Below are 286,879 nucleotides of genomic sequence, written 5' to 3' on the forward strand. Positions count from 1 at the left end.
AGAAAAATGAGACAAGCATAATTAAAACTCATCAAAGTAAAAAGGACCCTTACTTGTTAGGACTTTACAGAAGTTAAAATATCAAGGGTGTTTTCAGTCGAAAGCTGTCATACAAACAGTGAAGAATCAAAACTTCTCAGATTATATTTGACCCAGTTTAGTTAAACATATGAATTGATGATGGAATATTTGGTTAAACTGAACCCTGTATGCTTCTGGTGTAAATGAATGTGAATGTGTTTTATTTTCGAGATATAAAAATACTTTTGCGTATTGCTTCTTTTTATTTCTAATGTGCCACAGACCTGTCATGTATAATTACATTGTAATATAGTATATTGTTGTTGGCTCAGTTGATTATTTTCCAAATTATATGGATATTGTTGACTGTTGATGTATTTTTTTTATATTCATCCCATCTCACGGAGTCCTTAAGAGTGCACAAGTCTGAATAAAAGATGAAAACAACAAATTATTGCGTCTGTTTTTGGTCTGTGTGTGCATTTCTTTAAATGTTCATAAAGACAGAAGCTATATTACTGTCTCAGTCGAATTCCAAAAATGATACTTATTTTGCAGCAACTGTAGTTTGATAAAATACATTTTGAGGTCAGGAAACCTTTGTAATAATACAGATAAAAACAGGACTTTTACCCTTTGTTGATTCATGTAATCCAGAATATAATCTTGTGGTGTCACATTCAGATGAACTTTAATTTATATTGTTGCTTCTTTTTCCTTAAGCTTTATTTATTATTTAAAAGAGAAGTGACTGCCACTTTCATCTTTTCCGTTAGTTGGCACAGGAGCGAAGGAGTGAAGAAGACGTGAGAGGACGCTGCCTGCCTGTCTATTTTAATGGAATTTTATTGGACTGTTAGTGGTTTTAACTAACCGGCTACTGGCTAGTTTTCTATAATTGTTTTAAATTTTGATTCCTGTTTCCCCTGACCAGGGTTTTGTTTTTTTGTTTTTTTATTATATAAAAAAATTGATTTTAGCAACTTCGTGGATATAGCACTTTTGTACGCATTCACCCAATCACTCAGTCCTTTATAATATCCATGTTAATAAGGCGCACATAAACGATACATCAGACACCTGTTTCCTGGTACTTTGCTCTGGTCAAAATGCTCGACCATGTTATGTCAGTATAAACAAGGAAGAGGACCGAAAATCTATTTGGCTCTGTTTAGTTTTTGTTATTTTCACCCTCATGCTGGCGTGTAGTAGAGATGAAGGGATCTTGTGTCTCTGGGAGTTTCATACCACCAAACTTTGTGGCTACCTTCAGTCGATAACTGTCACTATAACACAGATCAAACAAAGGTTTGATTTCTGAGGAAGACAGTAGGACATGAAAACCATCTGTCCAAATGAAAATAGACCATAATAGGTTTATGGCTCAGCTCAGTGGGTGGATGAATCATAGCTCACTTTATACTTTGAATTTCTTTGGACACAAACTGTAACCATGCCCACATTCTCAGGTTCTCAGTAAACATTTTATTACCGGATATAAAATCGGATCATAAAATCTGAAGTCTACCTGTTGATTAAGATACATGAGAAACCCACTGTGTGTTTTTATAATTCAGCTGAAGGCTGTGAGTCACACTTTATAACACTTCTATTGCACTCTTACATATGATAACATGACAGACTGAAACTGACCAAAGTCAGAGCAAAAAAACTGGAGCTCATGAAATGGTGCAAAACAAAAGTCTGTGAAAGACACTGAAGCTCAGGAGACAGTTCTTAAATCCTTCAGGGGGCTGACCCAGAGGGTGACAGCACAACAGTCCATAGTTCAAATGTTCAGGAGGGCGGCCAAGAGTCCAACAGTGGCGACGGAGCAGATCAGGGGGTCTAGTGAAATTTTGTAAAGGTTCAACACTAATAACACTAGCATAATTTGAAGTTCCTGTGTGTCAGCAGAGCATTTGTTCAAGCCTCTTAGTCTTCACCTGGAATAAACATTTTTGATGATCTGTTCAACGCTCAGGGCCTTCGTTCATTTCAGGACTTAAGGACACTTTTTCCCTTCCTGTGTCTTCTTACTTTGTGCACATGCAGCTCAGATCAGCTGTAAAAGCATATGTTTCCCCTGGGACTCTCCCCTCCATTCTCATCCCATGCTGGACTGGATCTTGCCCAAATCTGTCAGAGCCTCTGTTTCCATAATTTACAACAAATGAGCCAAACATGATGTAAATCCTCTGCCCACTGAATCTACTTGGATTAGGGAACTGGGAGAACTACAGAACTGAATATTTTTAATCTGTTTCTTTCCTAAAGATCTATGTTTAAAGAATAACTTTATTCATCTTTACAGGAGTTTGACCATCAGTGAGAACAATTTTGATCATAACCATGGCAGCAAAACGCCACCACATCCATTCAGTTTTTATTTTAGTTCTAGCTTTAAGATTTGCCATTTGAAGCAACTATAAACACTTTTGCCTTTAAAAAAATACATTATAAGAATTCCTCTGGAGCATTAACCCACCTGGACTCATACAAATAAAAAAGCTGCGATCACAATATTACGATATCAACTGATCCTTTAAGTCCTGTAAGCTGTGAGATTTGGCCTCCATGGATCAGACTTGTTTGTCCACCAAATCACACAGATGTTACATAGAAAAAGTAACATCCACATTGATGGCAGGACTTAAAGTTTCCCAGCAGGACATTGCCCAAAGCACCACACACTGCCTCCTCCAAGTCTCCTTTTTCCCATAGTGCATCCTGGTGCCAGGTGTTTCCCAGGCAAGCAATGAACCAAACCCCGTCGTCCACGTGATGTTAAAGAACACGTGATTGATCAGACCAGGCCACCTTCCTCCATTGCACACATGGCCATTGCTGGTGCTTTCAGTGGTGAGCTGGGGTCAGCATGGGCACCCTGACTGTCTACCCCATACACAACATACTGCGATGCACTGTCTATCAGAACCAGCATGAAACCTTATGGCAGTAGTTTATCTGTTGCATCAGAACACACAGGATGACGATCACTCAAATCATTAAACTGTTTCCTGCTTCTAACATCAACTTTGAGGACAAAGAAGAGATGATCAGTGCTGTTCGCGTCAGCTGTCAGTGGACAAACTGTTATACCTGATCAGTGTGAATCAGTCATTAAAGGTATATTCCCTGTACATTATTGTAACGCCTATCCATAAATAAGTGGACAGACAGGACGTAATTCCAGGCTCATCAGTATACCACCCACTCTTTCAGGAACGGTAGAAAGGGTTGGTTGGTGGCTGATGACCCACTGAAATACAGAGATGGCAAAAGTACAGATATTCTGTACTTAAGTAGAAGTACAGATACTAGTGTTAAAAAGTATTCCAGTAAAAGTTGAAGTACCAGCTCTGAAATGTACTCAAAGTAAGAAAGTAAAAAGTATCTCCTTGGAGGACATTACTGCCAGCTATTTCTGTGCAAAGCTAACTGAAACTTGTGCTACATTAATGTAACAATAAAATAATATCAGTAGATTGAAATAAAAATGTTATTTTAGTCTAATTCCAATTCTAATTGTACTCAGTTTGAATCAGTTAATTAGAACATCAGCAGAGAAAAAGAAGGAAAATTACAGAGGAAAAACAGGAAGTTTATCCTGCACTAACCTGCCCAGGGTTTTCATGCAGCTTTTAAAAATAACACAGTTAGTGTTTGTACACACTGACTTTTATCCAAATCAGTCCTCACAAAATCACGTTGGACCTGTTTCTATTATACTGACTAATTTTAATCTCACCACTGTGCTTTCTGTAGTTTTTCATTACATCATTTTTATTATCAATTCCTCTTAAAATGTATTAATTAGTATTGTGCAATAGGAGAGCAATTTTGTTGTATTCTCATTCATAAAATAACAATAATAATCTTCCAAAGAGCTTTTTTGTCTGGATGAATAAACTTGACATAACTTCAGGTTTGAGGCTCATAAACATGAAACAGACGTTTAAGAAGAACAAATCTGTCAAAAGCATCAAATCTTAGTGGTAAATGGACTTCATGGATACATCACTTTTTTGTGCACACTCACCCACTCATGCAGCCTTATATGATATCCGAGAAGCACTCTGATTATATGGCACATACAAACGATAAATCACACACTTGTTTCCTGGTACTTTGTTCTGGTCAAAGTACTCGACTCAGTTTAAACACAACTGCTGCCAACAGCTGAAGATCTGTTTGCCTTTGTTTTTGTCATTTTCACCCTGATGCTGGGATGTAGCAAAGATGAGGGGATCTTGTGTCTCAGTGAGTTTCATACCACCAACCTTCAGTCCACAACTGTTACTGGAAACTTCTACGCCTACAGATTCTTTATGAAGTCAAGATAACCTTTTGTACAAAGGCCGACGGCTGTTATTCCACAGGCTGTGACATCGGGGAAATCAGGGCTTCTGCTTGTTGTGAAATCTAATTTCCTCACAGGTGTGTCATTCAGAGGAAAAGCTGCAGTGCTGGGATTTTCTGAAATCTGTAAAAATAATAATAATAAAAAGATAAAAAGAGGGAAACGTGTTTTAAAAAGTACAAAATCTGTGTTATAAAACATGTAAAAACAAAAGTCTGAAATAATGAAAATTTATATTCATATTGATTTCTGAGGAAGACAGTAGGACATGAAAACCATCTGTCCAAATGAAGGTTTACATTCAGAGCTGACTTCCTGTAAACTGTCAGCAGGAAATCTCTGGGATCAGGTTTACAGATGTAAAAACCACAAGCATAAAAACATTTCAGCTTCCTGTGGAGACCATAATAGGTTTATAGCTCAGCTCCGTGGGTGGATGAATCATAGCTCACTTTATGCTTTGAATTTCTTTGGACACAAACTGTAAACACGCCCACATTCTCAGGTTCTCAGTAAACATTTTATTACCGTATATAAAAAAGCTCTAACTGTGATTTAAGTTGTTGTGAATGACGCGTTATGTCATAAAATCTGAAGTCTACCTGTTGATTAAGATTAATGAGACACTGTGTTTTTATAATTCAGCTGAAGGCTGTGAGTCACACTTTATAACACTTCTATTGCACTCTTACATATGATAACATGACAGACGGAAACTGACCAAAGTCAGAGCAAAAAAACTGGAGGTCATGAAAAAGTGCAACACAAAAGTCTGTGAAAGACACTGAAGCTCAGCAGACAGTTCTTCAACCTTTCAGGGGGGCGACCACGTGGTAAGCGGGCATGACTGACCACACTTGGACAGCTTGGCTGGCGGTGACATGGGCGTGTACGAAAACCCTCGGGTGGCTTTGCAGGTGGTCGACGATAGTGTGACACCTTGGGTGGTTTGGTGGGTTTCCGTGGACGGGCTGTCTTGACAGGCCCCAGACGTGGACGTTCTGGACGTGGATGTGGCTTGGCAGGCAAGATGAGACCAAGCATGGCGACACCTCTGGCTGGGTCAAGACGCGACCCGGTGGCAGCATGGTGGCGCTGCAGGCGATGGAGCAGGTGGTGGCGCTGCAGGCGATGGCGTGGACAATGTCACCTGGGTTTAAATGAGTCTAGATCTTTATTTTGCTTTTTAATTTAGGTTCGACAGGGGAGAGCAGTGTGAACAGTGCCACGGACAGAGAGTGAAGCAGATAATTAATTTAAACACACACAATAAACAAAGTACCTGTGGATAAATACAAGTGTGGTGGGGCGTGGTCTGCGGTGCAGTGCGGACGCACCTGCACGGCATCCGCAATCACGCCCGCCGTGTTAAAACACGGGGACTCAGGGGTTGGTGTGGGGTTGTGGGGTTGTGATGCAAATATTAAATAAAGATGGCTCAAAACACGGATCTGTGGTCCCGTCGTGCCTTAATTCCACCACAACAAGATATAAAAAACAATAAAACAGTTTACGTTAACCTAAAACTGGTATCAGTGAGAAACTTCCAGACAATGAGCAGAAAAAAATGGTGCAGTCAATAAAAGGATAAAACAACAGAGACGTCCAGCAGACTGTTCAGGACCACTCAGTCCAGAATTCACTGAAATCCTAAATCCTGCGACCGTTCAGGAGCTCAGCTTCCCTCGGTTCTGACCCACGAGTCCTCAGCAGAGCAGCAGTACGTCCATGACTGTAGCAGCTCCTCCCATTACCGCTTCCAAGGTTCTCCATCAGCGGCTGAGGCAGTGAGCCACATCAGAGTCAGAGACAGGAAGAATCCCATCAGCCCCAACTCAAGTTCCACTCTCGGGTTCTTCTCTCGTCCCAAGTTCTGCTGAACCAGAACCCAATACCCTCTCCCTCCAGTACTCAGCCCATCTCTACAAATCTCTCCAGGAATCAAGTCTCCTCTGTTCAGCCCTTCTTAACGATCACATCCGGTACAACGCATCCTGGCTGCTGATTGGCCCTTATGCCTCGTGTCAGGCTACTCAGTTAAGTAAATTAGCCAATCTTGGGTGAGGGAAACATAATCAGTCAGACTTTACACCACAAAATAAAACTTTCAAACAAATAAAACCAAACCTATGCTAAAGCCTTAAAACAGAATGACTTAAAACAATAAAGCACCATAAAAATAAAACATGAAAGTCTCAGCACATCATCATTCTGCATTATGAAACACTGATCTGCTGCTGGGAACAGACTGTCTGCGTCTCCCTCAGTGGGTTGGTGGGTTGGTGGGTTGGTATAAGTGCTGATAACGAGCTGAATGTTCTCTCTCTGCCTTCTTGGAGCTTTGACCTGCATTTGTGGACGTCATGATGATCCGTGACCACAGACGGGATTTCTGGAAGTCTTCCTGTGCACTGATTTCCATCACAGTCTGAAGTCTCAGCTTTACAATATTGATTTTCCGTCTCGTCCGTGAGCACAGAGAATTCTCCAGATCCTCTGAATCTCTTGGTGTATTTGTATAAATATTAAGAAAGATTCGCAGTTTTACTCACTCAGCCTTTTGTCACCTCTTGTTGTGCAGATCCCTGTGTTCTGTTTTTATTTACAGCTTTTTTAATTCTGGTTGCACTGTTAAATGTTAGAACAACATTACAGTCACGAGAGCCTCATGTTGGTTAACACTTCTTTCCACCAGCTTCTTGATTCTGGACCTGCAATCATCTGCAGATCTTTACTGTATCAATGCTCAGGTTTGTAGAGTCAGAGCTCTCGTTGTTTAAAAAAGGTGTGAATTTGAAAATAGATCCACGGTTATGTGGTCCAGTGTAATTTTGTAAAAGTTGTGTCAGCAGAGCATTTGTTCAACCCTCTTGGTCTTCACCTGGAATAAACATTTTTGATGATCTATTTGATGCTCAGGGCCTTCGTTCATTTCAGGACTTAAGGACACTTTTTCCCTTCCAGCGTCTTCTTACTTTGTGTACCTGCAGCTCAGATTTAAAAGCATATGTTTCCCCTGGACTCTCCCCTCCATTCTCACCCCATGCTGGACTGGATCTTGCCCCAAATCTGTCAGATCCTCTGTTTCCATAATTTACAACAAATGAGCCGAACATGTAAATCCTCTGCCCACTGAATCTACTTGGATTAGGGAACTGGGAGAAGTACAGGTTAATATAGACTGGGATACAGTGTGGACTAATCTAAGTTTGACTTCTAAGAACTTGGCACATCAACTAATTCATTTCAAAACTATCCACAGAACCTACATTACAATCTAGAAGAGATCACAGATGAAGCTACAGGCTCCGTATCACCGTCACATGTGCAACGATTCATCATCAAGCATGTTCTTACACATGTTCTTACACATGTTCTTACACATGTTCTTACACATGTTCTTACATGTTTCACATGTTTTGAGACTGTCCAGTTATATCTGACTTTTGGGTCGTTGTGTTATCTGAGGAAGTTTTTTATATCCTCAATCCTGATCTTTGTCTCCTTAATGATTCCTCTGACATCTCCTTAAAACAAATACAATGCAAAATCCTGTTTGCAGGATTCACATCCACAAAGAAGACAATCACAAAGCACTGGTTCAGTCCTAACATTTGAAATCATTCTTGATTGGATGTTTTCTTTGTATCGTTAACCTTGAACTTACCGCTGCAGGATTAAATAAAGCTCGACCCACAACTGTCGAAGCTTGGAAAACCTTCTCATCCAAAATGATCAGCTGGAAGAGGCAATAACTGGTTGTAATTTGTGTACGTTCTAATATTTGTATTTCCACCGTGTGTTTTTTTTCTTTCCTCTCTCGATGCCTTGTGACCAATGTTGTTTTAGGGAACAAACCCTGCTGTAAATCAATCAAATGTTGATCACATAAAAGGTGTGATTTATTGATTTAGTGATGAGTCGTGTTTGCTGTGGTGATAAGTTACTGAATTAAAACTGATTTAAAAATGTCCAAACACTACAACATGTATTAACTGTAGTTATGATGAAGAGACGCCACATCATGTAAATCTAAAGAGCTTCTTCTTCTCTGGATAAATAAACCTGACATTAAAATAAGTTTGTAAACACTATAAAGCACAGACTGCATCAAACCTCGTTCAAAGCGCCCTTTATTCCATCCATGCATCACATCGTTGATCACACAAATGAAACATCACATTTTTGGGGGCTGAGACTCTCCTACTCCTCCTCTCTTCCTCCTCCTCCTCTTCCTCCTCAAAAACCTTCACAGACCTGTTTCCAGTCTGACTCCATGAGCCTGCAGTTTTTCCAAGAAGGTTTAATAAAAATGTGCAGAGTTATATCTGAGTTAAAGCTGCTTTAACTTGTCTTATTAGCTGACTTTTTAAAAGGATGTGTGCTTCTCCTGCTCTGAGATTGAGCCTGGTGCTACGTAAAGCTTCTATATGCTGCTCTTTGTTGTGGTTAAAGTACTCGACCATTTTAAATTCATCACTGTGGATCAACCCACAATAAACAAGAAGGAAGAGAGCCGACTCTGTTTACCTCTGTTTAGGTTTGATTTTCACTCCCATGCTGGCCTGTAGTGGAGCTGAAATGATCTTCAGGAGCTACAAACCACAAAGCCTCGTGGCTGCTGCATCGGCCCAAACCTCTACTCAGAGTCACAGACACAGTTTCTTCCCCTGTAAAAGGGCCGTGATGGAGAGGACGAGGTCTAAAGAGGTCACAGTAACGCTCTCCTATTTAAAATACCTGAAATGCATCAGCGGCCAGTTTTCACTTCCACATGAACACGTGTCACAAATAATTAGTGGTTCAAAACAAAAAAACTGGTAAAGCTGCATTCTTCACTCACTTTCGTAGAAGTCTACAGCTTCCCGGGTCACTGAAAGGCTGCATCGTGAATGTCTGTAGTTTATGAACAACCACAGACGTGTGAGGCCGTTAATCCTGTCAGTGCTGGAAAGTCTGGTTTTCTGGATGACGGCCAGTTTGTTGTGAAATCTAATTTCCTGGCAGGAAGTCTGTCGTTCAACTGGAGTTAAAAATCTTTTTTTCTTTTTAATAACTTTATACTCTGGGTTGTAACATCGTTCCTCTATTTGACTTTTACATCAAACTGAATCAAATATATAAAGGCCTGCAGTTCGTTCAGTTTCCAGTAAAAAGTGAAATTTGAGAACTTGGGGATAAAATCACAACAGATATACTGAGAACAAAATAAATAATAAATCTGTTTTAAATGGGTGTGTGGGATTCTTCTGCTGATCTGTTGGATGTTCTCTGAGGGGGGAGTCTTTACTTACTTTACTTACTTTACCTTATTGATTTATATAACACTATTCACAGGATAAAAACCACAAAGTGCTTCACAATAATATAAAACAGATAAACATGAAAGTGTGCAATCAAACATACAGCACAAATCCAATTAAAAGCTAATCTAAATAAATGAGTCTTAAGATGATGTTTAAAAGAATAAATACAATCCAGGCAACGTAGAGATGGAGGGAGAGAATTCCACAACCTGGAGGCGCCGCTCTCAAAGATCACCTCTGGTTTTAAAACGTGTTCGTGGGACTACCAACAGCCTTTGATTAGATGATCTCAGGCTGCGAGAGGGAGTGTGAGGATCTAAAAGATCAGACATATAAAGCGTCATAAATGTAGTTTCATTCTGAATCATTGACAAGCACTGGCAGGAAAATCCATACTTTTAATCCATCCATCCATGTCGGGAGAACACCAAGGTGTTCCTACACCAACCAAGAGGTATAAACTCTCCAGTGCGTCCTGGGTCTGTCCCGGGTTTCCTCCCATGATTTAAATCTGTTTGTTAGTAAAGATTTTCTGTTTGGCTTTTAGTTTGTATTTTCATCTTTGTGATTTTTCTTTTTGCAGTTTTCACCTCTGCTTCTCAGCTGTTACTGTTTACGAGAGTGTTTCCTGAGCTTTCCCTTTGTATTGAATTGTTTTTAGCTAGTTAGTCGTTCCTGTGTCTGGTTTCTAGCTTTATCTCCTCACCTGTGGGTTGGCCTATGTTCACCTACACCTTGTTTTCCCTGAGCTGTGTTCATGTCCACTGATGGTCCTGTGTTTCCTTTGTCTTTGCTTCTGTCTGCGTTCAGCCTCAATAAAAGTTTTTTGTTCCCTAACTTGTGCTCATTTAGCACCAACCTGCCCACTCATGACAGTCTTTGTGTTGTCAGGGGATCATTTTGGCGGATTCTTCAGTAGTAGGTCTGATAAAGTCAGAAAAACAAAACTTAAAGGTGAACTCATTGCTTTGTTTCATTGACTCTGATTTATGGTCCCAAACGCTATTTCAGCTTTTTTTATAACTGTAAATGATGTCATGATGTCCACAGACTGAACCTTAAGGGTCCACACTCTCAGAATAATCAACATAAAGGATTTATCCTCTGGTTTCTAGCTAACAGCACTCACTATAAGCACACCCTGCTCTCTGCAGTCACATCAAAGCACAAATCAAACCAGTTCCTCCCACATGAATGCTGCTCCCACGTTTGATGGACAGCAGATAATTGTATCATTTAATCTTGTTTACACTCAGTACACTTTCTCTGGAATACGTTTGACTTACGGCTATGTGATTGTAACCAACCAATCCAAACACAGCTTTGAAGCTTAGAGAACCGGTTCCTCCACGCTCTCCTCACTAGCTTTGATTGGCTGTAGAGATGAACTTCAACACACTGAAAGCCAGATGTTAGTCTTCAATCACTGGTCTTAGTTTCAAGTTTTATTTGACACAACATGTTTATTTTGTAAATGATGGTCCTGTTAAAACCAGGGCAGGGTTCATGGCAGATCCACTTTGTGACTGACAGGTTGCTACATGTTAGCGTCTCTCACTGCTCATAACTACAGTAAACAGCCCTTCAGTTCACTTATTCTATCATGTCATATTTATTCAAATATGTATAAAAGAGCAAATACAGATCCACACTGTCAGAGGTTTACTTGCAACAAATAGAAATATATACGTTCAGTTTTGTGTCACAGCTGCTCGTCCAGATTTCAGTGCGCTGAGATGTGACTGTGGAGTGTTTTTCAGTCTTCGTTGTCTAATTTTGGTGAGCAGATGTAAATGTGGCCTCTGTTGTTAGCAGACAGCTGTGACCCTCAGTGTGGTCTTCTTCTGCTGTGGCCCATCAGCTTCAACGTCAGATGTGTTGTGCCTTCAGAGATGCTCTTCTGTGTGGTTTATTAAGAAGTGTGGTCGACTGAGTTACTGTTGTCTTTCTATCAGCTCAAAGTACTCTGGTTATTCTTCTCTGACATCAACAAAGTATTTCCACCCAGAGAACTGCTGCTCACTGGATAGCTTCTCATTTCAGACCATTCCTTGTAAATCCTGAAGATCTCAGCACATCAACAGTGTCTGAAATACTCACACCAGCCTGACATCAACAACCACACCACAATCAGTCATCTTTCTTCCTTATTCTGATGCTCGTTTGGACCCCAGCAGGCTGTGGTGATCATGTCTACATGTCTGAAGGTTTTGAGTTGCTGCTGAGGTGAAAGGTCACTTAGAGATTTGGATTACTGTGATGACCAATAAGATGGTTGCTGAATGCATGTAAGTGTGACTTTACTGGACTGTACAGTTGCTGATGTTCTCAGATCATTTTCTTTGTCTGTTTTCTGATGCATATGGTTACATGAGTATCATTTTGCTTTCCTCCATGTTTTAAAAAATCTTTCACATCTCATTTTTGTGTCTGAAAGGCTTTTACTCTACATGAGGCCGACATGTGTGCAGAACTCTTTTCAGATGCAGTGAAACACTTTGATGACTCAGTCTTTAAAGTCTGATTCAAGGTTTTTATTCTTTCATCACACAGTTGGAGTGATTGACTGGTTTTGATTGGTGGAGAGTCTTTTGCAAAGGTGAGACTGTGTTATGAAAAATGCCCTGATGTTTGTGAGAACTGCATGAAGACGGAGAATTTCCTGCTGTGAGAATTGAGCCAAAGTGACTGAGAAACATTTTAAATATTGATTAGGTGTAGTGCTACCTGTTTGGCTCTTGTTATTGACGGCTCGTGGTGTGACGTTATGTGTGGCTGGCAGCCTGACAGCGTGGGAAAGTGGAAGTGGCGTGAAACTTAGATTTAGCCAGCAGCTGGGAGCAGACAGATGTGAGACCATAGATCTTCCTTATTGAACTTACTCATAAGCTTCATAATTATTTTTTTTTCTTACAAAAACTTGAATTAAGACCTGACTAATCAAGTGTATCACTAAGTATTTGTAGGTAATCACGTTGTGGTGGACCACCAGGTGGCTCCACTCACACACAGTGTTAGGGGAAGTGAGAGGGTTAGGTTTTGGTCCCTTGAATGTTTACTGTGATGACCAATAGAACAGGTGTACCTAATGAAATAGTTGCTGATTGTGCTGAATGCGCCTTGAATGTGTGAAGCTGAATTAAAAGTTGGAGTAGAACATTGGGATCTCTCTTACATACCCCCACAACATCATACTTTCAAAATCCTTGGAAATTATATAAAATTATTTACATTTTTATTTTGAAGTAGTCAGAGGTAACTCCTACCTACCTTGCCATCGTTTTTTCTTTGTTTTATGCAGATTTCATACAGATGTAGGGGGGGGGAAAAACAACCAACAAAGGTAATATAGTAACGCTTAACTATTTATTTTATTTTATTTTAGTAATCTTCAAGAGACAAAAACTGCAGCTGGCTTTGACCATAAAGGCTGCAGTGGGAGATGGTCCTCTCCTCTCTTACATCAGCCTGTATCTGTTTCTATAAACAGACTCTGCTCATTAATCTTTCTCCTGTCACCGTTTCTGTATAACTGTCACTGATATTAAAAAGGTGAAATCTAAAAGTCCATGACATTGTGACGTAATACACCGGAAATTATGGCAGATATGGCGGACCGCTTTAAGACACTAGAAACTGAAACTGTTTTTTTACTGCGTCAGTGCTGAGATGAGAGGGGTGGCTCGGATCTTGGTTACACAGAATAGTTGCCGTATTTGATCCTCGGAGGGTTTCTGCAGACATGGAGCTTCTAGCACTTCTGTTTCCGAGCTTCTGTTTCCTGACTTTGTCCGGACTGACGTTTGCTGCTGAATCCGGTAAGAAGCTCATTGATTTAGACTGATCATGTGTGCAGGCGCAGTCATGTTTCACAGCAGCGGATGGAGCTTTAACGATGTTGCTGCTGCTGTAGTGGGTGGATGACTGCGGAGTCTACACCTGTGACATCAGCGTTTAACGCATCCGCATTTTGATGTTGAAATAATGATGTTGAAATAATGAGCAGATAAATGTGCGGCAATTCTACAACAGTATGAAAATGTTCTTTTTATTTTTTACGATCGGATTATCTCATTATTTCACCCTGACTTTTTTTTTTTTCAGGTGTGACGTATTAGCAGTTTGTGTTTCCTGCAAACACACGTGTTTTATTTTTTCTTTACAAACTGAAACAATTGAGATTCAGATACATCAACAATGATATAAAATTATTATTATTATTATCCTTAATTAGTAAAAGGAGGACAGAAGTCATCCATAAACAGATAAGTAGGCAAGTATATAAAGTTCATTTTTCCTTGTATGTGTTACTACAGCTCCACCTGCTGCCAGTTTTAAAGGGAGTGGCACAGCCAGGCCCCAAAAGGATGGAGAGTGGCTGTACCCTGTTTCCATTTCCTGAGGTTTTTACAGTCAGAGTTAAAACACTGTGTGGCCCATCAACATGAGGCTGTTACTGACTCTGATGTGCAGCTTCAAACTGGCAGATTTTTGAGAGCTCAGCTGGTGAAAAGGACACAGACTGGATGTGTTTCAAATCTTTATCAGTGAAAAATGTTTGGCCTCACAGTGTTGACACTGTTGCTGCCTGAATTAATGATATTCCATCAAGTGGAAATGAAGAAACCTGCTGTCACAGAAACTTTCTTTAACCTCTGATGAGCTACCTGGTCCTGGTGAGATGGTTGGGGGCAGGATTATGTTCACTTCTACCTCTTTATATGGATTTTTTATGCATTTGCCACACTTAAATAGAAATATCATACGAGAAGAACTGCAAGACCAAAATACACATGAGACACTTGAACTGAGAGGCAACATCTTCTACTTTCTGAAACTCTGCTTGTTTAGCATGTAGTTAAAAGCCAGTCTACACCTAACACCAGCACATGTGGTTCACTGGTGACCTGCTGGATATTAAGAGGTTGATAAATTCCTCCTTAATCATGTGAAGATCTTTGCCCCCAAACCAGAAATTAATTCACAATCTTTCCACTAGGGCTGCCACAATTAGTCGACTAGTCACGATTACGTCGACTATCAAAATCGTCGACGACTGATTTAATAGTCGACGCGTCGTTTGAAGCTTTGTAAGATCCCAAAAGACGCAGGAATAAGTAGTAGGATTTAAGAGTGTAATAACGGACTGAAACAGAAGATGGCAGCACTGCATGTACAAGGATGCCAGCTGCCGTTAAACCCCGAAGAAGAAGAAGAAGCTGTGTCCCAGAATTCATAGCGCAGCCCAGCTCAGTTTCCAACAATGGCGGCAGCTAGTTAGTTTTAATATTACTCTTATTATTCTTTCTGGGTCACAAAATAAACGTTTAACTTATTTTCAGGCGAGAATGTAGCTGTGTAAACCTCAAATATCTGCTCAGTTTATCAAGACACCACATATTTTCAAAAGCACTCCGACGTTTTCGGAGACGTCTGTTACCCACTAGCTCGATAGCTAGCCCGGGGCTAGGCTCACTAGAGCCGCTGAGAACACCGGACTCCCGGCAGATCGTTTTCAAACCCACCGCCGTCTTTCGCTACTCAGGTTAAACATGATACATAAGTCACTTAGATAACTTAAAAATGTTATTGTTTGACTTTTTTTTTTAGTATTTTATTTGTTCCTGAGTAAATTGGTTTGGCTGAGATTAAAGTTATAGTTTTTACACAGCTGAATAAACATCAAGCAGACAGCTGATTATCAGAAGTGTGAGATGCTCAAGAATTTACTCCGGTGTCTTGTTATATTTTAGATAGCAAGGAGTTTATTAAACTTAATCTAAACAATCTGCAAATTTCATTAAAATTTAATAAACTATCATCTTGTCTTTATTTTTAGTTAGCACATACCTTAAACACTTTAAGCTGTAAGCTAATGATAGTTATATAGGAGCAGATGCTGCTGGTGCAATAAGCTGTACGTTTTACGTCCAATGGATGCATGATCTGATTAGTCGACTAATCGCAAAAATAATCGGTGACTAGTCAACTATCAAAATAATCATTTGTGGCAGCCCTACTTTCCACACAGCTTTGTAGTGACTTGCAGTATTTGATGGGGCCTTAAACTTTAAAATGAAATCCTTCTGAGGTGGCTGAAAACAACACAAATGCTGCAGTCAAATGCTAACAGCTGGTACAACATGACAACAGTATGATAACAGAGTAAATGCCTGTAGGTCGGCTGAGGAGTGTGTGGCCAAAAACAGAAAGACAAAAATCAGAACAAAGAAAACCAAGCAGCAGCTCACAGACATGTCAGGGCTGCTGTCAGCTGTAATACTGTTATAGAAAACTGTTACAGTTATAAAGCTGAGGATTCAGAATATTTCTAAGATTAGAAAATTAATCATGAATAAGCCGATATTTCTATTTACAGAAAAAAATAAATACAGTGTCATCACATATATGTTACTCAGGTGGAGCTGTGTGTTGATAGGATGGAGGAGCATTTCATGTGGATGCAGTCATATCAGCAGAAATCAGTATTCTTATTTATTCTCTTTAATGGACCTCACCCTCTGACTTCTGTAAACAGTAATGTAATACATGCAGTAAAGATGAGCTATTATACTCATTTCCAGCTCCATGTTTTATTCTTGGACACTACTGGAACAGTTTATCCCAATCTCTGAGTTAGTCCTCCCTGTAACAAGCTCTTCAGCTCCTTCAGCTTCTATTTAAATCAGTCATACAAACTGTGGCTCTACAGGTGGGACTGTGATGACAACAGGAAAATATGACGGGAAACTAAACTAAATAAATATGAATTCTTGTTGTAGGAAAAAATAAAGAAGGGTTTTAATTGTGAATGCATTGTGATTTTTATATGTTTTTAATCTTTGTGAAAGTTGTTTTTACTTTATGAAAATAAAAACGTTGAGCTTTAAGCCAATTCTCTTCTGATTGGCTGCCCCTGCCTCATATCTTACTTTTCTTCTATCCTTATCCCTGTTTAAAACATGCTTTGTCTTTCAGAGACACCTGTGGCCAGAGTGACTGTGCGAGAAGATGATGATGTTATTTTACCCTGTTCCCTCGACACCAATGAGAACATTGAGTCAATGCTGTTTGACTGGGTTAAGGAAGTCCCTCGAAAGGAGGTGTTCATGTATCGTAATCGCAAACATTACAATAATGGTCTGCCAGGTCAAGATGTGGAGTTCAAAGGTCGAGTCTCACATTATCCAGAAGAGCTGAAGTACGGAAACGCCTCCATAAGACTAAAACAAACTAGGCTGGAGGACAAAGGAACCTATACCTGTATATTCCCAGACATAAAGCCCAGTGAAAAAATCTTCCGCATTGAGCTTGTTGTTGGTGAGTGCTGTAATAAACCAGCTGATTATTTACAGATGAAACAGTCAGCATGCACATCACTCCTACAGCACACCTGCAGTGATATTTGCAATATTTGGTGAAAAAGACTGAGACCTTCCCATGTGCATGCTTCTCCTGCACCTGCGCCATATCAAAAATCTGAAGTGCCCTAAAAAAATAAAATCTCTGTGAATGCAGCTATAAACACTGCATTTATTATACTGCCAACTTAATGAGAACCTACCACTACTAACCTGTTTCTTTTTCCTTTTCAGAGCCCGTATTAACTTGTTAGAGCCTCTCACAGTCATGTGCACTTATGCATGTCTGTAACTACCAGGCTAAACTTTGTAATAATTTCCAAACCATAAATATCTGATACCTGCCTGTTTCAACAATGTGAAGTAAAATCTGTGATCTTTAATGTAGTCTGTTAGTTTTACCTTTAGCTCTGACACAGATCATTTGTTAGAGGATTATACAGGAAATCACTGAAGCCTTGATGTTTTTAACCTTTTACTTTATATTTTAAAGACAGGTAATCGGTCATTATAAGGGCTAGAAGGCTGAAATTTACAGGATATAATCTTTTTTTAATCTACAATAAATGTGCCAAGTTTCATGCTGATATTCTGAATTAACTTAAAGATATTAAAGAGATTAATTCAAATTGCAAAGCAGAGAATCTATGACAAATTACTTCTAAACTCCACAAAAATCTCTTCAAAGTTAACAAATAATAAGGATTCATTCAGGTTTTTTTACACTTCATGTGTTCCTAGATGCTAAACTCAACTTCAAAACGATGTCCTAAATAATTAAAACAAAGATTCACACATTTATTATACATTAATCGGGTATTTTTTGACAGATTAAATACTTTTCTTTGATTTGTTTTCGTTCCATCGTAACAGCGAAGCCAACTACTTTACCTTCCATATATGGTCAGACAGGTGGTTTTCCCGGCTTCAAACTGAGAGTGGTTTCACTGCGGTGACTTTCTACTGGATGAGAGTAGCTGTCAATCAAACACCCACGTAGCTGTTGTAATGATGCTCTTTTCTGATTGGCTGACTGAATTAATGGTGTCGTGAGGTCGTTATTTTATGTCGGCAATCGATGATGATTGGTTAATTTTGCTCGTGGGTGTTTCCTGATATCAGAGACGTGACAATGATTGGTACAAATTAGTCGTCAACGCTTGGAAATTGCTTTTAATCTTCTTATTTTAAAAGTTTCTGTAACTCCGATAAAACTTCACAAGAGAATAAATTCTCTTTTTTTCTCGATGTCTTTACTCCCGGTTGAATTTAAACGAGCGGAAGTTAATCTGTGAGTTTTGTTCGTTAAAACGAGCTCATATTTGTCTTTAAATGTCTATTTTTGGTCCGATTAACGACTTTCTAATGGTGATGCAACATGCTAACCTTAACATTATTAACTTTTTACTGACGTAAATAAAGACGTAAGTGTTTTATGTCGTAAATTATTTTTTTGACATTCGTTAATCTACTGAAAAAAGAATATCTGAGCTTTCAAACGACGTGTTTTACGACTGTATCTTTGTTTCCGTTCAACAGAAGAATATCAAGTATCTTCATTTATTAATTTTACATGTAAAATTAGGTCGCATACAACCTCTGCGTTTCAAAAGGTTAAAGATCCGAAACTTTCCAGGTGAGTCCTGTTTGTGCCGATACTGATGTTAACATGCTCGTTTGTGTTTATGTGAACGTGTAAGTAGTAGGAAAAGACAAACAGGTACCTGTTTTGGTGAGAACTACATAAGGTCTAAAGATTATCTTTATAAACAGTCCACGGTTAAAGCAAAAATGTTTATAATATTATTTTTTTTATCTGCACATAAAAAAATCATGCTACAATGTTGGTGTGCTAGACAATCATAGTTAACGGGGATTATAATTTTTTAATATTTAAAAAGTATTTATTGTAATCTCTAATACCTTTCAGATGTTTCAGCCATTTTACATGTACAGTTTCGCCATCTGTGTACAGTGGCAAAGGGCTATTCTATTCTCATGTTAAATAAAATTTGTATTTCTACTTAAAAAAAACAAAAAGCAAAGAAATAATAATAATAATAATGGATTGGATTTATATAGCGCTTTTCAAGGCACCCAAAGCGCTTTACAATGCCACTATTCATTCACTCTCGCATTCACACACTGGTGGAGGCAGCTACGGTTGTAGCCACAGCTGCCCTGGGGCAGAAATGAAAAAAGACGATATGAAGTCTTTCCTCTGCTTTTGTTTGCACCCAAGTTACAGCTTCTATTTGATGATTTGGTTTATGTTTGGGCAGCATAATCAAACTTAATGCTGTAATATTACATTTAAATTATTTGATGCATATATTTTTGAAACTTTTTTTGCATTGCCTTGTTAGAGAACATGGGACAGATCACATCTCTTTTAAGACTCAGTTTTATTTTACTGTTGTTTTTTTCCCTTTGTTTATTAGAAGCCATGGTTAAAAAGAAAGTACTCCCTCAATTGTAAGGTTTGTGTAACAACAGAAACAGTTTAAAATTAGGCAAATTCAACCTGAGATGAATAACAACACAACATACAGTCCCAATCAAAAGTTTATGACCACTTGAAAAAGGGCAAAAAAATCATATTTTGATAGATTTTTTTATCTATTTATTTATTTATGAAAATCATATTTCTTAACAAGGTTCCAAGTAGACCATGCAACAAGACATGGGAATGAGCATGCAATTTATTGAAAACAACGCTTAAACTGAAACTGGCTGTTTTACAGCTGATCAAAAGTTGAGGACCACACCTCCAAACAAACCCTGTAAACCCCCCAAGTTCCAAACATAAGCATGACATGAGTAGCTCCACTGTTATTGTTTCTCTTATATGGTACAAATAGTTTTTAAAATAACTTTGAAAATTGTGGTCAACACAACTGAGCCTTTGTGGTGTATTATATTGAAAATTGTGATTATTCATTCAAAATAATTCTGATAATAGGTCATTTAACTGATTATATAATTTTCAAAGGTAAAATTTTGATGTTCATCAAAGATGAAAAAGACTGGATTTGCAAGTAGCATATTCTGTTAATATTAATTGCAAGGAATCCTAGAATCGCCCCTGATTGCAACCAAAGGATATATAGACTAGCTGCTCTAATGCATCATTCTCTCTTTCTCTGCAAATTTGCCCAAACTCATCTCTTTATAAGGTATGAGTGTTATGTACGGTAAAAACTTTACAGACTCACGTTAACAATGCTGGAGGATTAAGGTGGTACTCTGCATTGCTTTTTCTTTATCAAACTAACTAATTTATGCAGAAACAGTAGAAACAATTGATGATAACTTGTCATATTGTTACATTGTTAACACTGTTGTTTGTTGTCTATGATGTGCTCACAGGCGCAGCTCCAAAACCGTATGTCACAATACTTAAAGAAAAGGGGCTGCTGGAGTGTGAAGTTCCAGGTGCTTCTCCTAAACCTACAGTTGAGTGGAGGGACAGTGACAACAAAACACTTCCTTCTAAGACGGTGCAGGATGAAGAACAACAAGGTCGCTTCCACGTCATCGTCCAGACTACTGTGACTGAGCCTGGCTGTTATCGCTGTGTAGCCAAACAGATGGAAAAATGGCATCGGATTTCTTCAGAGATCTGTCTGCATGATGGTGAGTGGGATATAATTCTTCAAAGAAGTTTGAAGATTAAAGTATGAATATGTGCTTAGATTCAACACTAAGAATGTGGTCTGGGAGGAAAGGCTGAAAGCTAAATTATGAAAACATGAACATAAAAAAAAAGATTTGGCTTCAGTAGAGACGATGTGCATGCTGAAAAAAAGCTGTCAGCTCCTAACCTAATGTTAAAAAACTAAACTCACAAAAATATACTGTATATTATAAAATATGAACATTGCTGTTGTGACTGATTTGTTTATGAACTATCACATGACACCCAAAGCTCACACCAATATCTTGATGTCTTTTTAAACCTGAGCATGCTCACAGGCTCTTGAAATAACACTCTCATGGTAAATCTTACTCTGCTTTATTTTTAATTTTCAAACGTTAATGGCATCATATTCACATTCTGGGTGGTGCTCTCACTTGGTGTTGGCTCTCTCTAGAGTATCATTTTTTGTTGCTGTTACGACACAGTGGTGTTTCTGTGTAGCTTATCTGTGTAGCCAGTTTAATTAAAAACTTATATCTAACGTCTTATTTCATAGTATAATTTTCACATGCCCTAACTTGAAGCACTCTGTTGATTCACTCGCTAAATATAGTCACAGTATTCACTCACTATGTCTTTAGGGATTTGCTAGCTTGACTCGTAGCTGACTCACTAGCAGCATGGATTCTTCACCTGTACCTCCTGCACTTTCCTGCTCAGTGTGTGAGACGTCTAGTTACTCCTCAGCCTCCTTTAGTAAAATTGATACTTGTAATAAATGTAGCCTATTTGCAGCTCTGGAGGATTACTGAATTGGAGACTCGATGTCGCAGCTTTGAACAACCCGTAGCTAGCCAGGCCCCTGTAGCCGGTGCAGCTGAAGGTAGCATAGGCCCAGCATATTGTCCTGAGCAGCCAGGGAAACAGGATGGCTGGGTGACAGTGAGGAGGAAGCGTAGTCCTAAACAGAAGCTCCTGGTACATGTATCTAACCATTTTTCTCCACTCGGTGACACACCTGCCAGGGATCAAACTCTGGTAATTGGTGATTGTGTTCTGAGACATTTGAAGGTAAAGACAGACAATTGTCCTCCAGAGACCAGAGCAGGTGACATTGAGGGAAATTTAACCAATGTCAGACTCTGTATTTTTCTCTGGTCCCCTCCCCAGTTGGACCAGGAGTGACATGTTTAGCCGCATGTTCTCTATAAATTGCTGGCTGTCTGAGTGGTGTCCCAGAAATGATGTGGGCTTCATAGATAATCGGGAAATGTCGTGTAACTTTTAAATAACCTGCAACACATCCAGTGAGCGTTTCGAAATGGTTTAATAACATATTGCAATATGGAGAGAAACATCCCAGCCAAAACACTAGGATCATCTCTGAAATTTGGCCGCCACCCTAACATCTTTCAATGCATAGACAGACAAAGAACGCTTACATGTTGGCCCCTCTCACCGGGGGCCTATACCTTCAGCCCCATCCTTAAAATTATGACCTTGTTTTCTGCTTGGCTTTCACCTAAGGGTTTACATCCCTGATAAACAGGAGTCTCACTATCTGTTTAATGTCTCCCATGAACTAACAATGGCCTCACTGTGTCAAGTATGTGTGTAGAGCATAAGGCCCATTTGTAGTGCACATGAATACAACTAAGTGAGAAAGTGATATTACTCTTACTAATGTGATACGATTAAAATATGTGATTAATATATGAGAAAAGAAATCTGCCACCACAGGTTGCAGTTGAGAAGTTAACATGGGAGGTTGTCGTGTGTTGGGTTTGTTCTGAGGATGCACCTGGTTCCTTTTGCGCTATATGAAGAACCCCTGGGTGCTTTAGGTGACACATATTGCAATCCAAATGACTCCTACAATCTTTTTGATTGTATGGCCAGCTTTCAGACAACCAAAACAAATTCCCCTTTCCTTGATAAAAGTCAACTTATGCTGATGCATTTTAGCTTTAAACGGCATACATTTCTACAAGAAATGATTACTCTGTGAAGAAAACAAGCAACTATGGAGGACAGTGGAGGTGGTCTTGTTTTTAGTTGATTGAGTTTTGACTCCTGGAACTGTGCTGAAATTTGTGGAAAAACTGGAACTTGAAACTTTAGAGCTCCTAGATTGTGAGTCTTGGATATTCTCAAACACTGGAAATGATGGTACTTTCACTTGTTTTATTATAAAGGCAACCAGATAAGTGAACACTGCTCTGTAAACATTTCGTTCTGGCAGCGTATAAGCAACAGCTCTCCATTTTTCAGTCAGTTTGTATGGGAGTTTCAAAACAATCATTCTCATGTTCAAAGGCAAATCCAGCTCCTTCATATAAACAGTTTGTTGTGTTAGATTTGAACATCCTTGGAGAAAATGACTGAAGACCTTTCACATCTTCTTGTGTGCAATTTTACTTTCATTTCCAAAATGTTCTTCAGGAAGATTTTTAGTTCTGGAATAGCCCTGCTCAGGAAGTAAATACTGACAACTAGGGATGGGTATCGTTTAGGTTTTATCCGATACCGGTGCCAAACCGGTACTTTTGAAACGGTGCCGGTGCTTAAAGAATCAAGAACACAAACTTTGTCCAAAAACCTCTCATGTTCAGCTGGGTTTTTTTTTTTGTAAAAAGATAACAATGTTAGCCTTTTCTGCAGCTATAGGGCATATATGGTATCACTCTTGGCTGGAAGCAGTGCTTAAACAATGGAAAAAACACAAACTTTGTCCAAAGACTTCTCATGTTTAACTGTTTTCCACTTTTTCTTTGGTCATTTTAGCCTTTTTGGCCAGGGTGAAGGGAGTATCTGCCATCAAACAAGAAGACAGCCGCATGTAGCTATGATGGTGTTTGCTAGTTCACCTTACATGCATTAATGTAATAACGTGGTTAGCCTACTCAACGTAAATTACACACGAACAACATTAAGCTACTCACGCAGAGAAGAACGGCTGCTGCTGCATCATCATCCTCATCATTTCTGCTACACTGGCAGGGCTAGGGGCCAGGACTCTCCTCTTCGGGTTTTTGGGGGATGTTGCTAACTCCGGGTCCAATAACAGGCACCACACCCACAGTAGATGTGCTCGGTGTGAGGTCTCGCAGCAAGCTATCAAATACGGCGCATTTCTCAGCTTTTAAAAGAAACGCTATGCATCGCCAGGTGTTTCATCAGATTTGAGGTGTTACCTCCTTTGACAGTATCACAGTATCAGCTTAAAGCACTTGTTGCAGCTGCTGAGTTTGCATCTTTTGCTGTGGAGTACAGCCAGACTTTGACCGCTTCGCCTTGGGCATTTTTAATCTGTAGCTCTGCTCTAAAAGAACGTACGTACCTGGACTTGCCTACTATCCTCGGAAACGTAAAATGATGGGCTAGAATTCAAAGTGTATCACAGCTCTGGAAAAAATAAAGCACCGAAATGTGCGCTGCTTTTCGGTCTGGTTACTACCGTTTATGACAGTAGTCATAAACGGTAGTAGGGATGGATACCAGTACCCATCCCTACTGACAACTATGCACCAAGTCTTTAGGCTGCCCCCTAATGAACTACTCTCAAACAATCACGCCAGTTATCAGTTTTAGCTTCTGCTACCGTTTTCAAAGGCATTCATAAATAATCTATACTGTAAAGGGTCTCCATCAAGCACAAGGATATTTCTGGCTGGGAGGACAGAAGATACGTTTTGTTTTACAAGTAGAATAGTGATTTCATTTTGTCTTTGCATGTTGTTAACAATCTCATTCTGAGAGTTCTCAGTCAAAGTAGGAGATTGAAGCTGTGTTTGCTGCGTCGCTTGAGCTGAAGCATCAACCTTTACCATCATCTCACCATCTGAGGTTATTTTTGACTTTGCTTGGGGATGATGGCTTGTGATTTAGATGCAGTATTTATTACAGAGTGATCTCTTTCTATTGGAACAAATATACCAGCATAAGGATTTAACCTAGGCATTTCCTGTACGTGCCCTCTTTCAAAATAAGAGTTTGTTCCATCAGATCATTTAGAGCCACAAACTGAGTTTATTTTTAAGACATGAAGCTTTCCAAGTCTAATTTCTCATTTTCTTTTCCTCTTGAACTTCAATAAAAAATGTAATTTTTTTTGGTATTTTTGTTTTTTAATGCTGCAACTTGCTCCATGAGCACTGCCTTGTCAGCAGCAGCTTTAAGGTGTAAAGAAGATATTGATGAAATTCGAGTTTGAAAATCTGGATGAACATCAAGAGCGTTACTGTTGTGTTCAGTTTATGGATCGTCTGCTTCCTGCAACCAAACCTTTGTCCATAAAAACAAAGAATGCTGTCACCTTGGACTGAAAATGCACAGTTAACCTTTTAACTTCTTCTGGCAGTTGCAAACTTAAGGATTCTTGCAAATCATTTGCATCATGGTAGCATTTAATAAACTTAACAAATTCACAAGACACTTCATTGACATTTTTATGTGATGTCATTAATACAAAGATTTTCTCCATGTACTTTGAGTCTTGTTTATATTTTGAACTCGAACTTGAACTAAGACATTTGTCGATATATCTCACCAAATAGTGCATATTCTGTGAATCTCAGGCAACTCGACTTATGTGAAGTGTTTTCAGCTCGGCGTGTACCTGGAGTTGAGTGACCGATGCATGAAACTATACATTTTTAGACACAAGTTGTAAGAGCCGCCATTTTCTTTGTGAGTATTTATTTCACGGCGTGCTGCGGGGAAAAGCCTGTTCTAAGGTTTATTTTGAGCACCTGGCGGCTCTTTCTTTCCTTCTCATACGTAAACTCTCTCTCATATGATTCTTGTGTAGGTGGTAGAAAAGGGGGGAAAAATGACCATAAACAGTGTATTTTGCGACACCATTAAACAAACGATAGCGTATAATATGAAACGATTGATGTATTAATGTCATCATATTGCACAGCCCTAATCGACAAACATGTCTTCTTTTAACAGATGTTGATTCCAGGGAGCAAACATTTCCACAACACGTGTCAGCATATTTCAGTTAGCTATCCAATTATGTATCAATTTGGGACATCAAAACTCAGTTCATCAGTCTTTGTAGTGAAAATATTTTTTCAAACTCTTAATAGCTTCACCGTTTTCCTTTACAGCTTAAACAATAATATCACTCACCAGTTTTGATGAATGAGTGGCGTGTTAATCCAGGCCTCAAGCAGCAAGTCCGTTTAAATTCCCCAAAAGACGATCCAATAACTTTAGTCCGATGGTGATCCTTGAGATCCATAAATCAAAATGCCCAAAACATGAAAGTTGCGTTTTACGGTTTATTTAACCAGTTTGGCGAGCAGTAAACAAAGATTCATTATATGTTGTTTCCTGCTGCTTCTCCTGGTGTGATTTTAAAAAACAAACAAACAAACAGAAAAAACGTAGGCCCACCTTAGTGTATGCTGGTCCCATACCAGTCCCTTTGTTTATAGAAAATGGTCCTACAGTTCTTTCTGGCTGACTTACACAGATAAACCAAAATAAAAAATAAAAAAAATTAAGCATTTATTAACCTACAAATAAACCTTATAACCCCAGAAAATAACGTAAATCAAGAACAAATTTCAAAATGATAAAATATATGATAAACAAGTGTTTACTCAATAGGTTAAACTAGTTTTTGAGTTCTAACACACCCACAGTGATTAGTTTTTGTGTCTTCTGACTTGTTTTCAGATGATGCTGCTCCGATTTGTGCATTCACATTATTAACAGCATTTCAGTTAATTCAATTTATTTATTTATCTATTTATACAGCGACAAATCACAATAACAGTCACTTCAAGGCACTTTATATGGTAAGGTAGACCCTACAATAATACATACGGAGAAAACCCAACAATCATATGACCCCCTATGAGCAAGCACTTTGGTGACAGTGAGAAGGAAAAACTCCCTTTTAACAGGAAGAAACCTCCAGGAGAACCAGGCTTAGGGAGGGGCGGCCATGTGCTGCAACGGGACTGAAAACTGAAGGCTCTCCCTCCCATTCTACTTTTAAATACTCTAGGAACAACAAGTAGGCCTGCAGAGCGGGAGCGAAGTGCTCTAATAGGGTGATATGGTACTACAAGGTCATTAAGATAAGATGGGGCCTGATTATTTAAGACCTTGTATGTGAGGAGCAGGATTCTGAATTCAATTCTGGATTTAACAGGAAGCCAAAACAGGAGAAATCTGCTCTCTCTTTCTAGTCCCTGTCAGGACTCTTGCTGCAGCATTTTGGATTAGCTGAAGGCTTTTCATTGAGTTTTTTGGACTTCCTGATAATAATGAATTACAGTCGTCCAGCCTGGATGTAATAAATGCATGAACTAGTTTTTCAGCGTCACTCTGAGACAGGATATTTCTAACTTCAGAGATGTTGCACAAATGGAAGAAAGCAGTCTTACATATGTGTTTAATACGTGCATTGAATGACATGTCCTGGTCAAAAATGACTCCAAGGTTCCTCACAGTGTTACTGAGGCCAAGGTAATGCCATCCAGAGTAAGAATCTGGTTAGATACCATATTTCTAAGATTTTCAGGGCCGAGTACAATAACCTCAGTTTGATCTGAATTAAGAAGCAGAAAAGTTGTTGCTCTCATCCAGGTTTTATGTTGTTGTTAATACGTTACGTTAAAGGGATGGTTGGCTCAACAGTACTCTGACTTTTTGTCAGCTTGGCTACAGTGCTGAAGAGAAACCTGGGGTTGTTCTTATTTTCTTCAATCAGTGACGAATAGTAAGATGTTCAGGCTTTAAGGAGTTATACCAGGGAATCAAGTACGTCTGATTTGAGACTCTTTTTCACAGGAGATACAGTATCTGCTCTGTGTTGGTACAGGGCATTGAAGATGATAACAGTGGGTGGATTATATTCTTAAACTTAGTTACAGCGCTTTCAGAAAGACGTCTACTGTGACGGTGGAAAGTCTACTCTCCACTGCTGCGTAATCAATTATTGTAAATGTAAATGTTATTATGAAATGATCAGACAGGAGAGGGTTTTCAGGAAACGCTGTTAAATGTTCAGTTTCTATGCCATATGTTAAAACAAGATCTAGAGTGTGATTAAAGTGGTGGGTGGGTTCTTTTACATTTTGAGAGAAGCCAATTGAGTCTAACAACAGATTAAATGCCATGTTGAGGCTGTCATTTTTAGCATCTACATGGATGTTAAAATCACCCACAATAATTATTTTATCTGAACTCAGAACTAAATTAGATATAAAGTCTGAGAAATCAGACAGAAACTCTGTGTAAGGCCCAGGTGGACGATAGATGATAACAAGTAAGACTGGTTTCTGAGTTTCACAGCTGGGGTGGACGAGGCTAAGCTTTCAGGCTTTCAAATGAATTAAAAGTCTGTCTTGGTCTTTGGTTGATTAATAGGCTGGTGTGAAAAATTGCTGCCACACCGCCCCCTCGGCCTGTGGTTTGAGATTTCTGTTGTTCAGAATGACTTGTATGGAGGACCACAAGAGCCACGCGCATCGAAATAAAAAATCCTGTGCTTAATTAATGAATTGTAGAATAAAATCTGCATTTGTAAATTCATTTTTGAATTCCAATTTAATAAACTGATTTTTAAAATGCTTTTTAAGTCTTCATTTCAAAAAACATTTTCGAATTGCACTTTAATAAACTTCATTTCAAAAACCTTTTTCGAATTGCACTTTAATAAACTTCATTTCAAAAACCTTTTTCGAATTGCACTTTAATAAACTTCATTTCAAAAACCTTTTTTGAATTGCACTTTAATAAACTGCATTTCAAAAACCTTTTTCGAATTGCACTTTAATAAACTTCATTTCAAAAATCTTTTTCGAATTGCACTTTAATAAACTTCATTTCAAAAACCTTTTTTGAATTGCACTTTAATAAACTGCATTTCAAAAACCTTTTTCGAATTGCACTTTAATAAACTTCATTTCAAAAATCTTTTTCGAATTGCACTTTAATAAACTGCATTTCAAAAATCTTTTTCGAATTGCACTTTAATAAACTGCATTTCAAAAACCTTTTTCGAATTGCACTTTAATAAACTTCATTTCAAAAACCTTTTTTGAATTGCACTTTAATAAACTGCATTTCAAAATCCATTTCCCTTTCCTGTTCGCTCAGGGATTAACATGTGGATTAGTATTTGGATTAGCAGTTGTATTAACAACTTCATTTTAAAAATCCTGCTGCTATTCAAATGAGCCACACCGTGGGATGTAAGGAGCTCTCTGATTGGTTGGTCAGACACAGGCTGTCTGCCAGCCTGGATGTTTCTAGCTCATAGCTTCGCCCTGCTAAGAAGCCTGTGTGCTTGTACAAAGGCCGTTCCACCTCGGGATTTACACTCGGTTCGACAAGGATATGTGAAGAATGAAGGGACCCTGCAGCGAAACGGAGAGCCCAACCTCTGGCTGAGTGCCTGTTTACAAAGTCTGACCACCTGTGAAGGTAACGTGCTAACGTGGCTAACGCTAGCATCACCGCACGTAGCCCCGTTATTTTAAGGTCACCTTAGCTTATGAAAGTTTTACGTCGCAGCTGTACGAGCTAGCTACGTGTTTTGTAAGCTGCTGTGCTCTTCACAAATAAAGCTGGATGGCCTCAGTGATTTAGGTTCATAAGCAAGTTCAAACATTTCTGGCCTATTATCACTTAGATTTCTTAATCTTAAAAGTGAATGCATTTAAAGCAGGAACTGCACACCTAGCCATCAGAGGTGTGGCAGCATGAGTACTGTAAATTTTTGTAGGGTCCTTGTTAAAAATTCCACAAGCACCACACCACATTTGTCATATAAAGTTCCATTTTTTACAGTACAATGTTGAAATTATAAACTATATATTCTAGTTGTCCACTTGTCAGTAATTTTTGAGTAAATGGATGTCAGTGATAAATCAGTGTTGATTTACCTGCAAATGTTTTTAACAAACTTTGTTTTTTGTAGAATTCATCAGCAGCTGTGGAGAGATGCATTTGAATATCTTCTGGTTCCACTTCTCCTTACCTGGAAGCTGAGCATTGCTCATTTCTGACAAGGACATACACCTCAGCACTTATCATGGGTGTTACATCCTTCGTGCAGCAATTCCAGAGAAAACAAGAGAGCAACGACCACTCATTAAGACCAGCCAGAAATCTGTCCCTTTCTGGCAGCTGTGGAAACTTCCAATAAGAAAGTTTGCATTCTTAGAACAATGCTGGATCATGTGTGATGTGTCATCATATGAGGATATTACATTTTGACTTAATTCTGCTCAATGTGTTTTGATCGTTGATCCAGTATTTCAGCTTTGTGTTGTGCTGCAAGTTTAAAACCCATTGTCCTCATGAGCACAGCATCTAACAACTCTCCTTGAAAAAGTCGATTGACTTTAACTGGACACAATGGTTTCCAGTGGGAGATATTTTCAACACTTATCCGTGACACTGGAGAAGTCACCTGAGTGAGTGATAAAACAATTTTCCATGGAAAATCCAGAGGCACTAAACTTTGTTGTTTCTTTGGGCTCTATTTCAGCTCTAGCAGCATCTCTCAGAAGAAAACTGTTTTCCCAATAATCAGATGAAAAAATTGAACCAGGTGGTATTCTCTGGAGTTTAAGACCAAGACTGAACTCAAACAGTGAATTGACATTAGACTGGAATTCATAAGATGATTAGAAATACTGCTGAAGCTGAATGATTCATTCATATATGATTTTTTTTTTCTCCAATTCACCAGGTCTGTATAGTTCAGTATGATTGTGGTACATGATACAAAAGAATAAATACAGAAGAATAAAAACTTTGTGAATAACTTTACTTTTCTTAAAAATAACTAATAAAACAAGTAAAAGTACAAATGTGTACAAGTTAGAGACTTCCTCACTAAGATTTTAATTGTGTGTTAAAGAGAAAGAGATTAGGAGGTAAAATAGACGATGCAGAGTCCATCATCACTGAGGCTGTCTCTCCTGCATGAAGTCCAGGTGCTGGTTTTCCAGTGTGTGCGTCTGATGGCCCAAAGCTGACTCAGAGCCGTAACACCATCATTGGCTGCAGTATGGAACAGGTGTGGGTGTGTCCTCATCTCCCAGAGGAGTCCAAATTGTCATCAAACAGCCCTACAGACACAAAAATGTGAAAATATAAACAACCAGACTATCAGCAGTGATTTAAGTACTTTAAGACCTCTGTGAAAATCATTTACAGTATATATATATCACAGAATTTAAGGCCTTTATAATCACAGAGCATACAGAGAAAAGTACTAAACTGAATCAATTTCAGCTTTCGTTTCTCATGACGTATATTGTATTAATAATTAAATTTCATTATCTGTATCTTTACCACACATTTGCCACACAGGTGTAGATACTGTAGGTTCAGTGAATGCTTAGATTGCACTGATTAGAATATACTGGACATTCAAAGCTAAGATTCAGCGCACTGTGTTACAGGCTGGGGTTTGATGACTTCATCATATATACAACCTTTGATCATCGTTTATGTCCAGTTGAGAATGAATCTGTGCACTCACATATTAAATGAGCTGAAATCAGTAGTGTGATCTCCAGTCTTTATATGCTGAATGAGAGAACTGAAAGCTGTTATTTTAATCAGCCTGTCTCAGTTGTTTTAACTCACAAGTATCACAAAGTAATGTGGTAACATCTGGACTGACGAGTTTACTGTCAGCATTTTAATCGCTAGTTTAAAGGCTGTAGGCTGCAGCCGTTGCTCTAACACTGTAAAAATGTAACAGGCCTCAGTGCTGGTTCTAATAGTTTGAGCTGCTTCCAGCTTTATTTGTGAAGAGCACAGCAGCTTACAAAACACGTAGCTAGCTTGTACTGCTGCGACATAAAACTTTCATAAGCTAAGGTGACCTTAAAATAACGGGGCTACGTGCGGTGATGCTAGCGTTAGCCACGTTAGCACGTTACCTTCACAGGTGGTCAGACTTTGTAAACAGGCACTCAGCCAGAGGTTGGGCTCTCCGTTTCGCTGCAGGGTCCCTTCATTCTTCACATATCCGTGTCGAGCCGAGTGTAAATCCCGAGGTCGAACGGCCTTTGTACAAGCACACAGGCTTCTTAGCAGGGCGAAGCTATGAGCTAGAAACATCCAGGCTGGCAGACAGCCTGTGTCTGACCAACCAATCAGAGAGCTCCTTACATCCCACGGTGTGGCTCATTTGAATAGCAGCAGGATTTTTAAAATGAAGTTGTTAATACAACTGCTAATCCAAATGCTAATCCACATGTTAATCCCTGAGCGAACAGGAAAGGGAAATGGATTTTGAAATGCAGTTTATTAAAGTGCAATTCGAAAAAGATTTTTGAAATGAAGTTTATTAAAGTGCAATTCGAAAAAGGTTTTTGAAATGCAGTTTATTAAAGTGCAATTCGAAAAAGATTTTTGAAATGAAGTTTATTAAAGTGCAATTCAAAAAAGGTTTTTGAAATGAAGTTTATTAAAGTGCAATTCGAAAAAGATTTTTGAAATGAAGTTTATTAAAGTGCAATTCGAAAAAGGTTTTTGAAATGCAGTTTATTAAAGTGCAATTCGAAAAAGGTTTTTGAAATGAAGTTTATTAAAGTGCAATTCGAAAATGTTTTTTGAAATGAAGACTTAAAAAGCATTTTAAAAATCAGTTTATTAAATTGGAATTCAAAAATGAATTTACAAATGCAGATTTTATTCTACAATTCATTAATTAAGCACAGGATTTTTTATTTCGATGCGCGTGGCTCTTGTGGTCCTCCATAGACTCGGGGGTGTTGATTAATTTCAAATAACATAATCTAAATCTAAAAAAAACTAACTCCTGTCACATGTGTCATTTATGTGCTCCTTAGAGGGAACATTTTCTTTCCAGTGTTGCCCCATTGTTAGCAATGTTAAGTCAGCCACCTGCAACATTTCCAAGCACCTCACCACTATCCTAGCTCCCCTTGTGAGGAACATGCCTCATCAGTGGCGGTCCTAGCCTGTTTGGTGCCCTGGGCGAACACCCCCTCTGCCCCTCAGTGTTTTATTTGTTCGTGAGTAAATTGGTTTGGCTGAGATTAAAGTTATTAGATTAGATTAGATAAAATAAAACTTTATTAAACCCCCAGGTGGTTTTCACACAGCTGACTAAACGTCAAATAGAAAACTGATTAAAGAGAAGTGTGAGACGGTCGAGAATTTATGCCAGTGTCCTGTTATATTTTAGATAGCAAGGAGCAGACGGCTGAGTTTATTAAACTCCACCGAGACGGCAGTGACACAAATCTGAAGGCTAGACCGTCCAATTTCACAGCCGTTTACTTCCGGCCTACCCGACCTTCTGAGGACCCGGCCCACGTAGACCGCGAAGGCCGGGTCATAAATAAACTGATCCACGAGGCCAGTAATGTTGTGGTGATGAAGCTGGACTCCGTTAGGGTGGTGTCTGAGAGGCAGATGTTGTCCAAGATAAGGACAGTCATAGATAATAATTCAATTCAATTCAATTCAATTTTATTTATATAGCGCCAAATCACAACAAATGTCGCCTTAAGGCGCTTCATAGATACAGAGAAAAGCCCAACAATCATATGACCCCCTATGAGCAAGCACTTTGGCGACAGTGGGAAGGAAAAACTCCCTTTTAACAGGAAGAAACCTCCGGCAGAACCAGGCTCAGGGAGGGGCGGCCATCTGCTGCGACCGGTTGGGGTGAGAGAAGGAAGACAGGATAAAAGACATGCTGTGGAAGAGAGACAGAGATTAATAACAGGTATGATTCAATACAGAGAGGTCTATTAACACATAGTGAGTGAGAAAGGTGACTGGAAAGGAAAAACTCAATGCATCATGGGAATCCCCCGGCAGCCTACATCTATTGCAGCATAACTAAGGGAGGATTCAGGGTCACCTGGTCCAGCCCTAACTATATGCTTTAGCAAAAAGGAAAGTTTGAAGCCTAATCTTAAAAGTAGAGATAGTGTCTGTCTCCCGAATCCAAACTGGAAGCTGGTTCCACAGAAGAGGGGCCTGAAAACTGAAGGCTCTGCCTCCCATTCTACTTTTAAATACTCTAGGAACAACAAGTAGGCCTGCAGAGCGGGAGCGAAGTGCTCTAATAGGGTAATATGGTACTACAAGGTCATTAAGATAAGATGGGGCCTGATTATTTAAGACCTTGTATGTGAGGAGCAGGATTTTGAATTCAATTCTGGATTTAACAGGAAGCCAATGAAGGGAAGCCAAAACAGGAGAAATATGCTCTCTCTTTCTAGTCCCTGTCAGTACTCTTGCTGCAGCATTTTGGATTAACTGAAGGCTTTTCAGTGAGTTTTTTGGACATCCTGATAATAATGAATTGCAGTAGTCCAGCCTGGAAGTAATAAATGCATGAACTAGTTTTTCAGCGTCACTCTGAGACAGGATATTTCTAATTTTAGAGATGTTGCGCAAATGGAAGAACGCAGTCTTACATATTTGTTTAATATGTGCGTTAAAGGACATATCCTGGTCAAAAATGACTCCAAGGTTCTTCAGTGTTACTGGAGGCCAAGGTAATGCCATCCAGAGTAAGAATCTGGTTAGATACCATATTTCTAAGCTTTTCAGCGCCGAGTACAATGACCTCAGTTTTATCTGAGTTAAGAAGCAGAAAGTTAGTGGCCATCCAAGTCTTTATGTCTTTAAGACATTCCTGCAGTTTAACTAATTGGTGTGTGTTATCTGGCTTCATGGACAGATAGAGCTGGGTGTCATCTGCATAGCAGTGAAAATGTATGCTATGTCTTCTAATGATGCTGCCTAAGGGAAGCATGTATAATGTAAACAGAATTGGTCCTAGCACTGAACCCTGTGGAACTCCATAATTAACCTCAGTGTGTGAAGAGGACTCTCCATTTACATGCACAAATTGGAGTCTATTAGATAGATATGATACAAACCACTGCAGTGCAATACCTGTAATACCTACAGCATGTTCTAATCGCTCTAATAGGATATTATGGTCAACAGTATCGAATGCTGCACTAAGGTCAAGAAGGACAAGCACAGAGATGAGTCCACTGTCAGAGGCCATAAGAAGATCATTTGTAACCTTCACTAAAGCTGTTTCTGTGCTGTGATGAGCTCTGAAACCAGACTGAAACTCTTCAAATAAACCATTCCTCTGCAGATGATCTGTTAGCTGTTTGACAACTACTCTTTCAAGGATTTTTGATATGAAAGGAAGGTTGGAGATTGGCCTATAATTAGCTAAGACTGCTGGGTCTAGAGATGACACTCCATGACATACTGGCTAGTCGCAGGAGCACGTTCAGTGAGAGACTGAGATTACCAAAAACCACCACTGACACACACAGGAAATCATTCCTGCATGGGGTCCTCTCCCTGTAAAACTCCTCCATCTAACACACTGTGAACCCTGCAATAGTTACACCCTTTTTACACACGCTCTTTTCTACTCTGGAATATTCTTGTCAATTTTCTTGATATTTATGTATAATCACCTCTGATAATCCTTGATATTTATAACTGAGTGATCTGTATATATTAGTGGTATTTCTTAAATGTGTTAAATCTGTAATATAATGTATTGTTTGGGTTTAGTCTTTTACTGTTACTATTTTTAGAATTTCTTCTTAGAGCAACTGTCACCCACATAATTTCCTTAGGGATTAATAAAGTATTCTGATTCTGATTCTGATTCTGATTGTTTCAGGATGACCTGCCATTATCCAATGACACATCTGCTTACCTGCATCTTTTGCTCATTTCTCCTCCTCTTCTCTTCTCTTTTTTTCTAAACTGAGCACCTGATGGCTTTGAACTTTTCTTATCTTAACTCTTATCTTAACATTATGAATGAAACGTGCTGTATTTGGAAGCAGCCGGCCCCCCTCCCCTGTCGACAGGTTGTGTGTGAGACTTTAAAACATCAAACTGTAAATTATAAATTTTAAATTGTTATTGATTTTTCCCCTAATCCTAAAGTGTATATTTATTTTTTTACTCTTCTTATATTTATTGTTTGTTTACTTGCACTGCTGTAACTGGAGCCTCGTCATCTTGTCTCTCTATGTACTGTACTATATATAGCAGAGATGACAATAAAGTGTACTTTGACTTCAGCAGTGAGCAGGTGCATCAAGGGCTCTCGCGCTCACTTTTTGGAATTTCGAAAAAACATCGGTGCAAATTATAAGTCTGTAGCATAATGTCTGGTGTTTTCGTGTTTGTTGGTTTGTTTTTATTTTGTTTTATTTTGCGGGTTGGTTATTAGGATCTGCTCCAGCCAGCCAGTGAATCGCCTGCCGCCCCGCCCTCTCCTCCCTGTGCCGTAAGCAACAGTCACACCTTGCAAACAGAGGGCGCCCTTATTCCCAGAAAACCGATTGGTGTCTATGAAATTCCCAAAATGCACTGGCACGATGTCGGTGCAGCATGAGTACGAGCAACTTTTTTTAGGAGATGCCCATGATGCCGCCCCCACCGCGACGCCGCCTTGGGCAACCGCCCATTTTGCCTCTATCAAAAACCGCTACTGTGCCCCATCACATTAAAAACTCCACTGGCTTCACCAACAAGGTCCAGAAACCTACACTGGATCCAGATGAAACAAGTGTCCTTCGACGTGGTCTCTCTCGTCAAATGCATACCTAGAACTGAGGCAGTGGAAACTGTCCGAAAACGACGACAACAAGACAGCCTTTTAAAAAATAATCAGATTTGCACACTGTTAAACCTCTGCCTTACCACAACATATTTTAAATACAACAAGGTTTCTACAGACAAAAAGATGTGTGCCATGGGCTCCCATTGTAGCCAAATTTTACACATAAAATTGAAAGTGAAATAATTGCTACTAGCTGAAGTAAGTGTAGTGAATGAAAAGTGTTTTTATGGTAAATGGCCTGTATTTGTATAGCGCTTTACTCGTCCCTAAGGACCCCAAAGCGCTTTACACGTCCAGTCATCCACACATTCACACACTGGTGATGGCAGCTACATTGTGGCCACAGCCACCCTGGGGCGCACTGACAGAGGCGTGGCTGCCGGACACTGGCGCCACCGGGCCCTCTGACCACCACCAGTAGGCAACGGGTGAAGTGTGTTGCCCAAGGACACAACGACCGAGACTGTCCAAGCCGGGGCTCGAACCGGCAACCTTACGATTACAAGGCGAACTCCCAACTCTTGAACCACAATCGCTGATCACTGAGCTCTGTTTAAACCTGCTGTTTGTTCCTGACATGCAGTCACAGTCTGAGGGTTAGAATAATGTTTTCTCTCCTGTTTCAGGGTTCCCTGTATGGGCTGGCATACTCATTGGTGCTCTTATTGTTGTTGCTGTTGTGGTTCTGATTAAGGCTGGAAGATACTGTTTGAAGAAAGGTGAGTTTTACTTATGTACTATATCAACATTCATCATTTGTTGGCAGGAATATCCAAAAAATTGTATAGCTCACTCGTGTTAGGTCTTATACTCTGTTTATGTCAAAGAAGATAAAGACTTTGTTCATATCCACTGAGTGTATTGCCAGTGTAGTTGTGTGTTTCTTGAATATTTTTATGTCCTTCTTGCAGGTCAACAAGGAAAAGAAAATGGCCCATATGCAGAGGCGCACAACGGTCTCACCTCTATGCCAGATTAATAATTTCTTCCTGCTCAAGGACAGCGTAAACTCTTTTAAATGCACCAAAAACAGTAAAATGTTTTACTTCTGTTGCCTAACTTTGAGCTTACATTAATTAAAACTTGCTTGAGATATTCCATATTGGACTTTGACAGTAATTATACTGTCCTACTGAGATATTGTTAGAATAATACATTTTGACTTTTTTGTATGATCACAATATCTGTTCATTCAGAAAAGTGTGCAGCTTAAAAAATAACTAAACAGAATTTCTCTAATGCTCATGTTATTCATGATGATTTGTCTGTTTGTCATACAGATTAAGGTAATTGGAATTCCAAAAATATGTCCCCTCAACAGTTGTTGAAGACAGTTTATTTTCGTGATCAGTAGAAATGACCCAAATAAGCTGTGATAAAACTATGAAAATAAAAAAATTTAATGGATAATGAGACCCTTAAATTAAAATTTACAAAAGTAAAAGAGACCCCTAAATTTAGGACTTGTTAAAATGTCAGTTTTGCATTATGTTTCAGATTCAGTCGAAAAGCTGTTATGCAAATGATGAAGAAACTTGTTAGCTCATGTTTAACTCAGTTTAGGTAAACATGTGCACTAGTAATGGAGTATTTGATTAAACTGAACCCTGAACGCTTCTGCTGTAATAAGTGTAAATATTTTACAGATTTTAACATAAAAATCTTCCTTTTTGAAATATTGTTGTATATTGTTTCTTTTTAAGGTGCCAAGCAGACCTGTCAACATAAAGTTGTGACTCTGACAGTGTATGTGTGTGTGTTTCTTTAAACATTCTGTATCAGTCAATTTCCAAAATTATTCTTAGTTTAGAGCAACGGTGCTTTGATAAGATCTTTTGAGGTCAGAAAACATTTTGAATAAAGCTTATATAAAAACAGGAATCCTACCCTCTGTTGCCTGATGTCCACAAAATACTCTTGTGACAATATAATCAAATAAGCCTTAATTTATATTCTTGCTTCTTTTTTCTTACATATGTCAGATTAGGTGTCTGTGCATAGTAAGTGTTGTTCAGTATTTGTAGGTAACTTTGCATTAAAGTTTTTTTTTATCCTGAATTTCTTAAGAAAAATGCTGTAGCTGTCGTTCACCAGAAGTATTAGTTCCTGCACCAGCCTGACAGTCAGAGTGCGCTGAGTGTTTCTCTGTCAGGAGTTAGTAACTTTCCTTTAATGATATTTCCTCCTCAGATAACTTCCACAGTGTTAGAGCATCTTCTCCGGAATACTCTGTGAACATGTGGACTCTGGAAACTGCATTTTATCAGTGATGCGTAGATAAGAGCAGCAGCTGAAACTGAAATCAGCATTCAGTTCAGCCTGAACCAGGCCTTGCATGGACTTTAAACTGGCCCTTGCATTTTTGGTCCAGGCTGCTCACCATGATCAGCTTAACAAATACATGTTAAGTTGATCAAATGCAGGTCTTAGTTGCACTGTTGCTACACTTCAGCTATTAGCAGTGACTAAGTTCAAAGTTCATTTTACTTGAATCTCTCCCTACATATCCCTCCATCTTTTCGTCTCTCTGTTGTTGGGACTGGTGTCCCCAGGGGCAACTCCAGAATTTGGGTGGCCATGTGGGGCCCACTAAAAATATTAGGGTGACACACCAAAAAAATAATTTCCCGTTTTATTATGCTGTTGTCAAATGTAGGTTACTTGAAAAATATGGGGGGAAAGAGAGACAGAAAATAATTGTATGGCTAGTTAATTCTCTGCTATTAAAGTTGATATCACTGAAAATAGGGTGTATATGAAAACCAAATAAGATTTTGAAATCTATCATAATCTGTTTTAAGCAGGAATAAATAACACGTTAATGTTCAACTCATTGTAGTGTTTCTGTTGGAAACAGCAGTGCACTGTGACCTCAGTGCAGCGTTCGATACTGTCGACCATAATATCCTATTAGAGCGATTAGAGCACGCTGTAGGTATTACAGGTACTGTGCTGCAGTGGTTTGTATCATATCTATCTAATAGACTCCAATTTGTGCATGTAAATGGAGAGTCCTCTTCACACACTGAGGTTAATTATGGAGTTCCACAGGGTTCAGTGCTAGGACCAATTCTGTTTACATTATACATGCTTCCCTTAGGCAGCATCATTAGAAGACATAGCATACATTTACACTGCTATGCAGATGACACCCAGCTCTATCTGTCCATGAAGCCAGATAACACACACCAATTAGTTAAACTGCAGGAATGTCTTAAAGACATAAAGACTTGGATGGCCACTAACTTTCTGCTTTGTAATTCAGATAAAACTGAGGTCATTGTACTCGGCGCTGAAAAGCTTAGAAATATGGTATCTAACCAGATTCTTACTCTGGATGGCATTACCTTGGCTTCCAGTAACACTGTGAAGAACCTTGGAGTCATTTTTGACCAGGACATGTCCTTCAACGCACATATTAAACAAATATGTAAGACTGCGTTCTTCCATTTGTGCAACATCTCTAAAATTAGAAATATCCTGTCTCAGAGTGATGCTGAAAAACTAGTTCATGCATTTATTACTTCCAGGCTGGACTACTGCAATTCATTATTATCAGGATGTCCAAAAAACTCACTGAAAAGCCTTCAGCTAATCCAAAATGCTGCAGCAAGAGTACTGACAGGGACTAGAAAGAGAGAGCATATTTCTCCTGTTTTGGCTTCCCTTCATTGGCTTCCTGTTAAATCCAGAATTAAATTCAACCAACCCTGCTGTAAATTAATCAAATGTTGATCACAAAAAAAGGTGAGAATTTATTGATTTAGTGATGAGTCAGGAGTAATGTTTGCTGTGGTGATAAGTTACTGAATTAAAACTGATTTAAAAATGTTCAAACACTACAACATGTATTAACTGTTGTTATGATGAAGAGACGCCACATCATGTAAATCTAAAGAGCTTCTTCTTCTCTGGATAAATAAACCTGACATTAAAATAAGTTTGTGGTTCATAAACACTATAAAGCACAGACTGCATCAAACCTCGTTCAAAGCGCCCTTTATTCCATCCATGCATCACATCGTTGATCACACAAATGAAACATCACATTTTTGGGGGCTGAGACTCTCCTACTCCTCCTCTCTTCCTCCTCCTCCTCTTCCTCCTCAAAAACCTTCACAGACCTGTTTCCAGTCTGACTCCATGAGCCTGCAGTTTTTCAAGGAAGGTTTAATAAAAATGTGCAGAGTTATATCTGAGTTAAATCTGCTTTAACTTGTCTTATTAGCTGACTTTTTAAAGACTTTATCAAAGAAAGGATGTGTGCTTCTCCTGCTCTGAGATTGAGCCTGGTGCTACGTAAAGCTTCTATATGCTGCTCTTTGTTGTGGTTAAAGTACTCGACCATTTTAAATTCATCACTGTGGACCAACCCACAATAAACAAGAAGGAAGAGAGCCGACTCTGTTTACCTCTGTTTAGGTTTGATTTTCACTCCCATGCTGGTCTGTAGTGGAGCTGAAATGATCTTCAGGAACCACAAAGCCTCGTGGCTGCTGCATCGGCCCAAACCTCTACTCAGTCACAGACACAGTTTCTTCCCCTGTAAAAGGGCCGTGATGGAGAGGACGAGGTCTAAAGAGGTCACAGTAACACTAATTAAAATAAGCAACCTATTTAAAATACCTGAAATGCATCAGCGGTCAGTTTTTACTTCCACATGAACACATGTGACAAATAATTAGTGGTGCAAAAAGAAAAAACTGGTAAAGCTGCATTCTTAGCTCACTTTCGTAGAAGTCTACAGCTTCCCGGGTCACTGAAAGGCTGCGTCGTGAATGTCTGTAGTTCCTGTACAACCACAGACGTGTGAGGCCGTTAATCCTGTCAGTGCTGGAAAGTCTGGTTTTCTGGATGACGGCCAGTTTGTTGTGAAATCTGATTTCCTGACAGGAAGTCTGTCGTTCAACTGGAGTTAAAAATCTTTTTTCTTTTTAATAACTTTATACTCTGGGTTGTAACATCGTTCCTCTATTTGACTTTTACATGAAACTGAATCAAATATATAAAGGCCTGCAGTTCGTTCAGTTTCCAGTAAAAAGAGAAGTTTAAGGACTTGGGGGTAAAATCACAACAGATATACTGAGAACAAATAAATAATAAATATGTTTTAAATGGGTGTGTGGGAATTTTCTGCTGATCTGTTGGATGTTCTCTGAGGGGGGAGTCTCGTCATCTGGGTCAGTTTCAGGATGCAGCAGTGGTGACTTTATTTCATGTAGTTTCATTCAGACTCATTCACGAGCAGTGGCAGGAAATTCCATCCATCTTCTTCTGCTTATCCACGGTCAGGTTGTGGGCACAACAGCCTAAGCAGAGGAGCCCTCGACCACCTCCTCCTCCAGCTTTGTTCTTTATCTTGTGTATTTTTCACCTCTGCTTCTCAGCTGTTACTGTTTACATGAGAGTGTTTCCTGAGCTTTCCCTTTGTATTGAATTGTTTTTAGCTAGTTAGTCGTTCCTGTGTCTGGTTTCTAGCTTTATTTCCCCACCTGTGGGTTGGCCTATGTTCCTCTACATCTTGTTTTCCCTGAGTCGTGTTCATGTCCACTGATGGTCCTGTGTTTCCTTTGTCTTTGCTTCTGTCTGCGTTCAGCCTCAATAAAAGTTTTTTGTTCCCTAACCTGTGAGCATTTAGCTCCAACCTGCCCACTCATGACAGTCTTTGTGTTATCAGGGGATCATTTTGAGCTCCTGATGATTTGATTATTGGAGGCAGATTCTTCCATCGTAGATAATTGATTCTGTTTTATGGTCCCAAACACTATTCAAGCTTATTTTTTTAACTGTAAATGATGTCATGATGCCCACAGACTGAACCTTAAGGGTCCAAACTCTGAGAATAATCAACATAAAGGATTTATCCTCTGCTGACTCACAGATTACTCCTCACTATAAGCACACCCTGCTCTCTGCAGTCATATCAAAGCACAAATCAAACCAGTTCCTCCCACATGAATGCTGCTCCCACGTTTGATGGACAGCAGATAATTGTATCATTTAATCTTGTTTACACTCAGTACACTTTCTCTGGAATACGTTTGACCTACGGCTATGTGATTGTAACCAACCAATCCAAACACAGCTTTGAAGCTTAGAGAACCGGTTCCTCCACGCTCTCCTCACTAGCTTTGATTGGCTGTAGAGATGAACTTCAACACACTGAAAGCCAGATGTTATTCTTCAATCACTGGTCTTAGTTTCAAGTTTTATTTGACACAACATGTTTATTTTGTAAATGATGGTCCTGTTAAAACCAGGGCAGGGTTCATGGCAGATCCACTTTGTGACTGACAGGTTGCTACATGTTAGCGTCTCTCACTGCTCATAACTTCAAACAACTGAAGGGCTGCCGCATATTCTATGATTATGGGGCAGGGATAGCTCAGTAGGTAGAGAGGTTGCACCATGATCGTAAGGTTGCGGGTTTGAATCCACTGAACGACTACCCTGAGGTGCCCCTGAGTATGGTACCATCCCTGCACACTGCTCCCCGGGAACCTGTTCAGTGGCTGCCTGCTGCTTCACTGAGTGAATGGGTCAAATGCAGAGAAAGCAAGTTCCCCACGGGGATCAATAAAGTATACATTATGTCATATTTATTCAAATATGTATAAAAGAGCAAATACAGATCCACACTGTCAGAGGTTTACTTGCAACAAATAGAAATATATACGTTCAGTTTTGTGTCACAGCTGCTCATCCAAATTTCAGTGCACTGAGATGTGACTGTGGAGTGTTTTTCAGTCTTTGTTGTCTAATTTTGGTGTAAATGTGGCCTCTGTTAGATTACTGTGATGAATCCATGTAAGTGTGACTTTACTGGACTGTACAATTGTTGTTGATGTTCTTTGTTTTCTTTGTCTGTTTTCTGATGCACATAGTTTCATGAGCATCATTTTGCTTTCCTCCGTGTTATAAAATTATTTTTATTTAATTTCATTTTCATACAGATGTAAGAAACAAAAACAACAAACAGAGATAATTTCATTTCATTTCATTTCATTTAATCATCTTAGTGTCAAAAACTGCAGCTGTTTTTGTATTTCTTAACTACTGCAATGCATTGTGGGAGCAATAATCCCTAAAGGGGACAACTGGGACCCTTTAGGGGTTATTGCTATTTTATTCATTATTGTTTGGGATTATCGTCTTCAGTAATTATCTTTTAGAATTTTATTGACTGTCATCTTTTGCCCACGTCTGAGACTGCTGGTCAGAACTAGATTCTGGGTGTTACAACAACACAGGATTACTCAGGAAAACACACAAGAGTGAGAGTTGCTGAGCAGATTTTACTGCCGTAGACAGGCAGACGGTCTGGTGAAGAGTGGAGGTCCGTGTTGCTCTTAAAACTGCTGCACTTGATGATCAGATTGAGCTGCAGATGTGGAGAGTCAGGCTTGAGCCCTGAATTCGCCACCCAGAGGTAGGCTGCTGTTTCGGCAGGAAAGAATAGCCTAACCCCAATCGAAGACAAATGAGGGCATGACAGTTATTTTGGTTTAACATGTCTTAATCTTTCCATTTTACTTAGTACTCTAAAGAGCTTGGAAAGAAAAGCGCCTTCTTCCTTAAGTTTCTTTGAAGACATTTCACCTCTCATCCAAGAAGCTTCTTCATTTTGAGGTCAAATGATGGAGAGTCTCCAAGCTTGTGTTCCCGAGGGTGGTGGGAGTCGGTGTTGGACCAGTACCTCCTCCTCCCATCACCCTCTGGAACACAACTCGGAGTAATCAGGATCCTACAACACCATGCAGAAAATGTTCACTCTAAGCCTGAAGGTGGAAAGAGGGAACACACACAAGTAAATAAAGTTCTTAAAACATGCGGTATTCCTAATTGGGCTTTCATCAAATCAGCAAAGATGCACAGAAAAGAAGATTAGATGCCAACTAGGGAGGATCAGAAGGACAAACGGGACAGTCCACCGGCCCCAGGGAGCAAGAAAAGGAGAGGAGCGCAGAGAATCGCCCGTCCTGGAAGATTAGTTGTTTAACTGTAAAGAAGGTCAAAAGTGCCTCAGACAGAGGTTCTAGTCTAAGCACAAAGGCAGAAGCAGGAAACCACCAGAATGAGCACGACATCCCATTTTACCTCAGACCCAGCAATACACTCAGACACAAACTGGTTCATTACAAACACAAACTTAGCCACATATTGTTACTGGACAGTGTAGCGAGGGATGTCCAGACCTCTACATTGGAAAAACCAAACAGGAATGCCAACCGAGCAGCATCACTGACTTTCAGCTTGTTGTGTTTGTGAATATATTACTGACTTTAATTATCCACAGGGGCGATTGTGGCTCAAGAGTTGGCAGTTTGTCTTGTAATCGGAAGGTTGCCGGTTCGAGCCCTGGCTTGGACAGTCTCGGTCGTTGTGTCCTTGGGCAAGACACTTCACCCGTTGCCTACTGGTGTTGGCCCGGTGGCGCCAGTGTCCGGCAGCCTCGCCTCTGTCAGTGCGCCCCAGGGTGGCTGTGGCTACAATGTAGCTGCCATTACCAGTGTGTGAATGTGTGGATGACTGAATGTGTAAAGCGCTTTGAGGTCCTTAGGGACTAGTATAGCGCTATACAAATACAGGCCATTTACTATTTACACCCACCGCCGCGCTACAAATTGTGGGATATATGGGACCACGAAGTCTACACTGGTCCACACTTCAAATTTGAGGAATTTTGGAGTATCCGATTGGGACAGCTGTCATTACGTCACTGTGACGTAATAGGTTGCTGGATTGGGACAGACCCAAAGAAAGACAGAGGGAATGAGACACAGGAGGAGAGCATAGCTGGGAGTAATCATACACAACGAGACCGGGAGGAAGCAACACTGAGCAACAGATGGGAGACTGTCAAAGTAAAACAGGAAGAATAAGACACACGCTGAGAGGTGGACATGACACTGGAACCGGGGAAGAACAGACATAAAAACATAACTTCACTAGATGTGACACAAGGAACCCAGGGGAGGCAAAGAGACAGAAACCAAGAAAACCAAGAAAGAAAAGGCCTGATTGCTGCCTTCTATAAAATAAAAAAGTGAGTTTAATTTTAGTTTTTCATAGTATGCATGCATGTTATTTTGAATATAATCTGCTTGTATTTCAGCTGAATGCTAATATGTGAATTCAACTCTACATGTATCATAGGAAAGTTAATAATGATAATCCACAGCAGATCTGACCAAAACTCTTCTATCTTGCTGGCTGTGACAGGTGAAGTATACAAGACTATTAAATTCTTAATATTAAACTTTGTAGTTTAATTCATTTTATTTTTAGCTTAAGGAAAACAACAGCAACACACCCCCACCCCCACCCCCCCTCAAAAAAAAAAAACAAACAAAGAAAAATAACAAGAAGATTCATGGACTCACTGCTCAGGGAGGAACTTTTTGTTCCTCGTTTTACTCAGAATAAATTCTGACCAGGCTTAATGGCTGACATGGCCAAAACTACAACGTGTTCACCAAGACTGCTGAAATTCCTTTATGAACTGACCAACTCTGAAAATGCAAGAAAAGCTAAATGTATTTTCTTTAAAGCCCAGATGGAACTTGATGGACTTACATGCAGATTTAAGGCTGCATTCAGGACTTTATCACACTGGTACATGAAGAGAGGTACCAAGAACACGTGTGTGCACACATCTACACACTTGCTTGGGAAGTAATCATGACCTCATTTTCAGAGGCGTCTTTAACATTTAATGGTTGTGAAATATGTCAAACCTCTTTCCTCTAACTAAAGTTAAACAGCTGAGAGCATCTTGAGCAGATCGGAGAAAAAGATGCGCACTGAGGATTTTAAACAATGGTGTTTAAGCCATTGCTGGAGGAGTGTGGACTTAGATCCTTATTCACTTAGCTGCTGTTTACAGTTTAAAAGTCTTCATCAGAACAAGCACTTCTAATTGTACTTTGCTCATCACTGTCTTTGAAAAGCAAGAGCTGACAAAAAAAAGAATCCAGTAAATGCATTTTTATCTTTAAGTTTGGTATAGTAATCAGTCTTAATCTATTTTAATATTTTATTCAGTGTTTTATTTATTTATTATATGGGAAAATGTCCTGTCAGCCTTGTGCTGAGAGGACTGTGGTCATCAATCTGTTTTGTTCTAATAAACTCAACTTTCAGGAACACCTTGAGGGGGGCTCATTAAATCTGTTTATTCATATAGCGTCACTTAAAAGTCAACGAATCTTGTCTCAATGCACGTTGTATTGTAAAGACTGGATATTGTTAAATGTTATTTTTGTCAATATTTGTCAGGTTTCCTGTTTGAAGAAAACAGTTTGGAGCCGGTGAGGACAAACTGATTTCAAGGAAAATAAAAACGCTCTGAATTTAAAGGTTGTGAGTTATTTTGTTCATGTGTTAGCAGTTTAGTCATTTTACGACAAGATGGAATTTTCCGGAAAAGTCAGTGTACTTTCATCGTAATAATAATAATAATTTTTTTTTTTTAAACTGTCCTGGCCGAAATTTACCAGGACCTTTTCTGTTTTTTATGGATTTATTTGTTTATTTATTTATTTTTTCAATTTTAAGTTGACTCTAAAAGTCAGATTACTCCGGAAGTGCAGTTATGGCTGACTACTTTAAGACATTAGAAACTGAAACTGTCTTTTGTTTTTTGCTTTACTGCGTCAGTGCTGAGAGGAGAGGAGTGGCTCTGATCTTGGTTACGCTGAATAGTTGCCGTATTTGATCCTGAGAGGGTTTCTGCAGACATGGAGCTTCTACCACTTCTGTTATGCTGTTTCCTGACTTTGTCCGGACTAACGTTTGGTGTTGAATCCGGTAAGAAACTCATTGATTTAGACCGATCATGTGTGCAGGCGCAGTCACGTTTCACAGCAGCGGATGCAGCTTTCAAGCTATTCAGGCTGCTGCTTTAGTGGGTGGATGACTGCGGAGTCTACACCTGTCACATCAGCTGTTAAAGCAGCCGCATTTTAGTGTTGAAATAAAGACAGAGCAGATAAATGTGCAGCATCTGAATGCATGAAAGTATTCTAGTTATTATTTACGATTATTTATTACAGATCCTCATTATTTCGTGTTTTTATTCTCAGGTGTGGCTTCTTTGCCAGCGGTTACTACGCTGCTTCCTGCAAACACAAATCTATTTTCTTTCCTTTTAAAGACTTTTTATAGTCCCTGTCAGCTTTTTAAGAAACAGTTTTTACTGTTTCTTAAAAAGCATTATGACTTTTGCTTAACTGACCAGTCCAAATAACTGTTTTGCCACATTTTGAAATAATTATTCAACGCAAATCTATTTTCTACTTTTTTTTTAGGTTCTTGTGCAGTGTCTGTTCATGTAATACCATGTATGCAGGTATTTTACACCTGTATTTCTGATCATATATTCTAATTTTCATGTTTAATTCATGTTTTCTCTTTTAGGCTCACGTGTGATTGTGAAGGAAGATGGCAATGCACTTTTAAGCTGCTCCCTCAACAACATGAACATTAGGCCAATGCTCTTTGACTGGAGAAAAGACAAGGATAGGCTGCAGGTGTTTATGTATGATGATGGTACTCTTCATAATAAGGGCCCTCCAAATCAAGCAGAGCAGTTCAAAGGTCGAGTTTCACATTTTCCTGAAGAACTGGAGCACGGCAACGCCTCCATAAGAATTGAAAACACTAAGGTGGCTGACAGCGGAAACTATACCTGTGAATTTCCACGTATCCAGCCAGAAAAAATATTCCACATTGAGCTTATTGTTGGTGAGTGATGCAACATTATTTAAACATTATTTAACATTATTCACAAATGAAGCACTCAGAATGCACTTCTACCAACATTTCATCATTTGAAATCTTTTGTTAACAAAACAATGAATTTTCTATATGTTGGTCATATAGACCTGTCTGTCTATAGAAATTTCACAAACCAAAAACAAAATTAATGCCAATAATTTCAACTATAATTAATCTTTTTTTTTTCATATGTCAGCATAAACATGGTGTTTATTATATTTTCTGACTGGGTAATTATAATCCATCCAAGACCATGAAGCAGTTTCTTCTCTACATGTATAGTCCTTTTAGTTTCATTATAAAAAAAATTATGTGTAATATAACAGACTAACAATCCTGATTATCTTTTATTCAGCTTTACTTGACTGAGTTAAAACCTGCAATAATCTCTAACATGTCTGTTTTTATTTTTCCTTTTAGAGCCCATATTAACCTGTTGGGGCCTCTCACAGTCATATGTATTTCTGAAACTCTGTAACTAGTTTAACCTTGTTAATAATTTCCAGATCATAAATGGCAGATAGATGCTGGTTGCATCACTGTGACGTAAATTATGTAATGTTTAATGTAGTGTAGTTTGTTTTACCTTTAGCTCTAACACAGGTAATTTGTTTGAGGATTTTTGAGAAAATGACTGATGTCTTGTTTTTTTAAACCTCTTACTTCATATATTAAAGATAGTTAATCATTCATTATTAGGACTAGGAGGCTGAAATTCACAGGATTTCACCATCATTTTGTCCACAATTAATGTACCAAGTTTCATGTTAGTAGACAGAAGTGGCTCTACGATAATTTAGAGTGCACTGAAAATGCAAATCAGATAACCTCTAGCAAATCCATACAAAACTTCGCAAAAAATCTTTTAAATTTTAGAATTAACAATGTTGAATCCTGTTTTTTACGCACCTAAAATATTCCAAAAGCTAGAGTCAACTATAAAATTTTGTCCCCAAACATTAAAATAAATATATACTCATTTATTATATTTTTGTCGTGTGTTTTTTGGACGGATAAAAGTTTCCTCTGCTTTGTTTTCGTTCCGGTGCGACAGACAGGCAAACGAAATTAACTTCCATATATGGTCAGACAGGTAATTTTCCCGGCTTTAAATTCGGACCGTTATAACAGCACTGAGTGCCTGTTGGATGGAAGTGGATGTCAATCAAACTGCTATGTGGCTTGCGCAAGGATACTTTTCTCTGATTGGCTTATTGGAATAAAAGTCTCACAATGCGTCATTTTATTTCGTAGAAAGATGCTGATTGGTTTATTTTTTGCGTGGATGTTGACTGATTTCAGAGATACTGAACTTCATTGTACAGATTATTTTTAAGTACTTTAAAGTTTAATTTAATGTCACTGTTTAAAGGGTTTGTGTACTTTCCATGAAAATTAACGAGGACATTAATTCAACTTTTTCAATTCAATTTTACTCCTGGTTGAATTTAAACGAACCAAAGGTAATCGTTGGAGTTTTGTTTTTTCAACAAGCCAGTGTTTGTCTTTCAAAGTCTCTTTTCCATCCAATAGACGGTTTATCAACGGTGAAGCGGCAGGTTAGCATGAAAGTTGTTTTACCATTTACTGCCGTAAGTTAAAATGTATCTATTTTTCTGTCGTAACGCTTTCATCGAGATTCATTAATCTGCGGATAAACGAATATCCGAGCTTTGAAATAACGTATGTTATGTACGTATCGCTATTTCCGGTCACCATAAAAATATGCAATATACTTATTTAATACGTTTTATATGTAAACTTGGGTCGCATACAACCTCCGCATTGCAAAAGGTTAAAGGACAGAACAGATGATAAAATCCCGGGTGAGTCCTGATTCTGATGGCATGATAGATCTCAAAGTCCTTGTATGTATGGGTGTATGATAATGTATTTATTGTCACCTATAAATAGAGACTGTACAGTTCTAAAAGGTTAAATCTTGCAAGTTACAGCTCATTTCGATGGCATCATGAGCTTAATCTTAACTTACATTATTTAATGACTTTAATGAATTTTTTGGTTTATACTGCATAGATCGTCTCATCTCTTTAGTTTTTATTTTGTTGTTTAAATATTGACCAGTTTTAGCCTTTAATGTCTGTTTTTTATATATAGGGAGGAAGGGAGAGAGAGAGAGAGTTAGCCCTTCTCACCAGTAGGGTCTCAGTAATGTCTTACAGACTCTCAGACCAACTTTGGCTCTTTTAATATAGAGCATGTCAAATGTTTACATTCTTCTTATCCGATGTTTTCACAGGGGTAGCTCCAAAGCCAATAGTCAGACAGCTTGATGAAAATGGCCTTCTCCAGTGTGATGTTGATGGTGCTTTCCCGAAACCCACAGTAGAGTGGTGGGACAGTGCTAACCAAACACTTCCTTCTGAGGAGCCAGTGGCTGCACCAAAAGGAGATCGCTTCCACATCACCCTCAAAACTACTGTGACCAAATCTGGACTGTATCGCTGTGTCTCCACACAGAAGGGAATCTGGCATCAGATTTCTACTGAGACCTTTGTGAATGGTGAGTGGCATTTTTTTTTTTCTGCACCAATTGAACTTATTTAGGTGGATTTTGTTTTAATGTTTATGTATGCTAAGACTGCATGCAAAGACTGTGGTCTGGAAGAAACCCAAAAAATAAATGCATAAATCATAAACATACACACATTAATTGTGTTTATGTTAACTTATAAATGATCAAGTCGTAAGGTACGCCTCTATCTACAAGTATACAGGTAAAGTATGCAAGTATGAAAATACGTGCAACTACAGTATTAAAGTTATATTGGAGTTTCCCAGGGTTGAGTAACTGTGCAGCATGCATCTTTAGTGACTTTTAAAAAATAAGATGTCGGTGCACAAACTTAGAAATTATTTTTGAGTTTCTGTAATTATATGGGGCTAGACATCATATGTGGATTAGATAAGGAAGAGAGACTTCCTCCAGATTTTTTTTTCCTCCAGACTCTTTAACTTCACCTCACAACAAGAACTATATAATTGAAACTTGGACACATTGGGTGTTCTAACACAATGATCTCAAACTCACATAAAAACTGGTTTTGGAGTGGATAAATCAGGCTAACGTTAAGCTTCAAAAATAGCGTTATTAAAGCCCTGACCTGAAGTGTATTGAAAAATTGTGGACTACCAATACAAGTTCAGTCCATGTCAGGAAACCAGCCAATTTAAATGAATTATTTTAATCCTGCCTAGAAGAGTAATCAATACTTTTGACTTCTGTAACCATAACATTTTCTGAATTTTGGCTTCTTCTTGACATGAAATTATCACCAGATGTTGGTAACAACTGATCCAGTCCACACATGCAGAGAAATCAAACCATAGATGTCCATAAAATAAGTTACGTGTAATAATGAGAAACGACAGATAGAAAATGTTCTGAACATGCTTACTGAAATTTATTTAACACTTTGAACAAAAGCCTTGTTGGTGATGACAGCTTCAAGATGAATCCTTAATGGAGAAACTAGTCACATGCATTGCTCAGATGTGATTTTGGCTGATTCTTTTACACAAACAGTTTTCCAATACTGAAGGTTCTGTGGGACCCTTTTATAAACTCTGATCTTTGGTCCTTTCCATAGATTTTCAGTTGGATTAAGCTAAGGTGATTGGCCGGGCCATTCTAGCGGCTTTATTTTCTTTCTCTGAAGCCAGCGTTTCCTTGACTCTGTGTTTGGGAACATTGTCTCTCATTTCATCTTCATCATCATGATACATGGCAGAAGATTTTTTTTTTTAACCAGGAATGTCTTGGTACATTTTTCTATTCATCCTTCCTTCAGTAATATGCAGTGTGCCAGTGCCGTATGCTGAAAAACAGCCCCACATCATGATATTTTCACCACCAAACTTCACTGTTGTTATAGTGTTTTTGGGGCGATATGCAGTGCCTTTGACCTCTAAACATTGTGTGTATTGTGGCATCCAAAGAGTTCAATATTACTCTCATCTGACCAGACTGTATTGTCCCAGTATTTCACAGGCTTGTCTAAAAGTTGTTCAGCAAAATAAAATGCTTTTCAACATGCTTTCTTCAGCAGTGGAAACTTGTGGGGTGAGCATGCATACAGGCAATGGCAGTTGAGTATATTGCTGCACTAATTACTGTACCTCCTGGACAACTCTTCTGATAATTCTTTTCACTGCTATGTCTGAAATCTTGAGGACAGCATCTGATCGTGGCCACTTTATGAGAAAATGTTGTGATGTTCTTTCTAATTCCGAATTATGGCCCCAACACTGCTTAACGTCTAAGATGGCGCCGGTGTTTGTGGCTCACCATCTACCTGTCTTACCTGTCCTGTTTTTCGTGTTATTGATCATTTTAACTTTGCTCCAGTTTGCGTCTTCTTTGATGTCTTCTTCATGTCTTCTCCTCCACGTCCGATCCTCTGTGGATACACTATCCTAGCAGCTCCAAGAAGACGTCTTCCAAACTGTTCTGGGGGCCATTCCCGAGGATCTTCGCCAGCCAACATGGGTTCCTCCCCGTAGGAAGCGCTGCAGGAGACATATCGGTGAGGTTTAAAAACTATGTAGCGGTTTCCTCAACAGCTGATCCTCGTTGCTTCCTGGATGGTCTATCATCGGATCATGCTTGGTTTGCTTTCTGGCGCTCCCTGGAACCTCTCCACCAATGGATTAAGCCAGTATTACTCGACCTCTGTGACCAAATTCCACGGCGTTGCGTGCCTCACCTCCATAGAGGTGTTGTTGTCCCCAGGAATCTCCGACCGCTGGGTCATGCATCCCAGCCGGTCTCCGTTTCGATCTCGATTAGCCTGGCTCTGGTGAACACCAGATCACTAGCTAACAAGACCTTCATCCTACGTGATTTCTTGACCTACCACAGAGCTTCCCAAAGTGGGGCGCCTAGGTGGGGTGCAGAGCCATTGCAGGGGGGGCGAGGTACTAGAAGGGGGAAAAAAAAGAAAAAGGCTTGGACACTGCTAGCACAGGGCGCCCACACAAACACAAAGCAGTAGATGAAGCATCGCTGAATATGTTTCCAAACCAACTTCATTCTAAGCTAAAGACTAGAAAATATGGTGAAGCAAATTTTCGCTTTGGCTTCACCTGCACAAGTGCCGAGGTAGGTCTCCCTGCAGGATTGGTTTTCCCTTCGTGGGGAGCGATGCTGAGCTCTTCAAATCACGGACAAACAGTATCCCACATTCTTGATTTTTAGTTCACAAACACTTGTTGTAATGACTAACTACTCCTGACATTTTGGAGATGTTAGTTCTTTATACAGTGAAGTTACAGCGGGATACAAATAACATCAGGCTGATCCTGCCATGATTTGTCCCCCCAACAGTATCCTACAGTTGTTTATGTTTTTGAGCCCATTTTGCACAGAGAGGCATTTTTACATTTTTCTTGTAAAACAAAGGGGGGCCCAGCAAAAAAAGTTTGGGAACCACTGATTTCTTATTGCTGACTGAAACTTGGCTTAATCCTGGTGAGTTAAGCCATTTCTCTGAACTCATCCCCTCTAACTGCCAGTTTTTCAACTCCCTGTGGCAAACTGGTCGCAGCGGAGGTCTTGCAACTGTTTTTTAAAACTATTTTAAATGCCGACAGCTCACCGCTCATATTTATGGTAGTTTTGAACAACAATTATTTCTGTTAGATCTGTATTTGCCTGTGCTGTGCACTTGTTTATCGTCCTCTGAAGTTTAACAAGGATTTTATTCAAGGCTTCTCTGTCTTTTTATCAGGGATCTTACCAAGATTTGACAGTGTTTTAATTCTTGGGGAGTTTGCTGCCACCAAAAACCTCTTGTGAAAAACTTCCTGAATCTTATTGACTCTTTTAATCTTGTCCAATCAGTCAGGGGTCCCACCTACGAGTGTGGATACTTTGGATTTAGTTTTATCTTGTGGTCTGCAGCTATGTGACATTGAAATTTGCAACTTTTCGAATCACATGCCTGTTATAATCCAATTTTCAGCCCATGTCCTCCTGTTAAATATCTTTTACCTGCGCGTGAATTCCGCATCATCACTCATGCTACTGCTGGACATTTCTCTCCTGTTTATCAGAATATTGGTGCCCCATCTTTGGACAATTGCTCCCTTAAGCCGCAAGGTGATCATTTGCTCACTTTGTTCAATGCCACTTGATCAAATGTTCTTGATATTGTTGCTCCTTCTAAAAAAAACTAAGTGCACTAGACCTAAAACTATTCCCTGGTTAAACGATGTCACGCGGGCCCTCAGAAGGACCTGCAGAAAATCAGAAGAAAATGGAAAAAGATAAACTCCAGATTTCCTTTGATATGTTAAGGGAAGCCATATTTCTTTATCAGGATTCTGTTCCAAAAGCAAAAACTAAGTACAGTGGAACCCCGACTTACGAATACCCCATTTAACAAAAAATTCAAGTTATGAAGGCACTTAACGGCAATATTTCTGCCCGTGTTGGCTTTCACACTTGCGCTTTGCTGTTCCACTTGAACGACTTATTGTTGTTGCAGTTAGCAATTAGCCTATAGCCTATCGTTCACTCAAAAAGCGCGATGGGTGCTTCGACCTACGAAAATGTTCGACTTACGAAAGACCCTCGGGAACGAATTAATTTCGTAAGTCGGGGTTCCACTGTAATTATCATCTTTAATCACAGCTACAGGGCCCCTGTCTTATTCAACACCACAAATTCTGTTATCAACCCTCCACCCACCACACACTTACCAGGGTTTCCAGCCACTTGTGAAAACTTTTTACATTATTTTTTTTTTTTTTGTTGATAAGGTTGCTACTATCAGGTCTCATATCACTCCTCCAGCTTATGATCCCTCTGTTCCCTCTGTTGAGAAAAAAACATTTAAAACTGATTGGAGAATCTGCCTTCATTGAGCAAATGAAAAGGATACTTTATCTTAGTCTCACATAGATGTTTTCTAGATTTTAATAATCCGTTATTGTGAACTAATTTACCTAGAATAAAGTCATCATTGCTGCATTCTCCTGGTGACCTAGAGGAAGAGAATCCCCTTCATCACCTTTTAAAAAGCTTTAAAAGAAAAAAAAATTTTTCTGGGCCTCCTCAAGGTGGGACATGCCCGGAACACCTCACCCAGGTGGCACCCAGCATGGGACATCTCTGGCTTTTGTGTGCTAAAGGAGGAACAGAAAATGGGTATTGCATGTCATATCAAAAACTCTCAGCCGCATGCACAAGCAGTCTCTATGGCTCTTGATCATATATTTTTTAATGCATTTTTGTTTTCCTTTTTGGACAATTGTAAAAAAACAGAAAAAGAAAACAACTGTAGTGATCATTAGGGGAGACACTAAAAAGCTCTCTTAATATACTGTATTTATAAAAATATGATATTTCCATGACTCCACACAGTTTGAAATCTCCTCATATTTAAACCAACATCTCTGACATCACTCCACTGTTTTATGCAATTTTGTGGAGTTGCTAATCGTGGTGTATAGTATTGATATGTTTTCCCTACTCTGGGATCAGAAGACTGTGCAGTCATATCAGATGATTAAAGGTAGCTGGGCTAATTTAAATCTCGTGTGGCTTTGAAGAACCAAATTAACTTTCATCATCCATTCCACTTATCCGGTGCAGCAGCCTAAGCAGTGAAGCTTAGGCTCTTCACAGCCACCTCCTCCAGCTTATATGAGCGAATACAGAGGCTTTCCTAAGCCAGATAAGAGACATAATCTAGCAGCAAGACCTGGGCCTCTTGATCATTTTCACGATTTACCTTCATAAATCATTGGGGGGTTTTTTTTAAATCAGAAATTTCATTTAAATATATCATTTGGCAGACAAACACAATGATATTTGAGAAGTGAAATGAAGTTTATAGGATTTACAGAAGCGTGCAATAGTTACTTAAACTGAAATAGGCAGGTGCATAAATTTGGGCACTCCAACAGAAAAATTATATCAATATTTATATATATATCCAGTGACAAAGAGGAGTTAAAAAGGGTGCAGAGAGAGCTGAGGGGACTGATAAGGAATGGGAAGGACCGCTACAGGCAGAAGATGGAGAACCAGCTTCAACAAAACAACGTTGGTGAAGTCTGGTGAGGCCTCAGAACCATCTCGGGCCACAAAAATCAGAACTCTCTGCCTGGGAGGGATGTGAGGTGGGAGGTTAACTGAATCATTTCTTTAATAGGTTTGATTCAGCCATTTGGCAGTCTCCAACATCGTCTGCAGACTCACCCACCCCCTCTAATGCTGCTCTGACACCTCAGACACTTCACACCTCCTCTACTCACCCTGCTCACTCCTTCCCACCCCCAACAACAGCATCCAATACACACTCAACACAAGGCTCCAGCCTGTCTCTCTCAACCACCCAGGTTAGGAGGGAACTGAGGAGGATTAAAGCCAAGAAGGTAGCGGATCCAGATGGCATCAGCTCACGGGTGGTCAGGTCCTGTGCAGACCAACTGTATGGGGTGATGGAGCACATCTTCAACCTGAGCCTGAGGCTGGGAAGAGTCCCACAGCTCTGGAAAACCTCCTGTGTTGTACCAGTGCCAAATACTTCACGTCCCAAGGACCTCAACTGCTACAGGCCGGTGGCTCTGACATCCCACCTGATGAAGACCCTGGAGCGGCTGGTCCCTGCTCAGCTTCGGCACCTGGTGAGCTCATCACTGGACCCACTTCAGTTTGCCTACCAACCTGGCATTGGAGCGGATGATGCCGTCATCCACCTCCTACATCGTTCCCTCACTCACCTGGAGACCGCTGGGAGCACTGTGAGAATCATGTTCTTTGATTTCTCCAGTGCCTTCAACACTATTCTTCCCTTGGTCCTGAAGGACAAGCTGGAGAACTCAGGAGTGGAGCATCACCTCACTACCTGGATTTTGGACTACCTCACCAACCAACCACAGTATGTGAGAACTCAGGGCTGTGTGTCAGACAGGGTCGTCTGCAGTACGGGGGCCCCACAGGGAATTGTTCTGGCTGCGTTCCTCTTCACCATCTACACTGCAGACTTCTCCCACAACTCCACCCAGTGCTTCCTGCAGAAGTGCTCTGATGACTCTGCAATAGTCGGCCTCATCACTGATGGGAACGACAAGGATTACAGAGAACTGATCCAAGACTTTGTGGACTGGTGCCAGCTGAACTACCTCCAGATCAACACTAATAAAACCAAGGAGCTGGTGGTAGACTTCCGCAGGCACAAACATCCTCCACTGCAACCACTGAACATCCAAGGCATGGACATTGAGGCTGTGGACAGCTACAGGTACCTTGGTGTTCATCTGAACAACAAACTGGACTGGACTCATAATTCAGACGCCCTCTACAGGAAAGGGCAGAGCAGACTGTAGCTGCTGCGGAGACTCAGGTCTTTTGGAGTGAAGGGCCCACTCCTGAAGACCTTCTATGACTCTGTGGTGGCCTCAGCCATCTTTTATGGTGTGGTCTGCTGGGGGGGCAGCATCTCTGCTGGGGACAGGAAGAGACTGAACAGGCTGATCCACAGGATGCCCTCTGGACCCAGTGGAGGTGGTGAGTGACAGGAGGATGGTGGCTAAGCTTTCATCCCTGTTGGACAACATCTCCCACCCCATGCAGGAGACTCTGACAGCACTGAGTAGCTCCTTCAGTGGCTGCGACACCCACGGAGAGATTTCGCAGGTCTTTCCTCCCCACTGCTGTCAGACTCCACAACAAAGACTTTTGCAGCTGATCAAACCCACACAAACCCAAACGTGTGCAAAGGCTGCTATATGTGCAATTCAATTCAAAAGTTGTACTTTTGTATTTTCTTACTCAGTTGTATATAGCATTTGTACTCTATTTTATTCTATTGTATATATTATTTTATTTTTATTCCATTCCAGTGTTTTCTAATTTCTGCTACATAACTTTGGACTTTTGCTGTAACGAAACAAATTTCCCACCTGTGGTCATCTTATCTTATATCTTTCTAATGAGAGTCTGGGTTCTGATTGAAGTTAGGTTCAGTCAGGTTTGATGGTTTCCGAGCATGCACAGCCCGCTTTAAGTCACACCACAGATTTTCAATAATATTCAGGTCTGGACTGAGATGAACGTTCCAGAACGTTGTACTTGTTCCTCTGCATGAAAGCTTTAATGGATTTTGAGCAGTGTTTCGGGTCGTTGTCTTGTTGAAAGATCCAGCCCCGGCGCAGCTTCAGCTTTGTCAGTGATTCTTGAACATTGTTCTCAAAAATCTGCTGATACTGAGTGGAATCCATGTGACCCTCAACTTTAACAAGATTCCCAGTACCTGCACTGGCCACACAGCCCCACAGCATGGTGGAACCACAGTTTGCTGTGGGTAGCAAGTGTTTCTCTTGCTATGTCAGTGCTATGTTTTAGTTTCATCAGTCCACAGCACCTTATTGTAAAATGAAGCTGGCTTGTCCAAAACCTCAAGCGACTCTGTTTGTGGCATGTGTGCTTCTTCTGCATCACTCTCACATACAGCATCTCCTTGTGTAAAGTGCGCTAAATAGTTGAACGATGCACAGTGACTTCATCTGCAGCAAGATGATGTTGTAGGTCTTTGGAGCTGGTCTGTGGGTTGGTTGACTATGACTGTTCTCACAATCCTTCACCTCTGCTTATCCAAGATTTTTCTTGGCTTGCCACTTCCAGCCTTCACTAGAACTGTGCCTGTGGTCTTCCATTTCCACACTATGTTCCTCACAGTGGAAACTGACAGCTGAAATCTCTGAGACAGCTTTCTGTGTCCTTCCCCTAAACCATGATGTTGAACAATCTTTGTTTTCAGGTCATTTGAGAGTTGTTTTGAGGCCCCAATGTTGCCACTCTTCAAAGAAGATGCAAAGAGGAGACAAACTCGCAATTGGCCACCTTAAATACCTTTCTCATGACTGGATTCACACGTGTATGTAGCTCAAGGGTCAATGAGCTTACCAAACAAATTTTATGTTATGCTAAAGGTATTCTAATTAATAAAACGACAAGGGTGCCCAAATTCATGCACCTGCCTAATTTCGTTTAAGTAACTATTGCACACTTTCTGTAAATCCTATAAACTTCATGTCACTTCTGAAATATCAAAGTGTTTGTCTGCTCTATGATATAATTAAATGAAATTGCTGATCCAAACAACCAGAGATTTATGAAGGAAAATCATGAGCTGGGGTCAGCATTTACTCAGCTTTAACATCACTCTGTATTCAAGGATTCAAAGAGCTTTTTTGTCATTCTCCAAAAGTTGATTCTGTTAATCTGGATGTAGTGTTTTTGTGGGAGAAACGTTTCGTCACTCATCCAAGTGACTTCTTCAGTCTCAGCTGACTGCAGGTTTCAATCTTATAAACAGTACATTTGCATAATGACTGAAACCAGCCCACTGAAGGAACAATGGGCTGTGAGGTCAGTTCCAAACTGACCTCCCAGCCCAGGGTTGGGGATTGTCTAGAGGCACGAATCAAGCGCACCCAAATGAGCAGAGGGGGAGTGAGAGACGAAAGACGCAGTGGCAGAGCATGGCAATTGTAACGCAGTTTTGTGTGATTCCGTGTGTTAATGAACCTGTAAGTGTTATTACCTTTGACAGGTTAACTGATATGATAAAAGTTATAGTTGTTTGTGCATGTTGAAGTTAAAGTTATGCCTCGGTACACTGATATCATGTTAGTAGGCTTATGTAATTATTTAATTAATTTGCACTAAGTTAATACCAGTGGCCAGAAGCTCCTCCAATAATTACATCCCACGTTTATAGGATTTTTCTGTTGGTTATTGTTTAGTTTAACTGTTGTTAGCATGCCACGTTCTTACCTTACTACTAGCAACTTGAAATATATGTGCTATTTAGCCAACTTATGGTCTTACAGCGACCCCTTGTGGACATTGTAAAAATTGCTTTGTCTGAGATGATGTGTTATGATTGTTTCTTAGTTATCTTTGACCCTACTAATTATAGAATTACCTGATTCTGCTTCCAGACAACCATGCTTATAGTCACATATACTGCATCTGCTACATCTATAAGTTCTGGCTGCATCACATTCGGATTAAACATGGTGAGCTCCGATGTAACCAATTCTTCTGTGAAGCTTAATTAAAGACAGTCAACTAAACTCCTGGACTGCTGCAGTCTTTCTGACCATAGACAGCCCACAGGTGAGCTCCGCCCAGGCAGAGGTAGGAGGGAAAGAGGGGAAGGGAGAGAGCAGGAACAAAAGAAGAAAATAAAAACATATGTAGCCATACTGAGCCGACCGGGTAGGCACAGGGACCCTGACATCATAAGGTTAATTAGTAGAGTTGCCAACCGTCCCGTAAAAAGACAGAATCGTCCCGTAAAAAGACAGAATCGTCCCGTAAAAAGACAGAATCGTCCCGTATTCAGAGAAAATATTACGCGTTTCGTGTTGAGCTGAGAGGGGACGCAGTTTGTCCCGGCTAGAATGGAAAAAGACACAAAGCTGGATTTATTCTGTCGTTACGCTGTCAGCTGCCTCTTTTTCTCTTATTCTCTCCCCCTCCCTCTCCTGTTTCTCCTTCAATCATGAAACTGATCAATGATCAGCTGATCGGCTTTTCTCTCTTGTTTGTTTATCGCCCACTTTGCGCCAGAAAGAGGAAACCAGCGGGTGTCGTGCTAAACAACAGCAGCACGTTTAAGCTTGATCAGCTGTTGTTAGAATTTATTTAATATTAATTTCTAGTATCAGCTGATGTTTGCTGGAGCCACAGCTGTAAAAGATGAAAAGATGAAACCAAGAGATGTCCTTACTGAATCATCAGAGCTGAACAGGTGATGGAGAAACAGGTTCACCTTTTAGGTGACATGAATGTGTTGAAAGGAAGTTATGAACTGTTTCTGAGAGACAAATAACACCAGGATGCTTTTCTGGTAGCTGTGCAGGGGCGGATCTAGCAAAGTGTTGCCAGGGGGGCAGATAGGGCATTAACAGGGAGAGGAGGGCACAAATAAATACTTTCTTATTCTCATTTAAAATGTCTCGCTTTTATTAAATCATTATCTGAAGCTTACAACCAAAGTTTTTATCTGATGTAAAATGTATAGAAATCATACATATACCAACAAGACTGTACATCACTGTCACAACAGCGTTTGTTTTCAATCAAAGGCTTTAATACCTGGTGGGCTGGTCTTTTTAGTCAAAATGCCCGGGCTGTTTTTTTTTTTGTCCAGTCCAGTCCAGCCCTGGGCACGACACGCAGTGAATTAATCTAAGAAGGTGCATCAAAAAATAAATGGCCGTGCCAGCGGTGCACATCGCAAATCAGCTCGCATAGACACATTAGTTGTGCCGCTTAATGGCGGTATCTTAGCTAACAACCTTAACTACCAGATTCAACTTGTAATTGGCTAAAAATAACTTAGCCTACTGGTGAGAGAGATGTTGTTAGCTTTCCACATTCCGACACTTCAAATGCTTCAGGAGCTTTCCGCTCAGCACAGCATCAGCACCACGGAGATTAGGGCTGGGCGATATGGCCTAAAATTCATATCGCAATCTAATTTCAAGCATGTGCGGTAATGATATATATCACGATATATTCTTTTCTTCTGTATAACGTATTTTCCACACTATAAGGCACACTTAAAATCCTTTAATTTTCTCAAAAATCGAGAGTGTGCCTTATGTATGAATTCTGGTTGTGCTTACTGACCTCGAACCGATTTTGGCAGAAATCTGTTAAAAAATGTTTTAGTACGACTTTGGTAAGCCGCACTGCTTGATGGATTGACAGAGCATTACGGCTGCCGTAGTGAGGAGCTTCGCGGAGTAATCTGGGTCCAAAACTCCGTCCACTTCAGGTCCCAAAGTCAAACGAACACTAAGAGTTAAAAAGGGTCTAAATTCTTTCATCTTTAATAAAATGATCAGCGTTGCTGCTTTACCAGGTGTAACAATTAAGTTTAACATCCATGCGTCCATGAAAACAGAATTTATTAAATTTAACGGGGTTAGAAGTTAACAGGAAGTTAGCTTGCTAGTTTCCACCTAAACATTTCATACCATGTTCTGACTGAGAGATTTTTGAAACGAATTAAAATGTACAGCTCTGCTACCACTTCCAACATAAATGAAGACAGAAAACTAAACAGCAGTGGCGTTTGAGAGGTTACTGAAGTTGGACTACCTGGTATATAATGTTGTGCTACGTGATTGCTAGCGACACAGCTATGTTAGCATAGCATTAGCACAGTGAAGCTGGAGGATGAACGCCAACTTTTTCTCCACTCGATAAAAGTTAACGTGAGGGATTCTGGTGGTCAGGGACAAATGCAATCCCATAGCAGGATGCTGTACACGGGCCAAACTTCAGTCAGGAGAACAACTGAGATTATTCATCCACAATACGAGGTTAGTTATTAATATACTGCAACAACATGGGAATAGAACAGCTGTGAGAGAATTCAACATGAATGAATCAATGTTACGGAAGTGGAGGAAGCGCAGTTTTTGGCTTTCCCCATATTTCAAAAGTGCTTCATCTCTTTGCTATAACTGTCGCCCGCCATAATTTGCAAATGATAATGGTTTTAGCCACCGCGATGCTTTCGACCAAAACAGGCGCAGCTTGATGACATCATCAACATGCGCTATCGCGATAGAGCGATATAGTCAAAATCTCTATCGTTGGCCAAATTTATATCGTTTATATTGCCCACCCCTAATGGAGATACACGGATACATCCGTAGACTCGAGACACAATGCATTTTTGGGACTTTCAGGGGTATGGACCAATGTTTTATTTTTTGATCAAACCAGAAATCTTTAATGAGCAGCTAGATTTGTCTCGCATTAATGCCAGTTAATGCAACATCGAAGCAGCTGGAATCCACAGCTGTGCGTGTTCATGGAGCTTGCCTTTTCACCTGCTGGACATCACTACCTGACAAGTTTAACTGTTTTCAGAACATTGCAGAGGTCTTATTGACAGTATTTGGCTCTACATATCTGTGTGAGTAGATTTTCTCTCACATGAGTGTCCTCAGGTAGCCGTCTGAATGCTAGACACTCGGAGACCTGTGTCTCTCAGTGTCTGAGACCAGAGATCATATTAACATGTGTGTCTCTGTATTAACAAACAGCCCCACAGCCCCGTCCTCAGGGCATGAAGTAGGTATGGAGATCAAAACTCCAGACATCCAGAGGCCCTCAGAGCAAAGGAGACCAAGGAAGACCAACAGAGGGGCAGCCGCGCCACTATCCCAGAAAGAGCTGAGGAGAGCCCCAGATGAGGGGTCACTCAGCAGCTGCGGAGCAGAAGCCGGGGGGGGTTGCAGTGACGTGCCCGTGAGCTCCGCCGGCAGCCAGCTGTGCCTGAGTGACCAAGCCCGTGGCCGAGAGGCCGAGGGTGCCCCACCCCCGAAGGGGCCCGAGCGAGCCCCAGGCTCCAGGCCCCGATAAGCAGCCGCCAAGGAGTGAGCCGGTGTGTACCTGGGCGCCCACCCCCGGACACAAAGAACCACCAACGCACCGATGTCTGAGGGGGGGTCTTCCACTGGCAGGAGAAGTGGTGGGGGGAGATAGGCCTCCATACCTTGGAGGGCCTGAGATGTCCCCAGAGAGGTGGCGTCTGATACCCGACCTTACATATGGACACAGACAAACAGGCACACACAGATACAAACATCCGTTCCCACCCTCATGCTATTATATGCAATTACTCAACACTCAACCAACGTGGAGACAGACATAGAGAGACACTGTACACACAATCACACTCCCCAAGCGTACTCTAAGCCCCAGGTCTAGGTACCCTTGCCCCTGAAGGGGAAAACTGCACCCAGAGCCAGGTAGTGTTACCCTTTTCCCTGGGGTGGAGAGAAGCAGACCGGCCCGACTCGGCAGCAGCAGGGAGGCCCCACATCCCAGACCCCAGTCGGACGGCCAACTCCTCCTCCTAGTCCCCCCGCTCCAACAGGCTGCAAAGAACGGGGGTGTGTGAAGACTCCAATGGATCGATAATTAATACCTTTTCCCCCTTGCAATGGCTTTGGGCACACACCCCTCTTTGGGAACCACTGATCTATAGTTAAATGGACCTGTCTTATCCTTTCACTTAGAACATAGGTGTCAAACTCTGGCCCGCGGGGCAAATTTGTCCCGCAGCCTAATTACATTTGGCCCGCGAAGCCATACCAAATTACTATTAGAGCTGGCCTACTGGTATTATACAGCTAATATATATATTGTTTAGTATTAAGCTTTGCTTGTTCCATATTCAGTTTTTCAGCAAAACATGTTTGAGTCCATAAGAAAAGATTCATTCTTATATCTGGAGGAAGATTTTTTTTTCAATAAATATTAATGTTAGCCAGCGACTCCAGTTTTGAATTTTGGCCCACTGTGTATTTGAGTTTGACACCTCTGACTTAGAAGTTGATTTTGTGCTCGCCATAGAATCAACTCTGCTCTGTGTTCCCTGACCATGGATTCAAGGCACAAACTCTTGGGAACAAGTCTACTTTGTCTGCATCTTAGGTTGAAATGGAGATGATTTACTTGATTCCTTTTCATACTCTCACACCAATTGGAGGGTGTTCCTCCCAAAGTGCAAAGCAATGGGACCATTTGCGTTTAGAACTGAAGAATCCGCTCAGATGATAGGTGAAACGTCTCCAAGAAATGTAAAGAAGTCCAGATGCTTTTCTTTCCAAGACCATTTTTACTTACCTTTTCTGCTCTAAGGCAGATGCTTTCCAACTGATCTTGTTAGTATTCAAAGGTTGCTTATTCACACAAGTTTGAGCTCTAACACACCCATAGTGATTATTGTTCTGCAGCTTCATTTATGTTTAGAGATGTGATGTACTCATTGGGCATGAATTGTTGACAGATGGTGAATGAACACATTAATACAGTAATAAGATAGTAATAAGGAATTTATTAGTATTAGTAGTTTTTTTACATTAGCTCATTTTACATTAACTAGTGTAATCTTGAGTTGAAATGTTAGGTGGGAGATTTAGAGATTGAAACTGAAATTCTTATGGCATAAGTAAAGAGATATTGTGAATTGGACTGAAGAAAATAATACACCACAAATCAAACTAAAAAGACTGATACTCGCTTGGGACTTTAATTTTATATCATGAAGCCTTCAAATTCTATTTTGTATTGGAAAATGAGTAAATAAAATTACTGTTATCTTCAATTCTAATGGTTGCATTGAGAATCTTAGAAAATGAACATATACCAGGAATTTCACTATCAAAATAGATTTTGTAAAATTCAAACAAGAAATTAAGAAGATATAAATTGACCTAAATATGCCCATACAGCTATAAAACTTAACAAAAATGCATTTGGTAAACAACCAAATTGATTAACAAACTGTTCATAAACTCCTGTTTCTGACTAATTGAAAGATAGGAAAAATTCTAAATTATGTTACTGACTTTGCTTCTATCACTCTGCGTGTGAACACACTGTTTAATGCATGTTTTTGTTTTCCAGGGCCATCTGTGACTGTGAAAGAAGGTGAGGATGCCATTTTACTCTGTTCCTTCTATAACAAACATCACAAACTCGAGGTTCCACCTTGCTGCTGTGCTTTAAAATGATTCAACTGTACATTTCACTACAACGGAAGTATTTTGCCATATTGGATTCAGATTTTTGTGCTTTAAAGCTGTTTAAAGCAGCAACAAGGGTCTGAGTAGTGATGGTAAATTTGATTCTTGTTACTGAATCAAATTTGAATGAGTCACTCACCAAAGTGAATCGTTTTTTTTTTTTTAGTCATTTGAGTCACTGAGTCAGTTGACCAGAGAGTGCAAAAATGTACATTTTCACTCAAACTTAATTTAAATCCTACTGCTAAGATGAGTGATTCTAAACGAAAACAACTATTTTATAGAGCAAAAAGGAGCAAAAAAAATTTCTAGAGGGAACATTTATTTTTTCTTATTTTTATTTTATTAGTATTTTCCTTAAATGTGTCAAATATAGATTTTCTCATCTAAATGTCCACTGAGCTGTGAGCCAGGGGGCAGTAATGCGCCTTAACATTGGTTGCCAACCAAGAAGAAGTAGAAGCTGTGAGCCAGGAGGGAGGGGGTTAGTGAGTGATTTGTTTATGCTACGATTCAGTGCAGGAAGGGAGGGGCAGTGTTGCCAACTTAGCAACTTTGTCGCTATATTTAGCGAGTTTTCAGACCCCCTTAGCGACTTTTTTTCTAAAAAGCGACTAGCGACAAATCTGGCGACTTTTTCTGGTGTTATTGGAGACTTATTTATGACGACTTTTTGACGTGAAAGCGCGTATCGCTTTTACTCTCAACAAGCAGCGGGTGCTGCCGTGGGCACCTCGCCCGTACCAAAGCGCTCACGGGCGGAGGATAGTCCTCCCCCAGCTGCTATAAGGGCAGCAGATGTTCACACCTATGCGTCCAAACTGCAAATGAATCGCGCATGAGCGAAGCCGCTCCTCCTGCACTGACTGTAACGCAGTCAGTTCTTCTTTTACTGTTATGCTGTTTTGTGGATCAACTCCACCAGAGTGCCAATTTCGGGTCACTTTTGCCGGTCCAAGCCCGGATAAAGGAGCAGGGTTGACATTAAAAAAACAATAATTGCTAAAATAAATTTAATTTGTAGTTATAAATAAATTCTAAATGCATTTAGGACGTTCTTTACTCACTTTATGTCTCTTCCACGATGTTATTTCTCTCTCCAACAACGTAGGTTACAATTATATTAGCATGACCAATTATGCAAATTAGGCGATGACATCATTTAGCGACTTCTAGCGACTTTTAGGACAGCCAATAGCGATTTTCCTTACTGAGGAGTTGGCAACACTGGGGAGGGGGTGAATAGCTGAAATGTACTGTTAGCATGTTAGCAGAGCGACGCTACTATGAACTGAGGAGCTATTGTCTTGATGTGAGCTTCTACTCAGGGTTTTTTCTTCCAGTTCAGAGCAGAAATGTTTTTGTTAAGATACTGGATGTTGTGTTTTTCTCCACAATTTTAATTATAAGCTAGATATATTGCTGCTAACAGCAACAGGGATGAGTCAGTGAGTCAGTTGGACTTGTGAATCATGATTCATGAGTCAGTAAAGTGATTCTTGAGTATTGAACGATTCGTTCATGATTCACGCATCACTAGGTCTGATGGCTTGGGTAGTAGCTAGAAGCAGAACTAAAACCCAGCAAAAATTTCAGAAAATATGCTTGTATGAGCTCAGCTGTGCATACATTTGAGTTAAAATGCCAGGATTAGTAACTGTTGTAGTTAAATTTTGTAGGGCTGCTGGTACCTTATGCAGAGGGCTGGAGTAACCTGTAAGACTAGAGATGCAACGATACCAATTTTTTCAAACCGATACGATACCAATACTTGGATCTGAGTACTTGCCAATACCGAGTACAAAAAACGATACTTCTACCACACACACACACACACACACACACAAAATGCAATGAATTGGAAGACAGGTTTTATTTTATTCTCTGCAGATAAAAAATAAAATATTAATAAAAATGACCACAAAAATAAAATTTCACATGAAAAATTAGCACTTTTGTTAAATTATTGCAGAGTGTCCACATTGTAATTCAACAAAATATCACTGAACTATTTGGCACTGTCTCCAGCTTTCAGAATAATAAATAAACACTTCTTTTTGGAATAAAATAAATAAAAATTAGGTTTCAGAATAAAATAAACACTTCACTTAAAATTGTTGCAGAGTGTCCATATTGTAAATATACAAACAAAATAACTGAAGTATTTGGCATTGACGAACAAACTCCTCATCAATCCACTGTGCCGTTAAACTGAGGAGTGACATCGGGCACACACTACTTGTCTAAATGTCCGTAGTGAAACTTAAGGCTTCCCGTGGATTTTCTACTGACATTTTTCATCACTTTAAATTGCTTGTATTGAATGATGTACTCTCCTTCCCTCCCCTGAACACCTTACCAGTACACAGTTTGCACTCGGCCTTGCATCTGTCATCTTCTCATATTATGAAGTAAGTCCACACTGCTGACATTTTGTTTAGCTTAGCTGCAGCCGCCACTCTCACTCACCTAATCCTGTTCCTGTTTAGCGTGACATGTCCCCCTAGCAGCCAATCTAAAAAAATACAACAGAAATGACAAGCCACCCTCTGATTCGTGAAATAAGTTGGTATCGGTTCACGGTATCGGTTAACTTTTACGAGTATGAGTATTCTACGGTATCGTGCATCCCTATGTAAGACCTATTCAAACCCCCTCCTCCGTGTTTTACAGATTATGTGATATGCTTTGGCTCATGAGCTGTTCCACGTCTTCTTCATACTTTTTCCTTGCCATCTTTCTGGTAGAGGTTGATCTTGACAGATCACTGGTTTACAGAGGACAAACAGAAACGGGTTTGAGATGTGAAACATGAAAAGTGGGTTGAACCTTCATCGATGAGCCAGCTTTAATTGCACAGTTACCATGTATATAATATATTGAATGACAAAAGGGCCCAGGATCTGTGGAACCAATTCCTTAGAAACACACTTCAGGGGGTTATGTTCAACAAAAAGAGCCAAATCTACTGCGCCACGTTGTAGTGTAGGCCAGTAGGTTACAGCAGGACAATTACATTAGTTGAAATGAATCAACACGCCTGAGTTATACTAATAATCAGAATCCTCAAAGCACAGGCTGAGGAGGGGGTGTGGCAGCAATCTTTCACACCAGCTTATTAATCAACCAAAGACCCAGACAGAGTTTTAATTCAATTCAATTCAATTTTATTTATATAACGCCAAATCACAACAAAAGTCACCTCAAGGCGCTTCATAGGTACAGAGAAAAGCCCAACAATCATATGACCCCCTATGAGCAAGCACTTTGGCGACAGTGGGAAGGAAAAACTCCCTTTTAACAGGAAGAAACCTCCGGCAGAACCAGGCTCAGGGAGGGGCGGGGCCATCTGCTGTGACCAATTGGGGTGAGAGAAGGAAGACAGGATGAAAGACATGCTGTGGAAGAGAGACAGAGATTAATAACAGATATGATTCAATGCAGAGAAGTCTGTTAATACATAGTGAGTGAGAAAGGTGACTGGAAAGGAAAAACTCAATGCATCATGGGAATCCCCGGCAGCCTACGTCTATTGCAGCATAACTAAGGGAGGATTCAGGGTCACCTGGTCCAGCCCTAACTATATGCTTTAGCAAAAAGGAAAGTTTGAAGCTTAATCTTGAAAGTAGAGATAGTGTCTGTCTCCTGAATCCAAACTGGAAGCTGGTTCCACAGAAGAGGGGCCTGAAAACTGAAGGCTCTGCCTCCCATTCTACTTTTAAATACTCTTGGAACAACAAGTAGGCCTGCAGAGCGAGAGCAAAGTGCTCTAATAGGGTGATATGTTACTACAAGGTCATTAAGATAAGATGGGGCCTGATTATTTAAGACCTTGTATGTGAGGAGCAGGATTTTGAATTCAATTCTGGATTTAACAGGAAGCCAATGAAGGGAAGCCAAAACAGGAGAAATCTGCTCTCTCTTTCTAGTCCCTGTCAGGACACTTGCTGCAGCATTTTGGATTAGCTGAAGGCTTTTCAGTGAGTTTTTTGGACATCCTGATAATAATGAATTACAGTCGTCCAGCCTGGAAGTAATAAATGCATGAACTAGTTTTTCAGCGTTACTACGCTCACACTGCAGGCAAAAGCGCATCAAATCCGATTTTTTTTTTTTTTTTGACCCTTTGTGACCCATATCCGATCATGGTATGACAGTGTGAACGGCACAAATCCGATATTTTCAAATCCGATCTGGGTCACTTTCGTATGTGGTACTGATTCCGATACATATCCGATGTTTTAGAAAGCGACTGCTGTTTGAACAGTCAGGTCGCATTAAATCCGTCTTTTACGTCACTGACACAATACATTATTATGTAAATAACAAAATAACTTAAAGCAAAAATTGGGAAACGTAGAGTCCGAAGTCTTTATATTAAGGGCCATCAGTCAAACAATATTGTTTGCTCTGGGTCTAAACAGAGCGCGTTGTGTGTGACATCTTCTTTTGCGCATGCGGCCGCTGTGAGCGTTCACACTAGAGTGCCTTTGCTGTCGCATTTTATTTGTAGTGTGAACAAGCAGACAAAAAAATCGGATTTGATCAAAAAATTGGAATTGAGCATTAAGACCTGCAGTGTGAACGTAGCCTAAGAGACAGGATATTTCTAACTTTAGAGATGTTGCGCAAATGGAAGAAAGCAGTCTTACATATTTGTTTAATATGTGCGTTGAAGGACATGTCCTGGTCAAAAATGACTCCAAGGTTCCTCACAACGTTACTGGAGGCCAAGGTAATGCCATCCAGAGTAAGAATCTGGTTAGATACCATATTTCTAAGCTTTTCAGGGCCAAGTACAATAACCTCAGTTTGATCTGAATTAAGAAGCAGAAAGTTAGCGGCCATCCAGGTCTTTATGTCTTTAAGACATTCCTGCAGTTTAACTAATTGGTGTGTATTATCTGGCTTCATGGACAGATAGAGCTGGGTGTCATCAGCATAGCAGTGAAAATGTATGCTATGTCTTCTAATGATGCTGCCTAAGGGAAGCATGTATAATGTAAACAGAATTGGTCCTAGCACTGAACCCTGTGGAACTCCATAATTAACCTCAGTGTGTGAAGAGGACTCTCCATTTACATGCACAAATTGGAGTCTATTAGATAGATATGATACAAACCACTGCAGCACAGTACCTGTAATACCTACAGCGTGCTCTAATCGCTCTAATAGGATATTATGGTCAACAGTATCGAATGCTGCACTTAGGTCAAGAAGGACAAGCACAGAGATGAGTCCACTGTCAGAGGCCATAAGAAGATCATTTGTAACCTTCACTAAAGCTGTTTCTGTGCTGTGATGAACTCTGAAACCTGACTGAAACTCTTCAAATAAACCATTCCTCTGCAGATGATCTGTTAGCTGTTTGACAACTACTCTTTCAAGGATTTTTGATATGAAAGGAAGGTTGGAGATTGGCCTATAATTAGCCAAGACTGCTGGGTCTAGAGATGCTTTTTGAGTAAAGGTTTAACTACAGCCAGCTTGAAGGCCTGTGGTACATAGCTGATTATTAGAGATAGGTTGATCATATTTAAGATCAAAGAATTAATTAATGGCAGGACTTCTTTGAGCAGTTTTGTAGGAATGGGGTCTAAAAGACACGTTGATGGTTTGGAGGAAGTAATTATTGAAGTTAACTCAGAAAGATCAATTGTAGAAAAAGAGTCTAACTTAACATCAATGGTACTAAGAGTAGCTGTAGATAATATTAAATCTGTGGGATGATTATTGGTAATTTTTTTCTCTAATGATAAAAATTTTATTTGTGAAGAAGTTCATGAAGTCATCACTAGTTAACGTTAAAGGGATGGTTGGCTCAACAGAGCTCTGACTGTTTGTTAGCCTGGCTACAGTGCTGAAGAGAAACCTGGGGTTGTTCTTATTTTCTTCAGTCAGTGACGAATAGTAAGATGTTCTGGCTTTGCGGAGGGCTTTCTTATAAAGCAGCAAACTATTTCTCCAGGCTAAATGATGATCCTCTAAATTTGTGACACGCCATTTCCTCTCCAGATTACGAGTCATCTGCTTTAGGCTACGTGTTTGAGAATTATACCACGGAGTCAGGTACTTCTGATTTAAGGCCTTAGTTTTCACAGGAGCTACAGTATCCAGAGTCATACGTAGTGAGGAGGTAAAATTATTAACAAGATAATCAACCTCTGTTGGGGTAGCGTTCAGGTAGCTGCTCTGCTCTGTGTTGGTACAGGGCATTGAAGATGATAACAGTGGGTGGATTATATTCTTAAACTTACAGCGCTTTCAGAAAGACATCTACTGTGATAAAGTCTACTCTCCACTGCTGTGTAATCAATTATTGTAAATGTAAATGTAATCAGGAAATGATCAGACAGGAGAGGGTTTTCAGGAAACACTGTTAAATGTTCAGTTTCTATGCCATATGTTAAAACAAGATCTAGAGTGTGATTAAAGTGGTGGGTGGGTTCTTTTACATTTTGAGAGAAGCCAATTGAGTCTAATAACAGATTAAATGCCATGTTGAGGCTGTCATTTTTAGCATCTACATGGATGTTAAAATCACCCACAATAATTATTTTATCTGAGCTGAGAACTAAATCAGATAAAAAGTCTGAGAAATCAGAGAGAAACTCTGTAAGGCCCAGGTGGACGATAGATGATAACAAGTAAGACTGGTTTCTGAGTTTTACAGCTGGGGTGGACAAGGCTAAGCATCAGGCTTTCAAATGAATTAAAAGTCTGTCTTGGAGTCAAGGAGGCCATTTACGTGAAAAGGGAAAGACCATCTCTGAATCGAGGAGGGGGCCTAAGGGTACATCTTTCGCCATATTACAATGCTGTAATTGCAGCAATTCCCCAACTCTCTGTGAATGTTACTCATGGCCATTGATCAGTGGGTTTTGGTCAGTGGTTGTTGATCAATGGTCATGAGAATTTGCATAATTAAGATTAAGGAACTGACCTCCCAGCCCATTGTTCCTTCAGTGGGCTGGTTTCAGTCATTATGCAAATGTACTGTTTATAAGATTGGGGAAACCTGCAGTCAGCTGAGACTGAAGAAGTCACTTGGATGAGTGACGAAACGTTTCTCCCACAAAACGCTACGTCCAGATGAACAGAATCAACTTTTTGGAGTGTCTTGGTATTTCGTTAATTAATAGGCTGGTGTGAAAAATTGCTGCCACACCTCCCCCTCAGCCTGTGCTTCGAGATTTCTGGTAGTTAGAATGACTCGGGGGTGTTGATTCATTTAAACTAACATAATCATCCTGCTGCAACCAGGTTTCTGTAAGGCAGAGTAAATCAATTTGTTGATCAATTATTAAGTCATGTACTAACAGAGACTTGGAGGAGAGAGACCTCATGTTTAATAATCCACATTTCACTGTTTTACTCTTTGGTTCAGATGTGGATACTGTATTGTTCTTTCTTTGTGATTGTTTATGTTTACGTTGTTTGTTGCTGGTTTTTAGTTTGTTTTGTGTCTTTTTGGAAGCTGACACATTCTCTATGGAGATGGGTTTTTGGGGGGGTAGCAGGAGGAGAGAAGCTGCAGAGAGGCGTGTAAGACTGCAACTCTGCTTCCTGGTCCCAACTCTGGGTAGTCATATTTTGGGGGGTTTAATAAATTTGTCCATATTTCTAGAAATGAGAGCTGCTCCATCCAAAGTGGGATGGATGCCATCTCTTCTAACAAGACCAGGTTTCCTGCAGAATTATCTATGAAGCCCACATCGTTTCTGGGACACCACTCAGACAGCCAGCAATTTAAGGAGAACATGCGGCTAAACATGTCACTCCTGGTCTGATTGGGGAGGGGACCAGAGAAAACTACAGAGTCCGACATTGTTTTGGCAAAGTTGCACACCGATTCAATATTGATTATAGTGACCTCCGATTGGTGTAACCGGCAGGGGTGCAACGATACCTAATATATATATATATATAGAGAGAGAGAGAGAGATCTCACTGACTTTCAGCTTGTGTTTGTGGATATATGACTGACTTTAATTATCCATAAAATCATCAGATTCTCTGTAAGATTAAGGTCGACTATATATATATTTAGGAGTAGAGGCTTTAAAACCAAGTTAATGCTGAAAGTACAAACATCACTAATGTCACATAACTTTGCCACATGTGGCCAACAGCAATGTTTTAATGTTCTTTGTTATTAAACATTCGCACATGAATAAGTGACGTCATATTCAGTACTTACTTTTGACAGTTCGCTCTTCGGCCGCTCCCTTCTGCCGTATTTTGCGGCAAAATTATCCACACCCACCGCCGCGCTATGAATTGTGGGATATATGGGACCACGAAGCGTGCACCGGACCACGCTTGATATTTGGGGAAATCGACGGCGCATTTGGAGTATGCATTTGAAGTACACTTCGAATTGGGACAGCCGTTGTCGCGTGGCGGTGACGTAATCGCACTTGAAATGCGTACTTCAAGCGTGCATACCCTGAAATGGGACACAGCGTCAGAAACACCACTGTCTGTGTTTGAGCAGGAACAGGAAGTGATACTCTACCGCAGAGCGAGCGAACACCAAGTGACAGCGCCACCACAAGATTGATTTGAAAGCCTGATGCTAGCTGGAAAACTCAAAAACCAGTCTTATTTGTTATCATCTATGGGCCTACACAAAGTTTCTGTCTGATTTTTCAGAGTTTTTATCTGATTTAGTGCTCAGCTCAGATAAAATAATTATTGTGGGTAATTTTAATATTGCTTAGGCTGCTGCCCCCGCGACCCGGCCTCGGATAAAGCGGAGGAAGATGGATGGATGGAATTTTAATATCCATGTAGGTCCCTGCTCAACTGGACCATCACCTGGGAAGTCTGTCTGGCTGATTGTGGATTCTGCTCTGCACAAACTCAGATATCTCATCTCCAAGAAGCCATGTCACAAACCTGTAGGAGACAGTTCAAGAAAGGAATTATTAATCTACATGATGACTGTCAACCATAGAGCTTTTTAAAGAAACAGTAACAATTAGTTAAAAATTTCCCAGAGGATCTTTACCCACTGTTGGTCATGTACATAATCACATGAAAACAGGTGTGGGACAATATCAGCAGAGGTTTCGGGTGAAACCATCGTGAAGACCTTGCCTCACCCTATCATGTGACCCATTGAATTGAAATGAAATGACAAAAGATGTGAGTTGGCGTAAAGGTGTCTGGAAAGGGATCTCAAAGCTGGATTGTAGCCATACCACTTCCAATGTAGAGGTCTCTAAGAGGTCATGCTTGGAGAATTCGCTCCTGAGTTTCTCTAATAAATCTGCTATATAGGGGCTGACAATGTTGTTCCCTTTGTCCTTCTGTTTCTCCCTAGTTGGTTATCCCAGTTGGGCTTTCATTAAATCAGCAAAGATGCACAGTAAAGAAGGTCAGACCACCATGTTATAAGAGCTTTCTTTATGTGCGCGCTCCTTAGAGGAAACTTCTTCTGGCCGGTGTTGCCCCATTTTAGCAATATAAACATACAGTAATACAGAACCCCAACACATCGAAAACTCCACTGAATTCACCAACAAGGTCCAAAAACTTATACTGGATCCAGATGAAACCAGTCTCCTTCGATGTGGTCCCTTTCTTCAGCTGCATACCTAAAACTGAGCTAGTGGAGACTGTCAGAAAACGACAAACGACAACAAAACAGCTTTTTAGAAAACAGAACCAGCTTCACCCCCAATCAGATTTGCAGACTGTTAGAAGTGTTTTTATGAGCCTACTCATATATTTAATGATGAACATTTATGTTGGAAAAGTCACCATTTTACACAATTTGTTTTATCCTCAGTTTGATCAAATTCATGTTGTTTTCTGATGTGTATGCGTCTTTGTCTGTTACACTCATCTAATGAGAAACTTTTTGTTCTGTTTCCACAGAAAAGACAGCTCAACCACCCTCAGGTAAAGTCCAAAATACCAGCCAATCAGCAAGGTAAACAAAAAGAAGTACTGAGTCCAGGAACCAGCACAATAGGTTACATGAAGTGATCTGTTAGGAACATGAAGTCATGGTAGAGTTCAAAGAAGATTGAATAATTAATGAGTTGACAGTGGAGACTGTGGATATGTTCAAAAAGTCCCCTTATAAATGACCTCTTATGCCCATTTAGTAACCACTTTTTATCTACCTTGATGTCATGAGGTCAAGAAAAGGCTGTAGGAGAGCTGATAAGGACATGGGAAAAGAAAAGAGTTCTGCACTGAGAATTCAGATGACCTCACACTAGTCTCTTTAACGATGTGATGCAGGATATTTGGCATGTTGAAATTACAATGTGCAAATGAACTGCAAAATGCTCATCTACCTTCATCAAACTATGTTCCTACCCTGTCATTTTTATGCAGGTCATGTAAATGAGATCAGCATGAGAAAACATTTAACTTTTTGTTTAGGGACAACGACCCTAAACATAAAGCCAGGGCAACAATGGGATGGTTTAAAACAAAACATATCCATGTGTTAGAACGGCCCAGTCAAAGTCCAGATCTAAATCCAATCGAGAATCTGTGGCAAGATCTGAAAACTGCTGTTCACAAACGCTGCCCATCTAATCTGACTGAGCTGGAGCTGCTTTGCAAAGAAGAATGGGCAAAGATTTCAGTCTGTAGATGTGCAAAGCTGGTAGAGACAGACCCTAAAAGACTGGCAGCTGTAACTGCAGCAAAAGGTGGTTCTACAAAGTATTGACTCAGGGGGCTGAATAATTACGCACACCCTGTGGCTGTAATGTGACAAAATGTGGGAACGTTCAAGGGTGCCGAATACAAGCCACTGTATTCTTTTCTTCAGTATACCGTATTTTCTGCACTATAAGGTGCACTTAAAATCCTTTAATTTTCTCAAAAATTGACAGTGTGCCTTATGTATGAATTCTGGTTGTGCTTCCTGACCTCAGACTGATTTTATGCGGTACACGGCGCTCAAGACTGTCAAAAAATGCTTTAGTACAACTTTGGTAAGCTACGAAGCCGCACCGCTTGATGGATTGTTGGAGCATTACGGCTACTGTAGTCAGGAGCCTCGCGGAGTAATCTGGGTCCTAAACTCCGTCTCCTTCAGGTTCCAAAGTCAAACAAACACTGCAGAATCACTGAGAGTTACAAACTGTCTAAATTCTTTCATCTTTAATAAAATGATCAGCGTTGCTGCTTTACCAGGTGTAACAATTAAATTTAACATCCAGGCATCCATGAAAACAGAATTTATTAAATTTAACAGAGTTAGAAGTTAGCAGGAAGAAAAAAAAAAAAAAAAAAAAAAGTTAGCAGGAAGTTAGCTTGCTAGTTTCCACCTAAACATGATATAGCATGTTCTGACTGAGAGATTTCTGAAAAAATTAGTTACTTTTGTAGGGTTACTGAAGTTGGACTAGCTGGTATATAATAATGTGCTACGTGATCGCTAGCGACACAGCTATGTTAGCATAACATAAACACAGGGAAGCTGGAGGATGAATGTTAGCTTTTTTCCCCTCGATAAAAGTTAACGTGAGGGTTCCCGATGATTAGGGACCAATGCAATGGCATCATATGGCAGGATGCTGTAAACGGACCAAACTTCAGTCAGGAGAACAACTGAGATCATTCATCCACAATACGAGGTTAGTTATTAATATACTGCAACAACATGGGAATAGAACAGCTGCGAGACGATTCAACATTAATGAATCAATGTTACGGAAGTGGAGGAAGCGCAGTTTTTGGCTTTCCTCATATTCCAAAACGTGCTTCGTCTCTTCGCTATTGCTGTCGCCCGGCATAATTTGCAGATGATATTTTTCTGTTTAATCTCCTAGGACCTGGCTTCCACATATGTGGACATCACATTTTGTCTTGTCTAGACCACAATAAACTTTGCTCTACAAGCACCTGATATCCACTTACAAGGACATTATACTGCCACTGTTCTATCGAAATTTAAAACGAATGTCCTCATATGTGGATATCAGGCCCTTGTAGAGCAAAATAAGGTAAAAAGATAATTCTTTATTTTTACATTAATCAGGTCCCAATCAGCCCAAATAGCAAAGAGAAATTAAAAATGCATGCCATGAAAGAGTTCGGGTCTCAGGAGATTAACATCCGACTGCTTAAACCCAAACCAGGTGCATATTACCAACGTCACACCGGTTTTCTTTATGAACACCTCCTCCTCCTCCCCATGCTTGCAGCCACTGCGATGCTTTCGAGCAAACAGGCACAGCTTGATGACACATTGATCAACATGGGCTATCGCGGTAGGGTGGTATAGTCAAAATCTCTACCATTGGCCAAATTCATATCGTTTCTACCGCATACCGTTTATATTGCCCACCCCTACACACACCCACACTGTAGGAGGTGCTAACCTTAAAGCTTAACTATGGTCATTTCCTGGTCCATTACCAGGTTCACAGAAGAATCTAGTAAGTCCATCACAGGCTCACTCAGACTACAACCTTGATTACAGACTTGCACATGTTTTCAGATTTGAGGCTCAGCAGGAGGAAAGCAGGAGTCTCTGAGCAGCAGCCCAGAGATTCAAAAACATCATCCTCGCTGCTTTGAGCAAAATCAGAACCAACCTGTTAGCTGGGGAGACGGGCAAGAGGAAACAGGAAGTGAAATCCATGCTGGCATCACTGAGCTTGCTATTTAAACCTGCTGTCAGTTCCTGATATGCAGTCACAGTCTGAGGTACACAAATGTTTTCTCTTCTGTTTCAGGGCTCCCTAACTGGGCTGCCGCACTCATCTGTGGTTTTATTGTTGTCGTTATTGGTGTTGCTGTTGGTGTTGTGCTTAAGGTTAAAGGCTACAGTTTGAAGAAAGGTGAGTTTTACTAATGTACTATTTTAACATTCATCATTTATTGCCAGGGATATCACAACTTTTTTATAACTCCCTCATGTTAGGTCTTATCCTTTGATTTCTATTGAAGAAGATAATTTATTTAGAACTTTATTCCTATTCACTCAGTGCGTGACCAGTGTAGTTGTGTTTCTTGAATATTGTCATTTCCTTCCTGCAGATTCACAAAGAATGGAAAATGGCCCCTCCTCAGAGCTGGAGAGAAATCTCACCTCTGAACAACCTTAGAAACTGTGAAGTAGTGGTCTTTTTAACCTGTTTTTTTTTTTTTTCTTTAATCAGACAGGAAAACAAGTTGGTGCTTTTTTTTGTATCTATAATCTTAATAGGTTGTATTTTGTTTTTTTCTTTGTACTGAATTACTGATTTATCTCACAGGCCTCAATATCTGGTTATAATATGGACATTGCATGTTTTATGTTATTTTCAGTCTTAAAATCACTGTGGAGTGATGAGGACATTGTAACCGTCCATCCATCCATCCGCTTATCCTTTTTCAGGGTCGCGGGGGGATGCTGGAGCCTATCCCAGTTATCATAGGATGAGAGGCAAGGTACACCCTGGACAGGTCGCCAGTCTGTCGCAGGGCTAACACACAGAGACAAACAACCATTTACACTCACATTCCCCACTATCCCCACTAACTGCATGTCTTTGGACTGTGGGTGGAAGCCGGAGTACCCGGAAAGAACATGCAAACTCCACACAGAAAGACCCCGGCCTGATGGCAGAATTGAACTCAGAGCCTTCTTGCTGTAATCGTCCCCATGTTAATATATGCAGTGCACATGTTTCCGTCATTGAAACCTTAGTTTGATCATTTACTGATCATCTCAGTGTTTCCTCCTTTGCTGCAGTTTCATGGCTCCTCCTCCTGACTCCTTTCTCATTTTCAGTACAAATCTGCATTTGAAAGATTTTCTAATGACATGAAGATGTTTCAAGAAATCCTCTTTTAAATGCACCCAAGACAGTATAAGGTTTTACTTTAGTTGCCTAACTTTAAGCTTACAGTAATCAAAACTTGCTCCCAAACATGACTTTTAACAGTAATTATACTGTCTTGCTGAGATATTGTTAGAATAATATATTTTGACTTTTTCATGTCATCATGATATCTGTTCTTACATAAAAGTGTGCAGCTTTATAAGTAATTTGGTGTCCAAACTTGACAGTGATGGTTTTTTTCATCATAATAGATTAAGATAATTGTAACTCGTACAGAATTTGATGAATAATGAGAAATGCAAAATTAAAATTACCCAAGATAAAAAAAGGACCCTTAATGTTATGACTGGAGAGAACTTAAAATATCAGGTCTGTCAGTCAAAAGCTGTCGTACAGATGGTGAAAAATCTAAACTTCTCGACTCATATTTAACTCAGGTTAGTTAAACGTGTACTCATGGAATACTTGATTAAACTGAACCCTCAGCGCCTCTCATGTAAATCAATGTGAATATTTTGCAGATATAAAAATATTTTTGTTTGCCAAGCAGGCCTGTCAGGTACACTTGTGCTCTAGTATGTAGTTGTTGGCTCATTTGATTTTTTTTTTTTATTCTTTTACAAGTTATATTTATGCTGTTAATTGTTGGTGTATTTTTTTTTTTTATATTCATGCCATTTCAGAGAGCGCTTAAGGGTGCACAAGTCTGAATAAGAGATGAAACAAACTATTGTGTTTACTATTGTGTTTTTGGCATATATGTTTCTTTAAATATTCATAAAGAGAGGAAATATATTAATGTCTCAGTCAAATTCGAAAATTATTCTTATTTTGAAGCAGTTGTGCTTTGATATAAGACATTTCGAGGCCAGGAAACCTTTTTTATAAAACATATAAATCCTGGACTCTTATCCTCTATTCACTGATTTCATTCACAAAATAATATCTGGTATATGTAGTGCCTCTAGTCAGGACCAGTAAAAAATCGATTTCAATAGAGATCATAGACATCTTGGTAGGTTTGGAGGGTGGTTTGGATTTAGAGATTTACAAAAGGGTTGTCTCGAAAGTGAACAACTGGGATCTTTATTGCCTCTGTACAACTTGTCAACAAAAACAGTCACAGTCAAGTTTCCATACAAATAGTGTTTTTTCTCCTGGGAGGGGGGGTCAATAGCAAAATAAGAAAAGAAACTGAAATGAGAACAGTTGTATTGAATTGTATTGGAACTCCATTAAATAAATAAAACAAATTAACGTCATCCCATGTTCACTGAGACCCAAACAGCACTACTGTAAGGAGGTGTCGGTATGCAGACCCTATTGTCTACTACCTACTACCTGGGTAGGACTAATAGAGGATAGTGTTTATGTGAAGTCCAAGGCACAGCTTGCCTCAGTTCTTCTCCATAATCCGCTCACATTGCTGGCCACACCATTTCACAATCATATACAATCTAATTTGGGCTGGGTTCTCCAGAATCCTTTCAAGCTGTTTCTTTTTTATATTTTGTTTTTAAAAATGAGCTCATTAACCTCTTTTCCACCAAAAAGATCAAATATTAACCATCATGCATATCCAAATATTTCAGGTTATACCTGTTGTAGTGGTGATTACTTGACCAACCAAACATCCAACAATTAAGTCTGATTTTGCCTTTCAAAGTAATGGCCGTTGAATTTGCCCATATATGATCTACTCTTTCAAAGACTTCAGAATGCTCTGAGAAGAAAAATTCTTGTTTCCAAAAGATAGTTTCACTCCAGATCAACTGTATCCCCTTTTTTGTGCCTGTTACAGTTTGGTTCTGTAACCATCAGAATTATTGTCTGAAGGACAAGAAAGATGCCCATCTGATATAGTGGATCATCACGGCCTTGCCGTATTGGTTTATTAATTGACCTTTTTTATTATTATTTATTTTATTTTATTTTCAGTTGTTAAATATGGGACAGACTTGACTGGGGGATAGGAAAGGGAGAAAGAAAGAGAGGAAGGGGAAGAAAAACAGAGGGGAAGAGGTGACAGTGAGAAAGGGAACTTTCTCAAAGAAAGACAAAGAGAAAACAAGCAAAAAAGAGAGCAACATAATAAACACAACACGATCACAATAATCGGATTAAGTGTAAATACTACAGTTGCTTGCAAAAGTATTCGGCCCCCTTGAAGTTTTCCACATTTTGTCACATTACAGCCACAAACATGAATCAATTTTATTGGAATTCCACGTGAAAGACCAACACAAAGTGGTGAACACGTGAGAAGTGGAACAAAAATCAGACATGATTCCAAACATTTTTTACAAATAAATAACTGCAAAGTGGGGTGTGCGTAATTATTCAGCCCCCTGAGTCAATACTTTGTAGAAACACCTTTTGCTGCAATTACAGCTGCCAGTCTTTTAGTGTCTGTCTCTACCAGCTTTGCACATCTAGAGACTGAACACACACAGTGTGCTTTGAGGTAGCAGCCAAGAAATGTGTAGTTTGTGTCTGTGACCACCCGTGTAAACACCAATGTGGATCAGCACGCTTGGATTCAAAAGGTTTCTCCATGTAACGGTCTGCTAGGGAGTGTGGGGAACCATAGCCCCGTCCCCCAGGGCATGAAGCATGCATGCAGGAGATCAGGTCCCAGACATCCAGAGGCCCCCAGAGAGCGAGAGCCCAAGAAGCACCAAAAAAAAAAAAAAAGATCAACAGTATCCAACCCCACAGTAATACCATGTCAATTTCAATTCAGTCTGATTTTGCCTTTAAAAGTAATGGCCCGTTGAAATTACCCATATATCAGTGTGTTTCTCAGTGACTTCAAAATGCTCTTAAAAGGAAAATTAATGTTTCCACAGGATAATGAGAGCTTATATTGACAGTATACATCCTCACAGTGATGCCCTATTAATTTCAAGTCAGTCTGCCCTCCAAAATAAAAGCCCTTTCAAATTGCCCATATATGACCTACTCTTTTAATGATTTCAGAATTCTCTAAAAATGATGATCATGCTAGATAAAGGTGCCAAAGAGCCAAATTCTCATTTATCTGAGACTGAAATTGAAAACATCTATTGACCTACAGCTGTTTGCATATACACAACATCTGGGAGTGGATAATACAGCCATCCGGTGGAAACAGATTTATCTTTTAACATCATTTCAAAGTAACTGAAAGATTATGCCATATGTGGGGAATTTCAAAAGGCTTTTTTTTTTTTTTTTGAAAGGCAAAATTAGTCTGACTTGATATTGACATGGTATCATTGTGATGTTGGATACTGTTGATCTAGAGTGAAATTATCCTGTGAAAACAGGAATCTTCTTTTCAAGCGCATTCTGAAATCACTGAAAACAGAATGATATATGGGCAATATCAAAGAGCCATTACTTTGAAAGGTAAAATCAAACTGAGTTGATAATGACATGGTGTCCCTGTGAGGTGGTATACTAGTTACAGCTGGTCTGTGGAAACATGTTTTTATTTCCTTTTTAAGCCCTAAATTCTGAATTAGTTGAAAGAGTAGTTCAAAAATAAAAATTCAGAAGGCTTTTATATTGAAATACAAAAGAAGATGGCTCTAATATTGACATGCTAGTAGAATACAAGGGTGTATCATTTGGTTCCAACATTAGAGTGTGTAAACAAGACTAAATGATATTTGTTATTGTGTACTTAATTCACTCGAAGTTAGCTTTTATTTTGAAATTAGGTTTCGAATGCTTTTATTTTGAAATCTGGTTTCCACACAGGGAATGTAAAATAAAGTGGAGGCTGGCTTGACTGCAGTTCTCGAATTGGAGGTTGGCTCGACACAAGTTGCCTTACTGGAAGAATACATTCAAACCTCGGAGTGGTTCCTAAACATTAGATCCTACTGAGACAAAATGGGTAAAAACGATCAGAAGCTGAGCTGTGAATGGAGAACACGTGAAGACCGCATGGACGTGAGTAATTTCAAGATAAAGTGCTTCACAGAAGCAGGAACGGACATGCAACCTGAAACAAACTAAATCAACCAAAAGCAGGTTTAAAAAGATGGGTTTTCACTGCTTTTTAAAAGAAATAACTGAGTCCACAGATCTCAAACTTGAAGGGAGCGAGTCTGGGAGCCACTGATACGAATGCTCTGTCACCTTGTGTTTTTAACCTTGTATGCTGGACAACAAGCAAGCCCTGGTCACAAGACCTCAGGGCATAAGTCTACATTCTTATTGATCCTTTTTATTCATTGTTTCAAATCGTTTTTGACGAAAACATCCCGAGTGCTGAGTTAGAAGTTAGACGTGGATATGAAGTAGATGAAGTGCTTTAAAAGTAATAAAATACATTGCTCGATAAAAGTAAATGTGGCTTGTAAAGTGGACGCTATGCCAAATAATTTATATCTTTGTTGAAATGCTGTTCATGTTTTATTTGGTAAAACATGCTGGTTTTAGAGCACTATTGAAAATACCATAAAGAATGTTCAGTTTTTGATGGTATTTTGTGTTAAAGTGGTTAAAATAATACACAATCGTGATGGCTTAAGGCTTTTTTAACCTATCTCACTGGGCCATTTCTAGACAGACATATATGAGGGACAGACAGAAATGTAAAGGGGAGGCGGGAAAGTGGTGGGGTGCTCTGAATAACTGTCTTGATGCACGCTCAATCATCCAGGTAAGTAAATCTCCAAAAGTTGATTCTGTTTATCTGGACGTAGCGTTTTCACTGGAACTGACCTCCCAGCCCATTGTTCCTTCAATGGGCTGGTTTCAGTCATTATGCAAATGTACTGTTTATAGGATTGAGGAAATCCCCTGACCACGTTAAGGTGGTAATTCCTCGGGTTAAAACTGAAAGATGAAATAACATAAAATAAAATAGTCCTCATCCGATTAATAAAAACTAAAAACATGACATTTACCTTAATTTGATGGCCTATATTAAATATATTCGAACCCAGCAATAACACTATTGCCAATATTGACAAAACTAAAAAGGGTAGGCCAAGTTTTTAAAAATAAAAGTCAATTCACTAGGTCTTGAAAAAAAAAATCTGAAAAATAGAATTTTAAGGATAAAAATATCCATCCTGATCTTTACAGCCAACAACATAAAATTTATCTTAATTGGATGGCATAATTCAAATAAATTTTCAAAATAAAGTAGGAATAAAACAAGACCTCAATTAAGCCAGTATTTACAAAACTAAAAAGGGTTGGTATAGTATTTTTTTTTTAATTCACCATGTCTCCTCCTACAGTGCTCAAACCACTGTGTGCACTTTGGTCTCGTTTCAAGCTTGTTTGTTTCGCAAGGAACTGAACTCTGTTTGCAACTGAACAGCTCCACTGTCCTTACTCTTCAATCCACTCTACAACAACAGTCTCCTGTTTCTCTTTCCAAAAATTCATACAAATTCCTCCAATTAAAGTTATTTGTTATGGACTTGTCATGGGCCAAGGTCACCAAATTCCTCTTTCTTTTATGTAACATGGTGCGACCATAGAGGGTTAGGACCTATGACACAGCATTAACTTTCCCTTTGTGAGCTGCTGGAAGCTGGGGTGAAAAGTGAATAAGCTTTACTAAAGTTACTGATATTACATCAGTATATGAAACGATGAAACTGTTGGGTGCAGAATTGAAAGCTGGGCGGGGCTTTGTGTCGTGTTGCGTACTCTGACAGACACAGGTCCTTCAGTCGGCTCTAAGCATCAGCCAGGCTCAAAGAAAGAAACACTTCTCTACCAGACTGAAATTGTGAGACGCACAATGGACTAGTCCCCCACTGACTGTACAAATATAGTAGTATTTTTTAGCTGTTAATTATCTTACGAGTCGCTATGACTTTGACGACAGAATCACTTTACTGATTCATTCACCGACTTATCCCTGTTACTGTTAGCAAACTAATTTCATTAGTAGAAATATATCTAGCTTGTAATTAAAAATCTGGGGGGAAACAACAGCCAGTTTATTAACAAAAACATTTCTGCTCTGGATTGGAAGAAAAAACCCTGAGTGGTTGTTGTTGTTTTTTTGGTTTTTTTTTTTTAATTTGGTATGAGGGTGTTCGGTCCACACTCCAAGCCAGTTGGTGGCGGTAATGCAGCACATCGTTGTTCACCAGTTGTTTTTTTCTAACTTCCGGGAGGCACCAGAAGCTGTAGTGCTAATTCGTTTTTGGGGGGGTTTTATGTTTAGTTTATATTTAATAACGTCGCCTCAAAGTTGGACCTTTACATAAGTCTGTGTGAGCTCCTTATGTTGTGCTTTTTAAAATCAGCTGGGTTTTTTTGTTTTTTTACTGTAGTTAACGTGAAACCTAACCCGGTAGATATTAGCAATAATAATATTGAGGCAGGAGGTGGAGGCCTCGCTTACTTACTTACAAAAACGTGTATAACCGAGGTTTTATTAGCATTTAGTACCATCGACTGCTGAAAGCCTTTACAAGATTGTCTTGCAGAGCCGTGTTGGGCTACTTTACAGGGCTTTCATATTGCAATTCGTTGGCTGTAGGGTTAGCTGTCTCCATCGTTAGCTTGCAGCATATTTGGCGTACGTCTATTTCACCATGTTTTGTTTCTGTGGATCGAAAGCGCTACACTTTCTGTCTTTGCTTGCCGTGGTTTTTGGAACATCAGGACATGAGAACGGTAAGAAAGATCATTGCTTATTATGTAGATTGCATTTATAACATTAAAGCATGCCAAATGAGCAGAAGTTTCAAAAGTACAGAGTAGAAGTACAAATACTACTTTTAAAAACTTCTCCAGTACAAGTTGAAGTACTGATTCAACTTCTTTATTCGAGTAAAAGTAAAAAGAAACATTAAAACAATAAGCAAAGGCACTGAAATGTACTCAAAGTAAGAAAGTAAAGGTAGCTATTTTTATGCAAAACTGGATGAGCCTTGTTCTATATTAATGGAATAATGGAATCATATTGGAAGTTCAGAATAAGAACTTAGTTACATTTTAATTCTAATTGTACACAGTTTAAATCATGGGTTCAGTCCTTACATTGGTTGTAATGGCTCAGTGTGGGGGAAAGGATCATAACTAACAATAATTTTTATGGAGAGCTCCAGTAGATTTTCTTAGTGTACAGGCTGTGATCAGCTGACCTGCTGCTCTTTGTTAATGTACACCGCTTAATTCAGCCAGATGTTAGCAGATGTTTCATGAGTTGTCCTGATTTGTATCCTCACTGACAGTACACTGTTGATGCTGTCTTTATATTAGACACTATGAAGTTAGTATGAAGGTGGAATTCAGTAAATGAATCTCAGCACCATCAGTTAAAATTCATGTGAATCTCTGCTACACTTTATGTAAGACAAATGTGACTATGAACCTCAGCCACTGTGCACCAATCCCACACTGTTCTTTACTTTAGATCCATCACAGTGCAGCAAACTAAGCTGTTTATCCTGCACTAACCTGCAGAGGATTCTCGTGCAGCCTTTAAATAACACAGTCTGCCTCAGTTTGATTTACAGCAGGTTTTACAATACGAAAAAAACATAATGTCAAATGTACAGACCTAATGTGTGATTTTAAGAACATGGGGACTTACATGTGAGTTTTAAATGAGCAGTTCTCACCTTCAAATCTAAGCTCTCTCCTGTCCTGTCTTTCTTATCTTTCTACATCTCTGAGTGAAGTTGGCTCTCTTTCTTTTCTCTCCCTGTGAAATAAACAGCTGGACCTGTAGCTGCAACACATGTGAGACACACACAAATAGTTTGTGTTTGCTGATGTTTGTTGAGCTGATAGAATCTCTGCATTTCAAATTATCCAATACTTAAAGTCATTCCCTTGCTTGCTCCTCTTCTGTAGCACTAGCAAGATTCGGAAGAACTACAACTTACAGACCCTGCAGTCATTCTGGTGATGTGGAGGGAAAGGGAAAATTTTTAACCCTTGACATTGGCACACGTGTTACTGTGCAGGCTCACAGTTTGCTGTTTGAAAGCTCGAAGTGATGTAAAATAATAATTTCCTGCAAATGCAGTAACAAGCCTGTTTTAAATATGAAAGCAGTAGAAAGTAGGTATTTGTTTAAAAATGTAGGGAGTAAAAGTAAAAAGTAGTCAGGAAAGAAAACTATTCAAAGTACACTACTACTACTACTACTACTGCTACTACTACTGCCTTTCACCTTTGGGTGAAAGGGGGAGGGTATGGGCCGCCAAAGGTAGATTTGTACTTTGTTACTTCCCACCTCTGCTAATGAGACAGTATGTCTAACATGAAGTATTATTGCTGGAAGACTTTTGTCCATATGACATGATTGCATCACACAGTTTCTGCAGATTTATCAGCTGCATCTGTGATGGGAATTTTCAATCCACCACATCCCGTCCATGCTTCTGATTATTAACCCTTTCACGCATAGTGGTCACTACAGTGGACAGCCATTCAAAGGCTGTTTTCTTGTATATGTGTCAGTGTTGATGGTATACTTGCACATAGGGCTGTGCGATATGACCGGAGTTTCATATTCCGATATAAGACATTTATCGTCCCGACAACGGGTATATATCACAAAAATTTTACATTTTCTGTAAATTACGTGAATGTCGGGCAACTCGATTTGCGTGAAGTGTTTTTTTTGTTTTTGTTTTTGTTTGTTTGTTTTGTTGTTTTTTAGCTGGTCCTGCACCTGGAGTCAAGTGTTGTGTTTTGTGTTATTGATGTTTTCATCATCGATATATTTTGTTATATCGAACAGCCCTGCGTGCACATAAACCACTACACTGGAAACTGATGTGTCACTCCATATGAAATTCATAAGTCAAAACGTATGTTGTCCATGTAAGTGGATGTGTAAAAAAAGAAAAAACAAACATATATGGAAGGGTTAAGATAATACCAATAGCACTGCTTACTTGTGAATGCGCACATAGCTGGAGTCCACACAAGGAGCATGGGACACCTAAATATTATCAGTAGAGAATGTGGCAAGCACTAGAAGCTAGGTGTCTCTGTCTTGGTTCTTGTGTTGTTGTTTGTGCTGTGCTTTATTCTCTGCAGTTAATTGGAGAGCAGTTAGCTGCATTGGCTTCATGAAGGCCCACTGAGCTTGGATGTAAAAGCTGCTTTCTGCTCTTCTCCTTCCACTGCTCTGTGTCCTGATTTTTGACTCCCGCCTCCTGAATTAGAGTTGATTAGCTGCAGCATGATTTCTTGAGTTATTTTTGCTTTCTAAACAGTCTGCCACACATCCATCTACACTTTGAACGACTGAGTTGTTGACAAACCAACACTATAAATCAACTATCTTTTTCTAAGTTACCACCTTATAAGTCTGTGAGCTGGGCTGTGATAGTTAGACATTGCTTACCATGCACCCTATACCATGGTTTTACCGCAGTGGTTCTGAGAGATCAGTTTATTTATTCCTGCCTGACTCACACTCATAGCAGGCCAAAGTCACTCTCAGGCCACCATGGAATGTACTGGTGCTGCCAGCAGGCAGGTCACCACTTATTTTCCTCTTCCTTTTCTCGTTTACAAACTTCTTTCTGTCTTGTTTCATAACTGTGTGTTAGTGTCATGGGGGAGAAATGATCGGTACACTATTTAGTGACACAGGGGCAACTCTGTACAGTTACACACACTAAGCATTTAGTCTTAAATATCTAAAGATCTAAATCTTCTAACGATAGTTGATTTATGTACCTCATAAAGTGCCTTTTAGTGTAAATACGCTTATTTAGGAATTTAAAATCGAAATACATTTGAGCAGTAAAGTGGGGGGTAAACTGGGGATTCTGGGTAATTTAGGAAGCATAGCATGCATGTAATCTGTTGCATTTCCTGTTTAAACACTGATATAAATCTGCTTCTTCCTCAGGGCCAGAAGTCGTCACAGTGGTTGTATCAGAAGGAAGTGACGCATTCTTGCCCTGCTCCATCACCACCAGCCTTGTACAGCAGCTCTTTGACTGGAGAAAGGATCAGGATAAACAGGATGTGTTCATGTATAAAAACTTCAGTCATTACAACAACGGCCTTAAAGGTCAACACGACCAGTTCAAAGGACGGGTCTCACATTTTCCACAACAGCTGCAGTTCGGTAACGCCTCGATTGTAATCAGAAACACCACGATCAGCGACGGTGGAAACTACACCTGTCACTTTCCATATCTGAAGCCAGAACAAATATTCAGCATTGAACTTGTTGTTCGTAAGTATTGTTTTTCCTTCTTTTTTAAGAACCCAAAAACAAATGAAACTGAAGAACATGCCTCCTACCTCTCAAATTATCTATTTGCTACTTAGACCCAGTGGCTTTTAAAAGCAGATTATATGATTAGATTTGCATATAGTTTTTGCATTGGAAAAAACATTTTGCCGGCACTGTAAGGATGAGAAGTTATTATTTGTAATACTACATTTTCATTCTTTCTTTCAGAATACAGTTTAAAAGACAGAAGAGGAGAAAATGAGCGTGAGTGATGATGTTACTGGTGTCTACACCTGTTTGTGCTGCAACTCTGTAGGCCTCACCCAAAAAGAATATATTTTCATGTTAAATTTCTTTCTTTCACATTGGGGAAAAAAATAACATTTAAAAGATTCAGCGCCAACGTTTAACATAAAGCGCCCACAGTCAGCACATTTACACCCTTATTCTTTCAGGGTTAACAGGGATTTTTGAAATACAGCATTTGCTCCATGTCTTGTAGTTTGTGACCTTGCAAACCTGCTACATGCATAAAAGTCTGTTTAACAGATAAAAGGCTAGGGTTAATGAGATGTCATGTTAAGACCAAACCCTGATGTCACTGATCTCTACGTCTGCACTCTTTACGAGCCAAATCAGATTCTTTTTCGGGCACATGATCCAAGTTTGATACAAATTCTCTGTTGAAGAGAAGTTTTTGAGCTGTTGAGCTGTACATTAATAATACCAAAGAAATGAAGCCATGCTTTAAAGTTACAGCAGCGCTGTAAGAGTTTCAGAGCTCTAACACGCACCTGCCAGGTTAGAAATAAACAACAGTTAAATGTGCTAAAATACATGAATTCCTAAAATTCTCTCAACAACAGAGGAAAGCAAATTAACAAATAAAATTCTTGACCACTGTAATACCTGTTCTGTCTGACTGGTTTTCTTGAGGCTGACACTAAGAATACCTGTCTTTGTCAAAGTTATTTCTTAGTATAAACCTCAAATCACCACATCACATTTTAGAAATAATCAGTGCGTATGTCCTTGAGGGTTTATAAACAGAGTTGTAGCACTCAGTGCAGATGTAGAAATCAGTGACATCATCAATCATTTTCTCTCCACTCATCCACTGACTGAATGATGATGTACATCATAGGTGTCAAACTCTGGCCCGCGGACCAAATTTGGCCCGCAGCCTAATTACATTTGGCCCGCGAAGCCATACCAAATTACTATTAGAGCTGGCCTACTGGTATTATACAGCTAATATACATGTTGTTTAGTATTAAGCTTTCTTGTTCCATATTCAGTTTTTCAGCAAAACGTGTTTGAGTCCATAAGAAAAGATTCATTCTTATATCTGGAGGAATAAATATATTTCAAGAAATATTAACGTTAGCCCGCGACTTTGTTCCAGTTTTGAATTTTGGCCCACTGTGTATTTGAGTTTGACACCCCTGATGTACATGATACAGTTAAGATGCTCTAGATCGTCATTTGAATCATTGTGTTAAGTGACATAATCAGTATCAGTGAAGAAACAAATTGGTCATTTATTTTTATATGTACCGCTTGATTGTTACAGCGTAAGACACAGTTAAACTTCAGGACCTCAGGCACTGTTCATGGAGTGTGTTTTTGAGAGTTTGTTCAGAAAAATGCGTTAGTAGCTGTTGAGTTCAATATTGAGGAGGGGTAGAGGAGGTTATCAACTTCCAAAATAACAACACTGATCCGGCCGGGTGGAGTCAAACGATGATTTTAATGACACGCGTGGGGAAGACCGCCGCTGTACGCAGACAGCGCCGATCCCCGACTTACTTAGAGCATAAGCAGGTGTTTTATACCTTTCAGGGCTTAAATTTACTGACGCCCCTTAAACGTCACTCAGATACAGTTCATACATACCCAGTTTGTCTCATCATATAACTGCTTAGCTCCTCCACACTCTAAGGACTGTACTGTACACATCAAGCCCTCTTGCAGTGTCACAAATGGATGTAGCATCCTGAATGAGCTGCGGGTACCTTTTCATGCTACGAGCAGTGACAAGGACGATAACAAAAAGTAAAACTAGAGAAAAATCAGTCAGGGGGTGTAAAGGCAGAGCAGTGGTCTGTGGCCACCACCCACTAAACCATTCCCTTTGTTGGGTTTGTCTTGTTCCCACTCCACTACATCTGCTCTCACTTCCATTTGCACAGAGCAGGTAAAAGGAAGTTATGTGTCCTAACTGGACATATTGAGAGCCCTGATGTTTAACTGATTTTGTTTTTATACTGTGATAAATTTTTCCTTAATTTTTTGAGCAGTATATTCTTAGTACTGTTCTACCGTTGCAGTGTAATGCAACAACTAAGGATTTTAATGTCGGGTACATAAAACTGTAAGGCAGCATAAGCACAGAACTTCTGTAGTTGACAAACATCAATTACACCAGTTTATTAGGTCGTGTCAACTAAGGATTCAATTTTATTAAATTTACATAATGGTTTGCTGAACAATTTGTCAGATTTTTCTTAAAAAAAAAAAAAAATCACGTTCCAGCACATTTAGATGAAAGTATTAAACATTGACTTATTATTTCAGCATTATTTTCTTCTGGTGTATAAACTCCTCGAAGTCAAATCTACATACAAACATACATTCTGCTTTGGCCCTCGGAGGAGGCGGACACATCTTCCCTGCTGCTGCTTCTATGTCTTTTTTTAGTCTCGTCTTACTCTAACCTCAAAGAGTCTCTCAGTCTTGTTCTCTAAAACCTAAAGAATTATGGATTTGATCAACTGGTCCCATAACAAAATTGACACCCTCCTGGGCTTGGGAGAGCCCGATTGTCCTGCGGAGACCTTTGCTCATTCGATGGTCGGCTGCGTTGTGTGTCTGCCGTCTGTCTCGACGGAGGACACTGAACGACATCGACCAATTCGGAACCACGATAACAGAGTTCTGGCTGACTGGAGCTGGCTTGGACCTGGCTTATCGAAGTACAAGAAGCGGCTACAGCTGTGGTGACACTTTCTCTCAGCTGAACATGGGATACACATGCACGAAACATGCACACTGATACGCACTATCGCCCTCTCTCCCCCAAATCCAATGCCTCCTCCCATGCTTACCTTCCATCCGATGTGGACACCGGATCAGCCGGAGCGCAATCGAAGATTGCAGCGGTCCCAGATCAGCTGTACACTCTGGAATACTCTCCCATGTTGCTTGTCTGTGGTTTAATGTGTTACGGTGTGATGATATGTGTGCATTCTTTTTCTCCTGAATTATGCTTTTGTGTTACATTGTTTTTCCTTTTGCTACTTAGCCTGACCTGTCTCCCCAATGTGATGTTTGTGTATTGTATGTACGATGGCAAGGTCTGACATCTCGGTTGTGGGCAACTGACAAATAAAGGCTATCTCATCTCATTCATACATGCATAAATGAATAATAAAGTCTGACCAGCTTATTTTGTGTGTTTACAGTTGCAGCTCCAAAACCTGTTGTCTGGCTCGTTAAGGACACAGAGGACCAAGTACAGCTGCACTGTGTGGTTCCAGGTGCCTTTCCCAAACCTAAGGTACTGTGGAAGGAAAGTAATGGAGACATCTTTCCTGCTGAGCCACAGGTGTTATACAGGGGAGACCGCTACTACATCACCCTCCTCATCACTGTGACTGCCACAAACACCGGCCTCTTCCATTGTGTGGCCACACAGAAGGAGATTGGCCATGTGATTGATGCTGAAATCCGTGTTCCAGGTGAGATTCCCTCTCGTCATGTTTTCATCTGTGAATAATTTTATATGTGCAACATCGTGAGTTTGTGGAGTTTATAATCAGCATGTTAACTGCTGTGTTTCAGATAAACAGTTTAAGTCCTCCTATGGAGACGGTGTGCTGGCAGGTTTATTTTGTGCTGGATTTGTTACTGGTGCATCTGTAGTTCTTTGTGTTTTGTACGTCAGAAAGAACTACATCAAGAAAGGTAAGTTTAATAGATTGTAACAATGTTTTTGTCTCATGTAGACATAAATATACCAGATACTTTAAGCTTTCTTCTTTAAATATTCTTCATAGGTGTTTTTGTTTTTTCCTGATTCATATTTAACTTATACATCTAGGTGTGTTTTAGCCATGCTCATTTCAAGCATCATGGTCAATGTGTTCAAACAAGGTCTGGAGACATGGACGAGGCTCTGTCATGGTTTGGTGCTGTATTTCAGCCAGTGGTGTTGGAGGTCATATTTAAAAAAAAATAAACCTTTGACTCAAACGTTAGAACAGGCTTTTCCGCGCAGCACGCCGTGTAATAAATACTCACAAAGAAAACGGCGGCTGTTACAACTTATGTCTAAAAATGTATCGTTTCATGCATCGGTTGAAACACTCGACTCCAGGTACATGACGCCCAGCTGGAAACACTTCACGCAAGTCGAGCTGCCCGAGATTCATAGAATTTACAGAAAATGTTACATTTTTGTGATTTATATCGTTATCGGGGCGATAGAATTCTTATATCGGGATATGAGATTTTGGTCATATCGCACAGCCCTAATATACACATTGTCAGACATTGACAGTTTTTTTTTTTTTTAAATAGGAAATTTACATTCAAAGCACAACCTTTGAGTTTTAAATGAGATTGTGAATAAAATATTGCATTGGCAAATTGTGTTTATGTGGCCAGATAACCAAACCAGGATTCCCATTTCACTGTGTGATGGAATCTACCATGACTCAGATTCCACTGAATGTTCTCCATCAGATACCGCAGGATGTTACAGTAGAACCTGCACTAGCAACCTGATCCTGGAGGATACATTTGTGGTGCAATAAGGGGGAATAAGCCTGTTCATATTCTTTCTCCTCATCGGCTGCCTTCTGAAGCTAGCTTTAGAAACTAAAATCGTAAATGTCATGAGGTGATTTCATAGATGTATGTTTGACTGACTCCAGAGTCAAACTCAGGCTTAAATCAGCTGTTAAACACAAAGGAAATCCCGTGGTTGATTTAACCCAGAGAAACTCTTCAGTCTCCACTCACTCATCATGTTTGAGAACAGACAGTTGAAAGAAGCTTGCAAGTGTTATTGACAGAACCAGTAATAAATTCTGTATTACATAAAGGTGCTGATGTTATGTCATTTCTGTTTTATTCTTTTGTTTTTCCCCTGGCAGTTTCTGCTCCGAAGACTAACGGTTCGTGTAATGGGGAATCAAGCCAGCCACTTCAACAACCTTAAAAGTGCCAGATCATCTGCCTTCTGTGTGGAGAAAAGAATTGATATCCTCTGTGTGTGGATATCAAATCTGTGCCAGCTTTTTAGTTTACTTGCCACAGTTGGAGCTTTCAAGACGTTTACAGCCAGTGAGCATCTGTGGTGAGAAAAAGTGCCTTCCTCTTTCCTTGGCTTTTACAATCAAGTTAAATTTTGCAGGACTGCACTGCTGTAGACAATGAACTTCTGAAAAGGTGCTCAGTTACACTTATTGTTTTGTTTATTTCTGGTTTCTAAATTTGCAAAGCAAGGCACTCTTTTAATTTTTTTTTAAAGTCTTACTCAGAGTCACATGTGAAATTATGCAAGAGGAAAAAAAAATGTGTTTTTAACTATACTCCATGTTCTACTGGAAAATCTTTGCTGTTATTTTGGGTGTGACTTGGATATCCACTTTAACCTCAGGAGTTTTTATATACAGGGAAAATAAACACATACATTCATAGGAGATCTTTGTGAAACAATAACATTCTTTTTGTCATACTGGTTTTGGTAAATACGTTTCTAGTATTGACAAATGGGCATATTACAATGATGCAGTTTAACATAACAATTTACTAAATCCAAAACCACTTACAGTATGTAAAAGAAGTTTCAAAAAGTTTCATGTTTTTAGTGTTATACCAGTGAATGAGCTCAAACCAAAAGGATCCAGAATGATCAAGTGACTTGTTGGACCAGAAGATTGATCACAAAAAGCTTTACATGAGGACTTCCATTTTCCAGTAACTTCCAGTTTGACAGAGTTAAACAGAAATGTTAATGTAGCTAAAAAAGAAACTCAACGAAGGGAAATGGATTGTATCTCATATCCACTGAGTTTACCTCAGAAGTCAGAGCGGGAACATCTGAATCTTTTCTATGCAAAAGTAGGACGGACCAAGCTTTACACATACCCAGCGGTTTGGACCAGCTTTGATTCCCCCCCCCACAAACCCCAATAAGAAATTCTCTGACGTGGTTGAAGGACTGCCACGCTAATGTGTCTAGAGGGGAGGGGGGGAACTGCAGATAAAGTAACTAAACTACAAACAGTATGGCATTTTTTATAAAGTTTTTCAAAAACATACTTTTTTCACAATTATTTGGGGAATGTAGATTTAAATCGCAAATAAAAAATATTTTTAATACGTCTGTTAGACATTTTGAAACAGTCTGTTTCTCACCAGCAGCACTTTATAAAGGGATGAAATTAATATTGAGCGGTATTAAGTTCAGGTTTAGAACTCCGAAAGAGTTTCTCATGTAGCCCCTTAGTAAAATTTGTTGCTCTGCCCTGCTTTATATTATTTATGCTTATGTATGGTGTGCAGTGGTGTATTATATTATTTTGTAGAAGCACTGGTTGTTCTGCTTCATCGCCATGTGATGGTATCATGACTGATTGTTACACCAAATCTGTCCATTCGTTTGAGTTTTAATGCACTGCTTTGTAAAAATGTATTGTCTGTTTACAAAAACATATTTTTGTTGCTGAATGTTGAGCTAGTAAAAATGAATAAGCTGTGATAGATAAGATGTGTCCCCAAAGTCATTAATGTTGGGAACTTTGCGCTGAAAACACTTAATATCCTGTTGTTCAAAATAAAATGTATGAATATATCACCACCTGTGCTGAGACTCGATTGGTTTGAAAAGAATGTAAAGGCAATATTTCCCTCTTTCTAATTTTAGGTTCAATTTTGGAAGTTAGAGTTTTAAGTTGGAAAAAACACTTTTGACCCAAAGACGAGTCAGAATGCATTTAAAGCTTGCCAAGACTTTGTGTTAACACTGATCATGATCCTGATATTTATTTATACACAAAGATTGAACTTTAACCTCCCAGGACCTCGGGTCCACATACTTGGACATCACATTGTGGGTTGTCTAGGCCAGGGGTCTGCAACCTTTAACACCCAAAGAGCCACTTGGACTCGGTTTCCACACAAAAGAAAACACTGGGAGCCGCAAATACTTTTTGACATCTAAAATGAAGATAACACTGCATATATTGTTTTTTACCTTTATGCTTTGTGTGAACAACTAAGGTGTGTTGCTTATGAAATCCATGAAGTGCTACAGAGAAAATTACATTTTATTTATGTAATGAACACATTTTGAACTCTTAAAGAAATATAACCTAAGGAAAGACACCCAGCTGAACTAAAATGATCCATGTAGCAAACAAACTGTTGTGAGCCGCCACCCTTATATCGCCTTTGGGCTTTTGGAGCCTTGACCTGACTTTTAAAAAATAATTGGAAATAAAGCACTATGCTGCTGAAAAAAAAATAGATATTTGCAAAATTCTGCCTAAATATTTTACCTGGTTAATGTGTGTGGCGGGGCGTGGTCTGCGAGAGTCCATGGATGGAAGTTTTGTCCCTACGATTCTCTCCACAGTCATTATGACCCTTTGCAGAGCCTTTCTCTCTCTGTTCCCATACCAGACAGTGATGCTTGTGTTGAGGATGCTCTCGATCAGTCCTCTGTGGGCCTGGGTGCGAGGGTGATGGTTCAGGCCAGCTTTCCTGAGCAGCCTAATGAAATAACTCCCTCCCTGGCATAGCAGATGGTGATTTTTAGTTTTTATGGGCCGATGGGGTTTTTTTTTCATTTTTTTCCCATAACGGTATAAACACTGAAAGGTGGTGGATTGGCCAGATGAAGAGAGATGTGTAAAAATGACTCAGTTGTTTGGTGGTGGCTATTGCAGAGCTTCCACAGATTCAGTAACATTAGCACGTGGTGGAGGCCAGCAGATGCAACACGCTGGCAGGTGGATGACGGAAAGGCAGGAGGAGCAGAGACCCGAGGCGGTGAACTGAACTTCAGGTAAGAAGTTATGACCTGCAGTCTATCTGGGTCAGATATAAACCAAGTTTAGGTGGAGTTTATTTTCGTTATCCTGACTTTTTACAGTCATTTACATTTTCTAGATACTGCACCAGTACTGTGTGTAAAATGCCATCAAAAAGGCAGTTCAGTTTTATTCTTTCTCACCTGTCTTTCTGTCTTCTTTCACTTTTTAAAGGTTGCCATGTTAGAAAAAATATTTTGCCCTGCCATGCTGTTTATTGATGTGGCAAATGAATGGTTTATGAAAATATATCTAAATCTGTCATCAGTAATCAGTAATGATCATGTCTCACCTCTCCTCTGTCTTAATTTTAGGTTTTCACCATGTGTTGTAGATAGTTTAGGAGGTTAACTCGACCAACAGTCTACTTTCGGGTACTGTTTAGAATACCAGAATAGGGAGGATGGTGTAGGTTTACGTTTATTAGATTGATACATATATACCAACAAGACGGTGTACATCACTGTGACAACAGCGTTTGTTTTCATTCAAAGGCTTTATGGTTTTTCCTATAATACCTGGTGGGCCGGTCTCTAGTCAAAATGCCCGGGCCGATTTTTTGTCCCAGTCCAGCCCTGGTTATTAGTGTGAGTAGGACGGAGCTCAAGAGCAGAATACGACACAAAATGAAGGAAAGGTGGCAAAAGCAATGGGAGGAGGAGAGGAAAGGGCGATGGTTGTTCAACAACCAAAGGAAAATGGGGGAAATGAGAAGTACAGGACAAAACAGGAGAGAGGAGACGATTATATCTCGACTGAGATTTGGACACACTGGCTTAAATAGCACATTATTTTTAATAGGTAAACACTGTACAGGGGAGTGTGACAGCAGTAGGGAACAGGAAACAATAGAACATGTTTTATTGCATTGTCAGAAGTGTGATATGGAAAGGAGACAACTGATCAAAAAGCTGGACGAAATGAAAGTGGAGTTTGGACTTGTTTGATTTATTTCGCGGGAGCTCTATAAGTGAAAGCTATCAGCCTGTATTTTGGTTTTTAAGGCAGACCCATTTGTTCGGGAGAATTTGAATATTTTATTTTATTTATTTTTTTCATTTCGGTCCACACTTCACACCAGTTGGTGGCGGTAATGCACCATTTTGCTGTTTGCCAACCGCCAATAAACCTATACAGAAAAAGAAGAAGAAGAAGAATATGAGGACTGCCGGTAAATCATAAACCTTACTGCGTGTACCCCTCCTCTCGACCTACGACAGCTGGGATAGGCTCCCCCGCCCCCCGCGATCCTGAAAAGGAGCGGATGGAATTCGTAACCAAACACGAAGTTTTTGTTTGGTGCCATTTACGCCCTACAGCTGTAGAAATTCGTTTAACTTGTAATCTACTAACTTTTTCTATATTGGGATTGTTTATCGGGAGTTCCAAAATGATCCACAGTCATTTTGACTTATATTTAACCTGATAGCTAAGGCGGAGGATAGCTTCTGTAGTCATAAACGCTAACGTTAAGAGACCTGTCGGACAATGGATATTTTAAAGATGTTGTCAGCATCAGAGTGTTTGTGTCTCGCCGTTCTGTTACTATCAGCTGAAGGTGAACCCGGTAAGGATGCCAATGCTAATTTTTACTTTACGGATATAAGTTCGTAGTCAGACCCAGCATTCATACTACTTAGCTACCTTATGCTAAGTAGTATGAATGCTGGGTCTGACTACATGCTTTCATGTCTTACTGAACTACTTGTGCAAATATATTTGTATATTTTTATATTAATATATTTGTATATTAACAAATATTTTTATATAAGTGGTTTTCTTATGCTTATTGTGTCACTAAAAACTCAACCTTAAAGGACACATTTTGCTTAAAAAAAAGAGTTAAAGCCTCGCTAAACGTCATCATCATCCAGTTTTAGTTAATTAGTAAAGTTAACTAAGATAAAAAGCCGCCTGCACTGTCAGATGCATTTGGAAGGTTGACCTAAAGTCTTTAAACTCTACTTTCACTACCTCTCCTCCTTGCACCTTCACTGTTCACACCTGTCTTCATCTCATTCAGGTGTATTCTGTGTGGTGTAGCTTCCAAGCTGGCTAAGAAATATTTTAAAGAGAGGAGTCCTTTCTAAGCCTCCTTACTTAGGTTATAACAACATAACTAATCACCTTCACACATGCAACAGGTTGCATTTACAGCTGAAAGCGACTTTGACTGTAATGAGATCAGAAAAGAGAGAGTGATCCAAAGCAGTAATACAGTAGTATTACTGCATTTTTATACCTAAAAGTTCTGAAATCATCTTCACTGTAAAGTTCTGATGAAACACTTTTCAGACCACTTTTCAGGAGTGCAACGGCAAGTCAGTAATTCTATTTTTATCTAAACCTGTAGAAAAGGACGGTGAACTGTTTCTGTAAATGGAATAAAAATTTAACAAATGTTAAACTACTCTGAAAGTAAGCTTTAAATAGATCTGGTCTCATTGTTGTCTTGTGGAGAACTTTCTTGGCTAACATTTGCTTAAATGTACTTTATTATAATTATTCTAAAAAATAATAGCCAGCAGCCAGGCTATTGTTTAACATACATGTAACCTGTTTTTACAGAGCAATGGAACCCCATTGCTCACTATCCCCATTTGTTCCCCATTGTGATTAAAAAATGTTTTGTCCTTCAGGTTCACGAATCAAAGTGGTTGTACTAGAAGGAAGTGACGCCATCCTGCCTTGCTCACTCAGCACCAAGGAGAACATTGAACAAAAGCTGTTTAACTGGAAGAAAGTTGATCCAAATGAACAGGAGGTGTTCAGGTACGATCGAGGCCTTCATTACTATAATGGCCTTCCAGGTCAAGACAAGCACTTCAGAGGACGGGTGTCACATTTTCCACTAGAGCTGCAGTCTGGTAACGCCTCCATCATCATCAAAAATACCATGGTGCTTGACAGTGGAAACTACACCTGTGATTTACCTCTGCAGCAAGAACCAACATTCAGAATTAAACTTGTTGTTGGTGAGTATTTTAGTTTTAATGCATCTGGAAAATCTTTTTTGCGCTCGATTCTGAGCTGCAGAGTTTGTCTCTCTCCAACCAAAATTCACTGAACCAGCAGCAAAAGAAGATCCAAACTACGATTCACATTTGATAAATGTCTTATTTTGCTGTTTTGTTTCCACCACAATAACATCCCACTTCATGCACAGCTCTCTCTCTCTGTACTTCAAGAACAGTTTCCCATCTCAAATCTCTGTTTTCTGCATTATTCATTCGCTTATTACCCACCAGTCTGTTTACAGCGCTGTCGGAGGCTGTCTTTTTTTTTTTTTTTTTTTTTTTTTTTTTTTTAACTTAAATGTCCTTGGACAACAAAGCCTAATTTCTGCTGTTCAATACTGATGAAATTTATACTTTTTAAAATTATGCAAAATTGCAGAATATTTTTAAGGTTATCTAATGAATTATTAGAATTATAATATTTCTGACTGTCTGAGGCTAAATTGTATCAAATCGAATGAATTCTAGAAATCAGTGATGATACCCAGCCCTAGTGAGCAGCCTAGGCCCGACAGAAGTGGATGTAGTTGTGGGTAATAAAAAAAGATAAAAAGAAGGATTAATAAATTTTTTGTTAAGTTAAGGCCTGATCCGTCTGAAATTCATAGCCAGTGCTCTGTCACGGAGCCATCAATCTTTGAATGCTGAAAAAGCAGCAGTGTATCCAGAAAACACATTATATTCTGCGATACATGCACTGCCCAAGTGTCCCTTCTCCCCACTGCCTTTCAGCAGCATGCAACAGCAAACAGGTCGTCAGAGGAGCCGAGATGATGATTAAGTTTAACATTGTCTACAATATTGCCAAAGAGTGCCAAAGCACTTTAAGCACAAGCACTTTTTCAGTAACTTATCTTTCTTGCAGAACTGTGCTCCAAATAAAGAACTTTGTGTTGACAAGATTGTTAGTTAATCATTTACAAAGTAATACTGTCCTTATGGACAGCAATTTCCCCCAAAAAAAGTGAGCATGTAAAACTGCGGTTTTAAGCAGTGCGGTTGAAAAATTTGGGTGCGCCTAACTTTTGTGCTGGTGTACCTAAGAAAAAACAGTTATAATGCAACCGTGACAAAAGGTTAGTCTAGAACCCTGTGTAAAACTCTGCATTCAGGTTCCCTGGCTGTGTGTGGATTTCAATTTACAAGTACAAATTTTGTCCCGATTTTTCTTGATTGGTCAATGTCATGTCAATCACAAATGTAGCAATCCAATCAGAGAACAGATGGGTTTGGCTGTTGGAGGGGTGCTTTACTGAGCTTCGGGTCCTGGAAGGGTAATACAGTTTGAAGCTGGAGGATCTCTATAAAAATATCCCATAGGGGCCGTACAAGCGAGGTTCCTTAACTTTCGGTAGCTGTTGAAAGGATAAAGTTGTGGTATATCAGTGGTTAGAAATACTTTAGGATTAGTTTAACACAAAGTCATGTAATTGTAGTAATGTCATTTCTATGTCTGACTTTATTTCCTCTACAAGAGTTTCTGTTGTTTTATCTTCAAATGTTCAATAGAAACATGTATTGCTCATTCATAACAAAGAAAGCTTTGTTACTGTCTTTGTTAGTGAAGATGGTCATTTCCACAATACTGCTTTCCCCCCGAGGTCCACAGCACTAGGGCTGTTCGATATAACAATATATATCCGATGACGATATAAAAACGTTGTTCCATTTTACGCTATCATTTGTTTCGTGGTGCCGCAAAATAAACTGTTTATGGCAATATTTTTTTCATGGTTTTGATGGTCACTGTAGTGGCTGTATTAATTTCCTAAAGTTCTCTCTTTCTCTTATATTTAATATAACCACAAGCGCCTGTTTTTATGCGTTGTCGTTAGAAACAACGACAGTAATACCATCGCGTGTCCGCTTACTTATTTTCCACATAAACCTTTCACAATAAAGCTCAAGATCCTGTTGAGACTTTTCAAAATAAACTGAATCACGTGAAAGAGCAGATTATTTACGGATGAGAAGTAAAAAAGAGCCGCCAGGTGCTAAAAAATAAACCTTAGACTCAAACGTTAGAACAGGCTTTTCCCCGCAGCACGCCGTGTAATAAATACTCACAAAGAAAACGGCACCGTTACAACTTATGTCTAAAAATACGTCGTTTCATGCATCGGTTTAAACACTCGACTCCAGGTACACGACGCCCAGCTGGAAACACTTCATGCAAGTCGAGCTGCCCGAGATTCACAGAATTTACAGAAAATGTTACATTTTTGTGATTTATATCGTTATCGGGACGATAGAATTCTTATATCGGGATATGAGATTTTGGTCGTATCGCACAGCCCTACGCAGCACTGTTGAAAAGGCTCTGGAGGTCCCTGTATTAAGCACGTGAACCTGTCACACAAAAATCACCAAACTCGGACACACACAGACTGTTTTCCTTCGTGGTGATGAAGGAAAACGCTGGGCTGGCATGTAAAAGGGCATTTATTCTTCCAAGACCTAACGCTCCATAAATCACCCCTCCAATAGCCAAACCCATCTGTTCTCTAATTGGATGATGATTGTTGGGTTTTTCTCTGTATATATTATTGTAGGTTCTACCTTACAATATAAAGCACCTTGAAGCGACTGTTGTTGTGATTTGGCGCTATGTAATTAAAATTGAATTGAATTGAAATCATTACTCACCAGGAATATCTCCAAAGCGATCTCTAATCACTGGCTCTGCAAGACAACAATAGGCACATGACATAAATATTTTGTACTTGTAAATCAAATGTGTATTTGTATTTCAATCAGGTGAAAGCAAGAAAAATCAGGTCAAAATTTGTACTTGTAAGTTGAGAGTCACACACAGCCAGGAAACCAGAGCACAGAGTTTTACACGTAGTATTTTGCTTTGTATCTGTAACCAGACCTTAACAAAAAATGTGTAACTCGTGTAAATATTTTTTACAAACACAAAAATTCTCATCTGTAGATACACAAACATAAAATGTTCACATATTTTAGCTCACAAGGTTACAAAACTCAGTTCACAAATACACATTTGATTTACAAGTACAAAATATTTATGACCACAATTTGAGCCCATAGTCATGTGCCTATTATTTGTCTTGCAGAGCCTGTGATGAGAGACAGATTTGGAGATATTCCAGGTGAGTAATGCTGCTGTTGTCTACATCTGTAAGTTGTGTAGCTACACATCTGTTAGCCTCAGCATCTATCAAACATGTTTAAACTTGCCATAAACAATTTATTAATCAATGAAATGTGTGGTCCTGTCAGTAATGACAGATAAGGAGAAATCTGTCCTGAACCTGACTTCAGTATCACTGTTTATTGTTGTCGCCTTGAAGACTGACACAGCACCCGACCTTTTTTAAAAATGTGAATAGGCTGTTGCTGAAAGTGTTGTGACGTACAAACATGGTATATCATCATTCTGTTGCTGCATTTGCACGTTATGTTTAAACACACATGTGACTCTCCTGCACTATAAACACCTGAGAGCAGCAAATATAATATAAACCTGAGAATTAGTATAACTGTGATGTGGATTTGAACATGGCAGTGCAGGTACTGGTGTCAGGTACATGCTGTGTAGCTAAATTATGCTGGTTATGCTCGACATGTCAGTTGTGTTGTGCACTGATTTTCACATCACATCATGTGTCACACAACACAAACTTTTTGGTGCGTCTGCTGGTCTCGTGATTTTGCAACTTAATAAGTTGTTGCCACGGCCGCTGCAGTGAACCATCACAAGAGTGTACGATTTTATTTTTCTTGCCATTTTAATGATGTTCCAGCACAGAAGCTCAGAGATATAAGGATACATAGATGGAGTCGTTGGAACAGTTTGAAAACTTGAGTTTGTGGAAAAAACTTTGCACAACACCCTCGACAAAGTCTTGGCTTCTGATTTTGACGATTTCTCCTCTTATATCAGCGCTTATGTGGCAATATTGTCTGAGTGTTCACACCTATCGTTCAGGAGAATACTGCAGCGGCTTGTGCCATGCCATGTTTTACTGGATATTTTACTGCAATCAACGCCCCAAAAACCAAAAATGAAACTACATCTATTGTCTGAAGCCTTTCTGAAGAACACACACACACACACACACACACAAACTGTACATTTAAGCATTTTGAACAGGCTCAAGAGCTTCTGTGTTGCAGAAAGTCAGAGTTTGAGTGTGAGAAGTGTTTGTTTCCTGATCCTGTAGCTGCTATGTTAAGCTAACCATAGCTTATGTGCTAATGTTGTCTATGTTGAAGCCCTCTGTTAACCCACATCACTGTTTTTCCTTTTATAAGGACTTTGTGAGGTGCTGGGATCGATTTGTTTCCTAACATACGTTTAATGAATCAGTCAGTTTAAAGACCAATTACCATAATTGTAGTTTTTCTTCAGAAGAGATCACACATTTTTTTATATTAAAAGTAATTGAAAGCAGTGACACATTAATTTGTTATTCACATTGTAATTTAGCTTAACAAGTACAAACATTTCTTTGCAGTATTCAGCGTTGTAGTACTGTGGTGTTAAGCAGGTGCTGATTCTTTATTCTTTCTGAGACAGTAAAGGAGGTGAAAAGACTGATCAAGTGATTGACACAGCCTTATTGTGTTCACAGGTGCAGCTCCAAAGCCACTCATTCATGTCCTGAAAATCACAGAGGACGAGGCGCTGCTGAAGTGTGAGGTCAGAGGTGCTTCTCCAAAGCCTAAAGTAGAGTGGAGGGACGGGGATGGAAACATCCTTCCTGCTGAGGAGCCACAGGTGTCACACACAGGAGAGCGCTATGACATCACCCTCCTCACCACGGTGACCAGGACGAACAGCAGCCTCTTCCACTGTGTAGCCACACAGGAAGAGATGGGCCATGTGACAGAGGATAAGCTCTATGTCGCTTTCTGTGGTAAGATTTGTTTTTTGGCATTTTGTAGAACAAATACCTGTAATTGTTGTTTCTGACAAAATGCTTGGAAGAACCTACTAAGTACCTTGTAGGTTTGTCTACTTGGGAGAACTTTTACTGAACCACAGCAAATATTTATTTGATGCTCCTTTTTAAACATCAGAATTGATAATGGTTTTATTTTGACCCTTTTGGAATTTTAAATATTGTGTGACTCTGTTAAATTAAAACCTTAATGTGCTTATTCCTCAAATATTGAATTATTCGCTGTGTGGGATTAAAAAGAAAAAACGCACACATGACTGCATTTACCTAGAACTGCCGAGGACGACGTTGTTACCCCATAGAAATTAATGAAAAACTATTAATGCGGCATGCTCGGTTGCCTAGCAACATTATTGTTTACAGACATTGAAGGCTGCTATAATGTGAGCCAGAGCTCTCTATATGAGATTGATAAATGAACATATATGGGACTGTAGTTAAATAAAAGATGAATAATTACTGTCAAGCTGAGGATGAGATTTGAGCAGAGCCAGAGCAGGAAGGGTGGGACTGAATGTGCGAAGAACGGGTGGCTTTGCAGAGCATTGGGGAAAATGCAGCTGAACTGAACAGAGTCCAGAGTGTGGAGAACTAATCTGAGCTAATAAAGAGTGAAATCAAGACCAGAATACAGGTTTTCAGGCCTGAGCTGAGGAGGTGAAGCTGCAGACTTAGACTTGTTTGTCAAACCTTAACCAGTGCAGGGGCCTCCCTACACTGGACTCCCCGGACTGCGTTGTGTGATCTTGTGATTGATTGGGGTGCACTGTAGAGAGACCAGTCGGACACAGGTATTCAATTTGTGGCTCGGACCGCCGCGCCATTTATTTAGACACTGGGGCATAAACCACTTCAACTCTGCTACTGCTGGCCCTTGCAAAGCAATCACAGTAAACACTGAGCCAAGATAGCGGCCACGCGAACAAGAAACTTACAACTGCGATGTTGTAGTTGTCTGAAATCTTGCAACTACAGGACTGTCTTAAGTTTGCCACTGAAAATATAAGTGAGTCAGAGAAGGCTTGGGCGAAAGTGCTGAGGTGTGATAAAACCATAATCTAGCTTTTCTGCCGTGTTTGGAGGAAGAGAAATGCTCAGTATGACCGATAGAACACCATCCCCACAGTCAAACACAGGTGAAAACATTCATCTTTGGGGCCTTTTTTTTTTTTTTTTTTTTTGCGAAGGGTACAGGATGACTTCACCAAGGGGCCAGTAGAGGGGACCAGGCACCCCAAACCTCTCTTCTTCAGCAAGAACATCGAAGATGAGTAGTAGATGGATGACAATGTCCCAAAATGTATCACCAAGACAACAAAAGAGTAGCTAAAGAAAAGGAAAATTAAGATTGTGGAGTGACCTGGCCAGTCTTCAGACATCAATTCTTTAGATAATCTGAGGAGGGAGCTCAAGCATGGAGATGCTACGTGAAAGTGAAGAAACCTGAAGAATTTTGAGTTTTTGTAAAAAGCAGCGGGCCAAAATACCTCCTGAGATGTGTGCAAACGTGACGACAAACTATGAGAAATGTCTTATTGTTGTGCTTGCTAGCAAAGGTTTCTCCACCATGTAGTAAGTCATGTGTTGCAGGGGGTCAATAAAATGAAACAACCATAACGTTTAGACACTGTTTGTTTCTGAGCAAACTTACAAACTCAACAGGGGATTTACCTCACATGCTGTACATGCCGTGACATTGCATAAGCTCATTGAAAATATGCTGTGTTTCAGTGCTAAGTCTAAGCTAAAGGCAGGTTCACAAAATATTAGTGTGCGACAGATTGATCAAAAGATCAATTTGTCAGATTAGAATCTCCAGTGTTTGGTTGTGTTCATTGGATTTAAAGTTTCAAAGCTTTTAGGAGCATTTCTTTTGAGGTTTATTCAATTAATTATATGATTTAAATACATTCTCTGCATCACACAAGGTTTTTGTGATGTCTTTCAGAAAACCTGTTTAAAGACACATGTGGACAAGTTATCACTGGATGGCTGGCTGGATGTTTCATTGGAATGCTAAGTTTTGCTTTAGTTCTGCCTGTGCTTGTGGCTACAAGGACCATCTCAATTCACTCTAACAGAGGTAAGTTAAAGTAATTATTTAATAATATGCTGTGTAAAGCGACCAATATGTTAAATATATTAATGAATTGTAACATTAATATTGTATTATTAATTGTATTATTACGAGGGCAATCCCAAAAGTAAGGTCTCCTGTTGTTTTAGAAATACAAACAACCATTTATTTTCCATAATATTTACATAATTTGAAGGGTTGAAGAATGATTTCTTTTTCTACATAATCACCATTTCGGTCAATGCATTTTTGTAGACGCTGTGGCAGTTTTAGAATGCCCATGTCATATCAGCTCGCTGTCATGTCCTTCATGAAGCTTTGAACCTCATCTTTCACCTCTTCATCAGAGCAGAATCGCCTTCCGGGCAAATGTTCTTGGGGAATTTGGGGAGCAGGTGGTTGTTACTGGGTGCCAAGGCCGGGTTATAGGGTGGGTGATGAGGTTCCAACCAAAGTTTTGCAGGACAGCGACGGTTTGACGGGCAACTTGTGGACAAGCGTTGTCGTGGAAAATGCTTACGCCCTCTTCTCCAGTTCTGTATTGCCCTTCTGAGTTTTTTTCAGTATTTCACAGTACCTGTCAGTATTTATTCTGGTCCCAGCAGGCAGAAAGTCGACCAACAATACCCCCTTTCGGTCCCAAAACACAGTTGCCATGACTTTATCAGCGGACTGTGTTTGTTTGAATTTTCACGGCTTGGGCGAAGAGTTATGCCGCCACTTGCATGATTGTTGTATGGTCTCAGGTGCAAAGTGGAACCCCTTGGTTTAGTCACCAATGACAATCGAGTCCAAGGAGATGTCCTTTTCATTTGCATAGCGGCAAAGAAATTCACGGGAAGAATCAACTCATTGCCATGGTCTTCTGTCAGCCTTTGTGGTACCCGTGTTTCATACACCTTCCGATATTGCAACTTGTCTGTTAAAATCCTGTGGATGGTGCTTTGGGAAACCTCAAGAACTAAAATGCAGTGAGCATCCAGAGTAATCCGCCGATCTTTTCCTCAACCTTCATGACTCTTGGGGAATTGACGGTCTCCCGCTCCTTCGTACTGAAATTCATGCCAAACAACCGGCTGTAAGCTCTTCACACCACCACACCAAACTGGAAGCTGATTCCACAGAAGAGGGGCCTGAAAACTGAAGGCTCTCCCTCCCATTCTACTTTTAAATACTCTAGGAACAACAAGTAGGCCTGCAGTGTGAGAGCGAAGTGCTCTAATAGGATGATATGGTACTACAAGGTCATTAAGATAAGATGGGGCCTGATTATTTAAGATCTTGTATGTGAAGAGCATTATTTTGAATTCTGGATTTAACAGGAAGCCAATGAAGGGAAGCCAAAACAGGAGAAATATGCTCTCTCTTTCTAGTCCCTGTCAGGATTCGCATTTTTGCGTCCAAGATGGCGCCAGTGTGTGTGGCTCGCCGTCTGGCTCTTCCTCTGTTGTGTTTCCTTATGTTGTTTTTTATTGCTAGAGTCAACTCTCTTTTAATGTACAATCGCCAAAAACTGTTGGACCTCCGACTAGTTGCCAGTGATCTTACCAATGCAACTTATAATGGGCATAAGGCGTTACCTCCATTCCTGTCTGGGATACCTGCTAACCTTTGTCGGACCCTGGCCCCAGCCTCACGGCGAAAGCGTTTCAGACGCCGGGGCAAACGTAGCGGTCTACTCGTGAAACTTAAGGCGTACTTGGTGTGCTCCTCCCCAGCTTCTTGGAACGAACGTGGATTTGTACCTTGTCATGCCTTTTCTCCGTGCTCTCTGGAGCCCATCGATGCCTGGCTGGTGCCCGTTGTTGGCTCGGATCAGACGTCCCAGCCGCGAAAGATTTTCCCTCATCTTCGTCGGCGCGGTGCGAACCTACGGAACTTGCGGCCGCTGCGTCGGGTCTCGCTGTCAGCCACGAACACGCTGACCTCCACCAGGTTTGGATTGGTGAACACTAGATCGCTGAGTAATAAAACTTTTATTTTAAGGGATTTATTTATGACCCAAGGGCTGGATTTCCTCTGTATAACTGAGACATGGCTGAGGGCCGGTGAGTCCAGCGTTTTCACAGATCTCTTACCTGATGACTGCTGCTTTTTAAACTCTCCTCGAATATCAGGCAGAGGAGGAGGACTAGCGGTTGTTTTTAAGAAGCAGTATAACTGTAAACCACTGCCATTATCAACCTCACCTAGTAGCTTTGAACTGAGTATGTTTGAGCTAGGTCGCTCTCACACAGTGCTTTGTGCTGTGGTTTACAGACCCCCAAAATACAATAAGGACTTCTTAAATGACTTTTCTGATCTGTTGGCTGAAATTATGCCAAAATATGATCATGTCCTTATTATTGGGGACTTCAATATTCACGTGTGCTGCCCTGACAAGCCAATGGCAAAGGACTTTTTAAATCTTATTGACTCTTTTGATCTTGTGCAATCTGTGTCTGTGCCTACACAAAAATATGGGCACACGTTGGATCTTGTTTTAACTCACAATTTACCTGTCTCTAACTTAGAGGTTTGTGATATTGTATGGTCAGACCATAGGCCTGTCTTGTTTGAGGTTTTCCTTCCTTGTACCAAAGTTAATCTTCCTCCTGCTGCTGCTAGGTGCTGTCGTATTTTTAACCCTTCCTCTGCTGGACAGTTCTCTATTGTTTTTAATCAGAGCGTCGGCCTTCCTGATTTCACATGCAATGATACAGAAGAGCTGAGTACGTGGTTTTACTCTGTCTGCCAAACTGTTCTAGATTCAGTGGCCCCCTTTAAGCTTAGGCAAGTAAAAGCCAAATCTGAACCCTGGCTGAATGAAGACACCCGTGCTGCCAGAAGAAAGTGTAGGAGAGCTGAACGTAAATGGAAGAAGGATCAACTTCAGGTGTCATACCAAATGTTACAAGATTACTGGAATTCTTACCAGAAAACTGTAAAAGATGCTAAGAGGAAACATTTTGCTGCTATTATTCAGGCAAATTGTTGTAAGCCTCATGTCTTATTTAAGACTATTGACATGGTCCTTCATGCTCCACAGACTGTTGGTGTCGAGTCCTCTCAGGAAATTTGTGAAAACTTCCTACACTTTTTTATTGATAAAGTGTTATCTGTCAAAGCGCAGATTTCCCAGTCCGTTCTCGACCCTTCTACCCCTGCCCCTAGTTCTGCTGTCTTTGACAGGTTCGAGCCTGTTTCCTTGCTCTGCCTGCAGGAGTTGGTTGCTCACATGAAGCCCTCAGGTTCCCCTTATGATGCTCTCCCTCCTCGATTTTTCAAAGAGGTTTTTCTCACTATAGCATCAGCTGTACAATCCATTTTAAATAGTAGTCTGTCCTCTGGTGTGGTACCTGTCAATCTCAAACATGCAGTGATTCAGCCTCTACTCAAGAAACCTGCTCTTGATCCTGATATTATTGCGAATTACAGACCTATTTCCAAACTGCCTTTTATCTCAAAGATTCTTGAAAAGGTAGTTTATAAGCAATTAATGTCCTTCCTAGAAGAACACGGTATTTTAGAAGTTTTCCAATCTGGTTTTAAAGCTTTACATAGTACCGAATCTGCCCTTTTAAGAGTTTTTAATGATGTGTTTTTGGCAAATGACTCAGGTGACTGTGTTATTATCGTGCTGTTAGATTTAACTGCTGCTTTTGATACAGTGGATCATAATATTTTAATTTCCCGTTTAGAGCAGTTGGTGGGTATTAGGAGTACCGCACTGCAGTGGTTCAGATCCTATTTGGCAGAGCGAACTTTCTCTGTGAAACTCGGGGAGTTTGTATCCTCTGCTGCTTCTCTTCAATGTGGGGTCCCACAGGGTTCAGTTTTAGGACCGCTTCTTTTCTCTCTATATCTCCTACCCCTTGGGTCTATTTTCAGGAAACATGGGATTTCTTTCCACTGCTATGCCGATGACTCCCAGATTTATTTCCCACTTAAAAAGATAAATGGCTTCTCAGTAGACCCGCTGCTCAGATGCCTTGATGAAATAAGGGCCTGGATGGCTTTGAACTTTTTACATTTTAATGAACAGAAAACAGAAGTGATGGTTTTTGGTGGCGCTTCTAAGGCCACTATTATAGATCTTGGTTCGCTGGCACAGTATGTTAAACCAGTCATCACTAATCTGGGAGTTAAAATAGAGGCAAATCTTAAATTTGAAAGCCAGGTCAGAGCTGTTGTAAGATCTAGCTTTTTTCATTTGAGAGAATTAGCCAAAATAAAGCCTATCTTATCGAAACAGCATTTTGAGACAGTAATCCATGCCTTTGTTACTTCTAGGCTGGATTATTGTAACGCACTTTATTTTGGGGTTAGTGATGCGTCCATTAGGCGCCTGCAGGTTGTGCAAAATGCTGCAGCACGTCTTTTAACTGGAACAAAAAAGTCTGAGCACATTACCCCAATTTTAATTTCACTCCACTGGCTACCTGTACATTTTAGGATTGTTTTTAAAATTCTCTTATTTGCTTTTAAATCTCTTAATGGCCTGGCCCCCCCCTACCTCTCGGAGCTACTACAACCATATACACCTGCCCGTTCCCTTAGGTCCGCCAATCAGCAGCTCCTTAAGGTACCGAAAACTAAGTTTAAATTTAAAGGTGATCGTGCTTTTGCTGTAGTTGCTCCAAAGTTGTGGAATGATCTACCTTTGCATGTTAGGCAGGCTTCTTCTCTTTATGAATTTAAAAGTTTTCTTAAAACATATTTATTTGCTCAAGCCTTTGGCATTGATTAGAGGGGTTGACTCTATTTGTTTTAACATGTTTCTATTTATTTATTTATTTATTTATTTTTTATCTTATCTTATCTTATCTCATTTTAATTTTTATTTACTTATGCTATTAGCATGTACAGCACTTTGTGAACTCTGGTTTTATGTTAAAGTGCTTTATAAATAAAGGTGGTATGGTATGGTATAGGACTCTTGCTGCAGCATTTTGGATTAACTGAAGGCTTATCAGGGAGTTTTTAGGACTTCCTGATAATAATGAATTACAGTCGTCCAGCCTGGAAGTAATAAATGGTTTTTCAGCATCACTCTGAGACAGGATATTTCTAACTTTAGAGATGTTGCACAAATGGAAGAAAGCAGTCTTACATATTTGTTTAATATGTGCATTCAAGGACATGTCCTGATCAAAAATGACTCCAAGGTTCCTCACAGTGTTACTGGAGGCCAAGGTAATGCCATCCAGAGTAAGAATCTGCTTAGATACCATATTTCTAAGCTTTTCAGGGCCGAGTACAATAACCTCAGTTTGATCTGAATTAAGTAGCAGAAAGTTAGCGGCCATCCAGGTCTTTATGTCTTTAAGACATTCCTGCAGTTTAACTAATTGGTGTGTGTTATCTGGCTTCATGGACAGATAGAGCTGGGTGTCATCTGCATAGCAGTGTAAATGTATGCTATGTCTTCTAATGATGCTGCCTAAGGGAAGCATGTATAATGTAAACAGAATTGGTCCTAGCACTGAACCCTGTGGAACTCCATAATTAACCTCAGTGTGTGAAGAGGACTCTCCATTTACATGCACAAATTGGAGTCTATTAGATAGATATGATACAAACCACTGCAGTGCAGTACCTGTAATACCTACAGCATGTTCTAATCGCTCTAATAGGATATTATGGTCGACAGTATCGAATGCTGCACTAAGGTCTAGCAGGACAAGCACAGAGATGAGTCCACTGTCAGAGGCCATAAGAAGATCATTTGTAACCTTCACTAAAGCTGTTTCTGTGCTGTGATGAGCTCTGAAACCTGACTGAAACTCTTCAAATAAACCATTCCTCTGCAGATGATCTGTTAGCTGTTTGACAACTACTCTTTCAAGGATGTTTGATATGAAAGGAAGGTTGGAGATCGGCCTATAATTAGCTAAGACTGCTGGGTCTAGAGATGCTTTTTGAGTAAAGGTTTAACTACAGCCAGCTTGAAGGCCTGTGGTACATAGCCGATTATTAGAGATAGGTTGATCATATTTAAGATTGAAGCATTAATTAATGGCAGGACTTCTTTGAGCAGTTTTGTAGGAATGGGGTCTAAAAAACACGTTGATGGTTTGGAGGAAGTAATTATTGAAGTTAACTCAGAAAGATCGATTGGAGAAAAAGAGTCTAACTTAACATCAATGGTACTAAAAGTAGCTGTAGATAATATTACATCTGTGGGATCATTTTGAGCAATTTTGATGATTAAAATTTTATTTGTGAAGAAGTTCATGAAGTCATTACTAGTTAACGTTAAAGGGATGGTTGGCTCGACAGAGCTCTGACTGTTTGTCAGCCTGGCTACAGGGCTGAAGAGAAACCTGGGGTTGTTCTTATTTTCTTCAATCAGTAACGAATAGTAAGATTTTCTGGCTTTGCAGAGGGCTTTCTTATAAAGCAGCAAACTATTTTTATATGAAAACTATTCTTAAACTTAGTTACAGCGCTTTCAGAAAGACATCTACTGTGATAAAGTCTACTCTCCACTGCTGTGTAATCAATTATTGTAAATGTAAATGTTATCAGGAAATGATCAGACAGGAGAGGGTTTTCAGGAAACACTGTTAAATGTTCAGTTTCTATGCCATATCAGGGCTCTAGAGTGTGACCAATTTGGTCGCAAATGCGACCAAATTTTTCAGTGGTGCGACTAAAAAAAATATTTGGTCGCACCTGTCCGACCAACTGTTCGGGTAACAAAAAGAAAAAAAAATCTCTGCAACTCTCCGTGTGGTCAACAACAGACACACATTATGCCCCTATCGTGGACTAAACCGATCAGAGATAGTCAGGGGCGGGACTTCTCTGATTGGCCGTGGTCCAGTTGAAAGTGCAGGTGGAAGAGAGAGGTGAGTAGCTTGAATAAGGCGATAACAATTCATTAACGGATTTCACACAAAGACGTAAACACAGAGCGGACCCGACGCATCAGAATCAGCTTTGTCTTTCTCGGCTTTCCCACCCGACGGCCCGAGCACAGACACACTGTCGGAGCTTAGCGATTCTGATGCGTCCTGTCCGCTCTGTGTTTACGACTTTTTTGCGCTGATTCTGAGCTGCAGGTTTTGTCTCTCTCCAACCAAAATTCGCCGAGCCAGCAGCAAAAGAAGCAACAAACTACGCTTCACATTTGATCAATGTCGTCATGAATTCCCTCTGACTTTTGCTGTTTTGCTTCCACCACGATAGAAATTACACTTCATACACAGCTAGCTCTCTCTCTCTCTCTGTGTACTTCAGGAACAGTTTCCCGTCTCAAATCTGTTTTCTGCATTATTCATTCGCTTATTACCCACCAGTCTACCGTTGTTTACAGCGCTGTCTTTTTCTTTTTTCACTTAAATGACCTCGGACAAGAAAGCCTAATTTCTGCTGTTCAATACTGAATAAATTTAAACTTCTTAAAACTATGCAAAATTGCAGAATATTGCAGAATATTTTTAAAGTTATCTGCTATAAAAAGCCAGACCAGGAAAATCTCCTTCATGTTTTTCTGTGTTTTATTCTCAGTTACTTTCACACAAAGGCATCTGCTGTGATGTTCACAATTCTGATGAAGTCTCACATGTGTCAGTACTGATAAATGATCAGAATTATAATATTTCTGACTGTCTGAGGCTAAATTGAATCAAATCAGGACTTTGAGAACCAGAATTGAATGGATTATAGAAATCAGTGATGATACCCAGCCCTAGTGAGCAGCCTAGGCCTGAGAGAAGTGGATGTAGCTGTGGGTAATAAGAAAAGATGAAAAGAACTATTGATAAATTTTTTGTTAAGTTAAGGCCTGATCTGTCTGAAATTCATAGCCAGTGCTCTGACATGGTTCCATCAATCTTTGAATGCTGAAAAAGCACAGTGTATCCAGGAAACACATTATATGCTGCAATAAATGCACTGCCCAAGTGTCCCCTCTCCCCACTGCCATTCAGCAACAGACAGCAGCAAACAGGTCGTCAGAGGAGCCGAGATGATGATTAAGTTTAACATTTTCTACAATATTGACAAAGCACTTTAAGCACAAGATTGTTAGTTAATAATTTAGAAATGAATATTGTGCACATGTAAAACTGTGGTGTTAAGCAATACGGCTGAAAAATTTGAGTCCGCCTAACTTTTGTGCCGGTACGCCTAAATTTTTAAAGTTAGGCGTACCGGTGCGCCCATGTCAAAAAGTTAGTCTAGAGCCCTGCATATGTTAAAACAAAATCTAGAGTGTGATTAAAGTGGTGGGTGGGTTCTTTTACATTTTGAGAGAAGCCAGTTGAGTCTAATAACAGATTAAATGCCATGTTGAGGCTGTCATTTTTAGCATCTACGTGGATGTTAAAATCACCCACAATAATTATTTTATCTGAGCTCAGAACTAAATCAGATAAAAAGTCTGAGAAATCAGACAGAAACTCTGTGTAAGGCCCAGGTGGACGATAGATGATAACAAGTAAGACTGGTTTCTGAGTTTTACAGCTGGGGTGGACGAGGCTAAGCATCAGGCTTTCAAATGAATTAAAAGTCTGTCTTGGTCTTTCATTAATTAATAGACTGGTGTGAAAAATTGCTGCCACACCTCCCCCTCGACCTGTGCTTCGAGGTTTCTGGTAGTTAGAATGACTCGAGGGTGTTGATTCATTTAAACTAACATAATCATCCTGCTGCAACCAGGTTTCTGTAAGGCAGAGTAAATCAATTTGTTGATCAATTATTAAGTCATGTACTAACAGAGACTTGGAGGAGAGAGGCCTAATATTTAATAATCCACATTTCACTGTTTTACTCTTTGGTTCAGATGTGGATACTGTATTGTTCTTTCTTTGTAAATGTTTAAGTTGTTTGTTGCTGGTTTTTAGTTTGTTTTTTGTCTTTTTGGAAGCAGACACAGTCTCTATGGAGATGGGTTTTTGGGGGGGTAGCAGGAGGAGAGAAGCTGCAGAGAGGCGTGTAAGACTGCAACTCTGCTTCCTGGTCCCAACTCTGGGTAGTCATATTTTGGGGGGTTTAATAAATTTGTCCATATTTCTAGAAATGACAGCTGCTCCATCCAAAGTGGGATGGATGCCGTCTCTCCTAACAAGACCAGGTTTCCTCCAGAAGGTGTGCCAATTATCTATGAAGCCCACATCGTTTCTGGGACACCACTCAGACAGACAGCAATTTAAGGAGAACATGCGGCTCAACATGTCACTCCTGGTCTGCTTCCCAGCAAAGCTGCGCATGCTTATTTGGGAGTGGAGGAAGCAACAACTACAACAATGTGGCCAACAGCTGTACATTTTCTCTACGTCACCACTGTTTTCGAGATCTTACTTTTGGGATTCTCCTCGTATGTGGTTTTTAAAGTATTCTAATCTGATTTTAGAGTGATGCTTTCTGCTCGTTTTGTATTTATTCTGCTTCAGTAACGTTTAAATTTTATAGGTTTAGCTGCAGGTTTTCTTTGATTCCTGGCAAATAAATCGCTGAGCCACTTAAACCCGGATATAGATTTTGAGTCAGTTTCTGTCTGTGTGTGTTGAATTAGAATGAGATTAAAATGTTTTTGGAATAGCAAATAATTTCTGTAAGATTTCTAAAAGTTAACTTAATGAAAATGTGTTTTCAGGCCGCCTTGGGAGTGCAATGATATCCTCAGAGGAGACAACAGCAACAGGTTCTGTGTATGTGCCAGTTAGTTAGAAAGCACTGTGTACAAAGATGAAGATGAATTCGCATGATAAGGTGGGGCCAGGTTTCACAATAAGCTCACCTGCAGTGTTGGGAAGGTTACTTTTAAAATGTATTCCATTACAGAATACAGAATACATGCCCCAAAATGTATTCTGTAACGTATTCCGTTACATTACTCGATGAGAGTAACGTATTCTGAATACTTTGGATTACTTAATATATTATCATGCTGTTTACAACTACATGAATGTACTATTGCTGTGATTTATTACTGTTACTGAAGGTCCGCGGCTCCGAACCGTGGTAAAGGGACCTCTGGCTAATACGGTGGGTTCTGTGTCGGCTCGTAGCTGAAAACTAGCTTTACTTTGTTGTCTGGGTCAACTTTGCTAACGAGAGACAGAGAGAGGCGTTGAAAGGCTGCTTCAACAGAACTTATTGTTTTTGGAGGAAAACATGAACACGGTGTACAGTCGAGTCTTAATAGCTTACTTACAGCTGGGCTCGTCAGGCTCTCTTCTTGGCTGCAGTGGTTATTATTATATTTACATGCTTCCAGCTCCCGTTTTTGCTCGATGACAGCTCGTACTTTTCCTTTTTCTCCCTCCCTCGCTCACAGACACATACGGGTATGGCAGTCCATTCTCCCTGCAGCACGGACTACACTGCCCATGATGCTACATCCTTTAGAGCTATACCTGTAGCATTCTGCCTTTTAGCTTAGCACAACAACAACAGGCGCTCTCTCACCCAGGAAACACGCAGAGAGAGAGAGCGTCACCCTGTAACCATGGCAACCATAATGCTGCCGCCTGGAACAACAGAACGTAGCTGTCAAACAAAACCCAAACAGTCCTGACCCGCGATAATATGAAACAGGGAAGTACCGCCGTGTAATCCATTTATTTCAACAAAGTAACTGTATTCTAAATACCACCTTTTTAAACGGTAACTGTAACGGAATACAGTTACTCATATTTTGTATTTTAAATACGTAACGGCGGTACATGTATTCCGTTACTCCCCAACACTGCTTACCCAAAACTCTGGCTGATTGGGACCCACACCCGCTTTCACACCTTGGCTCAGGCAATTAGAGGATCATCAGGGGGTCCTTTTGTCCCTCTGTGGGGGGAAACTCCCACTAGGTTTAAATCTGGGACTCTCCACCATTTGACCTTAGAACTGAAGAAGCTTCTCAGATGAGAGGTGAAACGTCTTCAAGTAACTTAAAGAAGTCCAGACGCTTTTCTTTGCAAGCTCCTTTGACTACGATGACCTGGATGACTGAGAACCTTCACAGACAAACAAAGATGAAGGTGCACATAAAAGTTGTCATTGTGTGTGTGTAAATGGGTTCATCAATTAATAACACCATTAATTTAAAAAAAGAGTGAGTGGATTAACTTGTTACATGGATTCAAGTAAAACCCCTAAAACAATCTGATGAAACTGCCTTAGATCAAATGTCCAGCACAGTTAACCCTCTGAAGTCTAACCTGCTGTTGGCATCAGAATTTTTTTTAAATATCTGTAATCCTTGAAACATTGTGTTATGCTATGCTTTTGGAGAACTGCAAAGGGAACACTAATAATGTTGATACCTTTAAGGCTAAGGTTTGATATAGGATACGACCTGTACTTTTCATTTGGGAAGGATTTGTTTCGGGCTGACTTTTCTGTTCATTTTAAGCATCAAAAGTGAGGAGCATGTCTGTGTGCCTGTGTATGGAGCCATTGGGTGCAGTCACTATAGCAACCAGGCTCACACCTGCCTGCTTAACGAGCTCTCTGTCACTCTGCCAAGATTCATCTGTAACACTTCTCTTTCAACTGCTGCTGTGTCCACAGTGTTTGCTCTACAGCCATCATTTTACCCTCAAAATGTCGCCATCGTTGTTCTCTTTCCAACACTGTGTCTTTCAAAGCTCAGAAATGCAAACTTTTTAAACTGTGTGGATCCAAGTGGAGGGATCACATTTTAGTTATTCAGTGATTCCAAGAATATGAACTTTTAATATTCATTCAGACGTTTTCTGGCTCTAAATTTTCTTTTCTCATTTCTTAGGTTTTTCTAATTTACAATTAAAACATTTTCAGCTATTTTCCAACTTCATCTGTGTGGATGTCAGCTTTTAGCACTTCAGCACTTTTGTTTTCAGATTAAATTCTCTTTCTTTTTATCTCATTCAACATTTTTAACTTAAAATTCAGCAATTAATTCATTTCAGTGCATACATTCAGATTCAAGCATTCACACTGCAGTTTCTTCAGAAAATGCACTTTCTAGTTTATTCTATGCTGTTATTCTATTATTAATTTAGGTTTTACCTAATATTTATTGATTTTATTCTTATTCATTTTTTTTAGTCTTCTTACTCTATTTATATTCATATTTATATTGTATCCCGTTCTTATTTATTTTATCTTTTTACCCTGTATATATCCTATTGTGTTATATCTCCAGTGTTTCCTCGGAGGGCGCTCTCTGCACCGGGGCTGCGATCGACCGTGGCTGTTGGGGCTCTGGGGGTCCTCTCAGCCTGGCTGGGGGGCTTCTTTGCCTCCCTCCTGCTGTGTGCCCGGCCTGGAGGCTGCGGTTTATGACCGGCTTCCGGTGCAGACGGCTCCCTGTGATAGTGTTTCCTCACTTGGCTCATGCGTACCCAGCCCAATTTTACTTTTTAAGTGTGCGTGTGTGTGTGTGTGTGGGAGGGCGGGGTGGGGTGGGCTGCTTTTAACCATGTAAAGCCCTTTTTGCTACATTTTTGTATGAAAAGTGCTTTATAAATAAAGATTGATTTGATGTCAGTTTTCAGTTTCAGTTATTCAAACCCTGTTTAAAATGTGACACATTTGTTATCCAAAAACATTTCCTCTAAATTTGCAAAGTTACTGATTTAAAAACTATATTTTTGAATTTTTAATTGCATGACAAACATATGATAGACTCTCAAGCATATTTACAGTGGGGCAAAAAAGTATTTAGTCAGCCACCGATTGTGCAAGTTCCCCCACTTAAAATGATGACAGAGGTCAGTAATTTGCACCAGAGGTACACTTCAACTGTGAGAGACAGAATGTGAAAAAAAAATCCATGAATTCACATGGTAGGATTTGTAAAGAATTTATTCGTAAATCAGGGTGGAAAATAAGTATTTGGTCACCTCAAACAAGGAAAATCCCTGGCTCTCACAGACCTGTAACGTCTTCTGTAAGAAGCTTTTCTGTCCCCCACTCGTTACCTGTATGAATGGCACCTGTTTGACCTCATCATCTGTATAAAAGACACCTGTCCACAGCCTCAACCAGTCAGACTCCAAACTCCGCCATGGCCAAGACCAAAAGGCTGACTAAATACTTTTTTGCCCCACTGTATATAGCTAAATTCACAATGGTATGACCGTGCTAAATAAAAGAGGCCCAACCACCAAAGCACTTTAATGCAAGCCTCTAAACTGTATGTTGATAAGTGCATGAAGTGTACCTCTACCTCTACAGCTGAAAACAGTCTGTATCCATACTTTGAGGATCTGCTGAATTGTTTTTAATGGCACTTTTTTAAAGAACTGCAGATGATGATGAATTCCTCTTTATTGTAGAAACTGTCCCTAAGCTATTGTTGCTCATACTTCCTGAGTTCCCTAGCTACTTCCTTATTATGTCAGTAAACTTTTTGAAAAGGAAGCTGTTGTAGATTTAAAGAAACATCTTAATTGAAGCAAAGGCAAAAAATTGGAATGAATTTTATGTGACTGTTAATATTAAAGCCAACAACAAGTGAAAATCCAAAAACCGGCTCCAATCCTTTGTATTAATGATCTCCCTCTCTCTCTGTGCGTGTGTGTGTGCGTGCGTGTGCGTGTGCGTGCGCGCCTTGGAAGTCAAATAATACATTAGCCATACTTAAAAAAAACATCTGAATTTCATTTAGAACTGAGATTCTAAGTTGTAAGCAGAAATCTTATGCACAGCGAGGAACATGTTTCCCCACTTTCACAATGCTGAGGTGTCAAATCCACAACCCCCAACAAATGGTTTGTTACACGCGGGTGTGAAGGGCAAGCTCTACTTACACAGCCTCACACACATTAGATTTTTAAAGTTTTTTGGGTACAGTGGGTTAGCCACAGATGCAACATCCACTTTTGATAAAGATCACTCCACCTGTTTATTTCTTAAGAAATTAAGCGTCTTTATTAAGATCTGTACTTTATGTGGGCCAAATGTGTTAAAGATAATGTTTATCAATGTAAAATTGCAAAGAACTTGTGGATAGCTTTTAACATTTTGTAAACAGTTACCTCAGAAGCTGTACTGTCAGATCTATGTATGTAAGGTAAAACTTTCCACAGTACTTCCACTTAAGTAACTAAACACATAAAGTCACCCTTACCAATAATCCACTGCTCCTTGAAAAAAGTACCACAAACAGACAACTGACTGAGCAATGATAAGTAGAGCTACCCGAGGCCGATACTCAAGCAGAAGAAAATTAAAAGTTGTTGTTTTTGTGGCTCAAAAAATTAAAGTATGTTTAATAATTCAACAAGCCCCGCACCTTCAACACATGTACATTCAAATTTTGGAGCAGGCTCAACATTGCTGTTGTTCAATAGTTTTTATCCGTTCGAAAAAGTCATTTTACGGCTTTAATGTTTCCAGCTGATAAGGAGAATGAGTGCATTTCAAATGTGCGTCCAAAGGCTTTAAACATCTGCTTTGTCTGTAACGACAGTATCAAACTACAGAGCATTGTTTTTACTAAAATTCAACATTTTCAGATGAAAATTTGGCTGCTTTTTGTTTTTTTTTTTCACTGTAACACCCCCCTCAATGCCATTTTTAGGATATTCTTGGTGATCCCATTTTTTTATATTTATGCTTTTGGGACTGAGGGTATCTAATACGCACCTTGTCACTGTGTTTTTGTACTACCAGCTGTGAGCTCTGCTTTTGCTTTGAGCAGTCTGTTTTTATTTTGTCTCGTGACTGTGTGTGTTTCAAACGAGATCCTCGTCAGTTAGATTTTGTTACCACAAACTTTGTGTGAAGTTCACAACAGAGGTAAAGAGATTTTAACACCCCAGTTTAAGGAGGCAGGGGTTGGACCAGCTGCACAGGACAGGTGAAGCAGAGAGTGTCAGGGGAGATGTGCAACAGAAGCAGAGGGAACATTTTACAAGATGATAAATGGCAGATTTAGATGATTAAGGATTTGTTGACAAGATTAAAAGACACGTCCGTCAGAGTTCAACAACATTACAGTTTGATTAAATAAAAAAGTTTTTAAACTAGACAAGGTTCATTTTCTCCTCTGATAGTAATCATATTAAACATGTCAAGAAAGAAAGAGTATAAAGAAAAATAGTAAATGTGTGTCTAATTAAACTCTTCCTGTGAACCTTATATCATCCTTTAATATGTTTGGTGTTACAAACTTGAAGAAGAAACAGAAAAGATCATCAGACATTAATCGAATCAGTTTTCAGCCTTCATTCATATTGAAAAGTTGAAATCTTCCCTGCTAGACCCAAGTGCAGCCTTTAACAGCGTTGGCCATAACATTTTATTACAGCTATTATTAAATGGAGAGTCCTCTTCACACACTGAGGTTAATTATGAAGCTCCACAGGCTTCTGTGCAAAGACCAGTTCTGTTCTTATACGTGCTTTAGAAGACATAGCACACATTTTCACTGCTATGCATATGATACCCACTTTTATTGGTTAAACTGCCCGGGATGGATGCTTATTAAAAACAGCTTTTATTTTTGTGCCTCTTTCTTCTGACTGTGACTGCAGTAACAACAGGACATGAAAACGGTAAGAACACTAATGCTGAGACATTCAAGACAGTAAAGCCACATATTCAATATTATCATTTTCACAGGCTGTACATTTTTAAAAGTTTCTTTAAAGGAGCGAAAACATACTTTAAGTGTAGATGGTGATTTATCCCTTTAATACTGGTGTTCCTTCGTTTTCCCCACTCGTTGTGGGATGGTTCCAAACTGACAGTGATGAGGTGAACAGCAATTAGAAAAACAATATAAGTGTTGAGTGTTTCCTCACTGCGGTCCGAGCTGTCCCGTCACAGGGATGGAGGCGAGAGAAACGCTGGAATATCTGCTAAACAACAATGGAGACGAAATGACGCCTTCAGTCACGGTTGATGATCAGATTTTGTAATCAGAACAGTTTCTTCTTACTAAACACAGCATCCAGCACATGTGATATATGAAACTTTTAATAACTTTTAATAACTTGTTCAGAAAATAAAAGTAGCTTTTTTTAAAATTTAGATGTTAGTGTTCTATATTAATGTAATATTAAAATCAGATTGGAAGATTCGAATACAAACATAAGCAAGTTTTTAATTCTAATTGTACACAGTTTGAATCAGAAGAAAAAGAAGGAAAGTAAAAAAACAACAACTCTATTTTCTGTTGCCTACATTGTAGAGGGTGACTTTGCCTCTAAATAGGAAAATGTGTACAGTCCTAACATAGTTTTTAATGGCTCCATGTGGGGAAAAGAATTAAATTCACAATAATTTCTCCTGAGAGCTGCAGTAGATTTTCTTAGTGTACAGGCTGTGATCAGTAGTGATGGGCAGATGAAGCTTCATGAAGCACTGAAGCTTTTCATCCAATTGGTTCACCCCAGCGCAAAGCATCTTGAAGCTTCATTTGCTCTAGTAGGACACCTACTGGACGTAAAAATATTAGTTGGCATGAATTTGAAGAGTGTGGCCTTTTGCACACAGCCTGTAAATGTCAACAACAAAAGGAGTGTGTAAAACATGTATATTGTAGTGATGGCAGCATACTGTGTATATTTATACTGGCAGTATGGAAAATGATCATTTGGAAATGATTAAAATGGAAATGATCATTTACTGTGAGGTGTGGTTGCGGTGTGGACAGTGGTTGTGCTTTTGTAATATTGAGTTATGGACAGATACAGACTGAGGCTCAGTCCTGCCTGTTCACATTTTATTCTGTAAAAACTAAATTTTCACTGCTTTTATGACCTTTTTAGTGGGGAGAACATAGCTAGGATTTAATGATTTAACAAATCTTTTAAATCCTTTGTCCTCCACAATGCTAAATGGCTGGGAGTCCTCAATCACCATGCTAACCAGGTCTTCATCTATTTGAGATTGTTCTCCTGAGGAAAGACAATAAAGACAAAGCACAAATATAAATATCACACATGTAACTTATTACAGTTGTATAATATTGTTATATCATTTAGTAACATTACTGCATGCTATATTATCATGACATTTGATGGCTCACCTGGTCTTGCTCCACAATCTGTGTTCCCCTTATTCTCATGCAAAGCTCTGTAGTGCCTAAGCATGGATGAGGTGTTGTTGTTGTATCCCGGCTCCCTGGCACATAGCAAACACTTCACCTTGTACAAAAGTAAAGACATCTTAACATAAATTATATTGCACCATCAGTATTATGAAAATACATCTTCTGTAGAAATTTACATATCTTGTTGGGAGGAATAAAATCAAAATGTTCCCACACAGGGGAGGACATCCTCCTCTTCTTAGCTGGCTCCATTCTCTCCTGACTTTCTCTCCTAAACCTCCAAACTGTCTCCAAACTCTCACTAACCGCAACTCTCCATCAAACACCCACATGTTGAATGGAGTCTGAGGGGTTTATATCGCTGTCATAGCTCGCGGCAAAGTTCGAACCGCTTCATGAACCAGTCACGTGGTACAGCCGGGCAGCGAGGCTTCGGACGTCATCATTTTCAGCTCCTCCAATAAACGAAGCAAGCCTCGATACGCGCTTCGCGGAAACGCCCCCTCAATTACTCGACACAAGCTTTGAAGCCTTGATACAGAACGACACATCACTAGTATAAGGCCTCCAGAAAGGCCAATAATTTCTTTTATTTTGTTTGAGAGAGAAAATAAAATAAATGTTTTTTCTGAAACTAATGTAACTTTGAGGCTAGTTTTGGTTTAGAGTAGCTGCCCATTTTTAATAAGTTCAGTTTAATTAGTAGTTTGTTTGTTGTTTTACCACAAAATAGTGAGAGTCAGTTTCGTGACCAACAGTTGAGATAACAGTAAACACTGGAGGAACTTTCACTGCTGGGGTGGCTGTGGCTCAGGAGGTAGAGCAGGTCATCTACTGATCAGAAGGTTGGTGGTTCCCCCCCAGTCTGCATGCCAAATATATGAGCAAGATATGAACCCAAGTTGCTCTCCGATGCATCAATTGGCATCCATCAGAGTGTAAATGGTTGTTAGTAGGCACTTAACAGCATAGAAGACAGTGCTTGTGTGTTGCGTTTGAGAGTAGAAAAGTCCCATAGAAGAATCAGTCCATTTGCCTTTTAGTTTTTTGCTGTCTGAATCACAATCCATGACCTTACCATACACAGTTAAAGTGCGCCATCCTGTGGTACTTACTCCACAATAGATGAATAATTCACTTTCAACTCACTGCACAGACAGTTATTTATTTTTTTTAAAGCATTATAGCGTCAAACCTACAATTTTTACATTTTTACTGAACAGTTTTGAATTTTAAAAAAATCTCGTTGAACCTCATACAAAGTGTGCACTTGCTGGCCACTTTATTAGGTACACCTCCTCAACTACTTGTTAATGCAAATTTCAGTCAATTACATTTCATGGAACTCAATGCAGTCAAGCATGTGCATGGTCAAGACAACCTGCTGAATTTCACAGCTAGCATCGGAATAAGGAAGAAAAAATATTTATGCAACTTCCTCTGCTAGGAAGGCAACAAGAAGTAAAATAACCTGTTACAACCAAAGTGTGCAGAAGAGCATCTAAGAACTTGAAGAAGCTGGGCTACAGCAGCAGAAGACCAGACTAAGTGCCACTCTGTCAGCTAAGAACAGAAAACTGAGACTGCACACACACACTCACCAAAACTGGACAATAGAAAGCTGCAAAAATGTTGCCTGGACTGATGAGTCTCAGTTTCTGCTGTCACATTTGAATATTCAGGTGAAAATCTAGTGTAAACAACATTAAAGCGTGCATACAGCCTGCATTGTATCACCAGTTCAGGCTGCTGGTGACATAATCACACATTTTCTACCTGAGTACTATTGATTGACTAAATAACAACAGTAAACAGTGGAGGTTGTACTGCGAAGCAGGTTCGGCTTAGTCAGGATATCTTTTCCTTATCTGGTTTCACTTGTCATCAATCAGGCAAAGATGGCTGTCAGTTTGATAAATAAGCCCAGAGCTGATCAAAGTAAAGAGAAGTGTGTTAAGAAGTGTCACTGACAATCTCTGACCAATCACAGACACGGACAGGTCTACTGATAGCAGAGCGACTGATTTTACACAGCAAGTAAAACTATGACTTTAGAAAAATATGAAGAGATAACAAAAATAAACAAAATAAATAAATTTCCTAAATATGGGATAAATGAAGGTTTTCCTGTTATTTATATTACAAGTTAAAAGCGGCAGAGTGTGAGCTTTGAGTGCTTTGGTCAGTAAAACTGGAAAAGAGCTGCTGTGTTGGTGATACAGTTTAGCCTGAAGACAGAATTTCAGCTAACAGGAGAAAAAAAATTTTTTTAATTGATGCTCTTCAGGAAAGTCTTTGGACCCTCCTTCTAGGATTTCATAGTAAGCTGTTGTTTTTTATGATCTCTATAATCTCTGGATGTCATCCAGCCTACCCCAGGTTAGGTCTTCAGTGCACTAGTGAAAAGGGAACCTCCTTCATAACACTGTAAGCCACAGATCCTTCTTCCTGGTACAGGTTTATGGTGTCGTTCACGCTGTAGCTTCCACGTCAGGAACACGGAAACAGCTCAGAGTCAACAGGAAAGAAACGAGTTCAGACCTCGAAGGAATTAATCTGTAATCTGTGGTTTTTACAGCGAGAGCCGGAGACGTGTGTTCACATGTTTCATGAAACTCTGAGGAAGGACCGGCGCTGAAACATGTCTGTTTTCTTCTTACTGACATTTAATATTAAACACTTTACACATGTAAGTGTGAGAGCTGAAGTTCTCACTCATGAGTTTGCATTTGTGTCGTTCAGCACTCATTAATTTATTTACCTGGATTGTTGAACATGTTGATGTTTTTTATGCAAAGCTTAACAGAACACACACACACACACACTCCTCCCACTCATGACTGAGGCTTGTTTCCTAAACTTACTCGACCACAGTATTTGCTGCTGAGCGTCAGTAGCGTGATCGACGCAGCACAGAGGAACGTTTTTACTCCGCGTCATGTTTTCTTCTGTTTTTAAGACAAAAACTCTGCAGCTTTTATTTTTGTGCCTCTTTCTTCTGACTGTGACTGCAGTAACAACAGGACATGAAAACGGTAAGAACACTAATGCTGAGACATTCAAGACAGCAAAGCCACATATTCAATATTATCATTTTTACAGGCTGTACATTTTTAAAAGTTTCTTTAAAGAAGCAAAAACATATTTATTATATATTCATTTATTACTATTTATTTCAGTGTAGATGTGTCCAAAAATGGTGAACTGTCCCTTTAATGTTGGTGTTCCTTCGTTTTCCCCACTCATTTTTAGATGGTTCAAAACTGACAGTGATGAGGCAAACAACAACTAGTAAAACAATATAAGTGTTGAGTGTTTCCTCACTGCGGTCCGAGCTGTCCCGTCACAGTGGAGAGAAACACTGAAATATCTGCTAAACAACAATAGAGACGTAATTACTGCTTCAACCAAATTCAGTTATTAAATAACCACAATGTTGGTGTGAAAACTTAATAAAGACATTTATTTCTACTAGATATCACTAAGAATTGGTCTTCTGGTATTAAACACAGAAGAAATCATTGTACAAATCGCAGGTTAATGATGATGTCACAGGTCCTGCTCAGCACACTTCAGTTTAACAGCCTTCTACTCTGCAGAGGGAGGAGAGTGACAGATTATCTTCCAGTGTTGCTGTTTGTTATCGTGATAAGAAAAGAAGCAGTTCGGGCATGTCGGCTCGTCACAGGAAGCTCAAACGCAGCAGCTGGTCTCTGAGCAGACTCTTCATCCTTTTCTGTCTGTGAACCATGATCTCAGACTCAGATATGCTCATTTTCATTACCATCACTCTACACGTCCCAAACTACTTCAGTGTGAGCTGAAGGTTAATGCCTGATGATGTAATAAAGAACCACAGAGAGGTCACTAAACCAGAAACTACCTTTAAAATTCTGTCCATAAACTTATGTTTAATATGAGAAACAAAGGGCAGCACTGGAGGAGTCTACCTCTCACTGGGAACACGTCTGACTTACTGATGATACTGACCTGGCTCTCAGTGTGACTGTACAGGGATGGAATATCCTGGAATAACAGGAAGATATCCTGTAACCCAGCGGTCCCCAACCCCTGGGCCTCGGACCGGTACCGGTCCGTGAGTTGTTTGGTACCGGGCCGCGAGAGTTGAGGCTCAGGTGTGAAATGTCTGGTTTTCAGGGTTTTTATCGGTTTTCAGCGTTATTTTGTTATCGTTTTTATCGTTTACTCGGTTTTCCTGGGTCTTTTCACGTGTGTTATGAATAAATTTCTTTTTTTTTGGTACCGGTACTAGTTTTATTTTGTTGTATTTATCCGCGACACCTTAAAGGCCGGTCCGTGAAAATATTGTCGGGCATAAACGCCGTGGCGCAAAAAAGGTTGGAGACCGCTGCTGTAACCCAAATACCTTTTAAATGGAGCCACCTTCCTCCAGTCTGCCAGTCCCTCCCCGACTTCCATGTACTGTTGCGGAGGCGTGTCAACCAAGACACCCCCACAGCATGCAGAGCCTGCATCTGAGGATGAATCTCATCCACCCTGCAACCTGACTGACCTCACCCCTGAGGGATGGATGAGTGTGAATGCTGAAACATCACCCTCCTTGTGCTGTAGCTTCATGCTGTGTTCACAGGTGCAGCTCCGAAGCCGTTTGTTGGGATCCTGAACATCACGGAGTACAGGGTGCAGCTGAAGTGTGAGGTCAGAGGTGCGTCTCCGAAGCCTAAAGTAGAGTGGAGGGACAGCCATGGAAACATCCTTCCTGCTGAGCAGCCACAGGTGTCACACAGAGACGGCCGCTATGACATCACCCTCCTCACCACGGTGACCAGGACAAACACCAACCTCTTCCACTGCGTGGCCACACAGGAGGAGCTCGGCCATGTGACTGAAGAAGAGATCCACGTTCCAGGTGAGACTCTGATTTGATAGCTAAAGGTTATAATTAGTGTGTTTACAAACTATCTTTGTAACAGCAGGCTTCTGTAACGTGTTTCAGATCAGCTGTTCGAGTCCTGCGATGGAGTCGGTGTGATCGTTTCTGTACTGGCTTCTGGATTCTCTGTCACTGTGTTTGCGTCTATGTTGCTGCTCTCAGCTTGTATTAAATTTTGTTGATAACAGACAGCAGATACTTTCATCTGCCTTTTTCATTCTCTGCTCTTCTGTTTCCTCTGGTTTTAAGGCTGATATGTCATTTATACCAACATTGTATTTATGAAAAATAACGTTGGGTAAATGATGACTGAGTGGATAATGTTCATTAAAACGGTTTTAAAACATGCTAAACTGCTTTAAATTGTTTAAACATCATGGTTCACATTGAAACACATTCATGTTTTTATCCCCACTGCATTAAAAATTAGTCTCTGCTCATTGTTGTGTTGAATCCTGATATCAGAGCTCTATTTATAATGGCCAGATGCAGGGCTGTGGACTGATCCCTGGTGGCTAAAACTGGTTTTTGGTATATGAATATCACCTCTCTGATTGGGAGGGAGCCTAACAGATACAGGCTTGCCTCAAGGCTTGGGTTCAGGAACTCTCTGGAGTGAAAGGGTGGGGGAGGGCGTGCTTGTATCACCCGGTTCGGTGCACGTGAGCTGGGGTTTTCCTACAGGTTATACTGGAGGTCCTGAGTGTCACATATAATTGTACACATGAAAATCAGCTCCGAGTACTTCGCCTGCTTGGAGCTCCTGGTGGATGCTTGAAGGTGGTGCAGCTGGAGAGTCTAATTTTTACTACTTCTTGACTTCTTGTGGGTGCTGGCAGTGAGAGCTGGGTGTTTTATTGCTGAGCTAACCGCAGCTTTTCCATAAAGAACTCCGTGTTTGAGCATAAGGCGGTCCACGCCTTCAGTCACGGTTGATGATCAGATTTTGTAATCAGAACAGTTTCTTCTTACTAAACACAGCATCCAGCACATGTGATATATGAAACTTTTAATAACTTGCTCAGCTTGTCAGTAATGGAAGCTGTGATGATGACGAGGGAACTGCTGCCAGGTCCAGTTTCATTAAACAGCCAAGGTACGGTTTTATCTTGGTTTAAATCCTCTCAGAGAGGTCGTTCTCTGTTGCTATGGGGCAACACTCCTCGGCTTCTGCCCCTATTTACTGTGGTGTGCCTCAAGGGTCCGTGCTCGGCCCTGCTCTTTTCTCTTTGTACATGTTGCCGTTGGGATTAATTTTTAGAAAATACAACATCTCCTTTCACTGTTATGCCGATGATATCCAGATTTATTCACCTTTGAAATCCGATGCGACTGCTTCTTTGCAACCTCTGTTCAACTGTTTGCATGAAGTTAAAATTTGGTTATCACATAATTTTCTTACATTGAACGAGAATAAGACCGAAATCAAAGTCTTTGGTAGTCACACTCCGCTAGACCAGTTAGCTGATGCCCTAGGCCCTCTCGCTAGCCATCTCTCGCCCACTGTAAGAAACCTCGGAGTGTTCCTGGATGGCTCTTTTAAACTTGAGAAACTGTGGTAAAAACAACAGCTTTTACCAGTTGCGTCAGATTTCCAAAGCAAAGCCGTTCCTTCCCTTAAAGGACCTTGAAAAGCTTATCCACGCATTTATCACATCCAGATTGGACGACTGTAACTCCCTCTACTCGGCCTCCAACACTCCTCTCTTTGCCGGCTTCAGTTAATTCAGAATGCAGCTGCGCGTCTTTTAACAGGTACGAGAATCCATGAACACATAACTCCAATTTTAGCCAAACTACATCGGCTCCCTGTTAAATGTCGCATAGATTTTAAAATTCTTTTGTTCACTTTTAATATTCTGAATAATTTAGCGCCCAGCTATCTTTCTGAACTCCTCCACTCATACAATCCCAACAGAGCACTTAGATCGTCCAATCACAGGCTCCTAGTACAACCTAGGACTCGAATGAAGTCGAGAGGTGACCGGGCCTTTGCATCCATGGCACTCAGACTCTGGAATAACCCCCCTGTTCATATTCGTACTGCCGAGTCGATCCAGTCTTTTAAATCACATCTTAAAACTTATTTTTTTACTTTGGCTTTTGATTCTGTCTAGTTGGCTGGTCCAGCTTGTTGTGTTGTTACCTATTGTTTGTTGTCCTCTTTTATTGTTTGTTTTAACTGTCTCATGCTTTTACTGACTGTGAAGCACTATGGTCAACACTGTTGTTTTAATATGTGCTATATAAATAAATTTTGATTTGATTTGATTTGAAGTTCAAGTAAAGTACTAAAACACTGCCTTCATGTTACATTCGGTTGTAATCTCTCTGTAGATGCTGACAGTTACCTGCATCACTGCTCAGGCCTTTAAATCCAGCTGTGATATTTAAATGAGTCAAATGTTTAATATAGTTTTAAATGAGAGTGTTGGCCTGATACTCTGAGCTCATTAACAGCTGTTTACTCAGAAAGACGTGGTCCTCACAGGACAGCCACCACAAACGTGATTATAAAAAATATTATGCATCACTGAAGATTAAATATTACATATTATTGCCTGCTAATAGTGAGGATCTAGATGATAAATATATTCTGAGAAGTGAGCTTCCTACAAAAGGTATCAGGGTGAGTGCTTCAGTCATTCTGGAGTAATCAGTCCTACAGACTGAAAGAAGTCAGTTGAGGTGACATCTGACGAACCCTCCTCCCACACACACACACCCCTGCATGTTTTCCGGCTGAGGTTGGAGCCCCCGGGGCAGACGCAGTGTTGATTATATGTCTTAGCTGGCGTGGGAAAGTCTCTGTGTCCTTCCAGAAGAGTCTGTGGGATATTTTGTGATGACATCCAGCAGAGATGGAGGATGTTTATAATGAAGCGTGATGATATACAATAAATAAAAACACAGTATTTACCCACAGGAGCTGTGTGAATCCTGAGTGTGTTTTCAACATGCTAACTATACTAAATCTTTGATCCCTGTTGTGTATGTTTGCCATCTTTAATAATCATTGAAAGTTCAGCCTCTGAAATATAAGAACTGTTTAAAACTGTCTGTAATTCTAAAACGGTTCAGACTTAAACGGCTCAGCAGGCGTCTCTTAAATAATGAGACGGCTCAGCTGCTGTCTCAGCCTCTTATAACTGTCAACATTACAAAAACTTGCAGGGATGACTCTTTGGGCCACGAGTCGCTGCTCGTTTGAACACTTTTGTCAGACAAACAGCAGCAAAGTGAGAAACAGCAGCAGGCCACACAGCTCCACAGCTGTGGATGATTCAGGACACAAAGCACCTGTGGATCTTTTCTCGCCTGCTGAGGTCCTAATTAAACACAGCGTTCAGTGTTACATGTTTTCTATGGGGTGAGCGGTGTGCACTGCAACAAAAAGAAAATGAGCTTTCTGAACACTAAAACACGACCCTGCTGTGAGAGTCTAATCCTGCTGACTCCACGTCAGGCTGCAGCTGGTCTGACTCAGTGTTCCTGGTCCTGGTTTAAGTGACCGTTCAGGTCTCAACATCCACAGAGCAGGTAAAGGCTGATGTTAGAGTCCAGCAGCAGGATGAGATCCTTCCTTGGAAGCAGCTGAGTGTTGAGAGGAGATTTATGTAAACCAGCTGAAGGTAAAACAGGAGCAAGGACGGGCCTGAACTTAAGTATAAGTTTACTCTTATCTGAAACTGAAGGAGTGTTCAGTTTGAGGGTGACTTTGGGGTCCTTAGGGACTAGTAGAGCGCTATACAAATATAGGCCATTTACCATAAACTGCACATGCTTACAGCCACCACTGCCACTGTGCACTCCTAATAAATGTGATGCTGTTCTATGAAAGCGTTTGTTCGTACGCTTTGACTTCTCGTCTGACCGGCTCCACAGACAAAAGCATAAAAAGAGTCATTGTTAATGTTTCCGCTTTCAGCTGCCTGCCAGCTGCGGTTTTCATAACAGGAAAAATCAAAGTTATAAAAGGTTTAATCCACTGAGTGCTGTCACACTGATGCGACACACACAGACACTTGACATGTTAACCACGTACTGGATTTGACAATCTGACACTTACTGTTAACTCTTTCATTTTCAGATGAATTTACAGGGACAACAACCCGTGAACCTTTTTGCTGCCTCGATGGCTGTTATGGTTGAAGAGATGATCCTCTCACTAACTGCGAGGTTTGATTTTCCAGCAGTGGAAGTCATTACTGACACTAATGAACTCACTGAAAATCCTCATAAGATGCAAGAGAACAGGACGGGAATCTGTTTTTTAAGGGTCTCATCGTTGCTTGTAGGGCTGCCACGATTAGGCGACTAGTCACGATTACATCGACTATCAAAATTGTCGACGACTGATTTAATAGTCGACGTGTCGTTTGAAGCTTTGTAAGATCCCAAAAGACGCAGGAATAAGTAGTAGGATTTAAGAGTGTAATAACGGACTGAAACAGAAGATGGCAGCACTGCATGTACAAGGATGCCAGCTGCCGTTAAACCCCGAAGAAGAAGAAGCTGTGTCCCAGAATTCATAGCGCAGCCCAGCTCAGTTTCCAACAATGGCGGCAGCTAGTTAGTTTTAATATTACTCTTATTATTCTTTCTGTGTCACAAAATAAACGTTTAACATATTTTCAGGCGAGAATGTAGCTGTGTAAACCTCAAATATCTGCTCAGTTTATCAAGACACCACATATTTTCAAAAGCGCTCCGACATTTTCGGAGACGTCTGTTAGCCACTAGCTCGATAGCTAGCCGGGGGCTAGGCTAACTAGAGCCGTGAGAACACCGGACTCCCGACAAATCGTTTTCAAACCCACCGCCGTCTTTCGCTACTCAGGTTAAACATGATATATAAGTCACTTAGATAACTTAAAAATGTTATTGTTTGGCTTTTTTCAGTATTTTATTTGTTCCTGAGTAAATCGGTTTGGCTGAGATTAAAGTTATAGTTTTTACACAGCTGAATAAACATCAAGCAGACAGCTGATTATCAGAAGTGTGAGATGCTCGAGAATTTACTCCGGTGTCCTGTTATATTTTAGATAGCAAGGAGTTAATTAAACTTCACCGAAACAATCTGCAAATTTCATTAAAATTTAATAAACTATCATCTTGTCTTTATTTTTAGTTAGCACATACCTTAAACTCTTAAAGCTGTAAGCTAATGATAGTTATATAAGAGCAGATGCTGCTGGTGCAAAAAGCTGTATGTTTTACGTCCAATGGATGATGATCTGATTAGTCGACTATCAAAATAATCGTTTGTGGCAGCCCTAGTCATTGCTTGACTAAAGATTTTCACACATTTTATAAAAAGCCAGAGATTTTAAACACCACATAACGACTACAACCCTAACTTCACAATGATGACACTGAAATGATGAAGATGATGGTAATAATAATGAAATAGCTAACCCAGAGTCTGGACCTGAATTTAATCGTGAGTCTCGGGGAGATCATCGAGGACAAACCCTGGATACAAACAGGTCTGTAACATCAGGTGCTGGTGTACTGAAGACCTAAAATGCTGCCTGTGTGAGATAACGGAGGTCACTAAATCTGACTGTGACCTCGTGCACTGTTTGGACCCCTCAGGTGATCAGTGTTTGATTAAACACACTGATCATAAGAGGAGTGATGCTCGTGAGCTTTGGACAGACAGATGATGAGCTTCTCATGACATAAGCTCAGTGATCGCTCAGTCAGGTGAGCAGTTGTTCACAGATTTACAGATTTAATTATTCAGATCTACAGCAGGTGTGTAATCAGTCAGATTAAGTCCTCACGTGTAGCACTAACAGCAGGTGTGTTTCAGTCCTACCACGGACGCGTGAATCAGTGCCGTCATCTGTGGAAGGTGTGCTGGTCGAGCAGGAAAGGAAGAAGATGTTCGTGGAAGTTCATCCAGTCAGTACCAAGAACTCTGCTCATCGTAAACACGTGTAACAGTGCAACACAACATTTAGATCTGATCATGCCCAGAACTAACACAGGTCAGCAGTTACACAAACCGCACCTGTAATGCTTCAACATTTACCGTGCTCGCAGCATATCCATTCACTGTGGACCCCTCGCTGATCAGTGTGGGCTGTAACAGTGAGGGTGCTAAAGGGTGCGTTCACTGACCAAAAACAGCCACAAGGACCAAAGTTCATCACAAACACTTAGAAAAGACCAGAAAATGAAGCTGCATCTGATTCCAGCTTCATTTTTTTCCTCTCCTTTTTTCTGGGTTTTCCTAATCAGCGAACACTGACGTCCATCCTTTACCCTGAGTTTATCTGGGTTATAACAGCTCTGACTGTCTGTGTATGCTCAGGTCAGGTCACAAGTTTGAAATGAAGGGCACTGGACTCCTTTGGGTTCATCAAGCTGTTTCATTTTATCCGAAGTCCCAGGTTTTTACCCCCTAGAGGAGATCTCCCCATGGAGGGGTTCCTGAGCGTATGAGACCCACGCTGGAGGCTAATGAATCTAACTGTGGGTAAAATAAAAATCAAGGTGGAATAAAGCCATTAGTCATTAAAGAGCTTCATGAGGAGCAAGAGAAAAGAAGTTGAGCTTCACAAACACAGTGTTTGCCTCACGTTTACTTTGTTGGTATCTGGTCCCCTGTTATGTTGTAAGATAAATATGATGACACACCCTCTTTACAGCAGCCAGGACTGGTTGGCAGCTCCATCACTGCTGTCTCTCCTGCTTCAACCACCAAACATCAGCGGATGTAGTTTGGACAGACAGTCGTTCAGGCTGTTGTGTAGATAAACTGATCCTGAGTCTGCCTCTCTGTGTGTGTCTGTGTTTGCGTTCATTGTAATTTATCTGCTTATGGCCGTGAGCCCACAGCTCCTGAAGCAGGACCGCGCACGCTTAAAGCTGCCACTCCCACTACGAACTTCTGGGAAATGTGGCGCAGCTGCGTCGTTTTATCATTGAACTGAAGTTCTTTGGAAGTTTAACCTGTTCATCAGTAAAAGGATACAATCGTGTTAATGAGAGCTGCGCACACACACACACACACACACACACACACACACACACACACACACACACACACTGACAGTGAAGACTTGTTTGTTCCTGCTGCAGCCTGTGTCCGACCATCTCGGTGTACGAGCCTTCCCAGGTCTCAGGTTTTGGTCTCCGGTTTGCAGGAACTGCTCCGACTTTATTTGGTGCTTTAACTGCAGAGATTTCACCTCCTAACCAGCTGCTGCCGTTCGGATCACAGGGAGGAACAGACTTTATTCAGCATCATGTTTTTATCTTTGTGCGTCTTTCCTCTGATGATGTTTGCAGTAACAGCAGGACATGAAAACGGTAAGAAATCAATAACTCTGATCATTTCTCACAGAGTTTCCCTGATACTGAGCTCTGACCTCCTTTATAATTTATACCAGCTGTACATGTCTTCAATACCTTGAAACCAGACTATTGTCTCCCATTCATGTAATTAAAATGTGATGGCCTGCTCTCACAGCAGTTTGTGGATCCAGCTGCTCCAGATGTGAACTGACCAAGTGAAAAAACTCACCTACAGTCAAAGACACCGGACATAATTTTGCATCTATGAGCTCTCTTTTTGTGTTTGAGATTTGGTTTGTGTATAAGGTTAGACGTTTGTTCTAACATTTGTTTTATGATGAAAGTTTTCTTTAAGGACTTGATTCTGTGATCATTCCCAAAGATGTGACGGGATTATTTAAATTCATTTCATGTTCTTCTGTTAAGATCGGTGGGTTTAAACAAGTATAAGAAAAGAATTCAAACGTTAATCTGAAGTATATAATTTACCTAATAAAGTGACTCACTGGTCACTTTATTAGGTACATTGTTCAGCTCTCACTCAATTCTCAAATCACATTAGCCTTTCTCACTGTTTTCACACACGTCACTGCACCTTGAGGCGAATGTTGTTGTGGTTTTATATAAATAAAATTGAATTGAATTGAATGAACTTCTCATCAGAATCAGATCCTGATCCATCACTTTCCTGAATACTTACCAGCATCACATCTGTGCTTCCAGTCAAATCACTTTAAACGTCTGTGTGACTGAGCACAGCTGTCAGTGTTAGCGCTGAAACTGCCTCTCAGGACAAAACAACATAAACACGTTTATAATAATGTCACACTATTAAGCATCATTAAGGTCATTCATTGTTTATACAGCATACTCCTCTGTAGCATGTCATTATGAATACAGATTATTTCTGACTATGATCATTACCACAGATGAATAATCATATCTGTAATTAGAGGTGACATACTAAGGAGTAATGATTTATAGATGAATTGGTGAATGTTGAATTAAGCATGTTCTAATACCTTACTAATAACTTAATGATACTTAATGATGCTTAAGTCTTGTGTCACAGGTGCCTGACATGGCACATGCACATGCTTTCGGTTTGGTACGCATATGTATCGAACAATACAAAATTTTTCATTTATTTTATCAACTTTTCTTCTGACGATGCTGTCTGTGTTGACCGCTCAGTTGATCTGCGTTCGACTACTCCGCCTAGGCTGCACTGTCGAGCGCAGATCCACTGAGCGCAGCGCAAGCTAGCAAGACAGAAGCTAAGCTCGTTGCAACATGGCAAATTGAACCTCCCCCACCCTCATTCAGATCTGGCGTTTGGAACTATTTTGGTCTTCATGTGACGTATGACCCTGAAGGTAAGCGCGTCATGGACTAAAGTAAAACAGTATGTTGGATGTGCCACGCAATGCTCAATTACATTGGTGGGAACTAGTGCGTTAGCACAGTTAGCTTGTTAACGTGTTGGCCATCCAGCCCCACGCACGGGGCGATCCGCGGTAGCTCGTTAACGGAGATTTGCCGTGTTGTGGCGTTAACGTCATTTCAGATTAACGCTGACAGCACTAGTGGGAACACAACGAATATGACTGCACATTTACTCCGACATCATCCTAGTGCAAAGACAAGTGGAAGCAGACAAAAACAACAAGCACGCATGCTACAAACTTTACCGGAGTCATTTAGACAGCCGTTAGCACATGATTCTCCTTATGGGGACCTGATATGTTTAATATGCTGCTGAGAATATAGCCCAGAAGAAGCGTATAGTATAGCTTTTATTTTGGAAAGAGACATTTCTCTGTAATAAACTCTCTTTTCCAAAGATGAGTGATTCCTCAATCAGATAGATTAATTTTTTTATCATTATTATTTTGTTGTTTCAGCAACATTAAATTTAAAAACTGTACTTTTGAGTTAAAATATATATTTATAATTTTAATAAATGACAAATTAAAAAAGCATGAACATTTTTTTTGTATCGAATAAATATCGAACCGTAACACCAAAGTATCGAACCGAACCGTGAATTTTGTGTATCGTTGCACCCCTAATATTCACCTACCACTTTATTAGGTACACCTGGCATGTGTTGGGTAGCACCTATTTTTGCTTTCAGAGTTTGATTCATTCTTTGTGTCACAGATTCAGAACAAACTGCTCATTGGTTTCCAGTTTAGAAATGAAGAAATGTTTATAGTTTAACTGCATACAACATCTGTGTATTAATATAAAATAGAAAACATTTTCTTAAATGAAAAAATATATAAATAATCTCAAGTACGGTCAAAGGTCAAAGTCAAATAAAATAATATATCTTCAATCTGAACTAAGACATAAAAAATGTAGCTCCACTCTTCTTAGAAAGATGGTTTTGACTGAAAAGACAAACAGTTGTGATGAGCTGTGAGACTCAGACGAGTGGATCAACACACTAGCAGATGTCTTCAGCAGTGAAGCCTGTGCAGGAACAATATGAGTGTGTGTGATGTGGTGGAGGAATGAGCCGTTTGTTTTAATACTTATCTCTGAATTATCTGCATTTGTTCTGTGTTTAAACAAAATGATTTAAATATGTTTCATTCTTCAGGGCGAGAAACCGTCGTGGTGGTTGTATCTGAAGGAAACTACATCATCTTACCGTGCTCGCTCAGCTCCCAGGAGAGCCTCGTACGAACACGCTTTCACTGGAAGAAAGACGATGAGCGGGATGTGTTTGTGTACGACGCTGGCCTCCATCATAAGAACAGACATTCAGGTCAAGACGAGCATTTCAGAGGACGCGTGTCACACTTTTCAGACCAGCTGAAGTTTGGTAACGCCTCCATCATCATCAGAAACACCAAGGTGGCCGACAGTGGCGACTACACCTGTGATTTTCCATTTCATCAACCAGACAGAGAAACATTTAACGTCACCCTCGTTGTTGGTGAGTCTTTCATTTCTGCAATCATCCGAAGAAGTTATTCCAACCTGAAACAGTATGGAGTGTCCACGTTCTCCTGCTGTGTTCACAGGTGCAGCTCCAAAGCCGTTTGTTGGGATCCTGAACATCAGCGAGGTCGGGGTGCAGCTGAAGTGTGAGGTCAGAGGTGCTTCTCCAAAGCTGAGAGTAGAGTGGAGGGACAGCGATGGGAACATCCTTCCTGCTGAGGAGCCACAGGTGTCACACACAGGAGAGCGCTATGACATCACCCTCCTCACCACGGTGACCAGGACAAACACCAACCACTTCCACTGTGTAGCCACGCAGGAGGAGCTCAGCCACCGAGCTGCTGACGAGATCTTTGTTCCAGGTTAGATTCCCAATTGTCATGTTTCAGTCTGTGATGCTGATGTTTGTGTTTTAAACAATGCTGTGAAAAAGTATTTATCTTCCTTCCTGATTTCATTGTTTTTTGCATATTTGTTACATTTACATGTTTCAGATCATCAAACAAATATCAATAACAAAGTAACACAAAAGGCAGTTTTTAGATTATTTATCCAAACACAGACACACACTGTGATTAAGCAAATCTTTTGGGAAGCTGAGTTTAATTTTCCTATTTTGAGCGTGATGCTGCCAGACATCATGCTCAAACAGACAAAGAACGTTTCTGACAAAGCAGCGTGTCATGAAAGAGAAGCTGAGACAAGTCAGTGACATCTATCGGTGATGTTTGGGTACAAACCCATGTTTAAGGCTTTATGGCTCGCACAGAGTTATTATCTACCAACGGACAGGAGTTGGAAAAGTGGTGAACCACGAGTAGCCGACCTTCCAAAGTTACTCTGAGAGCACATCGGTGGCTCATCCAGGAGGTCAGTAAAGAACCCAGAACAACAGGCAGCACTTGTGTCAGTTTAGGAGAACAGACCAGAAAATCCTCCACACTGATGTGACGCACTCTTCATCAGTTATCACAGATGCCTGAGCGCTGCAGAGGGAAAGCACCTGTTAGGTTTGGGGGAAACTCCTTTTTCACACAGGTTAAAGGTCAGGGTAGGACGTTTTTGTTCCTTTAATAAATAAAAACATCACTTAAAAAATCTTATTTTCTGTTTACTTGGCTTATAAAATAAAACATCAGGAAGGGAAAAAAACGTTTTCACAGGCGTGTTTGTATTTTTTCATTGACCACAGACGCTGATCTTATTTCTGTGGGTTGAAACTAAACCTGACCTTTAGTGTAACAGCTGGATTGTGTCGTGTGTTTCAGACCAGCTGTTTGAGTCGTGCAGTGGAGACACCGTGCTCATTTCATTTGTTTCTGGGATTTTTTCTGCGCTCGTCGTTTTGTCTCTCTGTGTGTGTTTCATCTACACTACAGCGTAACTCGCCTTTAAAGGTAAGTTTGAACATGTTCATACCTGTGGACCTCGTCAAGAATGATGCAGCAACAAATAATAGAGACATGAATGAATAAATAACCAGAGAAAGAAAAGCTGACCTCAAGCTGTGAAAGTCACATTGAGTTTCTTTATTTTGTTTTTTAATGTCCAAAAAGTATCAGATCAGGGAACGGTGAGGGAACAGTGGGGGAACGGTGAGGGAACGGTGAAGGAATGGTGAGGGAACGGCGAGGAAACAGAGAGGAAACAGAGAGGGAACAGTGAGGGAACGGCGAGGAAACAGAGAGGGAACGGCGAGGAAACAGAGAGGGAACGGTGAGGAAACAGAGAGGGAACAGTGAGGGAACGGTGAGGAAACAGAGAGGGAACGGTGAGGGAACAGTGAGGGAACGGTGAAGGAATGGTGAGGAAACAGAGAGGGAACAGTGAGGGAACGGTGAGGAAACAGAGAGGGAACAGTGAGGGAACGGTGAGGAAACAGAGAGGGAACGGTGAGGGAACAGTGAGGGAACGGTGAAGGAATGGTGAGGAAACAGAGAGGGAACGGTGAGGGAACAGAGAGGGAACGGTGAGGGAACAGTGAGGGAACGGCGAGGAAACAGAGAGGAAACAGAGAGGGAACAGTGAGGGAACGGTGAGGAAACAGAGAGGAAACGGTGAGGGAACAGTGAGGAAACAGAGAGGGAACAGTGAGGGAACGGTGAGGAAACAGAGAGGGAATGGTGAGGGAACAGTGAGGGAACAGTGAGGGAACAGAGAGGGAACAGTGAGGGAACGGTGAGGGAACAGTGAGGGAACGGTGAAGGAATGGCGAGGAAACAGAGAGGGAACGGTGAGGGAACGGTGAGGGAACGGTGAGGAAACAGAGAGGGAACAGTGAGGGAACGGTGTGCAGAGTTCCTGTTTGAAGTACAGATGTATTCATGATAACATGTTTTTATTCTGACCGACAGAATTTATCGTGTTTTGTTGTTTTAACATAATAAAAATTCTCATCTTTACAGGACCAACATTCTTCATGTGTATGTGTGATTTTAAAAGCAGACTTCATGTAATAAGTACTTTTATTTCCTTTTTGCAGCTTCTCAGTGAAACCAGAGACACGATGTTTCTGTGAAGCTGATTTACAGCAGACTCCAGGCTCCAGAACAAAGTTACTGAGGAAAACAGATTCATACCTCAGTGAAATCCTGCGTTTCCTTTGTCTTTATGTTGATCCAGCTTATTACAGGGAAGGAAATACTCTTGCTTTAATTCATGCCATCTTTTTTAATTGCATTGAGAAGCAGTGTTTTCTATGATGATCATGAAATGTGAAAACAGACACTGCATTTGACATGTTGCTATCAGGAACTGTGAAGCACGCGGAAGTGCAGCTGGTTTTAATTCTGTTCGGTCCTGTTACAGGATGTCTGTGAATGTTTTTAGTGTTTGTGCTCCCAGAACTACTGCTCTCATTATTATTATTATTATTATTATTATTATTATTATTATTATTGTATGTTTCATGTCTGCAGACAGACAGTCTCAGTCATTAGTCACACAGAAGATCGTTTCACAGGTCGTCCCAGCTCAAATCAAACAAACAAACGATTTGAAGACATGAACGTTGTGCTGTTTATAGACGTGTCTGGGTCTGTGTTGAATTGCCTTTTTAAAATTCTGTCACTATAAAAACTGCTCAAGATCCTTTAATTTAATATCTGAAGCAACGACAGGAGCTCCACTCCTAGAGATCCATATTCACAGAGCCATGTTTACAAATGTGCACATATACAGTAGCTAACTGAGGCTGTGTAAAGTGCAAAATGTACCTCTGCTGTGTAAATGGCCTGTATTTATATAGCGCTTTACTAGTCCCTAAGGACCCCAAAGCACTTTACATATCCAGTCATCCACCCATTCACGCACACATTCACACACTGGTGATGGCAGCTACATTGTAGCCACAGCCACCCTGGGGCGCACTGACAGAGGCGAGGCTGCCGGACACTGGCGCCACCGGGCCCTCTGACCACCACCAGTAGGCAACGGGTGAAGTGTCTTGCCCAAGGACACAACGACCGAGACTGTCCAAGCCGGGGCTCGAACCGGCAACCTTCCGATTACAAGGCGAACTCCCAACTCTTGAGCCACGATCGCCCCGATCGACACGATCGTGTAATGTACAACCTTCTTTTCAAAACATGTTAGAGGCTTCCTCATCATCATCATTGCCCCTCCCACCCCCCATCCTCTGCCGAGTGTTTTCCTGATGAAGGCCACGAGCAGAAACATGTTGATTGAGTAATAAAGTCGTTCTTGTTCCCACGATGCTGCTCGAGCTTCAGGCTTTAGGCTATCGCTCTTCTCCATGCACCTTGAGTAATAAGTGAAGTTGTGCCAGAGATCTTTGTGTTTCCACAGATGTCGTCCTGATCACATCAGCTCCAGTTTTATCTCTTTACAGAGAAACAGACGCTCAGAGCTCCACATGCAAGCTTGATGTGGTCCAAGGATGACGTCCCTGTTTTTTACTGTTATTTAGTCTGTGCTGATACTTTCGCTTCCACTCTGTGGAGGCTCGATGCTCATGACTTTTAAACATTAGTTTTCTCTTTTTTGTTGGTGAAATGAATGAATTAACTTTCTTGTGGGACAACTCGTCCCTTCATGCTCATGAAAAAACATGAAACATTGTCTCAACTTAAAAATAAAACCTTTTCTAAACTTTGTCTTTTCTTTTTTACAGTTAGTTTTCATTCTTGATGTTTCTGTTAGAACAAAGAGCTGTGTCAGCTTTTTTAGCGTCTGTTATTAAATGCTGAATATTATTCCATCTTTCATCCTGCAGTCAGCTGTAAAACATCTAAACTCTACATCACAGGCTGACTAAATGTTGCTTTGTTTGCTTTATTTAGAGTTTGATTTGCTTTTCTGGGTTTCATTCTCAGTATATTGGCGCCCTCTAGTGTCCAAAACTCCAACATGCAGCAAACGGCAATGAGCTAATGAATTAAATGCAGCCTTTACTGGTCCATTAGAAAGACTTGAAGTCTCCTTCTCTCTGTGAGTTGCGCTGGCCTGTGTCCTGCAGTCCTCCTTGCGGGCTGTCCTGTCCCTTCACCTGGCTCTCTGGTTTGGGGTGGGTGCCTCTTCCTTCCAGGATTGCTGGGGGTCTGGGGCTCAGGTATCATGCGCCTTTGGGGGTGGGCCCTGGCACCTGGGTGGTGCTGGCTGGTGCCCTACCAGGCCTTCGGGTCTGTTCGCTGTCCCTTGGCGTCTGCGGTGTTCGAGGCCCTTCTCTCTGGGTGCCCTTACTACGTCTGTGGGGCGGGGATGTGCTTGTTGGCTTATACTTGATCTCCGTGGTGACTTTAGACACTGGTGCAGACTTTCATTGTTTCTCAGAAAAAACAGAGACATCTGGGCCTTCTGGGCTTTATGATGTTTGTGTTCCAGTGATTTGGGCGAGCTTGATCGGGGTGGAGTTGTTCATGCAGCACAAGTTGTTACACTAGCGTACTGTATAAAGAGGTGAGAGAGAAAAAATGGAGAGGTGGCGGATGATGCTTTAAAATAACATTGATTGTCAGACGCCCCAACCCTAAATTACTGTCAAAGTGAATATGTCATGTGAGCCTAGCGCAACTCACTCTTAAATTCTCTCCCCCCCCCCCCCCAAAAAAGTACTATAAGTGAATTATGGATAATTTTTCCTCTCAGTGTGTTAACTTGTTGTTTTCACATTTTATTTTATCCTACCTTATTTCCTTCATCTTTGCTCAGGCTTCCAATATTAAAAAAACAACAACAAGCAAACAACTCAAAATCAAAAGGTAAAAATAATGACAACAGCCAAATCAAGCGTCTTAATTACATTCCTGGTTACAGGAAGGTTACTTTGAGTCATTGCTCCATCTTGTGGTAAATATTGGTATTACATGAATGTGCAGGGAGGCCCTGGTTTCGCTCCAGTTGTCTCTTCACTTTCTGTTTATATCTTTACTTCATTTTTGAAGCTTTAATGCTATTTTTTAACACAGGAATTAACAAAAAAAAGTTATTTTAAAGACGTTCTCTCAGAAATCATCTCTGCTGTAAAGTTCTGAAGGCAAATAACATGAATCAGTTCTCTACCTGGTCCTGGCTGAAGTGACCCTTCAGCGCTCAGCAGAGCTGCAGATCAGCTCTAACTGCAGTCCAGACCCTGATGTGAGAGCAAACCAAGACCAAGGAAGGGCCTGAGCTACTCAGCTATGAATAAATAACGAAAAAAGGTAAAACTCAAAAATTCCTTAAATGAATACTGAGTTTTTCTTAAACTGCGGGAGTGTTTACTTTAAAAGCTGACGCTCTTTAAGTTAATGGTCAGGAGTTTAAAATAAATCAAATACAAAACTTTTTAAGATTTGGTGACAGGGCTGCACCGAGCATAGCACACAGAAACTAAAAGATCTCATTAAACATTTTGCTTCGACAGACAATTACAAGCTTTTTTGTGGTTTTTCATTTGTTTTTCTTAAATACATGAAAATGAAACAATAAATAATAGGTTTTTTTAATGAAGTTTTAAAAAATCCTGTAAACGTGTTGTAGAATAATCGCCTGAACTTTCAAAGTAAGAGTACGTTAAAATGCTTAAAAAAGAAAAGCCTAAAGTCTCGTGTGGGAGACACGTGGAGCTCGAGTTCTTCATTACCTCAAAATCATCCTTGATTTTATTCAGCTGAGTTTAAATAATGACTTTGATAATGACAGCGTCGGGCTGCTGTCTGAATGTAACAGTAACAGAATCACGTTTCAGCAGCTTTCGTTCGGCTGTCCACATGTTGGTCAGATATTTAAGATATTTGTGGTTTTTGTTTGTGGTTTTGGAAGGATGAGGACCTGATGGACTCTGATCAGAACCTGTACAGGTATAAATCTGCTCTGGACTCGTGCGTTCTGTGTTTATTGGGCGGCGCCCTGCATTAATTCTTGCAACGGGCCTGCGCATGTTTAAACGTGACATGCCCACAGTGAACTTCTAGGAAATGTGATGCTGTTTTGTTTCAGTGAACTGCACTTCTCTGGAAACAGTTTTTACATGTTCCTCTGTCATCCAACCAGCTCGACCGACGAAGGACAGGATGTAACAGCTGTAACGTGATGCATGCATGAAAAATGTGAAGTAATGAAAGGTTGACTCCACGTGTGACGATGGTCTGCACTGCGTAGATTTTTCTCTCCAGTCTGTTAAGGCAGAGTTTCAGACACACACACACACACACCAGGAAAGACCTGCTCACATTCCTGCTCCAGCCTGAGTCACACCGGACTCAACGACTCGTGAACTCCTGGGATTTTTTTGGATTTCATTTTTTGGGGATTTGCAGGAAGTGGTCACTCACTTTTAGAGATTTAAGCTGCTGTTGTTTGGATCACCGGGAGGAACAGACTTTATTCAGCAACATGTTTTTATCGGAGCTTTTATCTCTCAGCCTCTTCCCTCTGACGGTGTCTGCGGTAACAGCAGGACATGAAAACGGTAAGAAATCATCAGTAACTGTGATCACAGCGTCTCCCTGAGAGTTTGTTCTGAACAGAGCTTCACAGCAACTGTTCAAACTCACCTGCAGTCAAAGACACAAGCCTTCCTGCCTTTTTGTTACGGTATAAATATTTTTGTCTGTTTTATATTCCACTTTTAAAATTCAATTTTATTCAATTCAATAAAAGGTCAGATGAACAGAATCAAATTTTCGGATTTACTTACCTGAATAATTGCATTAAAACATCCAGTGAGCTGCAGTTCTCTGGGTGAAATGCTTTCATAATGTCAGAGAAGAATGGCGAGGAAGGCAACTCTAATAACCTCTCGTTACAAGCAAAGTGGTTACTCTCGTTACAAGAGCATCTCTGAACACACTTTGGACCTTGTAGATGGGCTGCAGCAGCAGAAGAGCACACTGGGGCCCGCTGTCAGCAGAACAGGAAACTGAGGCTAAACTGAGCAAACAGCAGAATAGAAAAACGTTGCCTGGTGTGATGAGACTTTATTTCTGCTGCCATGTTTAGATGGCGGGTCAGAATATGGAGTAGATAAAAGGAAGCATGGCTTCATCCTTCCTGTTATCGTTCTAGTTGCTGGTGGTGTGGGTCTCTGTACCAGCGTCATTACAACTCCACGCTGCCTACCTGAGTTTTGACTACAGTACACCATCTCCTGATGGCTGCTTCCAACAGGACAGCACTTAACGCTTAAAGAAGCTTAAACCGTCTCCAACTGGTTTCTCCAACATGACGATAAGATCAGTGTACTCGAATGACCTGAGGTTTAAACTGTGATTCATTCTTTAGGAACCGTCATGGTGGTGGCATCTGAAGGAAGTTACATCATCTTGCCGTGCTCGCTCAGCTCCCAGGAGAGCCTCGTACAGACGCGCTTTGATTGGAGGAAAAACGGCGACAGGGAGGTGTTTGTGTACGACGCTGGACTTCATTACAACAACGGCCTGCGAGGTCAAGACGAGCACTTCAGAGGACGCGTGTCACACTTTTCAGACCAGCTGAAGTTTGGTAACGCCTCCATCATCATCAGAAACACCAAGCTGGCCGACAGTGGCGACTACACCTGTGATTTTCCATTTCATCAACCGGACAGAGAAACATTTAACGTCACCCTCGTTGTTGGTGAGTCTTTCATTTCTGAAAACAAACTAAAGACCAAGTGTAAAAAGCGAAGCACACGTGAACTTTTATAACAGACAAGAGGTGAAATATTCATTTTTTACCACAATACTGATATAAAAACTTTATACTGATTTGATATCAGTAATATTTGGTGTTTTCTGCTGTTACTGTAACCAATACGTCTACTCACAAAAGAATGAGTGAAGCAATATGGATAACAGCAGAGGACAATTTATTTAGGGTCTGATGGCAATTTACCATCGGTGTCCAGCACTTTAAAGGATTGATGGACTGGAGCACATCTGTCCTTAACATACCCTCTTGAACATCAGCTTGACACTGATACATCAAAGGAAACTTAACAGACTTTAAGTGCAAATGTTTCAACCTGAACAACTTAAAACTTCTCTGGGATACAATACAAACAAAGACAAGAAGAAGAAAAAAATAGTTCCATCAATAGTCACTTCTCCTAACCAGGAGACAAGTGAATATATTATGTAAAGAGTCTTTTTTCTCAGTCCTGGGGTTGTAACACCACAACCTCCTCAGTCCGTAATCAGAGAGTGTCTATTTGACAATAACCAAAATGTCTTTGGATAGTCTTTGTGAATGCAAAAACAAAACAAAACAAAACAACGGTGTTAGCTGGCCAGCAAAATAAAGAGAGTGTGTGGCACTGAGTGCGGGCGTGTGTGAGTACTTCGGTCCAAATAATCGTGGTCCGGATGGATGAATGGAGGGCAGCCGCCGGTCCTTTAATGGCACCAGCGAGACAGCACAGTAGTAAGGCAGCCCAGCAGTAAAGCAGCACAGCAGTAAGGCAGCACAGCAGTAAGGCAGCACAGCAGCGAAGCGTCTGGCAGGAGAACGAACAATAGTCTTTTTTTAAGGCTACTGCAGAAGAAGATATTCCCCGCTAGCTCACCCAAGCTTGCTCTCTGGCACAGCTACAAGCCATGTGAGCTCATAGCCCCTCCCGCTAGGATGTACTACCACAGTCGACTGTCGTAAAGCAGCCGCAAACCAATAGCAATAAAAAAAACTCAAAATCATTGAAGAACATTTTATAACTGAACACCCAATATAGATATACATATATATATACTGAATATTACACAATATCAGACAACCCAATTAACACTGGGTTACATCCACCCCTGCTTAAAGTGTGACGTCCCCGTCACTATCACCTGACAGAGATTGCACTAACCCAGCAATCTGTTGCTGTAATGACAGGAAAAAATTATTGAGCAATGCAAGTGTCATCGGCGCATTGAAACTGTGATGCTTACAATCGACTTTGTAGCCGACCTGATAGTCACTGAGGTAAGCCGGTGGCACCCTCCTCCTTTGTGGCCTACCACATGTTGGGGCTGGGCTGAGCACCTCCTCAGCGTTTGCTTTCTCCGATCCCGTCAGATCTAGAATGAATTCAGGTGCCCCAGGGTCCAGAGGATACTGTGGCTGGGACGCCTCCTGTTCTCCCAGAACATCCCTTTGATCCGCCAACAAGTCATTGTCAGGAAATTGGCTGGATGTAAAGTTTATTTCCTCGTCTTGCCCAAACTCCTCCTCCAGCTGAGTTTCTTCTGTGTTGCTCCCTGCATCCGCTCTCATGAGAGGTTGAACCGAACTGGTTAGCACATCCTGACTGTCACATTGCAGGTTAACCGGTAGGAACCCACAGGGAAGAAGCATGTCACGATGCAGAACTCGCTCTCTGCCCTCTGCATCCTCTGGCCTAATCACATAAACTGGGATAGACTCATCCGGCTGCTTAACAACGATGTGCACAATAGGTTCCCACTTATCAGAGATTTTGTGTTTCTTTCTGAGGCTCAGATTCCTTACCAGGACTCTGTCACCCACTTCCAAAGGAAGGGCAGTAACCTTAGCATCCCAGCGTCTTTTGTTCAACAATTGTCTCTTCTCAGCATTTCTTGAGGCTAGGTCGTATGCATACTTCAGCCTACTCTTTAGTTCTCGTACATACTGAATGTGTGTTCTGGTGCTGTGGCCACGTGGACTAAGTCCAAAACAGAGGTCAATCGGAAGGCGTGGCTCTCTACCAAACATCAGAAGGAAGGGTGCTTCTCCAGTTGCGTCATGTTTTGTACAGTTATAAGCATGTACAAGGGGGCGAACATACTTCCTCCACTCCTCTTTTTTCTTATCCTCCAGAGTTCCGAGGAGGTCCAACAGAGTCCTGTTGAATCTTTCCACTGGATTTCCACGTGGATGGTAGGGTGTCGTACGGGACTTTGTAATCCCTGCTAGTTTACAAAGCTCTGCCACTATTTCAGATTCAAAACAAGCACCTTGATCACTATGGATTCTGCGAGGAAACCCATAGTGACTGATGAAGTTCTCCCATAACACCGTGGACACCGTTTTCGCTGTCTGATCTCTCGTGGGATATGCCTGTGCATATTTTGTAAAATGATCAGTTAGTACTAGGATGTTCCTGGTGTCTCTCGAATCGGGTTCTATTGTCAGAAAATCTATGCACACTAACTCAAGGGGACCACTGACTTTGATGTTTACAAGTTTAGAGGCTTTCTGCACTCGTGCCTTTCGTTTCACACACCTCTCACATGTTTTACATTTGTTCTCAATGTAGCTAGCCATTTTTGGCCAGTAAAACCTCGCTCTAGCCAGTTCTAAGGTTCTCTCAATACCCATGTGACCTGTCTCGTCATGAACACCTTGGAAGGCTCTCTCTCGATGGCTATTAGGGATGACAAGTTGATGGAAGGCCTCCCCCTTTTGATCAAAAACTCTACGGTATAGCACCCCCTCAACTAGAAGTAACTTGGATTTCTCCCGCAAAAACAGAACCACCTCAGGTTCCTCAGACTTTCTGTCAAAAGTCTCATCCCCAGTCTCTAAAATGCCTATGATGCGGACTAAAGAGCTGTCATTTCTCTGTAACTGATACCAGTCCACCATAGACATTCCTGGTAGGGCTGACTGGCCAGGTATGGGGACTGGATCCTCAAGGTCATCAGGAACCGCACTGTCATTGCACAAGAGTGTTTCCACGGCAGGGATTACAGTGTCGACTGTCTGTGTGCCTTCACCTAAGATTGTGTTGACATTGACACTATGACGCTTACACAAAGTACTCATTGCCTCCCCATCGAGAACTTTAAACTCCTCAGGGGACAAGCTAGCACATTCCAGCATGCTGGAGATTTTTCTGTCTGTCTCCAGGGACTCCTCGTCCTCCTCTGAGGGTCCATGAGGCCTCCTAGAGAGCCCGTCAGCGTCAGTGTTATGTTGGCCAGATTTGTAGTGTATGTCAAAGTTGTAAAGCGACAGAGCAGCAAGCCATCTGTGACTTGTAGCATCAAGCTTCGCACTGGTCAACACATATGTCATAGGGTTGTTATCAGTCAGCACCTTGAAATTAGCCCCATACAAATAATCATGGAACTTCTCACTTACTGCCCACTTGAGGGCGAGAAATTCTAATTTATGTACAGGGTAATTCTTTTCGCTTTTGGAGAGGCCACGACTAGCATAAGCTACTACTCGAGTCTGACCGTCTTGAACCTGATACAACGCTGCCCCTAGGCCTGACATACTGGCATCTGTGTGTAGTACGTACGGGAGCTGCCAGTTGGCGAAAGCCAGAACAGGTGCTGAAATCAGTTTTTCAACAATAAGGCCAAAAGCAGCCTGGCAGGCAGGGGTCCATTTTGCCCCAAGTGAGGGTGACTTTGTTCGTGGCCAATGTTTTTGGCCTTTATGCCTGGGGGCTAGTTCTCCCTTCAACAAGTCATTGAGAGGCCTGACAATGCAAGAATAATCCCTCACAAACCGCCTGTAATACCCCGTGAAACCTAGAAATGACCGAAGCTCTTTGGCATTTTGTGGGCATGGCCAGTCTTTCACAGCAGTAATTTTGTCTGGGTCAGGCTGGATCCCCTGGGCAGATATTACATGCCCCAGATATTTCACGGAGGTTTGGAAGAACTTGCATTTAGAAGGGGATAACTTCAGACCAAACTCAGCAATGCGCTTAAGGACCTTCATCACCCGCTCTTCATGCTCTTCCAGTGAGTTGGAGAAGATTATGAGGTCATCTAGAAATGCAACAACCTCCTGGAGGTTAATTCCCTCCATCACTTTCTCCATGGTCCGTTGAAACGTGGCAGGGGAGTTAGTCAAGCCTTGAGGCATCCTCCGAAATTGCCATGTTCCAAACGGCGTTGTAAATGCTGTCTTGGGTCGATCACATGGCTCAACTTCAAGTTGATAGTACCCGCTCTTGAGATCTAAAACAGTGAACCATTTTGAACCAGAGAGCAGAGTGAACGTCTCCTCTATACGAGGCAATGGGTATGCGTCCTTTTTGGTGAAGTTGTTTAGTCTCCGATAATCTACCACCATTCGCAGTTCCCCATTCTTTTTCCTAACAAGCACTACTGGAGAGGCATAGGGGCTATGTGACTCCTCTATAATGCCTGCTGCCAAAAGGTCTTGGAGGTGTCTTTTCAAGTCATTGAAATCAGCGGGCGAAACACGTCTTGTCCGCTCTTTGAATGGGACATGAGGTTCTAACTCAATGCGATGACTGACCCCAGTCACACTACCAACGTCAAGATCATGTTTCGAGAAAGCATCTGATGCTTCTTTGACAATTCTAGCCTGTATGTGCTCTTTAAATTGTGGTGATATCGGGCTGTCCCCAAAATCAAGGCCAAGAGGCACCGCAGATTGGCTACCGTCTTCGCGGTGAGAAGCTAGCAGGGAATGTGCCTGCAGAGGAGCATCTTTGGGCTGGGGGTTCAGATCAGAGAGTGCAACGGGAACTGCCCAATCAATGGGGGAGCACTCAGCAATAGCTGTCCCAGGATACAGTGTGATGCCCCGCCGAGAGGCATTTTTGACCGCAACTTTAAACTTACAGTGGGACATAGGTTTTACATCCACTATCTGGTCATAGATGATAAGCCCCCCTGGTGTGGGTGTGTCCTCCGAGCTACACACAAGAGCCTGAAATTTATCGCTCCCGGGTTTAGTGTGGCAGATGGCTTTTAAAGTATACACCTCACCAGGTTTCAAATGCACCGGTACCTTGCTGGAGAGTGCAACACGGAGGGCTTTGACCTCGTCTGCTTGGGGGTCAGCCTGTTTGAAACATTCGGTATATGCCATGACCCAGTTGGTGTCAATGGGTAGAGTCTGCAGGAACTTTGCTCCACCCTTTTTTTGACAGTCTTGTATCATGGGACCTAACACATTTGTGCCCACAAGAAGAGAAAACTTATCATTGTATGATTGATCTGGACTAACTAATGCTAAGATGTTGAAACACTTGTCTGTGCCACAAGCACTTTCAGGGAACTGAACTTTAGCCTCAATGTACCCCACATATGGTACCTTTTGTCCAGCCGCACCTTCGATGTCTAGTACCTCTTTTATAGAGAACAGTTCTCTATGAGAAAGATAGCGAGAATAGAATGACTCTGATATTATTGACACTTGGGACCCGGTGTCAATTAAACACCGACACGGAACTTGATCTAACCATGCTAAACCATCACAAGGCTCCCCAATTAGACCCTGGGGAAACTGGGAAGGCACCGTTGGAGCTGGGGCTTCGTACATGCACTGGCTTGAAGGCTTGGAACTGCTCTGACCATCAGCTCCTGCTCGTTCCACAGCAGGAGCTCCTACTTGTTTAAAGGCAAGTTGGACTGTGGACTATTCTGTCGTTGAGCCATTGAACACTGGCTTTGCCCAGCACTGTGCCTTTCACACAATTTCTTTTGCACTAATATGGCATTGGTTGGGTTTGAACATTGTGGCAGCATATGTGAATCCTCCCCACAATTATAGCAAAATTTCCCAACCCTTTTATGATCACCAGGTAGCCTAGCAGGAGTTGGTGGAGATGGATTGTGGATTTTGGTTTTGTGCGATAGCTTCTGCCTAGTTTTATCACTTTTGGGAGACTGAGAATTTGCTGCAGATGAGTTGTTCATTAGCTCTGCTTCTAGCTGCCTGATTCTCTCCTCCAGTTGCTCTCTGGTACAAGCATCCAGAGCTGTGGGAGGTGTGCCAGAAGGCCTGCAGTCATCTGTGGCTACAAGGGTTCGAGCCTGCACTTTAGTTGAGGTGCCGCTCATGTAACGTCTCCTGCGCATTTCTTTTAATTGACTCTCTTTCTCATAAGTTCTGATTTTAAAAAGCAGCTCTGAGAAAGTGGGAATAACATGATGTGCAGATCCCACCATTTCTTTTAGATGCAGAGTGGCAATTAGAGAGTCATCCCAGCAACCTCTGAGGAACTGCTTTAGTAGCTGAACATCAAAATCACTTCTAGGTATGCCGTTACCGTCAACTACCTCCTGCAGCAACGTCTGGAGTCGGCGCAAGTAATCAGATGCCTTTTCTCCACTATTCTGATGAGTCTCTAGGTACTGGATATACAGCTCTTCACCTCCAGTGACATTGCCATAAGCCTTGTCGAGCTCATTGAGGTAGTCTTTTGGTGGTGCTTGAGACCCAATAGAAAGGGCCACATTCAAAGCAGGGCTAGCCAAGCTATCGAGGAAAACACGGCGCTGCTGCCCTTCGGAAAGGGTAGAGTCATTTAGTACCTGTTTAGCTCTAAGTCGCCATACTCTGTACTCTACCTCATTAGGGGGTTTTGGAGAATTTCCTGAAAATGAGCGGAGCTCAAAAGCAGAGGGAGTGTGCATGGGCGAGTCATGTTTTACAATGTGCTCCACAATGAGTCTCTGAACCTCCACTGGCACAGGATCAACAAGCAGGGAGTCCGCATCAAGTGCCTGTTTAGCTTTGAGCGCATGGCTATCATCACAGGCGGCAGTTGACCTGGGACCGGGTGTGGACTGAGTTTTAACTCCCAAGGCAGGAGTTGAGGTAGCTAACCCCTTATATGTATCATTTTTCCCACACATATGGCTCACTGCAGCCTGATTTAAAGTCATGGGGCTCACATTATATGCTAATGCCAGTTCGTTTACTTGTTCTCTGAAACTAGCAGTCACATCATCAATTGCTCGAGCAAGGGGGACCACATCATGCGCCAGGTGAAAACTGTCAGGTCCCTGAGGACAGTACTCATCTATCTGAATAACCTCCCAACACTCCCCATCTGCTGAATGTTCTCCATCTAAGAGCATTGGGGTAATGGACTCAGTGAACTGACACAAAATAGTGTCAGGGAGACTATCTATTGGTTGGATTTTGACAACGTGATCCAGCAAAGCGAATGCTCTTTGCACCTCTTGTATTTTAATCTTGGCTTTAGCCCCTTTTAACAAAACAGTGTACTCTGGATCAAAACCATACCTGTCACAAAACTCCATTGTCTCTCTCTGCAAAGCAGTAGATTAATTCACAGATGTCTGTGCATGTGCTTCAGGATAAAGTTAGTGATGCGCTCCAGTCCCTGTTCGGGCGCCAATTTTTCCTACTACTTTTAGTTGTAACCAATACGTCTACTCACAAAAGAATGAGTGAAGCAATATGGATAACAGCAGAGGACAATTTATTTAGGGTCTGATGGCAATTTACCATCGGTGTCCAGCACTTTAAAGGATTGATGGACTGGAGCACATCTGTCCTTAACATACCCTCTTGAACATCAGCTTGACACTGATACATCAAAGGAAACTTAACAGACTTTAAGTGCAAATGTTTCAACCTGAACAACTTAAAACTTCTATGGGATACAATACAAACAAAGACAAGAAGAAGAAAAAAATAGTTCCATCAATAGTCACTTCTCCTAACCAGGAGACAAGTGAATATATTATGTAAAGAGTCTTTTTTTCTCAGTCCTGGGGTTGTAACACCACAACCTCCTCAGTCCGTAATCAGAGAGTGTCTATTTGACAATAACCAAAATGTCTTTGGATAGTCTTTGTGAATGCAAAAACAAAACAAAACAAAACAACGGTGTTAGCTGGCCAGCAAAATAAAGAGAGTGTATGGCACTGAGTGCGGGCGTGTGTGAGTACTTCGGTCCAAATAATCGTGGTCCGGATGGATGAATGGAGGGCAGCCGCCGGTCCTTTAATGGCACCAGCGAGACAGCACAGTAGTAAGGCAGCCCAGCAGTAAAGCAGCACAGCAGTAAGGCAGCACAGCAGCGAAGCGTCTGGCAGGAGAACGAACAATAGTCTTTTTTTTTTAAGGCTACTGCAGAAGAAGATATTCCCCGCTAGCTCACCCAAGCTTGCTCTCTGGCACAGCTACAAGCCATGTGAGCTCATAGCCCCACAGTGACATACGAACTTGGCTACCAACGTCCGCTTAGCATGGCGGCTAATTGTCGAGCTTGCTAGCTTATCCCCGATTAGCGATTAGCACCTTAATAACCATTACTACACAGCACATCATAGCAAACACATAATAACACATGGAATAATATAATATACATACAAAACAGATTTTTACCTGGCAGGAGAACGAACAATAGTCTTTTTTTAAGGCTACTGCAGAAGAAGATATTCCCCGCTAGCTCACCCAAGCTTGCTCTCTGGCACAGCTACAAGCCATGTGAGCTCATAGCCCCTCCCGCTAGGATGTACTACCACAGTCGACTGTCGTAAAGCAGCCGCAAACCAATAGCAATAAAAAAAACTCAAAATCATTGAAGAACATTTTATAACTGAACACCCAATATAGATATACATATATATATACTGAATATTACACAATATCAGACAACCCAATTAACACTGGGTTACATTACCAGTGTTGGGGAGTAACGGAATACATGTACCGCCGTTACGTATTTAAAATACAAAATATGAGTAACTGTATTCCGTTACAGTTACCGTTTAAAAAGGTGGTATTTAGAATACAGTTACTTTGTTGAAATAAATGGATTATATGGCGGTACTTCCCTGTTTCATATTGTGGCGGGTCAGGACTGTTTGGGTTTTGTTTGACAGCTACGTTCTGTTGTTCCAGGCGGCAGCGTTACGGTTGCCATGGTTACAGGGTGACGCTCTCTCTCTGCGTGTTTCCTGGGTGAGAGAGGCCTTTTTGTTGTTGTTGTCGTCGTGCTAAGCTAATAGGCAGAATGCTACCGGTATAGCTCTAAAGAATGTAGCATCATAGGCAGTGTAGTCCGTGCTGCAGGGAGAATGGACTGCCATACACGTTATGTGTCTGTGAGCGAGGGAGGGAGAAAAAGGAAAAGTACGAGCTGTCATCGGGCAAAAACGGGAGCTGGAAGCATGTAAATATAATAATAACCACTGCAGCCAAGAAGAGAGCCTGACGAGCCCAGCTGTAAGTAAGCTATTAAGACTCGACTGTACACCGTGTTCGTGTTTTCCTCTGAAACAATAAGTTCTGTTGGAGCAGCCTTTCAACGCCTCTCTCTGTCTCTGCTAGCAAAGTTGACCCAGACAACAAAGTAAAGCTAGTTTTCAGCTACGAGCCCGACACAGAACCCACCGTATTAGCCAGAGGTCCCTTTACTACGGTTCGGAGCCGCGGACCTTCAGTAACAGTAATAAATCACAGCAATAGTACATTCATGTAGTTGTAAACAGCATGATAATATATTAAGTAATCCAAAGTATTCAGAATACGTTACTGTCATTGAGTAACGTAACGGAATACGTTACAGAATACATTTTGGGACATGTATTCTGTATTGGAATACATTTTAAAAGTAACCTTCCCAACACTGGCTGTTAATGACAAAAGAAATCAAGTGTATCGATCGTGCTCCACACTCTTAGTGCTGTTAGTGTTGGTTCACACAACCCTTTGTGGGGAAAGTGACCGCAGATATTTATCTCCTGATGCCTCTGCTTGTTCTCGGGATGAAAACAGGGTGTGTTCAGACAGGCTGGCTGGTAGGAAAACAAATCAGCAGAAACAAATCTTATTCTACATTCCTCAGATTCAACAGTCATGTGTCCTGTAACCCACTTCAGACGTGTCATGAAGCAGGAACAACAACGCAGAACTTTTCCCTGTTTCACTGAAGACAGTTTTAAGCTACTTGGCTGATTTGCTTGTTCTGACTCGTGTTTCCTGCTGCTGTGTTCACAGGTGCAGCTCCGAAGCCGTTTGTTGGGATCCTGAACATCAGCGAGGCCGGGGTGCAGCTGAAGTGTGAGGTCAGAGGTGCTTCTCCGAAGCCTAAAGTAGAGTGGAGGGACAGCGATGGGAACATCCTTCCTGCTGAGGAGCCACAGCTGTCACACACAGGAGAGCGCTATGACATCACCCTCCTCACCACGGTGACCAGGACAAACAGCAGCCTCTTCCTCTGTGTAGCCACGCAGGAGGAGCTCAGCCACCGAGCTGCTGACGAGATCTTTGTTCCAGGTTTGATTCCCGCTCGTCATGTTTCAGTCTGTGAATGATGCTGTTTTCATGAATGTGCTTTTTGTTGATCACAGACTAAATTATTATTTCTGAACCAGCACTTTGTGCATGTCATGGCGACTCGTGTTAACAGCAGGCTGGTGTCGTGTGTTTCAGACCAGCTGTTTGATTCGTGCGGTGGAGACATCGTGCTCATCGTTTCATTTGTTTGTGGGATTCTCTCTGCGGTCGTGCTGATAGCTGTGTTTGTGTGTTTCCTCTACTTTACCGTCTAATCGTCCATGAAGGTACGTTTGAATGATGGATTATATCAACATCTCTGTAATCTGTCCACATGACTGTACCGCGGATATTAATTTTTGTTTTATTTTCTTATTCACAGCTTCTTTTTTTGTTGGGTCTTTATTCTATGTGTGTGTGTGTGTGTGTGTGTGTGTTGATGTTGCCTTAAATATAATTTCTTTGTCCCTGAGGAGGTTTCACTGAGCATATTCACATCAGTTTGTTCTGCTGTGTGTTTGATTGTGCTGAAATGTAAAGCAGGAACTTGATGTGTTCAGGTTCAGGGTTGATTGTCTGCAGTTTGGTGCGTTGATGTTTTTATCTGTGAACCTGGGAAAAATATGAGCTACAGAAACAAAGAAAAGTTATATTTCATTTCATTTATTTGTTTATTTCACACTTGGTTCAACAGTTTCCACAGTTAGTTCTTTCAGACAAACCAACCACATGGGCGATCGTGGCTCAAGAGTTGGGAGTTCGCATTGTAATTGGAAGGTTGCCGGTTCGAGCCCCGGCTCCGACAGTCTCGGTCGTTGTGTCCTTGGGCAAGACGCTTCACCTGCCGCCTACTGGTGAAGTGTCTCGGCCAGAAGGGCCGATGGCGCGATATGGCAGCCTCGCTTCTGTCAGTCTGCCCCAGGGCAGCTGTGGCTACAACTGTAGTTGCCTCCACCAGTGTGTGACTGGGTGTGTAAAGCTTTGGGGTCCCTAGGGGGGACTAGTAAAAGTGCTATACAAATACAGGCCATTTACCATTTTACATGAATAAATGACCAAAGAAAGAAAAATATTTATGTTAAGCTCGAGCTCTTGTTGCAAAATCATATTTTTGGTTTATTTGTTGTTGTTTTAATGACCAAAATGAAAAGTATCAGATTCGAGAAGTTTGCATCGTGCCGTGATGTGTTTAAAGCAGGAGGTTAACTGGTGTGAGTGTGAGTGGTTGTCTGTGTCTGTGTTGGCCCTGTGACAGACTGCTGATCTGTCCTGGGTTAGCCCCGCCTCTCGCCCTGTGGATGCTGGGATAGACTCCACCCCCTGCATCCCTGAGGAGGATGAGCAGAGGAGGAGGGATAGTTGTTTCTCCTGCTAACAGGTGATGTGTGACTTGTTGAGTTTCTTTATTGAAACTTGCAGTCATGAACATATTATAGATGCAGATTAATAAGCCTCACAGCTGCTTCTGCTCACTGGGTTCATTGTCAACATTAAAATCTTTAGAGTTAAAGAGTTTCACTCACAGTCCAGTGGCTTTAAATGAGATGCTGATAACTGTCAGCTTTTTGGGAGCTCCATTTATCACGTGTATGTGTTGATGTAAAAGTTGCCTTTGTGTAATATTTACTTTGATCTCTTGTTTGCAGATTCTTAGAGAAACCAGAGTGATGATCCTTCTAAGGATCCTTGTAACGGTGACACGGAGCTGCCACATCAGACACTCAGAAGAAACTTCTTCTCTGTTCAGGACGACAGATTCATACGTCAGTGAAATGAAATCTTTACTTTCACTCTTGTCTCATATTGAGTCAGCGTGAAGGAAATGCTGCTGTTTTATATTTATTTTAAAATTATGGCTCATGATGAAATGAATGATTTTTTATTGTCACATGAAGCAGTGACTTCCATGATGCTCATGACACATGAAACATGATCATGGCTGTTGTTACTGGGAAATGAACACTAAGCTACAGTAAAGTCCAGCTTTGCTCTGCACTTTAATGTTTGTGCTCTCACACTGTCATTACCTTATTAATGCTGCGTTTCATATCTGTTTCATATCTGTGCTGTTTCATTTAATTAAGACAAATATGGCCTTCATCTTTTATTCATTCTCTTATTTCTCTATGTTTGAAATTGTTGTGCAGTGCACCGGTGCTAGCTGCGCCAAATTTTGAGCGCACTGTTACTGGGCTCAGCTAACCCATGTTTAACCAGGTATTCAACTTCCTGTTGCATTAAAATCCGCTTGGTTGTATTTACTCTATAAGCATGTTGTTTTATTGGCTTATCAACTTCCACAACGATATCATGAAAGAGCGCAGACGTCTGCTGAGGATGGTCAGAGAAAAGCAGCAAATTAGCTTCAATCAGATCAAGGATTTCTTTGCGGGCAGAATCTGACAGATGCGACAGAAAAGATTCTACGTCCTCTAACACTTCTGAGTTTCGCAAACGGGCCACAGGGATACAACTGCTCTTCTCAATCAAGTCATCATCTTGCAAAACATACAGTGGTGGTGCCGAAAAATTTCAAGATTTGAAATTTTGTATAAAATCCAGAATAAAATCTTTCCTTCTGATTTAATGATTATTTGCTGCTGTAGAGTAGCAGGACAGTGATGGAAACATCCTTCCTAATGAGGAAGTTGTACTTTTGCTGAGCAAGTCTTGACTTATATGTGTATGTCTATGACTTGTATTCTTCTTTCTAAAGTCTTTAAAAGAAGACATTTTCTGTCCTTACACCTGACCATTTTTGGAATATTTACTTAAGTATGACTGACCGTGAATCTTTCAAGCCTAAATTGTAACCGTGTGTGTGTAAAGGTACGTTTATCTCTGAGGTATAACACTTCTTTTTTAACTCCCAAAAGTCAAAAAATGTAACTACAAACAGTTCAGACAAAGGAATTTCTGTGTTTTTCACCGACTGATCAAAGAAAAAATAATGATGATCAAAAATGTAAAAATAAATAAATAAATAAATTAAATCTGAGTATTAAATAAATTGTTCTCTTTGTGTGTCTGCAGCTCAGACGCAGTCTCATACACTCAGCCCAAACTTCACACTCAGATGATTTTCCTTGTTTTGTTTTCACTGATTCATTTACAGTGTTGGGATTAACGTGTTGTTAAGTAACTACGCTATTATTGTGGTAACGAGCACGGTAACTAGTTATTATGCCAAAATCAGGAACCCGTCAATCATTACTGGGATTTAGAGTCGTTATAGGGCTTTGGAGTTGACGTAACGCCGCAATGCATTGTGGGAGTGCAGCACCATTGCACCAGTGCAGCTGTCTTCCCCATGTGATGTTTTGTGTAATGTATGTATGGTCGGAGGGTAAGATGGCGCCGCCATTGCGTGCAATAGGTCGGCAGCCTTATGAAATTTCCCCTTGTGGGACTAATAAAGGTATAACAATTCAATTCAATTTTGGCAGGCCACGACTCAAAGATTCACTCAAGATTCAAGACTCAAAATTCTTTATTTGTTGCATGCATAGTCATACAAGTACAACACGCAGTGAAATGTATCCTGGCACGCGCCTCGACTGTGCAAAAGAGGGAGAGTCTTGAATAAACATCAACACGTTTCAGAAACTGGAGCAACTCAAATTAATCCAGATATAATTAAGAATCAGACAAAAATCCTCTTGTTAAATGTCAGAGGTCCAAAACACATAATTAGTGTCTTCTCAGCAGAAAGTATGTGTGTACTACAGCTGTTTTTATAATCATATATCCAGTCAGTCGTTTCTGGACTTCACATATTTCAGTTCATGGTGTGATTGAGTTGTTATTTGTCAGGTTAATTGTAATGATTCTGGTTCTAATTGTTCGTGCATGTTAAGATTATATGTCTCAGTACTTTGATACTATGTTGCTAAGATATTTAGCACTAATAGCAGCGGCCATAATCCCCACAATAATAACATCCAGTTGTATTAGTTAAAGGACTGTTCGACTCTTTAGTTTAACTGCTGCTACTTTTACCGTATTTGTGCCTTAATATGAGCAACTTGTACGACACGTGTTAAAAAGCTTATCTATGGTCTACATGGACCCCTTGTGGACATTGTGAGATATTGTTGTGCGGAGAAGATGGAGTTACTGTATTGTGATCATAGTTATCTGTGACACGTAAACGACAAGTTCAGTTATGGCTGCACCGCCTGGCAAGCACTTTGATGCAAACAACTCTTCTGTGGGAATTCCCAACTCCTGCACTGCTGCAGTCTTTCCCCAACCAGACCCTGGATCAACAGTCAGGTACGACACATGCTGCGTACTCGGTCTCTTGCACTTACATTTTTCCTTCAATTTTGCGTTTACGTGTGGACGGGATTTTTTTTAAAAACAAAAATGAAAACTCAGTTTTCAAAAATACCCGTGTACGTGTGGACGTAGCCTAAGATGACTTTAGGAATTCTGTGTTGCCTCTTGTTGTTATCTGTAAATAATAATAAAAAAGGCACCTTCACATAATGTGTATATTTAGATTAGAATCCAGACTCTTCAATTTGTTTGCTAGAACATGCATCACATCCGGCTAAAACAAATCTGGATTTTATTCTGTTCAAAGTAGCCGTACACGCACCAAACTGTAAAAGTATCATACAAAGAAACTGTGACATACTTTGGTTGTGTTTGCACTCTGATGATGACGACAAGCTCGTCTATTTGAGCCTGCAACACTGCAAGGCTGCCATCAGTTTATCAATAAGAATAAGTATAATAATAATAATAATGGATTGGATTTATACAGCGCTTTTCAATGCCACTATTCATTCACTCACTAGTGGAGGCAGCTACGGTTGTAGCCACAGCTACCCTGGGGCAGACTGACAGAAGCGAGGCTGCCATATCGCGCCATCTGGCCAACACTGGGATCGAACCAGCGACCTTCCAGTTACAGATGCGCATCCCAACCCCCTAAGCCACGGTCGCCCGGTCGTAATAGAGATAGACTTTCCCTTCAAAGGGGGACAGGAATTTTCACAGAAATTGAAAAAGTGTATTGAACAGGGCAGGACCCAAAATAGAGCCTTGAGGTACACCGTGTTTAAGAGGGGCTATTTTGGAGTTATGGGGGCCCATATTGATGTGAAAAGACCTTCCTGACAAATAGGACTGAAACCACTGGAGGGCAGATCCTTTTAGGCCAGCATGAAATTCTAGCCGTGATAACAGGATGTCGTGGTCGACCGTGACAAAAGCTGCTGACAGGTCCAACAATAGAGGCAAGGTTACCAAAAAAGTAGTCCCAGAACGTTTGGACCTAACTGTGTGCTGTAGTTGTATCACATGGTCTTTCCATATGACACGACTACTTTCCACTTCTTTATTAAACAAGATTAAAAAAAAGACATTTAAAATCTTTATTTTCTTATTTGAAATTAATTTACGAATGTAAAATGATTTCTATATTTATGGACGGTGATAATAAAGCTTCCCGGTGCTGAGCCAGAAAAAGATGCCAGAGTTTAAAGTTAAAAGTGTTTATTTAGAATATTTTAAAAAATGTGATGCAAATTTTATAAAATCGGTGTCAAAATGCTTTATAAAACCATAAAATACACAAATATCCATTATTTTGAAAGCAGCTTGATTCTTAAATACATCAATATCAGTTTTAACAGCACAAACTTCATCACTGTGAAAGGCACAGCTGCTGATGACTCTGAATAAAAACAGATTTTCAACCTGAGAAATTAACAAACAGATGTGAACACCTCCAATACAGACAGACGTTCCTCCAACAAGTCGACTCGACAGGAAGACAAAAGAAAAAGTCAATCTCATCAAGTTTAAATACAGTCAAAGGTTTGCAGGAAACTTTGGTTTGTTCTGACAACGACGTGAAGCTGAGTGATATTTGAAGAAGTCAAAGCAGCTTTTTATTGGATTTTGTCTCGAACTTCTAAAAGCTTTCACACTGACGTACAGTCAGTTTCCCTGAATGAAGAATCTCTGCTGCACTGATGTTTACAACCATCTGACATCTACAAAAGTAGAACCAGTTTGTGCAGGATCACCAGCACCTGCAGTAGGTTTTGGAGTGAAACACTTACAGTTGATATAATCAATATGATCTCCTTGACTCATCACAGACTGCAGTGTGAAACATGGAAACACAACGAGACGGATTAAAAAAATAATAATAAAAGGGATAAAAAAACAAAATATTAAAAAAGTAATGGTGACCCCTCCCCCCCGCCATACAAACACACTACAGCTGTGATGCTAAACGGTTTGTGAGTGAAGTGTCAGCTCAGTGTCACCGTTACAAGCTTCCTTAGAAGGATCGTCTCTCTGGTTTCTCAGAGAAGCTGCAAAAGCAGAAAAAGTGAGAACATGAAGGATGAGATTATAACATCATGTCTCTGCTTTACTCACAGATGGAGAAAAGCAGCAGTTTGTGGTAACTGTGGTGTAAAAACATGTAGTCAGACTAAAATGATAATTTAATGCTCAGAACCTTGAATATTAACTGATAAAGTTTGGTGGCATTATGTGAAGATGAACAGCTCCATGTTGACATGAATGTGCCTGAAACTATCAGAATAATCCTGCTGTGCACACTCTGACTTAGTGTGTACACCAGGATTATTCATTATTAATAATTATGAGTTTTTATTTTCCTGTTTAAAGCAAAAGATTCAAACATAAAATGTCAGGAATGTGAACTCGACACTGATCAAATCATCTGTTGTATGGCTGTCTAACCTTACAGGTATATGAAATAAATCATAAATAATAAATGCATTATTCTAACTCACCTTTCTTGTGTTTTCTGATGCACTTTGCAGCTACAAATGGAGCCAGAGCTGCAGCGACAGTCACAACTCCAGAAAACCACAAACCTATGAACACAGCGACTCCACAGCAGGACTTCACCTCAGACGTTTTCTCTGAAACACATGAAAGTTCATGCAGGACTGAAGCAGGACGCCACACACAGCACACTGGATACACACAAACATTAAACACAGTCTAAACAACGACACAATAAGATCTTACCACAGTAACGCACGTCGATCTGATCACGGGTCACGTGGCCCATCTCCTCCTGCGTGGCTACACAGTGGAAGAGGCTGCTGTTCGTCCTGGTCACCGTGGTGAGGAGGGTGATGTCATAGCGCTCTCCTGTGTGTGACACCTGTGGCTCCTCAGCAGGAAGGATGTTCCCATCGCTGTCCCTCCACTCTACTTTAGGCTTTGGAGAAGCACCTCTGACCTCACACTTCAGCAGCGCCTCGTCCTCGCTGATGTTCAGGATCCCAACAAACGGCTTCGGAGCTGCACCTGTGAACACAGCATGAAGCTGCGGTTACGGCGCAAATGTGATGTCATGCTCTCATGTCCTTCTCTTTCCTGATGGAGATGTCAACACATCGTGTGTGAGAGCAGAGAAATAACAACCTTTACTACATGTTACAGCAGTTTGGGAGGACTTTCATTTATCAACACAAACAGGAAACGTCCTGAGTCCAGCTTCACAGAAGTAACAATGATGTCATCATTATTGAGCTTTCAGACAGACTGATTTGTTAGACTGTGACCCAGAGTGTGACCTTACAGACTGATCAGAGAAATCTGAAGGCTTGACTGAGAACATCACTGATTTCTACATCTGCGCTCTGTGTGCTACGACTCTGTGCCCCAGAGGGAACGTACCATTACTCACACATTTGGACACCAGCACAGGTTTGATCCCAGTCCACACAGCAGCCTCTACAAACTGCACATGTAGAGCTCAGTGACATCAGAGTCAGGCTCAGCACCGACTCTGATCTACAGGGTGGGCCATTTATATGGATACAGCGTAATAACATGGGAATGGTTGGTGATATTAAAGTCCTGTTTGTGGCACATTAGTATATGTGAGGGGGCAAACTCCTCAAGATGGGTGGTGACCATGGTGGCCATTTAGAAGTCGGCATTCTTGGATACAACTTTTGTTTTTCCAATAGGAAGAGGGCCATGTGACACGTCAAACTTATTGGTAATGTCACAAGAACAACAATGGTGTGCTTGGTTTCAACGTAACTTTATAACAGGTTACAGATGCACACATCAGTGACATCATCACTCACCTGGGATTTCTCCTGATCGATCTTTCAAGGTGAGTTCTGAAAGGCAAAAATTAAACATGTGTTTTTTCACACAGCATCATGAACTCATGATGGAGCTGATGTTTCTGCATCACCTTTGTGAACATCTCTTGGTTCAGGTAACAAACTGATGAGGTGACAGCTTCCAGCTGTTATTAAAGGGTTTATTTTCAGGATGCTTTCTACTCACCAACAACAAGTTTAATGCAGAACCTTTGTTCTGGCTGCAGATGTGGAAAATCACAGGTGTAGACTCCACTGTCAGCCACCGTGGTGTTTCTGATGACGATTGAGGCATTACCAAACTGCAGCTCTTGGGGAAAATGTGAGACCCGTCCTCTGAAGTGCTCGTCTTGACCTCGACGTCCATTATTGTAATGAAGGCCTCCATCGTACATGAACACCTCCTGTTTAGTTGGTGCTTTTTTCCTCCAATCAAAGAGCTTCTGTTCAAGGTTCTGATTGGTGCTGAGGGAGCAGGGTAAGATCACAGCACTTTCTTCTGAGACTGTGACTCCTGGACCTGAAGAATGAAGCATGTTTGATTCAGTATGTTGAAATATGCAGTTCATAGTTTGATGTTTAACTTCAGACATTTTACTTCACTTATCCGTAGCTCAGGTCACTGATAGGTCCAACATACAATCTACTGTGATAGGATCAGCTCTATTGTCTTGATGCATGTTCAGTCATCCAGGTAAGTAGATCTCAAAAGGTGGATTCTGTTTATCTGTAAGCAGCGTTTTCAGTGGGAGAACTGAACTGAAAGCGCGTGAACAGGTGATCAGAATCAACCTTTTTGGATAAACTTTGCCATCTGGTTGCTTCTGATAGAATACAGGTTTAAGGCATGTCCTCATTGGTTTAATATTTCTAAATAGAAGCTGTGCTATGGGCAGAACTTTGTGCCATCACAAACTGAATTTAAATAAGTTAAATTCAAATTACAAAGTTCTGCCCATCTATCATACTATGTTTCATGTAAATGTATAAAACAACTTACTGTGAAATAACATTTTTCCTCACATTAACATTTATGTGTACCATTATTAATCTTATCAATAATACTGATGTCTTCCTGGAGACGTTACAGTCATTACAGCTTCTCTGCACTGCTTTAACACCCTGTTAGAAACAGAAACCCCACTTTGTTAGTCACAGCAGTATTTTAGTGTTACTGATAATCAATAAAAAAATAGATTTGAGGCGACATAGAGGGGTGTAGGGGGTGAGGAGGTAGAGAGTGCTTTGCTTTAAATTTTGGGGGGTTTCCATCAACGAGGAGCTTCAATGATCAGAGAAGCTGCTGCTATTGTTAAAAAAAAAAAAAAAAAAAAAAAAAACCGCAGCAGAGACTTTATTTCCTCAGAAACCTGAAGAAGGTTCACCTGCTGCTGGAGCAGCTTCTGTCCAACAACTATCACTGAACTGAACTCCATCCTTATTCTATTGTATTCTACTGATCCGTGTTTATCAGTCTAAACTAAACGCTGCTGACTGAACCAGAGAGCAACAGAATATTTCAAATGAGCTCCAGAAACTACAGACAGAAGTTTTCTTTAAGTACTTTTACTCCAAGTACTGTAAGATCACACAGATGTACTTAAAGTGAGCGATAAAAGGATCCAATTCCTGCATTCCTCATTTCTGCAGAAATTTAGAATATTTTCGCTCAGAGCTGTACCTTTCGATATTTACTGTCATTAGTTTTCTTACACTTTTCATTTCCTATAACTGCAGATACAGTCAGGAGACAGAGGCACAAAATCCTCACAGACTTCATTTCAGCAAACTGAAAAAAGCAACGGCAGACGGATCGGCCGAGAGCGGGGAGCTGCTCCGAGCAAAGACGAGAGGAGAGTTACAGAGAGCGAGCTGAACGGGCTTTATAACCGGCGAAAAAGCCTCCAACCGGCGTATAAGTCTCCGACCGGCGTATAAGCCTCCGACCGGCGTATAAGCCTCCGACCGACGACGGCCCGCCTCTTTCCCCGTCCGACGAGGGCCCGCCCCTTCCCCGCTGTAGACCGCAGTCGATCAGTCTGCCGTTGCTTCATTCAGTTTGTTGAAATAACGTCTGTGACAAGGGCGTAGATTTGGCATGGACGGAAGGGACATTTCCCCACCAATATCCAGCGATTATTCAATTGTCCCCACCAATAATTTGATCTCTTCGAGTAAAGAAAAACAAACCCGATAAAAAGAAAAAAAAAGATCTGTCAACGTCTCGTTCACCCAGCGGTGCAGAAAGAGTTAAATTACGTTCTCTACTGGAGTCCTACCTCATGTGACAAATATGGCCAATGTGATTGGCTGTGCCTTTCAGGGAGCTCTGTTTAGTTTTAGCGCTGCCAGGACCTGCAAGCAGTGTTGCCAACTTAGCGACTTTGTCGCTATATTTAGCGAGTTTTCAGACCCCCTTAGCGACTTTTTTCTAAAAAGCGACTAGCGACAAATCTGGCGACTTTTTCTGGTGTTATTGGAGACTTATTTATGATGACTTTTTGACATCAAAGCGGGTATCGCTTTTACTCTCAACAAGCAGCGGGTGCTGCCGTGGGTACCACGCCCGTCCCAAAGCGCTCACGGGCGGAGGATAGTCCTCCTCCAGCTGCTATCAGGGCAGGAGACGTTCACACCTATGCGTCCAAACTGCAAATGAATCGCGCATGAGCGAAGCCGCTGATCCCGCACTGACTGTAACGCAGTCAGTTCTTCTTTTACTGTTATGCTGTTTTGTGGATCACGAGGTTTAAAACTACTTATACACACACACAAAGTAACTCCACCAGAGTGCCTATTTCGGGTCACTTTTGCCGGTCCAAGCCCGGATAAAGGAGCAGGGTTGGAATTGTGACATTAAAAAAAAAAACAATAATTGCTAAAATAAATTTAATTTCTAGTTCTAAATAAACTCTAAATGCATTTAGGACGTTTTTACTCACTTCATGTCTCTTCCACGATGTTATTTCTCTCTCCAACTACATAGGTTACAATTACATTAACATGACCAATTGTGCAAAGTAGGCGATGACGTCATTTAGCGACTTCTAGCGACTTTTAGGACAGCCAATAGTGATTTTCCTTACTGAGGAGTTGGCAACACTGCCTGCAAGGAGGAGAGGAGGACGGCAGCACAAAGGAAGAACCTGGATATAAAAAAGTATTTCGGAAACTAACTGCACAACAGGCAGCACTATTAGTTCTCTCAGTCTCAGAGCAGCATTTCTAATTTTGATTGAAACTGTCAGAGAAAACAGCAGCCTCGAGCAAGCCAGGATATTAGTTTACAGAGGCTGTTAGAATTATATGTCTAACGTTAAAATGTTGGTGACACACCGGCAACCATAGTCAATTGTCTTCCAGGGGCCAGAGCAGGCGACATTGAAGGAAATTTAAAACTGCTGGCTAAGGGTAAACGTAAATTCAGTAAAATCATAATTCACGTCGGCAGTAATGACACCCGGTTACGCCAATCGGAGGTCACTAAAATCAATATTGAATCGGTGTGTAACTTTGCCAAAACAATGTCGGACTCTGTAGTTTTCTCTGGTCCCCTCCCCAATCAGACCAGGAGTGACATGTTTAGCCGCATGTTCTCCTTAAATTGCTGGCTGTCTGAGTGGTGTCCCAGAAATGATGTGGGCTTCATAGATAATTGGCAAACCTTCTGGAGGAAACCTGGTCTTGTTAGGAGAGATGGCATCCATCCCACTTTGGATGGAGCAGCTCTCATTTCTAGAAATATCGACAAATTTATTAAACCCCTCAAAACATGACTATCCAGAGTTGGGACCAGGAAGCAGAGTTGCAGTCTTACACGCCTCTCTGCAGCTTCTCTCCTCCTGCTACCCCCCCAAAAACCCATCTCCATAGAGACTGTGTCTGCTTCCAAAAAAACAAAAAACAAACTAAAAACCAGCAACAAACAACTTAAACATTTACAAAGAAAGAACAATACAGTATCCACATCTGAACCAAAGAGTAAAACAGTGAAATGTGGATTATTAAATATTAGGTCTCTCTCCTCCAAGTCTCTGTTAGTACATGACTTAATAATTGATCAACAAATTGATTTACTCTGCCTTACAGAAACCTGGTTGCAGCAGGATGATTATGTTAGTTTAAATGAATCAACACCCCCGAGTCATTCTAACTACCAGAAATCTCGAAGCACAGGTCGAGGGGGCGGTTTGGCAGCAATTTTTCACACCAGTCTATTAATTAATGAAAGACCAAGACAGACTTTTAATTCATTTGAAAGCCTGATGCTTAACTTTGTCCACCCCAGCTGTGAAACTCAGAAACCAGTCTTACTTGTTATCATCTATCGTCCACCTGGGCCTTACACAGAGTTTCTGTCTGATTTCTCAGACTTTATATCTAATTTAGTTCTGAGCTCAGATAAAATAATTATTGTGGGTGATTTTAACATCCATGTTGATGCTAAAAATGACAGCCTCAACATGGCATTTAATCTGTTGTTAGACTCAATTGGTTTCTCTCAAAATGTAAAAGAACCCACCCACCACTTTAATCACACTCTAGATCTTGTTTTAACATATGGCATAGAAACTGAACATTTAACAGTGTTTCCTGAAAACCCTCTCCTGTCTGATCATTTCTTGATAACATTTACATTTACAATAATTGATTACGCAGCAGTGGAGAGTGGACTTTATCAAAGTAGATGTATTTCTGAAAGCGCTGTAACTAAGTTTAAGAATATAATCCAGCCACTGTTATCATCGTCAATGCCCTGTACCAACACAGAGCAGAGCAGCTATCTGAACGCTACCCCAACAGAGGTCGATTATCTTGTTAATAATTTCACCTCCTCACTACGTACGACTCTGGATACTGTAGCTCCGGTGAAAACTAAGGTCTCTCATCAGAAGTACCTGACCCCGTGGTATAATTGTCAAACACGTACCCTAAAGCAGATGACTCGTAATCTGGAGAGGAAATGGCGTGTCACAAATTTAGAGGATCATCATTTAGCCTGGAGAAATAGTTTGTTGCTTTATAAGAAAGCCCTCCGCAAAGCCAGAACAGCTTACTACTCATCACTGATTGAAGAAAATAAGAACAACCCCAGGTTTCTCTTCAGCACTGTAGCCAGGCTGACAAAAAGTCAGAGCTCTTTTGAGCCAACCATCCCTTTAACGTTAACTAGTGATGACTTCATGAACTTCTTCACAAATAAAATTTTTATCATTAGAGACAAAATTACCAATAATCATCCCACAGATGTAATATTATCTACAGCTACTCTTAGTTCCATTGATGTTAAGTTAGACTCTTTTTCTCCAATCGATCTTTCTGAGTTAACTTCAATAATTACTTCCTCCAAACCATCAAAGTGTCTTTTAGACCCCATTCCTACAAAACTGCTCAAAGAAGTCCTGCCATTGATTAATTCTTCGATCTTATATATGATCAACCTATCTCTAATAATCGGCTATGTACCACAGGCCTTCAAGGTGGCTGCAGTTAAACCTTTACTCAAAAAGCCATCTCTAGACCCAGCAGTCTTAGCTAATTATAGGCCAATCTCCAACCTTCCTTTCATATCAAAAATCCTTGAAAGAGTAGTTGTCAAACAGCTAACAGATCATCTGCAGAGGAATGGTTTATTTGAAGAGTTTCAGTCAGGTTTCAGAGTTCATCACAGCACAGAAACAGCTTTAGTGAAGGTTACAAATGATCTTCTTATGGCCTCTGACAGTGGACTCATCTCTGTGCTTGTCCTTCTTGACCTTAGTGCAGCATTCGATACTGTTGACCATAATATCCTGTTAGAGCGATTAGAACATGCTGTAGGTATTACAGGTATTGCACTGCAGTGGTTTGTATCATATCTATCTAATAGACTCCAATTTGTGCATGTAAATGGAGAGTCCTCTTCACACACTGAGGTTAATTATGGAGTTCCACAGGGTTCAGTGCTAGGACCAATTCTGTTTACATTATACATGCTTCCCCTAGGCAGCATCATTAGAAGACATAGCATACATTTTCACTGCTATGCAGATGACACCCAGCTCTATCTGTCCATAAAGCCAGATAACACACACCAATTAGTTAAACTGCAGGAATGTCTTAAAGACATAAAGACTTGGATGGCCACTAACTTTCTGCTTCTTAACTCAGATAAAACTGAGGTCATTGTACTCGGCGCTGAAAAGCTTAGAAATATGGTATCTAACCAGATTCTTACTCTGGATGGCATTACCTTGGCCTCCAGTAACACTGTGAGGAACCTTGGAGTCATTTTTGACCAGGATATGTCCTTCAACGCACATATTAAACAAATATGTAAGACTGCGTTCTTCCATTTGCGCAACATCTCTAAAATTAGAAATATCCTGTCTCAGAGTGACGCTGAAAAACTAGTTCATGCATTTATTACTTCCAGGCTGGACTACTGCAATTCATTATTATCAGGATGTCCAAAAAACTCACTGAAAAGCCTTCAGTTAATCCAAAATGCTGCAGCAAGAGTACTGACAGGGACTAGAAAGAGAGAGCATATTTCTCCTGTTTTGGCTTCCCTTCATTGGCTTCCTGTTAAATCCAGAATTGAATTCAAAATCCTGCTCCTCACATACAAGGTCTTAAATAATCAGGCCCCATCTTATCTTAATGACCTTGTAGTACCATATCACCCTATTAGAGCACTTCGCTCCCACTCTGCAGGCCTACTTGTTGTTCCTAGAGTATTTAAAAGTAGAATGGGAGGGAGAGCCTTCAGTTTTCAGGCCCCTCTTCTGTGGAACCAGCTTCCAGTTTGGATTCGGGAGACAGACACTATCTCTACTTTTAAGATTAGGCTTAAAACTTTCCTTTTTGCTAAAGCATATAGTTAGGGCTGGACCAGGTGACCCTGAATCCTCCCTTAGTTATGCTGCAATAGATGTAGGCTGCCGGGGGATTCCCATGATGCATTGAGTTTTTCCTTTCCAGTCACCTTTCTCACTCACTATGTGTTAATAGACCTCTCTGTATTGAATCATATCTGTTATTAATCTCTGTCTCTCTTCCACAGCATGTCTTTTATCCTGTCTTCCTTCTCTCACCCCAACCGGTCGCAGCAGATGGCCGCCCCTCCCTGAGCCTGGTTCTGCCGGAGGTTTCTTCCTGTTAAAAGGGAGTTTTTCCTTCCCACTGTCGCCAAAGTGCTTGCTCATAGGGGGTCATATGATTGTTGGGCTTTTCTCTGTATCTATGAAGCGCCTCGAGGCGACATTTGTTGTGATTTGGCGCTATATAAATAAAATTGAATTGAATTGAATTGAATTGAATAATAATTTCTTCCTAATGGCACTGACATATTCATAGGGTTAATTTATGAGACAAAATATCATGAGGTAGTCATGATTGTGCAAATATTCCACCTTGTAGTGCAGTTTGCACAAATTGTTTTAAAATGCACTCAGCCTACAAACATTACTGATGAGTCAAGATCTGCACAAACTGACAGAAACACTGAAGCAGCTCCACATTTTATTCTTATTGTCATGTAAGTCCTATTTCTCAGGTGATAGAGAGTAATGGTGACACAAGATCACAGGTGAAATTGGATGATGACTTGTTGGTTCATGACTGTATTTGAAGCACATGTGTGACTGCATGTATGTGGAATGTCTCACTGTTATTCATCAGGTGACAGAGGCAGCTCTGCCATGTTGTAGCTCAGACAGAGGTGAAGAGGCGAGGTCACAGGTAACTGATGATTTGGTGTTATAGATTAAATAGTATTTATTATCATGACAACTGTTAGGCTGCTGATGTAAATTGATTCATTAGTGTATATTTGACAAAGAATCTGAATTGACACGTCTCACTTTTTATATGGCACGAATCCATGTGTTATTTTATCAGGTGGCAATATGTCCTAGTGCAGTCAGAGGGGAGGAGCCAGGGCCAAAGGTGAGGCAAAGCAAGCACAGAGTAATAATTTTAATCTGAGGATAAAATGCATGTACTGAGGCTGAAAGAAGCTTCAGTACTCTCAGAAGACTAAAAAGATGGGTAACGTCAACAATGACTCAAATGAGATTAAACAATGCTGCTGTGTGTCCACCAGGAGACACTGGACAGTATAGATGTAAAACCAATACGCCAGCAGTTTATCTCAGTTAACGAGAGGAGCAGGCATGTGTTTGGCTCCTTCACATAGTGGACGTTGAGTTGTTGTGTGGGACATGTAGTCCATGTCTGTTGCTGTAACAGTAGTTCATGTTTAGAATAAAAAATCCCAGCTCACTGATCTGATCGGGGCAATAGTGCCTAAAATGTTGCATAATTTTGCTGAGAGATCTTTTGTGTTAATCTTAGATGAGTAGTTTTATGGACAAAAACCACCAGGTCATTCAGTGTTCCCTTAGTGCTAATGTGTCAGAGATGTTGGTGTACTATAACTGAACTAATGTTGTTAAGTCCTTAAAGTCATATTCTTTTATTGTCATGACTGTATTTGAAGCTGTTTTTATGTTTGTATGATACCTGATTTATATGGAATATGGCTGAAGTAAACTAAAGCCTAAAATACTTAGTCAGTCATTTGTTTAATAGTCATTTAACATTATATAATTCACATATAAAACTATAAACTGTAATTTTAAATGGTTTAAAAGCATGCAGAACTGCATATGTAGGCAAGTATATTTCTCCTTTTTTTTTTATCAAGAAGCAAAGACAAAAGGAAAAAAAAGAAACAGGGTTCAGTGGTTGAATCATCTGTGCCCACCAATGCCAAAACCAAATCTACGCCCTTGATAACCTGCATCCTGAGGTTTGTCATGCAGGATTAAAGGAGCCAGACTTTTTTTCAGGATTATATTTTACACTGACCCTGGGTCAGTATAAGTATCATACAGTTTAAACGAAGCACTGAAACTTGCACATATTTATTACAGATGCACTAAAGAAAAACGGGATATTTACCGTCAATCTGTGGCTGCGATTAATCACTTTACTGGAAACTTTATTAACTAGTAACTTCATCAGTCATGACAGAAGCTAATATTTCTGTGCTAACATCGTTTAAACAGTAACAGCTTTACTACAATATAAGCTAACGTCTACACGGTAACTTTAAGCTAGCACCATAAAGACGGTAAAACACGTAATAATATCTACAAATGCATCTTAAAGCTGTTATGTTAGCACTCGGTGTATTACTAACATAACCACATTAACATTACTGACACTCGCTGTGTCATGACCCTGTGCCTTCTCAGCTGACTCTGTATGGCTACAGTTGTTTTTGTTGTGCTGCATCTCTCTCTCCCCTCCCGCGCACTGCGCTCTACCGGGGCGGAGTCATGACGGCTCCAGCCCCTGGCTCGGACACCTGCAAACAATCGTCTCATCTCATCCACTTCTTAAGGCAGCTGCTGAGAGTGCTTCCTCGCTGGATTATTGTGTAACACTCGTCAGTGTCATTTCTAGTCCGAGCTTTTACCCGAGTTTCTTTCGTGCCGCTGCTTACCTGTTCTTCCTCCCTGTGCCAGATTCTCGCCAGCCTGAGGACCGCCGTTTGGTGAGCCAAAAGCCGGAGTCCGAGCTACCTGAGCTTCAGTGAAGGATTGTGTACATAGCCGTCCCCTTCCCGTGCCTGTGTTTCCCGGAGACCCTCTTCCTGTGGCCCCTCACTTGTATATATCCGCACCTGGTGTCTGTGTGTAATAAATTTGTGAACTTACGTGACGGTCTGCCTCCGAGTCTCTCCTGAGCCTGACACGCTGACTTTTAATAGTCATTCTATAAATGCTGTCCATTTAAATGGCCTCACCTGTAAACACTGCTGTATCCACCGGATTCCAGCCAGAGTGGATTCTGGAGTCTTTCCACGCTCCTGTTAGTGATCCTCCATCTGGATGGATGATAACAACCTTCTGAACAATCTAGCAGGTGGAGATGGCCCATATCTATGGGACTGATGTCTGCTAATAACACCCATTGTATGGACTAGTGATGTGCGGTTCGATATTGAAATACAGATTCTTCCGATACCAGAAACTTATGTTGTAGAATCGAGTCTCATATTAAAATATCGATATTTTAGGACTTTGGGGTAAACTTGTAGTTTTTCATTAACAGAAACACAGTGGAAAGAAACTATATCGTTTGGATCTCTAAATTGGAAGGAATTACTTTCTCTTACGCCTTTCATAGTCATATGCGAAATACGGCTGTATAAATGTGTTGCAGCCCCTGCCGTGCGCATTCACAACAATGGCTGAGCATAAACGGAGTCATGTGTGGACGTATTTTACCTCCAAAAACAGCCAAGACGCGGTTTGCATACATGTGGCAAGATAGTGAGGTGTAAAACACCTCAGAGTAAATCATATCACAGAATATGATGAGCTTATGTTGAGGCGAACTGAAGAGGACGAGCGGGACAGGTGCTGCTAGGGTGAGACAGACGTCTCTCCGGACTTCTTTAGTGCTGCAGGCAGGCAACATGTTTAAATAACGCACAACTTCAGGTTTTTTATTTCTATTTTTAAGCAGTACGAATAAGTAGTCTGATGTCCTGTTATAATTATGAAGCTATATTATTATATCATTATTACAATTACATATTACAATTATATACTGTATTAGGAAATACAGGGTGGGCCATTTATATGGATACATTGTAATAAAATGGGAATGGTTGGTGATATTAAAGTCCTGTTTGTGGCACATTAGTATATGTGAGGGGGCAAACTCCTCAAGATGGGTGGTGACCATGGTGGCCATTTAGAAGTCGGCCATCTTGGATACAACTTTTGTTTTTTCAATAGGAAGAGGGTCATGTGACACATCAAACTTATTGGTGATGTCACAAGAAAAACAATGGTGTGCTTGGTTTCAACGTAACTTTATTCTTTCATGAGTTATTTACAAGTTTCTCTTTGTTCACAGCCATTGACATGTCGAAGAGGTTAACATGTGAGGAGCGGATCGAAATCGAATGTGTTGATATCTGGTGAACGCAGTAACCGGGTCATTGCAGCAGATTTCAGTGCAAGACACCCTACAAGATCACCCATCTCCCATGCTACAGTTAGCAAACTGCTTGCTATGTTTCGTGAAACTGGTTCAGTGTTAGATTTGCCAAAATGTGGACGCAAGAAAACTGTCACTAATGAAGAAACATCAGTGGCTGTCCTAGCTTTATTCTGCAAGAGCCCACAGCGTAGCACTCGCCGCATGTCACTGGAGAGTGGCATTAGTCGAACATCCCTTCGGTGGATATTAGCTACTCACAAATGGCACCCTTACAAACTCCAGCTACTGCAGCATCTCAACGAGGATGACCCAGATCAGCCACAGAATTTGCAGAATGGGCAAAACAAAAATTGGAACAGGACCCTCAGTTCACGCAGAAGATTTTGTTCAGGGATGAGGCAAACTTTTATGTGAATGGTGAAGTTAACAAACAAAACCACCTCTATTGGTCTGACACTAACCCACATTGGATGGATCCCTCCAAGACTGTTGGAACAACAAAAGTGATGGTTTGGTGTGGTATATGGGGTACAACGATAGTGGGTCCATTCTTCATCAATGGAAACCTCAAGGCCACTGGATAGTTGAAATTGCTACATGATGATGTGATTCCCTCTTTACGCACTGAAGCTGGCACGTTCCCTGAGTTTTTCCAGCAAGATGGTGCACCACCACATTATGGGTGCCAGGTCCGAGCATTCCTAGATGAACAGTTTCCTGGAAAGTGGATTGGTCGTCGTGGGCCAGTTGAATGGCCCCCAAGGTCTCCCGATCTGACCCCCTTAGACTTTTATCTTTGGGGTCATCTGAAGGCAATTGTCTATGGTGTGAAGATACGAGATGTGAAGCACCTGAAACTACGGATACTGGATGCCTGTGCTGGCATTTCTCCTGCGGTGTTGCTATCAGTGTGTGAAGAGTGGGAGAAGAGGGTTGCATTGACAATCCAACACAATGGACAGCACATTGAACACATTTTATAAGTGGTCAGAAACTTGTAAATAACTCATGAAAGAATAAAGTTACGTTGAAACCAAGCACACCATTGTTTTTCTTGTGACATTAACAATAAGTTTGATATGTCACATGGCCCTCTTCCTATTGAAAAAACAAAAGTTGTATCCAAGATGGCCGACTTCTAAATGGCCACCATGGTCACCACCCATCTTGAGGAGTTTGCCCCCTCACATATACTAATGTGCCACAAACAGGACTTTAATATCACCAACCATTCCCATGTTATTACGGTGTATCCATATAAATGGCCCACCCTGTACAATGAAACATTACATTACAGAGTATTGGTATCGGATAAGTATCGTCGATACCACCCTGAATTTTACTTGGTATCAGATCAGAAAGGAAATCAGTGGTATCGCACATCACTAGTATTGATTGATAACATCCGAAGCAGGTGAATAAAGTCACCCAGTTGCTAGCTGTACCATTACCCAGCATACACCACTCCCTCCACAAATGCAATAAACGATACAAAAGTAATAGCCTGTATTTAATTTATCTGCTGTTTCTCAGGTGGTTGTTCACACTGTTGTTTTATAATTTATTGTGTTCAGTATACGTCACTACAAAGTGATTTTGGAAATATATACGGACAACAGGCTCTTCCGCGGCAATCTCTTGTCGTCAATAAACAACGTTTAGGGAGCTCTATAGTATTCAGTAAGAGGACCCTGCGCGACGATAAGTGAAGCAGAGGGAGCCTGACCATGCGTCACACATTTGACGAGTTAGGAGTGAGAACATGGATTGGGACCTGATGAATGTAAAAACAAATAATTACCAGATTGTTTGTTTGTTTTTACCAGATTTTTGTTTCTAAGAAAAATGAGAGCCACATATGATGATATTCGTTTAAAATTTCGATAGAACACTGGCAGTATAATGTCCTCATAAATGGATATCAGGCCCTTGTAGAGCAAGATTTAGTATTTTGGTCTAGACAACCCAAAATGTGATGTCCACATATGTGGACACCAGGTCCTAGGAGGTTAAAAAGGAAGCCAGTTAAATTTGAAATAGAATATATACATATACAATATACAAATACAATAAAGTTTTACAAATATACATGGAAAATTCAGGTCGATAGATATTTTATTAGTGTAAAATTAGATATGACATAAAGAACTTATGGACATTTTAATTCTGTTTTTATTTCAGTCTCCAAATGATGAGGAAATTGATTATGAAAGAGAGTGACAATTTTACCACATATCAAATATTGTACATCAAAGAATTTACTTAACATCCTCCACCATGCCAATATCACACATGCTGCAGATGTACATTCTTATTAGTCTTATTAACTGTGCATAATCTAAATGTTTAGCCAGACTTGTCAAGAACATGGAGTCCTGTACATTTGAATCAATCTCCAAAATATTGGGAAAAAAGTTGGAAAAAAAACCTATGAAAAAGTACTGAAGGGCTATCATGTTCATGATCAGAGGATAGTACAGCTGCTCTCATAGTTCTTTTCTAGAGCCTTTATTTCTTCCTCATGCTTTTTCTTCAAGTCCTTAATTTGTTCTTTGAGAGATTTTTCTTTGTAACTGGAGAGTTCATCCAACTGTTTGTAATCTTTACTGTGTCTCACTTCTGTCTGCTGCATCTCTCTCTCATGTTGTTGTTTCAGTTCTTTTATTTCCTCCATGTGTTTTTCTACCAGAGCTGTAAAGTCTTTGGTGTATTTCCGTCTGAACTCGTTGAACTCTTCAACCTGTTTTCTGGCTTCTTCTTCATATCTCGCGTTCATTTCTTTCAGTTTTTTCTTATAGTTTTCCTCCAGTTCTTTCCGCTCTCTCTCCTCTTGATCTCTTCTCATTCGATCCTCTTCTTTTCTCTTGTTTACATATTTTTCTCTTTCCTGGTCGTATTCTTCTTGCAGTTTTCTAAGTTTAGCTTGTTTCTCTTCGTTTTCTTGATGTCGTTTGTCCCACCACTCACTCCTTTCCTTTTCCCACTTCTCTCGTTGGTTTCTCATCTCCTCTCTGCTTTGTTCCAGCTGTCGGTCAGTTATTTCCTTTTCCTTTGATTCTGCCTTTAGTTTTTTCTCCAGATCTATACGCTTTTGTTCCAACTCAAGTTGTTGAAGTTCATCTTGTATTTTCCTTTGGCGGTCCTCTGCTTCTCGCCTTTCCTGTTCTCTTTTTCTCTGTTCACGTTCATCCTTTATGTTATCCTCCATTTTTTTAAGTTGTTTTTCTATCAGTTTTCTCTGCTGTTCAGTTTCCGCTCTCTGTTCTTTCATTCTTTCTTCCATTGCTTTTATTTGTTCCTCATGTTTTTGTTCAAGCTCTTCTTTCTGTCTCTTCATCTCCTCTTCCTTCTCTTTTAGGATCCTCTCCACTTCCTTCTTTATTGCCACCTCAGCCTCTTGGAACATCTCACTGGTGTAGCAGCTGCCTCCATTTCGGCGCACCATTACCTCAATCTTTGCCAGCAGCTCACTGACCTGAGCCCGATTCTTTGCATCATTATTATTAAAGACATGATATCTGTCTCCACAATCATGAATCAGTTTTTGTACAAATTCATCACAATCATCTTCTATGTAACTCTCAAATGTTTGACCTTTCAGTTCATCTTTCCTGGTAAATGTAACGATGATGAAATGTTGTGAATTTTTCCCAAAGTATTTCTTGATCAGTTTAACAGTTTCTTTTTCTTCCTTTGTAAACCGGCCGATTGATAGCACCAGTAAGATCACATGAGGTCCAGGAGCCAACATGGTGATGCACTTAACGAGCTCTTGTTCAACTTCATTACTGGACAGACTTGTGTCAAACAGACCGGGGGTGTCGACCACAACAACAGGACGTCCATCAACCTCTCCTTCTGCTTTCTTACAGAACTTTGTCACAGACTTCACACTGGGCTTAGATTTAAAATGTTCTTTCCCCAGAATGGTGTTTCCAGTTGCGCTCTTCCCACTGCCAGTCTTCCCAATCAGAACCATCCTGAGACATTCCCTGTTCTGATTTCTATCATCAACACACATGGCCCTTTTTTTTCTTAAATCCAGCATTTCAGCTTTAAGTCTTGTGTTAATGTTTTTCTGTTCTACCACTCTCTCCATCTGAGCTAATATGAACATGTCTTTTGTGAAGGATTTGGGTCCTTTATCTCTCACCTTTTCAACAGCCTGGACCAGCTGTGGGATCTGCTGTTTGTCATTAATGTTGAGAACAACAGATCTTCCTCCACAGCTCTCACAGAGCTCTTGGATGTCCTTCTTGTCTTTTAGAAAGTTACCAACAGCTGGATGTGTAGGATCTGAGTCCACAGTGAACAGAATCATGGTGAAGTCATTGACTCGAGAGCTGAATGTGTTCTGGATGGTCTCTAACTCTCCCTTGTCTTCATCAGTGAGGGGAGCCACAGGTAGGACCAGGATGAAGGCATGGACACCCTCAGGATCACAGAGGGAGATACACCTGAGTGATTCCTCCATCACTGCCTCCTGAGGTTTTCCATACAAGGCTGGCAGCTCCACCAGGGAAACCCAACATCCACACACCTCTCCCTGATGTTTAACACACTCTGATGAGTTAGAGTCTGAATGAAGCTCTGTCTGATCTAAAATGGCCTTGGCTGCTGAAGTCTTCCCTGCTCCTCTTCTCCCACACAGAACCAGGTTTAGCACTGGCTTGATGAGTTCAGACGTCAGTTCTGTGGTCTCTTCAGCGAGTGTGAGGAATTTTCCTTTATTTTCATTCACAATGTCTTCAATCTTTGCCATTAACTGTTTGTGGTCTCCCTCAAACATGTTGTAGAGTCTTCCTCCACAGTCCCTGAGGAGTTCATTCACACAGAAACTCGTTTGATTGTCATGTGTGTTGATGACCATCGAGTGTTTAAAGGCATTTTGATCAAACAAACTCAGGATGACCTTCAGAGTTGTTCTGTTCTCTTCAGTGAAATCAGAAGGTTTCACTAACAGCAGCAAAATGTTTGGTCCAGGAAGGGAAAGACTCACACAGCTTCTCATCTCTTCAATAATTGCTTCCACAGTCATACTAAACATGTCTGGGGTTTTCACCGCTGTTACTGGTTTTCTTTTCCATTCTCCACAAGCCACCTCACATTGCTTGTTCGGGTTGAATTTAAAGAACTGAAAGTGTTTTTTCTGCATGATAAATTTGCAGAGCATTTTCTTTTTGTCCTCTCCTTTTCCAAATATCACAATTCTGAGTCCAGGTGCTGTAAATTAACAAAAATACTAAGATTAAGATACCAGCAAGTATATGTGTATATATATATATATATATATATATATATATATATATATATACTCCGTGAATCGCAACCTTATCGTGGTGGAGGGGTTTGTGTGTCCCAGGGATCCCAGGGGCTATGTTGTCTGGGGGCTTTTGCCCCCTGGTAGGGTCTCCCATGGCAAATTGGTCCTGGGTGAGGGACCAGACAAAGAGCGATTCAGAAGACCCTTATGAAAAGAACACCGAGGGAACAGTTTACCCTGCCCGGGATAGGGTTACCGGGGCCCTGCCCTGGAGCCAGGCCCGGGGAGGGTGCCCCAGGGCGAGCGTCTGGTGGCCGGGCCTTAGTCCATGGGGTCCGGCCGGGCACAGCCCGAAGAGGAGACATGGGCCCATCCTCCCGCAGGCCCACCACCCACAGGAGGCGCCATAGGAGTCGGGTGCATTGTGTACCGGGTGGCGGAGTATGTGAGATATATGTGACCTGTGACCACTGGGGGGGTCTATGTGCTCATGCTGGCGACAAATTGTTTACATCACTACAAAGAAGGCCTCTGTGTTCAAGTATTACCAGATATGCAACTGGGCCATAGATAAGTTGATGCTGGCAAATGTTTCTTTGCTATTCTTCACAGCCTGCAGAAGGAAACCGGTGCGCATAACAGGCATATCAAACTGACTGGGAAGTTATAACTATAGTGTAAATGCCATGGATACTTAAACATGCATCATTACAAAAACTTACATGTTAGATATTAATTGAAAGGTTATTTCTCAAGAGTTGGCAGTTTGCCTTGTAATCGGAAGGTTGCCGGTTCGAGCCCCGGCTTGGACAATCTCGGTCGTTGTGTCCTTGGGCGAGACACTTCACTCGTTGCCTACTGGTGGCGCTCAGAGGGCCCGGCGGCGCCAGTGTCCAGCAGCCTTGCCTCCCCAGGGCAGCTGTGGCTACAATGTAGCTGCCATCATCAGTGTGTGAATGTGTGTGTGGATGACTGGATGTGCAAAGCTTTGGGGTCCTTAGGGACTAGTAAAGCGCTATACAAATACAGACCATTTACCATTTAAGTCAGGGAATTAAAATCAATAAATCTTGCAATAAAAGCATTCATTTCACTACACAGTTGTTTTAATACCAACGATAAAAACATTACATGGTACACCTCCATCACACATAGATATACATTTTACACAGACTTACTGGAAGGTGGCAGGAAATCATAGCTGGAACTGCGTGTCAGTGGTTTCATATCATCTGTGAGCACAAGGACAAAGACACATTTTTAGCACTGATTTTTAAATTATGATTTAAACACCAACCATGGGGGATTAATACTGCTTGTGTGGTGGAGCAGCACCAAAGCAGAAGCTGGAATATTTTCTCATTGCTCCTGATTTGATCACTAAAAACCCTTTTCCTTTCAGGGATCTGGGTCTGAGGGACCTAGAATCCCTGAACAGTTGTGGACTTATTATATTATATGTGTGTGTTCTGCACTGCTGCTGTTCCTGTGTTCCATGTTTGTGTATTGGCATCGTGACAGGTGCATCGTGACAGGCACCTTCAGGCCTGGTCGGTGTGGCCCTGCCAGCTGACCGGTCACACCCAAGGATCCTCACACACACCTGGCGCTGATCAAGCCTCGTCGGAGGAGCTACAAAGCAGTGTGGCTGAGAGCTCCTCGACGCTGGATCGTTGAGTAACTACCCGTCAGTGTTTCCAGCAAAATCAGTGAGTGCTAGTCTGTCGCCTTGTAGTTGTGTGTTAATGGCTGCCTCTGTGGATTTTCCAGCAGGAGTGTGGGAACGGGAAAGCAGCAAGCACAAGTTTCACGGGAGCGGAGACACGGAGCACGGGCACTGAGAAGGAGACACGGCACGGGAGTTGGAGACGCAAAGGGAATTTATTGTGTACTATTTACTTCACTGTAAATAAACGCACTGTTTGCATCGCAGAGTCCTGCATCTTGGGTCCTTCTTCCCCACACACCCACGGTCTGCAACACAGACCGTGACAGAACGATCCAGCCATAATGGACCCAGCGGACTCAAGTGTCACCTCAGAGGAGGAGACGCTCGCACAGCTCTGGGGTTACTGCCGGAGCATAATCTGGACGGTAGATCCTCACAAGAGACACAAACAGGTTGTGTTTTTTGACAATTTCTTTTCATCCACTACCTTCACAGCAAACGTTTTTGACATTAACAAACTGACTCAAATAGTCACTAGTTTGAGGGCAGGTTCTAGTTTGGAATTATTTGGCTTGGGCGGCCCGGGCATGGAAAATTCGGTTGCCCTTGTAGAAGCTCTAGCCGCCTGGTTTTTCACGCATCGGCGTCCGGCTTTTCCGTCGATGCTTGCTGCACAACTGTTTGATCCTGCATTACAGAAGAGATGTCGTCCCCACCATCATCACCCCATCACACCTCAACCCACTCCAGCGGCTTCAGCCGAGCCAGCCGCCGATGGTCCGACAGTGTTTATCACTGCTGTGAGTAAACCTGACTCAATTGTTTCACTAGATCCTGTCATTAAGAATCTAAACGCAAATGCCAAGAAAATGGTCCTCATTAACTGGAAAAATGAAAATAATCTTAATTCTAACCAATATAAAAACCATCTAATAGATCACATTAGTCTTGATACAACCTCTACCATCACATTTGATCAATGCCTTTGGGCTCCTTTGATCGGCTTCATCACCTAGTGGGGGTGGGGGGTCATGGTTTGGTCCTGTCTTCGCTATTGTGGTTGATATGGGGGTAGGGACGGCCTTAGGTCGTCTGGGGAGTCCCTAGGGATGTTTACCTGGAGGGCCTAACCCGGGGGATGTGGCCATGACCTGGTTAAGGGCTCTGGGGGCTCTTAGATGGTGTTTTCCTTGTGGCTGCGTACAGCGGAGATGGGGGAGGGTCTGTGCTGGCGGACGTTGGTTACTGGCCTGGTAGCCTGGCTGCCCCTGGGTGGGTCCGGGACAGGCGTGGAGGCCTGGGGGTGCTCCACCCCCCGGTCTGGGGTGCTGGCTGGGCCTTGGGGGCTTGGGTCCTGGCTGTTGTGTTGCCGGAGCTGTGGGCAGGTGGGTGCAGGGGGGCTCAGCCCCAGTGCAAGGGACTTCTGGTGCATCGGCCCAACTAGGGGGCTCTCTAACTGGTGGAGAGGTTGTTATATCTTTGCAGGAGGTCTCCTCTCTACAGGACGCTCGCACAGCTCTGGGGTTACTGCCGGAGCATAATCTGGACGGTAGATCCTCACAAGAGACACAAACAGGTTGTGTTTTTTGACAATTTCTTTTCATCCACTACCTTCACAGCAAACGTTTTTGACATTAACAAACTGACTCAAATAGTCACTAGTTTGAGGGCAGGTTCTAGTTTGGAATTATTTGGCTTGGGCGGCCCGGGCATGGAAAATTCGGTTGCCCTTGTAGAAGCTCTAGCCGCCTGGTTTTTCACGCATCGGCGTCCGGCTTTTCCGTCGATGCTTGCTGCACAACTGTTTGATCCTGCATTACAGAAGAGATGTCGTCCCCACCATCATCACCCCATCACACCTCAACCCACTCCAGCGGCTTCAGCCGAGCCAGCCGCCGATGGTCCGACAGTGTTTATCACTGCTGTGAGTAAACCTGACTCAATTGTTTCACTAGATCCTGTCATTAAGAATCTAAACGCAAATGCCAAGAAAATGGTCCTCATTAACTGGAAAAATGAAAATAATCTTAATTCTAACCAATATAAAAACCATCTAATAGATCACATTAGTCTTGATACAACCTCTACCATCACATTTGATCAATGCCTTTGGGCTCCTTTGATCGGCTTCATCACCTAGTGGGGGTGGGGGGTCATGGTTTGGTCCTGTCTTCGCTATTGTGGTTGATATGGGGGTAGGGACGGCCTTAGGTCGTCTGGGGAGTCCCTAGGGATGTTTACCTGGAGGGCCTAACCCGGGGGATGTGGCCATGACCTGGTTAAGGGCTCTGGGGGCTCTTAGATGGTGTTTTCCTTGTGGCTGCGTACAGCGGAGATGGGGGAGGGTCTGTGCTGGCGGACGTTGGTTACTGGCCTGGTAGCCTGGCTGCCCCTGGGTGGGTCCGGGACAGGCGTGGAGGCCTGGGGGTGCTCCACCCCCCGGTCTGGGGTGCTGGCTGGGCCTTGGGGGCTTGGGTCCTGGCTGTTGTGTTGCCGGAGCTGTGGGCAGGTGGGTGCAGGGGGGCTCAGCCCCAATGCAAGGGACTTCTGGTGCATCGGCCCAACTAGGGGGCTCTCTAACTGGTGGAGAGGTTGTTATATCTTTGCAGGAGGTCTCCTCTCTACAGGAGCTCACTCCTTTAGGGGAGAGATATAGGAGAGGTAGAGAATGAACTCAACCTGGGTGTCTATTGTCTTGTGGAGTTTGGGAGATGATTGGATGATGGGGTGGGTGCAGTTTTCTCTGGGGTGGAGTCGGGTGGGCTGCCCCGGACTCTGTGGGGCTGGGCGGTGCTGCAGCTGCGGGCCCCGGTCCGGATGGGCCTGGGCCCCCTTGCCCTGATGGGTTCCAGAGTGTGGGGGTGCCTACTGGGGTCAGCGGGGGAGCTGGCCCCAAGGGTGGGGCCGCTTGCCCCTCCCTTTCTTCCCTCCCCATCCTCAGCTGCCTCCCTATTCCCGCTCTACCACACCCACCCACACACGCAGGGCTTGGGGTACAGGTATGTCACCAAGGTGCAGGGGAGGCACTCCCCCTCTGTCCCCTTCTGGCCGCCTGTGCCTCAATTTTATTCTTCAACCTAGACATCCACATTACTTACTCTCACATAACACATACATATAGGGCCTTGGGGGTGGGCACGTTTTACAGCATCCAGAGGATGGTCGGTGTATTCCAACCCGCCTCTGGTGCTGGTGCCCTACCCTCAATTTTAAATGCATATAGACACTAAGGGTTTTCAGGAGGAGCCGTGCTGCTCTCTGAGAGGAAGCAAGTACCATGCTCTCCTGTGTTTTAAATGCACTTTAGAACAGCACACAGCAACACTACATATGAGCGAGCGTAGGGAAGTTTGGGGTCTTCACTCACCCCGGTTCTGTTAGCCGTCAGGGCTGGGGGGCTGGGGGGCTGGGAGGAGGTGCTGGCCATCAGATTGGGGTCTGGGATGCGGGGCCTCCCTGCTACTGCAGATAAGGAGGTGGTCCGCTTGCCTCCACCCCAGAGAGAAGGGTTACATCTCCTGGGTTTAGGTGCAGCTTGCCCCTCTGTTCGTCTGTGTCTATATGTCAGGTTGGGTCTTAGACTCAACCTCTCTGGGTACATCTCAGGCCCTCCAAAGTTCGGAGGTCTATCTCCCCTCACCACACTCCCTGTCGGTGGCTGATGCCCTCAGACGTTGGTGTGTTGGTGGTCCTTGTCGACTGGGGCTGGGCACTCATGTATGTACCGGCTCACTGCTGGTGGCCGATTGGTGGGGCCTGGCGCATGTGGCCCGGCTGGGCCCCTTCCGGGGGATGGGATGCCCTCAGGCCTCTGGGCCTGAAGCTCGGTCCTCTCTGGCACAGCTGGCTGCCGGCAGAGCCCGCGGGCATGCCACTGCAACCCCCTCTGGCCTCTGCTCCGTAGCTGCTGGGTGACCACTCGTTTGGGGCTCTACCCAGCTCTTCCCAGGAGGGTGGCACGGTTTCCCCCCCTTTTGGTGGTCCTCCTTGGGTCCTTGTACTCTGGGGCCTCTGGATATCTGGGGCCTGGATCTCCTCCATACCTGCTTCATACCCTGGGGGACAGGGCTATGGCTCCCCACACTCCCTAGCAGATCGTTACATGGAGAAACCTTTGGAATACAAGCATGCTGATCCACACAGGTATGCACACAGGTGTACACACGGGTGTTCACAGTCGCGGACTACACCTTTCTTGGCAGCTGCCTCAAAGCACATTGTGCGATGTCTATCTTGCGTGCTGCACAATATCGTTTAATATTTAGTATCTACTGTTATCTACTGCTAGCTAGTTTATTGTGATGGTGCTGTATTTATTATGTTGCTCTTTTTTGTTTGCTTTCTCTTCTGTTTTTTTTTCTCCATACAGGTGATCCAGGTGTTTTGTTTGTTTTTCTTTCTTTCTTCCCCCCTTTCTCACCATCTCTTCTCCCCTCTGGTTTTCTTTCTCTCCCTCTCTTTCTTTCATTCTTTCTCCCTGTCCTATCCCCCAGTCATGTCTGTCCCGTTTGTAGCAACTGAAAATAAAATAAATTCATAATTATAATAAAGGTCAATCAAATGGACCAATATGGCGAGGCCATGATGATCCACTTGGTAAAATAAATCCACTTGGCATCTTTCTTGGCCTTAAGACAACAATTCTGATGGCTAAAGATCCAAACGGGACACAAAAAAAAAAAAGAATCTAAACGCAGATGAACAGGATGGGACCGTTTCCTTTAACGCGGCCCCACCTCCACTGAATAGACGGCGCCCGCACCGTCGTCATACCACCTTTCCACTTACTCCACTGGCTTTTGAAGAACTAGTTGACTCTGGGCTAGCCACACAAGGAGCCGCAGTGAGTAAAACAGAATCTGTTGGTGGTGAAAAAGTTTCTGCTGGAAAACAAAAAGTAGAGACAGTTTCATCTGAACCCAAAGACCGCGCCCAGTTGGTGAATGGTAAAACAAGGCCCACAATGGGGAATAAGCTTAAAAATTCTGATTGGCCAAAAGATGAACATGAACTGACAACTAATTCTGGGTCATTAATTAGTGTAGAGAGTATTGAAAACCGTTTTCCTTGCTCACCATCTGAGGATGAAGCCTTAATTTTAGAGGCTGTTAACCCTGAGTCATTGGACTATGAAAGTGTAAATCTAAAAACAGTTTTTGTGGCTGCTGATCAGCTAGAGAGTCCATTGCTAGAGAGCCCGGTGTTAGAGTTTTTTTCAGCCCAGCATGTAACTCAGTCTAGTGCCCCACTACCTGTAGCTCAGTCCTTAGTCCAGTCAGCCACTCATTTACACCCTCAGCCAGAGGCCGATACACCTGCTTGTCCCACATCAGTCCCCGCTGGAAGGTCAGAGGGGCTGATTCAGTTGTCATCTGTTCCACCATCCACATCCGCTACTCTGACACTACATCCACCGCCTGCAGCTGCCGTATCACCTTCATCACCTTCAGCTCAATCATCTGTAGCTGCAGCGCTGTCGTAGGGGCCCACTCCGCCAGCGGTGGAGCCTGCGCTCCCGGTGTTGTGCCAAAAAGTGATCATCTGCCAGAAAGTGATTGCCATCCATAGGAACGCGCGCAGCTGCTTAAACCTGCAGTGCCCGGATTACTTGCATTGCCAGCTACTTACGTCCGTGCAACTGATATAACGTGAAAAAAAACAAATAACCAAACACATTTATGCATTTGTTATTAGGCAAAGGTATGCATTTATGGAACTTTAACGTTTCTTGTAACCAAATTATGATGCTTTTCAAAAGTTTGCTTTCAGTGTGTAGCGCAGTCACGAATGACTACAGCAATTACGATGGAATAATTAATGCCTACAGGTTTAGTATGCCTACTCTCGATGTTCATATTTGTTATAAGACTGTCGAATAGTAGTTAAAACAATAAAGACCTATTGTGCCAGTATCACCATGACTCTTTCTTGTTTGTTCAGAATAACGACTGAGAACATGGCATTTTAGTGCTACCAAAAAGTGATTGTGGCCTATAACTTGTCACTGAAACAATATTTCTGCTTCAAACTTGTTAGATATCATCCAGATGTGACACATTTCGCTGCAAATTTAAATCAAGCCTTTATTGGACAGTGCATAAAATGTCAAATTTCAAAAATGTTGTAATTCAAACATAATAGAAAAAAAAGGATAATGGCAAAATGGAAACGGGTGGGAGGAGATCTGCTTAAACAAATTAGGAACACTAAGTAATAGGAAAGAGAAAACAAAAGGTAAAAACATGTCATTCCAACACAGCACTTATTAATTGAAACGAAAACCAAAAACGAATAACAATTACATCCAATTAAAGAAGAAACCACCAATTAAACTAAACTAACAAGTAGACCAGAAACAGGGGGTATAGCGGAAGCTGAACACCAGTAAACCATGGAACAACATAAATATATATTAATTCTTTGCCTACAGTAACTATAATGCTAAGATGTTAGGAAACAGAAAATAATTGAATAATCCTACAAACTAATTGCAATCAAAGCTGAATTCTAATGTTGTGAACAATACAGAAACACACACAGCAACACGAACAAATGAATGCGCTACACACTGAAAGCAAACTTTTGACAAGCGTCATAATTCGGTTACAAGAAACGTTAAAGTTCCATAAATGCATACCTTTGCCTAATAACAAAGGCACAAATGTGTTTGGGTTGGTTTTTTTTCACGTTATATCAGTTGATCACTTTTTGGCATAACACCTGCAGAGGAGCTCAGCAAGCGGGAGGAGCCCGTGCTGCCTGCGGAAGACCTCAGCGTGCCGGAGCGACCGGCTCCGCCAAAGCTGGAGGTCGGTGTGCCGGAGGAACCTCCACGTCCAGCGCGCCCTCCATGTTGTCCAGCGCGCCCTCCACGCCCACGTTCTGCATGGCCAGCACATCAGGGATTATGTGCCATTCTACACTGTGGCTCACCGGAGACGCAACGCCGTTGCCACCACCGGACCCATGGCAGGCCGCCAGAGCTGCCACGCCGCGGCCACCGGACCCGTGCCTGCCGCCAGATCCGTGTTACTGTGGTCACTAGACCCGAGGTAGGCCGCCTGAACATTTTTTCGGGGACTGTTGTGACGCCGCTGCTGGAGGCGCAGCTGGGGTTTTGCAATGTTTTGGACTGGGACTCTGCTTGCCGGACGATTTTTGTTTCGGATCTTCTTTTACTGCTGGTTCAGTGAATTTTGGTCGGCGCAACGAAACCTGCAGCTTCAGAATCTGTGAGATGTCGGCTTTTAGCCCCGATGGCGTCTCCGTGTCCGTGCAGTCGGGTAAACAATCTGCACTTTGTGTTAACATCTTTGTTAACATCTTTGTTAACACAAAGTTTTCCAGCTCTCATTTTCTGTTTTAGCTGTTTGGTGGTTTTTGAAATAGTTTTGTGAGCTTTAACCTGAGATTCTGATGTTTCTGAGATAACCGAGCACTCGTGAGTGATTCCTGGAGGTTGATGGCAGTCCCTACGAAAATTATTGTTAAAGTCCCAGTCACATCCATCTGTTACTCCCTGACAACCCCTGTTGCTATGAAAACATGTGTTTTCCCCAATCAGCTGGGAAAAACCTCCTTCAGAAGTTCAGCTTTGGACACTAGCATATTGCTACCACTATGGTTGATCAGAAAGTTCTAGATCAACAATCAAGTACAAGCAGTAGGTTACTTAGAGGCGTGGTATGACAAGTTTCATGAATATATTTTTGTTTTTGGCAGGCCTTTTACCTCCTTACCATCGGAGTGAGAACAAACAGAACCCTATAAATTTAGAAGACTCTGCTTAACCCTTTAAGACCTAGCATAGAACCAAGTTCGCCAGAGCTTATATTATATACTGTTAGAAATAAATCTTTTAGAACAACCTTCTAAAACCTGTGTTTACATGTGCAAACCATCAGATTGGACTTACCAGTTCCTGCAGTTGCCATTATGTGACCTTCACCCCTAAAAACATTTTTAAAAAAGAATTATTAATAACATAATTAGCAAGTTTTAAAACAACAAAATGGAACTTTTACTTATGTCAGTGTTCTGTGATCTAGACAACCTATGAAGCTATGTCCTCCGACTTTTCACTATTTTCACAGAATTTAAAACACATACAGACACACACACACACACATACAGTATACACGCACACATGCGTATAGTACACAAATATAGTACTATATGTGCACACAGATGGATGTAGTTAGTCAAGTTCAGTGTCAGCTGACAAGCCAAAAGAAAAAACAGTGTTTCACAGACTGCTCATTAAAATGTTCTGCAGCTACATTGGTTGAAACTTTTCACATAAGAGTGCTGCAAAAAGCTGTAAGGTAAAGGTAAAGGTAAAGCTGTAAGCAAAGTGACTGTAGCAGCTGACCTGTGCAATGTGTAGAAGCACACTAAACATTATTTACTGTCAAATTATCAGCCATCCCTGTGTTAATAAATTGTCCTGTTCTTTGGAAAATGTTGCCTGCTGACCCAAGATCAGTTCCATCTGTGTTGACATTCAAAACCAGACTTTGAACCTGCAGTTCAAAAAAGCCCCCCTCCAACAGTCAAACCCATCTGTTCTCTGATTGGATAGTTAAATTTGTGATTGACATGACATTAACCAATCAGATGAAAGGAAGAAAAATAGGGGCAAAATTCGTGCTTGTAAGTTGAAAGTTGAGTGCAGAGTTTCACACGTATTTTTTAGCTAAGTCCACACACAAATCTTTTTACACATACAAATCTTTTTTACACACACACACACAAATTCTTTTTACACATTGTGGGGATTAGAGAAATATTTTGCTGCTATTGTTAATAATCATCATCATTACCATTGCATTACTCATACAGTTTACAGTATTGATATTGAATTCAGATGTTTAAACATATTAGTACCCAATTAGCCTTTATTACAGGTGCAGTTATAACCACTCTAAACTATTGAGTTGAATCTATAATTTTAAATGCTTCTGAATGCTTGTTATAATCTTAAATGTGTAACTCTGAGTACACTCTGTGCCAAAGTAGACAGGAAGTGCAGGATTTTGCAGAGCGTGTTTGTGAAAGTGAAAGTTACTTGAGGAGCTGTTGGGAGGATGCTATTTGAATAACCAGGTTATTCATTGTTATCTTTTAGTCATTTATATCCTTTTGATTAAGCTTTTAGTAGAGGATCTTGATTAGGACATTTATTCAATATATTACACATATAGTTTCAGTTGTGTATGTGCTGGCCTTCTGTCTAGTGGAAAAGGTTACGAAGTTCAGCCAGTGAGGTGAGAGGTTAATCATGTTTGCTTGCAACTGCAAAATTGTCTCTGCAAAAAGAGGAACAGTTTCTTGCAGGGTGTGGGTCTAGTGTTCCAGACGAGAAGTGAAAGTCAGAAGGCTGACAGGAAGCGTCTGCCGTGGAGACGGAGACAGTGTTCTTTTAAACTGTGTTAAAAGTCATTGTGTTTTTGAAACCTATGTATGACCTGTATCTGATTGACGTTGAAGGGGCGTATTAAATTGAAGCCCTGATGGTATATAAAGCATCTGCTTATGCTTTGGTAGTTGGGGATCGGCGCTGTCTGCGTACGGCGGTGGTCCCCCCACGCGTGTCATTAAAAATCATCGTTTGACTCCACCTGGCCGGATCAATGTTGTTATTTTGAAAGTTGATTACCTCCTCTACCCCTCCTCAATATTGAACCTAACATTTGGGAGGCTCGTCCGGTTATTGAGGAGGGAGAGTGGGTTGGAGGCTTGGACAGAGAAATCCGGGGTCCGAGGTGGTCAGACGGGCAGGCACAAATATCAGTGGTCAAAGTGAGTGGGCATAAGCCGGCTTATCCAAAGGTAAGGCACTACTACCAGTTGAATTATTTCCAAAATGTGCCAAATTGGACATGAAAAAATTAAAGTCTACTCACTGAAATTACTGGTGGGTGTCTGTTTTGATTTTGGTAAAAATCTCATGAGAGTTGAAAGTTGAAGTTTAAAAGGGTTAAAGTCCCTTAAAGAAAGGAAAAAAGGAAAACAGTGAAAGGGTTAAAGTCCCTAGTCCCAAGTAGGAAAGTTAGGGAATTGGTTATTTTGTGGGTTAAAGTCCCCATTGGTCATCAGGTCAGACCTGTGTTGGTCATTTTGTGGGTTAAAGTCCCCATTGGTCCTCAGGTTAGATCTGCGTCAGTCATACACTTGTTTTGGGATGTTGACTGTTGTTCCAAAGTATTATAAATTATTCGAGAAAGGCGGTGGACGCCTAGGCCTTGTCCTCTTTGAGGGATAGTCAGTTGGTCACTGTGGAGCTTGGGGCACTCCAGAATAACTAGTGGTTGGACCACTTTACTGTTTGGAACGGTAGTCTGCGCTTTTTTGGCCAGCAGAAGTTGGACTTCGGGCGTGTAACTTTAACTTAAAACTTCGGGGTAAGCCTTGGCTGTGAAATGCCAAAAATAGAGCTTCAGGCAAAGTTTGGGTTGGTTGTCGCTTTTAAATTGACTTGGGGATTTTAGAAATTAGACCAGAAATAGTTAGAGTCTGATACTGGTTAATTGAGCACAAAAAAGTTGGACTTTATCGGTTGGACCGTTAACTTAAATTTGTCGAAATTGTTTAGGCGCTAAAGCTGTGAGGCCTGACAGTGGTTGTAAATATAAGACATCTTTGTAATACAGAATAAGAGATCTCTGTGTGAAAGGAGGCTGAGTCTGTGCTGGAGCTATTTTTAGACTGTGTGTGTGTGAATGTGAAAATGCAAATTAGTAAGCAGTGAACTGCTTAAACCATAGTTGGTTTTACAAATACTGCTGCAAACATTGTTGAATGCGTGTGTTTAAGACGCCATTTATGTTTATTAGAGGGCTATAAATAAAGTTTTGAGTTGCCGTAGTGGATGTATAGTAATTGACTGAGTTTGGATATATATATATATATATAAATATATTGAGTGAATTGTATATACTTAAGACTAACATATTACTTTCAGTAGTAACCTCTCTTCAGCAATAAATGCTGGTGTGTTTTATTTTTTAATTTCTTGTGTGTGCTGTGAGAATTAATAGAGGTTTCAATTTTTCTTTGACTTGCTCTTTCTGATTATGAAAAGCATGTCTAAAATACTCTTAGGAAAGCGTATTTTGAGTTATGTTCCTCAACTTCTGTCACAGTTTAAGTGTGTGAATGCTGTGAGAAGCAGGTTTTGAGTGATTGGGTGTGATTTGTACAAAAATAATAAGTAAGAAAAACACTACGAAAGTTGATAGTAGAGTGAGTGAAACAGTGGAAGTTTGAGAGAAAAGACGGTGGGTGTGAAACAATTTCTGATGTCTGAAAGAGCAATGTGGAGCACACTGAAGACTGTGATGTGAATGCTGACAAATGCAAAGAATTTAGTATAGTTAAAAGTGTGTGCGTGAAATAAGGGTGCATTGTTTTTAGATCAAGACTTAGTAGAACCGAAGAGTTTGATTAGGCTGTAAAATAGGAAAGAGGAACAGAAAATATGGCTCTGAGTAGCTGCATGTGTGACAGGAAATGGTGTGTGTGACAGGAACTCTGCATGCCCATAAAAGGAACTCACTGTGACAAGTGAGCACCCAGAGAGAGAAACAGAGGAGTTAAACTCTAGGCAGATGAAGCAAATGGAGGTTTTAAGAAAAGAAATGAAAAGGATATTAAATGTATGCTTTAGCGCGTAAAAGAGGTGGACTTCTCTCAACCTGGAATCTTGAGTACAGCGGCAAAAGGATAGATTAACAGAATTGGGGAAAACAGGCCAGGTTTTGGCTAAATTTTATAGCTTGACCTCTCACTTTGTCCCCATCCTGAGAAGAAGCTCAAAGGACAGTTAATCGCCTGATGAAGACCGACAGAACATCGTGGACTTGAAGAATTAACAGCAGGCAAAAGACAGTGCAACTGAACTATTAACACTGAAGACGACTGACGACACCAGCAGCATGTAAAAAAAGCACGTGATGCAACATGTACTGTGAATTACAGGCTGGGCAGTTGAACAGTGGGATAAAGAACTGTGGGAAAGCACTGGACACTGATTTTCAGATTTGCCATGCTTGGAGCAATCTTGAAAGAGACGACTGAAAGTATCAACAGAGAAGCAGAAACCACGTGATGAAAACATGCACGGTGAACTGCAGGCTGGTAAGAGCAGTGTGACATGACTGTCTGAAGGCACTGAGTGTGATATTTTGCCAGGCTGGGACTTGATCTAAAAGGAAAATACTGAAAAGATCAACGGAGAAGAAACAGAGAAGCAGCAAACAGTTGACTTGGGACTAAAGTTGCTGGAGATTTCAAGACAACACTGGACACTGTGAAAAGAGGACGGAGACCAGTGAGAGGTGAAGCCCAGACGAGTTCGACTGCGAAAATACAGGGTATAATTGGGTTGAAATTGAAGCCTGAACTCATGATGGTTTAGAGATGTCCCCCAGATCACAACAAAGAGGTAAACAGAAAATAGAAAACACACATACACAAAATTGTTACATGTGAAATTATTTTTGGAAAGAATCAGAAGTGAGATAGTTTGAATGCAGAACTCAGTGAAAAGATGCATGAATTAAACCTGACGATAACATACATATGCAATGAAGAAGCAGCTTACACTTCATTAACATGAATACATAAAATGCAATGAAGAACATGCTTACATACATGGCATAAGTTGGTATTTCTGACCAGAGAGAGAAAAAACGGGTCTTTTAAGCACTCCCGATAATAATGAAAATGTCTCAGTTGTGTTATTTTCAGGGGCAAAGCAGACCTGGATCAATTTTCCACATGCAGCGGTCGGAAGAAAATTATAGGTTAACATCACTGGACATGTTAAGGCAAGTTTCTGGTTGAATTGTTCACAGCGCCTGAGTCCATGAACCTCACAAGCAAGCTCTGACCTATGTCTGAGGACCAGGAATGCTGTTATTTCAGGTGGGAAATCAAAATTTGGGTTAGCAAATTGGGGAAAGAGAAAACTGACTGCTTAAGTGGAGAATTGTGAAGGAGTCTGAAACACTGCAAAAAGCAACATAGGCAAAATCACATACACAAGCAGAAAATGCATTAAGCTTACAAAGACAAGCTCATGAAGATTAATGCATAGACATTGATTAAACCTGGCTAAGAACATAAACATACGCAATGAAAATCAGCTTGCTACTAGTATGAGTGTTAAAATGGTGTGAATGTTTAATAAAATACACTTAGAGCTTGAAGATGAGGAATAACTCAAGGAAGCTATATGACAGAGGGAGTGAGTTATGGGAAAAGGAAAAGTGATTAAAGTAGTTTTTATAAGAGTGACTTAGGAGTGCTCTTGTACTGATTGATCAAAGCAAGTGATTAGTATAGAAAGAAAATGAAAGTAATTCAATAATGTGGTAATGTTTAAACATGTATTTCTCTTGTTACGGCAACTTCTTGAGATATGACTCAGTATGCAAATAAGCTGGAGTGAGTGGTGACGAAGGAGCTTCCTGTTTGTCTGTGTGTGACTGAGGCTTTCAATTAAGGAAACAGAGCAGTGACTGAAGAGGATTACTTGTTGAAATATAATGGTAAAGAAACAGGTTACTGTTGTAAGGGGTTTTGTTGTATTGGGTTTATATCTTATGCTGAATCTAAGTATGTTACAGTGCATAAAGGAGGCGGTCATTGTGTGCAAATTGTGTGGTTTTAACAAGATTTTCGGCGTATTGAGGAGGTGAAATTATGTCAGTTGACCTGGGAGTGTCAGGACTCTGGTGGCAAAACCTTTGCGTGTTTAAGATTTTTGAGGATGTTGTTGTAGTGATGGGTTGATTCTGTCAGTTAGGTTTGGGTTGTTTTTGTTTTTTATTTTTAATAGAGGGAGTTTTATTAAACATGGACATGTCTAGAATTGGGCCCATTATTTTTGTAACAGTGCACTTAGAGAAAACCTGTCAGGTGATTTTGTTTTGCGTTTTGATGAGCTAATAATCAGCTCTCTTTTTCTCATTTTGTTCTAAGCAGGCCTGCAACAGTGAATAACAGCGCTGACAAATTCTCGGGAGAGCAAATATAAGGTGCAGGAACCAGCAGGAAACATATGCAGGGACGTGAAAGCAGCACTTTAAGAGTGTTAAAATGATGAGTACTGAGATGAGTAACGTTGAAGAATACGTATAAATAATAGTTAATAAGCCAAAAGATAATTAGGTTCATGCTTTTGATTAAAGAGTCCCGAACATGATAAGTTAGGGAGGCGTAGGAAAAGGTGTTTTGTTCCTTTGCAGGACATCTCGGCGACCATAGGGGTGAGGATCCTGGAGGCCCGAGACCTGACGGACCACAAGAGAGGGACCCAGAAAAAACGTAATCTCACGCATGGAGTGTTCTCAAGTGGGAGCTGACAGTTATTACTGGACCACTTAGATGACATGAGGTTGTTGTCTGATTGGCTGAGCCAAAAGACTGCTAGAGAGGGTCAGAGCAATGACACAAGTAAAGTGTAGTGACCCTCTTTTTAGGAAAAGAGGGTCAAAAGAGGGAGTGTGGGGATTAGAGAAATATTTTGCTGCTGTTGTTAATAATCATCATCATTACCATTGCATTACTCATACAGTTTACAGTATTGATATTGAATTCAGATGTTTAAACATATTGGTACCCAATTAGCCTTTATTACAGGTGCAGTTATAACCACTCTAAACTGTTGAGTTGAATCTATAATCTTAAATGCTTCTGAATGCTTGTTATAATCTTAAATGTGTAACTCTGAGTACACTCTGTGCCAAAGTAGACAGGAAGTGCAGGATTTTGCAGAGCGTGTTTGTGAAAGTGAAAGTTACTTTGAGGAGCTGTTGGGAGGACGCTATTTGAATAACCAGGTTATTCATTGTTATCTTTTAGTCATTTATATCCTTTTGATTAAGCTTTTAGTAGAGGATCTTGATTAGGACATTTATTCAATATATTACACATATAGTTTCAGTTGTGTATGTGCTGGCCTTCTGTCTAGTGGAAAAGGTTACGAAGTTCAGCCAGTGAGGTGAGAGGTTAATCATGTTTGCTTGCAACTGCAAAATTGTCTCTGCAAAAAGAGGAACAGTTTCTTGCAGGGTGTGGGTCTAGTGTTCCAGACGAGAAGTGAAAGTCAGAAGGCTGACAGGAAGCGTCTGCCGTGGAGACGGAGACAGTGTTCTTTTAAATTGTGTTAAAAGTCATTGTGTTTTTGAAACCTATGTATGACCTGTATCTGATTGACGTTGAAGGGGCGTATTAAATTGAAGCCCTGATGGTATATAAAGCATCTGCTTATGCTTTGGTAGTTGGGGATCGGCGCTGTCTGCGTACGGCGGTGGTCCCCCCACGCGTGTCATTAAAAATCATCGTTTGACTCCACCTGGCCGGATCAGTGTTGTTATTTTGAAAGTTGATTACCTCCTCTACCCCTCCTCAATATTGAACCCAACAACATACAAAACTGATTTACAAGTACAAAATATTTATGACCACAATTTGAGCCCATAGAAGAGATGGCAACAAAGTTAGAGAGCAAGCAACTATCCCAAAGGAAGAATGAAAATGAGACTTACAGGAGACTTGCACACTTGCCCATCCTTGTAAGCAGCATGTAAGTGTGCAAGCTCCAGAGATGCCATAATGACAAATATGAAATGCCTGCATATACGGGTAAAGTTCAGGGGCAATGAAGATACAGTGTACTCAATTCTCAAATTAGAAGTTCTAGCAGCTCCTGAAAATAACAAATAAGAATATTAAATAAATCAAATGGAAATATTAGTACTAAAGTGGACGCGCATTTTGGGTGTGCTAAATAGGAACCGATGAAGATGGACAGGCTGACGACTTCTTAAATTCAGTCTGACTTTTGATCTCTTTGCTATAGGGGAGACTGGGGATAGTTGTAACATTTTTGACATTTCTGTCTGTAAATTGGAGCTCTTTAAGGTAGTGGATTCAAAATGTAAAGTATTTACATGTCTCGGCTATTAAATAGTACAGCTATTTTCTCTGCAGCACAATTACTCATTGCATGGTATGGTCTCAAACACAAAGAGTGAAATGTTACAATTAACCCCATAGCCTGGGTTAGTTGTAACATATCATGGGGTGAAATGTAACACAATGAAATAAGTGTTACATTTAAAACAATTCTGATCATTTAAACATTAAATTATTGGTCCCAATTGTTTAGGAAGTCCTTATGTTTTTCTGTAATGTAATGTATGACAAAACATTAACATGTAATCTTTTTTTATTCAACGCATGAATGCACTTTTGTGCCATTTATGGAATTTTCTGCAACTGAATATTTCATTAATTTTGGTTGGTCTTCCTTGAGTTTGGCCTCATTGCCTCATTGTAACCTACAACTCTTGCACCAATTTTGAACATAACAATGAAGCTGAAAAAAATGTAGTTGTTCACCAGCATCGCAATTCCATTACTTTTTATCATGGCTTACCTTGGTGTGGTTTGCAAAGTGCTTCAGAAAGATGAGGAAATCTGTTTCTCGCACCCATCCTGATTTATTTCCACTACCAGTACTTCCTACTGGTCCATCTCTGACACAGTGGTCTGCATAATGTATGTGTGGGAACACAAACAGTGGAGGAATTGTGTTGCCAATAGCATTAACCGCATATACAAAAGCGACCAGTGAACCTCTCTGCTGATATCATTGCCCCAGCTTGTTTAATATAAGTTAAAGTAATAGTGTGGTGAGTTTTAACATCTGCATTATTGTTACAACTGACCCAGACTGTTGCTGTTACAACTGACCCAGACTCCTATAGCCATGAACTAGCTAACATTACAGCCAACGGCTAAAACATTAGCACCAAAGACCTACACAGAATATATCCACATAGACATACAAATAACATAATTTAAGTTTAATGCGTTTAACTGCAAAGCAGATAATGCTATTAGAAATTCAAATAAAGTAAAAAAAAAAAAAACCAACAACAACAACTTTCCACTGTGGTGCAGTAGTAATCTTGGAAACAAATATATGTCAGTCAAATATACGCGGACGTGCCCGAGTGGATAAAACTACACCTCTACGCCATTTCCGTGTCAAATCCGCATTTATCTGAACTCAAACTAAACCTGAAGTCATAAAGACGTCTTAAAATCAGGAGTTCAGTGAGATAGAGAAGCCTATTTCTGTTTCTTAGTTTAACAAAGCTGTTTGCAGCACATGCACAGTTTTATCAGCAAAAATGACTTGAACACAAACTCACCCGAGACTCTTCGGTCATGAGACTAATTTGTCCTCTTGTGCTGCCGGTAATCAATTATTATTAAACTCAATCAATATATCCAACGCACTGACCTCATCCAGCTTTTCGTCTATATTTCTTTTTCATTTTGAAACGTTCAGCTTGATTTGATTTGAAAGTGGAATTTATTACTGCGCCACCAACACTAATCAAAGTGAAAGTATTCAAGTGACCGGGGGCGCGTTCCAATTTGCTTCCTACTGAGAGACGTGACGCGGAAGTACCTGCGCGGTGGCCACAGAAGGAGCTGTTCCAAACACTAAGGAAAGGAGCTTCAGTACTTCCTTTCTTGCTTCCTGTAGCGTAGGATACAAGGGGCCATCCTTTATGAAAAGGGATGAGAAAATGCTGTCCCATAATTCATTGCGATGGATCATCTGACTGTTTATAAAAACCAGCGACATCAGTTGCCCAGATCATGTAAATGTTCATTGTAACTGCATTTTCTGTTTCACCCATAAGCTGCTGATATATTTATATGTTTTAACAACAGTCTTTTAAACTCTCAGCTGAACTCTGTGGAATAAAAACTTATTCTGCAGTGTGATATTCATTCTTATTGCTGAGTTGTTGTTGAAGCAGGCAAAACACTATATAAGCTCAAGATTGTAATCTATATTAACTATAAAAAAGTATATTTATTGTTCTGTATAATCAGTGTTCATTAGTAATGTCCTTTGCTTTAGGATTAATTTTTACTTCAGTCCAGATCAGCCGGAATAAGTAACAACTGGAGGAAATTTTTACTGCAGTCACAGAAATCCTAAACAGGGAGAGAAAAGAGCTACACAGCAGGTAAATATAAGAAAATAAGACGTGTTTAATTTCATATGCCTTGGGAAAGATTTTTTTATGTTATTATTATTTTTATTATTCCTTTATCTATTCAGGTAAAAATCTCATTGAGATTAAAAATCTTATTTCTAAGAGAGACTTGGCATCATGGCAGCAAAAGGCAAAAACACAGGCACCACATAACAACATAACAATTAAAACAAATACAATATTCTGTAGATCTCGCAGATTTACTAAGTGAATCAGAATCAGAAAGGGTTTTATTGCCAAATGTTGAGCAGGTTTACAACATTAGGAAATTGCTGCGGTACTTAGCGTAAACATACTGTCAGACAACGCTTAAATAAACATAAAAATAAAAATTAAAAGTGCTAAGTAGATATATACATGAGTGCAGGTGGTGATCAGTGCCAAACATGGAATGATGCAGTGAGCACAGCATAGGGTCATGTGTTAGTGGTGGGAACAGTCATATGGTTATTGTTCATGAGTCCAACAGCAGAGGGGAAGAAACTGTTCTTATGGCGAGAGGTTCTGGTGCGAATGGACCGGAGCCTCCTGCCTGAGGGGAGCAGGTCAAACAGACTGTATCCAGGGTGAGAAGGGTCAGCTGAGATCCGAGCTGCACGCCCCAGTGTCCTGGTGGTGTACAGGTCCTGCAGAGATGGGAGTCTGCAGCCAATCACCTTCTCAGCAGAGCGCACAACACGGTGCAGTCTCTGTTTGTCCCTGATAGTGGCTCCAGCGTACCACACGGTGATGGAGGAGGTGGGGATGGACTCGATGATTGCAGTGTAGAATTGCATAATCGTCCGTGTTGGCAGGTTGAATTTCTTCAGCTGCCTCAGGAAGTACATCCTCTGCTGGGCTTTCTTTATGACGGAGGTGATGGTGGGCTCCCACTTCAGGTCCTGGGTGATGGTGGTACACAGGAAGCGGAATGAGTCCACAGAGGTGATGAGGGTGTCAGTCAGGATGATGGAGGGGAGTGGGGCTGTGTGCTTCCTGAAGTCCACAATAATCTCCACTGTCTTCTGGGCATTCAGCACCAGGTTGTTGTGGCTGCACCAGGACACCAGACGTTCAACCTCCCTCCTGTAGGCAGACTCATCCCCGTCCAAGATGAGTCCAATAACGGTGGAATCATCTGCAAACTTGATTAGCTTGACAGACTGGTGGGTGGATGTGCAGCAGTTAGTGTACAGGGAGAAGAGCAGAGGAGAAAGAACACAGCCCTGAGGGGAGCTGATGGTCCGGAGTCCGAGACATTCTTTTCCAGCCTCACATGCTGCTTCCTGTCCATCAGGAAGTCAGTGATCCACCGGCAGATGGGATCGGGCACATTCATCTGGGAAAGCTTGCCTTGGAGATGGTCTGGAAGGATGGTGTTGAAGGCAGAGTTGAAGTCCACAAACAGGATCCTGGCGTAGGTTCCTAGGGAGTCCAGATGCTGCAGGATGAAGTGCAGAGCCATGTTGATAGCATCGTCTACAGGCCTGTTGGCTCTGTATGCAAACTGGAGGGGGTCCAGGAGGGGGGCCGTGAGGTAGAGGACTTGAAGCAGGCAGGCACATGACATGCCTGCAGTGAGGAGTTGAAAATGCCGCGGAGAATAAAACGGTTTGCAGTGAATAAAAAGGTATTCCAGAGAGGAAGAGCAGTGCTGAGCAATCACTGTTACATCTGTGCACCAGCCACTATTAATGTAGAAGCAGACGCCTATCCTGTGGTCTAACCAGACAGGGGCAGATCTAGAAGGGTGGCATGGGGTGGCAAGTGCCACCCTAAAATGATCAATAATGATGACATCATTGTTACTTCTGTGAAGCTGGACTCAGGACGTTTCCTGTTTGTGTTGATAAATGAAAGTCCTCCCAAACTCTGCTGTAACATGTAGTAAAGGTTGTTATTTCTCTGCTCTCACACACGATGTGTTGACATCTCCATCAGGAAAGAGAAGGACATGAGAGCATGACATCACATTTGCGCTGTAACCGCAGCTTCATGCTGTGTTCACAGGTGCAGCTCCGAAGTCAACAGTGAATATAAATGCTAAAACTGAATATATTGCATAGTGTGCCCCCCCCCCCCCCCCCCCCCCTCCACCATTAATAAATGGTTCAGCCCATAGCAGGACCGGCTTTTTTCTTGTTTTCAGTAGCAAGTAGTGATGGTAAATTTGATTCTTTTTACTGAATCGAGTTTTAATGAGTCACTCACCAAAGTGAATCGGATTTTTTGAGTCATTTGATTCACAGTCAGTTGACCAGAGAGTGCAAAAAATGTACATTTTCACTCAAACTTAATTTGTTTCTCTTTTCATGTAAATCCTACTGCTAAGATGAGTGATTCTAAAAGAAAAAAACTATTTTATAGAGCAACAAAATTTCTAAAGGGAACATTTATTTTGTTTCTTTTTATTTTATTAGTATTTTCCTTAAATGTGTCAAATATATATTTTCTCATCTAAATGTCCACTGAGCTGTGAGCCAGGGGGTGGTAATGCGCCTTAACATTTGTTGCCAACCAAGAAGAAGAAGAAGCTTTGAGCCAGGAGGGAGGGGGTGAGTGAGTCCTGAGTGATTCCTTTGCTCTATGATCCATTTCGCATATGACTGTGAAAGGCATAAGAGGAAGTAGTTCCTTCCGATTTAGACAATCCGAACGATATAGTTTCTTTCCACTGTGTTTCTGTTAATGAAAAACGACAAATTTACCCCAAAGTACTAAAATATCGATATTTTAATATGAGAATCGATTCTAGAACATAAATTACTGGTATCGGAGGAATCGATATTTCAATATCGATCCGCACACCACTAGTGGAAATAGTTTGAGGAACGCCAGAGGAGAAGCCATGTGCCTTCCACTATGGGCCAACTAATTGAATTATAGAAATTTTGGACTGCCTGCTCATCGCTTACGGAGTTGTTGGTGAGTAGAAAGCATCCTGAAAATAAACCCTTTAATAACTCTGCTGGAAGCTGTCACCTCATCAGTTTGTTACCTGAACCAAGAGATGTTCACAAAGGTGATGCAGAAACATCAGCTCCATCATGAGTTCATGATGCTGTGTGAAAAAAAAAACACATTTAATTTTTGCCTTTCAGAACTCACTTTGAAAGATCGATCAGGAGAAATCCCAGGTGAGTGATGATGTCACTGATGTGTGCATCTGTAACCTGTGTGAGCGGTTTGAGACCTGCTGACAGTGTTGGGGAGTAACAGAATACATGTACCGCCGTTACGTATTTAAAATACAAAATATGAGTAACTGTATTCCGTTACAGTTACCGTTTAAAAAGGTGGTATTTAGAATACAGTTACTTTGTTGAAATAAATGGATTACACGGCGGTACTTCCCTGTTTCATATTGTGGCGGGTCAGGACTGTTTGGGTTTTGTTTGACAGCTACGTTCTGTTGTTCCAGGCGGCAGCGTTACGGTTACCATGGTTACAGGGTGACGCTCTCTCTCTGCGTGTTTCCTGGGTGAGAGAGCCCTTTTTGTTGTTGTTGTGCTAAGCTAACAGGCAGAATGCTACAGGTATAGTTCTAAAGAATGTAGCATCATGGGCAGTGTAGTCCGTGCTGCAGGGAGAATGGACTGCCATACACGTTATGTGTCTGTGAGCGAGGGAGGGAGAAAAAGGAAAAGTACGAGCTGTCATCGAGCAAAAACGGGAGCTGGAAGCATGTAAATATAATAATAACCACTGCAGCCAAGAAGAGAGCCTGACGAGCCCAGTTGTAAGTAAGCTATTAAGACTCGACTGTACACCGTGTTCGTGTTTTCCTCCAAAAACAATAAGTTCTGTTGGAGCAGCCTTTCAACGCCTCTCTCTGTCTCTGCTAGCAAAGTTGACCCAGACAACAAAGTAAAGCTAGTTTTCAGCTACGAGCCGACACAGAACCCACCGTATTAGCCAGAGGTCCCTTTACTACGGTTCGGAGCCGCGGACCTTCAGTAACAGTAATAAATCACAGCAATAGTACATTCATGTAGTTGTAAACAGCATGATAATATATTAAGTAATCCAAAGTATTCAGAATACGTTACTCTCATTGAGTAACGTAACGGAATACGTTACAGAATACATTTTGGGGCATGTATTCTGTAATCTGTAATGGAATACATTTTAAAAGTAACCTTCCCAACACTGCCTGCTGAAATGTGACTTTGGTCAGATATACATCAGATCTGTGGTTGTGTCAGTAACGACCGATGAAGAGGAGTCGGTACTGAGCCTGACTCTGATGTCACTGAGCTCTACATGTGCAGTTTGTAGATGCTGCTGTGTGGACTGGGATCAAACCTGTGCTGGTGTCCAAATGTGTGAGTAATGGTACGTTCCCTCTGGGGCACAGAGTCGTAGCACACAGAGAACAGATGTAGAAATCAGACACACTCTGGGTCACAGTCTAACAAATCAATCTGTCTGAAAGCTCAATAATGATGACATCATTGTTATTTCTGTGAAGCTGGACTCAGGACGTTTCCTGTTTGTGTTGATAAATGAAAGTCCTCCCAAACTCTGCTGTAACATGTAGTAAAGGTTGTTATTTCTCTGTTCTCACACACGATGTGTTGACATCTCCATCAGGAAAGAGAAGGACATGAGAGCATGACATCACATTTGCGCTGTAACTGCAGCTTCATGCTGTGTTCACAGGTGCAGCTCCGAAGCCGTTTGTTGGGATCCTGAACATCAGCGAGGACGAGGCGCTGCTGAAGTGTGAGGTCAGAGGTGCTTCTCCGAAGCCTAAAGTAGAGTGGAGGGACAGCGATGGGAACATCCTTCCTGCTGAGGAGCCACAGGTGTCACACACAGGAGAGCGCTATGACATCACCCTCCTCACCACGGTGACCAGGACGAACAGCAGCCTCTTCCGCTGTGTAGCCACGCAGGAGGAGATGGGCCACGTGACCCGTGATCAGATCGACGTGCGTTACTGTGGTAAGATCTTATTGTGTCGTTGTTTAGACTGTGTTTAATGTTTGTGTGTATCCAGTGTGCTGTGTGTGGCGTCCTGCTTCAGTCCTGCATGAACTTTCATGTGTTTCAGAGAAAACGTCTGAGGTGAAGTCCTGCTGTGGAGTCGCTGTGTTCATAGGTTTGTGGTTTTCTGGAGTTGTGACTGTCGCTGTAGTTCTGGCTCCATTTGTAGCTGCAAAGTGCATCAGAAAACACAAGAAAGGTGAGTTAGAATAATGCATTTATTATTTATGATTTATTTCATATACCTGTAAGGTTAGACAGCCATATAACAGATGATTTGATCAGTGTCGAGTTCACATTCCTGACATTTTATGTTTGAATCTTTTGCTTTAAACAGGAAAACAGTGGTTTGTTTCCTAATAATTAAAAACTCATAATTCAGAGTGTGCACACCAGGATTATTCTGATAGTTCAACATGGAGCTGTTCATCTTCACATAAGGCCACCAAACGTTATCAGTTAATATTCAAGGTTCTGAGCATTAAATTATCATTTTAGTCTGACTACATGTTTTTGTACCATAGTTACCACAAACTGCTGCTTTTCTCCATCTGTGAGTAAAGCAGAGACATAATGTTATAATCTCATCCTTCATGTTGTCACTTTTTCTGCTTTTGCAGCTTCTCAGAGAAACCAGAGAGACGATCCTTCTAAGGAAGCTTGTAACGGTGACACTGAGCTGCCACTTCACTCACAAACCGTTTAGTATTACAACTGTAGTGTGTCTTTGGGAGGAGGCATATTTCAGGGGTAATGGATTCGTATCTCTGAGGTCAACACTGCTCGCTGGCTCCCCCCTCCCCACTGCTGTCAGACTCCACAACAAAGACTTTAACTGATCAAACACACACATCCACAAATGTGCAATAACACTAAGTGCAATATTCATTTCTGACATCGTTGTATTTTTACTCAGTTGTATATAGCATTTGTATTCTATTTTTATCCTATTGTATATTTTATTCTACTGTATATAGTATTTTATTTTATTCTGTACAGTTGTGTACTGTATTTATTCTTATTGTATTCTAATTTTGCTTCATAACTTTTACACTGTCCACTTCCTGCTGTGACAAAACAAAATCCCCACATGTGGGACTAATAAAGGTTATCTTATCTTACTGCTCGCTGGCTCCCCCTCCCTTACTGCTCCCTTACTGCTCGCTGGCTCCCCCTCCCTTACTGCTCCCTTACTGCTCGCTGGCTCCCCCTCCCTTACTGCTCCCTTACTGCTCGCTGGCTCCCCCTCCCTTACTGCTCGCTGGCTCCCCCTCCCTTACTGCTCCCTTACAGCTCACTGGCTCCCCCTCCCTTACTACTCGCTGGCTCCCCCTCCCTTACTGCTCGCTGGCTCCACCTCCCTTACTGCTCCCTTACTGCTCCCTTACTGCTCGCTGGCTCCCCCTCCCTTACTGCTCCCTTACTGCTCCCTTACTGCTCACTGGCTCCCCCTCCCTTACTGCTCCCTTACTGCTCGCTGGCTCCACCTCCCTTACTGCTCCCTTACTGCTCCCTGGCTACACCTCCCTTACTGCTCCCTTACTGCTCCCTGGCTACACCTCCCTTACTGCTCCCTTACTGCTCCCTGGCTACACCTCCCTTACTGCTTACTGGCTCCCCCTCCCTTACTGCTCCCTTACTGCTCGCTGGCTCGCCCTCCCTTACTGCTCACTGGCTCCCCCTCCCTTACTGCTCACTGGCTCCACCTCCCTTACTGCTCGCTGGCTCCCCCTCCCTTACTGCTCCCTTACTGCTCCCTTACTGCTCGCTGGCTCCCCCTCCCTTACTGCTCGCTGGCTCCCCCTCCCTTACTGCTCCTGGCTCCCCCTCACTTACTGCTCGCTGGCTCCCCCTCCCTTACTGCTCCCTTACTGCTCCCTTACTGCTCCCTTACTGCTCGCTGGCTCCCCCTCCCTTACTGCTCGCTGGCTCCCCCTCCCTTACTGCTCGCTGGCTCCACCTCCCTTACTGCTCCCTTACTGCTCCCTGGCTACACCTCCATTAGTGCTCCCTTACTGCTCACTGGCTCCCCCTCCCTTACTGCTCGCTGGCTCCCCCTCCCTTACTGCTCCCTTACTGCTCCCTGGTTACACCTCCCTTACTGCTCCCTTACTGCTCACTGGCTCCCCCTCCCTTACTGCTCCCTTACTGCTCCCTGGCTACACCTCCCTTACTGCTCCCTTACTGCTCACTGGCTCCCCCTCCCTTACTGCTCCCTTACTGCTCCCTGGCTACACCTCCCTTACTGCTCGCTGGCTCCCCCTCCCTTACTGCTCCCTTACTGCTCCCTTACTGCTCGCTGGCTCCCCCTCCCTTACTGCTCGCTGGCTCCCCCTCCCTTACTGCTCCCTTACTGCTCGCTGGCTCCCCCTCCCTTACTGCTCCCTTACTGCTCGCTGGCTCCCCCTCCCTTACTGCTCGCTGGCTCCCCCTCCCTTACTGCTCCCTTACTGCTCCCTTACTGCTCCCTGGCTACACCTCCCTTACTGCTCCCTTACTGCTCACTGGCTCCCCCTCCCTTACTGCTCCCTTACTGCTCCCTGGCTACACCTCCCTTACTGCTCCCTTACTGCTCCCTGGCTACACCTCCCTTACTGCTCGCTGGCTCCCCCTCCCTTACTGCTCTCTTACTGCTCCCTGGCTACACCTCCCTTACTCCTCCCTTACTGCTCACTGGCTCCCCCTCCCTTACTGCTCCCTTACTGCTCACTGGCTCCCCCTCCCTTACTGCTCCCTTACTGCTCCCTGGCTACACCTCCCTTACTGCTCGCTGGCTCCACCTCCCTTACTGCTCCCTTACTGCTCCCTGGCTACACCTCCCTTACTGCTCCCTTACTGCTCCCTGGCTACACCTCCCTTACTGCTCGCTGGCTCCCCCTCCCTTACTGCTCACTGGCTCCCCCTCCCTTACTGCTCACTGGCTCCACCTCCCTTACTGCTCGCTGGCTCCCCCTCCCTTACTGCTCCCTTACTGCTCCCTTACTGCTCGCTGGCTCCCCCTCCCTTACTGCTCGCTGGCTCCCCCTCCCTTACTGCTCCTGGCTCCCCCTCCCTTACTGCTCGCTGGCTCCCCCTCCCTTACTGCTCCCTTACTGCTCCCTTACTGCTCGCTGGCTCCCCCTCCCTTACTGCTCGCTGGCTCCCCCTCCCTTACTGCTCGCTGGTTCCACCTCCCTTACTGCTCCCTTACTGCTCACTGGCTCCCCCTCCCTTACTGCTCGCTGGCTCCCCCTCCCTTACTGCTCCCTTACTGCTCCCTGGTTACACCTCCCTTACTGCTCCCTTACTGCTCACTGGCTCCCCCTCCCTTACTGCTCCCTTACTGCTCCCTGGCTACACCTCCCTTACTGCTCCCTTACTGCTCACTGGCTCCCCCTCCCTTACTGCTCCCTTACTGCTCCCTGGCTACACCTCCCTTACTGCTCGCTGGCTCCCCCTCCCTTACTGCTCCCTTACTGCTCCCTTACTGCTCGCTGGCTCCCCCTCCCTTACTGCTCGCTGGCTCCCCCTCCCTTACTGCTCCCTTACTGCTCGCTGGCTCCCCCTCCCTTACTGCTCTCTTACTGCTCGCTGGCTCCCCCTCCCTTACTGCTCGCTGGCTCCCCCTCCCTTACTGCTCCCTTACTGCTCCCTTACTGCTCGCTGGCTCCCCCTCCCTTACTGCTCCCTGGCTACACCTCCCTTACTGCTCCCTTACTGCTCCCTGGCTACACCTCCCTTACTGCTCCCTTACTGCTCCCTGGCTACACCTCCCTTACTGCTCGCTGGCTCCCCCTCCCTTACTGCTCTCTTACTGCTCCCTGGCTACACCTCCCTTACTCCTCCCTTACTGCTCACTGGCTCCCCCTCCCTTACTGCTCCCTTACTGCTCACTGGCTCCCCCTCCCTTACTGCTCCCTTACTGCTCCCTGGCTACACCTCCCTTACTGCTCGCTGGCTCCACCTCCCTTACTGCTCCCTTACTGCTCCCTGGCTACACCTCCCTTACTGCTCCCTTACTGCTCCCTGGCTACACCTCCCTTACTGCTCCCTTACTGCTCCCTGGCTACACCTCCCTTACTGCTCGCTGGCTCCCCCTCCCTTACTGCTCCCTTACTGCTCCCTGGCTACACCTCCCTTACTGCTCCCTTACTGCTCCCTGGCTACACCTCCCTTACTGCTCCCTTACTGCTCCCTTACTGCTCCCTTACTGCTCCCTGGCTACAGGCCATTTACCATTTACCATTTACTGCTCCCTTACTGCTCCCTGGCTACACCTCCCTTACTGCTCCCTTACTGCTCCCTTACTGCTCGCTGGCTCCACCTCCCTTACACCTCCCTTACTGCTCGCTGGCTTCCCCCTCCCTTACTGCTCACTGGCTCCCCCTCCCTTACTGCTCACTGGCTCCACCTCCCTTACTGCTCCCTTACTGCTCACTGGCTCCACCTCCCTTACTGCTCGCTGGCTCCCCCTCCCTTACTGCTCGCTGGCTCCCCCTCCCTTACTGCTCCCTTCCTGCTCATTGGGTCGGCCTTCCCTACTGCTATACTTGCAGGCTCCACCTCTAGGCACGTCCTCCTGCAACCCCTTCATGAGCGCTCGAGGAGTCTGCAGTTGGATTTTTCAGTTTGTTGAAATGAAGTCTGTGTGGATTTTATATTTGTGGGCCTTTTTCCGGACTCTATCTGCAGTCAGTGGACTAGAAAACGGTACGAAAACTAATGACATTAAATATTTAAAATCTGCAGCTTCGAGCAAAAAAAGAAAATCTTCTGAATTTCTATAGAAATGAACTGACAGAGCAGTGATGGAAAAATTAGATCATTTTCTTTAGGAAAATATTGAAACCACAAATAAAAAACCGCTCACATCTGTGTGATCTTACAGTACTTGGAGTCAAAGTACTTAAAGAAAACGTCTCTGTATGTTGTTCTGTTGGATAGAAGCTGGACCAGCAGCAGGTGAGCCTTCTTCAGTATCCTGAGGAAATAAAGTCTCTGCTGGGTCTTTTTTTTTTTTTAATAGTAGCAGCAGCTTTCTTGTCCATTGAAGGTCCTCATTGATGGAAACTCCCAGAAATTTAAAGCAAGGCACTCTCTACCTCCTCACCCCCTATGTCCAGTGGGCTGAACATCCCTCTCTGTCGTCTCAAATCTATTATGACTTTTTTTTAAAACTTTAAAAAGTCCAGATGCTTTTCTTTCCAAGCTCCTTAGACAGACATCGGTATTATTAATAAGATTAAAAGGATTAATAATGGTACACATAAATGTTAATGTGAGGAAAACTATTATTTCACAGTAAGTTGTTTTACACATTTGCCTGAAACATAGTATGATACATGGACACACCTTCTATTTAGAAAAATAAAACCAATGAGGAAATGGCTTAAAGCTGTATTCTATCAGAAGCCACCAGATGGCGATAGAGCTCATCCTATCGCAGACTGTACTTAGGACATATCAGTGACCTAAGCTACAGAGAAGTGAAGTAAAACATCTGAACACACTGAGTCTGAGTTACAGTCAAACATCAAACTATGAACTGCATATTTCAACATACTGAATAAAACATGCTTCATTCTTCAGGTCCAGGAGTCGTCGAAGTGAATGTCTCAGAAGGAAGTGATGCCATCTTACCCTGCTCCCTGAGCACCAATCAGAACCTTGAACAGAAGCTCTTTGATTGGAAGAAAGATGACCAGAAGGAGGTTTTCCTGTACGCTGCTCGTGACGAGTACAATAATGGACGTCCAGGTCAAGACGAGCACTTCAGAGGACGGGTCTCACATTTTCCCCAAGAGCTGCAGTTTGGTAACGCCTCAATCGTCATCAGAAACACCACGGTGGCTGACAGTGGAGTCTACACCTGTGATTTTCCACATCTGCAGCCAGAAAAAAGGTTCTGCATTAAACTTGTTGTTGGTGAGTAGGAAGCATCCTGAAAATAAACCCTTTAATAACTCTGCTGGAAGCTGTCACCTCATCAGTTTGTTACCTGAACCAAGAGATGTTCACAAAGGTGATGCAGAAACATCAGCTCCATCATGAGTTCATGATGCTGTGTGAAAAAACACGTTTAATTTTTGCCTTTCAGAACTCACCTTGAAAGATCGATCAGCAGAAATCCCAGGTGAGTGATGATGTCACTGATGTGTGCATCTGTAATCTGTTATAAAGTTACGTTGAAACCAAGCACACCATTGTTTTTCTTGTGACATTACCAATAAGTTTGATGTGTCACATGGCCCTCTTCCTATTGAAAAAACAAAAGTTGTATCCAAGATGGCCGACTTCTAAATGGCCACCATGGTCACCACCCATCTGGAGGAGTTTGCCCCCTCACATATACTGATGTGCCACAAACAGGACTTTAATATCACCAACCATTCCCATGTTATTACGCTGTATCCATATAAATGGCCCACCCTGTACATCAGAGGAGTCGGTGCTGAGCCTGACTCTGATGTCACTGAGCTCTACATGTGCAGTTTGTAGATGCTGCTGTGTGGACTGGGATCAAACCTGTGCTGGTGTCCAAATGTGTGAGTAATGGTACGTTCCCTCTGGGGCACAGAGTCGTAGCAGACAGAGAGCAGATGTAGAAATCAGTGATGTTCTCAGTCAAGCCTTCAGATTTCTCTGATCAGTCTGTAAGGTCACACTCTGGGTCACAGTCTAACAAATCAATCTGTCTGAAAGCTCAATAATGATGACATCATTGTTATTTCTGTGAAGCTGGACTCAGGACGTTTCCTGTTTGTGTTGATAAATGAAAGTCCTCCCAAACTCTGCTGTAACATGTAGTAAAGGTTGTTATTTCTCTGTTCTCACACACGATGTGTTGACATCTCCATCAGGAAAGAGAAGGACATGAGAGCATGACATCACATTTGCGCTGTAACTGCAGCTTCATGCTGTGTTCACAGGTGCAGCTCCGAAGCCGTTTGTTGGGATCCTGAACATCAGCGAGGACGAGGCGCTGCTGAAGTGTGAGGTCAGAGGTGCTTCTCCGAAGCCTAAAGTAGAGTGGAGGGACAGTGATGGGAACATCCTTCCTGCTGAGGAGCCACAGCTGTCACACACAGGAGAGCGCTATGACGTCACCCTCCTCACCACGGTGACCAGGACGAACAGCAGCCTCTTCCACTGTGTAGCCACGCAGGAGGAGATGGGCCACGTGACCCGTGATCAGATCGACGTGCGTTACTGTGGTAAGATCTTATTGTGTCGTTGTTTAGACTGTGTTTAATGTTTGTGTGTATCCAGTGTGCTGTGTGTGGCGTCCTACTTCAGTCCTGCATGAACTTTCATGTGTTTCAGAGAAAACGTCTGAGGTGAAGTCCTGCTGTGGAGTCGCTGTGTTCATAGGTTTGTGGTTTTCTGGAGTTGTGACTGTCGCTGCAGCTCTGGCTCCATTTGTAGCTGCAAAGTACATCAGAAAACACAAGAAAGGTGAGTTAGAATAATGCATTTATTATTTATGATTTATTTCATATACCTGTAAGGTTAGACAGCCATATAACAGATGATTTGATCAGTGTCGAGTTCACATTCTTGACATTTTATGTTTGAATCTTTTGCTTTAAACAGGAAAATAAAAACTCATAATTATTAATAATTAATAATCCTGGTGTACACACTAAGTCAGAGTGTGCACAGCAGGATTATTCTGATAGTTTCAGGCACATTCATGTCAACATGGAGCTGTTCATCTTCACATAATGCCACCAAACTTTATCAGTTAATATTCAAGGTTCTGAGCATTAAATTATCATTTTAGTCTGACTACATGTTTTTATGCCACAATTACCACAAACTGCTGCTTTTCTCCATCTGTGAGTAAAGCAGAGACATGATGTTATAATCTCATCCTTCATGTTCTCACTTTTTCTTCTTTTGCAGCTTCTCAGAGAAACCAGAGAGACGATCCTTCTAAGGAAGCTTGTAACGGTGACACTTCACTCACAAACTGTTTAACATCACAGCTGTAGTGTGTTTGTATATTTCAGGGGAAATGGATTTGTATCTCTGAGGTCAACATTACTTTTTTAAATATTGTGTATTTTCATTCCTTTTATTGTTTTCTGTCTCGTTGTGTCTCCATGTTTCTCACTGCTGTCTGTGAGGAGTCAGTGAGATCATATTGATCATATCAACTCTGTTTCACTCCAAAATCTCAGGGACTCGAACCACAAGGAGCAGATTCACCACATAATGCCTTAAAAATTAGCAGAAAGCCAACTTTGAACACAAAGGCAGCTTATGAAATGTGGTAATAATGGCTGCTGTGTGTTAAAGTGGTGGTTATGAAGGTGCTTACTAGTTTTTACCACCAAGCCGTACGACACCTCAACCACAACACTTAAACACACACAACACAGCACTCAGAAGCTACCCTGCAGCTTCACAAGTACTCTGTTTAATCTGCACTGGTCACTTCACTTTATTGTCATTGATATTTATATTTAAAGTGCAATACTGTAATTTTCTGCTGCTCATTCCTGTGCAATATCCCATCTGCCCTCCCGTCATATTTCTTTTCAAGATTTTCTTATTTAATCACTAGTGTACATATATTTATATTTATAGATACATATATATTTAGTCATCTTTTCTCTTTTACCATGTCTCTCTAATATTTAGCTCCTTACTATTCTTATATTTTTATATTTTATTTTATTATATTTTATTATATTTTCTGTACTGTATCATGCTGCTGAGTGACTGCTGCTCGTCAAACACATTTCATTGCAATGTTGACCCTGTGCTAACTTGCATATGACAAATAAAACTTGAAACTGGACTGCAGGTGCTGGTGATCCTGCAGAAACTGGTTCTACTTTTGTAGATGTCAGATGGTTGTAAACATCAGTGCAGCAGAGATTTTTCATTCAGGGAAACTGACTGTACGTCAGTGTGAAAGCTTTTAGAAGTTCGAGAGAAAATCCAATAAAAAGCTGCTTTGACTTCTTCAAATATCACTCAGCTTCACGTTGTTGTCAGAACAAACCAAAGTTTCCTGCAAACCTTTGACTGTATTTAAACTTGGTGAGATTGACTTTTTCTTTTGTCTTCCTGTCGAGTCGACTTGTTGGAGGAACGTCTGTCTGTATTGGAGGTGTTCACATCTGTTTGTTAATTTCTCAGGTTGAAATCTGTTTTTATTCAGAGTCATCAGCAGCTGTGCCTTTCACAGTGATGAAGTTTGTGCTGTTAAAACTGATATTGATATATTTAAGAATTAAGCTGCTGTCAAAATGATGGATATTTTTGTGTTTTTCATGATTTTATGAAGCAGTTTGATGCTGATTTTATAATATTTGTATCGCACTTTTTAAAGTGTTACAAATAAACACTTATAGCTCTAAAATCTGTCAACTTTTTCTCGCTCAGGACCACAAAGCTTAATTATCACTGTCCATAAATATAGAAATCATTTAACATTTGTAAATTCTTTTCAAATGATAAAAATAAAGATTTTAAATTGTATTTTTCTGATTTTGTTTAATAAAGAAGTGGGGAAGGTTTAACCATGTGATACAACTACTGCATACAGTTAGATCCACAAGTTCTGGGACTAATTTTTGGTAACCTTGCCTTTGCACAGACACAGTGGACTTTAAAACACGCAGGACTGATTGACCTGCACACTTTCAGTGGGGCCTACTGTGGCGCAGCAGTTGGGCCTCTTCCGCTGTCTCTGCGCACTGTCACTTAAGCCCCTCCCTCTGCACTTGCGGTTCGGCCGCACTCGGTCGGTCGTCGCTTTCATCAGTTTTGTTGAAGTGAAATGGTAGTTTTTACGTGCATTCAAAGTTCACCATGCCAATCTTCGTTTCCGTTTATATTAGTGAGACATTTATTTCCTTTGCAATGTCCGTTTTATTTCTTTTTGGTTTATTTATTTCTGATGTTTGCGCTGTGGACAGTTCCAAATAAAGCGATAAAAATCTGAGTGGGAGAAGCAGATAAATACAGATCATAAGGGATGAAATTTCTCCACACACACACACACACGGTGAATCACACCCTGAATAAGACGAGCGGTGTAGCGCTATTTATTTACCTGGCGGAGGGCACCACGCATGCGCATGTTTGATTTTTTTCTAACATTTTCAGAGTGAATTTAAGAACAAAAAAAATCTGACATTTCTTACACGCAGCTTCCGGCTCTCTCCTCTTTAATGTGTCTTCTCTCATTTTCCTTCTCTCCCGTGGAAAGAGCTTGGACAACTTCATGTCTGCTGGGACGAGGTGCTGAGAGTGGGTCACTTCTGCTGTGTTTAAATTAGCAGTCATGTGACACTTCTTTGAAGAGCTGATGATCAAATTAAGGCAAAGCATTTAAAAACAGAATGACAACATCAAGTGCATCAACACTTTTCCAAAACTGGAGCAACTCAAATTAATCCAGATATAATTAAGAATCAGACAGAAATCCTCTTGTTAAATGGCAGAGGTCACAATCATATTATTAGTGGCTCATCAGAAACATTTACACACAAACTGGAGTTATGAACAATACACAGAAGGAGTATTGTACTCCCTTACTGCTCCTTTACTGATCATTGGCTCCCCCTCCCTTACTGCTCGCTGGCTCCCCCCTCCCTTACTGCTCCCCCTCCCTTACTGCTCCCTTACTGCTCGCTGGCCCCCCCTCCCTTACTGCTCCTTTACTGATCATTGGCTCCCCCTCCCTTACTGCTCCCTGGCTCCCCCTCCCTTACTGCTCGCAGGCTCCCCCTCCCTTACTGCTCCCTTACTGCTCCGTTAGTGCTCGCTGGCTCCCCCTCCCTTACTGCTCGCTGGCTCCCCCTCCCTTACTGCTCCCTGGCTCCACCTCCTTTACAGCTCCCTTACTGCTCCCTGGCTCCCCCTCCCTTACTGCTCCCTGGCTCCACCTCCTTTACAGCTCCCTTACTGCTCCCTGGCTTCCCCTCCCTTACTGCTCCCTTAATGCTCGCAGGCTCCACCTCCCTTTCTGCTCGCTGGCTCCCCCTCCCTTACTGCTCCCTTACTGCTCGCTGTCTCCCCCTCTCTTACTGCTCGCTGACTCCACCTCCCTTACTACTCGCCGGCTCCCCCTCCCTTACTGCTCGCTGGCTCCCCCTCCCTTACTACTCCCTGGCTCCACCTCCCTTACTGCTCCCCCTCCCTTACTGCTCCCTTACTGCTCCCTTACTGCTCGCTGGCTCCCCCTCCCTTACTACTCCCTTACTGCTCGCTGGCTCCCCCTCCCTTACTGCTCGCTCGCTCCCCCTCCCTTACTGCTCCCTGGCTCCCCCTCCATTACTGCTCCCTGGCTCCACCTCCCTTAATGCTCCCTTACCGCTCATTAGCTCCCCCTCCCTTACTGCTCCCTTACTGCTGCCTTACTGCTCGCTGGCTCCCCCTCCCTTACTTTTCGCTGGCTCCACCTCCCTTACTGCTCCCTGCCTCCACCTCCCTTACTGCTCCCCCTCCCTTACTGCTCCCTTACTGCTCCCTTACTGCTCGCTGGCTCCCTCTCCCTTACTGCTCGCTCGCTCCCCCTCCCTTACTGCTCGGTGGCTCCCCCTCCCTTACTGCTCCCTTTCTGCTCGCTGGCTCCCCCTCCCTTACTGCTAGCTGGCTCCACCTCCCTTACTGCTCGCTGGCTCCACCTCCCTTACTGCTCCCCCTCCCTTACTGCTCCCTTACTGCTCCCTTACTGCTCGCTGGCTCCCCCTCCCTTACTGCTCCCTTACTGTTCGCTGGCTCCCCCTCCCTTACTGCTCGCTCGCTCCCCCTCCCTTACTGCTCAGTGGCTCCCCCTCCCTTACTGCTCCCTGGCTCCCCCTCCCTTACTGCTCCCTGGCTCCACCTCCCTTAATGCTCCCTTACTGCTCATTAGCTCCCCCTCCCTTACTGCTCCCTTACTGCTCCCTTACTGCTCGCTGGCTCCCCCTGCTTTACTTTTCGCTGGCTCCACCTCCCTTACTGCTCCCTTACTGCTCCCTGGCTCCACCTCCCTTACTGCTCGCTGGCTCCCCCTCCCTTACTGCCCCCTTACTGCTCCCTTACTGCTCGCTGGCTCCCCCTCCCTTACTGCTCCCTTACTGCTCGCTGGCTCCCCCTCCCCTACTGCTCGCTTACTGCCCCCTCCCCCTCCCTTACTGCTCGCTGGCTCCACCTCCCTTACTGCTCCCCCTCCCTTACTGCTCCCTTACTGCTCCCTTACTGCTCGCTGGCTCCCCCTCCCTTACTGCTCCCTTACTGCTCGCTGGCTCCCCCTCCCTTACTGCTCGCTCGCTCCCCCTCCATTACTGCTCCCTGGCTCCACCTCCCTTAATGCTCCCTTACCGCTCATTAGCTCCCCCTCCCTTACTGCTCCCTTACTGCTGCCTTACTGCTCGCTGGCTCCCCCTCCCTTACTTTTCGCTGGCTCCACCTCCCTTACTGCTCCCTGCCTCCACCTCCCTTACTGCTCCCCCTCCCTTACTGCTCCCTTACTGCTCCCTTACTGCTCGCTGGCTCCCTCTCCCTTACTGCTCCCTTACTGCTCGCTGGCTCCCTCTCCCTTACTGCTCGCTCGCTCCCCCTCCCTTACTGCTCGGTGGCTCCCCCTCCCTTACTGCTCCCTTTCTGCTCGCTGGCTCCCCCTCCCTTACTGCTAGCTGGCTCCACCTCCCTTACTGCTCGCTGGCTCCACCTCCCTTACTGCTCCCTGCCTCCACCTCCCTTACTGCTCCCCCTCCCTTACTGCTCCCTTACTGCTCCCTTACTGCTCGCTGGCTCCCCCTCCCTTACTGCTCCCTTACTGTTCGCTGGCTCCCCCTCCCTTACTGCTCGCTCGCTCCCCCTCCCTTACTGCTCAGTGGCTCCCCCTCCCTTACTGCTCCCTGGCTCCCCCTCCCTTACTGCTCCCTGGCTCCACCTCCCTTAATGCTCCCTTACTGCTCATTAGCTCCCCCTCCCTTACTGCTCCCTTACTGCTCCCTTACTGCTCGCTGGCTCCCCCTCCCTTACTGCTCGCTGGCTCCCCCTGCTTTACTTTTCGCTGGCTCCACCTCCCTTACTGCTCCCTTACTGCTCCCTGGCTCCACCTCCCTTACTGCTCGCTGGCTCCCCCTCCCTTACTGCCCCCTTACTGCTCCCTTACTGCTCGCTGGCTCCCCCTCCCTTACTGCTCCCTTACTGCTCGCTGGCTCCCCCTCCCTTACTGCTCCCCCTCCCTTACTGCTCCCTTACTGCTCCCTTACTGCTCGCTGGCTCCCCCTCCCTTACTGCTCCCTTACTGCTCGCTGGCTCCCCCTCCCTTACTGCTCGCTCGCTCCACCTCCCTTACTGCTCCCCCTCCCTTACTGCTCCCTTACTGCTCCCTTACTGCTCGCTGGCTCCCCCTCCCTTACTGCTCCCTTACTGCTCGCTGGCTCCCCCTCCCTTACTGCTCGCTCGCTCCCACTCCCTTACTGCTCAGTGGCTCCCCCTCCCTTACTGCTCCCTGGCTCCCCCTGCCTTACTGCTCCCTGGCTCCACCTCCCTTAATGCTCCCTTACTGCTCATTAGCTCCCCCTCCCTTACTGCTCCCTTACTGCTGCCTTACTGCTCGCTGGCTCCCCCTCCCTTACTTTTCGCTGGCTCCACCTCCCTTACTGCTCCCTGGCTCCACCTCCCTTACTGCTCCCCCTCCCTTACTGCTCCCTTACTGCTCCCTTACTGCTCGCTGGCTCCACCTCCCTTACTGCTCCCTTACTGCTCCCTGGCTCCACCTCCCTTACTGCTCGCTGGCTCCCCCTCCCTTACTGCCCCTTACTGCTCCCTTACTGCTCGCTGGCTCCCCCTCCCTTACTGCTCGCAGGCTCCCCCTCCCTTGCTACTCCCTGGCTCCCCCTCCCTTACTGCTCCCTTACTGCTCGCTGGCTCCCCCTCCCTTACTGCTCCCTTACTGCTCGCTCGCTGGATCCCCATCCCTTACTGCTCGCTGGCTCCCCCTCCCTTACTGCTCCCTTACTGCTCATTGGCTCCCCCTCCCTTACTGCTCCCTTACTGCTCCCTTACTTCTCATTGGCTCCCCCTCCCTTACTGCCCCCTTACTGCTCCCTTACTGCTCGCTGGCTCCCCCTCCCTTACTGCTCCCTTACTGCTCGCTGGATCCCCCTCCCTTACTTTTCGCTGGCTCCACCTCCCTTACTGCTCCCTGGCTCCACCTCCCCTACTGCTCGCTTACTGCCCCCTCCCCCTCCCTTACTGCTCGCTGGCTCCACCTCCCTTACTGCTCCCCCTCCCTTACTGCTCCCTTACTGCTCGCTGGCTCCCCCTCCTTTACTGCTCGCTGGCTCCACCTCCCGTACTGCTCCCTTACTGCTCATTGGCTCCCCCTCCCTTACTGCTCCCTTACTGCTCCCTTACTTCTCATTGGCTCCCCCTCCCTTACTGCCCCCTTACTGCTCCCTTACTGCTCGCTGGCTACCCCTCCCTTACTGCTCGCAGGCTCCCCCTCCCTTACTACTCCCTGGCTTCACCTCCCTTACTGCTCCCTTACTGCTCCCTGGCTCCTCCTCCCTTACCGCTTGCTGGCTCCCCCTCCCTTACTGCCCCCTTACTGCTCCTTTAATTCTCGCTGGCTCCCCCTCCCTTACTGCTCGCAGGCTCCCCCTCCCTTACTACTCCCTGGCTCCACCTCCCTTACTGCTCCCTTACTGCTCGCTGGTTCCCCCTCCCTTACTGCTCCCTTACTGCTCGCTGGATCCCCCTCCCTTACTTTTCGCAGGCTCCCCCTCCCTTACTACTCCCTGGCTCCACCTCCCTTACTGCTCCCTTACTGCTCGCTGGTTCCCCCTCCCTTACTGCTCCCTTACTGCTCGCTGGATCCCCCTCCCTTACTTTTCGCTGGCTCCACCTCCCTTACTGCTCCCTGGCTCCACCTCCCCTACTGCTCGGTGGCTCCCCCTCCCTTACATCTCGCTGGCTCCCCCTCCCTTACTGCTCGCTGGCTCCCCCTCCCTTACTGCTCCCTTACTGCTCGCTCCCTGGCTCCCCCTCCCTTACTGCTCCCTTAATGCTCGCTGGCTCCCCCTCCCTTACTGCTCGCTGGCTCCCCCTCCCTTACAGCTCGCTGGCTCCCCCTCCCTTACTGCTCCCTTACTGCTGCCTTACTGCTCCCTTACTGCTCGCTGGCTCCCCCTCCCTTACTGCTCGCTGGCTCCCCCTCCCTTACTGCTCGCTGGCTCCCCCTCCCTTTCTTTTCGCTGGCTCCACCTCCCTTACTGCTCCCTTACTGCTCCCTGGCTCCTCCTCCCTTACCGCTTGCTGGCTCCCCCTCCCTTACTGCCCCCTTACTGCTCCCTTACTGCTCGCTGGCTACCCCTCCCTTACTGCTCGCAGGCTCCCCCTCCCTTACTACTCCCTGGCTTCACCTCCCTTACTGCTCCCTTACTGCTCCCTGGCTCCTCCTCCCTTACCGCTTGCTGGCTCCCCCTCCCTTACTGCCCCCTTACTGCTCCCTTAATGCTCGCTGGCTCCCCCTCCCTTACTGCTCGCAGGCTCCCCCTCCCTTACTACTCCCTGGCTCCACCTCCCTTACTGCTCCCTTGCTGCTCGCTGGTTCCCCCTCCCTTACTGCTCCCTTACTGCTCGCTGGATCCCCCTCCCTTACTTTTCGCAGGCTCCCCCTCCCTTACTACTCCCTGGCTCCACCTCCCTTACTGCTCCCTTACTGCTCGCTGGTTCCCCCTCCCTTACTGCTCCCTTACTGCTCGCTGGATCCCCCTGCCTTACTTTTCGCTGGCTCCACCTCCCTTACTGCTCCCTGGCTCCACCTCCCCTACTGCTCGGTGGCTCCCCCTCCCTTACATCTCGCTGGCTCCCCCTCCCTTACTGCTCGCTGGCTCCCCCTCCCTTACTGCTCCCTTACTGCTCGCTCCCTGGCTCCCCCTCCCTTACTGCTCCCTTAATGCTCGCTGGCTCCCCCTCCCTTACTGCTCGCTGGCTCCCCCTCCCTTACAGCTCGCTGGCTCCCCCTCCCTTACTGCTCCCTTACTGCTGCCTTAATGCTCCATTACTGCTCATTGGCTCCCCCTCCCTTAGTGCTCCCTTACTGCTGCCTTACTGCTCCCTTACTGCTCGCTGGCTCCCCCTCCCTTACTGCTCGCTGGCTCCCCCTCCCTTTCTTTTCGCTGGCTCCACCTCCCTTACTGCTCCCTTACTGCTCCCTGGCTCCTCCTCCCTTACCGCTTGCTGGCTCCCCCTCCCTTACTGCCCCCTTACTGCTCCCTTAATGCTCGCTGGCTCCCCCTCCCTTACTGCTCGCAGGCTCCCCCTCCCTTCCTACTCCCTGGCTCCACCTCCCTTACTGCTCCCTGGCTCCACCTCCCCTACTGCTCGCTTACTGCCCCCTCCCCCTCGCTTACTGCTCGCTGGCTCCACCTCCCTTACTGCTCCCCCTCCCTTACTGCTCCCTTACTGCTCGCTGGCTCCCCCTCCCTTACTGCTCGCTGGCTCCACCTCCCTTACTGCTCCCTTACTGTTCGCTGGCTCCCCCTCCCTTACTGCTCCCTGGCTCCCCCTCCCTTACTGCTCCCTGGCTCCCCCTCCCTTACTGCTCCCTGGCTCCACCTCCCTTAATGCTCCCTTACTGCTCATTGGCTCCCCCTCCCTTACTGCTCCCTTACTGCTCCCTTACTGCTCGCTGGCTCCCCCTCCCTTACTGCTCGCTGGCTCCACCTCCCTTACTGCTCCCTTACTGTTCGCTGGCTCCCCCTCCCTTACTGCTCCCTGGCTCCCCCTCCCTTACTGCTCGCTGGCTCCCCCTCTCTTACTGCTCGCTTGCTCCACGTCCCTTACTGCTCCCCCTCCCTTACTGCTCCCTTACTGCTCCCTTACTGCTCGCTGGCTCCCCCTCCCTTACTGCTCGCTGGCTCCACCTCCCTTACTGCTCCCTTACTGTTCGCTGGCTCCCCCTCCCTTACTGCTCCCTGGCTCCCCCTCCCTTACTGCTCCCTTACTGCTCTCTGGCTCCCCCTCCCTTACTGCTCGCTGGCTCCCCCTCCCTTACTGCTCGCTGGCTCCACCTCCCTTACTGCTCGGTGGCTCCCCCTCCGTTACTGCTCCCTTACTGCTCGCTGGTTCCCCCTCCCTTACTGCTCCCTTACTGCTCGCTGGCTCCCCCTCCCTTACTGCTCGCTGGCTCCCCCTCCTTTACTTTTCGCTGGCTCCACCTCCCTTACTGCTCCCTTACTGCTCCCTGGCTCCTCCTCTCTTACCGCTTGCTGGCTCCCCCTCCCTTACTGCCCCCTTACTGCTCCCTTAATGCTCGCTGGCTCCCCCTCCCTTACTGCTCGAAGGCTCCCCCTCCCTTACTACTCCCTGGCTCCACCTCCCTTACTGCTCCCTTACTGCTCGCTGGTTCCCCCTCCCTTACTGCTCCCTTACTGCTCGCTGGCTCCCCCTCCCTTACTTTTCGCTGGCTCCACCTCCCTTACTGCTCCCTTACTGCTCCCTGGCTCCTCCTCCCTTACCGCTTGCTGGCTCCCCCTCCCTTACTGCTCGCAGGCTCCCCCTCCCTTACTGCTCCCTGGCTCAACCTCCCCTACTGCTCGCTTACTGCCCCCTCCCCCTCCCTATCTGCTCGCTGGCTCCACCTCCCTTACTGCTCCCACTCCCTTACTGCTCCCTTACTGCTCGCTGGCTCCCCCTCCCTTACTGCTCGCTGGCTCCACCTCCCTTACTGCTCCCTTACTGTTCGCTGGCTCCCCCTCCCTTACTGGTCCCTGACTCCCCCTCCCTTACTGCTCCCTGGCTCCCCCTCCCTTACTGCTCCCTGGCTCCACCTCCCTTAATGCTCCCTTACTGCTCATTGGCTCCCCCTCCCTTACTGCTCGCTGGCTCCACCTCCCTTACTGCTCCCTTACTGTTCGCTGGCTCCCCCTCCCTTACTGCTCCATGGCTCCCCCTCCCTTACTGCTCGCTGGCTCCCCCTCCCTTACTGCTCGCTTGCTCCACCTCCCTTACTGCTCCCCCTCCCTTACTGCTCCCTTACTGCTCGCTGGCTGCCCCTCCCTTACTGCTCGCTTGCTCCACCTCCCTTACTGCTCCCCCTCCCTTACTGCTCCCTTACTGCTCGCTGGCTGCCCCTCCCTTACTGCTCGCTGGCTCCACCTCCCTTACTGCTCCCTTACTGTTCGCTGGCTCCCCCTCCCTTACTGCTCCCTGGCTCCCCCTCCCTTACTGCTCCCTGGCTCCCCCTCCCTTACTGCTCCCTGGCTCCAACTCCCTTAATGCTCCCTTACTGCTCATTGGCTCCCCCTCCCTTACTGCTCCCTTACTGCTCCCTTACTGCTCCCTTACTGCTCGCTGGCTCCCCCTCCCTTACTGCTCGCTGGCTCCACCTCCCTTACTGCTCCCTGGCCCCCCCTCCCTTACTGCTCCCTTACTGCTCATTGGCTCCCCCTCCCTTACTGCTCCCTGGCTCAACCTCCCTTAATGCTCCCTTACTGCTCATTGGCTCCCCCTCCCTTACTGCTCCCTTTCTGCTCCCTTACTGCTCGCTGGCTCCCCCTCCCTTACTGCTCGCTGGCTCCACCTCCCTTACTGCTCCCTGGCTCCACCTCCCTTAATGCTCCCTTACTGCTCATTGGCTCCCCCTCTCTTACTGCTCCCTTACTGCTCCCTTACTTCTCGCTGGCTCCCCCTCCCTTACTGCTCCCTGGCCCCCCTCCCTTACTGCTCCCTTACTGCTCATTGGCTCCCCCTCACTTACTGCTCCCTTACTGCTCCCTTACTGCTCGCTTGCCCCCCCTCCCTTACTGCTCCTTTACTGCTCATTGGCTCCCCCTCCCTTACTGCTTGCAGGCTCCCCCTCCCTTACTACTCCCTGGCTCCACCTCCCTTACTGCTCCCTTACTGCTCGCTGGTTCCCCCTCCCTTACTGCTCCCTTACTGCTCGCTGGCTCCCCCTCCCTTACTGCTCACTGGCTCCACCTCCCTTACTGCTCCCTTACTGCTCGCTGGCTCCCCCTCCCTTACTGCTCGCTGGCTCCCCCTCCCTTAATGCTCGCTCGCTCCCCCTCCCTTACTGCTCAGTGGCTCCACCTCCCTTACTGCTCCCTGGCTCCCCCTCCCTTACTGCTCCCTGGCTCCACCTCCCTTAATGCTCCCTTACTTCTCATTAGCTCCCCCTCCCTTACTGTTCCCTTACTGCTGCCTTACTGCTCGCTGGCTCCCCCTCCCTTACTTTTCGCTGGCTCCACCTCCCTTACTGCTCCCTGGCTCCACCTCCCTTACTGCTCCCCCTCTCTTACTGCTCCCTTACTGCTCCCTTACTGCTCGCTGCCTCCCCCTCCCTTACTGCTCCCTTACTGCTCCCTTACTTCTCGCTGGCTCCCCCTCCCTTACTGCTCGCTGGCCCCCCCTCCCTTACTGCTCCCTTACTGCTCATTGGCTCCCCCTCCCTTACTGCTCCATTACTGCTCCCTTACACCTCGCTTGCCCCCCCTTCCTTACTGCTCCCTTACTGCTCATTGGCTCCCCCTCCCTTACTGCTCCCTTACTGCTCCCTTACACCTCACTTGCCCCCCCTCCCTTACTGCTCCTTTACTGCTCATTGGCTCCCCCTCCCTTACTGCTTGCAGGCTCCCCCTCCCTTACTACTCCCTTGCTCCACCTCCCTTACTGCTCCCCCTCCCTTACTGCTCCCTTACTGCTCGCTGGCTCCCCCTCCCTTACTGCTCGCTGGCTCCACCTCCCTTACTGCTCCCTTACTGTTCGCTGGCTCCCCCTCCCTTACTGCTCCCCCTCCCTTACTGCTCCCTGGCTCCCCCTCCCTTACTGCTCCTTGGCTCCACCTCCCTTAATGCTCCCTTACTGCTCATTGGCTCCCCCTCCCTTACTGCTCCCTTACTGCTCCCTTACTGCTCGCTGGCTCCCCCTCCCTTACTGCTCGCTGGCTCCACCTCCCTTACTGCTCCCTTACTGTTCGCTGGCTCCCCCTCCCTTACTGCTCCCTGGCTCCCCCTCCCTTACTGCTCGCTGGCTCCCCCTCTCTTACTGCTCGCTTGCTCCACGTCCCTTACTGCTCCCCCTCCCTTACTGCTCCCTTACTGCTCCCTTACTGCTCGCTGGCTCCCCCTCCCTTACTGCTCGCTGGCTCCACCTCCCTTACTGCTCCCTTACTGTTCGCTGGCTCCCCCTCCCTTACTGCTCCCTGGCTCCCCCTCCCTTACTGCTCCCTTACTGCTCTCTGGCTCCCCCTCCCTTACTACTCGCTGGCTCCCCCTCCCTTACTGCTCGCTGGCTCCCCCTCCCTTACTGCTCCCTTACTTCTCCCTTACTGCTCGTTGGCTGCCCCTCCCTTACTGCTCGCTGGCTCCCCCTCCTTTACTTTTCGCTGGCTCCACCTCCCTTACTGCTCCCTTACTGCTCCCTGGCTCCACCTCCCTTACTGCTCCCTGGCTCCCCCTCCCTTACTGCCCCCTTACTGCTCCCTTACTGCTCGCTGGCTCCCCCTCCCTTACTGCTCCCTTACTGCTCGCTGGCTCCCCCTCCCCTACTGCTCGCTTACTGCCCCCTCCCCCTCCCTTACTGCTCCCTGGCTCCACCTCCTTTGCTGCTCCCCCTCCCTTACTGCTCCCTTACTGCTCCCTTACTGCTCGCTGGCTCCCCCTCCCTTACTGCTCCCTTACTGCTCGCTGGCTCCCCCTCCCTTACTGCTCGCTCGCTCCCCCTCCCTTACTGCTCGGTGGCTCCCCCTCGCTTACTGCTCCCTTACTGCTCGCTGGCTCCCCCTCCCTTACTGCTCGCTGGCTCCACCTCCCTTACTGCTCGGTGGCTCCCCCTCCGTTACTGCTCCCTTACTGCTCGCTGGTTCCCCCTCCCTTACTGCTCCCTTACTGCTCGCTGGCTCCCCCTCCCTTACTGCTCGCTGGCTCCCCCTCCTTTACTTTTCGCTGGCTCCACCTCCCTTACTGCTCCCTTACTGCTCCCTGGCTCCTCCTCCCTTACCGCTTGCTGGCTCCCCCTCCCTTACTGCCCCCTTACTGCTCCCTTAATGCTCGCTGGCTCCCCCTCCCTTACTGCTCGAAGGCTCCCCCTCCCTTACTACTCCCTGGCTCCACCTCCCTTACTGCTCCCTTACTGCTCGCTGGTTCCCCCTCCCTTACTGCTCCCTTACTGCTCGCTGGCTCCCCCTCCCTTACTTTTCGCTGGCTCCACCTCCCTTACTGCTCCCTTACTGCTCCCTGGCTCCTCCTCCCTTACCGCTTGCTGGCTCCCCCTCCCTTACTGCTCGCAGGCTCCCCCTCCCTTACTGCTCCCTGGCTCAACCTCCCTTACTGCTCCCTTACTGCTCCCTGGCTCCTCCTCCCTTACCGCTTGCTGGCTCCCCCTCCCTATCTGCTCGCTGGCTCCATCTCCCTTACTGCTCCCCCTCCCTTACTGCTCCCTTACTGCTCGCTGGCTCCCCCTCCCTTACTGCTCGCTGGCTCCACCTCCCTTACTGCTCCCTTACTGTTCGCTGGCTCCCCCTCCCTTACTGCTCCCTGACTCCCCCTCCCTTACTGCTCCCTGGCTCCACCTCCCTTAATGCTCCCTTACTGCTCATTGTCTCCCCCTCCCTTACTGCTCCCTTACTGCTCGCTGGCTCCCCCTCCCTTACTGCTCGCTTGCTCCACCTCCCTTACTGCTCCCTTACTGTTCGCTGGCTCCCCCTCCCTTACTGCTCCATGGCTCCCCCTCCCTTACTGCTCGCTGGCTCCCCCTCCCTTACTGCTCGCTTGCTCCACCTCCCTTACTGCTCCCCCTCCCTTACTGCTCCCTTACTGCTCGCTGGCTGCCCCTCCCTTACTGCTCGCTTGCTCCACCTCCCTTACTGCTCCCCCTCCCTTACTGCTCCCTTACTGCTCGCTGGCTGCCCCTCCCTTACTGCTCGCTGGCTCCACCTCCCTTACTGCTCCCTTACTGTTCGCTGGCTCCCCCTCCCTTACTGCTCCCTGGCTCCCCCTCCCTTACTGCTCCCTGGCTCCAACTCCCTTAATGCTCCCTTACTGCTCATTGGCTCCCCCTCCCTTACTGCTCCCTTACTGCTCGCTGGCTCCCCCTCCCTTACTGCTCGCTGGCTCCACCTCCCTTACTGCTCGCTTGCTCCACCTCCCTTACTGCTCCCCCTCCCTTACTGCTCCCTTACTGCTCGCTGGCTGCCCCTCCCTTACTGCTCGCTTGCTCCACCTCCCTTACTGCTCCCCCTCCCTTACTGCTCCCTTACTGCTCGCTGGCTGCCCCTCCCTTACTGCTCGCTGGCTCCACCTCCCTTACTGCTCCCTTACTGTTCGCTGGCTCCCCCTCCCTTACTGCTCCCTGGCTCCCCCTCCCTTACTGCTCCCTGGCTCCAACTCCCTTAATGCTCCCTTACTGCTCATTGGCTCCCCCTCCCTTACTGCTCCCTTACTGCTCGCTGGCTCCCCCTCCCTTACTGCTCGCTGGCTCCACCTCCCTTACTGCTCCCTGGCTCCACCTCCCTTAATGCTCCCTTACTGCTCATTGGCTCCCCCTCCCTTACTGCTCAATTACTGCTCCCTTACTTCTCGCTGGCTCCCCCTCCCTTACTGCTCGCTGGCCCCCCCTCCCTTACTGCTCCCTTACTGCTCATTGGCTCCCCCTCCCTTACTGCTCCCTGGCTCAACCTCCCTTAATGCTCCCTTACTGCTCATTGGCTCCCCCTCCCTTACTGCTCCCTTTCTGCTCCCTTACTGCTCGCTGGCTCCCCCTCCCTTACTGCTCGCTGGCTCCACCTCCCTTACTGCTCCCTGGCTCCACCTCCCTTAATGCTCCCTTACTGCTCATTGGCTCCCCCTCTCTTACTGCTCCCTTACTGCTCCCTTACTTCTCGCTGGCTCCCCCTCCCTTACTGCTCGCTGGCCCCCCTCCCTTACTGCTCCCTTACTGCTCATTGGCTCCCCCTCACTTACTGCTCCCTTACTGCTCCCTTACTGCTCGCTTGCCCCCCCTCCCTTACTGCTCCTTTACTGCTCATTGGCTCCCCCTCCCTTACTGCTTGCAGGCTCCCCCTCCCTTACTACTCCCTGGCTCCACCTCCCTTACTGCTCCCTTACTGCTCGCTGGTTCCCCCTCCCTTACTGCTCCCTTACTGCTCGCTGGCTCCCCCTCCCTTACTGCTCACTGGCTCCACCTCCCTTACTGCTCCCTTACTGCTCGCTGGCTCCCCCTCCCTTACTGCTCGCTGGCTCCCCCTCCCTTAATGCTCGCTCGCTCCCCCTCCCTTACTGCTCAGTGGCTCCACCTCCCTTACTGCTCCCTGGCTCCCCCTCCCTTACTGCTCCCTGGCTCCACCTCCCTTAATGCTCCCTTACTGCTCATTAGCTCCCCCTCCCTTACTGTTCCCTTACTGCTGCCTTACTGCTCGCTGGCTCCCCCTCCCTTACTTTTCGCTGGCTCCACCTCCCTTACTGCTCCCTGGCTCCACCTCCCTTACTGCTCCCCCTCTCTTACTGCTCCCTTACTGCTCCCTTACTGCTCGCTGCCTCCCCCTCCCTTACTGCTCCCTTACTGCTCCCTTACTTCTTGCTGGCTCCCCCTCCCTTACTGCTCGCTGGCCCCCCCTCCCTTACTGCTCCCTTACTGCTCATTGGCTCCCCCTCCCTTACTGCTCCATTACTGCTCCCTTACACCTCGCTTGCCCCCCCTCCCTTACTGCTCCCTTACTGCTCATTGGCTCCCCCTCCCTTACTGCTCCCTTACTGCTCCCTTACACCTCACTTGCCCCCCCTCCCTTACTGCTCCTTTACTGCTCATTGGCTCCCCCTCCCTTACTGCTTGCAGGCTCCCCCTCCCTTACTACTCCCTTGCTCCACCTCCCTTACTGCTCCCCCTCCCTTACTGCTCCCTTACTGCTCGCTGGCTCCCCCTCCCTTACTGCTCGCTGGCTCCACCTCCCTTACTGCTCCCTTACTGTTCGCTGGCTCCCCCTCCCTTACTGCTCCCTGGCTCCCCCTCCCTTACTGCTCCTTGGCTCCACCTCCCTTAATGCTCCCTTACTGCTCATTGGCTCCCCCTCCCTTACTGCTCCCTTACTGCTCCCTTACTGCTCGCTGGCTCCCCCTCCCTTACTGCTCGCTGGCTCCACCTCCCTTACTGCTCCCTTACTGTTCGCTGGCTCCCCCTCCCTTACTGCTCCCTGGCTCCCCCTCCCTTACTGCTCGCTGGCTCCCCCTCCCTTACTGCTCGCTGGCTCCACCTCCCTTACTGCTCCCTTACTGTTCGCTGGCTCCCCCTCCCTTACTGCTCCCTGGCTCCCCCTCCCTTACTGCTCCCTTACTGCTCTCTGGCTCCCCCTCCCTTACTACTCGCTGGCTCCCCCTCCCTTACTGCTCGCTGGCTCCCCCTCCCTTACTGCTCCCTTACTTCTCCCTTACTGCTCGTTGGCTCCCCCTCCCTTACTGCTCGCTGGCTCCCCCTCCTTTACTTTTCGCTGGCTCCACCTCCCTTACTGCTCCCTTACTGCTCCCTGGCTCCACCTCCCTTACTGCTCCCTGGCTCCCCCTCCCTTACTGCCCCCTTACTGCTCCCTTACTGCTCGCTGGCTCCCCCTCCCTTACTGCTCCCTTACTGCTCGCTGGCTCCCCCTCCCCTACTGCTCGCTTACTGCCCCCTCCCCCTCCCTTACTGCTCCCTGGCTCCACCTCCTTTGCTGCTCCCCCTCCCTTACTGCTCCCTTACTGCTCCCTTACTGCTCGCTGGCTCCCCCTCCCTTACTGCTCCCTTACTGCTCGCTGGCTCCCCCTCCCTTACTGCTCGCTCGCTCCCCCTCCCTTACTGCTCGGTGGCTCCCCCTCGCTTACTGCTCCCTTACTGCTCGCTGGCTCCCCCTCCCTTACTGCTCGCTGGCTCCACCTCCCTTACTGCTCGGTGGCTCCCCCTCCGTTACCGCTCCCTTACTGCTCGCTGGTTCCCCCTCCCTTACTGCTCCCTTACTGCTCGCTGGCTCCCCCTCCCTTACTGCTCGCTGGCTCCCCCTCCTTTACTTTTCGCTGGCTCCACCTCCCTTACTGCTCCCTTACTGCTCCCTGGCTCCTCCTCCCTTACCGCTTGCTGGCTCCCCCTCCCTTACTGCCCCCTTACTGCTCCCTTAATGCTCGCTGGCTCCCCCTCCCTTACTGCTCGAAGGCTCCCCCTCCCTTACTACTCCCTGGCTCCACCTCCCTTACTGCTCCCTTACTGCTCGCTGGTTCCCCCTCCCTTACTGCTCCCTTACTGCTCGCTGGCTCCCCCTCCCTTACCGCTTGCTGGCTCCCCCTCCCTTACTGCTCGCAGGCTCCCCCTCCCTTACTGCTCCCTGGCTCAACCTCCCCTACTGCTCGCTTACTGCCCCCTCCCCCTCCCTATCTGCTCGCTGGCTCCACCTCCCTTACTGCTCCCCCTCCCTTACTGCTCCCTTACTGCTCGCTGGCTCCCCCTCCCTTACTGCTCGCTGGCTCCACCTCCCTTACTGCTCCCTTACTGTTCGCTGGCTCCCCCTCCCTTACTGCTCCATGGCTCCCCCTCCCTTACTGCTCGCTGGCTCCCCCTCCCTTACTGCTCGCTTGCTCCACCTCCCTTACTGCTCCCCCTCCCTTACTGCTCCCTTACTGCTCGCTGGCTGCCCCTCCCTTACTGCTCGCTTGCTCCACCTCCCTTACTGCTCCCCCTCCCTTACTGCTCCCTTACTGCTCGCTGGCTGCCCCTCCCTTACTGCTCGCTGGCTCCACCTCCCTTACTGCTCCCTTACTGTTCGCTGGCTCCCCCTCCCTTACTGCTCCCTGGCTCCCCCTCCCTTACTGCTCCCTGGCTCCAACTCCCTTAATGCTCCCTTACTGCTCATTGGCTCCCCCTCCCTTACTGCTCCCTTACTGCTCCCTTACTTCTCGCTGGCTCCCCCTCCCTTACTGCTCGCTGGCCCCCCCTCCCTTACTGCTCCCTTACTGCTCATTGGCTCCCCCTCCTTTACTGCTCCCTGGCTCAACCTCCCTTAATGCTCCCTTACTGCTCATTGGCTCCCCCTCCCTTACTGCTCCCTTTCTGCTCCCTTACTGCTCGCTGGCTCCCCCTCCCTTACTGCTCGCTGGCTCCACCTCCCTTACTGCTCCCTGGCTCCACCTCCCTTAATGCTCCCTTACTGCTCATTGGCTCCCCCTCTCTTACTGCTCCCTTACTGCTCCCTTACTTCTCGCTGGCTCCCCCTCCCTTACTGCTCGCTGGCCCCCATCCCTTACTGCTCCCTTACTGCTCATTGGCTCCCCCTCACTTACTGCTCCCTTACTGCTCCCTTACTGCTCGCTTGCCCCCCCTCCCTTACTGCTCCTTTACTACTCATTGGCTCCCCCTCTCTTACTGCTTGCAGGCTCCCCCTCCCTTACTACTCCCTGGCTCCACCTCCCTTACTGCTCCCTTACTGCTCGCTGGTTCCCCCTCCCTTACTGCTCCCTTACTGCTCGCTGGCTCCCCCTCCCTTACTGCTCGCTGGCTCCACCTCCCTTACTGCTCCCTTACTGCTCGCTGGCTCCCCCTCCCTTACTGCTCGCTGGCTCCCCCTCCCTTAATGCTTGCAGGCTCCCCCTCCCTTACTACTCCCTGGCTCCACCTCCCTTACTGCTCCCTTACTGCTCGCTGGTTCCCCCTCCCTTACTGCTCCCTTACTGCTCGCTGGCTCCCCCTCCCTTACTGCTCGCTGGCTCCACCTCCCTTACTGCTCCCTTACTGCTCGCTGGCTCCCCCTCCCTTACTGCTCGCTGACTCCCCCTCCCTTATTGCTCGCTGGCTCCACCTCCCTTACTGCTCCCTGGCTCCACCTCCCTTAATGCTCCCTTACTGCTCATTGGCTCCCCCTCTCTTACTGCTCCCTTACTGCTCCCTTACTTCTCGCTGGCTCCCCCTCCCTTACTGATCCCTTACTGCTCCCTTACTTCTCGCTGGCTCCCCCTCCCTTACTGCTCGCTGGCCCCCCCTCCCTTACTGCTCCCTTACTGCTCATTGGCTCCCCCTCCCTTACTGCTCCCTTACTGCTAACTTACACCTCGCTTGCCCCCCCTCCCTTGCTGCTCCTTTATTGCTCATTGGCTCCCCCTCCCTTACTGCTTGCAGGCTCCCCCTCCCTTACTACTCCCTGGCTCCACCTCCCTTACTGCTCCCTTACTGCTCGCTGGTTCCTCCTCCCTTACTGCTCCCTTACTGTTCCCTGGCTCCCCCTCCCTTACTGCTCGCTGGCTCCACCTCCCTTACTGCTCCCTTACTGCTCGCTGGCTCCCCCTCCCTTACTGCTCCCTTACTGCTCGCTGGCTCCTCCTCCCTTACTGCTCGCTGGCTCCACCTCCCTTACTGCTCCCTGGCTCCACCTCCCTTAATGCTCCCTTACTGCTCATTGGCTTCACCTCCCTTACTGCTCCCTTACTGCTTCCTTACTTCTCGCTGGCTCCCCCTCCCTTACTGCTCGCTGGCCCCCCCTCCCTTACTGCTCCCTTACTGCTCATTGGCTCCCCCTCCCTTACTGCTCCCTTACTGCTCCCTTACTGCTCGCTTGCCCCCACTCCCTTACTGCTCCTTTACTGCTCATTGGCTCCCCCTCCCTTACTGCTTGCAGGCTCCCCCTCCCTTACTACTCCCTGGCTCCACCTCACTTACTGCTCCCTTACTGCTCGCTGGTTCCCCCTCCCTTACTGCTCCCTTACTGCTCGCTGGCTCCCCCTCCCTTACTGCTCGCTGGCTCCACCTCCCTTACTGCTCCCTTACTTCTCGCTGGCTCCCCCTGCCTTACTGCTCGCTTGCCCCCCCTCCCTTACTGCTCCCTTACTGCTCCCTTACTGCTCGCTTGCCCCCCCTCCCTTACTGCTCCTTTACTACTCCCTGGCTCCACCTCCCTTACTGCTCCCTTTCTGCTCGCTGGTTCCCCCTCCCTTACTGCTCCCTTACTGCTCGCAGGCTCCCCCTCCCTTACTGCTCGCTGGCTCCACCTCCCTTACTGCTCCCTTACTGCTCGCTGGCTCCCCCTCCCTTATTGCTCGCTGGCTCCCCCTCCCTTACTGCTCGCTCGCTCCCCCTCCCTTACTACTCAGTGGCTCCCCCTCCCTTACTGCTCCCTGGCTACCCCTCCCTTACTGCTCCCTGGCTCCACTTCCCTTAATGCTCCCTTACTGCTCATTAGCTCCCCCTCCCTTACTGCTCCCTTACTGCTGCCTTACTGCTCGCTGGCTCCCCCTCCCTTACTTGTCGCTGGCTCCACCTCCCTTACTGCTCCCTTACTGCTCGCTGGCTCCCCCTCCCTTACTGCTCCCTTACTGCTCGCTGGATCCCCCTCCCTTATTGCTCGCTCGCTCCCCCTCCCTTACTGCTCGGTGGCTCCCCCTCCCTTACTGCTCCCTTACTGCTCGCTGGCTCCCCCTCCCTTACTGCTCGGTGGCTCCCCCTCCCTTACTGCTCCCTTACCGCTCCCTGGCTCCCCCTCCCTTACTGATCCCTGGCTCCACCTCCATTAATGCTCCCTTACTGCTCATTGGCTCACCCTCCCTTACTGCTCCCTTACTGCTCGCTGGCCCCCCCTCCCTTACTGCTCCCTTACTGCTCATTGGCTCCGCCTCCCTTACTGCTCCCTTTCTGCTCCCTTACTGCTCGCTTGCCCCCCCTCCTTTACTGCTCCTTTACTGCTCATTGGCTCCCCCTCCCTTACTGCTCGCTGGCTCCCCCCTCCCTTACTGCTCCCCTTCCCTTACTGCTCCCTTACTGCTCCCTTACTGCTCGCTGGCTCCCCCTCCCTTACTGCTCCCTGGCTCCACCTCCCTTACTGCTCCCTTACTGCTCGCTGGCTCCCCCTCCCTTACTGCCCCTTACTGCTCCCTTACTGCTCGCTGGCTCCCCCTCCCTTACTGCTCGCAGGCTCCCCCTCCCTTGCTACTCCCTGGCTCCCCCTCCCTTACTGCTCCCTTACTGCTCGCTGGTTCCCCCTCCCTTACTGCTCCCTTACTGCTCGCTGGCTCCCCCTCCCTTACTGCTCGCTGGCTCCTCCTCCCTTACCGCTTGCTGGCTCCCCCTCCCTTACTGCCCCCTTATTGCTCCCTTACTGCTCGCAGGCTCCCCCTCCCTTACTACTCCCTGACTCCACCTCCCTTACTGCTCCCTTACTGCTCGCTGGTTCCCCCTACCTTACTGCTCCCTTACTGCTCGCTGGCTCCCCCTCCCTTACTTTTCGCTGGCTCCACCTCCCTTACTGCTCGCTGGCTCCACCTCCCCTACTGATCGCTTACTGCCCCCTCCCCCTCCCTTACTGCTCGCTGGCTCCACCTCCCTTACTGCTCCCCCTCCCTTACTGCTCCCTTACTGCTCGCTGGCTCCCCCTCCCTTACTGCTCGCTGGCTCCACCTCCCTTACTGCTCTCTTACTGTTCGCTGGCTCCCCCTCCCTTACTGCTCCCTGGCTGCCCCTCCCTTACTGCTCCCTGGCTCCCCCTCCCTTACTGCTCCCTGGCTCCACCTCCCTTACTGCTCCCTTACTGCTCGCTGGCTCCCCCTCCCTTACTGCTCGCTGGCTCCACCTCCCTTACTGCTCCCTTACTGTTCGCTGGCTCCCCCTCCCTTTCCGCTCCCTGGCTCCCCCTCCCTTACTGCTCGCTCGCTCCCCCTCCCTTACTGCTCGGTGGCTCCCCCTCCCTTACTGCTCCCTTACTGCTCGCTGGCCCCCCCTCCCTAACTCCTCGCTGGCTCCCCCTCCCCTACTACTCGCTCCACCTCCCTTACTGCTCGCTGGCTCCACCTCCCTTACTGCTCCTTTACTGCTCGCTGGCTCCCCCTCCCTTACTACTCCCTGGCTCCACCTCCCTTACTGCTCCCTTACTGCTCGCTTGCTCCCCCTCCCTTACTACTCGCTGGCTCCCCCTCCCTTACTGCTCCCTTACTGCTGCCTTACTGCTGCCTTACTGCTCGCTGGCTCCCCCTCCCTTACTGCTCCCTTACTGCTCTCTGGCTCCCCCTCCCTTACTACTCGCTGGCTCCCCCTCCCTTACTGCTCCCTGGCTCCACCTCCCTTAATGCTCCCTTACTGCTCATTAGCTCCCCCTCCCTTACTGCTCCCTTGCTGCCTTACTGTTCGCTGGCTCCCCCTCCCTTACTGCTCCCTGGCTCCACCTCCCTTACTGCTCCCTTACTGCTCCCTGGCTCCACCTCCCTTACTGCTCGCTGGCTCCCCCTCCCTTACTGCCCCCTTGCTGCTCCCTTACTGCTCGCTGGCTCCCCCTCCCTTACTGCTCGCAGGCTCCCCCTCCCTTACTACTCCCTGGCTCCACCTCCCTTACTGCTCCCTTACTGCTCGCTGGTTCCCCCTCCCTTACTGCTCCCTTACTGCTCGCTGGCTCCCCCTCCCTTACTGCTCGCTGGCTCCCCCTCCCTTACTTTTCGCTGGATCCACCTCCCTTACTGCTCCCTTACTGCTCCCTTGCTCCACCTCCCTTACTGCTCGCTGGCTCCCCCTCCCTTACTGCCCCCTTACTGCTCCCTTACTGCTCGCTGGCTCCCTTTCCCGTACTGCTCGCTTACTGCCCCCTCCCCCTCCCTTACTGCTCGCTGGCTCCACCTCCCTTACTGCTCCCCCTCCCTTACTGCTCCCTTACTGCTCCCTTACTGCTCGCTGGCTCCCCCTCCCTTACTGCTCCCTTACTGCTCGCTGGCTCCACCTCCCTTACTGCTCCTTTACTGCTCGCTGGCTCCCCCTCCCTTACTACTCCATGGCTCCACCTCCCTTACTGCTCCTTACTGCTCGCTGGCTCCTCCTCCCTTACTACTCGCTGGCTCCCCCTCCCTTACTGCTCCCTTACTGCTGCCTTACTGCTGCCTTACTGCTCGCTGGCTCCCCCTCCCTTACTGCTCCCTTACTGCTCTCTGGCTCCCCCTCCCTTACTACTCCCTGGCTCCACCTCCCTTACTGCTCTCTTACTGTTCGCTGGCTCCCCCTCCCTTACTGCTCCCTGGCTGCCCCTCCCTTACTGCTCCCTGGCTCCCCCTCCCTTACTGCTCCCTGGCTCCCCCTCCCTTACTGCCCCCTTACTGCTCCCTTACTGCTCATTAGCTCCCCCTCCCTTACTGCTCCCTTGCTGCCTTACTGTTCGCTGGCTCCCCCTCCCTTACTGCTCCCTGGCTCCACCTCCCTTACTGCTCCCTTACTGCTCCCTGGCTCCACCTCCCCTACTGCTCGCTGGCTCCCCCTCCCTTACTGCCCCCTTACTGCTCCCTTACTGCTCGCTGGCTCCCCCTCCCTTACTGCTCGCAGGCTCCCCCTCCCTTACTACTCCCTGGCTCCACCTCCCTTACTGCTCCCTTACTGCTCGCTGGTTCCCCCTCCCTTACTGCTCCCTTACTGCTCGCTGGCTCCCCCTCCCTTACTGCTCGCTGGCTCCCCCTCCCTTACTTTTCGCTGGATCCACCTCCCTTACTGCTCCCTTACTGCTCCCTTGCTCCACCTCCCTTACTGCTCGCTGGCTCCCCCTCCCTTACTGCCCCCTTACTGCTCCCTTACTGCTCCCTGGCTCCCCCTCCCTTACTGCTCCCTTTACTGCTCGCTGGCTCCCTTTCCCGTACTGCTCGCTTACTGCCCCCTCCCCCTCCCTTACTGCTCGCTGGCTCCACCTCCCTTACTGCTCCCCCTCCCTTACTGCTCCCTTACTGCTCCCTTACTGCTCGCTGGCTCCCCCTCCCTTACTGCTCCCTTACTGCTCGCTGGCTCCCCCTCCCTTACTGCTCGCTCGCTCCCCCTCCCTTACTGCTCAGTGGCTCCCCCTCCCTTACTGCTCCCTGGCTCCCCCTCCCTTACTGCTCCCTGGCTCCACCTCCCTTAATGCTCCCTTACTGCTCATTAGCTCCCCCTCCCTTACTGCTCCCTGGCTCCCCCTCCCTTACTGCTCCCTGGCTCCACCTCCCTTAATGCTCCCTTACTGCTCATTAGCTCCCCCTCCCTTACTGCTCCTTTACTGCTCCCTTACTGCTCGCTGGCTCCACCTCCCTTACTGCTCCCTTACTGCTCCCTGGCTCCACCTCCCTTACTGCTCGCTGGCTCCCCCTCCCTTACTGCCCCCTTACTGCTCCCTTACTGCTCGCTGGCTCCCCCTCCCTTACTGCTCGCTGGCTCCCCCTCCTTTACTTTTCGCTGGCTCCACCTCCCTTACTGCTCCCTTACTACTCCCTGGCTCCACCTCCCTTACTGCTCGCTGGCTCCCCCTCCCTTACTGCCCCCTTACTGCTCCCTTACTGCTCGCTGGCTCCCCCTCCCTTACTGCTCCCTTACTGCTCGCTGGCTCCCCCTCCCCTACTGCTCGCTTACTGCCCCCTCCCCCTCCCTTACTGCTCGCTGGCTCCACCTCCCTTACTGCTCGCTCGCTCCCCCTCCCTTACTGCTCAGTGGCTCCCCCTCCCTTACTGCTCCCTGGCTCCCCCTCCCTTACTACTCGCTGACTCCACCTCCCTTAATGCTCCCTTACTGCTCATTAGCTCCCCCTCCCTTACTGCTCCCTTACTGCTGCCTTACTGCTCGCTGGCTCCCCCTCCCTTACTTTTCGCTGGCCCCACCTCCCTTACTGCTCCCTGGCTCCACCTCCCTTACTGCTCCCCCTCCCTTACTGCTCCCTTACTGCTCCCTTACTGCTCGCTGGCTCCCCCTCCCTTACTGCTCCCTTACTGCTCGCTGGCTCCCCTTCCCTTACTGCTCGCTCGCTCCCCCTCCCTTACTGCTCAGTGGCTCCCCCTCCCTTACTGCTCCCTGGCTCCCCCTCCCTTACTCCTCGCTCGCTCCCCCTCCCTTACTGCTCAGTGGCTCCCCCTCCCTTACTGCTCCCTGGCTCCCCCTCCCTTATTACTCACTGACTCCACCTCCCTTAATGCTCCCTTACTGCTCATTAGCTCCCCCTCCCTTACTGCTCCCTTACTGCTGCCTTACTGCTCGCTGGCTCCCCCTCCCTTACTTTTCGCTGGCCCCACCTCCCTTACTGCTCCCTGGCTCCACCTCCCTTACTGCTCCCCCTCCCTTACTGCTCCCTTACTGCTCCCTTACTGCTCGCTGGCTCCCCCTCCCTTACTGCTCCCTTACTGATCGCTGGCTCCCCCTTCCTTACTGCTCGCTCGCTCCCCCTCCCTTACTGCTCGGTGGCTCCCCCTCCCTTACTGCTCCCTTACTGCTCGCTGGCTCCCCCTCCCTTACTGCTCGCTGGCTCCACCTCCCTTACTGCTCGATTGCTCCCCCTCACTTACTGCTCCCTTACTGCTCCCTGGCTCCCCCTCCCTTACTGCTCCCTGGCTCCACCTCCATTAATGCTCCCTTACTGCTCATTGGCTCCCCCTCCCTTACTGCTCCCTTACTACTCCCTTACTGTTCGCTTGCCCCCCCTCCTTTACTGCTCCTTTACTGCTCATTGGCTCCCCCTCCCTTACTGCTCGCTGGCTCCCCCCTCCCTTACTGCTCCACTTCACTTACTGCTCCCTTACTGCTCCCTTACTGCTCGCTGGCTCCCCCTCCCTTACTGCTCCCTGGCTCCACCTCCCTTACTGCTCCCTTACTGCTCCCTGGCTCCACCTCCCTTACTGCTCGCAGGCTCCCCCTCCCTTGCTACTCCCTGGCTCCCCCTCCCTTACTGCTCCCTTACTGCTCGCTCGTTCCCCCTCCCTTACTGCTCCCTTACTGCTCGCTGGCTCCCCCTCCCTTACTTTTCGCTGGCTCCACCTCCTTTACTGCTCCCTTACTGCTCCCTGGCTCCTCCTCCCTTACCGCTTGCTGGCTCCCCCTCCCTTACTGCCCCCTTACTGCTCCCTTAATGCTCGCTGGCTCCCCCTCCCTTACTGCTCGCAGGCTCCCCCTCCCTTACTACTCCCTGGCTCCACCTCCCTTACTGCTCCCTTACTGCTCGCTGGTTCCCCCTCCCTTACTGCTCCCTTACTGCTCGCTGGCTCCCCCTCCCTTACTTTTCGCTGGCTCCACCTCCCTTACTGCTCCCTGGCTCCACCTCCCGTACTGCTCGCTTACTGCCCCCTCCCCCTCCCTTACTGCTCGCTGGCTCCACCTCCCTTACTGCTCCCCCTCCCTTACTGCTCCCTTACTGCTCGCTGGCTCCCCCTCCCTTACTGCTCGCTGGCTCAACCTCCCTTACTGCTCCCTTACTGTTCGCTGGCTCCCCCTCCCTTACTGCTCCCTGGCTCCCCCTCCCTTACTGCTCCCTGGCTCCCCCTCCCTTACTGCTCCCTGTCTCCACCTCCCTTAATGCTCCCTTACTGCTCATTGGCTCCCCCTCGCTTACTGCTCCCTTACTGCTCCCTTACTGCTCGCTGGCTCCCCCTCCCTTACTGCTCACTGGCTCCACCTCCCTTAGTGCTCCCTTACTGTTCGCTGGCTCCCCCTCCCTTACTGCTCCCTGGCTCCCCCTCCCTTACTGCTCGCTGGCTCCCGCTCCCTTACTGCTCGCTTGCTCCACCTCCCTTACTGCTCCCCCCCCTTACTGCTCCCTTACTTCTCCCTTACTGCTCGCTGGCTCCCCCTCCCTTACTGCTCGCTGGCTCCACCTCCCTTACTGCTCCCTTACTGTTCGATGGCTCCCCCTCCCTTACTGCTCCCTGGCTCCCCCTCCCTTACTGCTCGCTGGCTCCCCCTCCCTTACTGCTCGCTGGCTCCCCCTCCCTTACTGCTCCCTTACTGCTCGCTCCCTGGCTCCCCCTCCCTTACTGCTCCCTTAATGCTCGCAGGCTCCACCTCCCTTACTGCTCGCTGGCTCCCCCTTCCTTACGGCTCCCTTACTGCTCGCTGGCTCCCCCTCCCTTACTGCTCCCTTACTGCTCGCTGGCTCCCCCTCCCTTACTGCTCCCTTACTGCTCGCTCGCTGGATCCCCCTCCCTTACTGCTCGCTGGCTCCACCTCCCGTACTGCTCCCTTACTGCTCATTGGCTCCCCCTCCCTTACTGCTCCCTGACTGCTCCCTTACTGCTCATTGGCTCCCCCTCCCTCACTGCCCCCTTACTGCTCCCTTACTGCTCGCTGGCTCCCCCTCCCTTACTGCTCCCTTACTGCTCGCTGGCTCCCCCTCCCTTACTGCTCCCTTACTGCTCGCTGGCTCCCCCTCCCTTACTTCTCGCTGGCTCCACCTCCTTTACTGCTCCCTTACTGCTCGCTGGCTCCCCCTCCCTTACTGCTTGCTGGCTCCACCTCCCTTACTGCTCCCTGGCTCCCCCTCCCTTACTGCTCGCTGGCTCCACCTCCCTTACTGCTCCCTTACTGCTCGCTCGCTGGATCCCCCTCCCTTACTGCTCGCTGGCTCCACCTCCCGTACTGCTCCCTTACTGCTCGCTGGCTCCCCCTCCCTTACTGCTCCCTTACTGCTCGCTGGCTCCCCCTCCCTTACTTCTCGCTGACTCCACCTCCCTTACTGCTCCCTTACTGCTCGCTGGCTCCCCCTCCCTTACTGCTTGCTGGCTCCACCTCCCTTACTGCTCCCTGGCTCCCCCTCCCTTATTGCTCCCTCACTGCTCCCTTACTGCTCGCTGGCCCCCCCTCCCAAACTGCTCGCTTGCTCCCCCTCCCCTACTGCTCGTTCCACCTCCCTTACTGCTCGCTGGCTCCACCTCCCTTACTACTCCCTTACTGCTCGCTGGCTCCGCCTCCCTTACTACTCCCTGGCTCCACCTCCCTTACTGCTCCCTTACTGCTCGCTGGCTCCCCCTCCCTTACTGCTCGCAGGCTCCCCCTCCCTTACTACTCCCTGGCTCCACCTCCCTTACTGCTCCCTTACTGCTCGCTGGTTCCCCCTCCCTTACTGCTCCCTTACTGCTCGCTGGCTCCCCCTCCCTTACTTTTCGCTGGCTCCACCTCCCTTACTGCTCCCTGGCTCCACCTCCCGTACTGCTCGCTTACTGCCCCCTCCCCCTCCCTTACTGCTCGCTGGCTCCACCTCCCTTACTGCTCCCCCTCCCTTACTGCTCCCTTACTGCTCGCTGGCTCCCCCTCCCTTACTGCTCGCTGGCTCAACCTCCCTTACTGCTCCCTTACTGTTCGCTGGCTCCCCCTCCCTTACTGCTCCCTGGCTCCCCCTCCCTTACTGCTCCCTGGCTCCCCCTCCCTTACTGCTCCCTGTCTCCACCTCCCTTAATGCTCCCTTACTGCTCATTGGCTCCCCCTCCCTTACTGCTCCCTTACTGCTCCCTTACTGCTCGCTGGCTCCCCCTCCCTTACTGCTCGCTGGCTCCACCTCCCTTAGTGCTCCCTTACTGTTCGCTGGCTCCCCCTCCCTTACTGCTCCCTGGCTCCCCCTCCCTTACTGCTCGCTGGCTCCCGCTCCCTTACTGCTCGCTTGCTCCACCTCCCTTACTGCTCCCCCCCCTTACTGCTCCCTTACTTCTCCCTTACTGCTCGCTGGCTCCCCCTCCCTTACTGCTCGCTGGCTCCACCTCCCTTACTGCTCCCTTACTGTTCGATGGCTCCCCCTCCCTTACTGCTCCCTGGCTCCCCCTCCCTTACTGCTCGCTGGCTCCCCCTCCCTTACTACTCGCTGGCTCCCCCTCCCTTACTGCTCCCTTACTGCTCGCTCCCTGGCTCCCCCTCCCTTACTGCTCCCTTAATGCTCGCAGGCTCCACCTCCCTTACTGCTCGCTGGCTCCCCCTTCCTTACGGCTCCCTTACTGCTCGCTGGCTCCCCCTCCCTTACTGCTCCCTTACTGCTCGCTGGCTCCCCCTCCCTTACTGCTCCCTTACTGCTCGCTCGCTGGATCCCCCTCCCTTACTGCTCGCTGGCTCCACCTCCCGTACTGCTCCCTTACTGCTCATTGGCTCCCCCTCCCTTACTGCTCCCTTACTGCTCCCTTACTGCTCATTGGCTCCCCCTCCCTCACTGCCCCCTTACTGCTCCCTTACTGCTCGCTGGCTCCCCCTCCCTTACTGCTCCCTTACTGCTCGCTGGCTCCCCCTCCCTTACTGCTCCCTTACTGCTCGCTGGCTCCCCCTCCCTTACTTCTCGCTGGCTCCACCTCCTTTACTGCTCCCTTACTGCTCATTGGCTCCCCCTCCCTCACTGCCCCCTTACTGCTCCCTTACTGCTCGCTGGCTCCCCCTCCCTTACTGCTCCCTTACTGCTCGCTGGCTCCCCCTCCCTTACTGCTCCCTTACTGCTCGCTGGCTCCCCCTCCCTTACTTCTCGCTGGCTCCACCTCCTTTACTGCTCCCTTACTGCTCGCTGGCTCGCCCTCCCTTACTGCTTGCTGGCTCCAGCTCCCTTACTGCTCCCTGGCTCCCCCTCCCTTACTGCTCGCTGGCTCCACCTCCCTTACTGCTCCCTTACTGCTCGTTCGCTGGATCCCCCTCCCTTACTGCTCGCTGGCTCCACCTCCCGTACTGCTCCCTTACTGCTCGCTGGCTCCCCCTCCCTTACTGCTCCCTTACTGCTCGCTGGCTCCCCCTCCCTTACTTCTCGCTGACTCCACCTCCCTTACTGCTCCCTTACTGCTCGCTGGCTCCCCCTCCCTTACTGCTTGCTGGCTCCACCTCCCTTACTGCTCCCTGGCTCCCCCTCCCTTATTGCTCCCTCACTGCTCCCTTACTGCTCGCTGGCCCCCCCTCCCTAACTGCTCGCTTGCTCCCCCTCCCCTACTGCTCGTTCCACCTCCCTTACTGCTCGCTGGCTCCACCTCCCTTACTACTCCCTTATTGCTCGCTGGCTCCGCCTCCCTTACTACTCCCTGGCTCCACCTCCCTTACTGCTCCCTTACTGCTCGCTGGCTCCCCCTCCCTTACTGCTCGCTGGCTCCCCCTCCCTTACTGCTCGCTGGATTCCCCTCCCTTACTGCTCCCTGGCTCCACCTCCCTTAATGCTCCATTACTGCTCATTGGCTCCCCCTCCCTTACTACTCCCTGGCTCCACCTCCCTTAATGCTCCATTACTGCTCATTGGCTCCCCCTCCCTTACTGCTCCCTTACTGCTGCCTTACTGCTCGCTGGCTCCCCCTCCCTTACTGCTCCCTTGCTCCCCCTCCCTTACTGCTCCCTTGCTGCCTTACTGCTCGCTGGCTCCCCCTCCCTTACTTTTCGCTGGCTCCACCTCCCTTACTGCTCCCTGGCTCCACCTCCCTTACTGCTCCCTTACTGCTCCCTGGCTCCACCTGCCTTACTACTCGCTGGCTCCCCCTCCCTTACTGCCCCCTTACTGCTCCCTTACTGCTCGCTGGCTCCCCCTCCCTTACTGCTCGCAGGCTCCCCCTCCCTTACTACTCCCTGGCTCCACCTCCCTTACTGCTCCCTTACTGCTCGCTGGTTCCCCCTCCCTTACTGCTCCCTTACTGCTCGCTGGCTCCCCCTCCCTTACTGCTCGCTGGCTCCCCCTCCCTTACTTTTCGCTGGATCCACCTCCCTTACTGCTCCCTTACTGCTCCCTGGCTCCACCTCCCTTACTGCTCGCTGGCTCCCCCTCCCTTACTACTCCCTGGCTCCACCTCCCTTACTGCTCCCTTACTGCTCGTGGTTCCCCCTCCCTTACTGCTCCCTTTCTGCTCGCTGGCTCCCCCTCCCTTACTGCTCGCTGGCTCCCCCTCCCTTACTTTTCGCTGGATCCACCTCCCTTACTGCTCCCTTACTGCTCCCTGGCTCCACCTCCCTTACTGCTCGCTGGCTCCCCCTCCCTTACTGCCCCCTTACTGCTCCCTTACTGCTCGCTGGCTCCCCCTCCCTTACTGCTCGCAGGCTCCCCCTCCCTTACTACTCCCTGGCTTCACCTCCCTTACTGCTCCCTTACTGCTCGCTGGTTCCCCCTCCCTTACTGCTCCCTTACTGCTCGCTGGCTCCCCCTCCCTTACTGCTCCCTTACTGCTCGCTGGCTCCCCCTCCCTTACTGCTCGCTGGCTCCACCTCCCTTACTGCTCCCTTACTGCTCGCTTGCTCCCCCTCCCTTACTGCTTGCTGGCTCCACCTCCCTTACTGCTCCCTGGCTCCCCCTCCCTTACTGCTCGCTGGCTCCACCTCCCTTACTGCTCCCTGGCTCCACCTCCCTTACTGCTCCCTGGCTCCCCCTCCCTTATTGCTCCCTTACTGCTCCCTTACTGCTCGCTGGCCCCCCCTCCCTAACTGCTCGCTGGCTCCCCCTCCCCTACTGCTCGCTCCACCTCCCTTACTGCTCGCTGGCTCCACCTCCCTTACTGCTCCCTTACTGCTCGCTGGCTCCCCCTCCCTTACTGCTCCCTGGCTCCCCCTCCCTTACTGCTCCCTTACTGCTCTCTGGCTCCCCCTCCCTTACTGCTCGCTGGCTCCCCCTCCCTTACTGCTCCCTGGCTCCACCTCACCAACTGCTCGCTTACTGCCCCCTCCCCCTCCCTTACTGCTCGCTGGCTCCACCTCCCTTACTGCTCCCCCTCCCTTACTGCTCCCTTACTGCTCGCTGGCTCCCCCTCCCTTACTGCTCGCTCGCTCCACCTCCCTTACTGCTCCCTTACTGTTCGCTGGCTCCCCCTCCCTTACTGCTCCCTGGCTCCCCCTCCCTTACTGCTTCCTGGCTCCCACTCCCTTACTGCTCCCTGGCTCCACCTCCCTTAATGCTCCCTTACTGATCATTTGCTCCCCCTCCCTTACTGCTCCCTTACTGCTCCCTTACTGCTCGCTTGCCCCCCCTCCCTTACTGCTCCTTTACTGCTCATTGGCTCCCCCTCCCTTACTGCTTGCAGGCTCCCCCTCCCATACTACTCCCTGGCTCCACCTCCCTTACTGCTCCCTTACTGCTCGCTGGTTCCCCCTCCCTTACTGCTCCCTTACTGCTCGCTGGCTCCCCCTCCTTTACTGCTCGCTAGCTTCACCTCCCTTACTGCTCCCTTACTGCTCGCTGGCTCCCCCTCCCTTACTGCTCGCTGGCTCCCCCTCCCTTGCTGCTCGCTCGCTCCCCCTCCCTTACTGCTCAGTGGCTCCCCCTCCCTTACTGCTCCCTGGCTCCCCCTCCCTTACTGCTCCCTTACTGCTCATTAGCTCCCCCTCCCTTACTGCTCCCTTACTGCTGCCTTACTGCTCGCTGGCTCCCCCTCCCTTACTTTTCGCTGGCTCCACCTCCCTTACTGCTCCCTGGCTCCACCTCCCTTACTGCTCCCCCTCCCTTACTGCTCCCTTACTGCTCCCTTACTGCTCGCTGGCTCCCCCTCCCTTGCTGCTCCCTTACTGCTCGCTGGCTCCCCCTCCCTTACTGCTCGCTCGCTCACCCTCCCTTACTGCTCGGTGGCTCCCCCTCCCTTACTGCTCCCTTACTGCTCGCTGGCTCCCCCTCCCTTACTGCTCGCTGGCTCCACCTCCCTTACTGCTCGGTGGCTCCCCCTCCCTTACTGCTCCCTTACTGCTCCCTGGCTCCCCCTCCCTTACTGCTCCCTGGCTCCACCTCCATTAATGCTCCCTTCCTGCTCATTGGCTCCCCCTCCCTTACTGCTCCCTTACTGCTCGCTGCCCCCCCCTCCCTTACTGCTCCCTTACTGCTCATTGGCTCCCCCTCCCTTACTGCTCCCTTACTGCTCCCTTACTGCTCGTTTGCTCCCCCTCCTTTACTGCTCCTTTACTGCTCCTTGGCTCCCCCTCCCTTACTGCTCGCTGGCTCCCCCCTCCCTTACTGCTCCCCCTCCCTTACTGCTCCCTTACTGCTCTTGGCTCCCCCTCCCTTACTGCTCGCTGGCTCCACCTCCCTTACTACTCCCTGGCTCCACCTCCCTTACTGCTCCCTTACTGCTCGCTGGCTCCCCCTCCCTTACTGCTCCCTGGCACCCCCTCCCTTACTGCTCACTGGCTCCCCCTCCCTTACTGCTCCCTGGCTCCACTTCCCTTAATGCTCCATTACTGCTCATTGGCTCCCTCTAACTTACTGCTCCCTTACTGCTGCCTTACTGCTCGCTGGCTCCCCCTCCCTTACTGCTCCCTGGCTCCCCCTCCCTTACTGCTCCCTTACTGCTCTCTGGCTCCCCCTCCCTTACTGCTCGCTGGCTCCCCCTTCCTTACTGCTCGCTGGCTCCCCCTCGCTTACTGCTCCCTGGCTCCACCTCCCTTAATGCTCCCTTACTGCTCATTAGCTCCCCCTCCCTTACTGCTCCCTTGCTGCCTTACTGCTCGCTGACTCCCCCTCCCTTACTTTTCGCTGGCTCCACCTCCCTTACTGCTCCCTGGCTCCACCTCCCTTACTGCTCCCTTACTGCTCCCTGGCTCCACCTCCCTTACTGCTCGCTGGCTCCCCCTCCCTTACTGCCCCCTTACTGCTCCCTTACTGCTCGCTGGCTCCCCCTCCCTTACTGCTCGCAGGCTCCCCCTCCCTTACTACTCCCTGGCTCCACCTCCCTTACTGCTCCCTTACTTCTCGCTGGTTCCCCCTCCCTTACTGCTCCCTTACTGCTTGCTGGCTCCCCCTCCCTTACTGCTCGCTGGCTCCCCCTCCCTTACTGCCCCCTTACTGCTCCCTTACTGCTCGCTGGCTCCCCCTCCCTTACTGCTCCCTTACTGCTCCCTTACTGCTCGCTGGCTCCCCCTCCCTTACTGTTCCCTTACTGCTCGCTGGCTCCCCCTCCCTTACTGCTCGCTCGCTCCCCCTCCCTTACTTCTCAGTGGCTCCCCCTCCCTTACTGCTCCCTGGCTCCACCTCCCTTAATGCTCCCTTACTGCTCATTAGCTCCCCCTCCCTTACTGCTCCCTTATTGCTGCCTTACTGCTCGCTGGCTCCCCCTCCCTTACTTTTCGCTGGCTCCACCTCCCTTACTGCTCCCTGGCTCCACCTCCCTTACTGCTCCCCCTCCCTTACTGCTCCCTTACTGCTCCCTTACTGCTCGCTGGCTCCCCCTCCCTTACTGCTCCCTTACTGCTCGCTGGCTCCCCCTCCCTTACTGCTCTCTCGCTCCCGCTCCCTTACTGCTCGGTTGCTCCACCTCCCTTACTGCTCCCTTACTGCTCGCTGGCTCCCCCGCCCTTACTTTTCGCTCGCTCCCCCTCCCTTACTTTTCGCTGGCTCCACCTCCCTTACTGCTCCCTGGCTCCACCTCCCTTACTGCTCGCTGGCTCCCCCTCCCTTACTGCTCTCTCGCTCCCGCTCCCTTACTGCTCGGTTGCTCCACCTCCCTTACTGCTCCCTTACTGCTCCCTGGCTCCACCTCCCTTACTGCTCGCTGGCTCCCCCTCCCTTACTGCCCCCTTACTGCTCCCTTACTGCTCGCTGGCTCCCCCTCCCTTACTGCTCCCTTAGTGCTCGCTGGCTCCCCCTCCCCTACTGCTCGCTTTCTGCCCCCTCCCCCTCCCTTACTGCTCGCTGGCTCCACCTCCCTTACTGCTCCCCCTCCCTTACTGCTACCTTACTGCTCCCTTACTGCTCGCTGGCTCCCCCTCCCTTACTGCTCGCTCGCTCCCCCTCCCTTACTGCTCAGTGGCTCACCCTCCCTTACTGCTCCCTGGCTCCCCCTCCCTTACTGCTCCCTGGCTCCACCTCCCTTAATGCTCCCTTACTGCTCATTAGCTCCCCCTCCCTTACTGCTCCCTTATTGCTGCCTTACTGCTCGCTGGCTCCCCCTCCCTTACTTTTCGCTGGCTCCACCTCCCTTACTGCTCCCTGGCTCCACCTCCCTTACTGCTCCCCCTCCCTTACTGCCCCCTTACTGCTCCCTTACTGCTCGCTGGCTCCCCCTCCCTTACTGCTCCCTTACTGCTCGCTGGCTCCCCCTCCCCTACTGCTTGCTTACTGCCCCCTCCCCCTCCCTTACTGCTCGCTGGCTCCACCTCCCTTACTGCTCCCACTCCCTTACTGCTCCCTTACTGCTCCCTAACTGCTCGCTGGCTCCCCCTCCCTTACTGCTCCCTTACTGCTCGCTGGCTCCCCCTCCCTTACTGCTCGCTCGCTCCCCCTCCCTTACTGCTCAGTGGCTCCCCCTCCCTTACTGCTCCCTAGCTCCCCCTCCCTTACTGCTCCCTGGCTCCACCTCCCTTAATGCTCCCTTACTGCTCATTAGCTCCCCCTCCCTTACTGCTCCCTTATTGCTGCCTTACTGCTCGCTGGCTCCCCCTCCCTTACTTTTCGCTGGCTCCACCTCCCTTACTGCTCCCTGGCTCCACCTCCCTTACTGCTCCCCCTCCCTTACTGCTCCCTTACTGCTCCCTTACTGCTCGCTGGCTCCCCCTCCCTTACTGCTCCCTTACTGCTCGCTGGCTCCCCCTCCCTTACTGCTCTCTCGCTCCCCCTCCCTTACTGCTCGGTGGCTCCACCTCCCTTACTGCTCCCTTACTGCTCGCTGGCTCCCCCTCCCTTACTTTTCGCTGGCTCCCCCTCCCTTACTTTTCGCTGGCTCCACCTCCCTTACTGCTCCCTGGCTCCACCTCCCTTACTGCTCCCCCTCCCTTACTGCTCCCTTACTGCTCGCTCGCTCCCCCTCCCTTACTGCTCAGTGGCTCCCCCTCCCTTACTGCTCCCTGGCTCCCCCTCCCTTACTGCTCCCTGGCTCCACCTCCCTTAATGCTCCCTTACTGCTCATTAGCTCCCCCTCCCTTACTGCTCCCTTTCTGCTCCCTTACTGCTCGCTGGCTCCCACTCCCTTACTGCTAGCTGGCTCCCCCTCCTTTACTTTTCGCTGGCTCCACCTCCCTTACTGCTCCCTTACTGCTCCCTGGCTCCACCTCCCTTACTGCTCGCTGGCTCCCCCTCCCTTACTGCCCCCTTACTGCTCCCTTACTGCTCGCTGGCTCCCCCTCCCTTACTGCTCCCTTACTGCTCGCTGGCTCCCCCTCCCCTACTGCTCGCTTACTGCCCCCTCCCCCTCCCTTACTGCTCACTGGCTCCACCTCCCTTACTGCTCCCCCTCCCTTACTGCTCCCTTTCTGCTCCCTTACTGGTCGCTGGCTCCCCCTCCCTTACTGCTCCCTTACTGCTCGCTGGCTCCCCCTCCCTTACTGCTCGCTCGCTCCCCCTCCCTTACTGCTCAGTGGCTCCCCCTCCCTTACTGCTCCCTGGCTCCCCCTCCCTTGCTGCTCGCTGGCCCCCCCTCCCATACTGCTCCCTTACTGCTCATTGGTTCCCCCTCCCTTACTGCTCCCTTACTGCTCCCTTACTGCTCGCTTGCCCCCGCTCCCTTACTGCTCCTTTACTGCTCATTGGCTCCCCCTCCCTTACTGCTCGCTGGCTCCCCCTCCCTTACTGCTCCCTTACTGCTCGCTGGCTCCCCCTCCCTTACTGCTCGCTCGCTCCCCCTCCCTTACTGCTCAGTGGCTCCCCCTCCCTTACTGCTCCCTGGCTCCCCCTCCCTTACTGCTCCCTGGCTCCACCTCCCTTAATGCTCCCTTACTGCTCATTAGCTCCCCCTCCCTTACTGCTCCCTTACTCCTGCCTTACTGCTCGCTGGCTCCCCCTCCCTTACTTTTCGCTGGCTCCACCTCCCTTACTGCTCCCTGGCTCCACCTCCCTTACTGCTCCCCCTCCCTTACTGCTCCCTTATTGCTCCCTTACTGCTCGCTGGCTCCCCCTCCCTTACTGCTCCCTTACTGCTCGCTGGCTCCCCCTCCCTTACTGCTCGCTCGCTCACCCTCCCTTACTGCTCGGTGGCTCCCCCTCCCTTACTGCTCCCTTACTGCTCGCTGGCTCCCCCTCCCTTACTGCTCGCTGGCTCCACCTCCCTTACTGCTCGGTGGCTCCCCCTCCCTTACTGCTCCCTTACTGCTCCCTGGCTCCCCCTCCCTTACTGCTCCCTGGCTCCACCTCCATTAATGCTCCCTTACTGCTCATTGGCTCCCCCTCCCTTACTGCTCCCTTACTGCTCTTTGCTCCCCCTCCCTTACTGCTCGCTGGCTCCACCTCCCTTACTACTCCCTGGCTCCACTTCCCTTACTGCTCCCTTACTGCTCGCTGGCTCCCCCTCCCTTACTGCTCCCTGGCACCCCCTCCCTTACTGCTCACTGGCTCCCCCTCCCTTACTGCTCCCTGGCTCCACTTCCCTTAATGCTCCATTACTGCTCATTGGCTCCCTCTAACTTACTGCTGCCTTTCTGCTCCCTTACTGCTCGCTGGCTCCCCCTCCCTTACTGCTAGCTGGCTCCCCCTCCTTTACTTTTCGCTGGCTCCACCTCCCTTACTGCTCCCTTACTGCTCCCTGGCTCCACCTCCCTTACTGCTCGCTGGCTTCCCCTCCCTTACTGCCCCCTTACTGCTCCCTTACTGCTCGCTGGCTCCCCCTCCCTTACTGCTCCCTTAGTGCTCGCTGGCTCCCCCTCCCCTACTGCTCGCTTTCTGCCCCCTCCCCCTCCCTTACTGCTCGCTGGCTTCACCTCCCTTACTGCTCCCCCTCCCTTACTGCTACCTTACTGCTCCCTTACTGCTCGCTGGCTCCCCCTCCCTTACTGCTCGCTCGCTCCCCCTCCCTTACTGCTCAGTGGCTCCCCCTCCCTTACTGCTCCCTGGCTCCCCCTCCCTTACTGCTCCCTGGCTCCACCTCCCTTAATGCTCCCTTACTGCTCATTAGCTCCCCCTCCCTTACTGCTCCCTTATTGCTGCCTTACTGCTCGCTGGCTCCCCCTCCCTTTCTTTTCGCTGGCTCCAGCTCCCTTACTGCTCCCTGGCTCCACCTCCCTTACTGCTCCCCCTCCCTTACTGCCCCCTTACTGCTCCCTTACTGCTCGCTGGCTCCCCCTCCCTTACTGCTCCCTTACTGCTCGCTGGCTCCCCCTCCCCTACTGCTTGCTTACTGCCCCCTCCCCCTCCCTTACTGCTCGCTGGCTCCACCTCCCTTACTGCTCCCACTCCCTTACTGCTCCCTTACTGCTCCCTAACTGCTCGCTGGCTCCCCCTCCCTTACTGCTCCCTTACTGCTCGCTGGCTCCCCCTCCCTTACTGCTCGCTCGCTCCCCCTCCCTTACTGCTCAGTGGCTCCCCCTCCCTTACTGCTCCCTAGCTCCCCCTCCCTTACTGCTCCCTGGCTCCACCTCCCTTAATGCTCCCTTACTGCTCATTAGCTCCCCCTCCCTTACTGCTCCCTTATTGCTGCCTTACTGCTCGCTGGCTCCCCCTCCCTTACTTTTCGCTGGCTCCACCTCCCTTACTGCTCCCTGGCTCCACCTCCCTTACTGCTCCCCCTCCCTTACTGCTCCCTTACTGCTCCCTTACTGCTCGCTGGCTCCCCCTCCCTTACTGCTCCCTTACTGCTCGCTTGCTCCCCCTCCCTTACTGCTCTCTCGCTCCCCCTCCCTTACTGCTCGGTGGCTCCACCTCCCTTACTGCTCCCTTACTGCTCGCTGGCTCCCCCTCCCTTACTTTTCGCTGGCTCCCCCTCCCTTACTTTTCGCTGGCTCCACCTCCCTTACTGCTCCCTGGCTCCACCTCCCTTACTGCTCCCCCTCCCTTACTGCTCCCTTACTGCTCCCTTACTGCTCGCTGGCTCCCCCTCCCTTACTGCTCGCTCGCTCCCCCTCCCTTACTGCTCAGTGGCTCCCCCTCCCTTACTGCTCCCTGGCTCCCCCTCCCTTACTGCTCCCTGGCTCCACCTCCCTTAATGCTCCCTTACTGCTCATTAGCTCCCCCTCCCTTACTGCTCCCTTTCTGCTCCCTTACTGCTCGCTGGCTCCCACTCCCTTACTGCTAGCTGGCTCCCCCTCCTTTACTTTTCGCTGGCTCCACCTCCCTTACTGCTCCCTTACTGCTCCCTGGCTCCACCTCCCTTACTGCTCGCTGGCTCCCCCTCCCTTACTGCCCCCTTACTGCTCCCTTACTGCTCGCTGGCTCCCCCTCCCTTACTTCTCCCTTACTGCTCGCTGGCTCCCCCTCCCCTACTGCTGGCTTACTGCCCCCTCCCCCTCCCTTACTGCTCACTGGCTCCACCTCCCTTACTGCTCCCCCTCCCTTACTGCTCCCTTACTGCTCCCTTACTGCTCGCTGGCTCCCCCTCCCTTACTGCTCCCTTACTGCTCGCTGGCTCCCCCTCCCTTACTACTCGCTCGCTCCCCCTCCCTTACTGCTCAGTGGCTCCCCCTCCCTTACTGCTCCCTGGCTCCCCCTCCCTTACTGCTCGCTGGCCCCCCCTCCCATACTGCTCCCTTACTGCTGATTGGTTCCCCCTCCCTTACTGCTCCCTTACTGCTCCCTTACTGCTCGCTTGCCCCCGCTCCCTTACTGCTCCTTTACTGCTCATTGGCTCCCCCTCCCTTACTACTCCCTGGCTCCACCTCCCTTACTGCTCCCTTACTGCTCGCTGGTTCCCCCTCCCTTACTGCTCCCTTACTGCTCGCTGGCTCCCCCTCCTTTACTGCTCGCTGGCTTCACCTCCCTTACTGCTCCCTTACTGCTCGCTGGCTCCCCCTCCCTTACTGCTCGCTGGCTCCCCCTCCCTTACTGCTCGCTCGCTCCCCCTCCCTTACTGCTCAGTGGCTCCCCCTCCCTTACTGCTCCCTGGCTCCCCCTCCCTTACTGCTCCCTGGCTCCACCTCCCTTAATGCTCCCTTACTGCTCATTAGCTCCCCCTCCCTTACTGCTCCCTTACTGCTGCCTTACTGCTCGCTGGCTCCCCCTCCCTTACTTTTCGCTGGCTCCACCTCCCTTACTGCTCCCTGGCTCCACCTCCCTTACTGCTCCCCCTCCCTTACTGCTCCCTTACTGCTCCCTTACTGCTCGCTGGCTCCCCCTCCCTTACTGCTCCCTTACTGCTCGCTGGCTCCCCCTCCCTTACTGCTCGCTCGCTCACCCTCCCTTACTGCTCGGTGGCTCCCCCTCCCTTACTGCTCCCTTACTGCTCGCTGGCTCCCCCTCCCTTACTGCTCGCTGGCTCCACCTCCCTTACTGCTCGGTGGCTCCCCCTCCCTTACTGCTCCCTTACTGCTCCCTGGCTCCCCCTCCCTTACTGCTCCCTGGCTCCACCTCCATTAATGCTCCCTTACTGCTCATTGGCTCCCCCTCCCTTACTGCTCCCTTACTGCTCGCTGGCCCCCTCTCCCTTACTGCTCCCTTACTGCTCATTGGCTCCCCCTCCCTTACTGCTCCCTTACTGCTCCCTTACTGCTCGCTTGCCCCCCCTCCTTTACTGCTCCTTTACTGCTCATTGGCTCCCCCTCCCTTACTGCTCGCTGGCTCCCCCCTCCCTTACTGCTCCCCCTCCCTTACTGCTCCCTTACTGCTCTTGGCTCCCCCTCCCTTACTGCTCGCTGGCTCCACCTCCCTTACTACTCCCTGGCTCCACCTTCCTTACTGCTCCCTTACTGCTCGCTGGCTCCCCCTCCCTTACTGCTCCCTGGCACCCCCTCCCTTACTGCTCACTGGCTCCCCCTCCCTTACTGCTCCCTGGCTCCACTTCCCTTAATGCTACATTACTGCTCATTAGCTCCCTCTAACTTACTGCTCCCTTACTGCTGCCTTACTGCTCGCTGGCTCCCCCTCCCTTACTGCTCCCTGGCTCCCCCTCCCTTACTGCTCCCTTACTGCTCTCTGGCTCCCCCTCCCTTACTGCTCGCTGGCTCCCCCTCCCTTACTGCTCGCTGGCTCCCCCTCCCTTACTGCTCCCTGGCTCCACCTCCCTTAATGCTCCCTTACTGCTCATTAGCTCCCCCTCCCTTACTGCTCCCTTGCTGCCTTACTGCTCGCTGGCTCCCCCTCCCTTACTTTTCGCTGGCTCCACCTCCCTTACTGCTCCCTGGCTCCACCTCCCTTACTGCTCCCTTACTGCTCCCTGGCTCCACCTCCCTTACTGCTCGCTGGCTCCCCCTCCCTTACTGCCCCCTTACTGCTCCCTTACTGCTCGCTGGCTCCCCCTCCCTTACTGCTCGCTGGCTCCCCCTCCCTTACTGCTCCCTGGCTCCACCTCCCTTAATGCTCCCTTACTGCTCATTAGCTCTCCCTCCCTTACTGCTGCCTTGCTGCCTTACTGCTCGCTTTCTCCCCCTCCCTTACTTTTCGCTGGCTCCACCTCCCTTAATGCTCCCTTACTGCTCCCTGGCTCCACCTCCCTTAATGCTCCCTTACTGCTCCCTGGCTCCACCTCCCTTACTGCTCCCTGGCTCCCCCTCCCTTACTGCCCCCTTACTGCTCCCTTACTGCTCGCTGGCTCCCCCTCCCTTACTGCTCGCAGGCTCCCCCTCCCTTAGTACTCCCTGGCTCCACCTCCCTTACTGCTCCCTTACTGCTCGCTGGTTCCCCCTCCCTTACTGCTCCCTTACTGCTCGCTGGCTCCCCCTCCCTTACTGCTCGCTGGCTCCCCCTCCCTTACTTTTCGCTGGATCCACCTCCCTTACTGCTCCCTTACTGCTCCCTTACTGCTCCCTGGCTCCAACTCCCTTACTGCTCGCTGGCTCCCCCTCCCTTACTTCCCCCTTACTGCTCCCTTACTGCTCGCTGGGTCCCCCTCCCTTACTGCTCCCCTACTGCTCGCTTACTGCCCCCTCCCCCTCCCTTACTGCTCGCTGGCTCCACCTCCCTTACTGCTCCCCCTCCCTTACTGCTCCCTTACTGCTCCCTTACTGCTCGCTGGCTCCCCCTCCCTTACTGCTCCCTTATTGCTCGCTGGCTCCCCCTCCCTTACTGCTCGCTCGCTCCCCCTCCCTTACTGCTCAGTGGCTCCCCCTCCCTTACTGCTCCCTGGCTCCCCCTCCCTTACTACTCCCTGGCTCCACCTCCCTTAATGCTCCCTTACTGCTCATTAGCTCCGCCTCCCTTACTGCTCCCTTTCTGCTCCCTTACTGCTAGCTTGCTCCCCCTCCTTTACTGCTCCCTTACTGCTCGCTGGCTCCCCCTCCCTTACTGCTCGCTCGCTCACCCTCCCTTACTGCTCGGTGGCTCCCCCTCCCTTACTGCTCCCTTACTGCTCGCTGGCTCCCCCTCCCTTACTGCTCGCTGGCTCCACCTCCCTTTCTGCTCGGTGGCTCCCCCTCCCTTACTGCTCCCTTACTGCTCCCTGGCTCCCCCTCCCTTACTGCTCCCTTGCTCCACCTCCATTAATGCTCCCTTACTGCTCATTGGCTCCCCCTCCCTTACTGCTCCCTTACTGCTCGCTGGCCCCCCCTCCCTTACTGCTCCCTTACTGCTCATTGGCTCCCCCTCCCTTACTGCTCCTTTACTGCTCCCTTACTGCTCGCTTGCCCCCCCTCCTTTACTGCTCCTTTACTGCTCATTGGCTCCCCCTCCCTTACTGCTCGCTGGCTCCCCCCTCCCTTACTGCTCCCCCTCCCTTACTGCTCCCTTACTGCTCTTGGCTCCCCCTCCCTTACTGCTCGCTGGCTCCACCTCCCTTACTACTCCCTGGCTCCACCTTCCTTACTGCTCCCTTACTGCTCGCTGGCTCCCCCTCCCTTACTGCTCCCTGGCACCCCCTCCCTTACTGCTCACTGGCTCCCCCTCCCTTACTGCTCCCTGGCTCCACTTCCCTTAATGCTACATTACTGCTCATTAGCTCCCTCTAACTTACTGCTCCCTTACTGCTGCCTTACTGCTCGCTGGCTCCCCCTCCCTTACTGCTCCCTGGCTCCCCCTCCCTTACTGCTCCCTTACTGCTCTCTGGCTCCCCCTCCCTTACTGCTCGCTGGCTCCCCCTCCCTTACTGCTCGCTGGCTCCCCCTCCCTTACTGCTCCCTGGCTCCACCTCCCTTAATGCTCCCTTACTGCTCATTAGCTCCCCCTCCCTTACTGCTCCCTTGCTGCCTTACTGCTCGCTGGCTCCCCCTCCCTTACTTTTCGCTGGCTCCACCTCCCTTACTGCTCCCTGGCTCCACCTCCCTTACTGCTCCCTTACTGCTCCCTGGCTCCACCTCCCTTACTGCTCGCTGGCTCCCCCTCCCTTACTGCCCCCTTACTGCTCCCTTACTGCTCGCTGGCTCCCCCTCCCTTACTGCTCGCTGGCTCCCCCTCCCTTACTGCTCCCTGGCTCCACCTCCCTTAATGCTCCCTTACTGCTCATTAGCTCTCCCTCCCTTACTGCTGCCTTGCTGCCTTACTGCTCGCTTTCTCCCCCTCCCTTACTTTTCGCTGGCTCCACCTCCCTTAATGCTCCCTTACTGCTCCCTGGCTCCACCTCCCTTAATGCTCCCTTACTGCTCCCTGGCTCCACCTCCCTTACTGCTCCCTGGCTCCCCCTCCCTTACTGCCCCCTTACTGCTCCCTTACTGCTCGCTGGCTCCCCCTCCCTTACTGCTCGCAGGCTCCCCCTCCCTTAGTACTCCCTGGCTCCACCTCCCTTACTGCTCCCTTACTGCTCGCTGGTTCCCCCTCCCTTACTGCTCCCTTACTGCTCGCTGGCTCCCCCTCCCTTACTGCTCGCTGGCTCCCCCTCCCTTACTTTTCGCTGGATCCACCTCCCTTACTGCTCCCTTACTGCTCCCTTACTGCTCCCTGGCTCCACCTCCCTTACTGCTCGCTGGCTCCCCCTCCCTTACTTCCCCCTTACTGCTCCCTTACTGCTCGCTGGGTCCCCCTCCCTTACTGCTCCACTACTGCTCGCTTACTGCCCCCTCCCCCTCCCTTACTGCTCGCTGGCTCCACCTCCCTTACTGCTCCCCCTCCCTTACTGCTCCCTTACTGCTCCCTTACTGCTCGCTGGCTCCCCCTCCCTTACTGCTCGCTTATTGCTCGCTGGCTCCCCCTCCCTTACTGCTCGCTCGCTCCCCCTCCCTTACTGCTCAGTGGCTCCCCCTCCCTTACTGCTCCCTGGCTCCCCCTCCCTTACTACTCCCTGGCTCCACCTCCCTTAATGCTCCCTTACTGCTCATTAGCTCCGCCTCCCTTACTGCTCCCTTTCTGCTCCCTTACTGCTAGCTTGCTCCCCCTCCTTTACTGCTCCCTTACTGCTCGCTGGCTCCCCCTCCCTTACTGCTCGCTCGCTCACCCTCCCTTACTGCTCGGTGGCTCCCCCTCCCTTACTGCTCCCTTACTGCTCGCTGGCTCCCCCTCCCTTACTGCTCGCTGGCTCCACCTCCCTTTCTGCTCGGTGGCTCCCCCTCCCTTACTGCTCCCTTACTGCTCCCTGGCTCCCCCTCCCTTACTGCTCCCTTGCTCCACCTCCATTAATGCTCCCTTACTGCTCATTGGCTCCCCCTCCCTTACTGCTCCCTTACTGCTCGCTGGCCCCCCCTCCCTTACTGCTCCCTTACTGCTCATTGGCTCCCCCTCCCTTACTGCTCCTTTACTGCTCCCTTAGTGCTCGCTTGCCCCCCCTCCTTTACTGCTCCTTTACTGCTCATTGGCTCCCCCTCCCTTACTGCTCGCTGGCTCCCCCCTCCCTTACTGCTCCCCCTCCCTTACTGCTCCCTTACTGCTCTTGGCTCCCCCTCCCTTACTGCTCGCTGGCTCCACCTCCCTTACTGCTCCCTGGCTCCACCTCCCTTACTACTCCCTGGCTCCCCCTCCCCTACTGCTCGCTCCACCTCCCTTACTGCTCGCTGGCTCCCCCTCCCTTACTGCTCCCTGGCTCCACTTCCCTTAATGCTCCATTACTGCTCATTTGCTCCCTCTCCCTTACTGCTCCCTTACTGCTCCCTTACTGCTCGCTGGCTCCCCCTCCCTTACTGCTCCCTGGCTCCCCCTCCCTTAGTGCTCCCTTACTGCTCTCTGGCTACCCCTCCCTTACTGCTCGGTGGCTCCCCCTCCCTTACTGCTCCCTTACTGCTCGCTGGCTCCCCCTCCCTTACTACTCGCTGGCTCCACCTCCCTTACTGCTCGGTGGCTCCCCCTCCCTTACTGCTCCCTTACTGCTCCCTGGCTCCCCCTCCCTTACTGCTCCCTGGCTCCACCTCCATTAATGCTCCCTTACTGCTCATTGGCTCCCCCTCCCTTACTGCTCCCTTACTGCTCGCTGGCCCCCCCTCCCTTACTGCTCCCTTACTGGTCATTGGCTCCCCCTCCCTTACTGCTCCCTTACTGCTCCCTTAGTGCTCGCTTGCCCCCCCTCCTTTACTGCTCCTTTACTGCTCATTGGCTCCCCCTCCCTTACTGCTCGCTGGCTCCCCCCTCCCTTACTGCTCCCCCTCCCTTACTGCTCCCTTACTGCTCTTGGCTCCACCTCCCTTACTGCTCCCTGGCTCCACCTCCCTTACTGCTCCCTAGCTCCCCCTCCCTTATTGCCCGCTGGCTCCCCCTCCCCTACTGCTCGCTCCACCTCCCTTACTGCTCCCTGGCACCCCCTCCCTTACTGCTCACTGGCTCCCCCTCCCTTACTGCTCCCTGGCTACACTTCCCTTAATGCTCCATTACTGCTCATTGGCTCCCTCTAACTTACTGCTCCCTTACTGCTGCCTTACTGCTCGCTGGCTCCCCCTCCCTTACTACTCCCTGGCTCCCCCTCCCTTACTGCTCCCTTACTGCTCTCTGGCTCCCCCTCCCTTACTGCTCTCTGGCTCCCCCTTCCTTACTGCTCGCTGGCTCCCCCTCCCTTACTGCTCCCTGGCTCCACCTCCCTTAATGCTCCCTTACTGCTCATTAGCTCCCCCTCCCTTACTGCTCCCTTGCTGCCTTACTGCTCGCTGGCTCCCCCTCCCTTACTTTTCGCTGGCTCCACCTCCCTTACTGCTCCCTGGCTCCACCTCCCTTACTGCTCCCTTACTGCTCCCTGGCTCAACCTACCTTACTGCTCGCTGGCTCCCCCTCCCTTACTGCCCCCTTACTGCTCCCTTACTGCTCGCTGGCTCCCCCTCCCTTACTGCTCGCAGGCTCCCCCTCCCTTACTACTCCCTGGCTCCACCTACCTTACTGCTCCCTTACTGCTCGCTGGTTCCCCCTCCCTTACTGCTCCCTTACTGCTCGCTGGCTCCCCCTCCCTTACTGCCCCCTTACTGCTCCCTTACTGCTCGCTGGCTCCCCCTCCCTTACTGCTCCCTTACTGCTCCCTTACTGCTCCCTGGCTCCCCCTCCCTTACTGTTCCCTTACTGCTCGCTGGCTCCCCCTCCCTTACTGCTCGCTCGCTCCCCCTCCCTTACTGCTCAGTGGCTCCCCCTCCCTTACTGCTCCCTGGCTCCCCCTCCCTTACTGCTCCCTGGCTCCACCTCCCTTAATGCTCCCTTACTGCTCATTAGCTCCCCCTCCCTTACTGCTCCCTTTCTGCTCCCTTACTGCTCGCTGGCTCCCTGTCCCTTACTGCTAGCTGGCTCCCCCTCCTTTACTTTTCGCTGGCTCCACCTCCCTTACTGCTCCCTTACTGCTCCCTGGCTCCACCTCCCTTACTGCTCGCTGGCTCCCCCTCCCTTACTGCCCCCTTACTGCTCCCTTACTGCTCGCTGGCTCCCCCTCCCTTACTGCTCCCTTAGTGCTCGCTGGCTCCCCCTCCCCTACTGCTCGCTTTCTGCCCCCTCCCCCTCCCTTACTGCTCGCTGGCTCCACCTCCCTTACTGCTCCCCCTCCCTTACTGCTACCTTACTGCTCCCTTACTGCTCGCTGGCTCCCCCTCCCTTACTGCTCGCTCGCTCCCCCTCCCTTACTGCTCAGTGGCTCCCCCTCCCTTACTGCTCCCTGGCTCCCCCTCCCTTACTGCTCCCTGGCTCCACCTCCCTTAATGCTCCCTTACTGCTCATTAGCTCCCCCTCCCTTACTGCTCCCTTATTGCTGCCTTACTGCTCGCTGGCTCCCCCTCCCTTTCTTTTCGCTGGCTCCAGCTCCCTTACTGCTCCCTGGCTCCACCTCCCTTACTGCTCCCCCTCCCTTACTGCCCCCTTACTGCTCCCTTACTGCTCGCTGGCTCCCCCTCCCTTACTGCTCCCTTACTGCTCGCTGGCTCCCCCTCCCTTACTGCTCCCTTAGTTCTCGCTGGCTCCCCCTCCCTTACTGCTCGCTGGCTGCACCTCCCTTACTGCTCCCTTACTGCAAGCTGGCTCCCCCTCCTTTACTTTTCGCTGGCTCCCCCTCCCTTACTGCTCGCTTACTGCTCGCTCGCTGGATCCCCCTCCCTTACTGCTCGCTGGCTCCACCTCCCTTACTGCTCCCTTACTGCTCCCTGGCTCCACCTCCCTTACTGCTCGCTGGCTCCCCCTCCCTTACTGCCCCCTTACTGCTCCCTTACTGCTCGCTGGCTCCCCCTCCCTTACTGCTCGCTCGCTCCCCCTCCCTTACTGCTCAGTGGCTCCCCCTCCCTTACTGCTCCCTGGCTCCACCTCCCTTAATGCTCCCTTACTGCTCATTAGCTCCCCCTCCCTTACTGCTCCCTTTCTGCTCCCTTACTGCTAGCTGGCTCCCCCTCCCTTACTGCTAGCTGGCTCCCCCTCCTTTACTTTTGGTTGGCTCCCCCTCCCTTACTGCTCGCTGGCTCCACCTCCCTTACTGCTCCCTTACTGCTCGCTCGCTGGATCCCCCTCCCTTACTGCTCGCTGGCTCCACCTCCCGTACTGCTCCCTTACTGCTCGCTGGCTCCACCTCCCTTACTGCTCCCTTACTCCTCATTGGCTCCCCCTCCCTTACTGCTCCCTTACTGCTCATTGGCTCCCCCTCCCTTACTGCCCCCTTACTGCTCCCTTACTGCTCGCTGGCTCCCCCTCCCTTACTGCTCGCAGGCTCCCCCTCCCTTACTACTCCCTGGCTTCACCTCCCTTACTGCTTCCTTACTTCTCGCTGGTTCCCCCTCCCTTACTGCTCCCTTACTGCTCGCTGGCTCCCCCTCCCTTACTGCTCCCTTACTGCTCGCTGGCTCCCCCTCCCTTACTGCTCGCTGGCTCCACCTCCCTTACTGCTCCCTTACTGCTAGCTGGCTCCCCCTCCTTTACTTTTCGCTGGCTCCCCCTCCCTTACTGCTCGCTTGCTCCACCTCCCGTACTGCTCCCTTACTGCTCATTGGCTCCCCCTCCCTTACTGCTCCCTTACTGCTCCCTTACTGCTCATTGGCTCCCCCTCCCTTACTGCCCCCTTACTGCTCCCTTACTGCTCGCAGGCTCCCCCTCCCTTACTACTCCCTGGCTTCAACTCCCTTACTGCCCCCTTACTGCTCCCTTACTGCTCGCTTGCTCCCCCTCCCTTACTACTCCCTGGCTTCACCTCCCTTACTGCTTCCTTACTGCTCGCTGGTTCCCCCTCCCTTGCTGCTCCCTTACTGCTCGCTGGCTCCACCTCCCTTACTGTTCCCTTACTGCTCGCTGGCTCCACCTCCCTTACTGCTCGCTGTCTCAACCTCCCTTACTGCTCCATTACTGCTCGCTGGCTCCCCCTCCCTTACTGCTTGCTGACCCCCCCTCCCTAACTGCTCGCTGGCTCCCCCTTCCCTACTGCTCGCTCCACCTCCCTTACTGCTCGCTGGCTCCACCTCCCTTACTGCTCCCTTACTGCTCGCTGGCTCCCCCTCCCTTACTACTCCCTGGCTCCACCTCCCTTACTGCTCCCTTACTGCTCGCTGGCTCCCCCTCCCTTACTGCTCCCTGGCTCCCCCTCCCTTACTGCTCGCTGGCTCCCCCTCCCTTACTGCTCCCTGGCTCCACTTCCCTTAATGCTCCATTACTGCTCATTTGCTCCCTCTCCCTTACTGCTCCCTTACTGCTCCCTTACTGCTCGCTGGCTCCCCCTCCCTTACTGCTCCCTGGCTCCCCCTCCCTTACTTCTCCCTGACTGCTCTCTGGCTACCCCTCCCTTACTGCTCGCTGGCTCCCCCTCCCTTACTGCTCGCTGGCTCCCCCTCCCTTACTGCTCCCTGGCTCCACCTTCCTTAATGCTCCCTTACTGCTCATTAGCTCCACCTCCCTTACTGCTCGCTGGCTCCATCTCCCTTACTGCTCCCTGGCTCCCCCTCCCTTACTGCTCGCTGGCTCCCCCTCCCTTACTGCTCCCTGGCTCCACTTCCCTTAATGCTCCATTACTGCTCATTTGCTCCCTCTCCCTTACTGCTCCCTTACTGCTCCCTGGCTCCACCTCCCTTACTGCTCGCTGGCTCCCCCTCCCTTACTGCCCCCTTACTGCTCCCTTACTGCTCGCTGGCTCCCCCTCCCTTACTGCTCGCAGGCTCCCCCTCCCTTACTACTCCCTGGCTCCACCTCCCATAATGCTCCCTTACTGCTCGCTGGCTACCCCTCCCTTACTTTTCGCTGGATCCACTTCCCTTACTGTTCCCTTACTGCTCCCTGGCTCCACCTTCCTTAATGCTCCCTTACTGCTCATTAGCTCCACCTCCCTTACTGCTCCCTTGCTGCCTTACTGCTCGCTGGCTCCCCCTCCCTTACTTTTTGCTGGCTCCACCTCCCTTACTGCTCTCTGGCTCCACCTCCCTTACTGCTCCCTTACTGCTCCCTTACTGCTCCCTTGCTCCACCTCCCTTACTGCTCGCTGGCTCCCCCTCCCTTACTGCTCCCTGGCTCCCCCTCCCTTACTGCTCGCTGGCTCCCCCTCCCTTACTGCTCCCTGGCTCCACTTCCCTTAATGCTCCATTACTGCTCATTTGCTCCCTCTCCCTTACTGCTCCCTTACTGCTCCCTGGCTCCACCTCCCTTACTGCTCGCTGGCTCCCCCTCCCTTACTGCCCCCTTACTGCTCCCTTACTGCTCGCTGGCTCCCCCTCCCTTACTGCTCGCAGGCTCCCCCTCCCTTACTACTCCCTGGCTCCACCTCCCATAATGCTCCCTTACTGCTCGCTGGCTACCCCTCCCTTACTTTTCGCTGGATCCACTTCCCTTACTGTTCCCTTACTGCTCCCTGGCTCCACCTCCCTTACTGCTCGCTGGCTCCCCCTCCCTTACTGCCCCCTTACTGCTCCCTTACTGCTCCCTGGCTCCACCTCCCTTACTGCTCCATTACTGCTCGCTGGTTCCCCCTGCCTTACTGCTCCCTTACTGCTCGCTGGCTCCCCCTCCCTTACTGCTCGCTGGCTACCCCTCCCTTACTTTTCGCTGGATCCACTTCCCTTACTGTTCCCTTACTGCTCCCTGGCTCCACCTCCCTTACTGCTCGCTGGCTCCCCCTCCCTTACTGCCCCCTTACTGCTCCCTTACTGCTCGCTGGCTCCCCCTCCCTTACTGCTCCCTTACTGCTCGCTGGCTCCCCCTCCCTTACTTTTCGCTGGCTCCACCTCCCTTACTGCTCCGTGGCTCCACCTCCCCTACTGCTCGCTTACTGCCCCCTCCCCCTCCCTTAGTGCTCGCTGGCTCCACCTCCCTTACTGCTCCCCCTCCCTTACTGCTCCCTTACTGCTCGCTTGCTCCCCCTCCCTTACTGCTCGCTGGCTCCACCTCCCTTACTGCTCCCTTACTTTTCGCTGGCTCCCCCTCCGTTACTGCTCCCTGGCTCCCCCTCCCTTACTGCTCGCTGGCTCCCCCTCCCTTAGTGCTCGCTTGCTCCACCTCCCTTACTGCTCCCCCTCCCTTACTGCTCCCTTACTGCTCCCTTACTGCTCGCTGGCTCCCCCTCCCTTACGGCTCCCTGGCTCCCCCTCCCTTACTGCTCGCTGGCTCCACCTCCCTTACTGTTCCCCCTCCCTTACTGCTCCCTTACTGCTCGCTCTCTCCCCCTCCCTTACTGCTCGCTGGCTCCACCTCCCTTACTGCTCCCTTACTTTTCGCTGGCTCCCCCTCCCTTACTGCTCCCTGGCTCCCCCTCCCTTACTGCTCGCTGGCTCCCCCTCCCTTACTGCTCGCTTGCTCCACCTCCCTTACTGCTCCCCCTCCCTTACTGCTCCCTTACTGCTCCCTTACTGCTCGCTGGCTCCCCCTCCCTTACGGCTCCCTGGCTCCCCCTCCCTTACTGCTCCCTGGCTCCACCTCCCTTAATGCTCCCTTACTGCTCATTGGCTCCCCCTCCCTTACTGCTCCCTTACTGCTCCCTTACTGCTCGCTGGCTCCCCCTCCCTTACTGCTCACTGGCTCCACCTCCCTTACTACTCCCTGGCTCCACCTCCCTTAATGCTCCCTTACTGCTCATTGGCTCCCCCTCCCTTACTGCTCCCTTACTGCTCCCTTACTTCTCGCTGGCTCCCCCTCCCTTACTGCACGCTGGCCCCCCCTCCCTTACTGCTCCTTTACTGCTCATTGGCTCCCCCTCCCTTTCTGCTTGAAGGCTCCCCCTCCCTTACTACTCCCTGGCTCCACCTCCCTTACTGCTCCCTTACTGCTCGCTGGTTCCCCCTCCCTTACTGCTCCCTTACTGCTCGCTGGCTCCCCCTCCCTTACTGCTCGCTGGCTCCACCTCCCTTACTGCTCCCTTACTGTTCGCTGGCTCCCCCTCCCTTACTGCTCGCTGGCTCCCCCTCCCTTACTGCTCGCTGGCTCCCCCTCCATTAATGTTCGCTGGCTCCCCCTCCCTTACTGCTCCCTTCCTGCTCCCTTACTGCTCCCTGGCTCCACCTCCCTTAATGCTCCCTTACTGCTCATTAGCTCCCCCTCCCTTACTGTTCCCTTATTGCTGCCTTACTGCTCGCTGGCTCCCCCTCCCTTACTGCTCGCAGGCTCCCCCTCCCTTACTACTCACTGGCTCCACCTCCCTTACTGCTCCCTTACTGCTCGCTGGCTCCCCCTCCCTTACTGTTCGCAGGCTCCCCCTCCCTTACTACTCCCTGGCTCCACCTCCCTTACTTCTCCCTTACTGCTCGCTGGCTCCCCCTCCCTTACTGCTCCCTGGCTCCCCCTCCCTTAATGCTCGCTGGCTCCCCCTCCCTTACTGCTCCCTTACTGCTCCCTTACTGCTCACTGGCTCCCCCTCCCTTACTGCTCCCTGGCTCCACCTCCCTTACTGCTCGCTGGCTCCCGCTCCCTTACTGCTCCCCCTCCCTTACTGCTCCCTTACTGCTCCCTGGCTCCCCCTCCCTTACTGCTCGCTGGCTCCACCTCCCTTACTGCTCCCTGGCTACACCTCCCTTACTGCTCGCTGGCTCCACCTCCCTTACTGTTCCCTTACTGCTCGCTGGCTCCCCCTCCCTTACTGCTCGCTGGCTGCACCTCCCTTACTACTCCCTGGCTCCACCTCCCTTACTGCTCCCTGGCTCCACCTCCCTTAATGCTCCCTTAGTGCTCATTGGCTCCCCCTCCCTTACTGCTCCTTTACTGCTCCCTTACTGCTCGCTGGCTCCACCTCCCTTAATGCTCCCTTACTGCTCATTGGCTCCCCCTCCCTTACTGCTCCCTTACTGCTCCCTTACTGCTCATTGGCTCCCCCTCCCTTACTGCTCCCTTACTGCTCCCTTACTGCTCGCTTGCCCGCCCTCCCTTACTGCTCCTTTACTGCTCAATGGCTCCCCCTCCCTTACCGCTCGCTGGCTCCCCCCTCCCTTACTGCTCCACCTCCCTTACTGCTCCCTTACTGCTCCCTTACTGCTCGCTTGCCCGCCCTCCCTTACTGCTCCTTTACTGCTCAATGGCTCCCCCTCCCTTACCGCTCGCTGGCTCCCCCCTCCCTTACTGCTCCACCTCCCTTACTGCTCCCTTACTGCTCCCTTACTGCTCGCTCGCTCCCCCTCCCTTACTACTCAGTGGCTCCCCCTCCCTTACTGCTCCCTGGCTACCCCTCCCTTACTGCTCCCTGGCTCCACTTCCCTTAATGCTCCCTTACTGCTCATTAGCTCCCCCTCCCTTACTGCTCCCTTACTGCTGCCTTACTGCTCGCTGGCTCCCCCTCCCTTACTTGTCGCTGGCTCCACCTCCCTTACTGCTCCCTTACTGCTCGCTGGCTCCCCCTCCCTTACTGCTCCCTTACTGCTCGCTGGCTCCCCCTCCCTTATTGCTCGCTCGCTCCCCCTCCCTTACTGCTCGCTGGCTCCCCCTCCCTTACTGCTCGGTGGCTCCCCCTCCCTTACTGCTCCCTTACCGCTCCCTGGCTCCCCCTCCATTACTGCTCCCTGGTTCCACCTCCATTAATGCTCCCTTACTGCTCATTGGCTCACCCTCCCTTACTGCTCCCTTACTGCTCGTTGGCCCCCCCTCCCTTACTGCTCCCTTACTGCTCATTGGCTCCCCCTCCCTTACTGCTCCCTTTCTGCTCCCTTACTGCTCGCTTGCCCCCCCTCCTTTACTGCTCCTTTACTGCTCATTGGCTCCCCCTCCCTTACTGCTCGCTGGCTCCCCCCTCCCTTACTGCTCCCCTTCCCTTACTGCTCCCTTACTGCTCCCTTACTGCTCGCTGGCTCCCCCTCCCTTACTGCTCCTTTACTGCTCAATGGCTCCCCCTCCCTTACCGCTCGCTGGCTCCCCCCTCCCTTACTGCTCCACCTCCCTTACTGCTCCCTTACTGCTCCCTTACTGCTCGCTCGCTCCCCCTCCCTTACTACTCAGTGGCTCCCCCTCCCTTACTGCTCCCTGGCTACCCCTCCCTTACTGCTCCCTGGCTCCACTTCCCTTAATGCTCCCTTACTGCTCATTAGCTCCCCCTCCCTTACTGCTCCCTTACTGCTGCCTTACTGCTCGCTGGCTCCCCCTCCCTTACTTGTCGCTGGCTCCACCTCCCTTACTGCTCCCTTACTGCTCGCTGGCTCCCCCTCCCTTACTGCTCCCTTACTGCTCGCTGGCTCCCCCTCCCTTATTGCTCGCTCGCTCCCCCTCCCTTACTGCTCGCTGGCTCCCCCTCCCTTACTGCTCGGTGGCTCCCCCTCCCTTACTGCTCCCTTACCGCTCCCTGGCTCCCCCTCCATTACTGCTCCCTGGTTCCACCTCCATTAATGCTCCCTTACTGCTCATTGGCTCACCCTCCCTTACTGCTCCCTTACTGCTCGCTGGCCCCCCCTCCCTTACTGCTCCCTTACTGCTCATTGGCTCCCCCTCCCTTACTGCTCCCTTTCTGCTCCCTTACTGCTCGCTTGCCCCCCCTCCTTTACTGCTCCTTTACTGCTCATTGGCTCCCCCTCCCTTACTGCTCGCTGGCTCCCCCCTCCCTTACTGCTCCCCTTCCCTTACTGCTCCCTTACTGCTCCCTTACTGCTCGCTGGCTCCCCCTCCCTTACTGCTCCCTGGCTCCACCTCCCTTACTGCTCCCTTACTGCTCGCTGGCTCCCCCTCCCTTACTGCCCCTTACTGCTCCCTTACTGCTCGCTGGCTCCCCCTCCCTTACTGCTCGCAGGCTCCCCCTCCCTTGCTACTCCCTGGCTCCCCCTCCCTTACTGCTCCCTTACTGCTCGCTGGTTCCCCCTCCCTTACTACTCCCTTACTGGTCGCTGGCTCCCCCTCCCTTACTGCTCGCTGGCTCCCCGTCCCTTACTTTTCGCTGGCTCCACCTCTCTTACTGCTCCCTTACTGCTCCCTGGCTCCTCCTCCCTTACCGCTTGCTGGCTCCCCCTCCCTTACTGCCCCCTTATTGCTCCCTTACTGCTCGCAGGCTCCCCCTCCCTTACTACTCCCTGACTCCACCTCCCTTACTGCTCCCTTACTGCTCGCTGGTTCCCCCTACCTTACTGCTCCCTTACTGCTCGCTGGCTCCCCCTCCCTTACTTTTCGCTGGCTCCACCTCCCTTACTGCTCGCTGGCTCCACCTCCCCTACTGATCGCTTACTGCCCCCTCCCCCTCCCTTACTGCTCGCTGGCTCCACCTCCCTTACTGCTCCCCCTCCCTTACTGCTCCCTTACTGCTCGCTGGCTCCCCCTCCCTTACTGCTCGCTGGCTCCACCTCCCTTACTGCTCCCCCTCCCTTACTGCTCCCTTACTGCTCGCTGGCTCCCCCTCCCTTACTGCTCGCTGGCTCCACCTCCCTTACTGCTCTCTTACTGTTCGCTGGCTCCCCCTCCCTTACTGCTCGCTGGCTCCACCTCCCTTACTGCTCCCCCTCCCTTACTGCTCCCTTACTGCTCGCTGGCTCCACCTCCCTTACTGCTCTCTTACTGTTCGCTGGCTCCCCCTCCCTTACTGCTCCCTGGCTGCCCCTCCCTTACTGCTCCCTGGCTCCCCCTCCCTTACTGCTCCCTGGCTCCACCTCCCTTAATGCTCCCTTACTGCTCATTGGCTCCCCCTCCCTTACTGCTCCCTTACTGCTCCCTTACTGCTCGCTGGCTCCCCCTCCCTTACTGCTCGCTGGCTCCACCTCCCTTACTGCTCCCTTACTGTTCGCTGGCTCCCCCTCCCTTTCCGCTCCCTGGCTCCCCCTCCCTTACTGCTCGCTCGCTCCCCCTCCCTTACTGCTCGGTGGCTCCCCCTCCCTTACTGCTCCCTTACTGCTCGCTGGCTCCCCCTCCCTTACTACTCGCTGGCTCCCCCTCCCTTACTGCTCCCTTACTGCTGCCTTACTGCTGCCTTACTGCTCGCTGGCTCCCCCTCCCTTACTGCTCCCTTACTGCTCTCTGGCTCCCCCTCCCTTACTACTCGCTGGCTCCCCCTCCCTTACTGCTCCCTGGCTCCACCTCCCTTAATGCTCCCTTACTGCTCATTAGCTCCCCCTCCCTTACTGCTCCCTTGCTGCCTTACTGTTCGCTGGCTCCCCCTCCCTTACTGCTCCCTGGCTCCACCTCCCTTACTGCTCCCTTACTGCTCCCTGGCTCCACCTCCCTTACTGCTCGCTGGCTCCCCCTCCCTTACTGCCCCCTTGCTGCTCCCTTACTGCTCGCTGGCTCCCCCTCCCTTACTGCTCGCAGGCTCCCCCTCCCTTACTACTCCCTGGCTCCACCTCCCTTACTGCTCCCTTACTGCTCGCTGGTTCCCCCTCCCTTACTGCTCCCTTACTGCTCGCTGGCTCCCCCTCCCTTACTGCTCGCTGGCTCCCCCTCCCTTACTTTTCGCTGGATCCACCTCCCTTACTGCTCCCTTACTGCTCCCTTGCTCCACCTCCCTTACTGCTCGCTGGCTCCCCCTCCCTTACTGCCCCCTTACTGCTCCCTTACTGCTCGCTGGCTCCCCCTCCCTTACTGCTCCCTTACTGCTCGCTGGCTCCCTTTCCCGTACTGCTCGCTTACTGCCCCCTCCCCCTCCCTTACTGCTCGCTGGCTCCACCTCCCTTACTGCTCCCCCTCCCTTACTGCTCCCTTACTGCTCCCTTACTGCTCGCTGGCTCCCCCTCCCTTACTGCTCCCTTACTGCTCGCTGGCTCCACCTCCCTTACTGCTCCTTTACTGCTCGCTGGCTCCCCCTCCCTTACTACTCCCTGGCTCCACCTCCCTTACTGCTCCCTTACTGCTCGCTGGCTCCTCCTCCCTTACTACTCGCTGGCTCCCCCTCCCTTACTGCTCCCTTACTGCTGCCTTACTGCTTCCTTACTGCTCGCTGGCTCCCCCTCCCTTACTGCTCCCTTACTGCTCTCTGGCTCCCCCTCCCTTACTACTCCCTGGCTCCACCTCCCTTAATGCTCCCTTACTGCTCATTAGCTCCCCCTCCCTTACTGCTCCCTTGCTGCCTTACTGTTCGCTGGCTCCCTCTCCCTTACTGCTCCCTGGCTCCACCTCCCTTACTGCTCCCTTACTGCTCCCTGGCTCCACCTCCCTTACTGCTCGCTGGCTCCCCCTCCCTTACTGCCCCCTTACTGCTCCCTTACTGCTCGCTGGCTCCCCCTCCCTTACTGCTCGCAGGCTCCCCCTCCCTTACTACTTCCTGGCTCCACCTCCCTTACTGCTCCCTTACTGCTCGCTGGTTCCCCCTCCCTTACTGCTCCCTTACTGCTCGCTGGCTCCCCCTCCCTTACTGCTCGCTGGCTCCCCCTCCCTTACTTTTCGCTGGATCCACCTCCCTTACTGCTCCCTTACTGCTCCCTTGCTCCACCTCACTTACTGCTCGCTGGCTCCCCCTCCCTTACTGCCCCCTTACTGCTCCCTTACTGCTCCCTGGCTCCCCCTCCCTTACTGCTCCCTTACTGCTCGCTGGCTCCCTTTCCCGTACTGCTCGCTTACTGCCCCCTCCCCCTCCCTTACTGCTCGCTGGCTCCACCTCCCTTACTGCTCCCCCTCCCTTACTGCTCCCTTACTGCTCCCTTACTGCTCGCTGGCTCCCCCTCCCTTACTGCTCCCTTACTGCTCGCTGGCTCCCCCTCCCTTACTGCTCGCTCGCTCCCCCTCCCTTACTGCTCAGTGGCTCCCCCTCCTTTACTGCTCCCTGGCTCCCCCTCCCTTACTGCTCCCTGGCTCCACCTCCCTTAATGCTCCCTTACTGCTCATTAGCTCCCCCTCCCTTACTGCTCCTTTACTGCTCCCTTACTGCTCGCTGGCTCCCCCTCCCTTACTGCTCGCTGGCTCCCCCTCCTTTACTTTTCGCTGGCTCCACCTCCCTTACTGCTCCCTTACTGCTCCCTGGCTCCACCTCCCTTACTGCTCGCTGGCTCCCCCTCCCTTACTGCCCCCTTACTGCTCCCTTACTGCTCGCTGGCTCCCCCTCCCTTACTGCTCGCTGGCTCCCCCTCCTTTACTTTTCGCTGGCTCCACCTCCCTTACTGCTCCCTTACTGCTCCCTGGCTCCACCTCCCTTACTGCTCGCTGGCTCCCCCTCCCTTACTGCCCCCTTACTGCTCCCTTACTGCTCGCTGGCTCCCCCTCCCTTACTGCTCCCTTACTGCTCGCTGGCTCCCCCTCCCCTACTGCTCGCTTACTGCCCCCTCCCCCTCCCTTACTGCTCGCTGGCTCCACCTCCCTTACTGCTCCAGCTCCCTTACTGCTCCCTTACTGCTCCCTTACTGCTCGCTGGCTCCCCCTCCCTTACTGCTCCCTTACTGCTCGCTGGCTCCCCTTCCCTTACTGCTCGCTCGCTCCCCCTCCCTTACTGCTCAGTGGCTCCCCCTCCCTTACTGCTCCCTGGCTCCCCCTCCCATACTGCTCCCTGGCTCCACCTCCCTTAATGCTCCCTTACTGCTCATTAGCTCCCCCTCCCTAACTGCTCCCTTACTGCTCCCTTACTGCTCGCTGGCTCCCCCTCCCTTACTGCTCGCTCGCTCCCCCTCCCTTACTGCTCAGTGGCTCCCCCTCCCTTACTGCTCCCTGGCTCCCCCTCACTTACTACTCGCTGACTCCACCTCCCTTAATGCTCCCTTACTGCTCATTAGCTCCCCCTCCCTTACTACTCCCTTACTGCTGCCTTACTGCTCGCTGGCTCCCCCTCCCTTACTTTTCGCTGGCCCCACCTCCCTTACTGCTCCCTGGCTCCACCTCCCTTACTGCTCCCCCTCCCTTACTGCTCCCTTACTGATCGCTGGCTCCCCCTTCCTTACTGCTCGCTCGCTCCCCCTCCCTTACTGCTCGGTGGCTCCCCCTCCCTTACTGCTCCCTTACTGCTCGCTGGCTCCCCCTCCCTTACTGCTCGCTGGCTCCACCTCCCTTACTGCTCGATTGCTCCCCCTCACTTACTGCACCCTTACTGCTCCCTGGCTCCCCCTCCCTTACTGCTCCCTGGCTCCACCTCCATTAATGCTCCCTTACTGCTCATTGGCTCCCCCTCCCTTACTGCTCCCTTACTGCTCGCTGGCCCGCCCTCCCTTACTGCTCCCTTACTGCTCATTGGCTCCCCCTCCCTTACTGCTCCCTTACTACTCCCTTACTGCTCGCTTGCCCCCCCTCCTTTACTGCTCCTTTACTGCTCATTGGCTCCCCCTCCCTTACTGCTCGCTGGCTCCCCCCTCCCTTACTGCTCCACTTCACTTACTGCTCCCTTACTGCTCCCTTACTGCTCGCTGGCTCCCCCTCCCTTACTGCTCCCTGGCTCCACCTCCCTTACTGCTCCCTTACTGCTCCCTGGCTCCACCTCCCTTACTACTCGCAGGCTCCCCCTCCCTTGCTACTCCCTGGCTCCCCCTCCCTTACTGCTCCCTTACTGCTCGCTGGTTCCCCCTCCCTTACTGCTCCCTTACTGCTCGCTGGCTCCCCCTCCCTTACTTTTCGCTGGCTCCACCTCCTTTACTGCTCCCTTACTGTTCCCTGGCTCCTCCTCCCTTACCGCTTGCTGGCTCCCCCTCCCTTACTGCCCCCTTACTGCTCCCTTAATGCTCGCTGGCTCCACCTCCCTTACTGCTCCCTTACTGCTCGCTGGTTCCCCCTCCCTTACTGCTCCCTTACTGCTCGCTGGCTCCCCCTCCCTTACTTTTCGCTGGCTCCACCTCCCTTACTGCTCGCTTACTGCCCCCTCCCCCTCCCTTACTGCTCGCTGGCTCCACCTCCCTTACTGCTCCCCCTCCCTTACTGCTCCCTTACTGCTCGCTGGCTCCCCCTCCCTTACTGCTCGCTGGCTCAACCTCCCTTACTGCTCCCTTACTGTTCGCTGGCTCCCCCTCCCTTACTGCTCCCTGGCTCCCCCTCCCTTACTGCTCCCTGTCTCCACCTCCCTTAATGCTCCCTTACTGCTCATTGGCTCCCCCTCCCTTACTGCTCCCTTACTGCTCCCTTACTGCTCGCTGGCTCCCCCTCCCTTACTGCTCACTGGCTCCACCTCCCTTAGTGCTCCCTTACAGTTCGCTGGCTCCCCCTCCCTTACTGCTCGCTGGCTCCCGCTCCCTTACTGCTCGCTTGCTCCACCTCCCTTACTGCTCCCCCCCCTTACTGCTCCCTTACTTCTCCCTTACTGCTCGCTGGCTCCCCCTCCCTTACTGCTCGCTGGCTCCACCTCCCTTACTGCTCGCTGGCTCCCCCTCCCTTACTGCTCCCTTGCTCCACCTCCCTTAATGCTCCCTTACTGCTCATTAGCTCTCCCTCCCTTACTGCTCCCTTGCTGCCTTACTGCTCGCTGGCTCCCCCTCCCTTACTTTTCGCTGGCTCCACCTCCCTTACTGCTCGCTGGCTCCCACTCCCTTACTGCTCCCTTACTGCTCCCTTACTGCTCGCTGGCTCCCCCTTCCTTACGGCTCCCTTACTGCTCGCTGGCTCCGCCTCCCTTACTACTCCCTGGCTCCACCTCCCTTACTGCTCCCTTACTGCTCGCTGGCTCCCCCTCCCTTACTGCTCCCTTGCTCCCCCTCCCTTACTGCTCGCTGGATCCCCCTCCCTTACTGCTCCCTGGCTCCACTTCCCTTAATGCTCCATTACTGCTCATTGGCTCCCCCTCCCTTACTGCTCCCTTACTGCTGCCTTACTGCTCGCTGGCTCCCCCTCCCTTACTGCTCCCTTGCTCCCCCTCCCTTACTGCTCCCTTACTGCTCTCTGGCTCCCCCTCCCGTACTGCTCGCTGGCTCCACCTCCCTTACTGCTCGCTGGCTCCCTCTCCCTTACTGCTCCCTTGCTCCACCTCCCTTAATGCTCCCTTACTGCTCATTAGCTCTCCCTCCCTTACTGCTCCCTTGCTGCCTTACTGCTCGCTGGCTCCCCCTCCCTTACTTTTCGCTGGCTCCACCTCCCTTACTGCTCCCTGGCTCCACCTCCCTTACTGCTCCCTTACTGCTCCCTGGCTCCACCTCCCTTACTGCTCGCTGGCTCCCCCTCCCTTACTGCCCCCTTGCTGCTCCCTTACTGCTCGCTGGCTCCCCCTCCCTTACTGCTCGCAGGCTCCCCCTCCCTTACTACTCCCTGGCTCCACCTCCCTTACTGCTCCCTTACTGCTCGCTGGTTCCCCCTCCCTTACTGCTCCCTTACTGCTCGCTGGCTCCCCCTCCCTTACTGCTCGCTGGCTCCCCCTCCCTTACTTTTCGCTGGATCCACCTCCCTTACTGCTCCCTTACTGCTCCCTTGCTCCACCTCCCTTACTGCTCGCTGGCTCCCCCTCCCTTACTGCCCCCTTACTGCTCCCTTACTGCTCGCTGGCTCCCCCTCCCTTACTGCTCCCTTACTGCTCGCTGGCTCCCTTTCCCGTACTGCTCGCTTACTGCCCCCTCCCCCTCCCTTACTGCTCGCTGGCTCCACCTCCCTTACTGCTCCCCCTCCCTTACTGCTCCCTTACTGCTCCCTTACTGCTCGCTGGCTCCCCCTCCCTTACTGCTCCCTTACTGCTCGCTGGCTCCACCTCCCTTACTGCTCCTTTACTGCTCGCTGGCTCCCCCTCCCTTACTACTCCCTGGCTCCACCTCCCTTACTGCTCCCTTACTGCTCGCTGGCTCCTCCTCCCTTACTACTCGCTGGCTCCCCCTCCCTTACTGCTCCCTTACTGCTGCCTTACTGCTGCCTTACTGCTCGCTGGCTCCCCCTCCCTTACTGCTCCCTTACTGCTCTCTGGCTCCCCCTCCCTTACTACTCCCTGGCTCCACCTCCCTTAATGCTCCCTTACTGCTCATTAGCTCCCCCTCCCTTACTGCTCCCTTGCTGCCTTACTGTTCGCTGGCTCCCTCTCCCTTACTGCTCCCTGGCTCCACCTCCCTTACTGCTCCCTTACTGCTCCCTGGCTCCACCTCCCTTACTGCTCGCTGGCTCCCCCTCCCTTACTGCCCCCTTACTGCTCCCTTACTGCTCGCTGGCTCCCCCTCCCTTACTGCTCGCAGGCTCCCCCTCCCTTACTACTCCCTGGCTCCACCTCCCTTACTGCTCCCTTACTGCTCGCTGGTTCCCCCTCCCTTACTGCTCCCTTACTGCTCGCTGGCTCCCCCTCCCTTACTGCTCGCTGGCTCCCCCTCCCTTACTTTTCGCTGGATCCACCTCCCTTACTGCTCCCTTACTGCTCCCTTGCTCCACCTCACTTACTGCTCGCTGGCTCCCCCTCCCTTACTGCCCCCTTACTGCTCCCTTACTGCTCCCTGGCTCCCCCTCCCTTACTGCTCCCTTACTGCTCGCTGGCTCCCTTTCCCGTACTGCTCGCTTACTGCCCCCTCCCCCTCCCTTACTGCTCGCTGGCTCCACCTCCCTTACTGCTCCCCCTCCCTTACTGCTCCCTTACTGCTCCCTTACTGCTCGCTGGCTCCCCCTCCCTTACTGCTCCCTTACTGCTCGCTGGCTCCCCCTCCCTTACTGCTCGCTCGCTCCCCCTCCCTTACTGCTCAGGTGCTCCCCCTCCTTTACTGCTCCCTGGCTCCCCCTCCCTTACTGCTCCCTGGCTCCACCTCCCTTAATGCTCCCTTACTGCTCATTAGCTCCCCCTCCCTTACTGCTCCTTTACTGCTCCCTTACTGCTCGCTGGCTCCCCCTCCCTTACTGCTCGCTGGCTCCCCCTCCTTTACTTTTCGCTGGCTCCACCTCCCTTACTGCTCCCTTACTGCTCCCTGGCTCCACCTCCCTTACTGCTCGCTGGCTCCCCCTCCCTTACTGCCCCCTTACTGCTCCCTTACTGCTCGCTGGCTCCCCCTCCTTTACTTTTCGCTGGCTCCACCTCCCTTACTGCTCCCTTACTGCTCCCTGGCTCCACCTCCCTTACTGCTCGCTGGCTCCCCCTCCCTTACTGCCCCCTTACTGCTCCCTTACTGCTCGCTGGCTCCCCCTCCCTTACTGCTCCCTTACTGCTCGCTGGCTCCCCCTCCCCTACTGCTCGCTTACTGCCCCCTCCCCCTCCCTTACTGCTCGCTGGCTCCACCTCCCTTACTGCTCCAGCTCCCTTACTGCTCCCTTACTGCTCCCTTACTGCTCGCTGGCTCCCCCTCCCTTACTGCTCCCTTACTGCTCGCTGGCTCCCCTTCCCTTACTGCTCGCTCGCTCCCCCTCCCTTACTGCTCAGTGACTCCCCCTCCCTTACTGCTCCCTGGCTCCCCCTCCCATACTGCTCCCTGGCTCCACCTCCCTTAATGCTCCCTTACTGCTCATTAGCTCCCCCTCCCTAACTGCTCCCTTACTGCTCCCTTACTGCTCGCTGGCTCCCCCTCCCTTACTGCTCGCTGGCTCCCCCTCCCTTACTGCTCGCTCGCTCCCCCTCCCTTACTGCTCAGTGGCTCCCCCTCCCTTACTGCTCCCTGGCTCCCCCTCACTTACTACTCGCTGACTCCACCTCCCTTAATGCTCCCTTACTGCTCATTAGCTCCCCCTCCCTTACTACTCCCTTACTGCTGCCTTACTGCTCGCTGGCTCCCCCTCCCTTACTTTTCGCTGGCCCCACCTCCCATACTGCTCCCTGGCTCCACCTCCCTTACTGCTCCCCCTCACTTACTGCTCCCTTACTGCTCCCTGGCTCCCCCTCCCTTACTGCTCCCTGGCTCCACCTCCATTAATGCTCCCTTACTGCTCATTGGCTCCCCCTCCCTTACTGCTCCCTTACTGCTCGCTGGCCCGCCCTCCCTTACTGCTCCCTTACTGCTCATTGGCTCCCCCTCCCTTACTGCTCCCTTACTACTCCCTTACTGCTCGCTTGCCCCCCCTCCTTTACTGCTCCCTTACTGCTCATTGGCTCCCCCTCCCTTACTGCTCCCTTACTGCTCGCTGGCCCGCCCTCCCTTACTGCTCCCTTACTGCTCATTGGCTCCCCCTCCCTTACTGCTCCCTTACTACTCCCTTACTGCTCGCTTGCCCCCCCTCCTTTACTGCTCCTTTACTGCTCATTGGCTCCCCCTCCCTTACTGCTCGCTGGCTCCCCCCTCCCTTACTGCTCCACTTCACTTACTGCTCCCTTACTGCTCCCTTACTGCTCGCTGGCTCCCCCTCCCTTACTGCTCCCTGGCTCCACCTCCCTTACTGCTCCCTTACTGCTCCCTGGCTCCACCTCCCTTACTGCTCGCAGGCTCCCCCTCCCTTGCTACTCCCTGGCTCCCCCTCCCTTACTGCTCCCTTACTGCTCGCTGGTTCCCCCTCCCTTACTGCTCCCTTACTGCTCGCTGGCTCCCCCTCCCTTACTTTTCGCTGGCTCCACCTCCTTTACTGCTCCCTTACTGTTCCCTGGCTCCTCCTCCCTTACCGCTTGCTGGCTCCCCCACCCTTACTGCCCCCTTACTGCTCCCTTAATGCTCGCTGGCTCCACCTCCCTTACTGCTCCCTTACTGCTCGCTGGTTCCCCCTCCCTTACTGCTCCCTTACTGCTCGCTGGCTCCCCCTCCCTTACTTTTCGCTGGCTCCACCTCCCTTACTGCTCCCTGGCTCCACCTCCCGTACTGCTCGCTTACTGCCCCCTCCCCCTCCCTTACTGCTCGCTGGCTCCACCTCCCTTACTGCTCCCCCTCCCTTACTGCTCCCTTACTGCTCGCTGGCTCCCCCTCCCTTACTGCTCGCTGGCTCAACCTCCCTTACTGCTCCCTTACTGTTCGCTGGCTCCCCCTCCCTTACTGCTCCCTGGCTCCCCCTCCCTTACTGCTCCCTGTCTCCACCTCCCTTAATGCTCCCTTACTGCTCATTGGCTCCCCCTCCCTTACTGCTCCCTTACTGCTCCCTTACTGCTCGCTGGCTCCCCCTCCCTTACTGCTCACTGGCTCCACCTCCCTTAGTGCTCCCTTACTGTTCGCTGGCTCCCCCTCCCTTACTGCTCCCTGGCTCCCCCTCCCTTACTGCTCGCTGGCTCCCGCTCCCTTACTGCTCGCTTGCTCCACCTCCCTTACTGCTCCCCCCCCTTACTGCTCCCTTACTTCTCCCTTACTGCTCGCTGGCTCCACCTCCCTTACTGCTCGCTGGCTCCCCCTCCCTTACTGCTCCCTTGCTCCACCTCCCTTAATGCTCCCTTACTGCTCATTAGCTCTCCCTCCCTTACTGCTCCCTTGCTGCCTTACTGCTCGCTGGCTCCCCCTCCCTTACTTTTCGCTGGCTCCACCTCCCTTACTGCTCGCTGGCTCCCCCTCCCTTACTACTCGCTGGCTCCACCTCCCTTACTGCTCCCTTACTGCTCGCTTGCTCCCCCTCCGTTACTGCTTGCTGGCTCCACCTCCCTTCTGCTCCCTGGCTCCCCCTCCCTTACTGCTCGCTGGCTCCACCTCCCTTATTGCTCCCTGGCTCCACCTCCCTTACTGCTCCCTGGCTCCCCCTCCCTTATTACTCTCTTACTGCTCCCTTACTGCTCGCTGGCCCCCCCTCCCTAACTGCTCGCTGGCTCCCCCTCCCCTACTGCTCGCTCCACCTCCCTTACTGCTCGCTGGCTCCACCTCCCTTACTGCTCCCTTACTGCTCGCTGGCTCCCCCTCCCTTACTACTCCCTGGCTCCACCTCCCTTACTGCTCCCTTACTCCTCGCTGGCTCCCCCTCCCTTACTGCTCCCTGGCTCCCCCTCCCTTACTGCTCGCTGGCTCCCCCTCCCTTACTGCTCCCTGGCTCCACTTCCCTTAATGCTCCATTACTGCTCATTGGCTCCCCCTCCCTTACTGCTCCCTTACTGCTGCCTTACTGCTCGCTGGCTCCCCCTCCCTTACTGCTCCCTGGCTCCCCCTCCTTTACTGCTCCCTTACTGCTTCCTGGCTCCCCCTCCCTTACTGCTCGCTGGCTCCCCCTCCCTTACTGCTCCCTGGCCCCCCCTCCCTTACTGCTCCATTACTGCTCATTGGCTCCCCCTCCCTTACTGCTCCCTTACTGCTCCCTTACTGCTCCCTGGTTCCTCCTCCCTTACCGCTTGCTGGCTCCCCCTCCCTTACTGCCCCCTTACTGTTCCCTTAATGCTCGCTTGCTCCCCCTCCCTTACTGCTCGCAGGCTCCCCCTCCCTTACTACTCCCTGGCTCAACCTCCCTTACTGCTCCCTTACTGCTCGCTGGTTCCCCCTCCCTTCCTGCTCCCTTACTGCTCGCTGGCTCCCCCTCCCTTACTTTTCGCTGGCTCCACCTCCCTTACTGCTCCCTGGCTCCACCTCACCTACTGCTCGCTTACTGCCCCCTCCCCCTCCCTTACTGCTCGCTGGCTCCACCTCCCTTACTGCTCCACCTCCCTTACTGCTCGCTGGCCCCCCCTCCCTAACTGCTCACTGGCTCCCCCTCCCCTACTGCTCGCTCCACTTCCCTTACTGCTCGATTGCTCCACCTCCCTTACTGCTCCCTTACTGCTCGCTGGCTCCCCCTCCCTTACTACTCCCTGGCTCCACCTCCCTTACTGCTCCCTTACTGCTCGCTGGCTCCCCCTCCCTTACTGCTCCCTGGCACCCCCTCCCTTACTGCTCGCTGGCTCCCACTCCCTTACTGCTCCCTGGCTCCACCTCCCTTAATGCTCCCTTACTGCTCATTAGCTCCCCCTCCCTTACTGCTCCCTTGCTGCCTTACTGCTCGCTGGCTCCCCCTCCCTTACTTTTCGCTGGCTCCACCTTCCTTACTGCTCCCTGGCTCCACCTCCCTTACTGCTCCCTTACTGCTCCCTGGCTCCACCTCCCTTACTGCTCGCTGGCTCCCCCTCCCTTACTGCCCCCTTACTGCTCCCTTACTGCTCGCTGGCTCCCCCTCCATTACTGCTCGCAGGCTCCCCCTCCCTTACTACTCCCTGGCTCCACCTCCCTTACTGCTCCCTTACTGCTCGCTGGTTCCCCCTCCCTTACTGCTCCCTTACTGCTCGCTGGCTCCCCCTCCCTTACTGCTCGCGGGCTCCCCCTCCCTTACTGCCCCCTTACTGCTCCCTTACTGCTCGCTGGCTCCCCCTCCCTTACTGCTCCCTTACTGCTCGCTGGCTCCCCCTCCCCTACTGCTCGCTTACTGCCGCCTTACTTCTCGCTGGCTCCCCCTCCCTTACTGCTCGCTGGCCCCCCCTCCCATACTGCTCCCTTACTGCTCATTGGTTCCCCCTCCCTTACTGCTCCCTTACTGCTCCCTTACTGCTCCCTGGCTCCACCTCCCTTACTGCTCCCCCTCCCTTACTGCTCCCTTACTGCTCCCTGGCTCCACCTCCCTTACTGCTCCCCCTCCCTTACTGCTCCCTTACTGTTCGCTGGCTCCCCCTCCTTTACTGCTCCCTTACTGCTCCCTTACTTCTCGCTGGCTCCCCCTCCCTTACTGCTCGCTTGCCCCCCCTCCCATACTGCTCCCTTACTGCTCATTGGTTCCCCCTCCCTTACTGCTCCCTTACTGCTCCCTTACTGCTCGCTTGCCCCCCCTCCCTTACTGCTCCTTTACTGCTCATTGGCTCCCCCTCCCTTACTGCTTGCAGGCTCCCCCTCCCATACTACTCCCTGGCTCCCCCTCCCTTACTGCTCCGTTACTGCTCGCTGGTTCCCCCTCCCTTACTGCTCCCTTACTGCTCGCTGGCTCCCCCTCCCTTACTGCTTGCTGGCTCCCCCTCCCTTACTTTTCGCTGGCTCCACCTCCCTTACTGCTCCCTTACTGCTCCCTGGCTCCTCCTCCCTTACCGCTTGCTGGCTCCCCCTCCATTACTGCCCCCTTTCTGCTCCCTTAATGCTCGCTGGCTCCCCCTCCCTTACTGCTCGCAGGCTCCCCCTCCCTTACTACTCCCTGGCTCCACCTCCCTTACTGCTCCCTTACTGCTCGCTGGTTCCCCCTCCCTTACTGCTCCCTTACTGCTCGCTGGCTCCCCCTCCCTTACTTTTCGCTGGCTCCACCTCCCTTACTGCTCCCTGGCTCCACCTCCCGTACTGCTCGCTTACTGCCCCCTCCCCCTCCCTTACTGCTCGCTGGCTCCACCTCCCTTACTGCTCCCCCTCCCTTACTGCTCCCTTACTTCTCGCTGGCTCCCCCTCCCTTACTGCTCGCTGGCCCCACCTCCCTTACTGCTCCCATACCTTTCGCTGGCTCCACCTCCCTTACTGCTCCCTGGCTCCACCTCCCTTACTGCTCCCTGGCTCCCCCTCCCTTACTGCTCATTGGCTCCCCCTTCCTTACTGCTCCCTTACTGCTCCCTTACTGCTCGCTGGCTCCCCCTCCCTTACTACTCGCTGGCTCCACCTCCCTTACTGCTCCCTTACTGTTCGCTGGCTCCCCCTCCCTTACTGCTCCCTGGCTCCCCCTCCCTTACTGCTCGCTGGCTCCCCCTCCCTTACTGTTCGCTTGCTCCACCTCCCTTACTGCTCCCCCTCCCTTACTGCTCCCTTACTGCTCCCTTACTGCTCGCTGGCTCCCCCTCCCTTACTGCTCGCTGGCTCCACCTCCCTTACTGCTCCCTTACTGTTCGCTGGCTCCCCCTCCCTTACTGCTCCCTGGCTCCCCCTCCCTTACTGCTCCCTTGCTCCACCTCCCTTAATGCTCCCTTACTGCTCATTGGCTCCCCCTCCCTTACTGCTCCCTCACTGCTCCCTTACTTCTCGCTGGCTCCCCCTCCCTTACTGCTCGCTGGCCCCCCCTCCCTTACTGCTCCCTTACTGCTCATTGGCTCCCCCTCCCTTACTGCTCCCTTACTGCTCCCTTACTGCTCGCTTGACCCCCTCCCTTACCGCTCCTTTACTGCTCATTGGCTCCCCTTCCGTTACTGCTTGCAGGCTCCCCCTCCCTTACTGCTCGCTGGCTCCACCTCCCTTACTGCTCCCTTACTGCTCGCTGGTTCCCCCTCCCTTACACCTCCCTTACTGCTCCCTTACTGCTCGCTGGCTCCCCCTCCCTTACTGCTCGCTTGCTCCCCCTCCTTTACTGCTCGCTGGCTCCCCCTCCCTTACTGCTCGCTGGCTCCACCTCCCTTACTGCTCCCTTACTGCTCGCTGGCTCCCCCTCCCTTACTGCTCACTGGCTCCACCTCCCTTACTGCTCCCTGGCTCCACCTCTCTTACTGCTCCCTGGCTCCCCCTCCCTTACTGCTCGCTGACTCCACCTCCCTTACTGCTCCCTGACTCCACCTCCCTTACTGCTCGCTGGCTCAACCTCCCTTACTGCTCCCTTACTGCTCGCTGGCTCCCCCTCCCTTACTGCTCGCTGGCTCCACCTCCCTTACTGCTCGCTGGCTCAACCTCCCTTACTGCTCCCTTACTGCTCGCTGGCTCCCCCTCCCTTACTGCTCGCTGGCTCCACCTCCCTTACTGCTCCCTGGCTCCCCCTCCCTTACTGCTCCCTGACTCCACCTCCCTTACTGCTCCCTGGCTCCCCCTCCCTTACTGCTCGCTGGCTCCCCCTCCCTTACTGCCCCTTACTGCTCCCTTACTGCTCCCTGGCTCCACCTCCCCTACTGCTCGCTTACTGCCCCCTCCCCCTCCCTTACTGCTCGCTGGCTCCACCTCCCTTACTGCTCCCCCTCCCTTACTGCTCCCTTACTGCTCGCTGGCTCCCCCTCCCTTACTGCTCGCTGGCTCCACCTCCCTTACTGCTCCCATACCTTTCGCTGGCTCCACCTCCCTTACTGCTCCCTGGCTCCACCTCCCTTACTGCTCCCTGGCTCCCCCTCCCTTACTGCTCATTGGCTCCCCCTTCCTTACTGCTCCCTTACTGCTCCCTTACTGCTCGCTGGCTCCCCCTCCCTTACTACTCGCTGGCTCCACCTCCCTTACTGCTCCCTTACTGTTCGCTGGCTCCCCCTCCCTTACTGCTCCCTGGCTCCCCCTCCCTTACTGCTCGCTGGCTCCCCCTCCCTTACTACTCCCTTACTGCTCCCTTACTGCTCGCTGGCTCCCCCTCCCTTACTACTCCCTTACTGCTCCCTTACTACTCCCTGGCTCCACCTCCCTTACTGCTCCCTTACTGCTCGCTGGCCCCCCCTCCCTTATTGCCCGCTGGCTCCCCCTCCCCTACTGCTCGCTCCACCTCCCTTACTGCTCGCTGGCTCCACCTCCCTTACTGCTCCCTTACTGCTCGCTGGCTCTCCCTCCCCTACTGCTCCCTCCCCCTCCCTTACTGCTCACTGGCTCCACCTCCCTTAATGCTCGCTGGCTCCCCCTCCCTTACTGCTCCCTGGCTCCACCTCCATTAATGCTCTCTTACTGCTCATTGGCTCCCCCTCCCTTACTGCTCCCTTACTGCTCCCTTACTGCTCGCTTGCCCCTCCTCCCTTACTGCTCCTTTACTGCTCATTGGCTCCCCCTCCCTTACTGCTCGCTGGCTCCACCCTCCTTTACTGCTCCCCCTCCCTTACTGCTCCCTTACTGCTCCCTTACTGCTCGCTGGCTCCCCCTCCCTTACTGCTCGCTGGCTCCACCTCTCTTACTGCTCCCTTACTGTTCGCTGGCTCCCCCTCCCTTACTGCTCGCTGGCTCCCACTCCCTTACTGCTCGCTGGCTCCACCTCCCTTAATGCTCCCTTACTGCTCATTGGCTCCCCCTCCCTTACTGCTCCCTTACTGCTCCCTTACTGCTCGCTTGCCCCTCCTCCCTTACTGCTCCCTTACTGTTCCCTTACTGCTCGCTTGCCCCTCCTCCCTTACTGCTCCTTTACTGCTCATTGGCTCTCCCTCCCTTACTGCTCGCTGGCTCCCCCCTCCCTTACTGCTCCCCCTCCCTTACTGCTCCCTTACTGCTCCCTTACTGGCCCCTTACTGCTCGCTGGCTCCCCCTCCCTTACTACTCGCTGGCTCCACCTCTCTTACTGCTCCCTTACTGTTCGCTGGCTCCCCCTCCCTTACTGCTCGCTGGCTCCCCCTCCCTTACTGCTCCCTGGCTCCACCTCCCTTAATGCTCCCTTACTGCTCATTGGCTCCCCCTCCCTTACTGCTCCCTGACTCCACCTCCCTTACTGCTCCCTGGCTCCCCCTCCCTTACTGCTCGCTGGCTCCCCCTCCCTTACTGCTCGCTGGCTCAACCTCCCTTACTGCTCGCTGGCTCCCCCTCCCTTACTGCCCCTTACTGCTCCCTTACTGCTCGCTGGCTCCCCCTTCCTTACTGCTCGCAGGCTCCCCCTCCCTTGCTACTCCCTGGCTCCCCCTCCCTTACTGCTCCCTTACTTCTCGCTGGTTCCCACTCCCTTACTGCTCCCTTACTGCTCGCTGGCTCCCCCTCCCTTACTGCTTGCTGGTTCCCCCTCCCTTACTTTTCGCTGGCTCCACCTCCCTTACTGCTCCCTTACTGCTCCCTGGCTCCTCCTCCCTTACCGCTTGCTGGCTCCCCCTCCCTTACTGCCCCCTTACTGCTCCCTTAATGCTCGCTGGCTCCCCCTCCCTTACTGCTCGCAGGCTCCCCCTCCCTTACTACTCCCTGGCTCCACCTCCCTTACTGCTCCCTTACTGCTCGCTGGTTCCCCCTCCCTTACTGCTCCCTTACTGCTCGCTGGCTCCCCCTCCCTTTCTTTTCGCTGGCTCCACCTCCCTTACTGCTCCCTGGCTCCACCTCCCCTACTGCTCGCTTACTGCCCCCTCCCCCTCCCTTACTGCTCGCTGGCTCCACCTCCCTTACTGCTCCCCCTCCCTTACTGCTCCCTTACTGCTCGCTGGCTCCCCCTCCCTTACTGCTCGCTGGCTCCACCTCCCTTACTGCTCCCATACCTTTCGCTGGCTCCCCCTCCCTTACTGCTCCTTTACTGCTCATTGGCTCCCCCTCCCTTACTGCTCGCAGGCTCCCCCTCCCTTACTACTCCCTGGCTCCACCTCCCTTACTGCTCCCTTACTGCTCGCTGGTTCCCCCTCCCTTACTGCTCCCTTACTGCTCGCTGGCTCCCCCTCCCTTACTGCTCCCTTACTGCTCGCATGCTCCCCCTCCCTTACTGCTCGCTGGCTCCCCCTCCCTTACTGCTCCCTTACTGCTCCCTTACTGCTCACTAGGTCCCCCTCACTTACTGCTCGCTGGCTCCACCTCCCTTACTGCTCCCTTACTGCTCGCTGGCCCCCCCTCCCTTATTGCCCGCTGGCTCCCCCTCCCCTACTGCTCGCTCCACCTCCCTTACTGCTCGCTGGCTCCACCTCCCTTACTGCTCCCTTACTGCTCGCTGGCTCCCCCTCCCCTACTGCTCGCTCCCACTCCCTTACTGCTCGCTGGCTCCCCCTCCCCTACTGCTCGCTTACTGCCCCCTCCCCCTTTCTTACTGCTCGCTGGCTCCACCTCCCTTACTGCTCCCCCTCCCTTATTGCTCCCTTACTGCTCCCTTACTGCTCGCTGGCTCCC

General features: G+C 46.2%; 9 protein-coding genes across 10 annotated transcripts; 7 read left to right on the forward strand and 2 right to left on the reverse strand.

Moving 5' to 3' along the window:
• Nucleotides 1–13,308: 13,308 nt before the first annotated feature.
• LOC148102863 (CD276 antigen-like) lies at nt 13,309–78,795 on the forward strand. The gene is made up of 11 exons (XM_087841229.1): nt 13,309–13,508; nt 16,669–17,010; nt 20,421–20,675; nt 22,948–22,965; nt 47,756–48,082; nt 50,376–50,639; nt 56,337–56,796; nt 56,917–57,028; nt 75,596–75,650; nt 78,424–78,528; nt 78,728–78,795. The coding sequence occupies exons 1-11, from the start codon at nt 13,433–13,435 to the stop codon at nt 78,793–78,795; spliced, it is 2,082 nt and encodes a 693-aa protein (XP_087697355.1). The 5' UTR covers nt 13,309–13,432.
• A 7,277-nt stretch (nt 78,796–86,072) lies between these two features.
• LOC102775609 (butyrophilin-like protein 10) lies at nt 86,073–95,622 on the forward strand. Its single transcript, XM_087841118.1, has 6 exons — nt 86,073–86,154; nt 89,360–89,692; nt 89,921–89,956; nt 93,157–93,432; nt 93,536–93,658; nt 94,852–95,622. Exons 1-6 carry the CDS (start codon nt 86,073–86,075, stop codon nt 94,914–94,916), a joined length of 915 nt encoding a protein of 304 aa, XP_087697244.1. The 3' UTR covers nt 94,917–95,622.
• Nucleotides 95,623–99,010: 3,388 nt separating this feature from the next.
• On the forward strand, nt 99,011–117,476 carry LOC102799199 (CD276 antigen homolog). The gene is made up of 5 exons (XM_087841230.1): nt 99,011–99,361; nt 100,434–100,769; nt 105,413–105,697; nt 107,691–107,825; nt 117,403–117,476. Exons 1-5 carry the CDS (start codon nt 99,283–99,285, stop codon nt 117,474–117,476), a joined length of 909 nt encoding a protein of 302 aa, XP_087697356.1. The 5' UTR covers nt 99,011–99,282.
• A 9,758-nt stretch (nt 117,477–127,234) lies between these two features.
• LOC118455992 (uncharacterized) lies at nt 127,235–129,975 on the forward strand. Its single transcript, XM_035916341.2, has 3 exons — nt 127,235–127,829; nt 129,407–129,685; nt 129,773–129,975. Exons 1-3 carry the CDS (start codon nt 127,733–127,735, stop codon nt 129,889–129,891), a joined length of 495 nt encoding a protein of 164 aa, XP_035772234.2. The 5' UTR covers nt 127,235–127,732; the 3' UTR covers nt 129,892–129,975.
• A 784-nt stretch (nt 129,976–130,759) lies between these two features.
• Nucleotides 130,760–142,551, forward strand: LOC102799581 (butyrophilin subfamily 2 member A2-like). Its single transcript, XM_087841231.1, has 5 exons — nt 130,760–130,805; nt 139,626–139,964; nt 140,053–140,331; nt 141,238–141,366; nt 142,452–142,551. The coding sequence occupies exons 1-4, from the start codon at nt 130,760–130,762 to the stop codon at nt 141,351–141,353; spliced, it is 780 nt and encodes a 259-aa protein (XP_087697357.1). The 3' UTR covers nt 141,354–141,366; nt 142,452–142,551.
• Nucleotides 142,552–146,743: 4,192 nt separating this feature from the next.
• LOC148102864 (immunoglobulin superfamily member 11-like) lies at nt 146,744–208,187 on the forward strand. Its single transcript, XM_087841116.1, has 6 exons — nt 146,744–146,879; nt 147,692–148,024; nt 205,594–205,629; nt 207,155–207,439; nt 207,549–207,680; nt 208,102–208,187. The coding sequence occupies exons 1-6, from the start codon at nt 146,804–146,806 to the stop codon at nt 208,185–208,187; spliced, it is 948 nt and encodes a 315-aa protein (XP_087697242.1). The 5' UTR covers nt 146,744–146,803.
• On the reverse strand, nt 164,581–167,116 carry LOC148102865 (butyrophilin subfamily 3 member A2-like). Of its 2 annotated transcripts, XM_087841108.1 has the most exons (5): nt 166,673–167,116; nt 166,465–166,500; nt 165,389–165,673; nt 165,148–165,279; nt 164,581–164,697 (listed from the first exon to the last, which is right to left on the reverse strand). In XM_087841108.1, the coding sequence occupies exons 1-5, from the start codon at nt 167,076–167,078 to the stop codon at nt 164,612–164,614; spliced, it is 945 nt and encodes a 314-aa protein (XP_087697234.1). In that variant the 5' UTR covers nt 167,079–167,116; the 3' UTR covers nt 164,581–164,611. The 2 variants fall into 2 exon arrangements, with proteins under 2 accessions (XP_087697234.1, XP_087697235.1); XM_087841109.1 differs by lacking the exon at nt 166,465–166,500.
• Nucleotides 179,914–182,635, reverse strand: LOC102776177 (GTPase IMAP family member 8-like). The gene has a single exon (XM_087841106.1). It carries the CDS (start codon nt 182,534–182,536, stop codon nt 179,954–179,956), a length of 2,583 nt encoding a protein of 860 aa, XP_087697232.1. The 5' UTR covers nt 182,537–182,635; the 3' UTR covers nt 179,914–179,953.
• Nucleotides 208,188–213,033: 4,846 nt separating the features above from the next.
• Nucleotides 213,034–215,454, forward strand: LOC148102866 (butyrophilin subfamily 2 member A2-like). Its single transcript, XM_087841232.1, has 5 exons — nt 213,034–213,385; nt 213,558–213,593; nt 214,390–214,674; nt 214,784–214,915; nt 215,366–215,454. The coding sequence occupies exons 1-5, from the start codon at nt 213,034–213,036 to the stop codon at nt 215,452–215,454; spliced, it is 894 nt and encodes a 297-aa protein (XP_087697358.1).
• Nucleotides 215,455–286,879: the final 71,425 nt, after the last annotated feature.

The sequence above is a fragment of the Neolamprologus brichardi genome, chromosome 5, assembly GCF_056152115.1.
Source record: "Neolamprologus brichardi isolate AB-2024 chromosome 5, ASM5615211v1, whole genome shotgun sequence".
In the NCBI taxonomy this organism is placed as follows: domain Eukaryota; kingdom Metazoa; phylum Chordata; class Actinopteri; order Cichliformes; family Cichlidae; genus Neolamprologus; species Neolamprologus brichardi.

Coding starts and splice junctions, on each gene's coding strand:
- LOC148102863 (XM_087841229.1), top strand. CDS start 13,433: ATGGAGCTTCTAGCACTTCTGTTTCCGAGCTTCTGTTTCCTGACTTTG. Junction 75,651..78,423: donor AATACCAGCCAATCAGCAAG/GTAAACAAAAAG, acceptor CTTCTGTTTCAG/GGCTCCCTAACTGGGCTGCC. Junction 78,529..78,727: donor AGGCTACAGTTTGAAGAAAG/GTGAGTTTTACT, acceptor TCCTTCCTGCAG/ATTCACAAAGAATGGAAAAT.
- LOC102775609 (XM_087841118.1), top strand. CDS start 86,073: ATGTTTTGTTTCTGTGGATCGAAAGCGCTACACTTTCTGTCTTTGCTT. Junction 89,957..93,156: donor CAGAAGAGGAGAAAATGAGC/GTGAGTGATGAT, acceptor GTGTGTTTACAG/TTGCAGCTCCAAAACCTGTT. Junction 93,433..93,535: donor TGCTGAAATCCGTGTTCCAG/GTGAGATTCCCT, acceptor GCTGTGTTTCAG/ATAAACAGTTTAAGTCCTCC.
- LOC102799199 (XM_087841230.1), top strand. CDS start 99,283: ATGGATATTTTAAAGATGTTGTCAGCATCAGAGTGTTTGTGTCTCGCC. Junction 100,770..105,412: donor CAGAATTAAACTTGTTGTTG/GTGAGTATTTTA, acceptor TTGTGTTCACAG/GTGCAGCTCCAAAGCCACTC. Junction 105,698..107,690: donor GCTCTATGTCGCTTTCTGTG/GTAAGATTTGTT, acceptor GATGTCTTTCAG/AAAACCTGTTTAAAGACACA.
- LOC118455992 (XM_035916341.2), top strand. CDS start 127,733: ATGTTTTCTTCTGTTTTTAAGACAAAAACTCTGCAGCTTTTATTTTTG. Junction 127,830..129,406: donor AACAACAGGACATGAAAACG/GTAAGAACACTA, acceptor CTGTGTTCACAG/GTGCAGCTCCGAAGCCGTTT. Junction 129,686..129,772: donor AGAAGAGATCCACGTTCCAG/GTGAGACTCTGA, acceptor AACGTGTTTCAG/ATCAGCTGTTCGAGTCCTGC.
- LOC102799581 (XM_087841231.1), top strand. CDS start 130,760: ATGACGAGGGAACTGCTGCCAGGTCCAGTTTCATTAAACAGCCAAG. Junction 130,806..139,625: donor AGTTTCATTAAACAGCCAAG/GTACGGTTTTAT, acceptor TTCATTCTTCAG/GGCGAGAAACCGTCGTGGTG. Junction 139,965..140,052: donor TAACGTCACCCTCGTTGTTG/GTGAGTCTTTCA, acceptor CTGTGTTCACAG/GTGCAGCTCCAAAGCCGTTT.
- LOC148102864 (XM_087841116.1), top strand. CDS start 146,804: ATGTTTTTATCGGAGCTTTTATCTCTCAGCCTCTTCCCTCTGACGGTG. Junction 148,025..205,593: donor TAACGTCACCCTCGTTGTTG/GTGAGTCTTTCA, acceptor TTTGCCTTTCAG/AACTCACTTTGAAAGATCGA. Junction 207,440..207,548: donor GATCGACGTGCGTTACTGTG/GTAAGATCTTAT, acceptor CATGTGTTTCAG/AGAAAACGTCTGAGGTGAAG.
- LOC148102865 (XM_087841108.1), bottom strand. CDS start 167,078: ATGTCTGAAGTTAAACATCAAACTATGAACTGCATATTTCAACATACT. Junction 166,501..166,672: donor CTGCATTAAACTTGTTGTTG/GTGAGTAGAAAG, acceptor TTTGCCTTTCAG/AACTCACCTTGAAAGATCGA. Junction 165,280..165,388: donor GATCGACGTGCGTTACTGTG/GTAAGATCTTAT, acceptor CATGTGTTTCAG/AGAAAACGTCTGAGGTGAAG.
- LOC102776177 (XM_087841106.1), bottom strand. CDS start 182,536: ATGTTTAGTATGACTGTGGAAGCAATTATTGAAGAGATGAGAAGCTGT.
- LOC148102866 (XM_087841232.1), top strand. CDS start 213,034: ATGCTTCATTCTTCAGGTCCAGGAGTCGTCGAAGTGAATGTCTCAGAA. Junction 213,386..213,557: donor CTGCATTAAACTTGTTGTTG/GTGAGTAGGAAG, acceptor TTTGCCTTTCAG/AACTCACCTTGAAAGATCGA. Junction 213,594..214,389: donor TCGATCAGCAGAAATCCCAG/GTGAGTGATGAT, acceptor CTGTGTTCACAG/GTGCAGCTCCGAAGCCGTTT.